Raw genomic sequence first — 288358 nt, 5'->3', positions numbered from 1 at the left:
CTATGGGACCCAGAAGTTCTAGCTATGGCAATCTTGGAACCAGAATTCCAGGTGGGATTATAGCCAGCCTGGAAAGGAAGCTCACAAAAACCAAGGTGCCTAGGATTCAAACCCTTAAGAGAGCTTTAAATTTGGAAATGAGACTGTGTTCTATGGAAAAAAGAGCTAAACTCTAAACCTAACTAACTCCTTTCTCCTCCCCAAAGATTAAAGTGACATAAAGAATAAGGTAGATTATGCCTCCCATGAATTAGGGGAATAAGTTTGTATTTTTGTGATTATGGCTTCTGAAGTTAATATTCTTGGGTTAAAAACTAATTTCTTAGGGACTAATGAAACTGGGATACCAAGATCACTTCTTATCTTTGAGAGAACACCATCAGTGAGAGCTGATATATACATGTATTGAGAAACTAAACCCTCCCAAATTTCCTTAAAGGTGTGAGATAACCCTGGGAGAGGAATGAAATGTAAACTACCTGCCCTTCAAAATATGGGGGCCAGGATGGTTTGTGTTCCATATGGAATACTTATTATACTCATGATGAGCATAAGCAGGGACATGATTATAATTTAGGAGCCATCATCTTTTACAAAGGATGCAGTGATAGAAAACTTTTTGTAAGCTAAACATGTACCTTGATAATTAATGATGTCAATAAAAAGGTAGTGATGGGGGTGAATCCTGAAACTCTCCTCTGATAGAGATCCACCCTTCAGGGCAGTTAAGTGGTCTCATTCAGTTGGAGATCTGGCCAGAGATGTGGTCACACCCTCATTTAGTTGAAGATTAGTCTGGGACTACTCCCAGTAACTCAAACTTCTAAGGTAAGTGATCACTTTTCTATTAGAGATCTAACCCCAGGCAATGACAACATTGAAGGAATCCCATTCAATTTTGAATGCAAGCCCAAGCCTCAGATGGCTAATAAAAGGCAACTCTGAACCCCAAATCTTTACAGAAGTCCAAAACAGGATTATGCTTTGCCAAGAAGTTCTCTTTTTGCTCACTGTGAAGATATTCTCTTCTCAGTGTTAACTTTGTTATTTCTCTGACAGGACCTTACCCACTGAGAAGTCTGTCTTCCTAGCAAAGCTGGCTTCTAGTGCCAACAATAAATCTCTTTTGCCTACAGATTTCTGGGGTTTGAAAATTCTTTCACATTGGACCTGCGCTGACTAGAGGGGATTTCCCCACTCCAATTCTCAACCATTAGCTTGATCATTTGCACCTCATCAGTAAATTGTTTTAAAAGTAGTAAAACTCTGAATAGACTTAGATCAAGAAAGCAATATATTATTTAATTTTTTAAAAATTAACTTAGGGAAAAGAAATTTATACCAATACATATAAAATTTTAGTCGACAGTAAGCCTCATGCTTTTCCTTTTTCTATTTATTCAGCCTAAAATAAAACATGTTTCTTGTATCTTACTTCCTAGGTCTGAAAGAAATTTTAAGATCATCAAGTTTAGGCCCTTAGTCTAAGAAAAGCACACATTATTTTTTCAAAATATGTTTTCCTTACTTTAAAAAGTCCCCAAAGAAAAATATTACCTGGCCTCCTCAGATAACATAGACCAATCAAAATGTTGCAAAGTTCATCCTAATGAGCAATCAAAATCTTTCCTGATATTCTTTTAGTCCATCCACCTCAAAAAAAATATGCAAGACCACCACTAACATTTTGCTAAAGAATAAGTCCAGCACTGGAAATGCTTTATACTTTCCATATTAGGGCTAAGATGAATTTTAACTCTGACAGGGCTTTAATTTTGAAACCTCTGAGACATAGAATCATGTATTAAAAACGGAAAGGGAGTTGAAAAGTCATTTATTCCAATCTCCCCATTTTACACATAAGAAAACCCAGCAATTGAGAGGTTTACCCAAAGTCCATGAATAAATAGAAAGAGATTTTTAAATTCAGAGAAACCCAGGTTTCTTTCTACAAAACCATCAGGCTGGGCAGTTAAGATTTCTTGGTGTATTTTGGAGATATCTTAAAGGAAGAAGTATTCTTTCATGTGTAAATTATTTACAAATCAGATGTTCATTACTGATGAAACACTATAAAACCTTCAGTCTAGACAATTCTATTTTCTGGCAAATCCTTCCAATGAGCTTTGTTGGTTTCCAAACAAACTAAGGACAATCAATGGAAACAATTGGCTTTTATCATCACTTAAATATTTCACTCAATGCCTCACCCATAAACCGTAAAAAGGTTGTTTTCAAGATGATATTAAATCTGGAATCCTAGAGCTAGCTTTGAATGTCATCTTCCTAATAGAAAAGAATTGTTGACAAAACTCTGAGAATACTTGAAATCAACAAATCTTCATCAACTGTGATCACTGGAAGCCAAGCCATTGTCTTAACTGCTGTCATTGCTGGCAAAGTCATTTGTTGATACTCAGTGTCTTTGCCTGAAATGGTAAAAGACAGCTAAGATAGCATTATCTCTCCTAAAGATTGACTTTAAAAGTCCAACCACAAAAGCTGGCTTGTACTAGGATATCTGCTGTGGGTGTCAATGTACCTGAGATTTTTTATGTGACCAACTATTCTTAACACTTTCCAGATTGAGGAAGTGCTCTGAAATCAAAGAAATTTTTCTGGAGGAAATGGTCATAGGTCATTCTTTTTAACAGTACTAATGGAAGGATAGATTATGAGCCAAATGGGAAACCTCCACCATGCTAGGCACTGTACTAAGTCTTGGATATATAAACACAAAAGCAAAAAAGAAGAGTGTATCTTCCAGAAGCATAACTTCTTTTATTCTAGCATCACAAAATAATTGTGTAAGGTAGTTGGCAAAAATAATTTTGCATAAAAAAGTTACCCAATTTTTGTAAGGCCAGTCCTTACCAGCATTCTTTCAAGCACATATTAGGATACATTTTTCTAAATGTTTTCATCTTGTGGGTAAAATTAGATCAAATATTTGGTGTTTTTTTTAATCATTACAAAATCTTTGCAGATGAGTGTGTGTATTTTTAAGAATTAGAACTGAAAGGAGCTTTAGAGATCATTTAGTCCAATGGCAAAATACTCAAATGGAAATAGATCATTGCCTCTACATAGTATTTTAACTTAGAAAATCACAAATTAATATTATCTCTATTGAATTATATTCTTTTTTATTTTGCTATATATTTCTCAATACATTTTAATCTGATTAGATAGGGAGTTTTGACATCTCTGGTCTAATCCAATTTCATTATTTTATAGATAAGTAAACTGGGCACCAAGGAGAAAAAGTGACTAGATGATTCAGCTTAGGTTAGGGCTCTAACCTGGATAGAGGTAGGGTTCTAACCTGACAGTGAATCCAGGGCAATTTTTACTCTATGTCCAGCAAAAGTGATGTCTACTACCTATATACTACTTATCTAAGTTAGCACTTAGGTGCCTATAAAACCTAAGGAACACTTAAAAGTGGAGAATCTGAGATGTGAAAAGAATGCTGGACTTAGAATCAAAAGTAATGGATTAATTTAACTCCTAAGCTCATTTCTTAACTTACAAAATACAGAAGGTTGATATTTATAGTACCTACTTCACAATTAGGTTGGTAAGAGCAAAATCATAAGATCATAGGGATAATAGGATCACAATATGAGGAAACTGAGATGGTACTATGGAAAAAGCACCAGACCTGGAATAAGAAAGAAATTTGGTATGTGAGCCTGGGCAAGTCACAATCTCTCTCTACCTCAGTTTCTTCATCTTTAAAATGGAAATAAGAATAGCACTTATATCCCAGGGTAATTGGGAGAATAAAATGAAATAACATTTGTAAAGTGTTTTGCAAATGTTAAAGTGCTATATAAATGCTAAAAATTATTAATAGAGTGAAACTTAGATGGGACTGTAGAGATCCACTTTAACATCCTCGTTTTAGGAAACTGAGACCCAGAAGCAGGTTGGTACTATGGAAAAAAAAAAATTCAACCTGAAATTGGATCCCGGCTCTGTCACTTAGCTTAAATGACCTTAGACAATTTGTTTAATTCCTCCTGGTCATAGTCTCCTCATATGTAAAAAGAGGAAATTAGATTAGATTAGATTTGGGATCCCTTCCAGCCTTAGAGGTATAATTTTACATTTAAAGGAATGCAGGTAATATTTGGAAAATTTTAATGGTTATCTAAATGGGAACTATTACTACATTTCTACTTATTGCATATGGATATTGTAATATTCCCTTTGGACTAGTTCCTTAACTCACAATCATACTAGTGGACTGATTTAGGATAATTGAATTCTGCATCCTCTGGATTCTCTAGGTGCTACATGCTAGCATCCATAAGCCTTCATCAGAATGTATCTCATTAACATCAATCAGCTAGACTTCAACTGTCTTTTAGAAAAGATCAGTTACTAAAATAGTGTAGTAAGAATAAACAAGGGGAAAAAAAACATTCCCCCCAGAGATCTGAGGCATACTCTCTCACTAAGACACACAGGTCTATGGGAAGAGTGGGCCCAAACTTAAAAGTTTGGTAGTATGGAAGCACATGTGTTGTTTAGTCATTTTTTTCAGTCAAGTCAGCTGTATATACACAGCATACCTAGTTTAAAGGGGTTTAAAAAATCATTCAAGTGAATTAGATCGCAAATCAATGATAAAAGTCCCCTTACTCTTGTTCAATTTGTTCTTTTTAAATTGAATTCAGTGAAATAGGTATACCAATATAGACTTTGTCATGCTGCTTACATCATAATTGCTAACAGACTGGATTCAGGCTTGAGAAATATTTAATTTTAAAGGTTTTTAGGAAGTTCTTTCAATAAGGCATCAAGGTATAGGAAGTATAGTGCTTAGAAGTAAAAAAAATAGCTAGGTTTACATCCTGCCTTTGACATTTATAAGCTATGGGCAAATAAAGAATTCAAATAGATGTTTTCCAAAATCTATTTAAATTCTAGCTCTATGGTCCTATGAAATTATTTATCTCTGAATCTCAATTTCTTCATATGCAATTGATATTATAACATATTTTGGAAACTACTACATGATGTTGCTGTGCAGGTCAAATGAAACAATATAATTAAATGATATGCATCTTAATTATTATCATGGAGCTAAAAAGAGGATGTGTGATATAATAGATATAGCACGGAGTTCTGAGGCAGAAAAATCAGAGTTGAAATCCTGTCTCTGACACATACTCCTCATTTTATACATGAGGAGACTGTGACCAGGAGGTATTAAACAAATTGTCTAAGTTCATATGGGTTGTAAGTGGCAGAGCCAGGATCCATTGACCCTGAACAAGTCAATGAACCTTTCATTGTCCCCAAAAAAACTATCAATCAACATTTATTAAGCAGCTACAATGTACCAAGAATTGGGCTAAGTGATGGGAATACAAAAAGAGGCAAAAAATAATCCCTGCCCTCAAGGAGCTCACAATCTAATGGTTTCTTCTGAAAATATTATTCTGATCTATCATTTATGTAGCATTAAGGTTTGCAAAACACTTTACAAATATTATCTCATTTATTCTTTTTTGTTTTTTTTTTGCTAAGGCAATTGGGATTGAGTGACTTGCCCAGAGTCACACAGCTAGGAAATGTTAAGTGTCTAAAGCCAGATTTGAATTCATTGCACCACCTAGCTGCTCCATATCTCATTTATTCTTACAACCACCCAGAAAGGTAGATGGTATTATCAATGATATTTTACAGGGGAGGAAACTGAGGTATTAAACAACATGAATAGAAGTCACAGATATGTGTATTATCCAGTGTTGCAGATCGAGTATAGACCTCAATTTATAGAGGAAGTTTTATCACTGGGAGTTCCCTACACAAATGAGCTCAAAGTACTGATTCAGAAAATTCCATTGTTAAACAGAAGATAGCAAAAGATATCTTAGATTGAATTAGGATTAACTAATCAAAATAAATTCATTATTTTGTTAATACCTCTCCCCAAACAAATGTTATGTAGAATAAAATTGAAGTTATTGACTATATTTTTAATCTTCCAAAATACCATTTTGCAATCTGTTGTTGTTCAGTCATTTCAATAATTTCCAACTAATCATGACTCCATTTGGGGTTTTCTTGGCAAAGATAATAAAGTAGTTTGCCATTTTCCTCTCCAACTCATTTAACACCTGAGGAAACTGAGGCAAACAGGTTCAGGATCACAGTCACACAGCTAGTATGGGGCCAGAGTTGGACTCAGGAAAATAAGCCTTCCTGAGTGCAGATCCATCACTCTATGCACAATGACACCATCTAATTGTCCTTACAATCTGTATCAACCATTAAAACAGGTTCACTCTATGAGGAGTGAACTAATTCTTTCCATTGTCTATCTGACAGTATCATTATTGTTATTTTCTTTGCAAGGTAATTGGAGTGAAATGGTTTGTCCAGGATCATACAAACTTAATGGTATTATGACCATAATAAGTTCATAAGGAGAAGCTTATAGACTATGCATTTGCTCTATTCATTGTTTTTCATCAGCTCACAATAAATGGAGGTTTGTTTTATTTAAAGTGATATAAGGAGAAAAACACTAGATTTGGCATCAGAAGAACTGGATTCAAAGCCCAACTCTGCTACATGTGTAAACATATATAAATTGTTTGCTATTTCTGAGCCTCACTTTCCTCATCTGAAAAATGAGAGGGAGTAGACTAAATCAGTAGTCAATAATTCTCAGTGTGTGTGTATAGATCCCTGGGGAGGTCCTCAAGATCAAGACTATTTTTATTATAATACTAAGGCATTATTTGTCTATTAAAATATTCCTCCCTTTTCAATCTATCTACCTATATAAGCCAGATTTTCTTCCTCTACACTAACCAAAACAACAGATTACAACATATTGTATGCAAAAAGTTATAAGAATCCAATTGTCTCCTATTAAGCCAGACATTGAAGATATTTGTGCTATGTGTGTGTGAAAAACATTACCAATCTTTTAACTAAATTGTTTTTTCTTGAGAAACTATAAAGTTTTTGATTTGAAGTAATTATTTAGAGGCAGCTACAATGGATAAAACACCAGCCTTGGAGTAAGAAAACTCTCAGTTCAAATCCAGACACCAACTGTGTGACCTTGAACAAATCATTTAACTTCAGTTATCTCAATAACAACAAAAAAAAAACTTTTTAGAAAAGTTATTTATGTTAACCTCTAATTGAGTTATTACTGTTATTTTTAATGAATTAATATATACATTTTAAATTTATATTTTAATTTCTAATACAGTAAATATTGATAAATATAGCCCACATAATCAAAAGCTTTTTAGGGAACTAAAAAGTTAGCTAGGGAAAAGTTAGCTAATAACTTTTAAGACTTTAAAGGGATCCTGAGACCAAAAAGTCTGAAAACTCCTGAGTTAGACATTCTCAAAGGGCCCCTCTTGCTTTAAATAATATAATCCTATGAAATATATGGTGTGGTCAGATCCACTCTGCTTCTCTAGGACTGTGGACATTCTTTCTTTCCCCCCATAGACATTGCCCTGTCTAATCACTGACTTTTGAAAGGACAGGGAGAGCCAGGGTAGACATAGATGTATTCATATAAACCTCACAGAAACTCCTGAGGCTTTTTCATTTCCAACCCTTTAACCTTTCAAAGACCACAAGAAACAATTGTTTATATGCTCTCTAAAAATACCAGTTACATTCATTTCTATTAATAGGAAATCAGATAATATACCAAGCAGTGGTGTTGTGTATTTCCTTATCGCAGACTATTGTCTGGAGCACTTTAAGAACAGGTTCATGTTCACGGACAAAGCATCCAATTAATTATTCTAGTGTGACTCTAGATAAAGGTATGGAGTTTAATAATAATAATAAGTAATAGTAGTTGCATACTTTTTTTTAACTTTTTAAGGATTGTGAGGCATTTTACTCAACAACACTTTAAATAGTTTTTCAGGTTTGTTTTTTGTTTGTTTTTTTGTGTGTCAAGGAAAGACAGAATCTAAACTTGTGATTTCATTGATGTAAAAATTATTAATTGTAGAAACCCTCTGCAAGAATATAAATCAGAAAATCATATGTAAATTATAGTAATAGAGAATTGTCTAGGACATGGAAAAATTAAGTGATTTGTCCATAACCACATGGATAGCAAATGTCAGTTGTCATTCAGTCATTTTTCAGTGTATTCCATGCTTTGTGACCATATTGGGGATTTTTTTTTTTTGACAGAGATAAAATGAGCTTACTTCTAATGGGTTTATAAAAATGTAAAAGGAAGCTAAAAAGGAGGAAGGGGAATAAAGGCATTTGGTATTGAGGTATGTTAGAAAAACAAAAGTACTGTTTGCAGATAGAGATGATCTATGTCCTTCTTAAATGGAGGTTCTGAGAGGAGCTATTCAATCAGAGGGAGGACTGGCTTGCAATTTCCTTTTCCGCCTCATTTTACAGATGAGGAATTGAAACAAACATAGTTAAGTGAATTGACTAGGATCACATAACTAGTAACTAAGAAGGATTTGAACTCATGAATGAATCTTCCTTATTCTAAGCCCAATGTTCTATCCACTGCACCACCTAATTGCTCACACTATATGTCAAAAGTACAACTTAAAACCAGATCTTCCTAATTCTAAGAGAATTCTCTATCTATCATGCCCAACTGTCTGTCAAGTCTGGTAATATCAGTACTTCTAGCTCCAATCTGTAGTTGAAAAAACTGAGTCTGAGTAACTTGCTTATGTCCACAGAGCTTATATTAGTCAGTTGGGAGAACCCAGTCTCCTACTTTCAAGTCTACCTATCAATTATCATATATCTATATCTATATCTATCTATATAGCTAGATATCAGAGCTATAAGGAAAGCATTTTATAAATTATAATGCTAGAAGCAATAAGACCTTAGAGTCAAGATCTGTGCCCAAATACCAGCTCCAGCTTACTATCTATATGATTCCAAGCAAGTCATATAACTTCTCTTAGATTCACCTTCCCTTATTATCTCTAAGATAAGGAACTCCAAAATCAATGATCTCTGTGATCTGTTTTAGTTCTTAATTTATGATCTTATGGGCTACAAAAGAAACTTCTCTAAGAGCTCCTTATATTGATAAAATATTGATAAAATAATAATTTAAAAATTGATAAAATAGGTTAGTTAGAAGAAAAAGATGAATACTCTGTAAATACATGCTATTATTAGAGTCCCTATCAGACTTCCTTATAGATAGATATCAATTTAATTCTGTTTATTGTTCCATTTTTCATTTGCACAGGGATGAATGGAGGAATCATAATGTCCTAGTCATCACAATCCAAACTGGCTTCTCTGTTTTTCCTTAACTTTAAAGCTATTTGGGAGCTTTTTGCATACACAGTATATATAGGGCACCACATTGAATGAAAATGGAGCTTATTATATTGTGTATGCACATAAGCATTAAAGGAAGAGAATAAATTTTATAAATGATCATTTAGGTTGGAAATATTATGGTTAGTTCTCCCATGGGCAAGGTGCTTCATCTGCCTGTATGTTTGCCTATACTTATGAAGTGATTATCATTGCCTTCGACCACACAGGTTATTGAAAAATTTAGTGAGTGGGCTTCTTGTCCAAGCTCCATCTATAAAATAAGTGTTCAACTGGATAACTCTAAGGTTTCTTTCAAATCTAAGTTTACGATTCTGTGACTCCCCGGGTTTTTGAAATACAGTATTTAGAGGATGGACATCTTAATTCTCTCGAGGCTGCTCTCTCGTCTTTAACTATCATTACCCAGAAACCTCTTCATCCTAAAAATTCACTTTTAGCCTTAAAATACACCCACAGGAAGTCCTTTTCACCCTTTCAGCCTCTCCCTCTGATTGAATAGCTCCTCTCAGAACCTCCATTTAAGAAGGACATAGATCATCTCTATCTGCAAACAGTACTTTTGTTTTTCTAACATACCTCAATACCAAATGCCTTTATTCCCCTTCCTCCTTTTTAGCTTCCTTTTACATTTTTATAAACCCATTAGAAGTAAGCTCATTTACAAATAAAGACAGATTTAAATAATTGGAAAAATATCAATTGCTTATAGGTAGGCCAAACTAATATAATAAAAATGACAATTCTACCTAAATTAATCTACTTATTCAGTACCATAACAATTAAACTGCCAAAAAAAATTACATAAGAGAGCTAGAAAAAAATAACAAAATTCATGTGGAAGAACAAAAGATCAAGAATATCAGGGAATTAATGAAAAAGAAATTTTTAAACACTGCTTTTCTAGCAGTACCAGACCTAAAACTACATTACAAAGTAGCAGTCCTCAAAATCATTTGGGATTGGTCAAGAAATAGAGTGGTAGATCAGTGGAATAAGTTAGGTGCACAAGACAGTAGTCAATGACTTTGGTAATCTATTGTTTGATAAACCCAAAGAATTCAGTTTCTAGATAAGAATTCATTATTTGACAAAAATTCCTGGGAAAACTGGAAAATGGTATAGCAGATTAAACATAGACCAACATCTCACACATTTTACCAAGATTGAAATGGGTTAATGATTTAGACATAAATGATGATATTATAAGCAAATTAGAGAGCAAGGGATAGTTTTTTCTATCAGATCTTTAGAGAAAAAAGGAATTTAATTAACCAAATAAGAACTAAAGAACATTATGAAATGAAAATGGATAATTTTGACTACAGTAAATTAAAAATGTTTTGCATAAAAAGAATCTATGCAGCCAAGATTAGAAGGGAAGCAGAAATCTGGGAAATAATTCTTACAGGTAGTTTTTATGACAAAAGCCTCATTTCTAAAACATATAAAGAACTGAGTCAAGTTTATAAGAATATAAGTCATTCCCCAATTGATAAATGGTCAAAAAATATGAACAGATAATCTTTAGATAAAAACTTTAAAGCCATCTATAGTCATATAAAAATGAGCTAAATCACTATTGATTACAGAAATTCAAATTAAAACAACTCTCAGGTACCACCTCACACCTCTCAAATTAGCTAAGAGGAAAAGATGAATGTTGGACAAGATAGGGGAAAAAAATCCATTGTTGGTGGAATTGTGAACTGATCTACTATGTCCTATGCCTAAGACTGTGCATATCCTTTGGATCCAGCAGTGCCATCACTGGGTTTGTATTCCAAAGAGATCATAAAAGAGGAAAAGGACCCACATGTACAAAAATATTTGTTGCAGCTCTGTTTGTAGTATCAAGGAATTAGACATTGAGTGGATGCCCATCAACTGGAGAATGGTTGAATAAGTTATGGTATGTATGAATATAATGGAATATTATTGTTCTATAAGAAATGATGAGCAGGGTGATTTTAGAAAAGCCTGAAAAGACTTACATACATGGCTGCTGAGTAAAGGGAACAGAACCAAGAAAACATTGTACACAGTAACAGCAAGATGATGTGATTATCAACTACGATAGATATAACTCTTCTCAGCAATACAGTGATCCAAGATAATTCTGACTTGGGATAGGAAATGCCATCCATATCCAGAAAGAAAATATGGTGGTTGAATAAGCATCAAAGCATATTATTTTCACCTTTTTTGTTTGTTTTTTCTTTCTAGAGATCTTTCCTTTTTGCTTTGATTTTTCTTTCACAAAATGACAAATATGGAAATATGTTTAAAATGTTTGCACATGGATAACCAATATCAGATTGCTTGCTATCTTGGAGAGGAGAGGGAGAGGAAAAAATTTATAACACAAAACCTTACAAAAATGAAAGTTGAAAATTGTCTTTATATCCAATTGGAAAAATAAAATACTATTGAGGGAAAAAGAAAAAAGTAAGCTCATTGAGGAAAGGGTCTGTCTTTCTGGTTTATTTGTATTCCCAACAGCCTAGAACGTCTTTCTGGTTTATTTGTATTCCCAACAGCCTAGAACATAAAAGGACTTCATCAATGCTGATTTGACTTGTTTGACATCAGTATGATTTGACTTGTTGATTTCTTATACCTCATCAACAATATGAGAGGAGTTGGACAGAAAGCCCATAAGGTCCCTTCTGATTCTAAACCTATGTTTAGGGAAAAAAAATAAATAAAATGCTAGTGAACAATATTGTTGAGTAGCACCCTAAATTTGTAATCAGGAGGACTAAGTTCAAATCTGGCCCCTGATATTACATTTATGATTATGAATAAATAAATACATAACAACCTCTTATAATTTCAAGGTTCTTATTTGTAATATAGAAATAATAATTCCAAATAATTTGGAGGGAAGTTGATAAAAAAATATTATTAAGCTTGAGAATTGATTAAAAGGGGAGAAACAATAATTTTTTTTGGTGAATTCTTCATTATGTATAGCACTCGTTTTCCAAAGAACTGGAAACATCTTCATATCCAGACAATTTATTGATTTACCAAGTCAGCATAGTATAAAGGAAAGCAAAATCACAGGACCTGGGTCCAAATCTTCTTAGGGGAGGTCACTCAGCTTCAGTTTCCTACGCTTTAAAATTACAGAACTAGATTAAAATGGCTGCCAAAGTCCTTTTCAAATGTAAATGTGATACTATGTTCGGAAAACTGAGTCACAAAACACCCAAGTGACTTTTCCCAGATCACATATTTGATTAGGAGCAAAGATGAACCTAAGCTCATGTTTCCTAGCACTCATAGCATTCTTTTTTCTACTAGTTCACTCTTCTCAGTACTCAATCTTTTTCTTTTTCCTATGGGAGAACTAAAACCATTTTGTCAGTAGGCAAATTGAAAATAGGCTTTGCCATTGATGTGGGTATAAAATTAAGCACAGCACTTATTACCTTGAAATGTAAGTGTCAGCTACTAAACTTCTAAATTTTAGAAGATCTGTTTGAGGGGGGGAAAGACACAGATGGTCTATTAAGCTATTTCAGTTAATTCCCCCTCTTTCCTCAGACATCATTAGCTTCCTCTTCTAATTATCACTTGTGTCTCGGGAAGGATAAGACAAGTGTAGTCAATTCTGTTGCAGGTCTCTCCTTTTGTCTCCCAGGGTGACCAAAAGATTAAGGAAAGCAGTCTTAACCATTTCAAAATATTTCTTTTCAAGACAAATGTCTATCTTAGTGCTAATGGTCCAGCTGGGTCTATATTGACCATGAGCTTATAATTTCTTACTCATACCACTTGAGAAGTAAAATACTGAATATATTCACTGATGATTAAGACCCTGATGCTACCCATTGGAAAAATTCCATTTCTCTTCTACTACTTATCTATGGCTTAATTATCATATTAAAAATGAATGATCATTCAAGATTCTCATCTTCTAAGGTTTCTAGCAGCAGAAAAATGCTATTCCAATAAAGTCATTTAAGTTATTCCAGCTTATAGTATAATACACTTAGAATAATCCATTTTACAATAATAAATACACCAAAATTGGAAGAATCTATGATGTTTTCAGCATGGAGAACTTACAGGGAAGAAATACTTGACCAATGCAGATCATTACCAGTGTAGAACTTAGTAGGTAAGCCTAATGCATATCAAGGATAAATGGCTTGACCATTAAATGTCAAAAATAAGAAGTGAACCCAGATTTTCTCATTCTAAATTCAATAATCTACTCAGTAATCTATTGTTTTTACAAAATAACAACATCAACAAAATACTCACATCACTAGAATACTTCTAGCAAGAGCTTTTCACAAAATAATCTTGTGATTATTAGATAGGGTAGACCTCAGAGCTCAAATAATTAATCCGCTAATTTTACAATTGAGAAAGGTAAGGCTTAAAAAAGGCAAAATGTTTCACTAAATATTATCTAGTGAATTAGTAGCCAACCTAATACCCAAGTCTCTTAATGTATGATTTCATATCTTTTTACTATTCCAGCATATCAACCATTCCCAATAACTCATAGGGCTGGTCTTTAACAGAATTCCCAGAATTCTATGCCACTAGCATTCAGTTTTACTGAATTTAATTTAATTCCATTAATATCCAGAACATAACTCCTGTTCCTCCCCTCTAGCAAGAAAAATCTATTCAAATCACTTTTATTCATAAGAATCACCATGATCTGAAGCCATACCCTAATCTATGACATAACATCATACTAATAGGCTTATAAATAGAAATGGAAGCGTTCTTAGGAGCCATCAAGCAAGCCCCACATTTATAAATAAAGAAACCAAGAAATTAAGTGGTTAAATGATTTAGCTTCACTCCACTCCACAGTTTCAACTGTAAGTCAGACAGCCATCACCAACTAGATTATTTCAAGAGTCTCCAATTTGTTCCTTTTGCTTTAGGATGCTCTTCATTCTAGTTCATCCTTTATATTACTACCAAAGTAATTTTTCCATAAGTACAGATTTGACCTTATCACTCTCCTACTCAATTAATTCTAATGGCTACCTGTTGTCTCAAGGATAAAATATAAACTCATCTGTTAAGTTTTCAAGCCCTCTGCAACTGACCTAAAACTGTCCTTCCAGACTTAGACATTATTTCACTTCCTGAAACTCTGAGATCCATTAAGTCAACCTTCTCTCTGGAGCTCATAAATGACTTTTTATCTCTTCTCTCCATGCCTTCAGACTGCTCATCATCCTATGAAATCCCTCTCTTGTTTTAAAATACAGCCTAAGCACTATCTCCTATATGAAGTCTTTCCTGATTCCCCTCAACCATTAGTGTCCTTCCTTACAAATTATTTTGTGTATATTTTGTCAGTGAATCAATAAACATTTCTTAAATGTCTGCTATATGCCAGACCCTGTGCTAAACTCTAGGAGATACAAAAAAAGAGGCGAGAGCCAGTCCCTGCCTTCAAGGAGCTTATAATCTAAAGGAGGTGGACAACAAGCAAATAGATATGTGCAAACAAACTATATAGAAAGAAAATAGGAAATAGTTAAAAGGGGGAAGGCACTAGAATTGAGAGGGGTTAGGAAAGGCTTCCTGTAAAATATGAGATTTTAGTTGAGGTTTAAAAGAAACCAGTAGTGAAGATGAGGAGGAAGAGTATTCTAGGCATAGGAGACAGCCAGAAAAAATGCTCCAGGTAGAGAAATGGCAGGTCTTATGCATGAGAATGGCAAGAAGGCCAGTATAACTGGATCAGAGTATATTAGCAAGAAATATGATCTAAGAAAACTGGGAAAATAGGAGGAACCTATGTTGTGATGGTCAAGTCTGACATATATATGAATGTATGTGTGTGTATGTACATATGTATATGTACATACACATATATATAATATGTAATAATATAATATAATAATATATATAATATAATAATAGTATGTATAGTTTCTAACAAGTAGACATATTTTGTTCTTGGCCTTGTAGCCCCAGGACTTAAACAGTGCCTGGTTACTAAATACTTTATGGATTGATTGATTATGTAGATCACACAAATAAGTGTCAGAAGTAAGATTTGAACCCACATCTTCTTGATTCTGGCCCCAATACTCTATCTTTATTGAACAAGGGCCCAATGCAATCTTCCAATTTTGACTAACATACCTCATGCTCATTCTTCTCAGGTCTAATCCAGTTCCATTCAAAAGGTTCAGATCTGACTTTTCACATTCATATCCTTGCCTGAGCTTGTGACTTGCCTTTAGCATTATTTTGAGTGGTGTCCTAAGAGAATTTCTTAGTAACTCAATGTTATTCCTCTTTTTTACACATAACCTAGAACTTGAACAAAGATGAAACTGGAATAAGCAGCTTCTTTGGTCTGAACTGTGTTCCTCCTTCTATGATTAATTATTCACTAGGTTAGGGTTAAGGTACAACATCCTTTATATTTAGTTAAAGTGACCTCGAGCTACAGTTTAATGTTTAGGATAAATGGGCTGGAATTAACCTTAGAAAAGGGGTTTTCAAGGCCCTTGAGGCCATTGATGTAATTAAATTTGGCCATGTCAAGTATATATAGTTCCACTACAAGAAAATACTATCCTGGCCAAAGTGGAGACAAAAGAAAAATTTGCATCTCTAAGGCTCCCCTCACAATGTGTTTTGTTCAGTGTACTTCATACTGACCCAACTTTGCTATGATCTATTTCATAACTTTTTTCTGAGCCTTGATTATCCCATGACTTTTGATATAATAAAGCATAGTATTTGGTTTCCTCCATTGGGGCATATTCTGGATCCTTCTCTTTTCCCCAGAAGGGTTCTCTCTAAGGCCCTCAAATCCCTTGCCCCTTGTACCTTATACTTGTACCTTATATATATATATATACTTATATATATTATATATTATATTATATCATATCATATTATATATATTATATATTATATTATATTAGATATATAATTATATATATTATACCTATATACTTATACCTTGCCAAATCTCAACACTACTTTACCCTTACTACTCTTCTTAAGTGCTACTGAATTATTCTGATTGATACAAATTTCTGTTATCTAATCTGTTAGCCCTCACTGCAGCACAGTGATCCTGTTTCTTTTCCCTGATTCTCTATCTCACTCCCCAGAATGGCTGTTCCAAACCTTCCTTTCTCTCCTTAGTCTTTCCTTACCACCCCTTTCTCTATTCTTTCATAATAGGACCCAACCTCATATATACTGTAGGAAAAAAAAAATCCTAAAATCATTCTCTGTGAACTTTTTTTCACCTACAAAAACATAGTTTTTCCACTCTTTTCCCCACCCTTTGCAATATAACAACTTATCTCATTTCTAAAACCAAAACTGCTCTCTCCACACTAACTAATGATTTCTTAATTGCCACATCTTTTCTCATTCTCTTTCTCAATCTATAAAGAATTTTGTATCATTGGTCACTCTCCTGGTTACTTTCTCCTTTCTAAATTTTTGTGACACTTCTCTCTCTTGGTTCTTCTTCCACCTGTCTGAACCTCTCTTTCTTAGTCTCCTTTGCTGGATAGTCATTAAAATTATACTCCACAACTGTGAGTATACCCCAAGGTTCAGTGCTAGGCTTTCTTCTTCTCCTTTACAACATAGAGTTTTGAAGAGTTGTTTAGTGCCTAGCTTTTTAAATTGTAGTTTGCAACCCCTATATGTGATCCTGTAACTGAATGTGAGAGTCACAAAATTATGATTTATTATCAGTAAATATTTCATTTTTGTATTTATTTTATATATTGCACTCACACAAAAATTCTCAGGCAAAAAGGAGTCACAAGTGGGAAAAATTTAAGGAGTCCTGGTCTAGAGCACTTAGAGAAAGGTTGAGTGAGTAAGAGAAAGGTGAGTAAGGTCATCCTATAATTCTTTAAAATTATATTATTATAAATCATTTTAGAATTCTTTAAAATTCAATATTCTCTTTTTACATCTAATTTTGTCTTTATGAAAGGCAGCAAACACAAAAAATGAAATATATTTCCCAGAACTATGATTAATTGCTCTTTTTCATCAGGGAGGAAGACATTATAGTTCTTCCCCTCAAAGAGCTTATAGTCTATTGAGAAGAAAAGCAGCAATGATACCTAAAAAGAGATAAATATATTATACTTATACAAGTATATACCATGTAATTCACTTATATGAAAAGGGCATTAGAGAGGTGAAAAATCAAACAACTATAAAGGATGTTTGTCATCAACATAGAAATTGAGGAGAACTTGGAAAAGATAACAATTCAGTTGGTCTTTAAAGAATTCTTACTTTAAAAAGTAGAGCGGAGGGGGAAATTTTCTTCCTACAGGGAAATTCAAGTTCAAGAGCTTGGAACCAAGAGAAAATAGCACTGGATCATGTGGTGTAGAGTAATAATTTGGCTGGAGCATAGAGAAATGAAAATCAAACTTATATTTGGCTCCAGAGGATATAACTAGGAAAAATGAATCGGAGTTGCAAAGAAGATAATTTAGGAAATAAACATAACAATCATAATGTCCTAACAAATACAGACATCAGAAATGGAATGGGCTGACTCAAGGGGTGGGAGATTCCTCCTCATTAAAGATCTCAAGTAAATTCAATATAATGACTTGCTGGGAAAGTTAACCCCAGTATGAAATGGGCTAGAGGGCAGCCAGTCATATACTGCATAGAGTGCTAGGTATAAAATCAATAGTTCAAATCTAGTCTCAAACATTTACTAGCTTTAAATCTAGGCAAGGCATTCAACCTCTGTCTACCTCCATTTCCTTAATTATAATATGGAGATAATGATAAGCATCTACCCAGTAGTGTTCTAATAAGAATCAAATGAGATTATATTAATGAAAAGTATTTAGCACAATATTTGTCACTTAGTAGGTGCTATATAAATGCTTATTTCTTCCCTACCTACTGCCCCTGCTGAGATTTCTTTCAACTCTGAAGTACTATGATTAGATGAAAAGATTAGCATGCAATCATCCTAGAAAGGTATGAAGGGTTTTGAATTCCAGGTACAAGTTCGAATTTTAAAATGAAGCAAGAGGGAGCTACCAAAGCTTTACGAGCACCAGGTGAATGAGTATGGTAGACAATAATATGGCACAGTGAGAAGACTGAATTTGGAATGAGAAATTGAGTTGGAATGTTAGTTCTCATACTTGTCAGGTATATAATTTTTAGGCAAATCATTTCCTTGGACCTCAGCCTACTGATTTGTTTTTTTAAGATGAGAGAAAGGATAGATGAAGTGACTAAAAAGTAAATTTCAGCTCTCATATCTATGTTCCTGCAATCTTTTGTCATGAAAAGGGGGGAACTCAAAGAGTTTAGCTTCTGAAACAGAGCATGAAAGTCTGTCCTTTTAAGATACACAGAACTCAAAAGGCTAAAACACTAAGGCGTGTGAACTGGGCTTGGATAAAATTTGTTTGATAATAATAATGGCTATCATTTATATGGCAATTTAAGAATTGTAAAGTGCTTTACAAACATTATCTCAGTTTATTCTTAGAACAACTCAGGGAGGAAGATGCTATTATTAATCTCCATTTTATAAATGAGGAAGCAGACAGAAATTAAATGACTTGCCTAGAATTATAGAACTAGTAGGTGTCTAAAGCTAGATTTGAATACTGGTCTTTCTGACCCCCTGACAGGTCCAGGGTTGCCTCTAGAAACATCATGTGCCACTGAGTACGATAAGCTTAGAGGATTGAATATGTTCCTGGGAAGTGGAAATTCATTGGAGAGAAAGGTTGATTGACATTCTAGCAAACTCAGATTCATTCCCCTTTAGGGGTATCCCACCTAGAGTGGTACTGTAAGTTTAGAATATAGTATAAGTACTAGGAGAAGATGGAGACCCACCAGAAAAGTCTGGTAAACTTGAGTATTTTTGTGCTCAGATGTGAGTTCTTTGTGGGGCTTAAGGTGTTTAACCTATCATATGCTTGATGTTTTATTACCCTGAGTTCTTTCCTATGGGTTGAAAGCCCATAAAAGTTTACATAAAAGCCAAATTCTCTACACCTAGGAGAGGGTAGAAGCACAGAGCAAAATGTGAAAAAAATTCCCAAGATTAAAATCCATTTGTATGAACCCAGAGTTTGGCTTATAGGCCATAGTAACCCATATATAACCCCATCATCTCTTCTTTAGCCTTAAAAACAAACTACAATCAGGTTACCAATATAAATGCAAAGGTATTAGCATTTACAGAAGCTTATCTATTATAACATCAGTTGGAATATTGCAAGCAGATCTTGACAAATCAGATTTGTAAGGTTTTCCCCATGTACCTCATATAAATTTATGGCATTAGTATTTCTCTGCCAACATAAAAAAGAGACTATATAAATATATAGTAAATATTTCAGAGTTGCCAAATCCCATGGGAGATTAAAAAGATTGAAAGTTCTCTTTTAAAACGGAAGCAACTATAAATAAGTTTATACATGCAGCATAGCAAAAACAAAAAACACATCACTCTTGGGGCACACAGTCTGTCCCAATTGGGTCAAAGATTACCAAACAATAACAGGGCATTCTTTTTACATGAATGTGAGGTGGGGGGGAAGTGAACCAAATACTACTAAAAAGGATTAAAGAATCTAATTGAATCTGATTTGAAGCTTTAAAAAAATTCAGCTTTGAAGGATTTCACAAACAGCTTAAACACAATATAATCTGATCATTAAGATCTTTCCAATAAAGGGGCATTAGCAGTTTTCAGTATGTCTTAGATCTCAAAGGCAACTTTGCTTTTTCCAAGAAGCCATTTCAACTGAGCAGTGATCCACCTAAAAGGATGTGGCTTATGCTGGGGGAAAATGCCCTTTGCTCAGCTTATAGAATTTGGTGATCATTTATTTTCATTTATTTATTCAAAGATTCATTCCTTCAACAAGCAATTATGAAATTCCTACCATGTACAAAGTATTGTGCCTCTGCCCTTAAGGAACTGAGATCTTTTTGAGGAAAAACAACACACACAGGAATAAATAAATACAAATCGAAACAAATAAAATCTAAGTAATTTTGGAAGGTGGGGAGACCATAATATACTGAGGAATAGGGACTAAAGGCAGATTCATGTAAGAGGTGGTATCCAAGCTAAGTGTTGAAAGAATCTAGAAATTCCAAGAGATAGAAAAGAGGAGAAAGAACATTCTAGGTATGAGGGACAGTTAGGGCAAACTGAGGTAGGAGATGGAATATTGTATACAGAAAAGGGGGGAAGGAATAAGCACTAATAACATATCTACAGTATGTGAAACATGATACTAAGTACTTTATAAATACTATCTCATTTGAGAAGACCAATTAGATCAGTTTAGTTTAAAAAGGCATGAAAAATCTGAAGTCTGTCTAGAAAGAGAGATTGGAACCATTATTGTTCATTTTGAAAGTTGAAGAAAGGTAGTTACTCAAGTCAAGTCAACAAGCATTTATTAAGTTTCTGATATGTACAAGGCACTATTCTAATCACTGGAGTTAAAAGAAAAAGGCCAAAACAATCCTCTGCTTTTAAAGAGCTCACATTATAACTGGGGAGATAATTATGTTCAAATAGGTTACATACAGGATGAATTAGAGATTTCCCCATAGGCTTAGTAATGATACTAAGAATGACTGGGAAAACTTTCTTACAGAATGAAGAATTTTAGCTGAAATTTGAAGGGAGCCAGGAACACCAGGAGATGAAAAGGTGGAGGTGGGAATCTCGAGCATGAGAACAGTTGGTGAAAATTTCCAAAGTTGGAAAAGAGGGTCTAGTTCAAAAGGAAAGCAAGAAAGCTTGTATCACTGCATCAAAAAGCACATGGATATAAAAAGGCATAAAAGACTGAAAACACAGGAAGGATCCAAGTTATAATTAGCAAAGAAGAGACATTGTAATTTGCTGGTTGAGAGTATAGGGAATAGAGAAGTGGAGATATGAGAAGACCTGCCCTTTAAGAACTTGGCATCTGGATTGAGGATGGACTAGAGTGGGAGGGGACTTGTATATTGAAATGCTTGTTGAGAGCCATTGAGGACTACAAATAAAGAAGGATAACTTTGAAAGCTACAATTGAAATGAGTATGCACTTAAAAAAAGAAACATATGTTATACTGAACAAAGATCTGCAGATTCAAGTTCATTCTCCTATATATGTGGAAAGATTCATTTCATTTGGTGTTTATTGAGTTCCAAATGAAGAAATTTTAATCATAAACAAATATGGACAAATGTTTCCATTAAAAAGTTCCACTGCCTTTCAGACATTTCTTTCGGGAAGAGCATCTTTATTTCAGCAAGAATTGAATAATCCTTTAAAAAGAATGAAGGAAGAAGATATTTTGGACCTTCTGGAGCAATGTGAATTAGATGATGAGAAGTTAATGGGGAAAGCTGTCAGGCCTTGAGGACCCAAGCCTCTGCATTCCATGCCTGAAAGTTCACAAATACTAAAAAAGCAAAAGAACTACAGTAGCGAAAACAGTTATGAAAGCACTGAGGAGTCTTCCGGATCCGATGAAACTGAGCAAGAGTTCCCAAATAGACTCAGCCAAAAGAAAGCCCCTTATGAATTTGATGCCCGCAAATGGAAATTTACTGCACATTACCTAATTTATAAATGGTCAAAGGATATGCACAGAGAGTTTTCAGATGAAGAAATCAAAGCTATGTATAGTCACTTGAAGAAGTGACACAAATCACTTTTGATGAGAGAAATGCAAATTAAAATAACTCTAAGGTACCAACTTACAGCTATCATGTGGGCTAATATGACAAAAAAGAAAAAAATGAGAAACGGTGTAAAGGATGTGGGAAAATTAATGCATTGTTGATGGAGCAGTGAAATGATTCAACAATTCTGGAGAATGAGCAAAAGAGCAATACATACATATTGATCCAGCAATATCCTAAAGAGATCATAAAAAAGGAAAATGGACTTACATGTACAAAAATATTTATAGCAGCTCTTTTCATGGGGTCAAAATATCACAAATTGAGGGGATGCCCATTAACTGGGGAATGGTTGAACAAGTTGTAATATGTGACTATAATGGAATACTATTGTGCAATAAGAAATCATGAGCAAACAGATTTCAGAAAAACCTGGGAAGACTTATTATACAAACTGATTCAAAGTGAAATAAACAGAACCAGGAAAACAGTAGATAGTGTCAGAAACATTATAAAATAATTAATTATTAATGACTCAGCTCTTCTCAGCAACACAATGACCCAAAACAACTACAAAGGACTCACAAAGGAAAGTGCTATCAGCATCCAAATAAAGAATTTATGGGCTCTGAGTGCAGATTGAACTATACCTTTTTGTTTTACTAACTTTATTCTTCTTCATAACTTTTTTCTTTTTAATCTGTATCTTTTTTCACAATTGTGATTATTTTGGAAATATGTTTTACATAATAGCATAAGGTATAACCTACATCAAATTGCCTATCAGGAGGAAGGGAGAAAAATTTGTAACTCAAAACTTTATAAAACTGAATGCTAAATATTGTCTTGACATGGAATTGGGTAAAAAATAAAATACCATTTTAAAAGTTTTTCATATATTGTACTGTAAGTTATCCAATAAAATCATCCATATGTTTAAATATATATGTGTTTGTATATGTATATGTATATATGTATATACATATATAACTTAGATTATTCAAAAGTCTCCACAAGTTGACTTCCTAACTTATCCAGCTCTATCTTTTTTCTTGAACTTGACCATTGATCTTTTGCCTCTATACCTTTGCATAAGCCTGTCCTCTGTGTCTAGAATGCTTTCCAAGTTTTTCTTTGCTTCTCAAAATCTTTCCTGATTCTCCCAATGACAAATGTTCTCCTTTATTTTTCTTATACTAAGCTTATTTGGAAACATTGGAATTGCCTGGTGCATATATTGCCCATAGTGGATACTCCACAAGTCAATTCAATTTAGTTAACCCAAACAATAAATTGATCCACAGAGGGGGAAAGTTGCCTGAGTGAATTGAAGAAATAGTTCGGACAAACCATGTAGCCCCTATGTAGATACAAGTGAGACATCTATGAGTATGCATAGTGTTCACTGTTTCATTATGTCAAAGATCTATGATTTCATCCCTCTGACAATGAAGATTGTAGCCCTTCCCTACCATGTAGAAGACCTCTTACTGAATTTCTGAGACTGGAAAAATTCACCACCTAGCGTGACAAGAATATCCATTGGTTACTAGGCTGTTCTCACAGCCTTTCTACTTTGATCAGATGGATCCTAACTTGTGTTTGCCTGGCATAGCCATCAAGAAAGGAGGAACATGTCTTTAACAAAATGAAGCATGCAAGAGGACTTTAGTGGGCAAAGTATTTATTTTGCACCTCTTTCAAATCTAAAGAATTCCATTGGGAATTTTGGGTTGACTTGATTCAGTGAGAACTCTCAGATATGAAGTAATCATTTTGTGATCCAAGAAAACATAAATCAAATAAGATTCCCGAACTGAAAAAAAAATTCCAAGAAACAGAATGTGGTCTGTGAAAGCAGTAGCCTTGATTGCCTATGCCAAAGAGTTAGTGTTATGATACATACCCTAAGGGAAAATGCTGGCCACAGCCCTAATAATCTACTGTATCCAGTTGCAATTACTAGATAAACAATTTAACTTTTCACTGGGGAAGGTGTGGGAGATGGAAGAATTTGGAGATATTTGGAAACTGTCTAGCAGCAAAATGCTTTATTAAGCAACAGTATTCTCAAATGCAACTTGGAAGAAAAAAATTTAAATCTATGCATATTATCCACTTGAATTTATTTTATGGAATAACTAACTGGATTTTTAAAATTTATTTTCAGGATTATATTACATATTATTGGACATAAGAGATGGTATGATCATTGATTTAGAGCTAGAAAGTATGTCAGCAACCCTCCAGTTCAATTACCTCATTTTACAGATGAAGAAATTGAAATCCAGAGACGAGAAATAACTTGCCTAAAGTAACATGACTATTAAATGGAAGAAACCAGTTGGGAATCCTCTGACTCCAAAGTCTTTGTTCTTTTATAGCATGCTGCCACCCAAATCCCCAAATGGATTTGCTGATGCTTTGTTGCTGCTGATGATGATATGTCAAAGTAAAATAAAAATATATTTCTTGTTTGTTCAGAATCAGAATTTTTACTTTATGGATGAGTAAATTGATCTTGTTACATTTCTCAGTGTAAAACAAGATAAAAATACAAACTGCTAAAGTCAAGATTTTCTATTTCTATCAACTTCATTTGTAACCTCCTTTTTTGTATTTATTTGAGAGAAGGGAGTAACTACTATTCCTTGTTCTCTATTCAACAGGAAGTATTAGTTAAGCAGGTATTGAAGGATGTTACATAGATAAAGGAATAAACAAAAGGAAATTCAGTAATGTATATGATTCTTACTAATATAACAGAACTGCCCTGAAAATGAGGAGAATCCTGAGGAGAAGTTAACACTTTCTTCTAGAGTTTTTGATAAATGAGATGTGTTCTTAAAATCACCCCTAGATTTGGGGAAAGGCCATGTAAAGGGTTCAGAGAAAGGATAGATATGATTCTATGGACTAAAATTACATAAAGTAATTTTACTAAATAAGAGAAGTTGGACCAAAAGGAATTGGAAATTTAGAAATGAGTTAGGAAGACACAAAGGAAAACAATTCCAGTTAAAAGGGGAAAATATTAATTATCCAAAGAGATAGGAATAGGTGAGTTGCTCTCCTTAGAGTTCTTAAATAGAGGATAGACATTTTATTGTCCTATATTATCAAAGTGGAGATTCTTTTTCAGGGACAGATTTTCTTCTAATTCTAAAAAATTACGTGATCCCGTAAAATGACTGAACTGTACCTTTATATTCTAATGTAATGATGTCCATTCATCCAAGGAAAACATAGCAAAATAGATCCTATGGTGACGCTGTATTTACTAAGATCATTTTTTAAGAAGGTCACAATGATCACAATAGAGATGTTGTGATGTGCTTGTTAAAATCATATAAAGTATGGTCCCTTTTGTAGGCTTCCCTACAGTACACAGTGTGTTTATCGAGAACAAACAATACAGATGATCAATGAGCTGGGCCTAGAATTGGAAAAGAAGAAGAGAATAGGCAGTATTGCTTTGGGGAAATTACAAAGCACTTTTATTGACTCCAAGATTCCCATCAGAGCAAAAGTCCATCTTGTCAATACCAATACTTTAGTGGTTTGGCTCTATGTCTGCAAGTTTTAGAATCACTGCCTTTGAAGAACTAAAGATGATCATCCCACAGGAGCTAATGGAAAGATGCATGGTAGGTGTGGGTAGACTGCAATGTATAACCAGTGAGGAACTCAGACAGAAAACAGAAATAAAGGAAATAATCAAAGAAGATGGCTTGGGCCCATGGCAAAAGCAAGGGATGTCAGTGAATGACATGACCTGATATCCTCTTGATATTGAGAGAAAGCAAAGAAAGCCTCCAACAAATGGGTGGACTCCCAGCAGTAAACTTTTAGGAGAACACAAGAAGCAAATTTGCCCTTTGGGAAGCAGATATACATAGGTTTAGACTATAACATTGGCGGGAAATCCTAAATTGGTGAGATCACCAATTGATTTTCCTATCAGACAAGGTTCCCTAATACAGAACCAAAAATTACTCATTGCCCAGAAGCAGTTATCTGTAGCATTTCTTTGATCTGTCAGATTAGTTACCATTATAGTCAATAAGCAGTCTTGCCTTTAAATTATTTCATCTTCATCAACATCACCATGACAAAAGAAACTCTGTTTACAGAGCTTTTCTCACAATACCCTTGCAGGGTAGGTAATGAAAATGATAGTATCCCTATTTCCAGCTGAGGAACCTTCATGAAGATGAAATAGTAAAAAGATTATTTACATGAAAAGATTATTAGCAACATTTTGCAGATAAGAAAACTGAACTCAATCATCTCCATGACTCCATATATAAAAGTGGCCTTGGAACTGAAAAGACTTTGGTTCAAATCTTACCTCTGATGTATAAAGGCTATGTGACCTGAGCAAAGCACTTGAGTTCTCAATTCCCTAGTTAACCATCTAATATTATAGATTGTAATGTAGTTCCCATTCTGCATTGGTAGAAAGAATTTTCCTCATCAAAAGTTGACTACTTCAATAAAATCAAGATCTGACCTAAAGAAAAACCATCATTAGAACTAAAAAGATCACTATTAAAAAAAAAAATCTAGCATCTTAATTTCTTTAGTTGACAGTGTGTGTTAGAAAAATAAGTGATGCTCAGTTCTTCATTAAAAAAAAAAAAAAGATCTTTACGTGGAAAGGAGAGATTAATAGCAGGAGGGGAAGGTCCAGTTTCTTTGAGAGGAGGTACATTTTCATTTTGGAGCTCCAAAAATTTTCCCATCATTCCCCAAAAAAAGTCCATTTGTGGGGCAACTAGGTGGTGCAGTGGATAAAGCACCACCCTAAAGTCAGAAGGACCCGAGTTCAAATTTGACCTCAGACACTTAACACTTCCTAGCTGTGTGATCCTGGGCAAGTCACAAGTCACTTAATCCCAAATGCCTCAAGAAAAAAAAGTCATTTCAGAATTCTGACCATCTAGAACACAGGTAAACATGAGGGTACTATTAGGTCTGCCCCCAATGAAGAAAAGCCATTTGTCAGCATAAACTCATGTTACATTGTTCTAAAGCATCCCCTGCCTTCCTTATCAGAAATGTATGAGGTAAAGGGGGGACAAAAGCAAATAAAAATGTGTAGTTTGTGCTAATACAGTCTGCTAGAGAGGTGAAGATGACTGTTATAGTGGGTAGGAACCCTGAAAGGTGCCTCTACTCTTGAAAAAGAGGAAAAGGAATTGTGAGACCTCCTAGAAAAGGAAGCAGCCAGTGAATCCAATCTGCGACAAAATCATTTTCACACAGCTATAATTCAAGGAAATCATGCAATATGTAATGTGCTGGGTGGTGAATTTGCTTTTAAAAAAATTGAGCTTTTTTCTGGCTACTATAATATTTTTAAACACGCTTTGGATTTGGCTCACATCTTATTTTGCGTCTTCCTTTGCAAGCAGACTTATTAGCATGGGAATCTCTGAAGCCCAGACCTTCATTGTGACTCATTACTATTGTTTCCTCTAACTTTTCTCACCATCTCATCCTGCAGCATTTCCCTTGTTCTCAAGAATGAAAAACACTGATGGGAAAAAAAGCTACAATTTAAAATATCTACTGGTCACATAAAGTGAGAAATATGTTTGAGGGACTTAATGCTCTTTACTTTGGCCACATTCAAGTCACAGTACAGTCTCTCTTTAATTATTATTATTCATGAATGACTTATGTGCAAGTACAAAATTTTATCTTTTAAAGAATTCCAGACAATTAAAGAGGAAAATCTCAGCAAGTCCCATTTTCTTTTTCCCATCTAAGAGAACTGGGGTAAAGTGAGGTTAGACTTTTGTTCCTATTGCTATAGCAGTACCTGTTAAAAATCAAGTCTCTTTGATTCACTTTATATACACTCCTGGCAGCACAGTGAGACATTTAATGTGTATCATACTTGAAAATGATGGTAATGATGGCCTCAGTATATTAACTAAAAGTTAACCATAGCTCTAAGGGCTGATAAGGCCACACTAAAATGCTCAGAGGTCTCCACAAATGGTACCATGATAGGATCCTCCACGTTATAATAGTTTGCATATAGTAATAAGTATACCTTAAGATTTACAAAGCATTTTCCTCACCAGAATCCTGGGAGATTAGTAGCATCAATACAATGAGCTCCATTTTAAAAGCAAAGGATCTAGGTCTCAGAGAGGTTAATTGTCTTGCCTGATATCACAAAGCAATTCAGATTTGCAGCTGAGACTTAAATTCAGGTTTTCAATGTCCACATCTAAAAGAATCTTTCTCCTACAAATAACAAAAATAGGAGATGCTTGGTTTAAAAACTAAAATGCAACTATTAGCACATCTTCTGATAATTAATTCCAGTTTATTCTACATATAGCACATGTGTACTTAATTGTTTGCCTATCCTCTTCCCTATTCCTTAAAATTCCTTAAGAGATCCTTAAGAGTAGAAACTAGAGAGTTTCTTTAACTCTGCAGAATTTAGCACAGTCTGACACATAGTAACCATATAATAAATGCAAGCTGACTTATTAATCTCAATAGAACTATTCATTCAGTAAAATCCAAGTCACATAAACATGAATTCACAGATTCTCAGAGTTGGAGGCCAGCTCAGAAGTCATTTGATTCAAACCATCTCTGAGCAGAAATCCCTCTATAATACTCCCTTGAAGACTTCTAGTGATGAGAAATTCATCACCTCTAGAGATAGTCCATTTCACTTTTGGATAGCTCCACATATTTGGAAGTTGTTGTGTTGGTTTTTTTTTTTTTTTCCCTCTTCCATCAGATTAAATCTTTCTTCCAGTAACTTCTACTCATCCTTCCTAGTTCTAGTCTCTGAGGTCAATACCTCATCTACATAACAACTAGTTAAATAGAAGATAATTATCTTGCCTAAATTATCTTTTTCAGCTAAACATTCCCAATTCCTTTAACAGATAGTTTCCAGTATACCTGCCAATCTTCTCTTAGATTCATGTCATTTTGCCAACCTCAACTATAATGACCAGAATTGAACACCTTATTCTAGATGTGATCTAATTAAGACTAAGTTCAATAAGGCAATTCAATTAAAGTATTAAGAGTTGTTTTCAAGCTACTATGATTGGTTCTACTCATTATATTTCTTATAATGCATGTTATGTTAACTTGTTTTTATAGTTCTATCACACTTATACTAAAATTGAATCTATTAAAATCCCAAGATCTTTGTTACATTAAGTATTGTATTTCTATTTCTCTCCATTTTATAAAGGTACCACTGATTATTTTAACCCAAGATTAGTATTTTATATGTATTCGTATCAAGTTTCATTTGAAACACTGTTTTATCCTGTTGTGATCTCTCTTTCTGGATCCTGATTTTGTATTAGTTACTCCTCCCAGTTTTGTGTCATCTAATTTGAAAAGAATGTCATGTCCCTGAATCTCCCAGTACCTGGCCATAGTAGCGTTTATTGATTAATCAATTCCCTAATCCAAGTCATTGGTAAAAATGGTGAACACAACTAGGCCAGGGGCTGATGTGGCACTCTATAAAAGACCTAGCTCCAGGTAATCACTCTACTTTTCAACTCTCGTCTATTAAGCTTCAAATCCACCAAATTGTACTATCATTTAGTCCATTTTCACACCTTATAAACATGGATATAATGAGATACTTTGTCAAATGCTTTCCTGAAGTGCATTTATACTATAACTAGTATTCCTTTGATCTACCAGTCTACCCTAACCAAAAAATACAAAGTTAATTTGGCTTTGACCAATTTCATATCGCTGTTTTAATTACTCATAAACTATCTCTTTAGTTGTATAATCTAGAATTTTTCCAAAAATAAAAGTCAGATTCACAAATCTATAGTTTGAATATTAGACCCTTTACCCTTAATATAAAATCTGGGAAACATTTGCCCATTTCCAGATTTGTGGCACTTCTATCTTTTTCTATGATTTTTTTTCAAAGATTACCAACACCAGCTTCATCTTTCAACAGTAATCACATCTTCTAATCCAAATATATTTTCCTCAATTAAAAACAGAAGAGAAGATTCATATTTCTGTAGTCTCTTCATTATAATTGTACCATCTTCCTGACCAGTCATCCTATGTTTTTTTTTCCTTCTTGCCTCAAAATATAACCAATAGGTCCTTTTTATTATTTTTAATATCCAACAAAGCTCTGATAATCCTATTCTTGTGTACTGATGCTTAGCTACCTGTCCTTTCTTCCACAAATATTTGTGAAAATTTGTTGGCAAATGAGTTCCCTCTGCATCCACATCAATTTCATAAGTTCCCTCTTTTCTTCCTCATAAGAATCACTTATATCTATATCATCATAATTTTGTTGTTAAGCATCTCCTTTCAATTGGACTGATTCCCCTATATAATTTTAATCATCTTAATCTTTCTTTGAATGCTGAAATCTGCTCTTTAATATCTAAGTGCATATAAAAGCATTCTTGGAGACTATTTAGCAGAGTGCATAGAGTGTTGGACTTGGAGTCAGGAAGAGCTGAGTTCAAATTCTAACTCAGATACTTACTAGCTGGATCATTCCAGACAAGTCGTTTCACTTCTTTTTCCCTCAGTTTCCTTCTCTATAAAATGAAGAAGATAATAGTACTTATATCCCATGATTATTATAAGGATCAAATAAGATAATAATAAGCACCACAAATACTTATTCCTGTTCCTATTATTATTATTCCATCCTTACCTATCAAGGATTCTAAGAGTAATGACTTCCTCACAATGAAATTCCCCACCATTTTTATTTCAGAAATCATTATTTCCTTATTGGTAAAAATCAGGTCTAGAAATTCTACTTATCACCTCCTCAAATTTTAAGGAATGAAATTGTCACCAATATAAATCCAGAAAATTTGAGGTTGGCAAATAAATAGTATAGTGCTGGATTGGAAACAGGAAAATGAGAGTTTGAATCTTGAGTTGGCTACTCATTAGCTCTGTGGACTTGAGTAGGTTTCTGGACTTCTATTAGCTTGCAGGTGGAATTTCTGAATCTACTTACAAGTTGGAAAGATTCTTATCTAATACTCAGAGGTTTCACCAAACTAAATTCAGACAGACTCATTACCAGAAAGATGACTAATACTCAATTTTTTTTTCAGTTCACAAAGTCTGTGTTAGGCAACAGAATCCCTGGATTCTAAGCCTAGCTCTGCCACTTAGAACTTCTAACTTTGAGCAAGTCCCTTCACATCCCTAAGAACCAGCTTTTTTTTTTTTAATCTGAAAAGTCAGGGGATTGGAATGGATAATTTCTAAGATTCTATAATTTTACCAAGGGTGAGGATGTCTGATATGCCTAGCCAAGAAAAAATATGTGGGCCGATAAAATTATGTATCCTTAAAATGCATGTAGAGCCCTGCGCTATGAAATAGGGAAGATTCAAAGTTGAGATATCTCATTTTTAACAATTATTCAAAGTCACATGAAAGGGACCTTGGGTTTTCTGAAGATTACAATCTAAATATAGAGTTAACTATGTGACAAGGTAGTCCCAAAATATACAATCATAGATTTAAAGTTGGAACAGACCTTAAAGATCACCAAATTCCCCCTTTTATTTTGCAGATGAGGGTATGGAGTCCCACAGAGGTGACATGACCAAGTATGCTCACAGGTAGTAATATTAGAATCACAATATCCAGAGCCAGAGGAATGAGAACATCTCATCTGGAGTGTTCTGTTCAATTCTTGGGACCACAGGAAAAATTACTGACAAGGTAGAACATATTTAGAGCAAGTAACTAGGAGGACAAGGGGACTAGAAATTATAGCATAAAAGGGTCACAAAAAGGCTTAATAGAATAGTGTTTACATATCAACAATAGGTGCTCATGAGAGGAAATACATGAGCCAAAAGGGAAAGCGGGGTGGGGAATATGGTCCAAAGTATTTTGGGTATATATAATAATGATAATAATAACTACATAGCATTTTAAAGTTTGGGGGAAAAAAAAAAAAAACCTTTCCCTCCACTGTCTCATTTGTGCCTTGTAACAATTCTGTGAAATGTGCTCCAGGAACTGTTATCTACATCTTTTGTCTGAACCTCTTATTTCAATGGATCCCTAAGGAATTCTTGATGCAAAAATCTCTCTAATAATGCAGATCTACAAGTGTTCTATAATTTAGGAGCTTAGAAAGTTGGGGGAGGGGCACTGAGGTTAAATATTTTACCATTATATGCTAATAAAGAGAAGATATTTGAATGCAGATTTTCATGATCCTAAGAGTGACCTACCATCTCTGTACCACACCATTTTCTCAACTCAAAGATGAAGAAACTAAAGTTCAGAGAGGTTGATAATAGTAATATTTAGCATTTGTATAGTGCTTTAAGGGGTGCAAAATGCTTTAAATATCATCTCATTTTATCCTCACAATAAGCCTTGTGCTAATATTATTCCCATTTTATAGAAGAAGAAACTGAGACAGCTAATGAGAGCCCAAGGCTACTTTCCTACCATAATGGGATCTATAAAGATCTGTAAAGTATTCTAAAAGTTATCAAGGTTAAATCCCTTGTTTTAACATAAGAGGAAACTGAGGTGCAAAAGAATTAGCTGACTTGCCCAGGGTCACAGCAAGAGTCTGGAGTGGGATTTGAACTTAGGTCTACCTGACTCCAAATTTAATGCTCTATCCACTATATCGTATTGATGCTCATTAAGTATCAGAATAGACTGCTAAGTTTAACTGAATACCTAAAGAAAAATTCCAATGCAATATAAAAACAAATATCTATGTGAATTTGATATACACAAAAAAGAAATTATGAACTACAAATTAAGAAATAGATCATTGGGACTACAGTGACACAAAGAAGGATTCATAATGGGAATCCTTTTAGCAGGACCTTCAAAGATATATATAAGTATTAGTTTGGTGTGGAAAGGGGGTAGAAAGAATTCTAAGCCAAATATATAACACAAGTCGAGCCACTGAGATGGTGATGAGGAGATCACCAGCAAGGGAGATGGAAAGAAGAAAAAAAAAGAAAGCATATGATGGAAAGTAGTGAGAAATGTATTTAGATATATAATTTGGGGCTGATTGATTAAGGTTTTAAATGTTAGATTGAAGTCTTTGATCCTTGAGCACATTTTAAGCAAGGGATAGGCAAAGTGAAACTGATCATTCAGAAGGGTTAATGTGAGAGAGGCAATGTGGTATAATTGGGAACCAAGAAAACGAGTTTGTGACACACCCTGGCAGCAGGCTCCTGAGAAAAATCATTTACCCTCTTAGTGGTTTAGGCAATACTATAAACCCAGGAGTAGCAGAAAAGACACTGACCTGCATTAGCAGACAGTTTCTTCATTTGGGAGTTCCCTATATTAATAAAATCACAAGTAAAAGTCACAAGAAAGGCTATAAAAGAAATAAGGTAGAAAAATATTACAAAAATCCAAGAATGAAATAATATGGGGTTCAAAATCATATTTTATGACTGAATAAGACCTTAGTTCTAGCTCTCAATTTAGTTTGTTATGCATTTCAATATCTCCAAGGAAAAAACTACTTTAAAAATTATCTATAAAAGTATAAGCCATTATTATTGTTTGAAAAACATCTTTAAAGACCTAAAGTCATTTAAAGAAAAATGGCTATAAATTCACATATTGTTGACCAAGATCCAATTTTTCAAAGTTTAAGCAATGTTGAACAAATAGTCATAACTTCAGTAATATGTCACATAAAACCGAGGGCAAAAAGCCCAATGAAGTCTACAGTATTTGGAGAATACATCAGCATGCTCACCTGATATAAATTCCCTTTGTGGCAAATCCTGAAGAGTGATAATAACAGATATTGGAATTCTTTTGAAGATTTATTAAAACTCATAGTCTTTTACTTGTTCCAAACTTACTCACATGATGAACCAGTCTTTTGATAAATCGTAGTTGCAAAAGTAGAACTAGGAAAGCCTTCTAAAAACCTTTACTTGATTTTGGTCTTTTGTTCATTGATTGCTCACTCTTGATTTTACTCCTTTTTGACAGCATCCAGCAAGAGACGATTGTTTAAGTGGAGAAGCCTTGGGCCCTTCTCCTCTCTGAGGTCAATGGGTAATCTCATGGGTCAATGGGCTTCAATTTTGTTATCTCACCATTCCTCAAGAGTTTTGAAAGGTCAAGAGAGCAAATTTCCAGAAATCCTGGAATCCCAGCATTCAGAACCAACCCAGAACCAATGCCCCAAGGAGCAAAGAGTGACCTTAAGGATCAGCCCAGCAACTGCTCTTTCAAAAGAGATGCTACATTTGGACATAAAGTTGGTGGGATCAATAATATGCAGAAACAGAGTTAAGTCTGAGCCCACTCTCCCTAGAGACTGAGATGGAATAAGGAAAATATGTCCCTGAAGCATTAGAAAGAAATTTTGTACCTGAGTTATTACTTAATTTTAAAATAAATTTCCCTTTGTAAAAGCTACCTGGAGTTAAGTAGTTAAAAACAACTGGGATATAGTATCTGCTACCTATCAGTGCGAAAACACAATTGGTAGGGGTTCTAGCCAAAAATATTGGAGAAAAAAATACCCCAAACCCATTTTTAGAACCTTAAGGAGCAGATTTAAGTGGTCTGGCCTTGGGAAAATGAGCAGAGGTACTTGCCTCAAAAGATTTGAGCAAGAATCATAAAAATCATGGAATTTTTCTTCTGACAGGATATGATACTTTCTGAAACAGAAATGTAGGGGTAAGAGAGGGAAAGAGAAAAAGAAGGATTATCCAGATCCCTCATGTATTGTTACCCTGTAGAATAGTAATATGGGATGGAAATCACATTGTAAGCATTTAATAAATGCTTTTTCATTCATTCATTTGGTCCAAACTTCTAATTTTATCTCTACCAGAGAGTAAATGGCAGGCTCAGATTTTGAACCCAGGTTCTATAATTTCAGAACGTCTATTGTTTCTACTGCACTACCTTCATCATCTCCCTAATTTAGCTTCCTCATTTTAAAGAAGAGGAAACTGATTCTCAAGAGTTGATTATGGTCCAATAGGTATGGACTAGATCAGAGATGGGGAACTTTTTGTCTGTCAAGGGCCATTTGTATATTTATAATATCATTTGTGAGCCACACAAAATTATCAGCTTATAGAAATCAAGCAGAGGGAGTTCATTGTATCAAACTTTCAGCTCATTATCTCCTGCAATTGCCTTAACAGAGCCAGACCAAATGATTTTGCCATTTTTATACAGCCCACAGATTGGATGATTCACCACTCCAGGATTAGAAGAATTATCAAGGTACTTTTCAGGGATTTTAATTTCTTAAAAGTAACTCATGAACTAGTTTATACCTTGAGACATCATCTAATCCAATCTATCAGAGAAGACAACAATTAGCTATTTCTGACATAAAAATTTTTATTCATTTACATTCTAAACCACAAATGCATCATTTAATAACTTACTCCTCCAAATCCTTGTTATGGTACAGAAGTAACCCTAAGATCCCTAATACTATGTCCGGAAACTTTGACAAGTCCTATACCAAGTTGGAAAAGCTTTGAAAATGGACCAAATCATAAAAGATGTATCTTTTACTTAAGGATCAGCCTAAAGAAGCATGGAGATGTTCGTCTTTAGAAATGAGAAGGTGACATTTGTTTGTTTATTTTTGATACAATAAGTCTCAAAGACATTGTTCTAAGGTATAAAATGGTTGCAATTTATAGCAATGAGGAAAGAAGCTACACAAAATCACAATTTCCTAAAAGAGATACAAATATGGTTTATATCCTGTTTTTGCCCCTCTGTTATCTGTATGGCCCAAGGCAAGTATCTTCAGCTCTCTCAGTCTTGATTGCCTCATAATAAAATGAGGAGGTTCAATTAATAACAAAAATCATGGAACATAAAACTTCAGAACTGGAAGGGAAACAGTGACCACTAACCAAAACCAAAACAAACAAAAAGCTTTTAATTATCAAAGACCCAATAAATAAATAGTCATCAACCCTCTCCTTAAAGACCATGAATCTGGTATAATTGATCTCTAAGATCCATTCCAGCACTAAAATTCTATGGTATCTATGATTTATATATAAAATTAAAAATTAATAAAAGGCTGGAGAATTGCTTTCTGTATCAATAGGGGGGAAATACCCACAAACCCTTGAGTTCACAGATCCATCAAAGAAAAACCACGTGAGCATACATGCACAGTAACAAGGAAAATGTGGGACAATGGAAATTGTCAACATACCTATTTTTAAAAAAATAAAAAATTGGCTAAGCAATAATAAGTCGTAGTTTTCTTAAGCACATTTGATCTTAAAGATCATTACATTAAAAGATAGATTATACTTAAAAGCAAATACATGCTTTTAGAAAGTGCTAAAGATAAATTGACTTTTGTTCTTTCGTTTACTTTATTTTCTTTGGAAGAGGCACTCCTTCCCACCAAAAAAAAAAAAAAAAAAATCTCTCCAGAAAAATAAAGCTAATTTTCCATTAAAAAATAAGCTAAATGATATGCTACAGGGAGTGCTGGATTTGAAATTAGGAAGATCTGATTTTAAATTCTGTCTCAAACATTTACTAGCTATATGATCACTCAATCTCTCAGCTTCAGTTTTTCCATCTCTAAAATGGAGACAATAATAATACCTACTTCACAGAGTTGGGATAAAGACTAGAGGAAATAGTTTCAAATCAGACTCTTTCAAATGGGCAAAGATGACAAAAGACAAAAAATGTTAGATGAGCTTTAGGAAAATGAACACACTTATAGTGGAGCTATATATTGGTCCAAATGTTCTGAAAACAGTTCAAATTCTAGAGGTCACTAAACTACAAATCTATAGACCCAGAGACATGACTTTCAAGGAGTCTAAAGACAAAGTGTATAAATGAAAATATCGGGGACCAAAGAACTGCACGTAAAGTAGGTGGCTGAACAAATTGAAGTATGTGAATGGAACTGAAAATTATTGTGCAGTAAGAAGTGCCAAATATCAGATGTTTTAGGAAATTTAAGACTTGTATAAATCAATACAGAGTTACATAAGAAAAATTATGAGAACTTAAGCAATAACCACAATAATGTAAATGAAAACCATATTGAAAGACTTCAGCTTCCTAATCAGTTCAATGATCATTTAATCATGACTTTTGCAGATTTTTGGTAAAATCTGTATTGTACCTCTCAAAAAACAGTGAATTGCAGGTGCAGAATTGTGTGTGTGTGTGTGTGTGTGTGTGTGTGTGTGTAGTTACAACATGATCAATGTGGTGATTTGTTTTGCTTGATTATATTTATTTGCTATAAGATAGAGTTCTAAAGAAAGAGAGGTATTAGTCATGAAGAAAATACAATGACATAAATAAATAAACGTGCATCAAGAGGTAGAAGAGGGACAATAAGAATGAAACTATTTTTCATTGGCCCTAGTAGTTTGGAATCTCCATTTGAGGAAGTGCCTATGCCAGTCATATTCACTTAAAAATCAGCTCAACCAGTGACTCCACTCTAGCTCCAGCTCCCATTTCTCCCCATTAAAATGTCTCTGAGACCAGATTCTGTCTTTCTGCTTGTATTTGTATACTAAGCACAGATCCTGGCACATAGTAAATACTTTTAAAATGAATTCTCTTTCTAAGTTAAAGTTATAAAGTGAAATTGTGAGGTGAGTATATATATATATATATATATATATATCCCATTTTCCAATTTCATATTAATGTATTTATTCAAAAAATAGAAGGAGGGGTGGTTATTAAAGGGCATTATACCTTCCTTCCTCTCTGGAATACATAACATCCATATCCCACAAACAGCATGACATTTCCTTGTTCTTGATTATGCTATGAAATCATAACCCCATACTGACTCACATCAAACAGTGACACATCCTCCTACTCTCACATCAGTAGGAATGTTTTTGTCCTGCAACCAGATTCATATTCCTCACATGTCTATTTGTGTTCTCATTCATTTGGTACCAATCCATATTGGAAACTGAAATAGATTTTATTTTAATTAAATGAGAAAATAAAAATTCATCCAGATTGAACTTCAAAATATTTCAAGTTCCTGATAGGTTAATGGGGAGGATTATTATTGTTACAGTTCAATAAACATGCTGCACTTTGACACAACTGAAGGTGATAGCTATTCAGAGAGATGCAGCAGAGTGGATAGCTGCAGAGGGTCTTCTGAAGAGGACGAGTGACATCTGCTGGAGTCATGAATGAACTGAAGAAAAAAAGAAAATGCATTTAACTGTTCATTCTACAACCCACTGATGACTATAGCAAAGAGGATATAGATGGAGAGGAAAGATGTTTAATGGGGCAGGATGAGAAGCAATGTAAATTTCAGTAGGATGCTGTGGCTAAATTAGGTCAAAGGGACCCCCGGAATTAGGAATCTGAAAAGACAAATGACTTGTGACTTTCTTCCATCTTCCTATTGACTTCTGGATAATCAGCAGGTTTTTGAAAACCAACCTGAATATCCCCAGTATTGTCTACTATCAATACAGCAATGAGGTAGTGCAGTGATAGAGTGCTAGGCTTGGAGCCGTTGAGAAGAAAAACCTTCCTAAATTCAAAAATCTGGCCTCAGGTATTTATTAGCCAAGTGGCCCTAAGTAAGTCACTCAACTTATGTTAGCTTCAATTTCTTCATCTGTAAAATGAGTTGAAGGAAACGACAAGCCACTCTACTATCTTTTCAAAAAAAAAAAAAAACCAAATGGGGACAAGACATAACTGAAAAACAACTGAACTGAACAGCTATGCAATAACTGTTATCAGTAAGACTGACAAGAAACAAGATTGTTTTTTGGACAGTGCCATGCAATTGATTTTACCTCCAAAATAGTACAATCAGTGACATCGTTTGCTCCAAGCCCAGGTCTTAAAATTGAGTCAACAGAAATTCTTAGAATTAAGAACATAATTGGAAATCCGAATTTAATTGCAAGAAACATAACTCTGATTGAATATAGGGGGTACAGATGGAAGACATGTAGGCCAACTTGTTTCTTACCTACACACTGGAACATCTAGTAAAAAGTAGCTCAAGTTTGGGTAGTGAATTAATTTTTTTTTGTTTTTTTATCAATGTGTAAGGTGAATTAAAATGGATTTAAGACTAGTGAGTATCATAACTTTATGATCTATTGTCTGCACATAGTGTATGCTTAGTAAATGTTTGCTGTCTAGCACTGAACAGTCCACTGAATTGAAATGGATGTCAAGATGGCTCAGTGGACATGATCCCAAATTTGACTTTAGACTTTTATCAGCTGTGTGACCCTAGACAAGTCACTTAATTTCTGATTGCCTCAATTTCCTCATCTGTAAAATGGGGGTAATAATAATATCTACCTCCCCAGAATTGTTGCAGGATCAAATGAAATGATCATTGTAAAGCTTTTACACAATGTCTGACACTGTACAAATGTTAACTTTATTATTACAAACTTTATTTCCTTCTCTTTTATATCCTTCTTTTTCTTCTCTCTCCTCTTTTCCCCTTCTGTTTTTATCTCCTTACTTTTTCATTCCTTTTTCTTTCCCTACTTCCCTCTTTCTTTTCCTTACTTCATTCTTTCATTTTTTTCTTCTAGCAGTGTTATTCAAAAAAAATTTGTGCTAGTCTCTATAGGGAATAAAGTATTCTCTAAACTCAAAGACTTTTATAAACTAGTTTCCATTTAGTAGAGGCAGATAGGTGGCACAGTAAATAGAGAACCAAATCTGAAGTCAAGGAGATCTTCCTGAGTTCAAATCTGGCCTCAGACACTTATTAGACAAGTCACTTAAACTCTGTTTGCTTCAGTTTCCTCTTCTGTAAAATGAGCTAGAGAAGGCAAACCGTTCCAATGTCTTTGCCAAGAAGACCCCCAAATGGGGTCACAAAGAGTCAGACACAACTGAAATGACTGAACAATAAGCAAAAACTCCATTCTGGTATTAACATGTGGTGCAACCAAAAGCAAGTGACAATTTCTTTGAGTGGATTGGACTAGATAACTGGCGATGTAACCTCCATCTGGGATATTACAATTTCTCAGCATTGCAAGGGTTGTTCATTAAAACTCCCAGCAACTAAATAAGACCATGAGAGAATAACTTTTCCAAGGGAAGTGACAGAACTCTAAGGTTCATTATTATGCCAGCATAATTCTACCCTAGAATCTCAGTAATCAGTCACATACTATAGTCTTCATTCATTGATTGAAATACATCATGTTTATTGTTTTTTAGCATTGATGTTTCCAATGCCTCATGGCATCTGAAAGTGACAGCATGATCCTTGAAAGGAGTCTATTATCACAAAATTAAACACATACTCTCTTTCTTTATGTGCCCTTCTGTCTTTCAGTCTCTATTTCTCTGTCTTAAATGCAGATGTTCTTTCCAGACTGAAAAGGGGGACTTTTTTCATATCACTTTTTCTATTATATAATTAATCTGTTTGGAAAACAGAAATGATATATGTTACATGATAGAGAATCATTTTCTTTGTAGTATTGATGCATCCCACACACATATAATTATAGAACTAAGACCCTCGAAGACCATTTCATCCAAGTTTGATCTTATCATTGAGGAAAATGACTCCCAAAGAAGAGAAATATTATTGCTGAAATATTAGAGGCCTAGAAAATGGCTACAGATAGGATCCCTGTCTCCAGTCTAACATTTCTTCTACTGCTTTACAAAATAACCTATTATTCTTTGGAGTAAGGAGAATATTTGCAAATTTTACTACCAAAAGGCTAAAGATCAAGCAGAATTTCACTGTTCTTAAGAAGTTGAAGATGTGACCTCTGGCCTGCTGTACCCTCAGGTCCTGATTAGTACAAATAACAAAGCTCCATTAGTGATCCAGGTATTCAAATTTATATCACTAAAGTAAATCACTTAAGTAAAAGATGATAATTGATTCTGGTCCAATAGAAATATGAAGTGTTATGATAGTCAATTTTCCAAGAGGATACAAATTCTCATCACCTGACTTCCAACTACAATTTCTTCCTTTTGTGCCAATATTCAAGGGAAAAGCAAATAGCACATTACATTCTCTAAGCAAATTCCTCAGTAAAAGCTTTATCAAAGTGTATTTGCTACTCAATAATACCATCTAGTGGTGGAAAAAATGGTTTTCTAATTTTTTTTAAGTTGCCTGTGAATTAGTAAATGTTTGACTCCATTTTTTCCCCTCTGCAGTGGTCTCTGTCAGATGTTGTAAGAGTTCTTGCTAAAAATTACCTTGAGCCCTGTCCTGATCCTGGATGGTGCGGAAGCCACAGAATAAAAGAATAAAAATTCATGTATTAAGTACTTACATATAATAGGGGAAGCTAGGTAACACAGTGGACAAAGTGCCAGGCTCAGAGTCAAAAAGATTCTTACTAGCTGTGTGACCCTGGGCAAGTCATTTAATTTGCTTCAGTCTCCCCATTTATAAAATGAGCTGAAGAAGGAAATGTCTATGCCAAGAAAACCTAAATTGGAACTGAAAAATGATTGGACAACTACATGTCAAGTATTGTGCTAAGTACTTAAAATATATTATCTCATTTTATCTTCCTTTAATCCTGGGAGGTAAGTGCTATTATTATTCCCATTTTATAGTTTAAAAAAACCGAGGTAAAAACAGTTTAGGTGACTTGCCTGCGATCACACAGCTAGAATCTGAGGCTGGAGTTGAACTCATCTTCTTGACTCCAGGCCCAGAAATCTAACCATTGTACCTCCTGGCTGTAGCTGGTTAGATAGGCAATGGTGAAAGAATAATAAATCAAAAAAAGTTAGAGACAATATAAAATAGGTAGATACCATCTAATATCATTTCCAGGATACTAAAACAAGAACTCACTCTCTCCAGATGTCTTTTCTGTCTTTTTAAGAGTCTTAATATTCTGCATTTAGATATTCCTTTCTTTTAAGACTTTTTATATTACATAGGAATGTTAACACATTAAATCTTGTCACTTTTATTCACCAATATTAATGAAGTGCCTTCTATATGTCAAACTTTGTGCTAGAAGCTAAAAATAAAGACAAAATTGAAATTATTCCCTCCCCTCAAAGAGTTTATATTTCACTACTGTTTGCTAACACTAGCAAAAAAGAAGTAAAATCCATACAAAGTAAATTATTGTATTATAAAGGAAAAAACAAAAATACTTTCAGGAAGTTGATATCCTAAGGGGATCAGAAAATACCACCTATCCCTAAATGAATTCAAGTACCCACATATGATTGAACAACATGTTTGAGTAAAGAAAGAACTGACCAGAGATAATTGTTGAGCTATTGTATTTGAAAGTAATTGAAAAACAGGAGTGGAAGACAATTGTTCCAATTTACCTAAACAGGATAAAACAGAGGTTGAAAACGATGGACTTATGAGCTTGGTTATAATTTCTTAGAAAATTCAAAAACAGATAATTAGAGAAATGGATGGGAAACACCCAGAAAGATAATCAGTGATTATAGGGGGCCATAATTGCTCTATTAAGAGCTAGTCAAAGCCAGACAAACTTCATTTTTTGACATGATTACTAAATTAATAGATAAGAAGAATATTGTGGATATAATTTACCTAAATTTTAGGAAAACTTTGAAGAACTATATCACATTATTCTTATGAAGATGGAGATAGGATGTAGACAGACATGCAGATGATGGATAGGTAAACAAAAAGTTGGATGTTAGAAATAAGAAGGAAGGAAGGAAGGAAGGATTAAGAAGGATTAGGAAGGAAGGAAGGAAGGAAGGAAGGAAGGAAGGAAGGAAGGAAGGAAGGAAGGAAGGAAGGAATAAGAAGGAAGGAATAGGAAGGAAGGAAGGAATAGAAAGGAAGGAAGGAAGGATTAGAAAGGAAGGAAAGAAGGAAGTGTATGGGACAAAGATCACTGGCTCAAATAAATCAAGGAGATTTCTCAAGGTAAAAGCAGAAAGGAATTTTATTACGATCTCCCAAGAAAAGGAATCTTCCTCCCAACAAGCAGTTAGGCAAGGAGAGATGGGACATAGAAAACATACAAGGATTATATACAGGTCTGAGGTAACACTCCCTATAGGCTGGATCTTTGCCCTGATTAATCAGGACAAATGACCTCACATTCTAAGTCATAAATGAGGAAAAACTTCTAACCCAACCACATCTTTAGGATTACTAAATTATTTTATATGAGAGTTTCAATCCCAAAGTGAAAGTCATTAAGGTTTTCAATTTCTCTGTTTTTAAAGAAATTGATAGAAGATATCCAATGGATGTATCCAGTGTTAGGCTTAACTACCTATCAATTACAACCATTATATGACATTTTAAGGGGAGATACTGCTTTAGACTCATCCCATCAGCTTACAAAAGAAGTTCAAGAGGCTTTGAGAGAGCTTAAACTGGCTTTTATCCAATGTGGTTTCTCTTAAAGGACCAACAATCTTTACAGATGCATCCAAGCACAATATTTGTGCTGTATACTCTCGTGACTTAACTATAAAGAGAGTAGTCAGAACTTCTTTTCAATCCACTCAGCAGAATGAATTGTATGCAATCATGCTAGCTCTTACTTATTATCCAGAAGATGTAAATATAATATCTGATTCGGCCTATTCAGTGGGTGTGGTATAAAGAATTGCCACAGCCCAAATAAAATTTGTAGCTTCTAATATATATCAGCTCTTTAAGGAACTTCAAGAGCAAGTGAGAAAGCATCCAGGTAAGATTTATATCTTGCATATCCACTCACATAGTGGACTTCTAGTCCTATTTTTGTGGAAATTCAGAGGCAGATAGCCTTCTAATCATGTTGGCCAATACTCCTTTATTTCAGGCAGCCCAAGAATCTCATTCTAAATATCATCAGGCTGCTCGAGCTTTACATTTACAATTTGGAATAACAAGAGAGGAAACTAGGAGCATAGTAAAAAGCTGTACAGCTTGCCTTCCTTTCCACGCTCCTACACTGCCTCCAGGGAAGAACCCTTGTGGTTTGAGACCCAATGAAATTTGGCAAATGGATGTGACCCATTATAAATCTTTTGATCGTCTGTCTTTTATCCATGTTGTGGTAGACACCTTTTCAGGATTTACTTTTGCAATACCAGCAGCAAAAGAGACAGCCCGAGTGGCACTGAATTCCTTATACAAGCATTTGCAATTATGGGTGTGCCACAAGCAATAAAAACAGATAATGGACCTGCATATCCTTCTAAACATTTTGCACACTTCTGTGCACAATATCAGATTTACACACCACTGCCATACTCTTTAATCCTCAAGGACAGGCAATAGTAGAGAGGAGAAACAGAAACATCAAGAAGCTCTCTTCCAAAAACAAAAGAAGTAACCCTAGAGATGTATTCTGATGGAAGTGGATCTCTTCGATAAAGAGAGCTTTAATTGATCAAAGATGGACAGAAGCAGCTACACCCAAAGAAAGAACACTGGGAAATGAATATAAACTGCTTGCATTTTTGTTTTTCTTCCCGGGTTATTTATACCTTCAGAATTCAATTCTCCCTGTGCAACAAGAAAACTGTTCGGTTCTGCACACATATATTGTATCTAGGTTACTGTAACCTATTCAACATGTAAAGGACTGCTTGCCATCTAGGGGAGGGGGTGGAGGGAGGGAGGGGAAACATCGGAACAGAAGTGAATGCAAGGGATAAAATGCTGTAAAAAATTACCCTGGCATAGGTTCTATCAATAAAATGTTATTTTAAAAAAGAAGAAGAAGAAGTAACCCTAGAGAATTTCTAAATTTAGTTCTCTATACTATTAATTTTTTGATTTTTGACAAAGATGCACTGGCTCCAGCAGTGTCCAGTGTCAGCAGCTCCACTATCTTTAGATAATCACCAGGTGATGTGGAGAGATTCAGAACGAGGTGAATGGAAGGGACCAGACAGGTTAACTGCTTGGAGGAAAGAGTTTGCTTGTATCTCTCCAGGTGGAGAAGGAATCAGATGGGTGTCAATGAGCCGTATTCACCTTGTCCATTGCAGAGAGATGGAATAGACCCTTGAAACAAAGGAGAAGACCCAAAAAACAGCAGGTGATTCCATCTCTGACTGTGCCCACCACTGAAAAAGCATGACAGTGAACATCAAAAATTGTTAATGAGACTGTTGTAGGACATTAAAACTAGCAGGAATCATTGGATTCCCTGACACATGATAAGACTGTTGTAGAACTTCAAAACTTGCAGGAATCATTGGATTCCCTGACATGTGAAGTAATGGACAATCTATTGATTGGTTTTGGACTATCTCTTGGCTGCTAAAGGAGATGTATATGTGATTGTTATTTATATATCCTCCTTCTAGGACTTATGGACTTGTATATTCATATTGTTTGTTATATTACTATGTTGATTCATGTTGTTTGTTACATTACTACTAGCCTGTGTTATATTACTATGTGCTTATATAATGGATTTATGCTGATGGATTTATGTATAGCTGTTTCAAGTAAGACCCTTCAGTCCAGAGGAAACCTGCTGACAATATCTGGTTTGGTTTTTCTCACCTTTCTGAGAAGTCAGGGAGAGCATGATCACCTCCTTTTTTTGGTGTTTTCACCTCCCTTCCTGAGAAGTCAGGGAGGGCATGAACACCTGTGTTCTAAAACAAAAGTGGGAGATAGAGAGGGTGGAACTTCGGAGAAATATATTTGAAACAAGGTGTTAATTCAGTGGAATTGATGAGATAATGGTTCTCTAGTTCACATATATCTAGCATGATATAATGATATAATCACTCTAGATTGGCTTATATTCAGTATATTGTAATGATGTGATTGTAATAGGGTATTTAAACTGGGGACAAAGTCAGACTCAAGGGGAGACTGGTTGAGACTGTCAGACTGTCAGACTACTGGAAGAGACTGGGTCAGACGATGACAGACACAGACTATGTAAGAGACAATAAAGACTCTATTCTTGTCCATTGTCATGGTTTCTATCCTGCTGAGATTAAGGCCTTTCCAGAGGACCTCCAGAAAGCTAGCTCAGACATTATGTCCTTTCTCCTCCCAAATAAAATAAATCAATTTCATAGGAGGAAAATCCCAGGTCATTTCTGAGTTCAGTTCTAATTCTTTAACAAAGCAATAAGCAAACATTTAGTCCAAGGCAATTTAGTCTCTAACATCAATTTAGTAATCAATTTCTTAAGAATCTGATTCATTCTTTCCACTCTCCCAGATGAGGACAGATGCCCAGGTATATAGAATTGCCACTCAATTTGCAGTCCTTCCCTATTATTTCTTATAAAACCTAAAAGTAAAATATCTATCAGAATCAATAATCTCTACCAATCCATACTTAGGTACAATTTGTTCCAATGTTATTCCACTAACCCTCTTAAAGCAGCAGGGCTCAGGGGAAAGTTTCCACCCATCTTCCTAAATCTCAGTTTTCCCACTGATAGATATCATTTCATTAAAACCCAACTGTTAGAGTTCAAATGTTGGAGTTTGTTCTTCTCAAAGCACAGCCGGTTTAGAGGCTTGGAGCCCTTCGGATGTCTCCAAATCCAAAGGTTCTGTCCTTCAGCCTCTGACTCTGCTTTCTTCTGCCTCCAACCAAGACAGAGATGGAAGGTCTCTCTTATCTCCTTCTGGGGAGCCCAGCCACCAACTTGACGCGGAGAGAGGGCTTCTGGTGTAGCTCCACTGAAATCCGTTAAAGTGTTCTCTGCACAAGAGTCGTTCCTTTCGAGTCCAGCGCGATCAGCCAGCCAAGAGGAAAAAATGTATTCTGGAATGGCTGTCTCGCCTTATATGTGAACCTTCTGAGAGAATGGGATTATGGGTTTTCTCCCATAGTGCTCTCTGGCCCAAAGAGCTTTAAGGTGTGGACTCCCTTGAGTAAAGGTGGGAACACAAGCCTTGTCTTGATTAGTTCTACTTAGTACCTTGTTTCAGGTTCTGGCCAAAACAACTTCTTGTAAGATTAGATCAACTCTAATTACTTAGCAGTTAGTAAGGATTCGAACACCCAACCTAAAGATTCTGGAGCTAGGCTCTCTCTCTTTCCAGGAGACACCTCCTCAATATCTTCTTATTTATTTTTAAACATGTTACACACCTTTCAGATACAATTTGTTCTGCAAATTTTCTTGCTTTTTTTCTTTGTTAAGGGGAAAAAATTAATATTCTAAATAGCTTTGGATGAAATTTCATAAAATTTAGACCACATATCCAGCTGGGCCGACAAAATGTTAAAGCACAGCTCATACAATTTTTACAAATTACCCAGTATACAATTTTGCAAGCACCATAGCAGCTTTAATATATTTCATCTAATTAGAAGATACAAACATGACCTCTTTAGGTAAGTTACCAGAAAACCAAAATTTTTAACTTAAACAAATCAAATGCCAATCTAAATTTCTAGTAACAATATTTCACATGACAATATTATAATAAAATATGTCATATTATGATATTACCAAATATGACTTCATAAGCATATGATACTTCATAAGTACATATGAATAATATGAAATAAAATAATATGCAATATTATTTCATAAGTAATATGAAATATTGTTACTAGAAATTTAGATTGGTATTTAAGTTAAAAATTTATATCACAATTATACCACAAAGTTCACAATTTTAGGATGAACGAGTTACTAATAATTATCCCCTATAGTTTCAGAATCAGAATTCAAATTTAAACATCCACACAGCCCCAAAACTTAAGGTAGCAGAAAACTGCCCTTTCAAGTCTGACCACAAGGTTTTAAGAAATTGGCAGACTCTAAGACCCTGGGGGAAGAGTATCAGAGAAATTTGGACCCAGGTGTCCAGCTACAAGTCTGTGGCCCAGTGGCTATCTCACCCTCTATATCTCTATGCTGGGGAGGACTCCCATGTCAAAGATGTAGGGGCACTAGTGCTAACTAACCCTAGAAGAATTCAGGTCAGCCAGCAATACCTCCCTAGCCAAGATAGATTCCACAAACATGAAAAGCTTGGAAAAACCCAGAAAGAGCAATTTGGTTTTTTTTTTTCTCTTTGGCAGTTTCCCTCAGAAGGTTTTTAATTATGTAAATTAGACCTATTTAAAAACATAATAGACCAACTCAATTTAGCTGATAGTGCCAAGCAACTTAAAACTTATTCTCAAAAACCCCAGAATCTGCTAAAATATTTTTAACAGTACTGTAATTTAACTATTTCTGCAGACTCAAATTGGCCAATTCAGGGTCCACAGAAATGTCATTTTTCATTTCATTCATTTTTTTAAAAGTGGTAGCACCCTGCTTTTCCATTTTCCCAAAAGTTCTCAAATTTTCTAATTCCTTTCAGTCTATGCTCTTCTCATTCATACATACTTAAGCTTTCTCACCAACTATATATATATATATATATATATATATATATATATATATATCAGTTAAAGATCTTATCTTTCCAATTCAACCTTGATCTTTTCTAAACCAGCAACAGGCTGACTCCTTAACTCTCACTCAGCTTGCTAACTTTTAACACAGAGCACAAAATGCAAAGCAGACTTACACACAGAAATCACACAGACACACACAAAAATCAGACATACTCAATTAGTCCTGGGAGCATCCTTCCCATACAGAGCAACAATATTTAATCATTTTCCTTTTTCCCCTTCCCAAGGAACTATCTTTTCCGTGGAGGGAGGCTTTGGCTGAGCCATCCCATTTTGAATATTTGATGAGATTTTTTAGGATCAAGTACGCTTAGATTCCAGTCTCTCACACCCAATTCAGGGGGTCATTCCCAGCCCCCAAATCACCCAAAGGCCTATCCTGTTCAGAACACCCCTCCAGAGTCTGGAGTGCCTCCAGAGTCTGTAACCCTCGACTTAAGGGTTGACTCAAGAGTCTCACAGGTCACTTACCCTTTGGCAACCCATGCACGAAAGTTGCCTGACTGACTGACTGTCATCTAATCCCTAACATTCGGGATTTGCTACTTTAATTTTGCCTTGAATCTCTCCCTTTGGGGTCACTTTACCTTAAAGAACAGGGAAGATCTCAGAAGTTCAAAGGCTGCCTAAAGCAAGGCAGAACACCATCCTGCTAATGTTTGAGACCTTGCCCACTCAATAGGTCACATGATCCCAGACAAATTCCCCCCACCCCCCAACCCCTGCCATAAACTGTGTGGGACAAGACCATCAGCTCAAATAAATCAAGATTTCTCAAGGTAAAAGCAGAAACAAATTTTATTATGATCTCTCTAGAAAGGGCATCTGCCTCCCAACAAGCTGTTAGGCAAGGAGAGGCAGGACACAATTTACAGATGAGAGTTATGTAGGGGCAGGGGTTAACACTCCCTATAGGCTGAATGTCTGCCCTGATTAGTCAGGACAAATGACGTCACTATTAAGTCATAAATGAGGAAAAGCATTCAACTCAACCATATCTCTAGGATTACTAAATTACTTTATATGGGAATTTCAGTGCCAAGGTGGCTCTAATTTTGTCTCACAAAGAAAAAGGCTACATAGTCCCACTCCTTATAAACCATGTGATCTCTAAAGAAAGAAACCTGGCCCTGGGGCACAGCTGATGTTAACTCAATTTTTAGAACACTGTCTCCATTTTTTGAGACAACTTTCACAGTTCACTTCAGAAAGAAGGAAAGGAGGAGGGAGGGAGGGAGGGAAGAAGAAAGAAAGAAGGAGGAAGGAAGAGAGGGAGGAAGAGAAGAGAGAGAAGGAGGGAAGGAGGGAGAGAGACAGTAAGGGAGGGAGGAAAAGAGCAAGGGAAGAAAAGAGGGAGGGAGGGAGAAAGAGAGGAAAAGAGAGAGGGAGAAAATGAGGGATGGAGGGAAGGAGGAAGAAAGGAAGGGAGGAAGGCAAGGCAGGCAAGAAGGAAGGGAGGAAGGGAGAGATGGAATGAGAGGAGCAGGAGGGAAGGAGGGAGAGAGAATTAAAGAAGGAGGAAAGAAGAAGGGAAGGAGGGAAGGAGAGATGAAGAAGGAAAGATGGAGAAAGGGAGAGAAGGAAGGAAGAAAAAAGGAATGGAGGAGGGAGCAAGGTAGGAAGGAAGGGAAGGAAAAAAGGAGGGAAAGAGGGAGGGACTATTGGTAGAGAAGATGGTGGACAGGAGGGAGTCAAACCATATTCTCAAAATTTTGATTACCAGAAACACCTTTGTGCTGAAGCTGAATGAGGTAGCAGGAGGTTTCAGAGTTGAATAGGATTTTTGTTCTATTTATGGAGTCTTGTCCAGGATCAGTAAAGAATATTTGAAAGTAGCTTAGAATAAAAATAAGACTACATATACTACCTTTGCCTGAATCCATTGCAATTTTTTTTTTCAAAGGTGGGGAGAGAGAGGTGGAGGTGAGGAGAAGATGTCTAGGCTACATTTCTAGTTCAATATTTCAAATGTAGCCTCAAAATTGTATAGTGAAAACTTTGCTTTCTATATTAGTAGCATCCACATTAACAAACTACATTGACTTTTCCTCCTTTTTCTTTGCCAAAGTCTAAACTGCAATTGTTATTTCTCCAAATGAAATCTTATTTTCCCAAATGAAGGCTCTATCAACAATCCAGGCACCATGATTCAAGGAACCAATGTACAGTTGTGTAAGGTACCAATACAAGCCTTATTGTTTTATATCTTGCCAATTACTAGCCAGTTATTGAAGAATTCTTGCTCAGAGGTGGAACTAAATCTTCAACAAGAACTGTTGATTGTGAAAGTACCCTTAGTGTAATGAAGATATTAAAAGAATTTTGTACTATACAAAATGAATGAATAAATCTATAGATTCATTTTGAGGTAAAGGTCAAAGGACCCTCAAAGAAGGGTGGGGTGAAGTAATAAGTAGTGGATGAAAGATGCAAAAAGAAAGATGCTTTATGAACTGCCTGGAATCAGTAGAAAGAAATGCAGATATGGAGGGTCTAGGTTCCAGATCTAATTCTACCTCTTTTATGTGTTTAGAAAGATCACTTAACCTTCCTGCAATTCAATTGCCTCATATATAAAATGATGTGACCAAAATAGCTAATAAGATCCTAAAGTTCTAAATACATAATTCTAATGTAGAGAGATCAGAGAAGAAGTTTTCTACTATAACCAAAATATAATGCAAAAAGCAGGAGATAAATTGATGATTATCATACATAATAATGTGGACCCTCCCTACTTTATCCAGATTTATTTGCATGCCAAAAAGAATTAAATAGAAGCTGAAATATAATAAAATAAATAGTTTGAAACTAAAGATCTCAAAAGGTGCACCAAATAATCTTAGTTAGCCTGAGGCATTCTGCGGAATTTTGCTAGTTCCCTGGCTAGGTATTATGGTTCATAGCCTCAGCTGCACTAAAAAGGCACTAACCTGCTCTATTAAGAATAGGCTCTTTAATCACTGCATGTGATTAAATGACTAAATGATTAAATGATAAATCACTACAGTTCAGGAACAAAATCTAGCAGATAGGCACATGCATAGTCCTGGGAACCTGAAGCCCAGAAGATGGTAGCAGAGAGCAATTTAGCTACCATAAGGATAGTTAGTTACCTAAGAAACAATTTGACAAAGAGTGGAAATACAGTATCTAATGGAGAGCAGACGCCTATGAAACAGCAATGTCATCATAGATGAATACAAAGGCAAGAAGCTGAGGTTATCCTCTTTCTTCCCCCTCCCTTTTCCTCCAAATGACAAGACAGATATCTTTTTTCTGCATCATCAGAAGTATAAATTGCCAAGGCTATGCATGTACTACATGTCTTTATTTGTGTGTTTTCCATATTTTGTCCTATATATTCATCCCATTCGCACAGGTTACCCCTCTAAATATTTCCTAACTCATATTTCCCATCTGTTTGCCATTCATATGTGTTCTCTGGTCAGATGCATGATGAATATGTTTCACCTCCCTCTGGTGTTACAGTATCCTACCAGAAAGTTTATACCATGTGTACATAGGAGGAATCTTCTCTTGTCACTGCATTCACTATGCTATTTAATGATCTTTCCTCTTGGACTAAATCCCCTGACTTGTAAAAGTGAAAAATTGTTGAGGATTCATGACCTTTCATTTTTAATGGGTGTTAAATTATAGGTTATTTCAAACCTGAGGCAGTTTGCCCTTGTATATTGTTACTCAATCTTCTAGCTCTGGGTATTTGTGTAAGTCATCACCCATGACCTGGAATTCCTTCCCTTTACCTGACAGAAGTCTTTTCTTTCTTCAAGACTCACCTTGTGTAACTTTTCCTCCATGAAGCTTTTTTTAATCTCCCTAACTAAAATTCTTCTCTGCCTCCTCACATTTTCCTAGAGCATAATGTCTGAATCTTCTTTGTCATGTGGACACAAGTTTTTTAATGAATGTACCAGATGAATAAATATGCTAGAACTTCCTCTTTTCATAAGGGAACCAGGCAATGGAGAAGCATTAGCCAATTGGAAAGACTTCTGGGAAACCAAAAGATGCATGATATACAAGTAATATTTTGCAAGTAAACATTAGCTGAACTAGAGATGCCTGTGACTGCTGAAACCAGTTCTGACCAGCTCAGAAAGACAAGCAGACATCTTGGTTAATTTATTTAACTAGCAATAGATACCTTGGTTTTTGACCTCTCTAAAGTGCAGCAACCAATCTGTTTTCTGATTCATGTTCAGGTTCTCCCTGGACCCCACTTTCCTGACATCCCAATCTATTGTGTTTCTTCCTTAATCCCTTACTTGGCCATGAATACCTGAAGTATGCATAAAAACTTCAACGGTTTTTTGATTCCCCCTTCTCCCACTCCACTCAGTTCTCCCAACTGGGAACTTTGTCTCTCACTACTCCAGCTTGCAAGTTTTTTCTTCTCAGGCAATAAATGCTGTCATAATCTTTGCAAGCTGTGATTGGACTACAAGTCCCCTTTTGCAGCTGGAGGGCTTCTTAGAATTTAGCAGAAACTTTTAAAATAAATACCTCTGTGAATTAATCACACCCAAGATTTTTCTGTAAGTCCATGTCATCCTTACAAGTAAAATCAATCAGCAAGTATTTGTTAAGAATCAAGCATTCTAATAAATAAAAAGTAATCCCTACCCTGAAGAGGAAAAACAACATAAATGCAGGTAAAATGAAAACCCCTTGAAAGCACTGTACCCCTAGATCCCTGCATTCTGAGAAAGTTCAGAGTAAGTCCTCAATAAATGTTCATTGAATTGAATTAAAGATCTTTTGTAATCTTGAAAAAAACTTTCTCAGGATCCTTTTCTGAAAAACGGAGGAAGTCATCAGATGATTTTTCAGGTCAAGTATTACTTGAAAAACCAGTAAACAACTTTATGTTTACATTCCTTGCCCAGTGAAATCCTTCTTGCCAAGGCTTACTTTAATAATAAAGTATGAATAAGTGGACCATTTCTTTTTAAAAGTTAAATTATCAAACTGAAACTATAAAGTTGAATTTTATAAAAAAAAAAAAAATACTCCCATGAATCCAAAGAAAAGAAAAACTATTAAATGAATAGTCTAACTTGACATACTTGGTAAAGAATCTTTCATTTTGGAAACATAAATACCCAAATGAATTTGTGATCTTATCAATGAGGATGCTTCTTCCAACCGGACACTTTATATAGTATCTACTACATGCCAAGCACTGTGCTAAACACCTTAAAACTATCTCATTTGATCCTCATGTGTGGGTCAGAAACCATTTAATAAAAAAGATTGGAGAGAGCTCTAGAAGCAATGCAAAGTTTATTATGCGTTCTAGGGAGAATTGGGCATCCCACCCATGGAGCAGACAATCGCAGGGAGGAAGCACTCTAGGGGGCAGGATCAATGCTTTTAATCCCTAACACAAATTCCCCTTCCCACCACTGACCCTCATCCTTATTGGCTGAGGAGCTTACATTCTAAACGCGGGAACTGCCCAAGAAATTGAACTTGACCGTTAAGTACATAGTTGCCCATATCTGACTGAAATAGGGAGGATAACAAGAAGGGGACTTAAGTATGCCCTTAGGGGGATAGCAGGGAGGAGACTTTAAGTATGCTCTTGACTTAATGCTTAAAGTCCTTCAGGCCTACTCAAACTTTGAAATAGATGAAGCCTTACTCAATTTTCACAACTGACTTGAAAGATCTCATCTTATCTTGTTCAGTCCCCCCTCTTATTTATACACTGAGATCTCTTCAAATTCTGGTAGCATAACTTCACATTCCTTATCAAATTCCTCATCCCCTTCTGGCTCCTATTGATCTCCTTGGGCCACTGGCTCGCACCCTTGTCCTTTTAACACCATCAATCTAACAGACCCTTCGGCTTTCTCTTCCAACCTAATCATTCTAGATAATGAGGTTTGGACTATTCTGGTTATCAATCGGATCAAACAAGGTATGCAGATAGCGAGTAATATAACACTACTGAGTGCTATGAGGCCAAACCAAAGGAGCTGCTTCCACCAGCTTCCCCAAACCAGGACCACCAAGAAGTATTGAACAGTGAGGTCCAGGTCTGTACAGGAACATGAGCAAGTTTCCTAATGTTCTTAGTGATTTCTTTTACTAGATTTCCATCGTCATCTATCTTTATACAACATGTTGATAGATTTAGTTTCGCACAAACGCCTCCTTACTCCTCCAACAAATAATCCAGCACAAGTCTATGTTGTAAAACAGCCTCTCTGGTTTGAGTATCTTGGTCAACCAAAAGATCTAGTGCCTCAGCCTACTGATGATAATCTCTACAACTGCTCGAAGCCTAATTATCCTGTTCAACATATATATTGTGGTTCTACATCCCCAGTTTCCATCTTGAGCCCAAGTGGCTGGCTCATACTCTTTAACTATTCTTTCTGGACGCCAGGCATCACCCCAACCATTTGCATCTCCAGTCTGGGTAATGGAGGTATCTAAACCCCATTTCTCCCTTCCCAAATCATCGTACAACTGAATCCCTAAATATTGGTTTGCCTATTCAGGAAGAAAGAAAAATTTTGGCCTTATTAGTCCAATATAGCAAATCCCTGTCCAATTAAGAGGTAGGTGAGTATAAGCAGTTAAACCACAGATCCAATAATGACCCATTAGAACAGGTTATTCCCTTGACAATATGTCTGAACTATTCCTTGTAAAAGGGTAATATTGTCATCCCTAAAAGATCTCCCCCTACAAAGGTGACATACTGACATTTCCATAAACCCTGCTCCTTCCTCCTACAATTGACAACTAGAGGTATTCCAAAATGTGGGAAACAGAGTCCCATGTTTCCCAGGTGTCCCTGGGGTGACATTCTACCAACCACCATTGATGTCTAGACAGGTAAAAACTTAGTTTTCCAAATCCTTGCATCCTCCCTCATATCTCCTAGAGATAGAGCAGACAAAAGAAAGCCTTTTGTCAATCCGCAGCAATTCCTAAGGAATTGTGCCAGAGCTCCTAAGAGATCTAAATGAGGACTGCAGTATCCACTTGACGACTGCAGTGTCCACTACAAGATAAGGAAAGAAAAAGTCTTTTCTTGTCCAGAGTGAATTCCACTCACATACACTATTTCCTAGCTTCTGTTTAACCCTGTTTAACAAATCCTATCTTCTGTTAATGGCCACTGATATTTCTCTTCTAAGTTCTAGAAATCAGTCCCATTATGAATTTGGGATCAGTTACTAAGGATCCAGGCTGGGCTTAAGGGGACAGGTACCCATGGCCATTAGTTCAATTGTTGGGATCCACCACAGATCCAACAATTTGATAAGTTAAAAGTTCTCCCTATATTCTGCATGAGCAGGAGGAGCTGGTTCTCATCTCTGGGAGATAAAGGCTTGGTTTCTATGGCTATCATGAGGAAATAGGCAAAACCAAAACTCAGGGAAAGCTCCATGAGGATTTCCCAAAGTAATTAATGTAAGAAAAGTCATACAGTTACAATGCACTGGATTCAGAATTTGTGTCCCATTCAGTGGAGGTCCCCTCCTCAAATGTAATTTGAGGTCTCCCCATCTTCAACTGTCCACTTGGATAAAGGTGGCGCCACAGGTCTTTTTGTTCTGGTGTGGTGTGTCCAGCCTCGTTCCTAGATGCGAATTGCAGTGTCCGAGAGGTCAATATTATCTGGTAGGGTCCGTCAGGATCCATCCCAGCACAGAGTCAGCTTCTCATCCTTCCAGGAACGGATCAACACCCAATCTCCACCTGAATTCTATGAACAGGGAAACCTAAAAGAGTCTGAGATATTAACCCTTTTGTTGAAGTCTTTGTAAATGTCTTAGCAATGATTTAACATCTCTTAAGAAATAAATCCTTTGTCTCTAAGATAGGGTCCCAGTTTCCCATAGGACAAGGCTAGAGAGAATGACCATACAATAATTCATAAGGTGAAAGCCCAATTTCTTTACGTGGCTTGGTTCTGATTCTGACCAGAGCAAGAGGAAGACATTTAGTCCAAAGTAGTTGGGTCTCTAAACATAATTTAGTCAGTTGCCATTTTATTTCCTGATTCATTCTTTGTACTTTTCCCGAAGAGGGAGGATGGCCAAGGGGTGTGGAGATCCCAAGTAATTTCTAAGGCCCCAATCATACTCTGCAACACATGAGCAGAAAAATGTGTTCCCTGATCCGAGTCTATCCTCTTCACTATTCCTTATCTAGGAATAATTTATTCTAATAAGACCTCACTGGAGGCAGTTGCTCAGTCTGAGGGGAATGCCTCCACCCATGAGGTCAGATGGTCCACTATGACCAGCAAGTATTTGAGGCGACCCACTGGTGGCAGCTCAGTAAAGTCCACCTAGATGCTTTGGAATGCTCTGATTCCCAGAGGTTGTCCCCCTTCTGGGATCTAGCGTTGAGCAGCCTTATTAGTCCTTCGACAAACAAGGCAGCCATCCACCAGTTGTCCAGCCATCGTATATAGGCCAGGGGTAACATACATTGTCAGCACACATCTCACAGGTTTTGGACATCCCAGAGATTGCCCTGGTGCAGTTGCTCAAGGATCTGCCTCATATTTGCTTGGGTCAGTACCTCTCTGCCATCAGGTAAGAGCCATTGTCCTTTCAAGTTCCCAACTGCTCCGAGAGTCAATGCCTTCTCTTTTTCCTTCTGGGTAAAACTGGGAGAAAGTAGACTAGGGGGAAGTACAGGTATCAAGGTCATTATATGAGAAATCTCCTGGTCTTCAGCTCCCTTGGCCTTCTCATCTGCTAATCTATTTCCCCTTGCTTCAAAAGAATTTCCCATCTACCATTCTAGAAGATCCATCTATAAACTAATTTACTCCCCCAGGTATTGGGGATTCTTATGAAATCATTTGAAAATCAATTAACTCTAAACAACAATATTCCTCTGCAGTGATGGTTCTGTTCCAGGGGACAGGAGGCAGGAGGCAGGATTAAGATTATCAACATTCTGGAATCTGTGAGCTATTTCCCAGCCCTCTGATTTAATATTGTCCTTACTTGGTGTGGAACACTTATTACAACACTGCCTCCAAAAATGAGCTTTCTACTTTCTTCTACCGAGAGTGGTAGCAGCTACTGGTTGTACACAGGTCAGCCATCCTTTGGCTACGGAATCTAATACTTTAGAAAGGAAAGCCACTAGTCAGGAGCAAAGGATCAGCAATGCAACATGGGCAACTGATCCTAAAAGCCTCCTTCCCTTCACCTAGAGTTAATTCCCCTTCATTTCATTTTCTCCTCGTATTTAATGGGGAATTGTTATTTGGGTGTCAAAAGTTCTCTTCCCAAATAGCGCCCCCATGATCATGCAAAACATGAAAAATGCATCTGACGACAATATAGATCTTTGATAAGTAAGTCAGGGGCCTAGGATTGGGGTTCCAGAGATAGCCCTGTCTTCCATCAGCATACAGTGTAAAAGGCTCTGGGCCATGAGAATCGGAGTTTTCTCAAAAGGCAAGGTGGGAGTGGCCCAAGTACTTGGGAGAAGTAAGCCTTTAGATAAAGAAACTCTAGCCCCAGGAAGTAAAAAGGTTAAAAGATTAATAGCAGCAACCAAAGTCTGGCAGCAAATTAAGATATCTATTTAAGGCAGTTTTACTTCAGGTAACTATCCTTAAATTTTAACCATTCCACCTTATGACCTATGCAGTCACACCTGAATTCAAACCCCCCAGCAAATATTAGCAGCAGTCCCAAAAGATTTTATCTCCTACAGCAATTATCATTAATCAAGGGCTTCAGATGAATCTAGTTCTCAAGAATCACAGTAAAGGGTTTTACAACTTATACAGCTATCTTTCTTATCTAAGTAGATAGTTCTAAGTTTAACATTTAAAATACTCAAATACAAAGAAAAAATTCTAAATCGCATGTTGTGCATCCCGTTTCCACATAAAAGAAACTTTTATATCTTTCAGATTTAACATTAATACTCTCTTCATTCTAAAAAAAAAAAAAAAAAAAAAAAGAATTTATGGAAATAACCCTATCAAATTATCAGATCAGATTAAAATCCTGCTCTAGATTTTTTATCATCTTCCTTAAACAAGGAGACTATCATGCACGTAAATGTAAATAAGCATTAAATAATTTGCTTTAGACAGATGGGATCTTAGTAGAAATAAATCACTTTCAGATAACTTACAGTTCCAACAAACTTCTTAGAGCACACTTGAAAAATAAAAATAAAACATTCAGTTATTAACACCATATAAATGCAGGCTGTTCCTTTAAACAGTATCCGAACCAGCAAGATGTTGCAGCCACCATACTTAATGGGAAAGAGGGATTAGATCACTTGACAAAGTCCCTCTCCACGTGCCACCCTTTCCGATCCAACTTATCACAGCTAACTTTTTAGGGTGCCATTTCCCCAGGATCCAATCTGCCAGCTCAAGACAGGCCCCCAACTTCATGGAATATAGCTCCTTTTCCCATGGCAAATGGCAGATTCACTAGGGAATTGTGCCTTTTTCTTCCCCATTTCTGGAGAGCTATTTTCCTCTCTTTTTCTCTCATACCATCTCTTCCTGTCCCATCTCTCTCCTTCCAAAGCTTACTTGCTTAATTAAACCTTCTCTGACTTATGTGAAACATTCCCAAACCAATATTAGATGCTCCATTTAAACTATTAATTGCTTTTGGAAATCAATCTTTTTTGTCCCTCATCTTTAAGTCAAAGAAAAAAAAAATTTTAACTTTAAACTTCAAGGTTTGCAAATAATTGAACCAAATTTCATAAAACTTATACATGCCCAACAGAGATGACAAATTTTTAAGGCATAACCCAGTTACAAATTACCCAATATATCTAGAAAACAACACTATCCAAGTAGGGAGATAGAACCTCAACCTCCCCAAAGGTAAACTATCAGCATTTTGTTTTAATAACCTATATTTTAACTTAAAATCCCAAACACAGCTTTAAATTCCCAATAACATAAAACCACTTTCACCATATTTAAAATAATGAATTTCACCAAATAACAGTTTCTTTCCCTTGGTCCCACATGGCCCTGCTGCAGTCAGGACCCATGGGAGGGAAAGGAAAGAAGCCACCATCTTCACTCTCTCAACTCCACATACTTCCCGATGTTTAGGGTGATTGTGATCCCAATTGGGATCTGCTAAACGGTATTTCTGGTCAGCTGAAACTACTCCTGCAGTTGGAGGGTTTCTCCTGTCCCACTCCTTCATAGCTGCATTTCTAATTAGTCCCCTCTCCTCTTGTGAGAAGAGAGAATTCAAAATAGACCTAAGTTCTCCTTCGGGGCTGATGGAATTAAATCCTTTCCTTCTCTTTTAGGTACAAATTCAGTCTTTGGCACCCCAGTCTTCAATAGTGCCTTCACCAATATCTTTGTCATCCCAGACAAAACAACAATACCTTAGCATCTTTTTCTTTTTCCTTAAATGTTTTGGCAGTTCATTCCAATTACTTAATTTATCTCCCAAGGGACTATCTACCGATATTTTCTGATCATTTTTCTCATTTCTCTCCGTGAGGGCTGGCTAGGACGGACCACACCCATTGAATTTGGATGGAATCTAAATTCCAAAACACCCAAACATGCCAATTGTTGCCAATTGACTCCAGTCACCGTAGAAGGCCTAGCCAAGCCTATCCTATCCAGAGACCTAGAGTTTAAGACTCCAGGCTTCACAGGGTCCTGTCCAGAGACCCCTCCAGAGTTTAAGACTCAAGGGTCTCATAGAGGGCTTACCTCTGGGTTGCTGTGCAGCAAATTGCTTGACTGATATGTCCTCCACCAACTGGTTGGGATTTTTACCGCAGAGTTTCTCTCGCTTTGCTTTGCTCTAAGTTTCTCCACTTCGGGCCTACTTTACCTTGGGGAGTAAGGAGAAGCCCTGGACGCCAGCGGGCTGCCTAAATCAGGGCAGGGCGCCACCCCACCAGCACCCCAGGGGTTCATCTACTCACTACAAGTAATGTGATCCCGGACAAGCCCCTAAAACTGTGTGGGTCAGAAACCATTTAATAAAAAAGACTAGAGAGATCTCTAGAAGCAAAGCAAAGTTTATTATACGTTCTCGGGAGAATCGGGCGTCCCACCAATCGAGCAGATAATCCAAAGGAGGAAGCACCGTAGGGGGCAGGGTCAACGCTTTTAATCCCTAACACAAATTCCCCCTCCCACCACTGACCCTCATCCTTATGGGCTGAGGATCTTACATTCTAAACATGGGAACTACCCAAGAAATTGAACTTGACCAATAAGTACATAGTTGCCCATATTTGACTGAAATAGGGAGGATAACAAGAAGGGGACTTAAATATGCCCTTAGGAAGATAGCAGGGATTGGAGGGGATGTGGGAAAACAGAGACACTGATACATTGTTGGTGGACTTGTGAACATATCCAGCCATTCTGGAGAGCAATTTGGAACTATGCTCAAAAAGTTATCAAACTGTGCATACCCTTTGATCCAGCAGTGTTCTACTGGGCTTATACCCAAAGAGATACTAAAGAAGGGAAAGGGACCTGTATGTGCCAAAATGTTTGTGGCAGCCCTGTTTGTAGTGGCTAGAAGCTGGAAAATGAATGGATGCCCATCAATTGGAGATGGTTGAGTAAATTGTGGTATGTGAGTGTTATGGAATATTATTGTTCTGTAAGGAATGACCAGCGGGATGAATACAAAAAGAACTGGCAAGACGTACATGAACTGATACTAAGTGAAATGAGCAGAACCAGGAGATCATTTTATATAACTCAACAAGGATACTGTTTGAGGATGTATTCTGATGGAAGTGGATCTCTTCGATAAAGAGAGCTAATTCAGTTTCAATGGATCAAAGATGGACAGAAGCAGCTACACCCAAAGAAAGAATATTGGGAAATGAATATAAACTGCTTGCATTTTTGTTTTTCTTATCGGGTTATTTATATCTTCTGAATTCAGTTCTCTCTGTGCAACAAGAAAACTGTTCGGTTCTGCACACATATATTGTATCTAGGATATACTGTAACCTATTCAACATGTAAAGGACTGCTTGCTATCTGGGGGAGGGGGTGGAAGGAGGGAGGGGAAAAATCGGAACAGAAGTGAATGCAAGAGATAATTCTGTAAAAAATTATCCTGGCATGGGTTCTATCAATAAAAAGTTACTTAAAAAAAAAAAAAAAAAAAGGAAGATAGCAGGGAGGAGACTTTAAGTATGCCCTTGACTTAATGTTTAAAGTCCTTCAAGCCTACACAAACTTTGAAATAGATGAAGACTTACTCGATTTTCACAACTGTCTTGAAAGATCTCATCTTATCTTGTTCACTCACAACCACCTTGGGAAGCTGGTACCATTATTATCCCATTTTACAGATGAAGAAGTAGAGATTAATTGGCATATATGGCTAATCGTTTCTGAAGCTAGATTTGAACTCAGGACTTTCTGACTTCAGGTTTGAAGCTCTATCTGTTTTATAGATCACAACTTATGCAGTTATGCCCAACCTATAGCATTATGTGACTCCATAAGTTCATTACCCATTATAATGTAGGGCCTTTTTCTTATTCTCCTGACATCATGAGGATACCTGACCAGTCCAACTTTCTTTGTGATTCTTTTTCATCTTTTACTCTGTTTTTTTCTTAAGTTTCCTTTTTTGTTATATTTTACAATATGTCTACATCCATCATATCCACTCAATTTCTCTCCATATAATATTCATCTTTAATTCTTGGAAGACTATATTGTTCTATGATTCACAGTCATGCAAAAATATCAATATGGTGAGTACTGAAAAGATGGTCTTTTTTGTTTCTGGGAGACACTTGCTTCATTAAAAAAAAAAATTGCAATTTTTGTTTTGTTTTGTTTTCTTTTCTTTTCTTAATGAGGCAATTGGAAGTAACTGACTTGTCCAGGGTCACACAGGTAGTAGCTGTCAAGTATTTAAAGACAGATTTGAACTCAGATCCTCCAGAGCCAATACTCTATCCACCAAGTGCTTTGCACTTTTTCAAAGGCAATCCAATCAGTTCTCTGTTTAATTCTGGACCTAGTTTATTGTTCATTTGTATAAACATGTATGAACATGGGTATTTTTCCATCAAAGGAGTAGGTACACACATATGTATAAATATAGACAAGCTATAGAAGTTGTTCATCTATGTTTCATAATTAAGCAATAGACATAATCAGTATTAATTTTAATTAAAATTGAAATATATATATAAGTAATATATTGAAATAATCAACAATAATTTTCATAGTTAATAGACATTCTCCCTTTTTTTACTTTATATTAAAAGTTTATTACATTATTAAAATCTACAATACATGAAAAAACACACTGAATTCAATATAACTTTGCCAAACGCCAGGCAATTACCACTCAGAGAGGGAAGATTCCTACCTGTGGCAGAGGTCTTGGATACATTTGGCCGCTGTTTCCCAATTCCCAGAGTTAGAAGTATAAGACAGCTCAAGGCCTCTGAATGAAATATGCTGGAGGCTGGAGGCTGGGTCAGTCATATTCCCAAGTCTGGGAGCAAGCAGTACTCAACAACTTCAGGGACAATCTATGTGCCCTCTATCTTGGTACTATCAATGGAATGGAACCTGCCTCTGAACTGTAGGTGGCCAGAGAAGGCTAGAGATAGGAGAGTCAGGAGTCAAACAGAAGTTTAATTTCAAAGTGAAAAAACCAACTTTCAAGCTAATGGGGAGAAACCCACTTTAGTGAAGGGAGATCACAATACTTATACCAATGGCTGCTCAGTGATCAGTAGCTCTGACAATGAGGGATAATAGAAACAAGTTTGATTCCTAGCAAGACTTCATGGAACATGGGTATCTATCCAACTTTGCCTGGGGTTAGTCTAAACTCAGAGAACACCTGGTACTAATCAAAACAATACAATAATTATGTGATTTTGATTTTGCCAGAGGGTGAGATTATCCAGAGAGGGAGCACAAAAGATTGTTGTTATGCGGAGCTCAGGGCACAGACTACTTTCTGGACCTTAGCTCTGGAAAACAGGGTGTTTCCTAATATGTCAATGGTGCCATATATCAAAGTAATGGACAGGTGACAGAGATCAGCCCCAGGTACGGCCACTATCAAGAAAGTGCTGTCACTCCATTGAGGCAACCCATGGGACTTTACCAAGTACCATATAATTCATATCCTGTTGTTAAGCAAGGAACAAACACAAGGTTTTGGCTTCAGTGTGTGGTATCTTTGGGGGAGGTGAGGGACAAGCATGACCTCCTTTACCACTGGGTTCTCATTCATACTTCAGACCTAGATTGGTGGGGGAGATTGTGGCAGGAAAATGGAGGGGGCAGGGAAAGGGAAGAGAGATAATTTGTCTAAAATAACAAAATAATTTGTTACACATGGGCTTGGAAATGAGGAAGATTGTAGAGAGAACTACAGAGAAATGTGTAAAAGAGTCATCAAGTTTCTAAGAAAGTCTTTCCCAGTACAAAATTAATTCAGAGTCAGAACTCTTTCCCCCTGCCCCTGGGCTAGCATAGGCTAGTAATCACTAGAGGTCACCTTGGGGCCCTGACCATTCACAGAGGCACTCTGCTTGTGCCAACCAAAAGACAAAATGCCAGTGACCACAGCCTTACTCAACTGAGGCCTCTCTGTGAGAATGATATGCCAAGGGTGGCATCCAAAGGGTAATAAAATAAGGGGAGGGGAGCAAGCTGGCAGGGCCTAGATGAAAAGATCCAGAGAATAAATCTTGCTGTGTTTGAAAAATCAGATATAAAGCTCTTCCCTCCTGCTTCTCTTCTTAAAACTTTGCTGTCAGAAAACCAAAAGCAGTTGATTCTGTACTCCATCCTTTTGGTGACCTTGGGATCAGCAGCCATGGCCAAATCTCCTGAAGCCAGAGCCAAAGCTAAAACCAGAATCAAGTGTTGTGGTGAGACTCCATGTCCTAAGTGCAAAAGATGATTAAGAGGTGATATGCAAGGTAGCAAGGCAACTGGGGAAGGAAGAGAATACCAACCACTCTTCAGGCATTGAGCTCTTTCTGTTGGTGAAGCTTCTGGAAGACAGTCTTGGCTTGCTTCATTTCCTCCAAGCAAGTCAAAGCGTTCATTTAATTTGATTTTCCTCCATGCATTGTTAGGTCTAATTCTTGACTGATTATGGTTTCCTTCCAGAATCTTTGATGATTTTCCTGGGTCTAATGCAATCATCACAGTGTCTGCAATATGGAGATTTTTATCTTTCATAAAAAAATATCCCATTAAGTTGAACTCTGAGCTGAATCTCCTCTATGACCATGGCTGATACCTCCAGTGAATATATATATCTCTCTAGCTTGTGCCTCTCCATGCTCAAAGGGTCATAAAATAAGGCTATCTGTTCTATTGTTCAAGGAACCTTAAATAATTGTGATGTATGGGTAAGAAGAGATATTTTATTGCATGAGAGCCTTTAAGGCAATATTTTGCTCTACCAAACCAATTTTTTTTTTTAAATAACCTGCAATAAAGACAATAGAATTTTATGTTCTTTTTGTCTTTCAACCATATTTGTGAAACTAAATATATATCTTACTATGGAATGATACTTGCAAAAGGCTGCCTAATCTCTACTCATACCATCATGAGAATGATGATGTGAAGGGGAAGGATTATGTAAATAATTCTTATAAAAATTAGATAGTTAAGAAAGTAAGCATGTGGGGTGTGTGTGTGTGTGTGTGTGTGTGTGTGTGTGTGTGTCTGTGTGTCTGTGTAGGTCAGTAGCTGTCTCACTGCTATTGATAAAGCCTAAGATTTTTTCCATATCTAATAAATCTTTCACAATTGTGTCTCTTCAACCACAGATACTCTTTGTATACTTATAGAATATAAACTCTTTGAAAGCAAAAATGTTCTCTTTTTTAAGCATTTGAACTCTATAGTGGTGTCAAAAATTTTATTATAGCTGCAAGCCATCACAACATCACATACTTACATCACATACATTGGTTATTTAGAATTTTTCTGTAAGTGCCATCCTTTTGTGAATGCAAATGAATTGATAATATTTGCTATAGAACATGTGTATCAATCTAAGGCTATTAGTAAATTGACAATTTTTATCCTTAATGGCATAAGCCTTGTAAAATTTTCCTCTCATTTAATTCAACATTCATATGAAAAATCCAAAGTAAATTTGTAATCTTTTTTTGAGTAGAATTTCTATTGTCTTCTTCTATCAATATCCTCAACACCATTCCCCTTGACATTGGAAAAAAAAAAAGCCTTTCAAGAGATAAAGAAAACTCCTTGGGAAACTTTGATTATTTGTTTCCCACTCAGAGAACTTATAGTTTTGCTACCTGCCTTTCACCTTTAAATTGCTGAGAAACTTTCTGCCTATTGTCAAAATGAATAATGTTTAGCTTAGTCCAGATGTATAGATATATACCAACCACTCAGTTCCTGTGGATAACTGATTCTTTTCATCATTAACTTTTGTTTGTTTGTTTTTTGATTTTCCAATTCTACACTCACCATTGCATCTAGCCAATACCTTCTCTAGAATCCTGGGGAAGTAGAAAATGGAAACATTGATGTCTTCAGAAATGAGAACTTTATCTGTCTAAAAATTATAATAATCTGGTGCCACAGTCAAGACCTCTAAATCTTGTCATCTCCACCCCTACCCCCTCTCAAGTAGCTAGTATTTTGATCTTTGGCCACACACCTCAAGTAGCTAGTAGAGATCTAGTTTAAAACACAGACCTGAATGTCCTGTCTCATCTCTAGCTTTCTAAAGACCTCTGTTGGTTCCCAAAGAATATACTTTAACAAATCTAATTAAGATAAATAAATTATATTCATCTAAAAGACAAGGACAGGGCTAAAAAGCTTTGTCAATCACATTGGACAAGTCCTTTCTATATCTGGGAGGTACCTCAGAGACTTTCTTACCCTCCCCACCACACACACTTTATGACTAAAACCAAAGCCCAAGAAAGTTAACTGCCCAAAATCACACAAGTAGTTAACAAGGAGTATTTGCCCTCATTCTCTCTGACTCCAAAGCCAGTACTCTTCCCAATACACTACTATTTCTTTCCTCCCCAGGTTGGGCAGTTATTTTATCACAAAATGACTCCTTTTGAAAGCAATTGTCCTCAAACGTAAAAAGTAATAGAGACAGAACAACCTGATCAATTTTTTTTTCAATCATTCCCTTTGAGCCCCTAAAGAAACCCGAAATCATTTTGTAAATGGGGCAGAACACTGAAAAAAAATGCCTGACAAATAGTGAGATATTTTATAAATGTTTATTGATTAATTGCTCTATCTAGTTGCTTTTCCTCTGTTTCTCTTTAGTGTCATTTCTTTATTGTTCTCTTCCATTTTCACCTGCCTTTAGGATTATTTTACTTAATTGGATCTTCTTGACAAACTTTCTTTACACTGGTTTTTCCCTCTGGCATTAAGTGTTAAGTGTTAAGTATGTGTTAAGTGTTAAGTGGTGAACCAATTTGAGTAATCTTTCATAATCTTTTCCCTTAAACTTTTACAAATGAGTATATATATCCTCATCCTTTATGATAGAAACTTTAACTTCCATATCATTCCACTTGACAAGAAACTGACATGAAGCCCCTTCCCAAGGGGTTTTTGTTTTATCTGCTATTATTATTAATTTATATATTAGATTTTTGATAGAACCATTATAATCTTTTACTGCTCTCTCCCATTTTTCATCATTGAGAACTTATTTGACTAGGTTAGAATTGAGTTATTTCAATTATATATTACTGCTTTTTCTTCTTATTTTTATTCTTTTGCAATTTTATTGTTATTTTGATATTTATACTAATAAGCTGTACCTTTTGTGCAGGCAACTTAATCAAGAATGATCCTTACAAAAGTAATGAATCATTCTTATCTAATAAAATGTAATCAAGTTTAATTTGAGGAATTAGTATAATTCAGTGCAGTTATCTATCATGTATTCATTCTTTTTTCAAAGAAATTATTCATGATATGCAAGTTTGAGACTTCTACATAGTCTACAATTCCTTTGTTGAAAGCCTAAGCTTCAATAGTTTAAGACTGTACTATCTTATAGGACAGTATATAAAAAACAAAAATACAAGAGAATAAACACAAATATATACAAAACATTTTGGAAGCAACATCTTTATCAGTTGGGAAAATCAGGAAAGGTTTCATGCAAAAGATGCAGCCTGAATTGCATCTAAAGGAAAGAGAAGGACTCTGAAGTTAAGAAGGATTTCAACTGAAGAGTTGTTCCAGGTATGGATCTAGCCAGAACACACATACCATACTCATTACCATCTCCTTTTTTGGGTATTCTCTACAATGTCCCCTCCTTCTTCACTTATATAAATCATATCTTACTTTCAAGTTCCAAATCAAGCTCCATTCCTTACAGAGGATCTGACTATTCCAAACCCCAATGTTCTCTTCTTCATCTCCTACTATATTTAAAGTCTATTTCATACTCAGAGTGTGTGGGTGTGAGAGAGAGACAGAAATAGAAAAGGTCTCAAAGACCTAGAACAATCCCCTAATTTTACAAATGAAGAAACTGAGAACCTGGGAAGTTAACTGACTTGCCCCAAGTCACATAAAGAGTAAATATCAGAATGCATGTTTAAATCTGTGTCCTTTGAATATAGGACCTATAGTTTTGTGTTTGTGTGGTGGGGGGGGTTGTTGGTTTTTTTTTTGGTTTTTGGTTTTGCTTTTTTTCCCCCTGTACAATGCTTCCTCCAATTATTTATTGGTTTTTGTTACCAAAAATTCTATCCCTGAATTCTATTTCTCTGGAACAATGTATTTCCATGTATCACTTTGAAATTTATTCCTGTGGCTTTCATAGCTATCTTCTCCCAGCATGTTTCTTTTTTTTTTTTCTAAAGCTGCCAGAAACCATAAAACCAGATTCATTGCCCAAATGGTCTTCAATTCAGGTGCCTGAAAAGGGAAAAAATTTTTTTTCGCTTCCTTTAGATTGTCCTTGTTATCTATAAATGGCTTGTCTTGTACTGCCCTTTCATCTGTAAACCACTTTAGAATTAGTAAGGGAACAAATCACCCACAAAACACCCCATCTTTAAGTCCACTAAAGACTTCAGGACAGGTATTTCTTCCTAAGCCAGTCAGTATTTGTTCAAATACCAAAATAGGGGACTTCTAAAAATTCTCCCTCTTGCTTTCAGTTACTGCTATACTGATCAGGTAGCATTCCAAACTTTCCTCTGCCCCTTACCTCCAAGAATAGAAATAATTCATTCTTTTGCGGTTCTCTAGAAGGCTTACACTAGGGCCAGTGTTGATCTTTGATCAGTGATCAATGGGATGATCAAAAACACATATTCCTTAAATCAATCGGCTCATCACTGCAAAGTTATGTGATAGGGACAGTACACATTATTAAGGAATGCAAAGACAAAGGTTTTTGCTCTGAGATATAAAGCTTTGAAAGGAATTCAGAATTCCTCTTCAATGTAACTGGAGTTATCAATGGATATCACAGTGTTCCTAGGAGTTCCCACTTGGACATTTTTCCATAAAGAATTCCAACAATCCTTGTTAAAGAGAACACTTTATGAAAGGATTAGCTGATACTGTCAAAGAGTTTGTTTGGAGTGTTGTTGTTGTAAGGGTGGTAAGTATATTTATTTTTGGCAGAACCTGTAAAGTACAAAAAGCTCACAATTATCCAAACTCCCTCTAACAATGAAGATCAGTAATTCAGAAAGTTTTTGGTGTCCTGTACTCTTAATTTGTTGCTTGGGATATTCAAAAGTTAAGTAACTTGCTATATACTTCAGACATGGAAGCTGAAGTCAGTTCTTTCAGATGCTAAGACAGTCCTCTAACTACTGCCCCATGCTACTTATAGACTAAAAGGGAAATAAATGATCAGGGATTTAAGCACCTTGAATTCAGGGACTATGTCTTATCTAAACTTTGTATTTTTGTAGGTCTATGTATAATATAGGCCTGATAAACTAATGAATGCACTGAAACAAGGAGACAGATGTTTATTATGTAATACAAAACCCAGAAGATCTGTTAATGGGAAATTTCTTATAATTTATTCTGTTCTATCAGACTATGATAATAATACCCATTTTTCTACTGCAATAGTCTCCTAATTCACTTCCTGAATTTCCCTCTCTTCTTTCTTCAATCTATCTTCTACAAAAACCACAGAATAATTTGTCCAGAGCACAGTTTTCATCAGATTCCTTCCTTACTCAAGAATTTTCACAGTTTCCTTGTTACTTGTACAATAAAATATAGATTTCTTAGTTTGGTTGACAGCTCTTCCCAATGTGGTTCTGGCCTGTTTCCCATTAGTTTTATTTGTTTGTTTGTTTTTTCATATTGATCCATTTCATGCATTCTATGTTCCAGCCAAGCTGACCTACACTATTTTTTCCAAAAGTGATATTGTCTCTCCCATCTCCATTCTAGAATGCACTTCCTCATTCCTTCCACCTGTTAAAATTCTTGGTTTTTTCCAAGACGTTAAGTAGGATCTACCTCCCGGCAGAAAGCTTTTCCTGATTCTCCCTAGGGAAGGAAGTTCTTAATTTATTTATGTCATGGAATCTTTTGTCTGGTAAATCCTATGGACACCTCAAAACAATGTTTCTAAATGCATAAAACAAAGTGCATAGCATTACAATGAAATGTATTCCCCATCCAAATTCACAGACCTTCATATACATATATCCCAGGCTAGTGTCTTTTCTAAGTGTGTTCTCCCCTCTCAAATTATCTTATTTTCACTTATCTCTAAGTGCTTACAAAGAGCCAGGGAGTTGTGAAACTTAAATAAGGTAAAGCACTTTGCAAACTTTAAAGTACTATATAAATACTATTGTTGTTGTTAGCCTGTGATCAATAGGTCTTCAAACTAGTGATAACCTCATTTTCTGAGCCTTCTACTATTCTCCTGCTGAATTCAAGCAATGTTTATGGAGCAATGGAAGGGACTACTGGCAAATGTTTAAGATCTCATCTCTCCAGAAGAAAAGAAAATACATATGCATCCATAATTTAATCTATACTAATATAACTTAATCTGCATTATTAATACTTTTTTAGGTCTAGATTATCCATAAAAAAGCAATCCATGATTTCTAGCAAATGCTGATTTCAAAGGGATAGATGCTGCTCACAACAGAAATTTAACTATTTTTCTCAGTTGTTTAGAATTGGCTCTAGCACATCCCTACACTGTAATTAGCACTAGGAAGAAAAAGATAGGCAAAAAAGTACATTCCCTTTTCAAGGAATTCACAATGTAATGCAGGGGTATAGAAATAACATGTAAATGATTGGGGAGGGGAGGCAGAGCCAAGATGTCAGAGAGGACATACCCTTCATTCTGAGCTCCCCTTCTACCTTCACTACTGATTACCAAATTCAGTCTCTGAAACAGTGCTTGACTCGTAGAATCCACAAATAGTGGGAGTACTACAAATTACCAGCAGAAGGTAATCTGGAAGATTGCCAGAAAAGGTTTGTCCTGATAAGACAGAGGAGGCCAGCGCAGGCAAAGAGGCAGAACACGGAGGCTAGCACACTGAGTGGACCAGGAGTGGGGGGGCGCTCTCCACGGGTGAGAATTTGCAGGGAGGACTCTACCACAGATTGGCTGCTCTGCTTTGGTTGCAAAGCAGTAGATCAGCAGAGAAGTTACACCAATGCAAAAGGTAGAGTGTACCCCAAAACACCAGAGTTTAACAGGGCCTGGCCACACCCAGCACCGGGAGTGACTCAGCGTGACCACAGTGTAGCTGCAAGGGCCCTCTTCCCAGGGCAGTGGCACTTCTGCCTCATGGGGCTCTTCCCAGTCATACTTGTGTATCTTGACCACACTTTATAGCCCATTCACAGGACAGCCACTGTCCATCTGTCCCTGTTCTGTAGAGGAAGCTGGGAACATCCTTGCCCTGAAGGCAGACCTCAAGGGCTTTAAAAAATGAGTAAAAAAGCAAAGCGAGCTCTAATTATAGATAGCTTCTATACAGAAAGAGAACAGATGTCCAACTCTGAGGAGACAAATAGACAGTCTCCAGATAAAACCCCAAAGGGGGATATAACCTGGTCCCCATCACACAAGGCTCTCCTAGAAGAAATTATAAAAACTCTTAAAAGAGAACTAGAAGAAAAATGGGAAAATGAAAGGGTAGCATGTACAAAGGGTAGCAATATCAATACTAAACATATATGCACTGAATGGTATAGCATCTAACTTCCTAAAGGAGAAGTTAAGAGAGTTGCAAGAAGAAATAGACAGCAAAACTATTATAGTGGGAGATCTCAACCTTGCACTCTCAGAATTAGATAAAGCAAACCATAAAACAAATAAGAAAGAAGTTAAAGAGGTAAATAGAATATTAGAAAAGTTAGGTATGATAGATCTTTGGAGAAAACAGAATGGAGACAGAAAGGAATACAATTTCTTCTCAGCAATTCATGGAACCTATACAAAAATTGACCATATATTAGGACACAAAGACCTCAAAATTAAATGTGGAAAGGTAGAAATAGCAAATGCATTCTTTCAGATCATGATGCAATAAAAACTACATTCAATAAAAAGCTAGGGGTAAATAGACCAAAAAGTACTTGGAAACTAAATAATCTCACCCTAAAGAATGAATGGGTGAAACAGCAAATCATAGACACAATAATTTCACCCAAGAGAATGACAACAATGAGACAATAAACAAAAAACATACAAGAAGGGAAAGGGATTTGTATATGCAAAAATGTTTGTGGCAGCCCTTTTTGTAGTGGCTAGAAACTTGAAATCAAATGGATGTTGGTCAATTGGAGAATGGCTGAATAAGTTGTGGTATAGTAATGTTATGGAATATTATTGTTCTAAGAAATGACCAGCAGGTTAATTTCAGAAAGGCCTGGAGAGACTTACATGAACTGATGCTGAGTGAGATGAGCAGAAATAGGAGATCATTATACACTTCAACAACAATACTATATGATGATCAATTCTGACGAATGTGTCTCTCTTCAACAATGAGATGAACCAAATTAGTTCCATTTTTTCAATAATGAGGAGAATTAGCTACAGTCAGCAAATGAACTATGGGAAATGAGTGTGAACTACAATATAGCATTTCCACTCCTTCTAGTTTTGTCTGCTTACATTTTTTATTTCCTTTTCATGTTATTTTTTTTACCTTCTTTCTAAATCCAATTTTTTTTTTTAAGCAAAATAACTGTATGGATATGTATATTGTGTTTAACATATACTTTAACATATTCAACAGGTATTGGTCTATCTGCCATCTAGGGGAGGGGGGGAAGGAGAGGAAAAATTGGGATAGAAGGTTTTGCAAGGGTCAATTGCTAAAAAATTACCTATGCATATATCTTGTAAATAAAAAGCTATGATAAAAATTTTTAAAAATGATTAGGTGCATCCAAGACATATACAGAGTAGATGAAGGAAATGAATGCATTAATAGTGATGGGGATGGGGAAAGGCCTCTTCCAAAAGGAAGAGAGGGATGAAGGAAGGAAGGAAGGAAGAAAAGGAGAGAAGAGGGAGAAGAAAGAAATATTAAGCACCTACTATATGCCAGGCACTGCGCTAAGTGCTTTACAATTAATATCTCATTTGAGTCTCTCAACAACTTTAGAAGGTAGGCAGTTTTATTATATTCATTTTATAGTTGAGAAAACTGAAGCAAATAGAGGTTAAATCACTTGCTCAAGATCACATAGCTATTAATTGTCAGTTGCTGAATTTTAATTCAGATCTTTCTGGCTCCAGACCCTGAATTCTACCTATTGTGCCACTTCAATGCCTCTAGCTATCTCTCAGAAGATCTTTGAATTTTGGCTCTGCCACTTTTTTATCTTAGGTAAGTTATGACATCTTTGAATCTCAGTTTCCTGTTCTGTAAAATGAAGGTGACGTGCAGTAAACTAGGTGATTTTTAAGGTCTTTTCCAGCTCTCAATCACTAATACACACAGGCTGTGTTTTAAGTTAAAGCAACTTTGAATAAGTTGTATGAATATGTGTGTGACTGAAGACCTTTTTATTTCCTTAACTTATTCACTTAATATTTAACTGGCTTTTCCAGATGACCAAGTCATGTGACAGTGTGTTGAGAACAAGAGGCTTACACTTGATCTTTCACCAAGATTCCTTCTAGCTCTACAGTATGTTCTTTTACTCTGACCACTATCCTCTCCTGCCTTCCTGTCCCCCAAACCCTTTTTGATAACTCTTTTTCTCCCCCTGCCCCATATGAGTGGAATTCTCCTATTATAATCTAAGTTTTTTTTTAAGAGAAGGATTTTTTTTGCATTTTAATCCCAGCCCTTAACCCAGTGCCTAACAAAATTTATTTTTCATTCATTCCCACCTAAGCGAGGGCCTTGTCACTTTCAGTGATATTTTGACATCACTAGAGTCTGTGAGCCTCTGATAACTTAAAATGTGCTCTTCTTCCTTAGTGACCTGAGTTCCCATTGCAGTCACAGCAGCACTCTCACATCCCAAAACTTGCAATCTTCTGTCTCAAGACACCTGTACAAGGCTGACGCTGTGTGGGCTGACATGCTGATCTCGTTAACTTTTTTTCTCCCCATCCTTTAGAAGCAGCTGATGGGACAGTGGATCCAGAGTCAAGAAGACCCAAATTGCTTCAAATCCTATTACTAGGTGTGGGATCCTGATCAAGACATTTAACCTCTGTTTGTCATATGAGAGTAATAATAGCATTTATCTTATAGAATTATTATGAGGATCAGATGAGATATTTATAGAGAATACTTCATAAAATGCCTGGCACATAATAGACGCTCTGAAAATGTTTATTTCCCCATTAAAAATCACTACCAACTAAATGCTGTTTTCATGCTCTAGAATACACCCACTACTACTGCATTCTTCTTATATTCCACCAGAGAGAGCCCACTCTCCACATTACAGCAAAAGAGTCTTTTTTTTTTTTTAACAATGTTTTCTAAAAAGCCCAACACCTCATTGTTTTACAAATTTGTTTCAGCAAATATGTTGTGTTTTTTTTTTTAATTCTGCAGAATAAAATAAATTTTAAGGGCAGCAAATCTGAAATGTATTAACAATAGACAATCTGGACAGTATTCAGGAAATCTGTATCCTTGGCCTGCTCGGTCAGTGTTAAACAATCTCTAAAATCTAAAATTCTGTGTCCATTGAGAATAGTATTGTGCCTGATGCTTTACAGTACTTTGGATTATTTTTTCAAATCAGAAGGTAACCTGATTTGATTGCATGGTAAGGAACTACAACCTGGGAACAAATTTTAAAAATTTATTTTAAAACCATTCATTTATTCATTCCATAAATGCTTTTTTCCTTCATTTTTGTATATATACAAATATATAAAAATATAGCTATTTTCGTAGCTCTACAACAATTATCAGGAAGAGATTCTTGCTCACTAAATACTGAAATAAATTGTATCCTCTGTAATTTCCAAGTTGGTTTCCAAGTTTGAAAGTTCAGGCATTTGTCTCTCTGCCTCACCTGTTGGTCCCTATTGCCATCACCCTAGACTTACCTGCTGAAAAGGACTCTATTTTCCTTTCTCCATTGACTCTCTCCTAGAAAATGACATGCTCCCTTTCTGGTAAGAATTTTACAGATTCTAGATTCTAGATTAACCTAGAGAAAGGTTACAGTAATAACTATAATAATAATAAAAACAACTAACATTCCTAAAGCATTTACTATGTACCAGGCACTCTGCTAAGTGCTTCATTATTATTTTACTGCTAAGCGATTTACATTCATCCAGGGACATCTCCAGGAGTCTTGATATATAGATATAGATATAGATATAGATATATTTGGCTACTGGACCAGATCACACTGAAGGGGAAAGTGAGGTAGGTGACCTTGCACAGCTCTCCCTCATTTAACTCTAACCCATTGGCATGCCATGGCATCCCCTTCCTGATGTCAGAGTCCTTTTGGAGAATGAAAGACAAACAACAACAAAAACTGCTTTATTATTATGATCTCATTGGATTTAAGAAGGGAAGAGCTAAATATGTGGACACTTAAACAGGGGGTCATCTTCCTAGATGAAAATGCACAGGGAAATAGGTCATACCTACTTTATTTGTTCTCCCTCCTTTCACTCACTATTGAAGCTTCCAGTTCTTATCCTTTAAGGCACCTGACACAAGCTTGTTTGGACTGAATATTAGATGAGACTCTGGGTTTTTAACTGATGGATTGAACAGGCTGCTAAAGTGGGAGCCCTGCTAAAAATCTATTTCTCCAACCCTAAGCTTCACATTAAGAAAATCTAGGCATTTGATAGATTTCTGGTTTCTTTCCAATACTACCACTAGCACAGTGCCTTGTATCTAGTAAGTGCTTAATAAAAGCACGCACCTGCATGCAGATACACACATCACACATTCCTAGATTTATTAGGCTATAAGAAACTTAGTTAATTACTTGTCTCACTTTGGACAGAGGCTTTGAAAGTCTTTTTATTTCTAGGCTTCCTGGATAAAGAAGACTTTTCAATATTTGTGCTCCAAAAATCTCTTCTCGTCCTCAGATTACCTCTTCTAATTTGGCAATCACTGTTGGCTCCAGACCCTGGAAGGCCTATGTTAGCCTTTGACTCACCCATCTTCTCTATTATGGTTTGCTTAAAAGAAATTCTCTAACTGGACTATAATAGTTGCCTCTGCTCTTTGTAATAAAGTTACTTCTTCTCACAACTGCCCTAGGCTACTAGCACCCAAACTTCCACTTGTTAACCAAAATTAGGAATATAGGACAATTGATCTGTGAAACAGGAAGACAGCACCAGTTCCCAATACCTCTCAGAAGAACACCAATTTCTTTCTTACTCTAAGGCTGTTTATAAGTAGCACATGTAGCATGGTTAGAGTTCCAAGTTACTCAGAATGCCCCTGGAACAACATTCAATGTGGCACTCACCCTCCACTCTTCCCTCTCTTCATGCTTTCTTACATCACCTTAGCCTCTCTGGAGAAGGATTTCCCAGAGAGGAAAATAGCCTCAGCCACAAGCATGCTGCTTCTATCAGAATCTTAGAGATAAAGGGAAAGAGGAGAGAAGGAAAATATGTAACTCCAACTGTTTGCTACCAAAGCTCCTGCAGAACTGGTAAACTTCACATTTACACAAATCAGTCTGCTAGTCAATAAACCTTTATTAGGTACTTACTTTCTGCTAGGGAGACAAATGTAAAATGGAACGGTCCTTGACCTCAAGAAATCTATGGTATTCTAATAGGGAAGATAACACATTTAGAGAAATGGTGACCAGGGAAAGGAATTTTGTTTTGAGGAGATCAGACACAAGGATTGTGAGTTAATTCATAGGAAAGTTGATTGATGTGACCTTTCTACAAACAATGATGGTGTTGATTTAAATACCATGCCCAGAGCAAGAGGTGAAAAGAGAAGACATCTGTGAATTGGGTTCAGATGGCAAGATGGCCAAGCAGGTGGCTGGATCAGCTATGTAGCATGGTCGGATCTAGATTTGCTTATCTCTAACTGCCATATCTATAAATCCAGCTATGTCTTTCGAATTCCATTCTTACATCATTTATTTCCAACTAGATGTCCTATAATTGTATCAAATTAGTCATATCCAAAACAAAACTAATTATATTTCCCCACCAAGCATATCTCTCCTTTTAATTTCCCTGTTTCCATTTGAGAGCATCACCATCCTTCCAATTATCCAAGTTTCCAACCTCAGAATCATCCTCAACTTTTTGTTCTTTCTTATCCCACATATCCAATTATAATATAATCCAAGTTTTATGTATTCAATTCCCCACAATCCAAGTTTCATCAGTTTTACTTCTATATCTCTCACATCCATCCCTACCTCCTGATTCACCAGGCTACTACCCTCATTTAGGACTCATCACTCTTCATTTGACTCTCATCAGCATCTCATTTTGTTTCTTCTTTAAGTGTTGATCCAAATCCAAACTGTTCTTAAACAAATACCAAGGTTATATTTACTGCCCCAAAAATGAACTATAGAATATTAAAAGCCCTTCTCTATATGACTCCAGCCTACCTTTTTAGACTTATTCCATTTCACAGACTCTTTGATTTAGCACCAAACTGGCCTACTTGGTACACAGGATATTCTATCTCTCATCTTAATGCCTTTGAACATGCCTGGAATCCACTCCTTCCTCAGTTCTTCCTCTTCCAAAGGCTAGTTTCCTTCAAAACACTCCTACTAGCTGCTAGTGCCTTACCCGCTCTACTCTGCCAAAATGATCTTACCTTAATGTCGCTTATGTTTTGTGTTTATTTCTATGTGTATGTATGTTGTCTACCAACATACCACCAAGCTTCAAGACAAGAACAGTTTCATTTTTGCCTTTGTATTCTGATCCTCTAATAACCTAACTTATGAGTGTTTAACAAACACTGTTGCTTAAGTGACTTAGCAGAGGTTATATGAACATTAAGTAATATGAGAGATTTGAACCTTCTATTGTATCTTGCTGCCCCATCTCCTCTAAACCCACTCATTCTACTGCTCCTACAGAAATTGCATGCCCTCATAGAGCTAAATCTCCCTTGCCTGACTATAACAGGGTAAGACAGGGAAACATGAATCTGACAGAAATGAATAGGAACAACATCTGTTGTAGGTGGGTGCTGACAGCTGTGAGTTTCTACATCTAAGTCTTAAACAACTGAGCAACTCATAGCCCACACAATGGCCATTACTGTTCTACTTGGATTAATGCTGGGCAGACAGCCAGTTTTCCCAAGACACAGAAGGTTTATATAAATGACTATAACGCTGAGTTCATATCATCTAGGACAATAATTCCCAATCTTTTGGCTGGCTGGAATGTTCTATCATCATTAGTTTTTCTTTCTACAACACAACTTTTAAGTACCTCTGCCTGCTATAGAATACTAGGTAATTGATAACTTATATTTATATAGTGCTTGAAGATTTTTTTCCCCAGTTATCAAATATTTAATTTTTCTCCTCCCATACAAGAGGGAGGGAGAGAGAGAGGGAGGAAGGAAAGAAGGAAGGAAGGAAGGAATTGTAATGTCTAGGCTAGCTTTCTGGAGGTCCTCCGGAGGGGCCTTGGTCTCAGCAGGATAGTAATCACAAGAATAGACAGTAATAGAGTCTAAAGTCTTTTATTTTTATTTTTATTTATTTTTTTAACCCATCCCAGGATAATTTTTTACAGCATTATTCCTTGCAGTCACTTCTGTTCCGATTTTTCCCCTCCCTCCCTCCACCCCCTCCCCCAGATGGCAATCAGTCCTTTACATGTTGAATAGGTTACAGTATATCCTAGATACAATATATGTGTGCAGAACCGAACAGTTTTCTTGTTGCACAGGGAGAATTGGATTCAGAAGGTAAAAATAACCCGGGAAGAAAAACAAAAATGCAAGCAGTTTATATTCATTTCCCAGTGTTCTTTCTTTGGGTGTAGCTGCTTCTTTGATCAATTGAAACTGAATTAGCTCTTTTTATCGAAGAGATCCACTTCCATCAGAAGACATCCTCAAACAGTATCATTGTTGAGATATATAATGATCTCCTGGTTCTGCTCATTTCACTTAGCATCAGTTCATGTAAGTCTCGCCAGTCCTCTCTGTATTCATCCTGCTGGTCATTTCTTACAGAACAATAATATTCTATAACGTTCATGTACCACATTTACTCACCATTCTCCAATTGATGGGCATCCATTCATTTTTCCAGCTTCTAGCCACTACAAACAGGGCTGCCACAAACATTTTGGCACATACAGGTCCCTTTCCCTTCTTTAGTATCTCTTTGGGATATAAGCCCAGTAGAAACACTACTGGATCAAAGGACATGCACAGTTTGATAACTTTTTGAACATAGTTCCAAATTGCTCTCCAGAATGGCTGGATGTGTTCACAATTCCACCAACAATATATCAGTGTCCCTGTTTTCCCACATCTCCTCCAATATTCCACATTATCTTTCCCTGTCATTCTAGCCAATCTGACAAGTGGGTAGTGGTATCTCAGAGTTGTCTTAATTTGCATTTCTCTGATTAATAATGATTTGGAGCATATTTTCATATGTCTATAAATAGTTTTAAGTTCTTTGTCTGAGAATTGTCTATTCATATCCTTTGACCATTTATCAATTGGAAAATGGCTTGATTTCTTATAAATTAGAGTCAATTCTCTATATATTTTGGAAATGAGGCCTTTATCAGAATCTTTGACTGTAAAAATGTTTTCCCAGTTTATTGTTTTCCTTTTCTAATCTTGTCTACATTTGTTTTATTTGTACAAAAAATGTTTCAATTTGATATAATCAAAATTTTCTATTTTGTGGTCAATAGTGATCTCTAGTTCTTCTTTGGTCATAAATTCCTCCATCTTCCATAGGTCTGAGAGGTAAACTATCCTATACTCTTCCAATTTATTTATAATCTTATTCTTTATGCCTAGGTCATGAACCCATTTTGACCTTATCTTGGTGTACGGTGTTAAGTGTGAGTCAATGCCTAGTTTCTGCCATACTAATTTCCAATTTTCCCAGCAATTTTTGTCAAATAATGCATTCTTATCCCAAAAACTGGGGTCTTTGAGTTTGTCAAACACTAGATTATTAAAGTTGTTGGCTGTTTTGTCCTTTGAACCTAACCTATTCCATTGATCAACTAATCTATTTCTTAGCCAATATCAGATGGTTTTAGTAACTGCTGCTTTATAATATAATTTTAGATCTGGTACAGCTAGGCCACCTTCATTTGATTTTTTTTTTCATTAATTCCCTTGAAATTCTTGACCTTTTGTTTTTCCATATGAACTTTGTTGTTATTTTTTCTAGCTCATCAAAATAGTTTTTTGGGAGTCTGATTGGTATAGCACTAAATAAATAGATTAGTTTAGGTAGTATTGTCTATCTTTATTATATTTGCTCGCCCAATCCAAGAGCATTTAATATTTTTCCAGTTGGTTAGATCAGACTTAATTTGTGTGGCAAGTATTTTGTAGTTTTGCTCATAAAGTTTCTGATTTTCCCTTGGCAGATAGATTCCTAAATATTTTATACAATCAGTAGTTACTTTAAATGGAATTTCTCTTTGTAACTCTAACTGTTGGGTTTTGTTAGTGATATATAAGAATGCAGATGACTTATGTGGGTTTATTTTGTATCCTGGAGTCTAAAGTCTTTATTGGCAATCTGATCCAGTCTTGATCTTAGTGGAGGAGTGCAGGAGGCAGGACAGCCACCATTAGGATGGTCAAAGATGGAATGTCTCATTTCTAATCTTCTCAGCCCTTAAATACCCTATTACAATTGCATCATTACAGCATACTGAATATGTGTGAACTAGAGAACCATTACAAAACCACACTAAGTACTAAGTATATGTAAACTACAGAACCATCATCTCATCAATTCCACTGAGTTAATACCTTGTTGAAAGTATCCTTGTTTCAAGTATACTTCCCCAGAATTCTGGCCCTCTACAAGGAGGGAGAATGGGGAAGAAAGAGAGAAGAAAGGAGAAAGAAGAAAGAAGACACGAATTAAAATTCAGTCAAATATATCTCTAAATCCAAAGTGTCAAACTCACATACAGCCTTCCTACACTGACAAAACTCCTTTGAGTGGCCCCCAAACCAGATTAAAATGTAATTGAGAAATGTTTTATAAAATAAATAAAATATCAGTAATAGTATTTTGTGGTTTTCTAAGTCCATAGGCAGCCCTCAGGGTTTGACAACACTGGGCTATATGTTGGCAAGGTATCCACCTGTAAAGAATCAATTCCCTCATCCAATGATGAAGGATTATTCTCTAGGCAATGTAGCAATATTCTTAATATTAATTGAATAAATGAATATAAGAGGAAATTAGTTGGTAAGAGCACAGTTTCAACTCAGATCAATAAATAACCTTATTTACTGTAGAGTAAGTACTCTACAGTATTTCCTGTCTCAAACAGACTCTACAATCCCCCAATTTACTATTTTTCTAATATGACTCATTTCACCCCACTTATAGGCTCTAGTTTAGATTGACCTTATCTTGAGATTGCTGCTTGTTTGAGTAGGAAGCAAATAATAAATATCTTACTTGAAGGCAGATGCCATCTCAATTTCAAAGACATCTGATACTTTCCAACCTATTGCCTCAACTTGATCTCCAGGACTGGAGTACCACTTACCTGAATACTGACCCATTACTGGGCCTTGATCTCTGGAGCTTTTATTTTTTAACTATATATCCAGACATGATTCAGATGGCCTTACTTAGATGAATGAATTTATAAATTAAAAAAGCTTTACAAAGAGCAAACACAGGCTCTACTCTCAAGGAGATCCCATTCTAATGAGTGCTGTATATGAGACATGACAGATATGAAATGTTTTATCAGCAAGTCAGATGAAAAAGTTCCATGGTTTTCAGAGGCCATTGACAAAGCAAATGGTAATGCTGCTTCTTTTCACTGACAAAATCCTATCTGTTTCTGCTATTGAACTATAATGTCTGGGCTCTGGAGGGCCTCAGGATCAGTCAGAGTCAGGATCAATTAAAGTCCTTAGTCTTTAGGGGGAAAAGTAAAGGAGGTAGGCAAGCTGCTACTCGGCTTGCTTAAGATGAATCCTGGACTCTGGAGTCCAGAGCCTGAAGTCTCTCTCCTCCTCATCCTATAGCAGAGCAGCTCTGAACTCTCTCCCTCAGCCCTCCAATCCTTGCTTACGGTTATCTCACCACCACACATTCAGCAAGCACCAATAGTAAGGAGAGCCATCACATCATCATCTCATCTAAACATTTGTATATAGAACTACTATCTCACATTTAACCAGTAATTAGCCTTAAGTGCTCTGCTGTCTCAGATTCAAGTATACCTTTTCAGAGTTCCTGTGCTCTACGTCTCCCACTTTCTTTTGTTTTAGAACACAGGTGATGACACTCCTCCTGACTTCAGTACTTCCTCACAGAGCTAAATCTCCCTTGCCTGACTATAACAGGGTAAGACAGGGAAACATGAATCTGACAGAAATGAATAGGAACAACATCTGGAAGAGAAATGAAAAACAGCAAAGGGAAGTGGGAAGTCAAGCCAAATATTGCTAGTGGGTTTCTGGGCTGAAAACTCTTATTAGAAACAGGTATGCACAAATCCATCAGCATAGGAGGTATTACACAAGCACATAGCAATAACACGCAGGCTCAGTGTGGTGTAACAAACATGAATTGTACATGCAAGTAGTGATATAACAAACAATATAAATCAACATGGTGTTGATTATAAGATTTCCAGAAGTACTAGAAGGAGGGTATGTAAACAACAGTCACACATATACCTCCTTCTGCAATCAAGAGATAGTCCAAAACCAATCTATTGTCCATTACTTCCCGTGTCAGGGAATCCAATGATCCCTGCAAATTTTTGAAATACTGCAACAATCTTATTATATATTCGGGAATCCAATGATTCTTGCAGATTTTGAAGTCCTACAACAGTCTTATCATGTCTCAGGGAATCCAATGATTCCTGAGGGTTTTCAAGTCCTACCACAGTTTTATCATGGGTCAGGGAATCCAATGATTACTGAGGGTTTTGAAGTCCTGGATCAATCTCACTAACAATTTTTGATGTCCATGAGTCAGTCACCATAATTGCCATTCTCTTTCAGTGGTAGGCACAGTCAGTGATGGAAGCACCCAATGTTTCTTGGGTCTTCTCCTTCATTTCAAGGGTGTGCTCCATCTCTCTCCAATGGAAAAAACAAATATGGCTCATTGGCACCCATCTGATTCTTTCTCCATCTGTAGAGATACAAGCAAACCCTCTCCCTCAAGCAGTTAACCTATCTGGTCCCTTCCATTCACCACTTTCTGGATCTCTCCATATCACCTGGTGATTATCTAAAGATAGTGGAGCTGCTTGCATTGAACACTGCCCTTCTGGTGGGTTATAAAACCTGTCTGCTGGAGCCAGTGTATCTTTATCAAAAATCAAAAAATTAATAGTATAGAGAGCTAAATTTAGAAGTTATCTAGGGTTACTTCTTTTATTTTTGGAAGAGCGTCTTGATGTCTCTGTTTTTCTTCTCTACTATAGCCCGTCCTTGAGGATTAAAAGGTATGCCAGTGGTGTGTAAAATCTGATACTGTGCACAAAAGTGTGCAAAATGTTCAGAAATATATGCAGGCCCATCATCTGTTTTTATTGCTTGTGGCACACCTATGATTGCTTCTATAAAGAATTCAGTGACCACTTGGGCTGTCTCTTTTGTTTGTTGGTATTGCAAAGTAAATCCTGAAAAGGAGTCTATTACAACATGGATAAAAGACAAACGACCAAAAGATTTATAATGGGTCACATCCATTTGCCAAATTTCATTGAGTCTCAAACCACGAGGGTTCTTCCCTAGAGGGAGCATAGAATCGTGGAAAGGAAGGCAAGTTGTACAGGCTTTTACTGTGCTCCTAGCTTCCTCTCTTGTTATTCCAAATTGTAAACGTAAAGCTCAAGCAGCCTGATGCTATTTGGAATGAGATTCTTGGACTTCTTGAAATAAAAGAGTATTGGGTAACATGATTAGAAGGCTATATGCCTTTGAATTTCCATCAAAAATAGGACCTGGAAGTCCACTATGTGAGTGGACATGCAAGATATAAATCTTATCTGGATGCTTTCTCACTTGCTCTTGAAGTTCCATAAAGAGCTGATATATATTGGAATCTACAAATTTTATTTGGATCATGGCAATTCTTTGTACCACACCTACTAAATAGGCTGAATAAGATATTATATTTACATCTCCTGGAAAATAAGTAAAAGCTAGAATGATTGCATAACAATTCATTCTGCTGAGTGGACTGAAAAGGAGTTCAGACCACTCTCTTTATAGTTAAGTCATGAGAGTATACAGCACAAATGTTATGTCTGGATGCATCTGTAGAGACAGTTGGTCCTTTAAGAGGAACTTTAAGAAACCTTTTCTTCAAGAATCCATCGCCAATTATGTAATAACTGGGTCATCTTTAATGAAGACCCATGTACAAAATTTGGAGCCATGGCCAGTAAAATTTGCCACTCTGGGATGGTTTCACAGCACACATTAATTTGTGCATTGGTATAAAAGGTGTATATATTGTCAGGTCTTATCCCTTAATTGTACTGCTCCCTTAATGACCTTTAATAAAATTCTAGCCACAAGCACTGGGTAAGGAGTAAGGCTTTGTGCTGGTTGTGCTGGGAGGTTCACCCACTATCACACTGTCTCCTTTATGAAGGACTGCTGTAGGTGCCTCTTTTGTAGCAAAAACTGATATTTCCAAGGGTTTTTGAGTAACTCTTTCAACCACATTGGATAAAGCCAGTTCAACTTCTCTCAAAGAGTCTTGAGCTTTTTTTTTTTTGTTTGTAAGCTGATATGATGAGTTTAAAGCACTGTCTTCCCTTAAAATGTCATATAATGGTTGCAATTGATAGGTAGTCAAGTCTAACACTGGACGCATCCATTGAATATCTCCTATCAATTTCTGAAAGTCATTTAAGGTGTTTAGCTTCTCTGTTCTTAAGAAAAGTTTTTGTACTGTAAGCACCTTAGGGAATACTTCATATCCTAAATATTGAAAAGGAACATGCCTTTGAATTTTTTTTCTGGAGCTATATGCAATTTGTAGTTCCTTAGTGTTTCTATAGTCTTTTGTAGACACGCTTCTAACAATCTGCTCCTCAGGTACACAGCCCAATATATCATCCATGTAATGTAACAACATAATTTTTGGAAATGCTTTTCTTACTGGCATAAGAGCAGCAGCAATATACGTTTGACACATAATAGGGCTATTTTTCATTTCCTGTGGCAAAATTGTCCATTCATATCTTTTATACAGCCCAGCTAAGTTAACACTGGGCACTGAAAAGGAAAATCTTTTCATATCCTCCTTATCTAGAAGGATAGAATAAAAACAGTCCTTAATGTCTATAACCCAAAGAGGCCATTCTGTAGGCAATTGAGTAGGAGATTGAAGTTCAGGCTGAAGAGTTCCCATAGTTTCCATCTGTTCATTTACTTTTTTAAAATCAGTCAACATCCTCCATTTTCCAGATTTCTTTCTTATAATAAATACAGGGGAATTCCAAGGACTTAGAGAAGGTTGTAAGTGTCCTTGGTCAAGTTGCTCCTGTACTGTATCTACTAAGACCTGAATTTTATGACTTGCTAATAAGGGCCACTGTTCTATCCACACTGATGTATCAGTTCCCCATTGAATGGAAAGAGGTGAGAGTACAGGTAGGCCTTCAACAGCAACCCTGCCTAAAAAAACAAAGTACTCATTTGTAATCCTAACTGTTGTAAAATGTCTCTTCCCCACAGATTGATGGGGATTTTTTTCAACTATAAAAAGAGTAAAAATCCTGTTTTGCCTTCAAATGTCCATCTCAAAGGAATAGTACTAACTTGAGCTGCTATTGATCCTCCTGCGCCAGACATATAGGTGTCTGATTTAATCTTTCGCCAGTGACTGGGCCAGTTGGCATCTCTAATGACTATACGATCTGCACCTGTGTCTACCAACCCTTCCAGTTGTATGCAAATTACATAGAAAGTGATCATAGATCTGTCATAGCTGCTATCTAGAATATTCCTGGATTCTGTTGCTGGGAGTCAAAATCTGGGCAAATATCACCAGATTGCCTATTAGGAGTCTATTAGTAAACCTGATGCTACTACTTTTCCTGATTGATAAGTCACACATTGTCTACCTGCATTAGTGACTGGAATATTATCTACACATTCCCCAGTTTCCCACATCAGTGTATGGATGGACACTGTTTTGTAAATACTCTCAGGAAGTGAAATGGTCAAGCCTACTATGCCTGGAGGCAAGGGATCATAGGCCAGAAAGGAACAGATTTAATCCCTCCAGGGGATATCTCAGTAGTCGCAGCTGTATATAACTCTATTCTCTCCAATTGTAATCCCTTTCTCCCATCAGATTGCTTCTTGGCTGATTGGTCATGTCTGAGTACTGAACTTCTAAAGACTCTCTAGGTGTAACATCAGCTGTCATCATGCCCCAAGTGTTTTTTTTTTTTTTTTTTTTTTTTGCCTGGGGCCCTGGGGCTGGGCCCCACATCCCTTTTCCCTGAATCAATCTACATTCTGATGGTCCATGGAATCTTCTATTGCATTTTGGACATGGGAGTTGGGGTCTTGTTCTCCCACCCTGTTTTTTCACTATCTCTATGCCAACATTGAGCTTTCAAATACCCTACTTTACCACATTGAAAGCATTGATGAGTCTCTCTGGCAGTCCCTTGGCAAAAAGGACCCTGTTTGCCCATGTTCAGATCTTGGGAAGTCTGCATCATGGCCTGGGTATAAAAGGCATTTGTGCCCACTTTGGCACAGCGTCTTATGATCTCCTCTAAAGGAGCATTCTTGTATAGTCCTAGTATAATTCTTTTACAAACCTCATTAGTATTTTCTTTAGCAAGTTGCCTTATCATAATTTTTGTTGCTGCATTTTCACCAATAGTTTGTATGACAGCTGTCTGCAGATGTCCCACAAAATCAGCAAAGGGTTCATTTGGACCTTGCACTATTTTTGTGAAGGCTTCCCCTCCATCTTGTCTTCCTGGGAGGGTGTCCCACGTTTGATAGCAACAGCAGCAGCAATTTGCTCATATGCTGCTATAGGGTAATTAATCTGTGCTAAAGTATCTGCATAAGGACCTACACCTGTTAGTTGGTCATAGGTGATTGGTATATTAACTCCAGGTTGCCTATTTCATTGGGCTTGTATCCTACAGAGTTCATTATACTCAGAAAGCAACAAAAAGTTTTGTCCAGATTCTAAGCATGTCCTTGATATAGATTTCCAATCACTATCCACACAATCCAAAACTTTAAAAGCCAAATTCTCTAATAACATCTTAACATAAGATAATGTAGACCCATAAAGACTGCAAGCCTTTTTCAGATCTTTGATAATTTCTAGATTAAAAAGAGCGCATCTTCTTTTTTCTTGATCTGAAGAGTTAAGCTCTTCAATTACAAGGTATGCTTTTATTTTTAAATCAGCTGTGTCCTGCCCTTCTTCTTGGGCTTTAAGAAGTGCTTTTTGCAAAAGAGTCATAGGAAAGAGTGGTTATGGGAGGGGGGATGCTGGTGGTATCATTGCTCCTCCCACTCTTCCTCCCTCCACCCAGGATGTGGGAGAGCCAACAGCCTGCTGGGGTGGAGGTGGAGGTGAAGCTGAGCTGTAAGAATGGGAATCACCACACCCTTTAAATTCTCTCAACTCTCCATGCGATTTTATTATTACCATCTCCTTTCCTTTCCTCTTTCTCCTCACATTTCCTTGTCTGGCTGTTCTCCTTAAAACTTTGCTATTTTTTAGAACTTGTGGGATTCTTTAAGGCCAACTATATTATGTTGTACATATAGAATGTTTCCTTAGAAATTGAATTAGGACCATTATCATTGTAATATTCAATTAGTTGTTCTACTAGTTTCCATATATCTGCCTCGATTTCATCTTCCTTGGAGAACCAAGAGGATGTGTATTCTAACGTTTCTAAGAGTCCACCAATCTACTCCCAAGTTACAAGCAAACCTTGATTCTTTATTAACCTAAGTATGCTTTCTATAGACCTCCCTCAGGGTGGGGATGGGAGTGGGAGAGACTCTTCTCTGCCCCATTTCAGGCCTTAACAACATTTCCTGCTTGTCTATTTTAATACTCACCCTATTTCCTGATTACAGGGACTCCTTCACTGAAATTATATCAAACTTTCTGCAGGTCCTTAGTCCATATTGGGGCACCAAATATAATGTCCAGGCTCACTCCCTGGAGGGCCTGAGGATCAGTCAGAGTCAGGATCGATCTAAGTCCTTGGTCTTTAGGAGGAGAAGTAAAGGACCAAACATCAAATTCAGCAAGCACCAATGGTGAGGAGAGCCATCACATCACAATCTCATCTAAATATATGTATATAGATCCATTATCTCACATCAAACAGGTAATTAGACTTAAGTGCTCTGCTGTCTCAGATTCAAGTATACCTTTTCAGAGTTTCAGCCCTCTTCATTGAACCATTTGATAATGCCAAGGACTTCTCTGGGTCTTCTGTAGTTGTGGTTATGGCACCTGGAGGGACAATTTCTAAGCTATATCGCCACAGGAGTCATTTCCCAGGTTTGTATATTATACTAGATCAATTGCTTTTCCATAGGCTCTAGGGTTCAAGGTCCTCACCTATTTTATTTATACCTGGGTTTGAGGAAAGATGGTGGTCAAGGTACTGGTGGTGATGGTGACGGTGGCTTGATTTGATTTCCCTAGCTCATACTGCTTCGTATCTTTCAACTGCAAATAGTCTGGCTTGTCCACCATTTGTTTGGCATTTCCTTGATGGGGTGGTGGTCCTTCTCTATAAGAATTGCTTTCCTAGATGATCACTATGAGATTTTAATGCCAAATCTAAAGATCTGGATTCAAATTTCAACTCAGATACTTATTAGCTGTGTGAACCTAGGAAAGTTATTTAACTGTTGTTTGTCTCAGTTTTCAGGAGATAATTAATAGCACCTTCCTCCCAGAGTTGCTGTGGGCAACAACCAAAATAATATTCATAAAATGCTTAATACAATGCCTGGAACATAGTATACAAATATTATCTATTATTGTTATTATTATATTTCTTGGCCTACCTTCCTTCATTTCACCATTCCATTACCAACTACAGACAACAGTCAAAAGTCATAGCAATTTTTCAGACTCCTAGAGATCATTTCTGAAGTGATATTTGTGACTGATACAAGAGAAAGAAAAAAAGAATGGGAATAAGCATTTATTAAGCAATCACTGTGCTAAATATTTTATATATCATCTCACTTAATCCTCAGAACAACACTGAGAGGAAGGTTTTATTATTTTCCCCATCTTAGAGTCTCAGGCAACAACGATTTAGTGACATGTGCAAGGTTACAAGACTAGTTAATATCTGAGGCCAAATTTGAACTGTCTTCCTCACTCCAGGCCCAGAGTTCTTAATTTCCTCAAAAAATAAAAAAGACTTAAGTGAATGACTACAAGAAAATGATTGACTACCTTCCAGAGTACAGTGAAAGAAATATTAAATAAAGAACCTGCTACATATTACCTGCATTAAACTCAAACAAATTGTTTTACCTCTCTGGACCTCAATTTCTGTAAAAATCTTTAAAATGAACAGCGTCCAGACTAGATGACTCTGAGTTCCCTGACAGCTCTAAATCTGCAATTCTATTAGTCCAGAGAATAAAAAGCACTTATGAGTTCAGAAAATGTTCCAAAGAAATAATTTTCTTCTAGATTAGCTTAAGATATATGAATTAGAAATATATCCTTTTGATGGTCAGAAAAGTGTTCATTATTTGTCTCCTTGGATATGGATGGGAGAAAGTGCTTTTTGACTCTCTTCCTATTATTTTTTAGGGAAGAATGAGATAGTATTCAATGAGCTTAGATTCAGTTGGATTGAGAACCACCCTTGTTGTCATTGTCAATCATTCTTTCATTGTTCAAGATATGGGGCTGGGTATGTTGCTGGTTCTCCTTGAAAAACATAATAGAGTCAAGCATGGACTACCGAATCATTGTGGGGAACCAATGGCTAGGCTTTCTGGGTCTACCTCATCCCTGCCTTCACCTTTCCCAAGTCATCTTCTCTTAAAGCTTAGATAATGCAGATATATTTAGGTTGGTAGAAAACCTCTGAAGGTATAAGCAAGATTTCCTCCTACCTACTTTTCACATTATAACCTGATGGACATGTCTGTATCAGAATTGGCCAATCATGTCTCTCTTCTTGGGATGAAAAATGATAGAAATAAAAGCATAATGAATGTTATTTAATCTTTCTTTGATCTTCTTTCTGATAGACTGTAAACTTTTCAAATGAAAGGTCCATGAATTCTGCTGGGTTCTCAAGTGATGTTTGTCAATTGATTCTGGAAAGACAGTCAAGCATTTAAGTATTTTCTATGCAACAGATAAGCATTATTATCACACTGATAAGTAGGCTAGTGCTGGTTAATAAAGATTTCATGTTGATCAAATGCCAAATAAGCCAGCTTTTATTGTAGAAAGAAAATATGGTAATCATATAATGATGCTATCCTTACAGGGCATATCTCCCAGAGGAAGATAAACATCTGTATCAGGTTGAAAGCAAACACTAAAAATGGTTGGGTTGCAGAGTGAAGAAACGCTACTTCCTGAGGGAAGTTTTGAGGTAATGGGCAGTCAGCTGGAAAACTGTGTCAGTACAAAATGTCATTTTAACTCTGTGCACTAATTTGGCACATAATATGAGTTCCAGAAATTAACAGTTCACGCATCTTAGTGTTTACACACATCAAATGAACCCTGAATTACAGAGACATCCTCATTCCTTCTAGAGAGGAGACTGTTTTCAGCATTTCCTGGTTTGAGAAGGTTCTGCTGAGAATAAGCGAATTTCAATGTAAATCTTGAATTGAATTCTGCTTGAGACACTGAAAAGGTTAACATGTCTGAATTATTTTTAAAAGATGTTCTATCAGGGTTCCTTTAATATCCTGTCAGCTCCTACTGAATCTTTTCCCCATTTCTCGCCCCCAACAGAACTCTTTTCCAACCAAGAAGTCATATGGATATTCTTTGGGGGCTTACCCTACATTTAGAAAACAACCAATATGTGAATATTTCCAAGGTTTCTTCCCTAAACTTCAGTCCCAGATTTGTGGGTGGGTTGGAGTCGGGATGAAGATTATATTGTAATACCAGGTTCAAAAAAATCTGGATTCAAATTTTTCTCTGCCACTTCTTTTGTTCCTTGCATGACTTCAGGAAAATTATTTCACCTCTCTAGATCTCAGTTTCCTCATCTGTAAAAATGGAAAGCAATATATTACAGACCACTGGGTCTGGACAAGGAATCTAGATTCAAATACTACCTCTGATATTTAGTGTATGACCTTTGACAAGACATTCATTTTCCAGGGGCTCAAGTTCCTCTTAGGAAAAAGTGGGGCGTTAGGCTGAATGGTTCCTGATGTGTCTTCCAGCTTATGATGTCTAAGATCCCTTTCTGTTTTAAATTCACAATCCTTATGAATCCATCATCTTCACTGTTAACAATTGTCACTTAACTCTCACTCCATTTCTGTGGCTAGTAATTCTAACCAGGAATAAGTTACTTTTGACTCCCTGAACCATGGGTTTCTCATCTCTAAAACATTGCTTTATTTCAAGGATCCATAATTTCACCAGTGGGGGCATTTCCTCCACCTTTGAAAACCACTATCCCTCTCTGCTTTAATGATCATTGAGTTGCTTTGATCAAAAATCCACCACCCAACAATGGAGTTTATAATGAGCCCCTCTGAATTTATCAAGCTGATTTCTCCGATGACACACAATCTATCATGTAGCACTAAGTCTTTCCAGCTCAGTAGGACCTGCCAAAGTTTGTGCTATACTAACACAGCATTTGACACAGCTAATTTATCATGATACAAGGGAACATCAGAAAGGGACAATTCCAGAAGTATCTGTGCAGTGGAAGTAAGAATACTCATTGCATCTGCTTCACATAGCTGCTACTTAGTCTGTTCAGAGTAGAGGGGATGAAGACCAAGTCCCTTACAGTGATTTCACTGAATGTGAACTATTATCCAACCCCTACTTCAATTCCAGGCACAGGAACTCCAAAATTAGAAATCATTCTTCTCTCTTGAATCTTCTTCTACATTCAATCAGTTACCAAGTTGAGTCTCCATTCAACTTATCTCCAGAATGAGTCCTATGCTGGAAATCAGGAATATCATTATAATAGCAAACACTTAACTACTGCTTTAAAGTTTACAAAATACTTCATGCGTATTATCTCATTTGATCCTTATAGGAACTTTGTGGTATAAGTGCTATTATTTACAGATAAGAAAACTGAGGTGGAGAAAGTTTAAGTAATTTATCTCAAATCACACAACTAGCAGGAGTTTACAATAGGATTTGAACTCAGATTTTTCTGGCTCTAAAATGAGCACTCTACTACATTCAGATGCCTTTATGGTTCTAATCCTGCCTTAGACACATTAGCAGTGTGTCCTTGGATAAGCCACACCTCTATGAGTCTATTTCCTCATGGAGGATAACAATGGAGATAACAAGGTCTATAGAGTCCCTACTTTATGAAGTTATTAAGAGATTCCAAAGAAGTTAGACATGTCAAATCTTTTGCAAACTTTAAAAATGGAATATATAATCAGCTATTATTATAACTTAACTGGTCTCCCTAACAAGTGTCTAGCTTCTATAAATCCATCCTTAATTGATATCCTTTCATGTACAGCAACTTTCTATGGTTTCCAACTGCCTATTGAATAATATACAAATTCCTAGTCTGACATTCCAGACTTTATTCTGGCTTTAATGTAATTATCCAGCCACATTTTATGTTTCATAAACTGTTTCAGTCAAAAGGCATGCCGAAGCATCATGTACAGAGGACCTAGATTCAATTCCTGCTTAGTAGCACCATGACTGTGAGCAAGGCACTTCCCTCAATCTGTTTCCTCAACATCAAAACAAGGGTTTGGAGCTGAATGGTCTCTAAACTTCCAACTCTAAACTAGTTTTCTACGACTACTCATTAATATGAATTCCCCAATGTCTCCAATTCAACAAATATTTAATAAATGAAAAGTAAAGGAATCATCCAAAAACAATGTTCATTTCCCCCTCTGATAGCCAATGCTCTGATTCCATCCAAATTATTATTACTCTCTAAAACACCGGCAAGAAATACCATATCCTGTGGTAAAGCTGGAAACAATGAGGTCTAACTTCTTGGTGTGCCCTCTTGCTTGTAAAAAAAGAGAATGAGGCAAAATAAGTCCACTAGCTAATATATGCCATATGTTTCCTATTGGCAAGAAAGAAACATTTTTCAGTCTGGCTTTATCACTCTATAGTAGTAACAGAGTTGGGAAGGAAAAAAAACTGTCAGTGTCACTGTTGTGATTATAATCACTGGCATATTGAAGTTTACAAGTGTACTACTATCCAAATTTTATGTGGTCCTTTTTATTTGCAAGACACATGGAACTTAGCCTGTTATCAGTTTTTAGTCCACCCCTTAGTGTGTTTTTAGTGATTTCCTGAGTTATTGGAGCTTCAAGACAATTTGTAGAGCGCAATAATGCTTATTAATACAGATGGGGAGAGCTGTTGTGAACTTGCAACTGAAGACCTGATGAGATTTGAAAGTGTAACTGGAAAGGGGGTTTACCAAGGAGTACTATATTTTTATTGTACTGTATTTGTATTGTATAGTGACAAGGAGAGGAATACACAACACCCTCCTCAGCTAAGTAATAGTTAGGGACTTTCTGTTAAGAAGGCTGTCATGTTACCTGTGACTTTTCTGTGTTCCAACCAAGGGTGGGACTACAGTAGACTTATAACAGAATGGAAAAGGTATTGACTAGTTTTGAGACAGATTTGGGTGATCGCCTTCCTTGTGAGTGGTAACATTTCCCAAGAGGGGCAGCTAGGTGGCGTAATGGATGGAGAACAGACTTTGGAATCGAAATTTTGGAAAGCCTCCTGTTCATGAGTTCAAATCAGCCTTAGACACTTAATAGCTGTGTGATTCCAAACAAGTCATTTAATCTTGTTTGGCTCAGTCCTCATCTGTAAAATGAGTTGGAGAAAGAAATGAAAACTATTCCTGTATTTTTGTCAAGAAAACCCCTAAAGGGGTCACATACATAACTGAAATGGTTGGACAGCAAAAACATCCTGAAGATGCTGAAGGATTCAAGCAAAAACTTGGCCAAGTAGGTGGACAGGCTGGTAGCCTAAACTTTCTCTTCTGGAAATGAGTTTTCTGGAAATTTGCTCAGTGAAAAAGCCCATAAACTCAATTCTTCAATGTCAATCTACGGAAGTTTGTAATCTAGACAATTGACAAGGATCCCACGATCTAACTTTTCCCAGTAACTTACTCTGCTATTGGCTCAATTAAACACCACTGTATGATTAGTGGTTTCTACTTGGTCTGTTCAGAGTAGGAACTGGATGGAGACCAAGTATTGATTACCCTTACAATGATTTCAGTGAGAATTCCTGGAGTGGAGCATGTGCTAAATATGTGTGTGTGTGTGTGTGTGTGTGTGTGTATGTATAAAGGTAGGCGCTAAGAATAGGTGATGATGAAAAGTTAAGGTAAAGAAGCTTCCATCTGCTGGTTTTCATCTTCTTGTCCTCTCTTGCTACTATAAAGCTGTCTTCAGTGCTGTTTTCCTCCTCACTCATTTCCATGGACTATTAAGTTTCTTTGATTTACACCCAACCATATGATTCCTCATCCCCTCCAATTGAATCTCTCATTTTTCACTCAGTTATGTTGATTGTTTACATGTGTCATCTTCCTACAAGAAACTTCTTGAAAGCAGGGATTGTCATTTTTTTCCTCCATAAGGAAACCATGCATGGTTTCTTGTACTTAGCAAGCATTTAATTAATAAGTCTAATTAATTATTTTTATAGTTAAAAAATCAACAACTCTCTAGAAAGATTTTGCAGGGATTCCTTTTCCCCTCAATTCTAAATTATTTTCTAGGTTCTAGAACAGTCAAATATCTCTATAACAAAAAACTTTAAGGAGCTGCTGCTGCATCCTGGCTCCTAAGAACTCCAGTTCTTTGCACAGATTGGACTGAATGTATTGTCTACTGTATTGTAGACTGAATGTATTGTCTACTGTAGATTTTAATTAAAAAGCATACCCAATTTTAAAAAATCTATTATTACAGATTCAAGTATAATTCATGACATAAATTAGCCCGATTATGTGTATTTTCCCTGCCTAAAAGTAAATAAAATAGCAAGAAACTTTAATAAGAATTGCACATAAATAACATTTGTGCATTTAATAATTAAATTTATAATAGCTTGATTTAAAAGTATAGGAGTTGATTCTAGACTTTTTACATCATTCAGTATTTTGCTAGACTATCACTACTGGAATGGATTCTAAGTAGACCAATTTTCTTTTATAATCCATCTCCTATGTTTACATCTTATTTATACAAATTAGCTAACTAAACATTACCAAATCAGTTACACATAACTTGCTTTTCCAAATAAATTAGAACTGACTTTTCCAACAAAATACTCCTAATCTTTTAGGCTTCTAATATAGACCTGTTTGACCTTTCCAATTCTATTTAACTGTCATGAATCATACTTCATCAGTCAGTTTTAGCTAGATGTGCTCAAGTCCTAGTTTCAATTTTGTTCAAATTTTGTACCTTTATGGTACAACTCAAAATTTAGAAAATTCCTTTGGAAGGATTGGCTCTCTGATCATTTAAAATAAAACAAACTTAACAGGAAATAAGATCATCTATTTTCCTATATCAGATCTTAAATACAAACTATTCAATAGCCAGCAATTTCTCTATTCCCTCTGTATTTTTAATTTGTACTAAGTGTATTTTTTAATTTTTGCAATTTAAAAAGTAGGTATCTTTTACCAATTCAGACATTTTTCACCAAAATATAAAATATTCCAATGTAATTTTTCATAGTAAAGAAAACCATGAATCAGCAGAAGGATGATTTATTATTTCAGGGAAATTCCCCAATGGAAATGCCATTTTAAGTCTCCTTAAAAAAAAAAAAAAAAAACTAATAAAAAACATTAAATTAACATAACAATCTGAACCTCATTTCAAACTTATTCCCAATACTTTTCTCGGTACAAATATTTAATTACAAAATACTTTATGTATTTTCTCACTTGATTCTTACAATCATCCTGTGAAGTAAGAAGTACAAATATTAGTCCCATTCTACAGGAGGAAACTGAGATTGAGAGGTTATTTGTCCAAAGACTGTACACAGTTAATGGACTGAAGGACACTATAAAACATGGGAAATTTTTTTCACATGGGCACACATACTTCCAATGCTTGAACAGTCCATAGGCACAATAAAATAAACAATCTCTTGATCCTTTAAATAGGAAAGTGAGGTATAGCTAATTTAGTTTGTTCAGATGTGCTGATGGCTCACATTTATATGGGATGTTAAGATTTACAAAGTACTTCCATCCCAAGGACCAGATGAGGTAGGCAGTAATGCTGTGTGTGTTTAACCTAAGGATAATGGTTTCTTTCTCCCACTTGGGAAGAACTCATTAGTCATTTCACAGTTCATTGTAGTGCCCAGTTAGAAAGACTTGATAACTAGTAGTTCTGCCCCAGAAGGCAGAGGATTGTGGGAGTTGGTTAGAAGAATCAAAGGAAATGCCCGAGTAAAAAGGGAGAACTCACATGTTCTTTAGATAGGTCCGAGGTGAAATAACAGACTGTATGTCCTCTAAGATGCATTAGCCAAGTGACTATTTGAATAAACAGTTAATATTACAAATTGAAATGGAGAACTGGCTATGCGCAGAATAGTTGAGTTCAAGTCTTAACTCTTGACATTACTGGTTGTGACACTAGGAAATCCCTTAATCTCTCAGTATCCTGGGAATCTCTGCTAAAACCTTAAATTGTAAAGAAAGTGCTGATCTATATTAATAAATTAAGCATCTCACTGGAGGTCTGTATGTGTATAAATTTTTTTTTAATCAGAAATATGTACTCAAATCATTTCCATTCTGGTGAAATTAAGAAAATCAGCTTTAGAAAACCAATGGATAGACAGAATGAAATAGAAACTAAAAAAGATAAAGCTGATATGAAATGATATGACCAACTGAAGACGTCTTTTTCCAGTTTACATATACAAGTCAAAGGATAAAATATACATACATATGTGTATATGGGTATGTGTGAATGTTATTCTATGTGGAAACTTCTACTGATTAATAATGTCAAATATTACCTTTGGAATAATCCAGATTACACATTAAATGGCCTTATCCCACAAGTGTCCTTCAATACTTGCAACAGAGGATTGGAAGCACACAATCACAGCTGCTCAATATAACAAGCCACTTACATCTTGCTTCCAATGCAATTAAGGCAAAATGCAAGGTATTTGGGATGAGGGAAGTAGTCAGATGGAGAATTTTGTAAAATTGCAGGAGAGGATTCTTCTCTAACAAGTCCTATGGATTGGACATAGTAGGCACACAAGGCATTATTTTTATTTTAGATATGATGTAGTTGTGATTTTAGGCATCTTACCTTTAATAATAAATACATTATTTCACTTAATAAATTATGTCTACTCTTGGTGTCTCATTTATTTTTACATTAACAGTTTCACACAAAAAGCAAGACTCCCAAAATTCTTTTAAGATGCATCATTTACTTATAAACCAAATTTATTTTATTAATAAAAATGCTGAATACTTATTGCAATTAAGAAAATCCTCATTAATTGTCTTTAGTACTTCCATTATTTGTTTTCCTCATGAAATCTTTATGTATTAAGTAAACAATTGCCCAAACTGCATTAAAAATATGCAACTTTTTTTTTTTTTTAAGTTTTCTCTAAGCCATTGGCAGTCACAACAAAAATTGCTTCATGTCATCATGTAAACAGTCTCTGCTAAAGCAAGGAAAGCATTAGAAAGGTATGGGCATAAATCTGGTTACTACCAACATTACCAAAGTTCACAGCTTATGGCTTTTCACAACACCAAGAATTTCACTTCATTTCAAACTAACACACAGTAACAACCTGATTAACTAGCACCCACACCAGGGACTGGAACCCTCAAGCAAGCTGCATCATATGTAACCTAGAAGTTCCAAGCAAAAAGCTGCACAGCCTCCACTTTTGTGACTCAAGATTTACATCTAAATGTACCTGATTGCAATTTTCTGTGGAGTCACTTAATTAATATGATAATTCTAACTCTTAAGGGCCATCAACCAAAGGAACCTAATTTAGGCCTGTCTGCAGAATGGGTAATCCTACAAGCAGTAGGAGGAAAATGTTTGTTATTGGAGGATGCAATTTTAGAGTTAGATGAAAATTTACTCAACTTATTTCCCAAGAACTTCTATTCTTGTATTTTAATCCAACACTGCCACTACAGAAACTGCAATTTTGACCAAAGGAAAATATGGATTTAACTTTTAACCACTGTTAACCAAAATGGAGGCAGTCTGAAGCCTTAGGTTTTTCATCAGCCTTTTTTTAAACTAAGATTAATTTACTGGGTGGCTTCCAATTGCCCAGTTTTTTCAGGACTTTTTAAACTTTTTCAAAATTTTTTCTCATGCATTTCTGAATATTTGTGTACTTTGCATGCATTTCTACTTAAGCCAGTGACAATTTTCTACTTTTTTATGAAACCTCTTTCAAAAATAATTTTGACACAAGTTGATTTAGTGTCTTATTGCAGTTCAATAGATCATGTAGCCTCAGAATTATAACTAAATATACAAACCCCTTATTCAGAAACTGGAATATCCTTACCCTGAGCAAATTCACACAAAATGGACTACTAATAGGTAAACCAAACTGCTCTATGGTTAGACTATCCAGGTTAAATGGGGTGATACTATATTTTGTTACTAATTAACACATCAAGTCAAAAATAACATCAGATTAATCATAATTTTCATCTCTATTAAATTCACCCAATGCAAATAGAGGTCTTATAATCAATTATGCTTTAACTTTAGCCACTATCTAACAGCTCAAATAAGTTATTGGCTAAAGAGTAGATTTGTTGTGCACCATTGCTTTCTTCCCAAGATCAAGCTATGCCCTTATTGTTCAAGCTGAATTACTGTAGTTTCAGTGCCTGTCTAGGCTCCAAATTTCCAAGTTGGTTGTTAGTCCATATTAGCTAAAGGGATTTAAATTTGCAAGGCCTAGGGGAAATTGTAGAGAAAATTATTTTGTCTGGACAAAGAAAAGCCAGAATAAAGTAGGTTATCTTTCCTAATATTAGTGTTCCTACTCATTTCAATAGGCTGTTTTCTTAAGCAGTTTCCCTTGTGCTAAAAGGAACCCCTATCTGAAACATTTATCTTATTTTCCTTCCCTTCAATCTTGAGAAATGAAGTTCAATCCATATAAAATCTGTCAATAAGTCCAAGACTAGGAGTTATAAATGGGTTATAATTATAATAGCAATTCACTAAATTTGCCTTTATAAAAAAGTGATCAGGACTAAAAATGAAATATAATTTTGTTAGGCAATATGAATAATCCTTAATAAAATAATTAGCCATTTGACTGTTGCCAGTTATGCAATTACCATATTAAACATGTACTCGAGGGTAAGTTTATCTCTGGTTTCCTATTTTCCACTTTTAAGGCCAATTTATATAAAAGTTTAATGTCAACTGCAAATATGTTACCTGCTGTATCTGTTTGATTTGCTCTAAATGAAAGTATGTATGCTAATGCTAACTATGACCAACTGTAGTCTGTTTATAACTGAGCATGCAAATGAATTGGTTTATAATTATGAGGTCCCTTCTAACTTTCAATTTCCACAAACAAAAATGTTTAAGATATCTATAAATAAATTTCATGGACAGGTTCTCAGGACAAGGTGCTACAATCACTTCTTCCCCTTCACACAGATGATATTATTTCAGGTAGCAGAGCACAAGGCATTAAAAAGTAACAAACCTGATGACCAGATATGGCTCTGTAGACTGGCCTGTAAGCTGTGTCAAGCTGGTTCTATTTTCATACCATTAGTATCAAAATGTAGACTGGTGGAAGCTTTTAAATAATCCTCTTTCAATGACACAAGGCATGCTCACCAGGATAGACTTGTTATAAAGCGGGGCAAACCATGCTGAAATCTTCAACTCTTGGTGACAATGCAAAGAAGTTATATAAAGATATCACAGGAAGGAAAGGTCAAAAAAAAAAAAAAAAAAAAGCACTTAAAAGACACACATTTGGTTCACTTAAGAGGCTTTAAAAAGTTTTGTTACAGACTGGTTTACAGGATATAAAGAGGTATTTAGCCTTTAAATGGAGAAAATTGCTAGTTACCTTTATGTAAAAAAAAAAAAGAAAAATGGGCATTCCTAAGTGACACTTAGTCACTTTTAGCTATTTTGTAAACCAGACTTCTATTATGTAACAGTATATGACAGTATTTTGCCGGTTATCAGACATACTCAGAAAAGATAAAAGAGGATGTCTACATCTGAATCACATCAAATGCTTATTTGCATGAATGGAAGGCATATAATACAGAGTTCTTATGACTCTACAGGCACCTGGAAGTTTTAACTACCCTTCATGCTCTTCACTTTATATTCCATAAGAATAATGGAAATGCAGAGAATACTTCAAATAGATATTTTACAAATCAAGACTATTTGAGGGTTTTTCAACTTTTATTAATAAGAAAGGTAATACTTCATTGAGGTGGCCAATTTTAAAAAAATTCTGTCACCCATTTACCTTTCCTTTCAGTTATGTTTTCAATGTTGGCTCTTGTAAAAAAACAAAAACCAAAAGAAACCTAATTTTTTGTAAAAGTTACAACCAAAAGCAAGGGTCTCTTGCTTTCAAGACAAAAGAAGAGGGAGCAGGAAAAGGATGGGGCAAATGAGATAAAATTCATTAAGTATAAAAATATGTTGTTCAAATTCAGAATAATAATTTAATAACTCTTTGTTATTTCATATGTATCTGGGAATGGAATAGAGACATGTCCTGATCCTGTCACAAGAGGTAGAATTCCAGCATTTGGTACAACATTCCAAGAGAGGGTTAAAGTGACATTCCTGTTTCCCCTGTAAAAAGACAGATGATAATCAATGGTCAGCAGAAATATTTGTAGTTTCATCACTAAAAGCATTGTGATCTAAATAATTTTATTTGTACACAGCTACTACTACTACTACTACTAAGTTCATCTTTGCCACTTTCTTTTTCCACTTTTAAGTACCAAGAGGAAGCTTTAATTTAGTAACAATTCACAAATAATCACTGGTGATTTAATTATTAAACACACTCATAGCAGCACCAATCAAAGCTTAAATAAGTAGCAGTATCATATAGTGGAAAGAACACTACTATGAGTTAGAAGATCTAGTCCCATCAGCTTCATGTTCTTGGTCAAGTTACTAAACCTCATTGGCTCACAATACTCTCCAGTCACTTAGGAAGGATGACATGAGGTTAATGGCCCTTCCAGTTCTAACATTCTATGACTGTGCAAAGGAAGCTCTTGAGCTACCAGCAATTTCCCAAGTTTTCAACCATAAATTCTACTATTACTGTGTGCTGACTGTAATCCTGACATAAATTCCTACATTTCCTACCCACTTGAAAACAGAAGCGACACCTCCAGGAAAAACATGGAGAGAACAGACTCCCTGTTTCCATTGCTACTACTCAGAGTATATGGTACACTATACTTAGAATACTCAATCTATTGATCAAAAGGCTCAGAGGATCAAAGATGGAGAGTTGGAAGGAACCTCAGAATTCACCTAGCCCAACCCCCTCATTTTAAAGATAAAGAAACTGAAGTCCCAGAGAAGCTCACTGATTTGCCCAAGGTCACATAAACAATCAGCAGCAAAGCTGGGGTTTGATTCTGAAATTTCACTCCAAATGAAGACTAGCCCAATACTTCATCCCACTAACCAGCCATTTCCTCTAAAAAGCTCTTTTCCTACAGTCTGTAAGTTAAAATCTGCAAGAATATTGTTTCCTGTCTCACCGTTTTTCCTCCCATTCAATGCTATATATTTTTTGTTTCCCTCTAGCTTCTCTTTCCCTCTCATCTTTACCAAAAACACAGTTAAATACTTAATATGGCATGAGTTGCTCACTTGAGACCATTTCCATCGTCAAAGAAAAAATATTTTGATTTCATATCTTTCAGCAGCAGCTTCGGATTATCGCCTCTCAGAATGATCTTGTCCCAAAGGACAACCTGGTTCAGAGCCTACATTGAAATGAGAATTAATTAGACAATTCTTCTAACATAACATCTGGTCAGTGCATATTAAAAGTAGCATTGATCCAAAGGAGACAGATTAGTAAACATGCAGTATAACTTATATAAATCAGCCATATTTTATAGAAATCTCTACAATATTAACATTAACAAATGAAAAACAAGTAAACATGTGAAGAACCACTATTCCACTATCATACAGATGCTGGATTAATAGGGATGACCTGAAAAAAATCAGTTTTAAAAAAATTCATTTTTATACTCTAAAATTTTAAAATAAAAACAATTATCACTACACCATACTTCTCACATGAACTTACTAAAGTCAGCTCTTAAATGGTTTACATATTAAAAAAATACCACAATTTCCAAAATACAGATGATTGTGCAGTAGTGATGTTTAATTTTCACACAATATTATTTTCTTTGTCAAAAGAAAAATGTGCCCCCAATGTTCAAAAAATGAAAAGAGCAAAAAGTTTCAATGATATTTTATTTATTCTGAAAATATAGGACTTTTCATTACTCTCTTCCATTCATTCAGTTACTAAGCGTGTAGCATTCTACCAGAAGATCCCCACTTGTATATTCTTTTCCAGTGCAGTGTGTCCCAACTGTGACTATAAAACTCTTATAGAAACAAATATTTGCAATAAGAAAATCTTGTCTGAATTTAGCTTTGCCTCTTAATAATACATGAAACACCTTGGAAAAGAAAATATCTCTTTGGGACTCAGTTTCCCCTACTGTAAAATAACAGAGCAAAACTAAATGCTTTGTCTCTTCTAGCTCTAAGTCTTGGTGAATTTATTACAAAATCTAAACTTACAATCATCATGAAAATTTTAAATTTCCCAAAGCAACAGTCTTGGCCTGACAGCAAACCAAACAAACCTATTAGTTATCCTGGGGAAAATTAAACTGGAATATTTCTCAAAAATTGTGTATTTGTTCATGGTATGCCAGCTACAAAGAAATTATTAAGGAGGAAGAAAATCCAGGTGAATTACGGAACTTACTAAAATTATTCTGCTGGTGTTTACCCTTTAGCTCTCAAATCTATTTTAAGAACTGCTTTGTTTTGAATGCTTTAAGTTTTAAGGGATCACATTAAAGCAACCAACCAAACTGAAATGTGGGATAGATGCAAAATATGCCAATCTGATAAAACTGCTGCTCAACATCAGCCACTGTAAAGGAATAGTTCATACCACATGTAATAATCAAGACCATCCTCACCACTGTTCCTCAAGGTACTGTAACAAAATCAAGTTTTATAGTATGGTAACCTAGGCACAAAAGAAATAATTTATACTTTCTAAATAATTCAAAAATAGAACCATTAATTTTATTAATGTCTGCACAAACCATGCTGTGATCCTTTAGAATTCTTATAGTAGATTTTTTAATTGGTTTCATAAAAATCCAGTACCAAGTGAAACATCATGCTAGGTGGGTGTTAGTTTCATTGGAATGATGCTATAAATGTCAAAACTGAGCAGTCAGCTAATGAATATTACCAGCAAGGTTTTGTGTTTTTATGGAAGAGGCTGATATAATGTCTATTTTTTTTTTAAAAATGAGCTCTTTATGACATTATTGCACAATGGGTCTTGATCCGGGCAATCTTATAAAGAGTACTTTTATTCCTGGCATGTTTACTAAATTAAACATACACTTAAGCATATTAATAATAAGAGTTAATATTTAATATAGAACTTCATGGATATAAAAGTGCTTTTCAAATATCATTTCACTTGATTATTTTAACCATCCTGTGTAGATCATCCTCGTGTTACATGAGAAAACAAGATGAACCAATAAATAGATACTTCAAGTAAATCAATTTTAATACTATCAATTTTAACACGACTACAAATATACAACCATAATTATCAAAAACTTATTAATACTAAGCTATGTATAATATAAAATAATGACATAAAAGTCAAAGCACAATCCAATAGGAGTTATGACTTTGTGATTTATTACCTATACTTTCTCAGTTAGCCCTATCTTTCCCTCTAAGATATTTAAAGGTGCTTCACTACATATTTTTTAGACACCCAAATTGTGATACTTTTGTTTATCGGATGGAAAATACTGATGATAACCATTTATTCTAAACATTCAATTTTTAATAAATACTTAGAAGCCTCCAAATCACATAAACCTGGAAAATCATAGACACACAATATTTGAGACCTTTAGAATACCAACCACCTAACATTTTGCAAAAAATCTGATATATAATCAAACATTGAAATAACATTTTCAGTGAGGTTTCTGACACATTCCAAATAAGCACAGGTAACATAGATGCCAGGTCCCTTCCAAGTATACCTGAAAAATGAGTGGCCTAACCTAAGTCTCCATTTATATACTTACTTCACAGAGTTGAGAATCAAAGGAGGTAATATGTATAAAGACAAGGCTTTACAAATCTTAAACATACAGAGCACTTGTTAGATCCACAATCCCAAAGGGGTGGTTGAAAAGGGAAGTGGAAAGAAAGCCTAGAGCATCACTGCGTCATTAAAAACATCTCTCTTTAAGTTTATTACCCATATAGTAGAAATAACTTTAAATTTTTACCAGGCTACAAGTCATACAAGTCTTACCTTACAAAAAATTAAAAAAAAAAAAAAAGATGATTCAATGTTAATTTTAAATAGTTTATAAAGCTAATACACACTTCTAAATATATAATATGTAACATACTTACGTTATTTTTTGTTGAATATTCTGCTGATAAGTATAGAAATAATTGTTTTACATTCCAATCAAATATATTCTCTAGATGTGAAAAAAAATTAAGGAACAAAAACACAAAATGGCATACAACTTTAATTGTTAATGCTCAGTTGTTCAAAGTAGATTTCTAAGTATAAGAGTAGACTTCTGACATAAGAATGACCTTCGTTATTTCTCCTTCTGTTAATAAGTCTATCAAAAGATTAGAGGAACGATTTAAAGCTGAAATGGGCAGAGGAATCATCAAAGTCCAACCCTTCCTTTTACAAAGAAGAATGAGGTCCAGAGATTAAATTACTTACTTTAGATCACTTGGCAAAATGGATTAGATTTACTGAAACTCAAATTTTATACTTTCTAGTATAACATATTGCCTCTTAGCACACAAACTAATCTCTTTTGTCTACAGGGGGAAAAAAAAGCTAAACAATTAAATCTGGCGCAAAAGAAGAGAAAAAAAACCTGATTAATGCCAAAAAAGACTTTTTTTTTAGATTAATCAATGACATCTTCAATAACCACTACCGAAAGAAGGGAAAGATAAGCATAGAATCATAGAATTCTTAGGCACCATAGAGAGTATCTAAGTTATTATTATAAAGGAGAAAAATGAGATCCTTAATTTTAAGTTACTTGCCTGAAATCACATACCAAATTGCTGCTATTTGGTTTAAACTTTACACTGAAAGTAAACTTTACTTTCACAGACAAATAACAATCAGTTTACTAATTTTTGAAAAATATCAATATTGATCTCACAAAGTTGTTGTAAGAATCAAATGACAGTATGTATGTGGAAAGGGCTTCACAAATCTTTAAAATATATAAATGAGCTATCATTTACTTAGTGAACAAAGAAGCATCATCGTACTAATTCCCAGCTTCTTAAACTGTGGGTTCACAACTCCATATAAGGTCTCTTAACTGAATGTGAGGGTCACAAAATTATGTTTTATTATCAGTAAATGTTTTATTTGTTTACCTTTTTTACATACCTATATATCTGGAGTCACATAAAAATTTCTCAGGACAATAGGGATCACAAATGGAAAAAGTTAAAGAAGTCCTATGCTAGGTAATCATTAAGTAAATCAGTTTCCTCTCTGGCCTTGCTTTCCTCTTGTGTAAAACGAGGGACCTGCCTAGACTAGATCTCTTCCAGCTCTGTTTACCAAAACTGATCAAAGATTCAAAATCTACTTTTCCATGAAATCAAATTCATAGTTATATTTAAGGTAAGAAGCAGCATTGTCTAAGGAAAAAAAGCCAGACTGAAACAAGGAGATTTGGTTCACATCCTGCCTCTGATACACACTGATTATGTAACTCTAGGATATAATGGTTGGTGCTCAACAAACACTCACACTATATTGGAGAGCAGAAACCTACCTATATTATTAAAGGTAGTCTCATCATAGATGTAATTACCTATGATTATGTTTACATTGTATGCCCAGTCCAAAAAGAAACAAAATTAATGAAAAGGTCCTACTGCATGCACTTTGTGTAATGTGGATCCTATTCCTTTTCTAAAAACAATCACTATATAATCTATTGTGACATTTTAAACTGAGCAAAATATTTCAAATAAATTTCAAATATTTCTAGCACTTAGCACAGTACCTGAAACATTGTAATCACTTAATGTTTAATAATTGACTGACTGAAATAATAAGATCAAATATGTCACGAACTACGTTATTTTCAACTAACTAGATCAACGTTTCTTCAAAATTTTAAACCCATAGGCCACTCTGGTAAAATACAAGATTTAGGACCACCTAATTAATCCACAAAAAATAAAAATCTCATAAGAATGGAAAGACCAGTGCTTCTTTTGAAATCAAATAATTTTTTATCTATTATATTTGTATGCAAATGATACATACCATTTACAAAACTTTGTAATATACAGACTTTTTTTTAGTAAGCTGACAAATACATACACCACCAGCTACCAATTAGACAGAAATATCTGAAAGAACTAGGGGTTAAAGAGCTAACACAAAAACATGTAAATTGACTAGGTGGGGTAACCTACTTTTAATATGAAAACTCTGAGTTTACCCTCAATCCATTCTCAGCAGTGCTAAGTTAAAGATGACCACAGAGACTTGAAAACAGGTTAGTTTAGTATAATAAGTGTACTTCCCCCCCATCTTTTCAAAGTTAGCTCTACTTTCACAGTAGCTTTCTATAAATAGACTAAAGTTTCAGTCTATTGCTGAATCCAGACTACTTTTAAGATTCTAGCCCTGGGGCAAAAGAGAGGATCTTCTGTTTAAGTCCATTCAAAGAAGAGTTCATATCCTTTCCTGTGTCATAAAATTTCTTTGGGAATCTAGTGAAGCCCATGAATCTCTTTATACAAAAGAAAATTACAAATTAAAATGAATTAAAAAGGAAACCAATTATACTGAAATACAATTATCAAAAAAATAATGTCTTTAATTTACAGACCTCCTATAAATACCTGATGTAAAAAAATATGATTGATCCACATTCCAAAATCCATTTGTAGTTTGGAGGATTCTAGGTAGTAAAGGGGGCTATCTCAATAAAATAGATGACACCAGGCCTAAAAGTTATTTATATACTTCCAAACCAAGACTGGTCCAATAAATGGGATGGAGGAAGGCTGTTTCACCTGTCAGGAAAGTATTGGCAGACAGAAGTCAGAAAACTGGAGGATACAGATAAGCCGTTAAATGAAATCACAAAATGAATTCTGCAATTTTAAATAATTCTGTTATAGTTATAAAATAACATACTCTATAAAAAAGTCAGTAACTGTCGACTGAGATCATTAAGTGATCAATTATTTGTATACTGAATTGACAAAGCAAACATGTAAACTAAAATTAAATAAGCAAGCTATTTTACTGCCAGATACTGTAGCTATGCTACTGTAACAATACTAACTGCTTCTAAATGAAGGGATATAAAATGCACTTTCTAAACAGTTTGTGCATTAATGCTTCTCTTTTCTCCCAATTTTGTTCTTTCTAAATGAAAGTTTTAGGGTTTCAAAATTTCCTTTTTGATGGATTACATTTAAGTTTCTTCTAAATAATTCCAGGCATCGTCACATTTTTTTTCCCCTTGAATTTAAAAAAAAAAAAATCCACCACCACAAGCAAACACTACTGATGTAGAAAGAAGCAGGTATAATTAATCTTATTTTACTAATAAGAAAACGAGTGCAGAAATTAAATTTTTTTAAAACAACATAGAAGTTGGAGACAAATTCATATCTATAATTCAGGTTTTCTAAAGCACTTATCAGAGATTTGCTTTGTTTTTCTTCAATGGAATATTTTTGAATGTCATAATTCAACTTAAGACAAATATGAAGTCACTAAAATTTATGTGTATTTTTAAAAAATCATTTTCTTAAAGGATATCAGCAGTCACATCAAATGTAATGAATCCCAGATCACTTCGTTCTCTAGGTCCAGTGAAGTCTTCTACATTTTTTCTGAAAATAAATATAGGTTTTATAATCCTTCAATCACATTAAGTAATAAAATTTCTATAATTCCTCAAGAGAAAAGTTGAACACCTTTGTCATAAACATACACACACACACACATATAAAGACAACACAAAGCAGCTTATTCCAAACATTTGTGAGCATCTCTTGACCAGTTCTATGGTATACATATATCAATAGATAAACATATGAACTTAAATTTAGGACTACATTGATAAATAAAAACACACTAAAAATCTAATAAAAAGATGGACAATAATTAGAACCAACTGAAAAAAAAGGTAGCCATATCACCTTAAAATTAGGGTTACATGGATAAACAAAGATACACTTAACATTTAAAAGGACATTAATTAGATTCAACTAAAAAAAAAGGAAATAGGATAAATTGTGCAAGATAAACACTGGGGTAGGTTATCAGCTATCTTAATATGCCTTAATAGTTCCTGAAAAATTTTTTGAAAGACTTAGAAATTAGACAATTTCATAATTGGGTAAAAAGTGCTTTCATCGAAGGAGATGTAAAAAAATAAAAAATAAATTAGCCAATGGCTAAGGGCATCAGAATAAACCAAACCAATGGGGACACGGGGGAGGTGGCAGAAGAAGAGTGATTTAGAGGAGCTGTCAGAGTTAAACATCTGACAGGAAAGGTCCGAAGTTAATGCAGAGAGCAACAGGAAATCAGTCTTGAGTAAGTAGAAAGGAGATGAAAAGGAAAGAATATTACATTTATCAAAGAAGAAATAACAGAACAGAGGATGGTTTTTAAAATAAAAGATATTTTTTTTAGACAACAGTCAACTGAAAACATGACTTCCATTTCGTTGTGAACATTTCAGAATTTGCTCAGACTCTCCATCCGAAATTCTCCACACAAGCTTAAATAAAAAAGACTGCTAATTTCCAAAAACCTCACCAGGTGCGCATCTGAGTTATTAACAAGTAAAAATTTTTAAAGAAAATCTGAAAAAAGGAGGGAGTGGTTTAAAATATGGTTATCACAGAAAGAAGCCTAATTCAAACATTTAAGCGTCGTAAAGAGTGTTGGGAAAACTACCAAGATCTGAGCGAACAAAAAGAATAACAATACCAAGCTTGCCTGGATAGAGGGGGAAAAGTTCCAGGGAGGAAGAGAGGCATGAAATCACCGATACACGAAATCAAAAATAAAGCCGGGGAGGAGTGCGAACAGGAACCACACTCTAGCGGGCACACTGCAGATGTGCCAGGAGTGGTAGGGAAGGGGCAGGCGCCTCGGAAGAGCCCGAGTTGGCTGGTGTGGGGCTCCCTCATTGGCCCGCGCGGGGGTGGAGGGAAGTGAAGGAGCAGGAAGGAGGGCTGCAGTCCCTGACCTGAATTAGGGGAACCGGGAAAGCGAGCTGAAGAACTTGACCCGGGCTGGGTGTGCACGCAGAAGGGGATTGGGGGGAGTAGGGGGTGGGGGAGTCTGGGAAGGCGGGAGGTGTGGGGGAGGAAAGAGGAGGCCAGCCCCGGGGTAGCGGGGAAAGCTAGCAGTGCAGATCAGCCCAGCCCGCGGCAGGGCAGGAGGGAAGACCCACCCCCCCCACTCTCAGACAGACGCAGCCCCGCACCCCCGCCCCGTCCCGCACTCACAGCATGATTCGGGAAACGTGCAGCCGGACCGGGACGCTTCTGTCTTTGAAGGCGGTGGTGATGAAGCAGCCGAAGGTCAGCGCCGCCATCACGCTCAGCGAGAAGGCGAAGAGGGAGTTCGCCCGCGACAGAACCGTGTTCATCGCGGCGGCTTGACTCGGCTCGGCCCCTCGCACTCGCTTCCCGCCGCCCGCCCTCCCTCACACACGCTCCCACTCGCGCCACACGCCACACGCACCACCACACACACCCGGCTCGGCTCCGGCCCGGCTTGCTTCTCTCCCCGCCGCCCAGGGCGCGCGCGCTCCTCCCGGGAGCGAGCGCGCCGCCGCCACCGCCGCCGCCGAAACCCCGGCCCACCTCCGCACCTCCCCCACCCCCTCGCCTCCCAGGGGCGCGGCTCGGCGAGAGGGGCGGGCGCGATCTTACTACCGCCCCTGCTCCGCCCCGCCCCTTCCCGCGCGCGCACAGACGGACGAGGTGGGGCCCCGAAGCCGGCGGAAGCCACGCGGAGGAAAGGCGGGCAAGGTCCTCAAACCCGATCCACCTGCCCCTCTCGCCGCAGTCTGGGTGACCCGTAGCCAATCAGAGCGGTGTAAAGCGCGAGCCTGAAGGAGGATGGGAGGAGCGCTGGTCGCGCACTGCCGCTTTCGTCATCTGGACCCGCCCATTGCTGTGTCCCCGCCCCTAGACTACGCTCCGCCCCATATTTCTCCGTCAGCCCCGCCCCATCCTCTTTTCTTGCCTCTTCCTCCCCTCCCCCCCATATCAAGGGAGGAGCTAAGCAATGGCAGGTCCGGGAGGGGTGGGGCTTGTGTCCTCGCGCTCCGCTCCCCTGGGTTTTAGGAGGCTTTGCTTAAACCCTACTCTGAGTATTTGGTGCCTTCCTTGTTAAGGACTGGCTTCTCTTGCAGTTTAAATCGCATTAATTGCCGGGCAGTTCTTACAGTAGTGTTTAAGAATGGAGGGGATTTTGTAAAACACGCGCTGATCCCACGGAAAGCTGGACAAAAACTATGAATGTGCTGACCTACGTGGATCTTGGACGTGTCCATCTGAGCCGGGACACTGGTCTCCTTTGAGAGACCCTGGCCAAAGGTTCGAATTTAATTACCTGGGTCTCAATTAAATTCAACAAATACGTATGGAGTGTCTATGGCATTTACTTTGTGCCAGGGACTACCACAGTGCTGGAAATATGAAAATAAAACGAAAATAATAATTAACTAGTTCTTATCCTCAAAGAACTTACATCGTTGTTCTCTTTTCTATCGTATGAAAATGTTTGAATTCATAACCTCTAAGTTCCCAATTCTAATTCTTATATATCAAAATATCAGCTCCTTCCAGGAGCCTGAGAGAGGTTCACCATCCTCGTAGAGATGAGGCTTTCAGGGGTGAAAGGACTTACTAAAGTGCTACTATCACCCTGCCCTTGCTGTTTCCTATTCACCTCCATTCTTACATATGTATACATATTCGTGTATTTGTGTAAAAAATGTGCCAGCTGCCTTCCCCAGATAGTTTTAATATATTGTGGATGCCAATACAATCCATAGATAGTCCATCTGTTAGCACTCATTCTTGTTACTTTCTTTCCTAATCATACATTTCCTTGATGTTGGTTTTTAGGGTGCTTCTTTTGAATAAGTATTCACTGGAAATAGGCTGCACTCTAATTACCTTAATTAGTCACCCTGCATCTTTCCACTGTTCTTTCCTTATCAACGTGACTTGATCTGCAATAGTGATTGTTCCTAGACAATGGATGTTTCAGTTTTGATTAGACATATGCTATCACATATAGAATATTAGTGTTAAAGAAATATGCTTTTTATGTAGCAGCAAAGAGATTAAGAATATTCAGTTATTTCAACAGACATTTAAAGTGCCTACTAGATACAAAGCCTGATGCTAGATCCTTGAGATACATAAATAAAAAGAAAATATTACTTGCATGATATTGAGAGGTTATCAACATATAAACAAGTAAGTAAATGTAAAGAATATGTAATTTTACAAAGTAATTTCAAGAAGTTCTCATAACTGGAGCGCTTGAGGAAAAACCTTTTGAAGGACCTGAGCTTATTTAAAGGAAGATAGAAATTCTGAAAAGAGGGAATGAAGTATTTTGTGCAAGCTATTTGTACTAGAATTGAGAGTACATGAAGAAGAGTGTTACAAAAAAGTTACAGGGATTCAGGGAAGGGCTTTAAATATAAGGTTAAGAATTTTGGATTTTATCACATAGGCAATAAGGAGCCATGGAAGTGTTTTAAGTGGAAAAAGGAAGATTGACACAACCAAAACAGCATTTTAGGAATATGATTTTGGCTGCTGCATAGAGAATATGTTCAATAAGGAAGAAACTACAGACAAAGAAATTTAACAATAAGCTATTATAATCCTCCAAGCAAATGATAATGAGTGGAAGAAAAGGGTACAGAGATGTCCTGAAAGTAGAACTAATAAGATTGTCAACTGATTGATCACAGGGCCTGAAAGAGAAGGGAAAATCCAAGACAACTCAAGGTTATGAACTTGCCAACTGGAAGGATGGTAGTACCATGGATTGAAATGTGGCAGTTTGAAGGATGGATGTATTCAAAGAGTATTGAGTTCCATTTTGGATAGGTTGCATTTTAAAATGCCTTGTAGGGCATTCATTCATGTAAAGATGTCCAACAGGCAGAAGGCAATACTGAGCTTGAGTTCAGGAAAGTGATTAAGGTTGGTTACATAGATTTGAGAGGCACCTGTCGAGAGATGATTAATAACTGAACTCATAGAAAGTAAATCACTGTAGAATATTCCAAATGAAATCCTGCTAGCACTCCTTGCTTTACTCATTTCTGAATGCATCTCATCATCCATCTGCAATAGTAAGCTATCCAAGATGTCATGATAGATTAACTCCAAGGGACATCTGCATAGCTTCTTCTATAGGATTTGAAGGAGCCATTATTCCATTAATGTGGGTGCTTCCTTCACTCAAGCAGATTGCTCAGACTCTAAAACTTAGTACATTGTCTTCACAATGTACTGGCTCTGGCTGAAATATTCATCATCTTAGTGTGACCACCTATTGATAAACTCCCCATTCTTGGATGGGTTCTGAAGCAACAGACATGCAGTCTACTGTTAGGAAGCTACACTTAAAAAGCCTTGCCAGTTTAATAGGATCTGCCAGAAACTGTGTTCCACTGGCAGAGCCTTTAAGAAGCCAGTGTCTCTTCAACCCATGCCAATAAGGCATGATAGGAGAAAGATTTCAGTGGAAGGTCTTTTTTAGTTGCATGTAATAATAAGAATGATCTGGGTCATTCTTGCATTTTAATATGGAAGTCTTAAGTTTTAAAGTCTTATGTAATATCTCACATCTATTCTGTTCTTTAAGATTTGCATAGAAGTCTCTTTACTATTTGGTGAAATAGGTAGAATAAGTATTATCATCATCCACCAATTACAAATGAAAAAAAAAAAAATGAATCACAGAGAGTTTAAATTAATTGCCTAAGGGAAATCAAAGCCAGAAACTCAAAGATTAGGTATTTAATTTTTGACTGACTTCTAAAAAATAGAATTTTAGAAAGTGTTTGGTATTTGTCAGGCTGTTTTTCTAAATAAATTTATATTAATGCTTTTTGTGTTTTAAATCACCTAAATTTTCTGTTATATTCTCTCTTTCTTATCCTTCCCAGAAAGCCATTCCAAAAAATCAGGCTGTTAATTCTCAACCCTGGACAACTCCTATCATAATCTTTTTCTCCACCTCCTCTTCTTGGGCAGTTTTGTTGGAGAAAGTGACAAACAGTGAAGATCTGGCCTATCACAAAATCTGTGGTTGTTTAAGTTAAGCCAAGCTTTTGCTGCTGCTTAGCAATACTTTTATTCATCTATTATTATTTTTAACTTCTTGATTCCACAGTGTGCTCCCCACAGCAGCTGTTCCAAATCTCCTCCTTTTCAAGCCCCCAAACCTATGCAGGCACTGCCCTAAAGCTGGGGACAAAAAGAAAAAATAAAATGGGAATTTATATTTAAATGGGGGAGAAAAATCTACACATATAAACATGTATATGTAGTGAGGAGTGTCCCCTCCCATGTAACATAGGGATGTCTTCAGTTTTGTATTCAAAGCCTACTCCTTTCCCACCAAATACCAGTTCTACAATGAACAATAATAGCAGGTAGCAGAGAAATCCAGAAAGCAAAACAGAAATCAGGTATACACCAGAGGATACACAGCAGACAATACAGAGTGAAGGAGTTCTCCCATTGGGATCAAGGTGACTCACCACAACCTGGAGGGAGAGACCCAGTTCTCACCCAAGGGGAAACTTCCCTAAGTCTTTAGGGTAGCAGGCTGGGAATCTGGACATGATGGAGATTGTCAGCTCCTCTCCTGTCAGTTTCTTTCCCGAGTCTTATTCTTCTTTCAGCCATCCGGAGTCTGTCTTCATCCTTCTTTCCTGAAACTGGCAAACAGAAGCCACTGAAACTCAGAAAGCCTGGAGCTCTTGCTAACTCTGCCCCTCACTCAGGTGCAAGGGTACTGATTTCTTACATCAATGGCTTTGTTACATATGCAAAAAGAATATAAAATGATTTGGGGAAGGAGTGCATCAGCAGGTATGAAGATGAGGGTAGAAGTGGTGAAGTGAGCTTTTTCAAGGTGACATAGGAATATAAAATTTCTTGAAGAAAATTTGGGATTCTGGGAGGCAAAGGTAAAAAGGGAAAACTTGAGATCTTCCTAGCTCTAAGAAAAAAAATTACAAAAGGACTTGTCCAACTTAGTCACCATTCACTTTTTCTCTCTGTCTGTTATTCACCAACTATTTAAATGATTTTTCTTGGTTCTAGGGAACCTTCCTCCAATGTCTCCTGCCCACTGCTGCCAGATTAATTTGGCTAAAATACTGGTTTTATCACATCAATCTCCTCTTCATAACATTTCAATGACTTCATATTAGTCTAGGCTTGTTAAGTTGGTATTTTCTTTAAAATTAATTCCCCAAATAACTTTTTTAGTGTTTTCTCTTTTTTATCTCCATGTTGCCAGTAAGCCAGCTATTAAGCCCAAAACATTCTCTACCTTTCTTCAAGCTTTTTTCTTTTACCTAGAATACTTTTCCCAAGATGATTGCTGCTTTATAGTATGGTTTTAGGTCTAGTACAGCTAGGCCATCTTCATTTGTATTTTTAAAATTAATTTCCTTAAAATTCTTGACCTTTTGTTCTTCCAGATAAGCTATGTTACTATTTTTTTCTAGCTCTGTAAAATAATTTCTTGGCAGTTTGATTGGTATGGCACTGAATAAATAAATTAATTTAGGTAGAATTGTCATTTTTAATACATTAGCTCAGCCTGTCCATGAGCACTTGATATTCTTCCAGTTATTTAGATCTAACTTTATTTGTGTGGAAAGTGTTTTATAATTGTGTTCATATAGCTCTTGACTTTGTCTTAGCAAGTAGACTCCCAAATATCTTATATTATCTACAGTTTTTTCATGTAATTTCTCTTTGTATCTCTTGTTGGACTTTGTTGGTAATATATAGAAATGCTGATGATTTATGTGGATTTATTTTGTATCCTGAAACTTTGCTAACGTTAATTGTTTCTAGTAGTTTTTTAATTGAATCTCTAGGATTCTTTAAGTGTACCATCATATCATCTGCAGAGTAATAATTTTATCTCCTCATTACCTAATTATCTACTTTAATTTTTATCTTCTCTTATTGCTAAAGATAGTATTTCTAATACACTATTGAATAGTAACAGTGATAATAGGCAATTGTTTCACCCTGATCTTATTAGGAATGCTTCTAATTTATCCCCATTACATATGATGCTTGCTGATGATTTTAGATAGATGCTACTGATCATTTAAAGGAAAGCTCCATTTATTCCTATGGTCTCTGGTGTATTTAATAGGAATGGGTGTTGGATTTTGTCAAGTTCTTTTTCTGCATTTGATAATCATGATTTCTGTTTGTTTGGTTATTGATATAGTCAATTATGCTAATAGTTTTCCTAATATTGAACCAACCCTGTATTTCTAGTATAAATCTTATTTGGTCATAGTGTATTATCCTGGTAATAACTTGCTGTAGTCTTCTTGCTAACATTTTATTTAAGATTTTTAGATCAATATTATTAGGGAAATTGGTCTATAATTTTCTTTCTCTGTTTTGACCCCCTACCTGGTTTAGGTATCAACATCAAATATGTGACATAAAAGGAATTTGGGGGGATGTTGCAGCAGTTTTTAAGAGCTCAAAGCATATGAGCCTTTTGATCTCAGGGGCGAGATGAATGAAGCGAGACACTCATGGACTGTGAAAAGAGCTCCAGTTTATTATGCCGTACAGGCCTTATTGATATACATTTTTGCAAGTGTGATCAGCACATCAACAGTAGGCAATCCCCAATCACCATTCAAAGAAGTAGTTTGTGGGCTTTGTGTATACGCAGTATTTGCCAATGGAAGGAGATCCAATTCAGCAACTTGCTCACAGGCGAGAGGCCTTGTTTAGGCATCTCTGCTCACAAAGCCACAGGCTGTGACCCTCCAGCTCACAGTCGTTCCCATGATCACAAATCATTATTCCTTGCTCAACAAGGGCATTTCTGCAATGTGGCAGAAAACTTATTGTGCACCAAGGGTCAAGGTGGTCTCAGTACTCCCTCTCCACAGAATCCCATAGCTTAGCAGGAGGACTCCTTTCCCTATTTTTGCAAATACTTTGCATATATTGGAATTAATGGTTCCTTAAATGTTTGGCAGAATTCACTTGTAAATCCATCTGACTCTGGAGATTTTTTCTTAGGGAGTTCATTAGTGCTTGTTCAATTTCTTTTTCTAAAATGGGATTATCTAAGTAATTTATTTCCTCTTTTGTTAATCTGAGAAATTATATTTTTTATAAGCATTCATTTCACTTAAATTATCAGATTTATTGGCACACAGTTAGGCAATTATTGCTCTAATTTTTTCTTCATTGTTGGTAAATTCATCTTTTTCATTTTTGATATTGGCAATTTGATTTTCTTTTATTTTTTAAATCAAATTAAGTAAAAGTTTATTTTATTGTTTTTTTCACAAAATCATCTCTTAGTTTTGCTTATTAGTTCAAGTTTTCTTTCAATTTTATTAATCTTTCATTTTCAGAATTTCAAATTTGGTTTCTAATGGGGGGATAATTTGTTCTTTTTCTAGTTTTTTCAGTTGCATGCCCAGTTCATTGATCTTCTCTTTATTTTATTCAAGTAAGCATCTAGAGATATAAAATTTCTCTAAGAACTGTTTTGGCTGTGTCTCATAAATTTTGGTGTTGGCTCATTATTGTCATTCTCTTAGATGAAATTATCAATGGTTTCTTTGTCATTTTTTTTCTATCTCCAATCTAAACTCTTTGGATTGTTTATTCAAATTCCATCATATGCTGCCTACATCCTATCAATTTATTTTTCCTGGCTCTCCCAGAAGGAAACTACCATATTCATTTCTACTTCCATGCTTTCAATCATGTTGTTTCCATTAAAAACAAAAACAAAAACTTTTCCCCCTTGCACTTTGCATATTGAAATCTTATTCTTCTTTGAATCTTCTATTTAAGGTTTCCTTCCTCTCTAGATACCCCATTATCAATGTTTTATCTTTTTTCCAAAGTCATACAGTACATAAATATATGATTTTATACTTTATTTTGTTTACTGTCATTATATATGTTTAGATTTTGTTTTCCTGATTAATCTGTTAACTTCTTAAAAGAAGGTACTATACCTTCTACTCTTCTTAGTTCTCAGAGTATCATATGGTAATGGACATGTAGAATAGGCACTCATTAATTTAATGAGGGTTGATTCAAAATTTTCTAAGCAAATTATAAGGAAAAAGTCATCATATTCTTTATGCCTATGATCTACTACTGACCCAACAAAGTCAATGATAGAAATAAAATTTCCAAAGCAATGAAAATGTTCATAGCATCTCTATTGTGGTAGTGGGGAAAATAAATACCAATCAATTTAGAAATGGCTGGACAAATTGTAAATTTGGATATAATGCATTATTATTGTGCTCTAAGAAATTACAACAAGAAAAACGTGGAAAGACATTAATTGATGTAGTAAAATAAGGAAGACAATATAATAATGCTAATGAAGGCAATATTAAACAGCATCTAAGCCAAAATTAATCGCAATGACCTGCAGATGAGGAAAGATACTTCCTTTCTCTTGGATGTTGAATGTTGTACCCATTGTTAGAAGCAATTGTTTTGTCAGTTTTGCCTAGTTTTTTCATGTTGGGAGGGAAATTTCATTGAAAGAAGGGGACATAAGAGAAATGACTAGAGTATAAAAATCAAAGAATTTTATTTTATTTTTTTATTTTTAAATAATTTTTTATTGACAGAACCCATGCCAGGGTAATTTTTTACAACATTATCCCTTGCACTCACTTCTGTTCCAATTTTTCCCCTCCCTCCCTCCACCCCCTCCCCCAGATGGCAAGCAGCCCTTTACATGTTAAATAGGATACAGTATATCCTAGATAATATATGTGTGGAGAACCGAATAGTTCTCTTGTTGCACAGGGAGAATTGGATTCAGAAGGTAGAAATAACCCGGGAAGAAAAACAAAAATGCAAGCAGTTTATATTCATTTCCCAGTGTTCTTTCTCTGGGTGTAGCTACTTCTGTCCATTCTTGATCAATTGAAAAAAATCAAAGAATTTTAATACAACCTTTAAAAAAAACTCTCCAGTATTTCAATACTAAAAGCATCTACAATTCCATTACTTTAGGTCCTCCCTCTATTTATAAAAGCTAGAATTTATATAGTGCTTTAAAGTTCACAAAATGGTTTACATATATTTTCTCATTTGATCCTCATAACAACACTATGAGGAAAGTGCTATTATCATACTTGTGGGTGTGGTTTTTTGTGGGGGGAGGGGAAGGCAGGGGGAATATTGGAAATAAAAGTGAAAATACTGAAGAAAATGAAACTGGGACTGATTAAGTGACTTGCCCAGAATCATACAGCTAAAAAGTGTCTAAGGTAGCACTGGAACTGTCTTCCTAAATTCAAATCTTCCATACTTGATTGCCTATACAACCTATCTACCCTACATTCAGGATTTCATAGATAGTCTTCAAGAGTTGCAATCACTGCAAAACTAATTACATCACCTGATGACAATTACTCCCAATCTTGTAGGCTGGTCCCTGGATGATAAGACATGCAATTCTTTGCAGCTTAGTCTGCCTTAACAGAGCTTACTCTTCTCTGTCATAGCCCTGGAAAACTCAGAATTACCTCCACATCAAAATGAGGTATCAAAGGAAGATGCAACTTAGAACAGATAATCAAACTAAGTGTTTTGTTTGTGATATTTCTATAAGATCCACTTGTGTCAACATATAACAACACACAATAAGAAAAGAGGGAGACCCAGAAGAAATTGTCAATCTGACTAAGTAGAAAGGGACTCATCTGATGGACATACAGAAAGATGTAAGAATTGAGGAGAAAATGTACCAGTAGAATCAGAGAAAACAAATGGATATAATATTGGCACTCCCCCAAAAGCTAAAAGAACAAGATAACTTAGATTAACTACAATCATAAATTTTGGAGAACAGATGATGAAGTACACTTCAATATACTGGGCAGATCCCCCTCAGAGGATTTATGGGAAAATATGGATAAGAATTCCAAAAGATGAAAGAGTGTAAATTGTTTTGATCTTGTACTGGAAAAATCACATCTTTTTCAAAGCATCCAAGAAAAGCTTTGGGGGCTTTGGCTTCTGCATAATTCACAATCTACTCTTCTCCTAGCTCATTTTTATGTTTTACAGTTTCACCAGATATAGGCTTTTTTTTTTTTTTTTTTTTTTGCAAAGAGGAGATGTAAGATTTTATTGTTGGAATTATAATTCTATCAATGATTTGTATAAACACCATTTCATTTTCAGTTTCCTGTTCTGTAAGAAATCATTATAAAGGAGTAGAAGGATTGTGATCAGTATTGGCAGAAGAAGTGCCCAAAGTGATGAAATTACAGATCTTTGGAAACATTTAAGAAGTTATTATCATAGTCAAGTGTTTTCTTTAATGCACCAGCTACCATTTTCTAGAACTGTATAGATTGGATTGTAAAGAGGAAACAAATTTGTAGCTTCCAGAAAGCCTGGATGCAATAATATATTTGCTGAAGAGACTAAAAAGGAAAAATTGCAAAGTAACTGCAAGCCCTATTATTATTTCTTATGTTCAGGGGGGAGAGCAAAAATATTTTACTTCTTTCTAACCTTTTCTTGAAATGTCTGCTCTACAACCTTTTAACCAATGATTTCAGAAGAATATGCAAAAGCTCAGTTCTGAATGATAAGACTACTTCCTGCTATTCAGTTTCCCATGTGGATAATCCCTCATGGAAGAAATTTTTTAAAAAAGAAAAATTGTACTGGAAGTTCTGTGTGGGCATGATTCCAAGTTGTAATTGTTATACCACAAATCTGCTTTCATGGTTTTATCATGAGCCTATTTTTACTCCAGACATGAAAAGAACTAGAGTTTAATCCATGAATAGGCAGAATCCATGAATCAAATCTTATAATTTTCTCTTGTTAGGAGTCCAGGCAGCCCATATGAAAATAACTAAGGAAAGATTATTATACTGATAGATAGAATACTTGTACAGGACTATGATTTATCTTGCCTTCTTCCCCTAACTCTTCCAACTGATTTTGTGAACTCTTATGGAATTATTTCATTCCATTTCTCTGTATGATCTTTATAATTCAACACAACATTTATCAAATTCTTCTCAAAATGATTAGGGCTATTATCTAAATACAAGTTATGAATGATAATTTTTTAAGTAGGACAATCCTTGTTTTTTATAATGCATTAACTTTATTTAAAATAATTGCACATATTAAACTTAGATTGCTATCTTGGAGAGGGAAGAGGGGAGAGAGGGGAAAAAATTTGGAATACAAAGTTTTACAAAAATAAATGTTGAAAGCCATCTATGTATTTGGAAAAATAAAATACTATTATAATGTACTAAGTTAATCTCCTATTATCAGATCATCCTGTAATTCCCATGTCTTGGATGTTACCACTTACAAGACTACTTTGTTTATCCTATCACCCTTCAGTAGATTTCTACTGTGGGCTTCTAGAGACTACCTACTTCAATGAAGTTGGCAAGTATACTGTCAAAGACCCTTCAGATTACCTCCAGTATGACAGAACAAATGCAGTGGAGGGAATCACTAAGGAATGAGTCCTGTTTATGAGCCCCAAAGCTCCTCCAAAGTTATCTCAATCAATCCATGAAAAGGTGCCCCAAATAAAAGTAGTATTTTATAATTCCTTTAAATGTAGTGGAACTGTTTTTCCTAGAGATAAAAATATTCCATAAGAAGTAATTTATAATTTTCAACTCCACAGATGCCTTCTTTTTCAAGAATTTCAGAAAGAAAGGAAATGTTATCCAAAGCAAAGCATTAAGTAATTAAATGTAAATGACAGTGAGGAATGAGTATCTACAAAGCAAAAAGTACTTATATGAATACTTCCAGGGAAATATGGAAGAAGAGTCTAAAACTTAAATAGTTGGATGCAAACAAATATATGAAATTATATTTTCTCATCTGAATGAACAAGAAATAAATTACAAAGATTCAAGCCTTAGTTCAGGCCCTCATCAGCTCTTACATAGCTTATTGTGATGGCCTCCCTGCTTCCAGTCTCTACTCATTCCATACTCCACAAGGCTACAGAAGTGACTTTCTTAAAGTTTAGGCCTAATAATCTCAAACTCATACTCTATGAGCTCCAATGATGCCTTATTCCCTTTAGTACAAAATGTAAACTTCTCTTAGGTTTTTAAAGTTCAGCATAATTTAGACACAATCTAAAATTCTAGAAATCTAGGTCCCTGGTGCTTAGAATGACCTTCTTTCAACTTTAATATAGAATCATATATTTAGAACTAGAAATTCACCTTCTTTATTTTCCAGATGAAAAAATTGAGCCTTGACCAGGATTACACATCTAATAAGTATCCAAAATAGAATTCAGACTCAGGTCTTATCTAGCTTTAAATCAATTAGGTAGGAAACAAACATTTGTTTTCTCAAGAGTCTGAGATAGTAGCTCAAAAGCTTCATAAAGAGAACTGGTCCAGGAAATTTGAAGTTTTGGGATGTGAGGGAGAGGAAGAAGATAGGGGAAAAGGGAGAAAGTAATGCTTCCAATCAATAATGTCACTCTAGTTTAATTGTAAAAAAAATTATCTTAAAAATGTTATATTAGAATATGATTGTCCTATTAGTATTTATGCCAAGCAACAACTCCTATCACTACCCACACACATACTTTAATTTTTCAGAATAGTACTAAGACATGTTTATTGACTGACTGGCTAAATTATGTTCTGCCAGAAAGTAGAATCAGGAGCTAAAAAAGACCAAGGGATCTTAGTATAGATTTGCAACTCCATCAATGTATGATATTTCCTATGTAGAAATTTTCTCCATCTGTGAAGGTGGGTTTTTTGTGGGGCATGGGAGGTGTTAATAATTGTGTTTAAAAATATTTATAGAAGGTGCTGCTTAGAAAGTCAGCATGACATAATAAATAAAAAGAGGCCCAAGAGTCTGGGTTCAAATCTTGTCTGTGATATAACCTAATTGTATAATTTTAAGTATATGCCTTAACTTCTCAGAGCCCCAGGTAACTAACAATTTATAGATGAATTGTGAGTAAGTAGAATGAATATGTAATAATGAGCAATATGTTAAAGGACTAGATATATAAAAAAGGGACAAGTAAAATTTATATTTTACTTTAGAGATAATAGGAAGTCATTCAAATTTGGTAAAAAGGTATGTGTGTGACATCATCAAATCTGTACTTTAGGAAAATCATTTTGGTAGCCATGTAGAAAATAGATTGGAGCAGGGAAGAGATTTGAGGAAAGTCCAGTAAGTAGATTATTGCAATAGTCCAGAAGAGAGGGAAAAAGAACTTGAACTAGATTGGTAATGAGTGGAAAGAAGGGAAATTATCTAAGAGACTGTGAAGAATGAAGTTAAAAGATTTGGCAATTAATTGTATATACAGGGTGAATGAAAAGAATCCCGATGGACTCTAAGATTACATCTCTGGAAGGGTTGACTGGAGGAATAATGTTTCCCTCAACAGGAACAAAAAAGTTTGGGAGGAAGGGAATAAACATTTCTGTTCAACCTACTATATGCCAGGTGCTGTGCTAAGTGATTTACAAATATTTTCTCACAACCCTGTAAGGTGGATGGTGCTATTATCTCCATTTTGCAATGGAGGAAACTTAGGCAAACAAAAGTTAAATAACTTGCTTAGGGTCACACATTTAGGAAGTGTCTGAGGCTGGATTTAAACTTGGATCTTCCTGACTCATTGTGCCCCATAGTTCCTAGAAAAGGTTTAGGTGGGAAAATAATGAGTATGTTCAATTTTGTGCATGTAGTTTAAAATGTTTATGGGATGACACCCAATAGGTAGTTAATTGGTGATATAGGATTGAAGCTCAAGAGAAAGATTTGTTCTAGATAAATAGATCTGATAATCATAGAAATGATTATTAAGTCCATGGGAGCTAATGAGATCACAAATAAGAGAATACATAGAAAAGGACCCAGAACTGAACCTTGGGGAACCCTCACAATTAATGGATATGACATGGATGACCATCCAGTTAAAAAGACCAAAGAAAGAGTGGTCACATTAGTGGGGGGTAGAGGGAGAGAGTGAAGAAATAAGAGAACAGATTTATGAAAATCCAAAGAGGAATGAGTAACTAAAAGGAGAAATTGACCAACAGTGTCAAATGCTGCAGAAAGGTCAAGAAAGATGAAACTTTAAAAGAGGCCATTAGATTTCATAGTCAAAAGATTATTCATATTACTATGCTGTAATAAATGACCAACTTGATGAATACCAAGAACCACAGAAAAATGTACTTGAACTGATGGAAAGTGAAATAAGCAGAGCTGATAAAACAACCATCACAATAATATAACAATACATAACATAAATGAAAAAAAATCAGATGCAAAAAATAACAAAATATGCAAATTTACATTTGCAAAATTACAAAGAACAAGAATGGCCCTGAAGAAGGGATATGAAAACATACCTCTCCCCAGGTTTTTTGGGAGGAAGGGGCCAACAGATTTAAACATTGCGTATGTCAATTTTAATCAGTTTCGCAGAATTTTTTCTCTTCCTCTTTTTCTTTCCAAAAAACAAAAAAGAAAAAACTCAACTTTGTTAAAAGGGATGATTCTCTGAGATAAGACAGTTACAGGGGGAAATCTGAAAAGTATAGAAAGTAAAAATATTGACAAAATCTATTTAAAAAAAAAAAAACCGTAAGGATCCTTGATAACTGTGAAGAAGCCAGTTTTACTTGGATGATTGCAGAGGGTTTAGAAGAGATTTAGGAAAGAGAAAGTAGAGATATTGATTGTACAGGGATTTTTCAAGGGTTTTGCTAAGAGAGGAAGATAAATGTAATAATAATAGCTAAAAGTTGTATAGTGTTTACTATGTGTCAGGCACAATGCTAAGCACTTTATAATGATTATCTCTTTTGATTCCCATAAGAATCCTGAAAATTAGGTACTATTATTATCTCCAGGTAAGGAAACTGAGGCAGACAGGGATTAGGTGAATATCAAAGGGTGATACCACTAATAAATGTTTGAGGTAAAATTTGAACTTGGGTGTTTCTGATTCCAGATCTATAGCCTAGATGCAGAAACAATTGGTGCACCACATACCTACAAGGGCTGATTCCCTGGATTGTAGTTTCTGGGATTCACAGAAGGCCAGGAGTCCATGATGCTCTGTTCATATACTCAGAGTGTCAAGCAATCTCTACTGGACTCTGAAGAGAGTGTTGGCCCAAGTGGCAGCTATGATTTGACTCAACTGACACAAACTCTCGCCTCTGTCCTCAAATATAGGTAAGAACAATGACATTGAAAGGTTTCAATGGTAAAAAGGTAAAATATCCATTTCTAATTGTTTTAGGCAATCTGATAATCTACATCAAATTATTCTGCTGCCTGATTTGGTTGTTTTAGAAGTTTCCTCCTTTTTTCCCTTCCAAGCCAATTCATATATGGTGGCCCTGAGCCTGCAGACCTTTGGGTAGCAGTCTGTTAATCAATCTCTCCATACTTACCACAAACACTGGCATAGCTAAAGCTTTCATTTACTTTTTACAATTGTCTACGAGGAAACTAGTTACAATATAAGTCACAAATTAAATCTGGAGAGGGGGAGGATTTCTTACAAAGTGTGCTAGGGAAAACACAATATCTCCCAGACAAGCTAGAGTTGGCATTTGTGACAGAATCTTCCAAAACAAACAATGATAGCACTCTTTGTTTACTGTCATTACTTGTCAGACGACAAAAAAAGGTTTCACTTTGAGTGACTACAGCAGAGTTGACATGACTATGACATATACAATGCAACTATTATAAAATATTCATCATCTTCAGGTTTTGTCATGGTTATATCTGTAGTTAGCTTAGTTATTGCTATTAAATAACAGTAATGGTTCTTCACACTTATGTAGCACTTCAAGGTCTAGAACATGCTTCCTTCATAACAATCCTGTGAGATAGGTAGTGAAACTATTATCTATTGTATAGATGAGGAAATTGAATTTCTAAGAGGTTAAAATAACTTGCTGTGATTTACACAGTTAGAAAATGTCATAGAATTAAAACTCAGTCTCCCGACTCCAAGATCAAATTCTTATTATTTCTTATTAAATGAACAATAGATCTACTTCAAATGCCTGAGCAAATTGCTTCTCCTTACACTCACCTAAGTGGGGGTCTGGCTTTATCATTTTCTAAAGTCCTAAGCAAATGGAATTTTGCTACACTGAGACTGAAAATTAACATTGTATAGTAAGTGCTAACGTCAGAAAGACCAAGTTCAATTCTGTCTTTGACCTGTACCAATGTGATTCTGGTTGTGTGACTCTGGATAAGTGTCTTCACCCTGTTTGCCTTAGTTTCTTCATCCGTAAAATGAGCTGGAAAAAGAAATGGCAAACTATTCTAGTATCTCTGCCAAAAATAACAATCCCAAAAAACCAAATGGGGTCACAAAGAATTGAACACAACTGAAGTATCTGAATAACAGAGGGGTTAATAAATATTGAGAAGATTGAATATGAGTGTAAAAAGAACCATATATTCCAAACTAGAAGGGACTTTAGAATTCATCTAGTCTACCTCCTCCATTTTGCAGATAAGAAAACAGGGGTAAGTGACTTGCTCAAAGTCACAAAAACAGCAAGTAGCAGCATCAGAATTTGAATCCACATCCTTTAACTCAAAATCCAGTGTTCTTGCTATGATTCTGAAAATACTATATTTATATTTGATTATATACTTTGATCTAATAGATGGCAAAAATTTTAGGTCTAGCATGATAAAAAAAAATAAACAGCGAGCCCTATGATGAGATATTCTTACATGCATCATAAATTCAATTGGAATAGTTGTTTTACACCTGAGCCATCTCATCATTAACATTTCCTCACAATTTCTGAATCATTTCACTTCTCTCTGTCAGATTATTACTCAATGAACAATTCATCTCACTTACACATTATCAACTGGGGAATGGCCATTTTTCAACCATTTTTTTAAACCCTGATTGGTAGGATAATTGATATTGAATGGCTTAATAGTATTCTGGAACTGAGTATAATCATCCCACTGCTGGTGTTAAGGGAAGCTCGGTGCAGTAGAAGGAGCACCAGATGTGAAATAAGAGAACTAGTGTTCAAATCTCGTCGTTGATAATCGCTAGCTATGTGACATTGAGCAAACCACCTTCTTCCTCATTTGTAAAAGGAGGGCATTGGACTAGATGGTCTCTATGGTTCCTTCTAACTATTACTCTATTATCCAAAAGTATTAGAGGGCTTCACCTTTTTTCAAGAATGCATATGCTTTGGCTAGACATTGCATAGAGACAATAAGCTGGCCAAGAAATGGAATCAGAGCTAAGCAACAGGTTAGATTGCAGTGGAGAATTCATCTAGCAATTCAACAATCTCAAGCTACTTCCCAAAAGAGAAACCCATCTTTTTAACATCAGTGATTCCCATTGATATTACATGGTGGTTGTCCAGAAACTGGAAACTGAATGAATGCCCAGCAATTGGAGAATGGCTGAATAAATTGTGGTATATAAATATAATGGAATATTATTGTTCTGTAAGAAATGACCAGCAAGATGATTTCAGAAAGGCCTGGAGAGACTTACATGAAATGATGCTGAGTGGAATGAGCAGAACCAGGAGATCATTATATACTTCAACAACGATATTGTATGATGATAAATTCTGATGGACCTGGCCATCTCCAGCAATGAGATAAACCAAATCAGTTCCAATGGAGCAGTAATGAACTGAACCAGCTACACCCAGCGAAAGAACTCTGGGAGATGACTAACAACCATTACATGGAATTCCCAATCCCTCTATTTTTGTCTGCCTGCATTTTTGATTTCCTTCATAGGCTAATTCTACAATATTTCAAAGTCTTATTCTTTTTGTGCAGCAAAATAACTGTCAGGACATGTATACTTATATTGTATTTAATTTATACTTTAACATATTTAATATGTATTGGTCAACCTGCCATCCGGGGGGAGGAGATGGAGGGAAGGAGGGGAAAAATTGGAACAAAAGGTTTGGCAATTGTCGATGCTGTAATAAAAGGTATAATAAAAAAAATTAAACATAAATAAATAAAGAGATATTACAGTTGTGAAGTATAACATATCACAGTCTCTGAAGAATTTAAATTACAAGTGAATCAAAAGACAATGGAAAGATGTAAAGCAGTCCAAATGATCTGCAACATATCCCCAATGATGATCTTCAAACAAGTGGAGGGGATATGTATGATTCAAAAAGAAAGCACATGAGAAAAATGAAGCATAAAAGATGGGTCCCCCTAATGCTGAATTTTTATCTTCAAAATACTCTAAAAAAGCCCAGAGGAAGGCATTCAGCCTGTTGGCCAGATCTTCTGGAGAGAGCCTATGGGAGGACATAAACAAGAATCCCAAGACTGAGAAATCATGAGCTACACAGGATCTGGGCTCACTATCCCAACTCATTCTAATTAACAGGTCAGACCCCCACAGGACTGTTATTACTTTTGCATTCAGAATTCTAGGGGCAATGCTATTGATCAGGCCCTATCCAATATGTTTTCCAGTATCATTTAATCAATTAACATCAATTAGCTTTTACAGAGAGATACTTACTGAGAAGGTATAGCAAACACAAAAGAACAGCACATACAACACACACACACGCACACACACACACACACACACACACAAAACACACACACACCCCTCTATTCTCCCTTCTACACAGCCACTCAGTTAAAGAGAAGAACATTCCCCACTTCCCAACCTGGAAAGAGTTACTTTCTTGGACCTGGCAGTCCATTTTTTATTTTGTGTACTCCCCACCAAGTTCATTGCTGGTGCAATTTAGCCAGTGGATTTTTCACTTCCTTGCTCAGCTGGCTGGCTCCTTGCTTGTCTGGGTCAAGCAAGTTGCTCCCAAGAGATGGGTCCTCACTGGATACAGCTGTTAAGGAGAGCAGAAGCTTTTCTCCCACTTCAGTGCAACACCTCAGAAGGTTCCCCTGACCATTAAGATCTCACAAACTTGAACCCTGGTCTCTTCCATGTCCAGATACTTAATCATTTACAATAAGAAAAGTATAAACATAAGGAACAGAAGATAGAGGAGTGCCCTGTATTCATAGACACAGGTCATCCAAATGGGTGATAGGATTCTCTTCTTTGAAGCTCACAGAAATTCTTGCTTTAATTCTAATAGGCTTATAATGGAAAGGACCAATCACAAGAAGAGAGAGAACAATGAAGACTGAATATGGACCAAAGAATAGTATTTTCACCTTTTGTTGTTGTTGTTTGTTGCTTGTTTCTTTTTCTTTCTTGTGTTTTTTCCTTTTGGTCTGATTTTTCTTGTGTAGTATAATAAATGTGGAAATAGAAGAATTGCACATGTTTAATCTATATCAGATTGCTTGATATCTTGAGGAGGGGGAAAGGGAGAAAGATTTGGAACTCAAGATTATTCAAAGAATGTTGAAAATTACATTGGCATATATTTGGGAGAAAAATACTATTTAAAAAAAAAGAAATTCTTGCCTCAGTGACAAGGAAGAGTATGAGCTTCTGCTCAAACTTTTTTATATATACGCTGATTTCCAATAATCAATTGAAAGACTTATTTTTTAAATCAACACAAGGAAGGTGATACAAGTATAAGATATATTTGTCTTCTCTTAAGTGAAGGTGCAAAGATCTCTCTTTCCCAGAAGCAGTATCACTAAGTTTTCATATGGATTGGGACCAGGCAGGCCTGTGGCTTTCTTGAATAATCTTCTTTTATTATACATGGATGGAAGATGATCTGTACCAATGAAGGAAATGCCCACATTGATGAGATCATGGGTCTAGTGAAGTTTATAATATATTTTTGGATGTCCTTCCATCGACTACTATTTAAGTAGTTGAAGCTAAATGAAAGAATTGTTTGCAGTTTTTTTCCCTAGAGAAGCAAATAAGAGAGTTGGAATTATTTTTGTTGAACAACCAAAAGTAACAAGACATAACATTTCATGGAGCATTTGGTTATTTCCTATTGAAATACTCATGATAAATATTTGCAAAAAAGATCACCATGAAAATTACTTATACAGCACATATGCCGGTAACTATTACTAGATAAAGAAGAAAGATTTTATGAAAAATTCAATACAATCCTCCAAATTAAAACATGTAAATCAAAATAAATTTCTATTGATTTGTTTTTATATCACCTATATTTCTCACTGTATCTATATGTATTTTAATGGTAAATAATTTCAACACAAAAATGAACATTGGGGAAAATAACTGAAAAATACAAATTGTAGTTCAAAAATAAAAAAAAAGAGGCCAAAGTTTACAAACTAAACAGAGCCTTCATACCAAAATATAAGATATTTTCTTTGCTTTTTCAAATTAAATTTTATTTTTTAAAAAATTTAAAATCTACCTTCTTTCACTCCCAACTTCCTCTCCTTTTTTGAAAATAGGAAGGGAATGCGCATTTATTAAGCACCTACTATGTGACAGGCACTGCACTTTATTGATATCACTTCATTTGAAACTCAAAATGACTCTGAATAGGTATTACTATGATCCCCTTTTTAAAATTGAGGAAATTAAGGAAAGCTAATTTTGCCCAGGATCATACAGCTAAGACGTCTCTGAGGCAAGATTTTGAATTCAAGTCTTCCTGATGGCAGGCCCAATCTTTTCACTACCAATTAGCAGCTTCTATGTAAAGAAGGAATAGGGCAGCTAGGTGACATAGTGGATAGAGTGTTGGGGCTGAAATCAGGAAGATTAATCTTCCTAAGTAATCTTGCAATTACTGAACAACAATAATGCAAAGAAAAAATCCCTTTTAAACAAATACACATGGTCAAGCAAAGTAATTTCCTGTAATAGCTATCATATATATGTATGTGGGGGGGTATGTATATGTATGTGTATATATATAAATCATGGTTGATTATTATATTGATTAGAGTTTTTAAGACTTTCAAAATTATCTTTACAATGTTATTATACATATCATTCTCTTAGTTCTTATTTTATTTTTCATGAGTTCATTCAAGTCTTCTCAAATTTCTCTTGAATAATCCCCTTATTCATTTTTTCGTGTGCAATAAAATTCCATCATATTCATCTAGCATAATTTAGTCATTATCCCCCAAACTGATGAACAACCCCCCTAGAATTCAATACTATCATAATATGTGTCTTTCTCCTCTTTCTTTGATCTCTTTTGGTATAGACCTTGAATTGTTTTAACTGGGTCAAAGGGTGTATAAATTGAATAATTTGGGGGGCATAATTCCAAATTATTTTCCAGAATGATTAGATCAATCACAGATTCAAAAGTGTGTTAATGTACCTGTTTTCCCACAGCTTCTCTAGAGTTTTAAATTTTCCTTTTTTGGCAGTTTTACCTGCCAATTAATTGACATTTGGTATACCCATTTGAAGCTTATTTCATACATTATAGGACATTAGTCTATATTTAATTTATATAAAATGGCTTTTTGGTTTTCCCAAAAGTTTTTATCAAATTGTTTTTACCCTAATAACTTAGATATTTGGGTTTCTCCAGCATTAGACCCTTATGCTCATTTACTTCTATATACTATACTGTACCTAATTTGTTCCATTGTTAGACCTCTCTATTTCTTTTCTTTTTCTTTTTTTTTTGGTTTTCATTTTCTTTCTTTCTTTTTTATTTTATTTTATAATAACTTTTTATTGACAGAACCCATGCCAGGGTAATTTTTTTACAACATTATCCCTTGCACTTGCTTCTGTTCCAATTTTTCCTCTCCCTCCCTCCACCCCCTTCCCTAGATGGCAAGCAGTCCTATATATGTTAAATATGTTGCAGTATATCTTAAATACAATATATGTTTGCAGAACTGAACAGTTCTCTTATTGCACAGGGAGAATTGGATTCAGAAGGTAAAAATAACCCGGGAAGAAAAACAAAAATGGAAATAGATTACATTCATTTCCCAGTGTTCTTTTTTGGGTGTAGCTGCTTCTGTCCATCATTGATCAATTGAAACTGAGTTAGGTCTCTTTGTCAAAGAAATCCACTTCCATCAGAATACATCCTCATACAGTATCATTGTTGAAGTGTATAATAATCTCCTGGTTCTGCTCATTTCATTTAGCATCAGTTCATGTAAGTCTCTCCAAGCCTCTCTGTATTCATCCTGCTGGTCATTCCTTACAGAACAATAATATTCCATAACGTTCATATACCACAATTTACCCAGCCATTCTCCAATTGATGGGTATCAATTCAATTTCCAGCTTTTAGGCACTACAAACAGGGCTGCCACAAACATTTTGGCACATACAGGTCCCTTTCCCTTCTTTAGTATTTCTTTGAGACCTCTCTATTTCTTAACCAAATTGTTGTTGATGATTATTTTTAATAGAATAATTTGAGATGTTATACTGGAGATTCCCTTCCTTTCCTCTTTTTTTCATTATTTCCCTGAAGATACTTGACCTTTTGTGCCAACAATAATTTTATTATTTGAGTTCTTTATAAATGCCTTGCCTGTTTAATTGGTACAACACTGAAATTAACTAATTTAGATGATCATTTTGTTATATTGATTCAGCCTACCCATGAGCAATAATATTTCTTCAATTATTTAGGTTGTCTTTATTTGTGTAATGAATGCTTTGTAGCTGTATTCATATGGTTTTGGTGTATTTATTGGCAAATAGACTCCTAAGTATCTTATGTATCTTGTACTTATTGTAAATGTAATTTCTTTTTTTTTCTCTTCTTGCTGAGTTTTGTTGGAAATACATAGAAATGCTGGTTATTTATTTCACTTTATTTCATATCTTGTAACTTTGTTGGTTGATGTTTCAGTCATTTTAATTGACTACAATTCTCTAAATCATCATATCATCAAGATACATGATTTTTCATCTTTAGCTATGCTTATTTCTTCTATTTCTATTTCTTGTCTTATTATTATGTCTGGCATTTACAGTATATCACATGATATTGATAATAATAGACATCATTAATTTACCCCAGATTTTATTAAAAATGTCTCTGGCTTATAATTTTCCTTTTAGCTACTCTTGCTTTTAAATAAATACTATTTATCAGTTAAGGAAAGATCCATTTATTATGTTTGCTACTAGGTTTTTTTAAAAGAAGGAATAGGTATTATAATAGATAGGTTTTTTCCTATGATAGAATATAAGTTCCTTCGGGACAAGTACTGTTTCATTTTGTTCTTTGTCTCTCCAGTGCCTAGCATAGTAACTTCACATAGCAGGTGCTTAAAAAAAATGTTTCTTGTTTGAGTGATAATAGAAATGAGTAGGCTATGACACATCACAGATATAGAATTAATTAAACTATATTTACTGAATATAGGAAATGTAGTATAAAAAAATTCACCCTATATATATATACAACTAGCATAAAAAATAAAGGTTATCATCTCTTGCTGGATAATCTGTCCTTAGCCTATATGTTTAATCTACATATCCTCATTAATAATGAAAAAAATAGAACAAGGCTCCTAGCACATTGCATGGAGCCCATGTGACCTGTTTATATGAGAAATAGATAAGGTTTACTCAGAATGCTTAAGCATGGACATGTTCCATTCTATGATCCACAACATTGTGATCCAAAATTTGTCAAAGTATCAAGGTGTCTTTTTTTGCCTTCCAGCAGAGAAATGTCTGGTAGAATTTATTATCATTATGTACCTGATAGAAGAATGATTTCTAAAGAATTAAGAAAACTTTTTTGATTGTATAAATGTTTAAGGCAATATTTTATTAATTTATTATTCACAACCTACAAGATGATTATTTAATCATTAACCAAATGACCTCTATGTCCCTTTCTATGTTAAAAAAAATACTTGTCAGTTACACTGAAATTATAAGAATCATAAATCCAAAATTTAACAATATTTAACTTGTTGTTCAAGGTTTTTTATGCATTGTTCCACAATATTTTACTTTTTAATTCTTTATTTCATGCATACAATTCTAAGTAATTTTCTCCATATCCCATATGTAGAGAAAATCATTTAATATAAGTATCATTGGCCAGATTGAAGTTCTATCCTAAGACTAAAGCAAAGGCAAAGCAATTAATAATGTGATTTATTTTTTTTAAATGCCCTTCCTACCTTAGGAGATTAATGATTGCTGCCCATTGCATAATATTTAGATAGTACCCCGAGTTCTTTAGAGTGTACCTAATAAATACAAAGTATCTAGACTCCTGCCTTCTTGCTACTTATGACATATAATCCCTTAAGAGAAATTTCCTTACTTCAGAATGACTAAACTTACTAAATTCATTGTGGATTGTTGTTAATAAATCAGAAGCAGAGTACATAAAGAAGTACTCAGTGGAAATACTGATGAGCTAGGTTGGGCAGGAAGACAAGTGTATCCATTTTTGCTTTGTCATGTGCCATGTAGATGGTTAAAATGACTTTTGGAAAATGATATTTTGGCTGAATAACAATACATTTTCCCTGGGCAGGCAGATCCTATATGTGGATTTCACCTGTCAAGTGAGGAGGGGGGGGGGAAGATTACCAAATCCATAAGAACTGAAGAAAATCAAAATCCTGAAAATAAAAATAAAACCCTCTCATTATTGAGATATTATGCATTAAAAAGCACATAAACCAATTGGCAAGCACCCCTGAAGTATCAAGCTTAGGCCAATAGGTTTATTTGAGCCCAAGATGTACATAATACCCACTGTTAGGTCACAGTCAAAGTACACTTTAGGCCTTGAAGGTGGCACTGAAGCTGATTATCTCCATTCAAGCCCTCTCTCATCTGCACCTGTCCTAGGGCCAGAGACTGACGTCTGGCCCAGGATCAGAGGAAAGGAAGATCAAAGCCAGGTCTTGCTGCTGCTTCTCCTGCCATATCAAATGCAGAGATCTGAAGTTGGGAGGAGGGGCCACCTGTCCATTAGCCCAGAATGTTGCTCCCTACCACACTGAGCTACAATCATCATAGGGTAAGATTCAGTCTATTTCTGGGACTCCAAGATGCTGGATCTGGCCATCTTCCTTGGTCTGCTAATGCTTTAGTGATTTCATCTTCAGCTCTGGGAATGCAAATTAGATGTTTCAAGATATTTGTCACTGGGAGAAAATACTCAAGAAGTTAAAATTAAACAGAACAAATGGGGGCCATTTATTGCTATCAAGAAGGTGAATGCTTATTGATTCTTCTGAATTTTTGCAAGAGAGCTATCATGGATTCAAAGTGCAGTATTGGGGATATATTTTTGAACAGCAGAGGGAGTCTGATATACCCCTAGGATGCTGTCTATGACCGTAGGATTCATTGATTGGGAGACGGCTTTGGAATGACTTTATTTTCACTTAATGGATAATGTGAGTTGTAGGTTTTAAATTCAGTTATTACAAATAAGTTGTTTGAATAAAGAAACAAGAGCTTTCCTCAATCACAGCAGTCAGAAGCAGAGTTCTTCCTTTTGAACTCTTTTTTTAAATACCTGTTTGACATTTTACTTTTTATCATAATTATTTGCTTAATTCTGTTAGGAGAAGAAATAGTAGTAGCTAGCATTTACATAGTCCTCTAAGATTTACAAAGCACTTAACACATATTATCTCCTTTTATCCTTGACAACAGTCCTATGAAGTGAACAGTATCAATATCCCCATTTTACTGTAGCTGAAAAAGTTTATTGACTTGTCCAGGATCACACAACCCAGAAAGGTAGCGTAGTTTAGTGAAAAGAATACTGGACTCAGAGTCAGGAAGCTTCAAATCCTTCCTCAGAAATTTACCAGAAGTTTGATCAGGGACAAGTTATTCAATAAGTCTTAGTTTCCTCTTTTGTAATTGGAGATAGTAACAGCACCTTCTTCATTGGGTTGATTGAGGAGCAAATGAGATAATTATATGTAAATATATTGATATAATTTATATTTATATATACATTTGTATAATATATAAACATGTAAAATATATCAGACTGATATTATATATATACATATATATATAATATAATATCCATGTATCATGTAATATAATGACATACACATATATTATTCTCCACACACTAAATTATAAGCTCAGGTCCCTGAGACAAAGTATATCAAATACCCTAAAGCTCAAAAATGTCCCTGCCCTAATGTAATGCCCTTACAAAGTATGAATAAAAGGTTCATACAGTAAGATCTGCTTAGATATATTTGTATCTTTTAACAAGTCCTTATCAGTTATAATGCAACCAAAAAAAGAAGCTAGAGTTATTTGGGCATTGAAAAAAATTCCTCTAAATTTTTCCCTTTCCTGAGTCTGGATGAAAGGTGAATGTCTGCAAATCTGATCTATCTAAAAGCCAGCTGCCTGTTTATTCCTCCTTATAGAGATATGTTATGCATTATGAGATATATGTAGCCATAACACAGAATCATAGATCAAGAACTGGAAGGGACCTTACAGATCATCTAGCTAAAACCTTTCATTTTACAGATGAAAAAACTGAGGCCCAAGGAGGTTACCTCATGGGCAGTCCCTAGGTAGTGGATTATACAATCTCTACCATTCTTCCTTCAGGTCACTTGGAAGTTAGTGACTTTCAAGGAGGAATATAAATTTGCTATTTTATTCTCTTGGTAAAAGAAGTAGCCTATAATAATAAATAATAATTCTTACCAATATTAAATATTACATTATTACATCTATCAATAGATATTCATGTAAAAATATTTTAGAGATATAAATTTGTACATTCTCAAACCCATAATAGTAGTTAAAAGTAGGTGTAGAAAGACAAAACTATAAAACAGTGCCTATGGTTGTCAAGGAAACCATAATCTTAGAATTCTAAACAGGATCATTCACAGATTCTATTCTTATGAACTAGTCTGCCATGTTTAGGAGTAATCACATATGTTGTAGTCCAAGCATTTTTCATTTCTCAAGGGGTGAAAGAAAAAACAATCAAGTGGCAAGGCCCTCTGAACTTTATTCTCCATCATAGCCAGCAGACCATTTGATTCTCTATCTTCATCTGTGATGGTAGAATGTCCTTTGGGTGATGGATATTTTAGTAATAATAACTAACATTTATATAATGTTTTACAAATATTAACTCATTTCTACAACATTAGGAGGCAAAACTTTTATTATCCTTGTTTTCCAAATGGGGAAAATGAGGAAAGAGATTTAAATAATTTGTCTAGAATCACATAATTAATAAAGTGCCTGAATCAGAATTTGAATCAAGTTCTCCTGATTCTTCATCCTGCACTTTATCTGAAGGACCACCTAGTTGCTTTTTGTATGGCATATTAAGGTTTGCAGAAGATTCTACATATTCTCTCATCTAAAATTGTAGAGAACTTTATATTTTTTATTGAGTTGTAAAGCATACTTAGGGTAGGCAGTGGTACAGTGGATAGAGTACTGGGCTGGGAATCAGGAAAACTCATCTTCCTGAGTTCAGATCTGATTTCAAACACTTACTAGCTATATGAGTTTGGACAAGTCACTTAGCCTGTTTGCCTCAGTTCATCTGTAAAATGAGCTAGAGAACACTGGCATCAGGAGGAGTTGAACATGACTGAAAAACAACTAAAGAACAAATAAAATATATTCACTTGAGGTTCTTTCAAACAGGTCCAGTTCAGGCATAAGGAAATTGGGGATAGAAGGAAAGGGGAGAGAATATAGTAGGGAAAAAAAAAGCTTAGATCTCAGGACTTGATACTAAGCATTTATGTGGCTTTAACAAGTAATTTTAACAAGTCTCTTTTGGGTCTGAGTTTCCTCCTTTGTAAAATGAGAAACTTGGACCAGATGATCTAAAATCTCTTCCAGCTTAAAACTATGATCTATAGGTATATTTATAGACAAAAATGAGGCAATTGGCCTTACCATTTGAAATATCAATGATAGGTTGTTATTAAAGCCACATGAATTCTGAAATTGTCCTGCTTTCTCTGTAGTCAAAAGCATAGGTCAATGAGATATGGTTGACAGATCTTATGGGTGCAGTGTGTGGCTGCAGAGGTAATTTTTTTCTTATTATGAGGCTAACTGAGCTAGATGAAAGCAGTGTCCTCATTAGTACCATTTTCAGGACCCACGAATATAGAAGGGACTGATAAAGTGATGTCAAGGAATCAGCTCTAAATAGTTGTGACAGAGACACATTCTCTACTAAACCCTGTGGTTTTTCTTTTAATCTGCTAAGATCTCAGGCAAGTTCAGAATACAGTCAGATGCACAAAATTTCCGGCAAGTTTACAAACATCATGGGGGAATACAACACAAATACAGATGTAAAAGGAAAGTCATTCATGCATACCACATCCTCAAACCTTCACTGTTCTGACACAGAAAGGTCTCAGGTGACTCACTTACTCATCCACTTTCTAAAACACTTTTGCTACTATGGTGGATTGGACTGAGCTAAACATTGATCAAAGAGCTCAAGTTTGACCTGCTTTGGGGCTGTATGGTCCCAAAGACCTGGCTAATATAAGCAACAGAAGCCTATGCAACTTGTTTTCAACAGACTACCTGTTTCCTGATTTGACATATCCATGGCTACCTGTCCTTGTTGTTGTGTCTTAGATGCTAAATTAAGATTTAGCATCCCCCACCTAACTTGGCATCCTTGGAATAACCTCTAGGTAAGGTGGCTAGAGTGCTAGAACTCAAGTCCAAGAATTCAAGATCTGAATTCAAATCCAGTCTCAGACATTTAATAGGCAAGTTACCTTAGCCAAGTCATTTAATCTCTCTCAGCCTCAGTTTTCTCATCTGTAAAATGGGGATAGTGATATCACCTATCTCATAAGAGTGTTGCATGAATCAAATCAGATAGCATATGTAAAGGGCTTTGCAAAGAAAATAATATATAAATAGTAGCTATTATCATTATTATTGTTAATATTGTCATTATTTCTCTCTTTATCTGCTCTGTACAAGCCATTTCTCACTTTAAGACAGCAACTATTGATCCATTTCTGGCGTGACATTATAATTTGGTAACCTCTTGGTTATGATTCTGGGCTTAGATGAGTTAAATTTTATACTCTGATTGCCTTGGTGTAACATGGAAGGGCATATTCTCTTTAGAGATAGCCATTGAATTATCTTGTAATGTTTAAAGGCTGATTGTTTTCAAGACTGGTTTTTGCTGGCTTTCATGCTCTTGGAAACAGTATAAAAGCCTCTATTAGCTTTGGACAGAAAGTATCAAGCCAATCAAGATCAAAGAGAAATACCTAGTGATGCTAGACTCCTGCTCAAATTATAAGACTGTTGAGAGCAATGACATCACTGGCCATACATAACTGAGCATAAAGGTGCTTTGTATAAGACCTCTAACTCTTATCTAAAATGGATGATGCTTTGTTGAGATAGCCCAATGTTCAGGAGTTCTGGTGGCCAGGGGTAATTTTGAATTTCTTCCTTGCCCTAAAACTGAATCAAAACACCAAATAGTTAAGAGAATGACTCATAGTGGTATAGGAGTGCTGTCCTCATTAGGGTTATTTGCACAGTTTTTATCTTCCTGTTCCCCAAATTTAACTGCCTCCTTACTTGTTACCACTGTAACCCAATTACCATGCTTTAACAATTATAAGGGGGAATAAGAACCCGTGCTAAATAGGATTAATTCCCTCAAAAGCTGATGGTGCTATGGTGAATTTCCTCAAAAACTGGTGATATTATGCTGCATAGGATAGTATAGTACATAGTATAGTATTGGTATATTATAAAAAGCATATATGTGTTTATATATCTCTAATATAATGTACAGTACATAGTATAGTATATTATATACTAGATAAAATATACTAGTTAATAAAAAGCATATATGTGTGTATATATCTATTTAATATAATATATAGTACATACTATAGTATAGAATATAGTAGTTATAGTATATAATAAAAAGTATATATACATGTACATCTCTTCTCTCTCGTTCTCTCTCTCTTCTAATGTATAGTTTATAGTATGTGGGTCTCTGTTTGGAGGCATCTGAGAAGCATATATCTCCATGGAAAGTTTACACAGAAAACACTTCTAACTGAACCCTAGAGACCATGGCTACCTATCACATAAGTGTCAACAGTCAAGGCAAAGTCAATTTTATGTGCCCTCTCCGATGCATAATGCTTGTGAACCTCAGATTTTTATGTAAAAAGTGAGGGGGATTTAGAAATAAATCCATAGATAATATGTTCACAGAATTTAGCCTTTTGCCTAGAGAACAAAGATTTCTTGAACTTCTTGATAACCCCAAGTTTGAGAACTCTAGAGAATTCAGGCACTAAACAACTATAAAGAAGATTTCCACAACAGTGTGTTTCTTGAGGGAAAAAGAGAACCACCCCAATACTGAAGTCCTTGGATAGAAGATTCCAGTCAGTTAGTATCTTTTGAAACAAAGCTCCATTAGTTATTGAGTTGTTTCAGGTAATTTAATTTAAAATATGTGATCACTTCGTATAAATTCTTATAGTTACAAGTATTAAGTTGAAATTGAGGTGAATTGAAATTTCAACTTGTCTATAAACAGCCAGGAAAATGTAAAAATGTCAAAAATGTCAAACAGTTAATATTAAAGAAAGGCCTCTATTTTCTCCCAAGACATTTTTCATGGGAGAAGCCACGTTCTTTCTGAAAAGATGAGTTTAAAACTACTTTAAGCTTTAGCTGACTTTATGCATTTATGAATGGAGAGAAATATGGTTAGACCGATAATAGAAATGATTGAACTTACTTCCTGGGCTTAGAGTTTGTCTAGTTGCCTTTTTCCTATCCCTTTATTGCAAAAGAGATTGAGTGTATAAATGGTTTGGAGTTAGAAAAACTGGGGAACCTCAAACCTTAGAACTATTTGGCAGTTATTGAGTGAATAGCTTTACATAAATACTTACCAGGCATAACTAAAAATAGGAATTAGAAGGAATGTTCATCATGATCCTCCAGTGAGTTGCTCATGGAGATGCAAAGCCCAGTAACCAGGAAAAAAGATTAAACCTGAGGGCATCAATTAGTTAGAAGGATACAACTGGGTTATATTGTTTGGGAGAAGGGATTTAATCATTTTCTAGTCAAGACTCTAGAAAGGAAGAGGTAGACCACTCTAAAAGGGAAAACAAAAGTGAAAAGAGTTTCTCTCCTTCCCTCCCCCCGGGGTTGTTGGTTCTATATTAGAGGCATAAAGCTAGCTGCTTTTCTAAAAGAACAATTTTTTTAATTAAATCTGGCTTTTGAACTAAAAGAGCCTTGTAAAGCCCACTTTTCTCATGAAAAAGGAGAGACTATAGCCAAAGGATTCAATTGAAGGTAGAAGCTGGAAATAAAGAGAAAATCTATGGCCATGCGCCCAGAGGGGCTGGGCCTGACAATTCCCAACACAGACCTCATGTTTAGTTGGAGCAATGTCCAGCCAAGCAGCAGAGGGTAGAGCAATGATCCAACAAAGGAGTATACAATGGAGACCATGAATCCAGCAGTAATGTAGTAGGGAGCAAGTCTGGCCAGAGCATCCTAAAAATAATATCACATAGTAGGCCTGCAAAGTTGCCCCTCCATACAAATGCCCTGACCACACATGATCCCTTCATATGTGCCCTTCCATATATATTCTTTATATATCCCTCTACTCATTTCCTTCTGGACACATATTTTTCTCATATATTCCTCTCCCATGTATTCCCTATAATTGGTTATTCACTGTTCTTTGTGATGATGTTAATAAACAATCAATAAATATTTATTAAGTGACTACAATTGTTGAGCAATGTAGATACAAAGAAAGGCAAAAGACAGTTAGTTCCTGGTTTCAAGGACCTCATAACCCAATGATAAGATATGTCTTCAAGGGAGAATATTGTTATTGTTGTTGTTCAGTCATTTCAGTTATGTTCAACTCTTCCCAATCCTAAATGGGGTTTTCTTGGTTTCCTATTTTCTTCTTCAGCTCATTTTACAGATGAGAAAACTAGTGCAAACAGGGTTAAATGACTTGCCCATGATCACTCAGCTATTAGGTGTCTGAGGCAGGATTTAAAATCAGATCTTCCTGACTCTAAGCCACTATCTACTCTAATCACTACAGAATCTAGCTGCCCATATGGCACTTTACAGTTTGCAAAATGCTTTCACATTTGACCCTGCCAGCAACTCTAATACAGACAAAGTATATTATCTTCTCCAATTTCAATATTAGGGAACCAAGGCTCTGATGAAATATATGATTTTTGCCCCAAAATAATTTAATGGTGGAATGAAAGTTATTATTCAGTTCTTCACTTCATATATGAGGGCTTCTTTTTCCTACACTACACTACATTCCCTATCCTGTGAATTTAAAGATATATTTCTCAGAATGTTGTTTTAATCCTTCCTACTATCAGAAGTTTATGGGTGCTATTTTACCTTAAACAGAAAATCTTGACTGTCAATAACCAATCCCTGGAAACTTGAATTTCCATAAGTGTGGCAATCTTTAAAAGAATACTTGAAAACTTAATAGGAAATCCAAACTTAAAGCCAAATGGGATGGATCAGAAGTGACTTCAGGTGATGTTGTAGGGGGAAATTCTTTCTCAACAAATAATGAACTAACTTCAGATCTAAGTGGATTTAATTTGTATTATTTTGATAACAGATCTTTATAACAAATGACTAGCTAGTATAAAATCCAAACGCCAATTGGGCAGATTTCAACTGCTCAGATGAAGCAAAGTTTTTTGTGTTTTTTTCCCCTGGAATTATTATCAATCTCTGTGGAATCTCAGAGATTTATGTGCAAATGAAACTTCTTAGTGTGCATCAGATGTGTGGCTAGCCAATCATTCATAACAAACATTTGCTAAATACCTGAAGGGTATATGGCACTGTACTGAGCATCCTATTATTGAGTGCAGAAAAATAGGCCCTTTTTTTTGGTGTGTAGTTCACAGCAGGAATAAGAAAGTTAGATGAAGTCTTTAGATCTTTTGTCAGGCAATGAAGAGATACTTTGCCTTTCCACAAGAAAATTCAAATCTCTACTGAAAATACTTTGTATTTTTTCCTCATATTGTAAAAATGGAGGTTTCCCACACTGTGCCAAGCAAATCTCTAGAAAGTAACATTTCTAACATGCTACATTTCAATAAGATTCAAAAACATTTGTTAAATATCTATTTGTGCAGAGTTCTTTGCTGTTGTGGGAGATAGAAAGTTTAGATAAGACAGAAGACAGTCTCTGTCCCTGACTATACTTAATTTAAAGCAATACAAATGATTTCGGTGAGAAAGAAAAATAGCAACTATTCAAAGAGACCTATGTGTATACATTAGGGATTCATCAACAGATTTTAAAAAGACTACAGAGAGGATGTTAGCAAGCTATGTCACCAAGGACAGAAGTTTAGAATGAAGTTAAAGAAAGCAAAAGACAATAAAAAAAGGCCAAGAGATTATCAAAAACGGGGTTGGGCTTCTATATCCCAAGGCATTGGGGGGGGAATAATCGTAGAGATTGGAGGAATGATTTCTAGTAAAAGAATGTTCATTCTCTAGAAGTGAATAGGAAGGGAAAATCTACTGATTGGATTTCTCAGGGGAAAATTGAGATTCCTCTTCTAGAAACTTTAGTGCCATTTAGTTCATTTGTCTGTTGCATGTCAGTTACAAACAGCTCAATACTTTGTATTATATAATTCATATATTTCCCTGCTTTGACAAGCAGCCAAGCTACCTTGTACACAGTCCTTCCAGCTGGGCATTTCCCAGGCAAAAACACTCTAGGGGAAATGACCCAGGAAAGGACAAAGGAGAAAGCAGGGACGCAGCTGAGAAGTAGCAAGAGCTCCTGAATTCTCTGTGCATTTCCAGCAGGGTCACCAGAAGTTTTTTTCCTTCCCAGGGTTGTTGGGAGCATCGAATAAGATTTTTAAAGAAGTATAGAATGCTCAGTACTTACAATTACTGGGTAGTATCCTCCTACTCTTCATCAGGACTCCAGTTCAGCTCTTTCCATTATAATGATAGGAAGTGTCTTGCTGATGACGTGGTTAGATGGAGTAGTGGACAGAGTTAGTGCTCAGCTTGAAATCAGGAAGATCTGAGTTCAAATCCAACCTCAGACATTTACTAGCTGTGTAACCCTAGGCATATCTCTATCTGCCTCAGTTTCCTCAGCTATAAAATGAAGATAATAATAGCAACTATCTCTAGAGTTATTATGGGGACCAAGGGAGATCATGTTTGTAAAGTGCTTTCACAGTTTCTAGAACATAGTAGGTGTTAGATAAATGCTTATTCCTTTCTTCCTTGTCAGTCAAAATCCAGCCTTCTAGAGTCCAGGTCAATTCCCTGAAGATTGAGAAAAGAGAAAGCTAGGGAACTTCTACATCTCCTTGGCAAACTCAAAATGTGCAGGTATACAAAATATAAAATAATCAACATGAATGGAGTTACATCATTTCCTCAAATACTTAGCTGGGAAATACATTGCCTCAGATGTCTTTCATTGAGACTCATGCCGAACCTGGGGGCAAAATCAAGCTCAATTTGGCAAATTTTCCTAGTTAAGCCAAATAATGGAGTCAGGACCTAGGGAAACCATTTCTTATTCAATAACTTCAATAATTCCCATCACTAAAATATTATACTATCAATTACAGATGTTTGCATACTACTGTCTTTGATTTAGAATTGATAGAAATATTAAGAATCTTCTGTCTCCATGTTTTTCATCATCCACCATCATTTTACAAATGAGGCACAAAAAGTGACTGAGGAATAATTGAACGACAGGCCTCCAGCTCCAGAGCTAGTGCTATTTCCACTGTACCTATCACTTTTTGGGGTTCATTTGTTTTTTATCCAAGCTGCCTTCTTTATTTCTGATACAAGTCATGGCCCATATTTTTAAATAAGGAAATTATTTATGCCCAACACAAGGGGATATGGGGTAAAGCTTGTGTGGGATGAAGGAATTTTCTCTTTCTCCTACCATTTCACATTCATCCTACCACTTAACCCCCTAGAATATGATTCATTTTTTATCATGCTATTGAAACTGTTCTCTTATAGGGTATTAATGACCTCTTGCTGCCCACATTGAGTGACTCTTTCTCCATCCACACCCTCCTCCTTATCATCTCTGAAGCATCTGACACTGTTTTTATTCTTTGTTTCTTTAATAGCCTTTTCTAAATTATAAAGTAATCTTCTTCCTCTCTAGTCATTTCTTCTCTATATCATTCATCAATCTAAATTTGCTTCTCTTCCTTCCCTAGGAAATTTTTAATCAGCACAAATAATCAGCACTCTTCAACAGAGTCCTTCTTGATTACAACAAACTCTGTGCTGAAGTAGAGAACTGGTCTTAAAGTCAGAAAACCTTAGATTTGAATCCTACCTCAGATAGCTTACTAGTTGTGTGGCTCTGAGTCAAATCACTAACTTTTCTGGACCTGTTTCTGTTTAAAGAGAAAAGGGAATTATCCCTAATAAGACCTCTAAAGTCCCTTCCTGCTCTAAATTTATACTCATACTCATACAGCCTCCTGGCTATTCAGAGTTTGTTGCATTTCATGAATCTCTTGGTTATATACTGGCTTCTTGTTTTTCTTGTTGTTGCTATTCAGTAACATCTAACACTTTGTGACTTGATAAGCCTTAGCATGCTAGGTCCCTCTATCCTTCACTATCTCCCAAAGGCTGTCCAAACTCATTTTCACTATTTCAATAATATAATCTATCTCATCTTCCATCATACCTTTTTCTTTTTGCCTTCAATCGTTTCCGATCTTTTCCAAACTTTTCCAATTAGTCCTGCCTTTTCATTATGTGACCAGAATAAGCTTTAGCTTTTTCAGTATTTGACTTTCCTGTGAATAATTAATTTCAAGTATTGACTGATTTAATCTCTTTGTGTTCCAAAGGACTCTCAAAAGTCTTATCTGGCACCACAATGTACAATTACAAATTCTGTGGCACTCAATTTTTTTTTTTTATGGCCTAACTCTCATAGACATACATTTATTATGCACTTCATATGATGGACTCTGCATGTAAGTTAAAGATAAGATGAAAATATACAAGCTTGTAGTATTCCTTTTCAAATCTCAAAACAATCAGTTGTTCCATGTTAGGTTCTAACCATTGCTTCTTGTCCTGAATACAAGTTCCTCAGGAGACAACTAAAATGATCCAGTGTTCTCATATCTTTGAAGACTTGCCACATTTTGTGGTGATCCAAACAAAAGCTTTTATGTAGTCAATGAGGCAGAATGAAATGTTTTTCTGGAATTCCCTTGCTTCATTCAGTGAATGTTAGCAATTTGGTCTCTTGTTCCTCTGCCTCTTTAAAAACAAGCCATTCTTCTATTACTTCTCAGTTCACATATTGCTGAACCCTAGCTTGCAGAATCTTAAACATAACTTTGCTAGCATGTGAAATGAGCGCAAAAAATCTTTAATTTGAACATTCTTTGGCATCGCCCTTCTTTAGGATTGGGAAGTAAACTGATCTTTTCCAATCCAGTGGCCATTGTTGAGTTTTCCAAATTTGTTGGCATGCTTGAGTGCAGCACTTTAATAGCGTCATCTTTTAGGATTTTAAATAGCTCAGTTGAAATTCTGTCACCTCCATTAGCAATTGTTAGCAATGTTTCATAAGGCTCACTTGACCTCATTCTCCAGTATGTCTGGCTCTAGGTCAGTCACCACAGCATTGTGGTTTTCAGTGATGTTAAGGTCTCTCTTTATAATCCTTCTGTATATTCCTGCTGCCTCTTTTTAAATGTTTATATTTCTGTTAAATACCTATCATTTTTTGTCTTTTATCCTATTTTTGCATGAAATCTTCCTTTGATATTTCTAATTTTCTTGCAGAGATCTTTTGTCTTTCTCATTGTATTATTTTCTATTTCTTAGCATCGTTCAGTTTTTATTTGATTAAAGCTAAAAGGAATGACATTGGGAATAAGAAAGGGTTGTTAATGGAACTTTTATTTACTTAGTCAATAACTGTTCTCACTACTCTCTATGAGAGGGACAATATTTTGGTACCAATATCATTTGGATTTAGATAACTAATTCAAGGTTAACAAAGCCTAACATACACTATCTCCTTCTACCCTCACAGCCACAATATGAAGTAGGTATTACACATAGATAGATAGATAGATAGATAGATAGATAGATAGATAGATAGAGATAGATAGATGGATGAATGGATAGAATGGTAGATAGGTAGATAAGTGAACTTTTATTAAGTACTAAATACTGGGGTTACAAATATAAGCAAGCAAGAAAATCCCTGCCTTCATGGACCAAAGATTTTGATAGGAGAAGACAGCATAGAAGGAGGAGCTGGAAAGTGAGGCACAAGACTACAACAAAGTGGTAAGGAAATCATTTGAATGATAAATCCAATTAGGGTAAAATAATCGTGACTGATGCCTCTTCTGAAATTATGATATTGACAAGGGATTCATGACTCAAGATAAGAGATTTTTCCAGATGGGAAAACAATCTAGAGAGTAAATTGAACTAACTGATAGATACTACAGACATATTTTTTTTCTTTGACACACATTATCTTTATAATGTTGAATAAGTCAATTATCCTTGCTATATCTCAGTTTCTTCATCTGCAAAATCAGGAAGTAGGACTATCTAGCTGCTGAGGGCTCTTACCCCTCTCTCTGATATATTGTGTTCATTTTATAGATGAAGCATCTAAGTGAAATTCAGAGAAGTTAAATGACTTTCCTATCATCACACAGCTAAATATTAAAGGTAGAATTTGAAACCAAGTTTCTTAAGTTAAGCATTTGTTTCACTTTATCTTGCTTCTCTTTATATCCATAAGTAACATGGGATGTATGTGGAATCCAGAATGAGAAGACCTAGCTGTCCTTAATTCTTACTAAACTTATGACTTCTTCCAAATTACTAACCCTCTTTGAGACTTATTATCAATTATCAAGAATTATTATTAATAATAATTAACATATTTATACTCATATGGTTTGTTGAATATAGAATAAAATCTGCAAGCTGAAAAGCCAACTAAATTTGAGTTATTACTATGAGTTATTCCAGGAAGCTTCAATTTTTATTTGATGATTCATGAAACTGAAAGTAATGAAAAGCATATAAAGAGGGAGGGTACACTGAGAAAGAATATAGAGATATGGCAATCAAGGAAAAGACTAAAGGCGAATCCCCCTATAGCTTGAAGTTGAATCCCAGGAAATGAAATTTCTTGACCTCTCCCAAAAGTCAATTGAGTTTTTAAGTTACTATAAAACTATCAAATGTCTTGGAAAAACAAGTATTTCTAATATGGAAGAATCTAAACTGACTAATTAATGTGGAAATGATTATTTTTAATAACATTTACTGGTAAAGCAGAAGGGTTGAAACCTTAGACACCAGGAATATGACTAAGAAAAGAATTATTTCTACATGTACATCAGTGAGCTGGTTAGCATAGTGACTCAGAGCATTCTGAGCTTTCTGGAAATTTGGAATCAAATATCATCATGCCCATCAAGAAGTTAATTGGAGCTAATCATCACATTCCCTATGTATGCAGGCAGAGGGTGACTCCTTTAATAGTCTGAACCCCTCCTTGGAATAATGTCTTTAAGTACACAAAATAAAATACAAAGGATCGCAAAGATAATCAATTATATTAAAATATAGTGAGAGTTTTTAAACAAGTTCACAGAATCTAGATAGATTCTAGCTTCCATCTTCAATCTCCATCTTCATAAGAACATAAATAATCTCATCCTTTGTCAGACCAATGATCCATCGATTCTAATTTTCTCTCTCATAGTGATACCAAAGTCAGTAATAACTCCATTCTCCTTGTCTATGGGTAAATCATTTCACTACTCTTCTTCCTCATTTACACAATCAAGATTACAATATTTATGCTATCTGCCATAACAGGATTGATTATTGGAAGGACCATTTTTTGTAAACCTTAAAGACCCATACAAATGTTTTCTCATCATATTATTTTTGTGATAGTGACCTTCTTACCTGAACTCGGTCCCTGAAAATAAGTTGGGGTCTTGGGAAAAGAGTAGATATTTTGTTTGCAAACTTTGTCTTAGCTATGAAATTTCTAACCCTTTTCTGTAATACAAAAGTAAGGCTGGAAGCAAAGTCATCCTTAGATTAACTTAATCCTATTCTATCATGCTAAAAGATACTTTTTGCCCCTGGATATAAATTTCAAAGCTATAACATTAAGTGTCAGATCCCCCCTGTTCCTGGCTGCTGCTCTGAGAATCTACTGTTTTGATGAATCTAAGAGGAAGAGAGGCATGTTTCAAACCCCAACACATTATTCCAGAAATCCCACACGAGTAAAATGTCAGTCTAGATTTTGGCACATATTGTTTTTTAGCTTAAATAACAGGAGTTGCCATTTAACATTATTTTACTCAATATTTTATTCTTATTACTCTTGTTAGCTATAAATAGTATCCATTAGGAAGCCACTTTCATTTTATTTATAAAATAAATCCATAAGAGTAGTGTCACACACTATAGGCTTAAAATGTGTCTCTATTTTTGGTCAAATTTTTCTTTTTTGAAAATCCAAACAAGACACTTTTGATTTTACTTAAAAATATACCAAACATACAAAAAATTATAAATAAATAAATAAACAAACATTACGTTACATTACTAAGTTCTTAATTCTCTGGAACAGTGTTAACATTATTTACGGGGCATCCAAATTTGGATATTTGTAAGTCAAATCTGTTATCTCTGACAACAGTCAAATACCAAGAGTCAGACTGATGAAGAATCATTGTGGTCACCCAAGTCATACTGACTATTGGTGGTTGATGATTTAGTCCAAAGGTATTTCATTGGTCCCATTAAAACCATGACAAATAGAAATAGCGATAGTCAAAGGATCTATATTCCACTCCTGACTGATATTTGTCACTGTGGGTAAGTTATTTCTTCTTGATAAACCTGACGTCCTTCATCCTTTAAGTAAAAATGTCAGATGAGAACAGGAATTCCCAGTCACTTTTGATATCATGTACCCTTTTGGCAGTCTGGTAAAAAAAACCAATGGATTCTCAGATAATATGTTTGTTTGTTTTTAATTTATAATAGAAGGAAAGACTGTATTTCAGTTAATGGGGGGGGAGTGTAATTTCTATTTCTCATTCAAGCATCCCCTGCATTTTACAGCTCAGAAAAATGAGGTCTAAGCAGGGAAATGACATCCAAATTCATCTATCAACAATCTAGGTGTCCTGAGTCCCAGACTACTGTCCTTCCCACTGTTTTGTACACGGAATTAAAAAAAAAAAAAAAGATACAAATTTATAGAGGGCTGGGATGGATTTCTTTTTAATTAAGACTGGAAAGCCAAGAGTTCTAGAAATAAAGCATGTGATAAGTCAGCATCTGTGTAGTACTATTAGGCCAATAGGAGGGCACAGTGAACTTTTACGGACAGTATAAATATTTTGAGCAGCCACATCATGACCATCTGATATCCTCTTTCCTCAGGATCAGCTGCTCGGGGCCGAGGGCGTCCAAAGCCAGGCACATTTGGGACTTGGATCTCAGTCCTAACACACAATCTCCAGCAGCCATGTCTATGGAAGAGGAAAGCCGTCCTTTTGCCCAGCAGCTGTCCAATGTCTACTTCACAATCCTTTCACTTTTCTGCTTCAAACTCTTTGTGAAAATCAGCCTCGCCATCCTCAGTCACTTCTACATTGTGAAAGGAAACCGCAAGGAGGCGGCCAGAATCGCCGCCGAGTTCTATGGAGTGACCCAAGGGCAAGGTAAGGCTCTGAGAGGGCTCTCTGATTGCTAGCAAGCCGGCTTTGACTCCAGCTTCACTCCTGGGCCTCTTTGCTCTTCCCACGGCTCCTTTGTGGGCCGGCTTCAAGGCCGCACTTGTGATTATTAAGGGAAATGTTTGCGAGCTCACTGCTGGATTGTTTCACAAAGGAAAGATTTAAGTTTGTTACATAAACCCCTCTAATAAGTATCCCTGCTAGGAGGGAGGGTGAATTCATGCCAAGATAGATTTGGTGGAGGTGTAACAACAACAATGCAACAAATTCTAACATTTTCCTTTTAACATCAAGAGAGACTAAGCTTTTTCTTTTGCCTAACCATAAGTTTAATGCTGACAGAAACGTTCAAACCCTTTTACCTTGGATTTCTCCTTTCATCATATTCTAAATCAAGTTAATTCAACTGACACTGAAGCAGATACAAAGTTACTGAACAACTCAGTGTAGCTAGAGAGGCTGATTATTTATCAGATTTGTAAGAATGTTTTCCTGTAAGAATATACTGAAGAATAAAACTACCAAAAAAAAAAAAAAATGAAAGTAACTCCATGGATTTCTCCTTTAATCATATTCTAAGTCATGTTATTTCGACTGACACTGAAGCAGATACAAAGTTGCTGAACCTGGAAGTGTAGCTAGAGAGGTTGGTTATTTGTCAAATTTGTAAGAAAGTTTTCCTGTAAGAATATATTGAAGAATAAAAGCAGCTCCAGCTTCCAGAATTCATGGCAATTCCAGAATTCTTTTGCCTAACCATAAATTTAATGCTGACAGAAATATTCAACCTCCTCTTACCTAGTCAATCTTGGATTTCTCCTTTAATCATATTCTAAGTCAACTTAATTCAACTGACACTGAAGCAGATATAAAGTTACTGAACTACTCTAGTGTAGCTAGAGAGGCTGATTATTTTTCAAATTTGTAAAAATGTTTTCCCTAACAACAAACTGAAGAATAAAACTACCAAATAAAAGGAAAGCAGCTCCAGATTTCAGAATTCATGGCAATTCCAGAATTCCTTTGTCTAACAATAAGTTTAATGCTGACAGAAATATTCAAACTCCTTTTACCTAAATAGTGAATCTTGGATTTTTCCTTTAAACATATTCTAAGTCAAATTAATTCAAGTGACACTGAAACATATACAAAGTTACTGAACTTGGGAGTGTAGCTAGAGAGTTGATTATTTTCAGATTTGTAAGAATGTTTTCCTGTAAGAATATACTGAATAAAACTACCAAAAAAATGAAAATAGGTCTCATATCAGCTTCTTTCTTTCTTTCCTTCCCTCTCTCTCTTTCTTTCCTTTTTTCTTTTTCTTTCTTTCTTTGCTGTCTTGTTTTTTTGCTTTTCTTCTTTCTTTTTTTAGTGGTGGCTTGCTATTCAGTTTGCATAAAATAGATGGCAAGTTATGCAATCTTGTAAATAATTAGACTTTATGTCTGGATGGGAAAAGGCCTTCATATTCCTAAAAGGAAAGTTGGACTCTTTGACCACATGTAAATAAATAGTATCAATAATCAATTTTCATGGAATCCACATAATCATGTATTTATATATCATCAGTCCAATTGATCTGTACAAAGAGTTTATGTGATAGCCCCTATAGTGATGTCACAATCTTAGACTAATATCTGGTTTTAGAAGCATAATTATTCAAGAACTCTGAATAACTATAAATCAGCAAAGTTCAGACTGAAAACTGGCATTTACATGAAGGCACAGTGGGGTTTACATGTGTATGTCTGTATTCACAAGAACTTAAGTCAAGAGAAAGAGAATGCTATTCTTAGCATCTATTGTACTTACTTTTGTCATTGAGTAGCAGAGTCTATTTTTAAATGTAGGTTATATCAAGAAACATTTGTGTGGGAAATCAAATGCAAGAGAGAGAACTCTAAGTAAAGTTTGGGTTATGCTGCTATACAGAGTATAAAGTTGGCAGTAATGATGCACTTAATCACTGAAAAGGAGACAATGAATTTGTTGCACAGAAAGTAGGTTTTGATTTGCTGTCATTCAGTCATTTTAGTGTCTAACTCGTTGTGACCTCTTTTCTGAGATTTCTTGGTAGAAATAAAGTGGCTTGGCATTCCCTTCTCCAGCTCATTTTACAGATGAGGAAACTGAGGCAGACAGAATTAAGTGGCTTGCACAGGGTCACACAACTAGTATCTGAGGCCAAATTTGACCTCAGGGTCTTCCTGACTCTAAGCCTAGTACTCTATCCATTGTGTCACTTAGCTGCCTCCTATTTTGGTAGCTATTATAAAAAATCAAAAGGTATTCTGTTGCTGAGGCAAATCTTTCCTTTCTAAGAATATCTTGGGATATTCTTCCACGAAATTTAATGAGTGAATAATTTCCATTTCCCTGAATGAATCCCTGAAGGGGGAGAGGACTAGAGTTCTATCAGAGACTATTATGTGAAATATCACCTAGCTAAATGAAAAGAGGGAAAAATCAGTCACCTATTTGAATATTTTGTCTACATGATACCAGACATCAGGAAAACAGTTGTTTGTTTTTTAAAGTCTAGATATTTGAATAAAAGCTGACAAATGACTGGATTTTTCAGCTAGATATTCAGTATGATTAAAGTAATGAGACTACTTTTATGTGTTTATTTTTTAAACTATGGTATTAGTTTGAGTGCCACACCTTGTATCTTATATTTCAGTGAGGAAAGACTGGTAAGAAAGAAACAAAGAATTTCTTTCTGTTGAAATAGGTTGCAAGAGAGACCTCTGGAGGTCCTTAAAAATAGAACAGTTTCTCATTGCTCTGGGATGACTTAATAAGAATCTGTTTGAAGCTGGGGGATGTCTTAAATGACCTCTCAGATCCATTGATGCTATGAAATTAAATTACAGATGATAGATAAAAACACTAGCTGATATAAAAATTATCTTTCCTCTTCTTTATTCATACCCCACAGATCACAAGATAGAAAAGTTTTAATTTAATCTTTTAGGATTATGCTCTCTTTAAAAATCCTCTTAATTGGTGGCTGCCAGGTGGCACAGTAGATAGAAAATTATGCATGAGTCAAGAAGACCTCAATTCAAATCTGGATTCAGACTCTTAGTTGCTATGTAATAGTGGGCAAGTTACTTAGTCTCTGTTTGCCTCAGTTTCCTTCTCTGTAAAATGGAGTTCACAATAGCACCTATTCCAGGGGTATTGTGAGAATCAAATGGGATTATATTTATAATGCATAGTGCATGGCACATAGTAGATACTTAATAAATGTTACCTTCTTAATTTCCTTCTTAATTAACACATTTCACATCACCTGGTACAATGCCTCTATAGTTAGAGCTAAGTTCAAATCAAATTCTGCCTCTGACATTCATAATTATACATGGTGTTGGATAAGTCATTTACCCTCCCTGGGCCTCAGTTTCCTAACCTGTAACATGAGGGGATTTGGACTAGAGGGTCCTTTCCAGTTCTATATATATGATCCTTTCCAGTTCTATATTAACTTTTCCTTCCATTCTTCTATTTTTCCATTTACTAAGTAATATTTTCTACCCAAAGAAAAACATAAAATAGGGATTTAATTTTATATTAATTTACAATAATGTGACCCATTACTAAACCTCACAATCTGTTTATTTGTTTTAATATTAATGAGGAGTCATTTCTATTCCATCTAGCAAATTACAATGGTCTTCACTCTGTTATGATCTCTCTCTCTCTCTCTCTTTCTCTTTCTCTCTCTTTCCCCTCCCTGTCTGACTGTCTCTCTCTTCCTCTCCTTTCTTTCTCTATCCCTTAAAATAAAAAAAAAAAACTGTCTTCAATCTTTAATACCTTGTTCTCATCTTTTTAATCAGCTAATCAGTCTTAATTGTTTCTGTATAATCCAGTTGTTTCCCATCTTCCTGAGGGAAGATTATCACCTTCATTCCTTTATGAATTAGGTTTCTCATTCTGACTTTCAAAGCTAGCCAAACCATTCCCCTATCATTTCTGAAGTAGACATGCCAAATTCCCTGAAATCTGAGATGTCATTGCATGTCACCACATGTATTCGTTTCTTTCGTAAACACAGTACATGCTGTTGATGACATTCTGGCTGTCCTTTTTCATGAGCACAATAACACAGTAGCACTTTGGTATGAAATAAATGAAATCATTAATTTTTGTCAGATACCCATCTCCTATTAGATGTACCCTCTGGGGGAACAAATGGAATCCTGGAACAGGTGCGAAGCAAGTGACAACTTTTATTCTCTGATGATTTCCTAGGCTCTTTCCAATCAGTGTATGGACCAAGATATGATGAAAAGAGTGTGAGGAAATGATTCTACAGTTCCCAAATTGATTCCCTCAAAATCCATTTGTTATTTCACTGAATTTCACCTTTGGAAGGAAAAAAAGGCTTCATTTCTCTACCATTATTAAAAAAAAAAAAAAAAAAAAAACCTTGCCTTCCCCCTCCTTTCCCATATAATGAGTAGCCCTTTCTTTGTTCTCTCCTGGAATATTTCCTGGACTCCTAGCCTCTACAAATCAAAAGTCTATTCTTAACATTGTTAAAGTTGTCATTAACTTTTGAGAATAGCAGCTGGAAAATTAGATAGCTACCCAGGAATTCCAAGCAGTTTTCAACTTTATTCCTAACACCAAAGTAAGGTGTTACCTACCTTCTTGCCCTTCAGAGCACTAATATTGTTGTTGTGCCCTATCCTGAATCATTTGTACAGCCACTGGACAAATACATAAAGAATTTACATTCTCCGCTTTTATCATACTAATGACACCTTGACAAGAAATTCCTGCCATCATGAGAAGTATTGTTTCAGTGATAATCCAGGCTCTGTAGAAAGTCAGTGGACAAGGCTACCTCTAGGCAAAATTGTGATGTCGTTATTTGTCTGTGGTGCTTCCAGCCTTGCCCTTCTGTTTCCTTTCTTACTTTCTATTTTATTCCCACTCTTTCTCTTTATCAGGCACCTTTTGTACCCTCTTGTTCTCTTCTCTCTTCACCCTGATCAAAATTTATTCTCAAGAAAGTGTCAACATTGGGCTTTAAAACTATAATGTAGATTTATTATTCTCTCTCAGAACCACTGTGTCTTTGACCTTATTTCCATTAGACTGTACTCTCTTAAGGGCAGATTTTATTTTTGCTGTTCTTTGTATCCTCAGCCTTTCACACACAAAAAAATTAATAAATGCTTGTTGACTTATTTCTGATTGCAGAATAAATGGTGCTTTCCATGATTAAAAGAACTTCAGGCATCAGTGGGAACACATAGAAGAGAAAGTACTTTGGGGAACTCACTTTAATTATATTTAAGGTCCTGAAAGTGATTCAAACTTAAAATCCCTTTTAAAATTAGCATATTAACTAAATACAGAGAGTAAAAAGAACCAGATGCCATCTCTTTTTATGGTTTCTGGAATGTTAACTTCTTGAGGACAGATATGCTTTTATTACACTTTCATATTTGTGTTCCCAGGGCCTACCATTTTTTTTAATGAACCTGTGATTTCAATAGTACAATAAACATTTATTGGGGAAACTCTCTATAGCAATGCAAATCAGTATCTGCTCTGCAATTTATGGTCTTAGAGAGTTACCTAGGGCCCTAATGAAAAATGATATGACTGGTCAATTTAAAGTGTTAGAGGAGAGACTGAAAGCCAGATCTTCCTGTTGCTGAAACCTGTTCTCTATCCATCATCCTACACTACCTCTTATATAAGTGCCACATATGTAGTAAGTGCTTTATAAATGCTTATCAGGTAGTTTATGGATTGGTGGTTTTCAAATCTATCTCTCCAATATCAATCTCTCTCTCCTGAGCTGAATTTTTTCAGTATTTACCAGACTGAACAAATCTACTTGAATGTCCTATAGTCTTCTCAAATTCAACTCTTCAGCAAGAGTATGACTAAGTTAAGATAATTGAATCTTTACCTCAGGGTCCCAAACTTTAAAAAAATGTTAGCAGCACTGACCCCAAAAGCATAGCAACAATGGAGAAGGAGGAGAAGGGGGAGAGGAAGGAAGCAGAGGAAGAAGGAGGAGAAAGAAAAAAGAAGGAAAAAGAGGAGGAGGAGGAGGAGGAAGAAGAGGAGGAGGAAGAGGAGGAGAAGGAGGAGGAAGAAGAAGAGGAGGAGGAGGAGAAGGAGGAGGAGAGGAGAAGGAGGAGGAGGAGGAGAGTAAGAGGTGGGGGGGGAGAAGAGGAGGAGGAGGAGGAAGAGGAGGAAAAAAAGTAGGAAGAGGAAGAAGAGGAGGGAGGAGGAAGAAGTTGTTAAATAGATTTCACCTTTCCTCCTGTCTGCTATATTCCAAGTCTCTTTCTTACTATTGCCACAGTGGATATTGGAGCTGTATCCCTGTACACACATGGCCTTACTGAATTTCTTTTTAAAAAGTTGATTTCAGCTTCTTGTGCCCCTTGCCCCAGAAAAATCTTTGTAAAGCTTGCATTAGCTATAAAACATGCTAATTATGACTCTGCTCATCAGCTTTCTCTCCATGTTGTCCTATTTGCACCAATGGTATAATCATTTTCAATCATCTAAGCCCCAAACTCTGTATAGTTATACTTGACTCTCCTCTCTCTTCTTCATGATCCATAATCAAGTCCAGTGGTTCTCAAAGTATGGTCTAGAGAATTCTGGGGATCTCTGAAATCCTTTTAGAGGGTTTACAAATTCAAAAATAGTTTTTATTTCCAATATGGTAAATGTCTATAAATATAATCCAGATAAACAAAAACCCTTTGGAGAGATCCTCAATAATTTTTAATAGGATAAAGATACTGAAAACAAAAGTTTGAGAACTACTGATCAAGTCCTACTCATCAATTCTTTCATCTCCCTTATTATTCCTATTGCTTACCACTGTTTCCTATTGCTAATCCCATCCTTTATTACTCACTTCAAAATTAATCTTCTCACTGGTTTTACTGCCTCCATTCTTTCACTTTTCTAATCCCTCCCACATACATTGAAAGATAGTCTTACTAAAGTAAAACTTTGTGCATGCCATGGTCTACTCAGAAATCTAGTGTCTCTCTCTCTCTCTCTCTCTCTATTACTTACAGAATGGAATCTATATTCCGAAACTTGACCTTCAAGGCTTACCACAATTTGACTCAAGATAAAACTTTTAAAAAATTTTTGTTACACCATAAAGCCTCACTTTTACAAACTTTGTTTCACCCTTAAAAATACAAACTTAGTAGAAATACTAAAAATCCAACGAAGTATTTCTGTTCATTGTATCTCTTTTTCTAACTCCAGACACAATATCCACATTCCTCTTTCTTCCAGTTTTCTCTCTGGAATGTCCTTCCCTCTGATCTCTCAGAGGGAATCTGTCAGTCAATCAGCTAGCATTTTTAAGCACTTACTAGGTCAAGTTCTATTTTCTCCTAACAGTCACAGTTTACCATGACTTCTTCCTCCTTCTAGGTTATATTACCTCTCAGTATCTCTCCCCAGCAAATTACAATAAATGATATTGAATGATATTGAAGATAGATTCTCTCAACTGAAAAAGACCTGTGCTCCTGTCAAATTTATTATTGGCATATTTTTTTATTATCAAGTATTTTTTCTTCTTGTCATACAAAAGGGAGGAAAGTCTTATAACAAATATACATAGTCAATTAAAACACGTTCTCACACTAATGAAGTCTAAAAATGTATGTTTCATTCTGCATATTTAATCACCTCTCTGTTCCAAGATGTGTATTATGCTTCATTATGCTATTGTCATTTCTAAAATATATAGAGAATTGACTCAAATTTATAAGAATTCAAGCCATTTTCCAAATGATGGTCAAAGAATATGAACAGACAATTTTCAGATGAAGAAATTGAAATTATTTCTAGTCATATGAAAAGCTGCTCTAAATCACTATTGATCAGAGGAATGCAAATTAAGAACTCTGAGATACCACTACACACCTGTCGGATTGGCTAAGATAACAGGAAAAGACAATGATGAATGTTGGAGGGGATGTGGGAAAAGTGGGACATTGATCCATTGTTGGTGGAACTGTGAACAGATCCAACCATTCTGGAAAGCAGTTTGGAACTATGCTCAGAAAGTTATCAAATTGTGCATACTCTTTGATCCAGCAGTGTTTCTACTGGGTTATATTCCAAAGAAATCTTAAAGAAGGGAAAGGGACCCATATGTACAAAAATGTTTGTGGCAGCCCTCTTTATAGTGGCTACAAACTGGAAACTGAATGGATATCCATCAATTGGAGAATAGCTGAATAAATTATGGTATATGAATGTTATGGAATATTATTGTTTTGTAAGAAATGACCAGCAGAATGATTTCAGAGAGGGCTGCAGAGACTTACATGAAATGATACTAAGTGAAATGAGCAGAACCAGGAGATCATTATACATGGCAAGAACAAGACTATACAACAATCAATTCTGGTGGACATGGCTCTCTTCAATAATGAGATTATTCAAACCAGTTCCAATTGTTGAGTAAAGAATAGAGCCATCTACATCCAGAGAGAGGACTGTGGGTTTTCAACATAGCATTTTCACTCTTTTTGTTGTTGCTTGCTTGCATTTTATTTTGCTTTTTTTTTTTTTTACTGGTTTGATTTGATTTTTCTTGTGCAGCATAATAATTATATAAATATGTATGCATATATTAGATTTAACATATATTTCTACCATGTTTAACATAAAAAGAAACTTTTCCAGGAGCATATAAATCGTAAGCATTAGAAATGGAATTGCACTTTGTTTTTGTTGTTATTAGTTTTGTAGTTAGTATTATATCCAATTCTTCATGGCCCCATTCGGGATTTTCTTAGCAAAGACACTGAAGTTTCCCACTTCTTTCTCTAACTCATTTTACATATAAGGAAACTGAGATAAATGTTAAATGACTTGCCCAAGGTCCCACAGTTAGGAAGTGTTTGAGGCCAGATTTGAATTCAGGAAAAGGAGTCTTCCTGACTCTTAACCCCTCTATCCACTGTATCACCTAACTTCTTTTTAGAATTTTACTATTAATTTTGTCATAGTTTTGGCCAGGTCTGTTTAATTCTACCTAGAGTTTGATGCAGTAAAGATCTCTCAATTTAAAAAAAATAAAGATAATCCACAACCAAAGGTAGGTGTTCACCTCCATGAATAGCCATCAAAGAGTTAGGCTGAGGCAGGGAAAGGCTGGGGCTGGGGGAAAGAGTGTGGAATATGGGACAGAAAATGAAGAAGAAGGGAGATATCATATGAAGGGAAAGCAGATTTAGTATTTTTTCCCTATCATGAAAACCCAGCCAAGGTTTAAAAACAGCAACATGGATCTGAATTTATAGCAGCAGATGCCAACAGCAGCAGCAATGTCGTTCAGTGTTCTCTATTTCTAAACAGCAACTTGGTTCGTGCTGTTTCTGAAGATCTAGTAGGTGTTGATTTGTGTGTGAGCTTAGCTTGGCTAGGAAGACTTGTCAGTACTGCTATAATGAAAAGTTACTTTACAAAGCAAGCGGGTATGGAGACTCCTCCTCTTTGTCCCTTTTCATTATCTAAAGATAGAAAAACACCAAAGAAATGTGAGACATTTTTATTTTTAAACGTATCTACTGGACTTAAGAGAAGGCTACTAAGTAAGCATGGTTATACATCAATAGAAATAGTAATCTGAATAGACTTGATACCTTAATAATGGTGTGATCAAATGAGGAAAAGATTTAATTTATTTAAAATTATACACTTTCCTCCCCAGCAGCTCCAGAAACATTTGTTGGCTGAGACAGTCACAGAATTTTAAATTAAGGAAGGAATCTGGGAAGGAAGGATCAAGTTGAGAAATGTCTTGACAACTGTTGTTTTGGTCTGAGAATGTCAAAGTAACTTGTGGTAGCCGGTGATTTGGAGGTGGGGAGAGAGGGAAAAGAAATTAGTATCACTCTCCTTACTTCAGAATGGAAGTTGCATCCCCTAGATACATATTTATTCTCTTACACTTATGTACCTAGATCTATTTTCCTTACTCTGATTTATTATCTATTCCTATCCCTTTATTTTTCATCTCTTTTCTTTCTTTTTTCCCCTCTGTTAAAGCCCTCCTTCCAATTTTTATAAGGAGATTGATTTCATGCTATTATAGATTTAGAATCGGAAAGGGGACTTGGATGTAACCTAGTCTGACTCTTCCATTTTACGAATTACAAAACTGAGACCTAGGAAACTTAAGAAACTTTTCCAGGATCATAGATATAGTAAGCATTAGAAATGGAATTGAATCTAGGTACTCTAATTCCAGAATCAGCATTATTTCCATAGTATTAGGCCAGTTTTATTGCTAAAGAATTCCATTATCAGAAAAACAGAATTTGTCTCCATATTTATGAATTTTTATGAAATATTATGTCTATTTAGCATGAAAAAATATTTCAACAGAATTGTCTAGTGTTCCTTAAGGCTCTATTTTCACAGGAAATGTTCACAGTTTTCTTGTGCATCAACTGCTTTCCAGTCATGGAAAAAAAAAAAAAAACCTCAGCAACAAACATGGGAACTGGACATTGTTGTCCGGTTTCCAATTTTTACTGTCTCTTCTAGATGATAGTAAATTGTTAGAGGTGACAATTTTCCCTTTCCCCCTCCTTTTTTTGACACCATTAATCAGGTTCCTTCAACTTTATTAAATTCACAAAGAAATTGTGTGTTTATTATATATGTGTTCTATATGGGAAGAGAGAGAATGAGAGAGACAGAGAGGGAGGGGGCAGCAGGACACAAAGAAAAAGAGAAAGAAAGAGAGACAAGGAGGATGGAGAAGAGACAGACAGACAGGCAAGAAGGCAGAGAGTGCCATAGGGAAGGAAGGGAGAGAGATATGAGGAAAAAAAGAAAGAAGGAAATAGAGAAGAAAAAATGAGGAAAAGAGAAGATGAGAGAGGGAGAGAAAAGAGACAGAAGGAGGAATATTGAGAAACAGGGAAGGAGAAAAAGAATGTGGAAAACAGAGAGGGAGAAGGAGAGGGAGAGAGAGAGGAGAGAATTTAGTATCATTCAGCAAGTATTCACTTCATTTACCAAAAGCCTATTATATGCCAAGTATTGTGTGATAGTACTGGGAATTGGTTTGTTTGTTTTTCAGTCACATCTGGGATTTCACTTGTACAAGTCAAAGCAGATCAGAACTGACTCTAATTCCATATAAGAGAGGTGAAAAGAGGTATAGAAGACAGAAAATTGTCTTTGTGGTAAAGAAAACTTGAGTTCACATTTATTGGCTAGGTGATCATGGAATTTCACTTAATCTCTTTCTGGGCCCTAAGGCCCCAGAAAATTCTTCAAGAATCTAGGACTACAAAGCCAAAAAAAAGAAAGAAAGAAACCAATTTTGTTAGTGCCCTTAGCATTAGGGAACTTAGAAAAAGAGAGGAGAATTCTGTTTTGGACATGAGATTTCTTTGGGATATATGATTGGAGATGTGGGACTAGAATTAAAGAGAGGAATTAGAGCTGGAGATAGGGTTCTGAGAACCTTCTTCATTTAAATTGTTATTGAACTAATGTAGGGTGGGAGTAATTGTGATCATGAAGTGAGAATGTAGAGAGAAAAGAGAAAATGTCCTAGGATAAAAACTCTTTGGGCATATAACCACACATAAGGGAATAGGGCACAGAGCATGGTATAGCAAAAGAGAGTAGCTTATCATTGGACTGGGTCCTTTAAAGGATATAAAAGAAATTGGCATGTTTCCTATTCGTATGGAATTTTAGAGGAAGATATTTTTACATACATTGAAGAATTATACATAAAAGTTAGGAACCATTGTTAAGACTGCACACAATAAAATGTTGAAATTAATATAATTACATTATATAGTGTGACAAAAAAAGGGAAGAGTGCTGATAGCAGTCAGAAAGGGAAGATATACACTAGAGTTGTCAGGACAGACTTCATAGGGAAGGTGGGTTTTGATATAGTCCTTAAGGAATACTTAAAAATATCCAGGCAGGTGGAACAATATGAGCTAAAACAAGAAGGTAAAAAATGAACAAGCTGCATCAAAGATATATGTTGAGACTTCTGGCCAAAATGGCTACCTGAATGTAAAAAGGAAGTCCAGCTTCCAAAAAGCTAGTCTCATAAAAACCTAAAATTCACACCAGATTGAAATGATACAGAAATCCAACAAAAAAGTGGCTTTTTCCAACTCAGAACTATAGAAAAAGGCAACCAGAAACCCAAGACCAATAGGAAATGATGCTCCCATCAAAGTCAATCCCCAGGGGAGGCAAGCAGTCTAGTTACCTTTTAGCATTACCAGATAGACAAATGAGTCTGCAATGCTCTGGAGTCAGAAGCTGGAAGAGGTGGAGGGTTTGCAGCTTCACTCAGAAAACCCCAGGATGGTTGCAAACCCATAAGAAGCATGTATACTAAGTTAAGCATTTTGACAAAGGAAGTAAACATGTTTTTTTTTTTTCAAAGCAAATCATTAGTCCTAATTAATCTAATTTGTGAATCTGAATTTACACATATGGTATTTGCTTAAAGAAAGGCACACTTATACAGAGCTGATAGATAGATAGGTAGATAGACTCTGTTCCCAGTAGGAACTAAAATTTAGATGGTTGTACTATGATGTACTCAGGTCCTTTATCTTCTTCCTACACTGAGAAGACTTCCATCTATTTGTCCCGAGTATGGTTTATGTTTCCCAGACACATATAAAAAAAAAAAAACCCACACACAACTCCAAAACAACAAAAACCTATATATGCAGCTCTTGATCAATTAGTCAACCAGTGACATGCTGGACTTAGTGTCAGACTTCAATTTAAATTCTTTCTTAGATGCTCACAAGCTGTGTAAATCCAGAAAAATGATTTAGCTTCTCTGTGCCTCAGTTTCATCATCTGTAAAATGAGGGAATTGATTTGATGGCTTTTAAAGTCTCTCCCTACTCTTTTATAATCATCTGAGCTACCAGTTTGTTTCCACAAATGTATTCAAGAAACACCTATGTTGTTTACCTACTATGTGTCCCATATAATGCTTGATACTACCAGAAAAAGAAAAGCTTTTACTTTCAGGAACCCACCTTCTACTTTGTGAAAACAACATACACATATATTAATAAGTACAAATTACATATAAACTGTGGTCTGGGAAAGGGAGTGCTCAAGAGATGGAAGTCAGGAAAGGTTTCATGTAGGAAATGACATTTTAAATGAGTTTTGCTGGAAGTTTTGAAAGATTCTAAGGGTAAGGTGGGAGGGAAGACCATTCTAGGAATAAGAGGCAAGAGCTTGGGTAAAAATAGGGAAGTGAGAAATCAAATGTGTATATAGGGAAGGGGGACCTCAAGTAGGTAGTGTAACTAGAATATAGAGAAATCTGTGTGGGGAAGCAATATGAAATTAGTTTAGAAAGATGGGCTAGAGCCAGATAAGAAAAAAATGTAAACGCCAAATAAGGAATCACTCACTTAAACTTCTCTTAGAGACATGATATAAATTCTCTGTCCTTTGTATTTTAGGAATATCATTTTGATAATGGCTTAGAGGATAAATACTCTGGGTCTAGAGAAAGGGTTGGATTTGACTGACAATATGGAAATAGGATTGAAAAGATTTGGCATTAGGGATGTGAGGGAGTGTAAAATGTCAAAGATGACCCCTGGGATGTGAACCTAGAAAATCATATGGTCATACCTTCAAAAGAAAATTGGAAATTAGGAAGAGGAATGTAGATTTGGGAAAAGATAATAAATTCTGTTTTCATCCTGTTGAATTTGAGATACCTAAAGAACCGATGATATTTAGGGTAGTGTATGTCTAGTAGGAAATTGGTGATACAGGAGTGGAGATTAGGAGAAAGATGAGCTGTATAGGAAGCTCTGCAGAGTCATCAACATGGACATAAGAAAACATCTGGAAGATCATGAGTCAGATTGTAGAGATTAGAGAAAAGAGCTCAAGACACAATCCCAAATACTCACATTTAAGGAATAGGATATGTATGATGATCAAACAAAGGAAACAGAAAAAATGATCAGATGAGTTAGAAAAAGAACCTGAAAATGTATAGTGTTCTGAAATCCCAATAAGAAAAAAAATAAATAGGAGACCACTACTGGGCAACAGTATCAAAGAGAAGTCAATAAGGATGAACACTAAGAAAAGACCATTACATTAGTGCTAACCTAAATTTAGATATTACCTCTGATAATGGAAATCAAGAGAGCACAGATTCCTAGCTTATTCCTAAAAGAACTTTGCTCCGCATGTATTTTGTTCCTAAAATAACTTTGTTCACTATATATGTTGATGTATCACCCTCTTTGAAACTGAACTAGTCTCAAAAACATTAAGAGTTCCTTGGAATCATCTGACTTACACATAGAGAATCTTTTCTCCCAGGATAGAAGTCCTCTATATTCCTGTTACTGACCAAAGATTTCATATTTCATTTAATGGCTAGAGCATAGAAAGGCAGGGCCTTAATCCTGATTCCGACCTTTAGGCCCCATGTTTCTGCCTCTTTTCAATCTTCAGAAGGCAAAGTACAATATACTAACATCTTGAGAAATTCAACCTCTATCCCCAGTTACAAAGAGCTGGGGAAAATACTCAGCAGAATAGAGTGGATACAATATGGGACTTGAAATAAGGCTAAACTTGGTTCCAAACTCAAATACTCATTAGCTATGTGATCCTGAGAAAATCATGTCTTATCTGTGTATCTTGATTTTCTTCATCTATAAAATGAGGATATTAGACTCAATAATCTCCAAGGTCCTTTTCAGTTCTAAATCTATGTTACTATGACCTCTTTTCCCAAGCCAGATTTCAAGAGATTATGTAAAATAGTGAAAATGAAGCTCTTAATTACTCCCATTCTGCTCTGTTCCTATACTGCTATCTAGCTTCTTTCTCAATCTTCTACTCTTATTCTTGAATTTGCTGATTCTTTAACTCCTCTTATAACTTTCCATTTTTCTCATGTCCCTCTCTTTGCACTATTTCCCCCAATATAGACCCACATTTGTTTCAATAGGAATGCCCCATCTCCCAAGGTCATCCATAGTTAAGACTATGTAGAGTAAACAGGTTTTCTGGTGGTAATCTGCCAGAAGCTTTAACATTTACTACTTACTATCTATCTGACCTTGTGCTAGTGCTCTTCCCTTTATGAATCTTAGTATTCTGGCATTTGTAAAATGAGGAGGTTGTACTAGCTGGTCTCTAAGTTTCCTTCCAGCACCAACTGATCCTATGATATTTCATATAGAAATGACTTGGCATAGTTATACACAGATCCAGGGTTGGCTGACCCCACATTTTCTGTAACTGGAATTTTGTCTTCTTAATGTCATAAAACAATAATTGCCTATTTTCTTACTTTTCTTACCTTGCTTGTCATTGTCTTGTCCTTGGGAATTATTTTTCTATACCATCTGGAACTAGAATAGCAATACATTCTCTGCCATGTACCTTACCCCTGTGTTCTTCATGCAAAATCAAATGCTTATTTTGGTTTTTTTACTCATTTATTTTATTTTTTAATATGATTTCTCTTATGCTGCAAGAGAATTGTATAAATATGTTTATACATTTTGGATTTGACATATATTTTAACATGTTAACATATATTGAATTGCTTTCCATATCAGAGGGGTGGAGGAAAGAAGGAGAAAATCTGAAACACAAGGCTATGCAAGGGTCAATGTTGTCAAATTATCCATGCATATGTTTTGAAAATAAAAAGCTTTATTAAAAAAAAGCAATGTGAGGTCTAAATTAGAAAACTTAAATGAAATACATTCAGTTTTACCTGGATATAAGGAATCCTTTGTTTCTTTGAAGAAACAATGGATGCAGGCCAAAAAGAATAATTTCATGTAAAAGGAATTCTTTGAATCCATAATATCCATTTTTCCATGAACTTAAAAGAATTTTTATGTTTCAAATGTCCTTTTCCTTTATTAGGATTAAAACTCAGGGGGGTAATGAAGAGCAAACAAAGAATTTTGCCATTAAAAAATCAAATGCTTAGAAACTAATCAGTTAGAATGGAATTCCAATTTAAAGTGGATTCTGCCAATTCTCCCTGTGCAGCGGGAGAACTGTTCGGTTCTGCAAATATGTATTGTATCTAGGATATACTGCAACATATTTAACATATATAGGACTGCTTGCCATCTTGGGGGGGGGAGGAGGGAGGGAGGGGAAAAAAACGAAACATAAGTGATTGCAAGGGATAATGTCGTGTAAAAATTATCCTGGCATGGATTCTGTCAATACAAAGTTATTATTAAATAAAATAAAATTTAAAAAAAATAAAAAATAAAGTGGATTCTGTGGTACTGTATGTAGACCTCTGTGTTTAGTTAGGCCTACCAATTTTTCTTCTCTTTGGAGTAAAGATGCGAATTAAAATTTTTAACTTTAGATTCAAAATGAAGTAGTAAAAATGGAATTTGTCTTAGGCTTGAGTGTTCTTCATGAGTTGTATCCTCTCATAGTGTCATGGACTCTGAAAATTTAATAATAATGTTCATGAAGGCCACTAGATGAAGCAGTAGATAAGAGTGTCAGGCTTGAAATCAAAGACTCCTCTTTCTGTGTGCAGATTTAGCCTCAGCAACTTACTGTGTGACCCTGAGCAAGTCACTTAATCCTGTTTGCCAGTTTCCTCATCTGTAAAATGAGCTAGAGAAGGAAATGATAAATCACTCCAAAATGTTTGCCAAGAAAACCTTAAATAGGATCACAAAGAGTCAGACATGACTAAAAAATGACTAAATAACAAGAGCAATGTTCATGGATGATGAATGATATTGAAAATTATTTATTTTTTACTAAGAACAATTAAAAATAGAAAAACAATACTGTCTAAATATTACATGATCATAGACCCTCAGTGGTAGAAGGGACCTCAGAGGCTATATTTCTAATGCAACCCATAGCAGAACACAAAAATTTCCCTCAGCAATAATTCTAACAAATGATTGTCTACCTTAACTTAAAAAGCTGCAATAAGGGAGATTCCAATAAAAGTGTGTTCCACTTCGGGACAACTCTATACATACATACACACACACACACACACACACACACACACACACACACACAAGTTTATAAGTTTATGTCCCAAATTATGTGTAGGCACACTTTGTTTTATAGTACTTCATCTAACTGTACTTCACAACTATTGTTTTTTTTATCTATGAAAGTTTATGGTGACCTTATATTAAACAAGTCGCCTTTCCAATAATATGTGCTCACATCATGCCTCTGTATCACATTTTGGTAATTTTTAACGGTATTTCAAACTTTTTCTTTATTAGTATGCCTGTCATGGGTGATCTATGATCTTTAATGTCACTATTGTAATTGTTTTGGGGCACCATGAACTGCTCCCATATATGACTTAAAACTTCATCAATAAATGTTTAATAATCCTATAATGATCTCTTAAATGTCCAAGTGAAAGGAAGAGTCAATAGATATGGTAAACTTGATTGTTGCTTTATTTTAAGAAATTGCCAGAGATACCCAATCATCACAAACAACCACCTTTATCAATCAGCAGCCATCAACATCAAGCAACAACAGGACCCTTCACCAGCAAAAAGATTATAACTCAATAAAAGCTCAGATGATGGTTAACACTTTTTAGCAATAAAGAATTTTTAAAATAAGATATGTACATAGATATAATGCTGTTGCTCAGTTAATAGATTTTAGTATAGTGTAAACGTAATTTTTATATGTACTGAGAAAACAAAAAAATTGTGTGACTTGCTTTATTGTGTTATTTACTTTATTGCATTCTGCAATATCTCTAATGTATGCTCATATATTAATTTATACACATACACATACATATACACACATGCACATATATATATATATACCTGCAAATTCATATACATATTTACTTATTTATAGGATATATTATGTATATGTATAAATACACACATATTATGGCTCATTACATTGCCCTGACCTCCAATTCTTCAGGCTAAAGAAGCCCACTTTCTTCATCCAATCTTTACAGGGCACATTAATCAGGTTCTTCATTATCCTGATTGTCAAACTCTTAACTTGAAATGGATTTTATGAATCACAAATATTGATATTTCTGCATCTTATTATATGATTATAAGATTTAAAGTTAGGATACCCATATATGACTTCTTGTTCTACATGAACTAGTTATTCATCTTCAACTCAAAATCACTAGTTAAGTTGTAAAATAATTCATTTTAAAGCCATCATTGCATATACCATTTTAACGCTTTTGTAGCAAATATAAAATAAAACCACACCATAATTTTCTAATAGAATACCCACTTTAAAAGTTACTTCTAATTTTTTTTTCAAAATAGAAAAGAAAAACATCATCTAAAGATGCTCAGAAATGTTTAGTGCCAATGAGATGCAAATCTCGGAATCAATTCTTGAAATTAGTAATACATGATTATACTGATACTTGGATTAGTTGAAATTTTACTTAATGCTTAGATAAATGCAATGACTCCTTAGCTGGTAATTTCTTCTTGCTGCAATCCACCTTGCCAAAGTTAACTTCCTTAAGGGCTACTTTCATCATGTTACCCACCTCCTCAAAAACCTTCAATGACTCTTACTATAAATTCAATGCATAGCTTATTGCTTTAAGTGAATATGATCTTTAATATTCATATCATCTCCAGCCAGTTTAAAATTAATAGACAGGTCATAAACTTTAATGCATTTAAAAACCATAATTGTATACTCCATTTCAAAAAGTTATATAGCCAATAGAAAATAGAAACACACCAAAATTTCCCATATAATAGAATCATAACCACCAGCAGTATTTGTTGATATACTCAAGAAAAACAACTTCTAAGAGTGCTTGGAATTTTTGTTCAGGATCCACATGGTACAAATCTCAGAATCATCTGAAAGTAATGATAATTGCTTTTACCAATATCCAAACTAATTATTTGGAATTTTACCTCAGGCTTAAATTAATGCAATATTCATTTCCATAAGATTGAGTTCCAAATTTTTCTCCCTCCTGAAGACAGCAAGCAATCTGATATAGGTTATACAAGTACAATCATTTTAAACATTTTCCATATTAGTCAAGTTGTGAAAGAAAAATCAAAACAAAAAGGAAAAACCATGAGGAAGGGGGAAAAAAGTGAAAATAGTATGCCTTGATCTCTGCATTCAGTTTCCATAGTTTGTTCTCCCTCTCCCTCTCCCTCTCCCTCTCCCCCTCCTCCTCCCTCTCCCTCTCCCTTCCCCTCCCTCTCCCTCCCCCTCTCCCTATCCCTCTCCCTCTCCCTCTCCCTCTCCTCTCTCTCTCTCAGATAAGGCTGTAACTCTCCTGCTCAGTAAAATTCAGTAGCTTCCCATTGTTGCTAGACTCAAATAGAAACTTCTCACAGCATGGTCCCAAGCTTATCTTTCCAATGTTATGCATTATTCATTCCTTTCTTGAAAATCTTTCTAAAATGGTGCAGTGAATTGAGCACTGAGTTTAGAATCAGAACAGCCTGAGCATAAATCTAGCCACCTACTTTACTAGTTGTATGAACCCTATGCAACTCACTTAACTTCTGTTTGCTTCACTTTCTTTATTTGTAAAAGGGGATGATAATCTATCTCCCAGGCTTGTGATGAAGATCAAATGAGATAGTTGTAAAGTGCTTACCACAGTGCCTGGCACACAGGAAATATTTAATAAACACTTCTTTCTTTCCTCTTTCCTTCTTTCCTTCCTCCCTTTCTCTTTCCTTCCTCCCTTTCTCTTTCTCTCTCTCTCTCTCTCTCTCTCTCTCTCTCTCTTCTCTCTCTCTCTCTCTCTCTCTCTCTCTCTCTCTCTCTCTCTCTCTCTTCTTCCTTCCCTCCTTTCAATTCTCAGCCAAACTGGCTTTCTCTCTATTCCTCTCACAACACTTCCTCTCCCATTTCTGGCCTTTTGTGGTGGTCACTCCCCAAGCCTAAAAGTTACTGTCTCCTCTCTTCTGTTTCACAGAATCTCTCTCTTCCTTTAGGGTGTAGCTTCAGAGTGTACCTCCCTTTTTCATGAAGCCTTTAGTGTCCACCCTCCCAAACTACCTTATATTTAACTATTTTGTATATATTTGTATTTATTTACTTTATGCTTGTACATTGTGCTTATTACTTCCTCCCCCTCCTCTCATTTGAATATACGCCCTTTTCCTAGTAGGAATTGTTTCATTATTTGTTCTTCCATGTCTTGCATATAGCACATTGCCTAGAACATTGCAGATACTTAATGGAATATTTGTTGATTACATTATATACTTAAAGTCACCCAGGTATGTCCATGTGGATTCTGAGAGTTATCCTAACTTCCACTCCCACTGATGAGACAAGACCCCAGAACTGAACTACAATGTCTTCCTCAGGATTTTAGGGATAAGAAATCACTGTCTACTGCCATTGGCTCAAGCCCTCAGTGAACTTCCAAGATCAACAATTTAGAATCATTTTGTCACCATTTGTGCTGCTTAGCTTTAACTATGTCATCATCATTCCTTCCTCATCCCCCAAGTGATAAACTTATCACTAGGGGATTCATCATCATGGGGATTGCTGCCATTTTGGCACTCACACTGCATCAGTACCCTCAGTTACTTCTGTCTCTTATTTAGAAGCTGGAAGATAGAGCTAAAAACTCCCGCAACCTCCATTTACTGAGGGTCTCGAAGCTCAGCCAACTCTTTAGTTTCAATAGCTACATTGCTTGGCTTCAACCCCACCATCTCTCTACCTCTTCTCTTTTTCTGCTTCCTTTTGCATGTTGTGTAGAAGTACTTTGAGGGCAGGAATGGTTTTTCTTTTTCTTATTTGTATATCTAGTGCTTAGCATAATACCTGGAACATAGTCAACACTTAAATGGTTATTGCATATTTTTGTGTTACATTATATTGAATTCTATTGTACTGAACTACACTGTTTTGCATTGTACTGGAGTTAGCCATCCTTAATAGATTGTAGAAAGAGGTATTTACCAGGGTAGTACATTAAGAGCACTCAACATAAAAGTCAAAGTTTGTGACATACATTTTCATGAGTACATACAAAGTCAGGGGGATAGGGTGCAGTGGAAATAAGCTTGAAACTTAGAGAGCACAATGGCAAGGGGGCTACTCAAGGCTCCTGGTTCTTGAAAATCATTTTTCTCCCATTTGTGGGATGCTCAAACTTAAATAATCTCTCTTTCCTCTGAACCCCTACAACTCTAGTTTTTACTACATCCTTTAGTGTTTATCACATTATTAATTTAGAACTAGAAGGGATTTTAGAGATTATCTAATCTAATCCTCTCCTCCAGATTAAGGAAATTGAGAACCAGAGAATTTATCTGATTTGTACATGATCACTCAGGAAGAAAGTGACAGAATCAATTTTCAAGTTCAGGTCCTCTGATTCTGAGCTCCTCATTCTTCCTGATGTATCCCAGTGCTTACTATCTTTTTATTTTCATAATTTAAAAATGTAGTTATAAACTTAACAAACATGAATATTTCAGCATATAAAGAGCATAAAAAGGAGTGTATATTAAACTATGAACTTCTATACTACCTGTTTTTTACATAGTTTTTATATATTAAATTTAACCCAATAGTCACAAAATTATTCTGCTTTTCAATGTCTGCTCTTTTCTGCCTAATCTTTAAATGTTTGATTGATGCTCTTTTTTAAATTTCTCTCTCTCTCTCTCTCTCTCTCTCTCTCTCTGTGTGTGTGTGTGTATGTGTGTGTCTATATGAATCACTATTAGTATCTTTCCATACTCTCCCTATTTCTGTACATCCCCCTCAAAAAAATCAAATTGTAATCAAGAAAAACAAATTTACATATAATCTGTGTCTGATAAGATCTATTACATTTTTATCACTAGTCCATCATCTCTGCCAAGAGGTGAGAAGCATGATTCATCAATCTTCTTCTTCTTCTTCTTCTTCTTCTTCTTCTTCTTCTTCTTCTTCTTCTTCTTCTTCTTCTTCTTCTTCTTCTTCTTCTTCTTCTTCTTCTTCTTTTTGGGCTGAGGCAATTGTGGTTAAGTGACTTGCCTAGGGTCACACAGCCAGAAAGTGCTAAGTGTCTAAGACCAAATTTGAACTCAGGTCCTCCTGACTTTAGGGCTGGTGCTCTATCTACTGCAGTCTTCTCAAGAGGTGATTTATCAGAGTGTTGTTCACAGATCTTAACTTTCTTGGTCGTTTTCCTTTATAGTCATTTTTAAAGTTGTTTTCCTTGTTCTACTCAATTCAACCTGCAAATCTTCCTAAATTTCTTTGAATTTATTGCTTTGATCATTTCTTATGGCTCATTAATATTTTGTTATTTATATACCATCATTTGTTGAATCATTTCTTACTTTATGAGTATCTTAGTTTCCAGTTCTTTGCAACAACAAAATTCTGCTATAAATACTTCTTATACCCGATTTCTTTCCTTTTGTCCTTGATCTTTTTGGGGAAAAAAATCTAATGGTCTTACTATTGATGGATCAAAGAGTATGCAGACCTTTAGTGACATTTGAGGTACACTCCAAATTACTTTCTAGAACATCTGGACCAAATAAGTCCACCAAAAGTGAATTAATGACTTTTTACTATTTTTGCAAACAAATTTCAGTCTTAAATTTCAACTAGCTTGTAAGTTACTTAAGGACAGGGTTGACATCATACCTTTTTCGGTAAGCCTCATGTTGCTTAGAACAGAGTTTGGCTCCTAGAATGTGCTCAGTAAATATTTGTTCATTGATTAAGCCTTCTTACCAGTTAGGAATATTTTTACTTGAAATCAACAAATGGAACTATGAATTAAAAAAGCAAATCCAAGAAGCTGAATAAAATATTTCTATTTTGCTTCTGTTTCCTCTATCCACTCCAGGCATCCTTCTAGCTGCCATACCACTTCTCCCCTTCCCAAAAATAGAAAAGTGCCATCTGTATAAGACATTCCTGTAGAGGAAAAGGAAGTTAATACACTCAGCTCTGAGACTTCTTTTCTGGGACAGTGTCTGCTAATCAAACCAGTACTACTATTATTTCCATAAAAGACTTGACAATCCCCCATTTATTCTTACTCATCATTCTTGTGACTTATCATTAGTTATTAACTTATTATTAATTGTAAATTTCTCTAGGATAGAGACTGTCTTACTTTATAATAAATATCATGATCTCACATAGCTTAATGGATAGTTATTCAACTGCAATTCTTACCTCTGACACATAATTGTTTCTGTATCCCTAGGAAAATCACTTACTTTCTCAGTGTTCTAAGCAACTTTCTAAGACTATAATTGCAAAGAAGATGCTAAACTTATCTCAGAGCTCTGTGCCAATGAAATTAGCAGTCTAATCTCTATTCTTTATCCCTCATTCATTCATCCTTTTATTCATTATGCCAAAGAAAATACAATATAGATCCAAAATAGCCAAGTTGGAACTGAACCACAAGAAAAGTGAAACAAAATTTGCCCTTTTCCCAGAAAATGGGAGAGGTACTACAGAACTTGAAAAGGGCAAATTTTGTCTTAATTTTCAAAAGGGAAGAAATAGGTGATTCTTTAAACAACTGGAGAGTACTTTACTTTGATTTCTGACAAAATCATAAAACACAATATTGAAAAGGTAGGATATTAGCAATTAAATCACTGAGTCAGCACAAGTTCAGTTAAAAACAAATCATTCCTGATTAGTTTCATTTATGTTTTGTCTGGGTTATTTGAATGATAAAATTGAGTATCACAGACAAGGAAAAATATGAGCTGAATAAAAGTATAATTGCAGTAGTACATTCAATATGCATTTGGATGGACATCCTAGGGATATTATAATATTATAGATGATATTAATAGACATTATCTAATATTATAGACAAAAAAGCTAATGAAATCATAAACTATACTAAAAAAAATATCATCCAAAAAAAGGTGGGTGAAGTGATAATTTCACTGCACTCTTTTTCTGTCAGAGCTCAACTGGGAATCACACTGTATAGGAAGGATATTGACAAGCTGAAAAACATTTAGAAGATGGTGACCAAGAATGGTAAGAAGACTAGAGATAAGGCTGTATACAAAGAGTATATTTATTCTGTACAAGAGAGAATTTAATAAGTTCTCACCCAAGAAGATGAAATAGGATTATAAAGGATTTTGTAAAGAAGAAGATTTGAGTTTTATAAAAGAAAAAACTTTCTAAAAGGCCTTATGATATGTTGAAAAGAACAATGGATTTAGTCAGGAGACTTAAATCATGGCTTTATAGTCAGATGGGAGTTAGCCACATCATTTACTATCTATTTTACTATGGACAAGTCACTTAATTTCTCCTCTAGGTTTTCTCACCTATAAAGTTTTGAACACAATTGCTTGAACTATGCACCTCACAAAGTTGTTTTGGGGAAAGTCCTTTGTGTTCTATATGCAACAACCAGTGCAAATAATTAGGCCATTTTAAGTTGAGGGGCAATATAATGGCCCTTTAAGATCCATGTGGTTCCTTTCTTTGTGGTTTTAGGAGTTTATTTCAAATGAAAATTTATGAACTTATTTACTAAATTTAGGCCCTACTCAAGAAAAGTCCCAACACTCAGGCCCATTTTTATACAAAAACAAATAACAAATACAATAAATATTTTTTTAAAATTTATATCCAACTCTAATTAAGCTATGAATGCTTTTCATCTGAAGCAAAATTCAGATTACAAGGAATGTTGTATTAATAAAGCAGCAGATTTAAATTATAGTTGATCAACATGAACCAGGAGAGGAAGTTAAGGGAAAAGAAGACCTTTACTTAGGACTTCCCACAACCTTAAGTAGGTAGATACAATATTGACATTAGCTCAGGTTTTCTGCTCTGAGAAGCTTGTAGTGATGATGCACTTCTTTAATATCTCTGCTATATTCTGGTTCTATCTTCTATTTGTCCTTTTGCTGGTTGCCCTGTGCTGCTGGTCCTTGGCTCAGCTCTGAATGTTCTTGCTTCTTCCTCTTCACTTTCAGACCCTTGGAATATCTACCTGATTATGAGATAGCTTCTCCTTTATTTACAAATTTCTCAGTTATCAGTTTACCAATGGCTTTTATTTATTCAAGGATACAAACAAGCCCTGTTACGATTAATTCAGTCAAGAAGTATTAACTAATAAAGCTTATCCTGTTGATTATCTTATCTCACTTTTAAAGGGGGTATTACTATTATTATAATAATTGAAATTGTGTAAACATACAATACTGTGTCAAGAAGTAGAAAGTTTTCTATCACGGGACATTACTGTATTGTAAAAGTTATTTCTTCTGAAAAATGGGCTCGATTAGGTGACCCAGTAGTCCCTTTCAACTCTGAGATTTTATGATTCTCTAAAGGGGAAAACAAGAACTCTAAGAGATAGCTGAGGAACTGACCCACAGAACAGTAGCCAAATGTGTTTCAAACCCTCTGTTTGATTAAATACTGCCAGGAAACTGTCAGACTGTGTCAAGTCATCTGTGGAAAAACCAGTAGTTTTGCTAATGAAGTCTATTGATGTTCTCATGGACAAAGTCTAAGTTGCACTCACAGACAAGAAGTCTCTCACTTCTTATGAGATTTTGCTCTCACAATGAGTTCCTGTCAATAACAGGACCAGGTTTCAGTGATCATTTTGCCCAAACCTCCAAGAAAAATGTCAACATTCAAAACAATCTCATCACCTGCTGCCTACTGTCCAAGCCCATAGACAGTAGTGATAAAAACTATTTGTGTCTGGGGCCCAAGGGAGGGGCTGTCTTCGATGGAAGATTATTATTACATTAAGTCCTTGTTCATAGTGTGAGCTGAATTTTTTCCTAGCAGCTGTTGTCTTTGGAAAGAACACACAAGTCCTTTATCCTAGGTATGAAACCGTGACCTTCTTTTAATTGTCATGCTGAGTACTTAGTAGAGATGGATGGATGTGTGTCTGTGACAAGGGCAAGGGAGAAAAAGGAATTGGAAGAGAGAGAAAGGCGCCATAGATACTAGCCAAATGTTAATTACTCAGACTAGCTCTGTATTTCTTATTTCCTTCTCTACCTCTGGCTCTGTTATTTCCTAATATTTATTTATATGTGAAAAATAGAAAGTGACCTTAGTTTATTTCATTTCTTTACATATTATTATTTTCATGATTATTATAATGTTCTCATCAAAACTAGCTAAATTCTGCTTGAAACAACATTAAAATTGGGTATTAAAAATCCAGGTTTTTGGCAAAATGAAAAAGTTTCATTTTGAATAGTTAATTCTGCTACTTACTATACTCTGGAGTAGCTAAAGTGACTATACTCTGGAGTCACTTAGCTACTTTGGGCCTCATTTCCCACACTTTGGGGAGAGGTAGGTGGTGGTGGTACAGTAGATAGCCAAGATTTAGAAAGATTCATTTTCCTGAGTTCAAATCCAGTCTCAGATATTTACTAGTTGTGTGATCCTGACCAAGTTATTTAATGTTTGCCTCAGTTTCCTCATATGAAAAATAAGCTGAAGAAGAAAATGACAAACCACTCCAGTATCTTTGCCAAAAAAATCTTAAATAGAATTACAAAAGTGGGAAGTGACTAAAAAACAATTGAATTTCTACACTTTAAAAACGTAAGCTTCCTTAAATCCTATGATCCAATTCTAAGAGAGATATTATACTTCTACCATAATTATTACAGAGGATACAACTTCTCTACTGAGTCAATCAACTAGAAGTATAAAGTAGATTAGAAGAAGGCCATAGAAGATCTCTTTTGAATCAATCAATTCATATATTAAAAGCACTTTAATTAGGAATGAAAAAATCCTTGATCAATTTTGAAGAAGGAAGTATAGGATTTGGGTGAAGTAAATTAATAAATGAACTTGACCATGCTCCCATAGACCTTTAAAATAAAAAGCTAGTTGGGAACATAGAGAAACCCTTTCTGGCCAATGTCAAGGTGAGTGCAATGCCAGCCAATCCCTGGGAGAGAATAAATTGGTGAAATGAATAGGAGATCATTTCTCTCCTTCCTATCTTGGGACATCCCCTTTAAGGACATTTTGTCAGAGTCTTAGTATAATCCAGGAACAGCAGTGATGGTGGCAATATCCAAATCAGCACCAATGACTAACTAGATACTCCTAGGAAAGACAGCTTTTAGAATTGCAAGGACACAATAAAAAGCTCTACCACTTTAGGAGAAATTGGGAAAAAAAGATTTCCTTCAAGTAGGAAATATAAGTAACCCTTTTGCCATATTCATTCTCTAATCATGAATTTCACTTTCTCCTAGACTCTATAAATAATGATGGGAGAGTGTACCACAGAGTCTATGATCTGATTCAAAATAAGCTGAATAGAACTAAGGAAACAGTTTACACAATGACAACAACATTATCGAGAAAACATATTTTGAAATACTTTAGCACTCTGATGAAATCATAAACTAGCCATCTGGAGGACTGAACATGAATCAACATTAGAGAAGTTATGGACTTAAAATGCAGAAGATAGCATTTTTAGACATGGCCAATGTAGGAATTTATTAGGAATTTTGCTAGACTTTTTTTTTGCCTATTCTAACTACGTTTTGTTTTGTTTTGTTTTTCCAAATCGGGATAGTAAGAGGGAGTTATAAAAGAAATGTATATATTATATACACTTTTCTAATTATATGCATATTTTTAATTATAAAAATATATGTGTATAAGACACATCCAGAGAAAAAGAAAAAATAAGGTATTTTAGAGATCATCTAATTCAGGAGTAATTATTAACCATTTTTGTGTCATAGATACCTTTGGCAGTCTGGTTAATTAAGTCTGAGAATCTCTTTACAGAATGAAATTTTTAAATGAATATAAAATACATAGGAGTACAAAGGAAACAAGTCATATTAGGATATAGCTATCAAGGTATTTTTGATTAATTCATTTTAAACAGTATTTTAATTTTTTAAATGCATATAAAGATAGTTTTCAACATTCATTTTTGTAAGACTTTGTGTTCCAAATAAAAATCCCTTCCTCCCTTACCTCTCCCTCCTCAAGACAACAAGCAATCTTATATAGGTTAAATATGTGCAAATCTTTTAAACATATTTCCATGAAAAATCACACCAAAAGGGAAAAACCATAAGAAAAAAAAACTAAAAAGATTTTAAAATGGGGCAGCTATATGGCATAGTGGATAGAACACCAACCCTGAAGTTAGAAGGACCTGACTTCAAATTTGACCTTAGATACTTAACACTTACTAGCTGTGTATCATTGGACAAGTCACTTAATCCCAATTGCCTTGCAAAAAATAAAAATAAAAATAATCACCAAAAAAAAGGATAAAAAACCAATGCCTTGATCCACATTTCAATCTCCATAGTCCTCTCTCTGGATGTGGATGCCAATTTTTTTAAAATCATGGATCTCCAATAACTATAATAATCTAGTGTTTGACAAACCCAGAGACCCTGCTTTTGGAATAAGAATTCGCTATTTGACAAAAACTGCTGAGAAAACTGGAAACTAGTATGGCAGAAATTAGGCATTGACCTACACATAAAATGGTTTACCAAGATAAGGTCAAAATGGGTTCATGATCTTGAAATAAAGAATTATATTATAAATAAATTAGAAGAACATAGGATAGTTTACATTAGATCTGTGGAGGAGGAAGGAATTTGTGACCAAAGAAGAACTAGAGATCATTATTGATCACAAAATAGATAATTTTGATATACAAAGTTTAAAAGTTTTTGTACAAACAAAACTAATGCAGACAAGATTAGAAGGGAAGCAATAAACTGGGAAAACATTTTTACATTTAAAGGTTCTGATAAAAGTCTCACTTCTAAAATATACAGAGAATTGACTCAAATTTATAAGAATTCAAGCATTCTCCAATTGATAAATGGCCAAAGGATATGAATAGACAATTTTCAGATGAAGAAATTGAAACTATTTTTAGTCATATGAAAAGCTGCTCTGAATCACTATTGATCACAGAAATGCAAATTAAGACAACTCTGAGATACCACTATACACCTCTCAGATCGGCTAAGATAACAGGAAAAAATAATGACGAATGTTGGAGGGGATATGGGAAAACTGGGACACTGATACAATGTTGGTGGAACTGTGAACGGATCCAACCATTTTGGAGAACAATCTGGAACTATGCTCAAAAAGTTACCAAACTGTGCATACCCTTTGATCCAGCAGTGTTTCTACTGGGCTTAGGTCCTAAAGAGATCTTAAAGAAGGGAAAGGGGCCCACATGTGCAAACATGTTTGTGGCAGCCCTTTTTGTAGTGACCAGAAACTGGAAACTGAATGGATGCCCATCAATTGGAGAATGGCTGGGTAAATTGTGGTATGTGAACGTTATGGAATATTATTGTTCTGTAAGAAACGATCAACAGGATGATTTCAGAAATGCCTGGAGAAACTTGCATGAACTGATGCTAAGTGAAATGAGCAGAACAAGACTATACAATGATCAATTCTGATGGACATGGCTCTCTTCAACAAGGAGATACAAACCAGTGATGAAGAGAGCCATCTACACCCAGAGAGAGGACAGTGGGAAATAAGTGTGGACCACAACATAACATTTTCACTCTTTCTGTTATTGTTTTTTTGCATTTTGTTTTCTTTCTCAGTTTTTTTTCCTTCTTGATCCAATTTTTCTTGTGCAGCAAGATAACTGTATAAATACATATACATATATTGGATTTAACATATATTTTAATATATTTAACATGTATTGGACTACCTGCCATCGAGAGGAGGGGAGAAGGCAGGGGAAATTTGGAACAGAAGGTTTTATAGGAGGCAATGTTAAAAAATTACCCATGCATATGTTTTGTAATTAAAAAGCTTTAATTTAAAAAAGAAAATATATGTTAACAGATTTAATGAAAAATGATATTAAACGCATTCATTTTTAAAATAAAAAAATAAGGTCGAAAAAATTATGGACCTCAGATTAATAACTTTCTGAACTAATATGATCCAGTCAGCAAAAAGAATAGAATCCCATAAAAAGTAAATTTGGCCAAGCTAAGCAAGCTAATTTAGGGCATAGATGGATTAGCTCCTCTAGATTCCTAGAGTACACTTTCCACCACATAATAAGGCATGGATTGTTCTTCCTCAATCCCACTCCCAACATATGGTAAGGACACACACACACACACACACACACACACACACAAATATATATATATATATATATACATACCCCTGCTTGGGGTAATATCAAAAAAAGAGGAAAGCTATAAGAAAGGATTGTTAATGGAAGAAATCAAGGGAGGAAAAGGATCAATTTATGGGAGAACTATCAAGAGAACAATGAAATCCATTTAGTAGAATCCATGAAGAGAACTTGGTGAAATAAAGTTGGGGATAAAGGTTAGATTTAGGTTATAGAAGACTTTAAATGCCATACTAAGCATAGATACCTCTTAGGAGGTATCTGCGAAGGGAAGGGTCATAGTGCATGAGTTCTGATTACTACAGTAGTTGAATGTGTAGGAAAAGGCTGGAAAGATGGAACCCAAGGGAGAAAACAAAGAGGCTTTTTCAATAATCCTGGTGAGAAAAGGCAGTGAACTAAGGTAATGATGATGAGAGAAAAGAGAAAGAGGCAACTAGATGTGAAAGTTTATAGAGAGGGGATTAGCAGTAGATGTAATATGGCAGGTAAGGGGAAGGAAGGAATCAAGGATTACAACCAGGATGCCTGGAGAATGGCAATACCATCAAAAGAGTTGGGAAAAGATTTGGGAAATCAGTTTTGATTCTATGAATTTATCTATAAATGTACAGGGAAATCTCAAGGGCTGATTCCATCAAAATGTGCCAAAACTTTCCAGTGGGACATGGATATTTTGAATTCCTTGTTTTGTCAGTTTTCATGATTAGCATACTTCAAGATTAACATGGCCTACTTCAAGACTAATGATGCTGACAAACACAATGAAGATCTTTTAGGGGAAGAGGGCAGAGAATTTCCTTCCTAATTAGCTACAAAATAATCAGGAAAATAACTCTCCAGAACTGCAGTAGTGAAGGAGATTGTGATGATTTTCTTTGTGTTCTGCTACCATTGCTATGTTTTCTAAATAGATTAAAGCCATTCACTGAAATAAACAACATATTTATTTTTTATTAGGGCTTTTTATTTACAAAACATATGCATGGGTAATTTTTTCAACATTGACCCTTGCAAAATCTTTTGTTACAACTTTTCTCCTCCTTCCCCCTTTCCTAGATGGCAGATAGTCCAATATGTGTTAAATATGTAAAATTATATGATAAACAACATATTTAGAAGATGAAGTCCACAAGTTTAGAAAATATATTTTCTAAATAGATTGACTGAATAATGTATTTAGAAGATGAAGAACACAAGTTAAGAAAATATGGCTTTAGCAGAAAAGTTCATCACTAGAAGCCTGGATCAACAACAAATGACATCTTTTGGGGTTTTTTTGGTGAGGCAATTGGGATTAAGTGACTTGTCCAGGGTCACACAGCTAGTAAATATTAAATATCTGAGGTTTAAACTCTGGTCCTCCTGACTCCTAGGCTGGTAGTTCTATCCACTGTGACACCTACCTACCCCTACCTAGCTAATGATGTCTTTCAATCATACCATCTTATGGAGACTCAGCTGCTAGGAAATGGAGGGATTATGTCCAGCATGATTAGCATTGATGGAACTACACCTATGCCAAATCATGGATTGGAAAACTGTGAATACTTTGCTTTGGATGGATATCAGCTTATGTGGAAAGAAACAATATTAGAAAAGGCTGAAAGTGTGGTACCAGATTGTGGGATGATAGACTACTGTGAACTTTAGTCAAGAGGTAATAGCAAGCTATTCATGAGCTCTGAGCAGGCTACTGACAAGGTCAGATCTGAAAAAAAAAATCAGTGCCATATCAGGATAAAGGATAATTTGGGGAAAATAGAAAGTAAAAGCAGAAATATGTTCCATATTGAAATTATTAAGGCAAAAGGTAATGATGGCTTTTCCTGGATGTAGGAGTAGGGGCTGGTAGTGAACGTAGGCAGATTGGGGTAATTGTAAAAAAAAAAAAAAAAAAAAAAAAAGATTTAGAATGTGCAAGAAATAGTAGTTGAGATGACAAAATTTTGAACAAGGGAGTCTGGGTGGACAGCAGAAACTACATGTGCGGTTTAATCAGTATAGAGAATTTTCATGTCTTTGAGTTTACATCCTATCAGGGAAGGCAACATGAATGTTTATACAAAATGAATACAAGGTTATTTTTTAGAGGGAGCAGGAAGACATTAGCAATTGTGAAATAAGGAAAGATCTTATGTAGAAGGTGGCTTTTGAATCTTGAAGAAAATGAGATACTAAGAGGTGGATGTGAAGAGAGAATACATTCCATGAATGGAGGACACTGCGTGGAAAGGGACTGGTCAGGATTAAAAAATAATGGTTTGGTACTCATTTATGTAAATGTAATAGTTGAAGCATTGAGAATAAATGAAATTGCCAAAATAAAGAGTATAGAGATGGTCAGGACTGAATTTGGGATAATAGTTATCATAAATATTCAGGAAGAGGATAAAGATCTATTGAAGGAGACAAAAAGGATCAGTTAGAGGTAGGAAATAGGGAGAATTGATGTCTAGAAAGACTAAGGAGCAGAGAGTAACCAGGAGAGCCAATGCTCAAGAGTTTCAATAGATAGAGAGGCCAAAATATGAGGACAGAATAAAGGCCAATGAATGGATTAGGCAGTTATGAAGTCATTGGTGACATTTGAGAGAGAAATTTCAGGGCAATGCTAGTGGAATCTATACTGCAAGATGCTGAGGAGAGAGGGTGACTGGGGGTAAGGAAATGGGGGCATCAAGTATGGGCAACTCAAGCAGTCTGGGGAGCAGGAAGATAATGGGATGGTAACTGGATGGAATACAAGGATCAAGGGAAGACCTGAATGTTTGTATTCAGGTAGGAGAGTCATTGAAAAGAGAGAGATTAAAGGGAAGAGGAGCAGCTGGGAGTCTAGGGGATCAAGTATACATGCAAGTTAAAAAGATCAGGCCAGAATTATGAGACTTCCTCAGGCACACTAAGGAAGGAGAGAATCTAATAGAACATAAGCTCCTTGAAGGGAGAAACTATTTCAGTTTTATATTTGTATTCCAGAGCCTATCACATAACACATGTTTAATAAATTCTGGTTAGTTGACTGATACTAAGAAGTTTTGAGGGAAGGAAATTGGGGGAACTTAACAAAAACTGCCACTCTACTTACATAGTAAGTAATTACTTACATACACTTACACTCTACTTTGCAATAGCAATTTCTAAATTGGTCTCATGAAGTCTTGCCTTGTCCTTGTCTCAAAAATGTGTTCATGGGCTGCTACGTAAGCAGCAATTTAAGATGACATTTCACAGCTGAGAAATATAACCCTATATAAACTTATGGGAACCCCCAGAAATTGATTTAAAGTATGAACTCCAATTCTTCTATTTACTATCTTTGTGACTTTTGAGCAAATCAAGGTTTCTTCGATCCTTAGTTCTCAGGCTATAAAATGAGGGGTGGGTGACCTTCTGGATCTGGGTGTAGTCCGTGTAGTCCCTTCTAGCTTTAAATATGATGAATTAAATCCTTAATTAATTAATTAAAATATGGTTGATTAATTAAATTAAAAATAAAGTACACAAGAGTTCATTAATCAAAAAATCTTTAATTTTAAGAAAGAACATTTCAAAATTTTAAGACTTTTCTAATCCTGATAAGATTATTCATACCATTTATATTATCAATTTATTTTGTTCAGAATTGTTTGAGACATCTAAAAATATGGTTGTTCAATTCTTCTGTCTTACAGCAATATATTCTGTCTTCCTAAAGTCCTTGTGTCATTATATATTTTTAACTTTAAAGACTATAATACCTTTTTATGTATAGAAGAAACCATCTGGCATTTAAAGGCAAATCAGATTTTTTTTTCCTGACAGCCAGCATGACCATCTATTCTGCTCACCATGGGTAGGACACAGATTTCTCATCTGCAATAGTCATATTATTTATTTAATTTGGGGGGTAACAGAATTTAAAATAATACATTGGGTACCATTTGCATAATAACAGTTGTCTTAAACTTGAAATATATTTCCTTTTAGATTTCAAAAGTTTTATGTTAAAATTTAAAGTACAAAATTACCTAAAGATTTTATGAATCAGTTTTATAATATTGATTGTGACTTCTAGCTCCAAGAGTGCATACTAAGAAGTTAATCTTTTATAGAGTAGTGCAGTGGAATGAGATTTGATACTGGAGTCAGGGGACCTGGGGCCTCCTATTTACTACCTGTGTGAACTTGAACATTGAGCCTCAACTTTCTTTATCTGTCAAAGGAAGAGGTTGAACTGAATAACCTTTGAAATTTCTTCCAGCCTCTTAAACTATGGCCCTACTACTCTATTTCACTATAGCTGTCATACAAGTATATAATTAAAATAATTATGATCATATTATTTGTTCTTGCTACTTACCAAATATTTGTGACCAAAATCAAGGACAAATAAGAGCTAGGTCATGGACCATGAAATGTCACTGTAGGTTTCTAGGCAACCTTTATATAAGAAGTAAATGACTTTGAGGCAAGAGTTAATTGTTGGATAATAATTACTGTCTGCTTTCCCCAGTCAAGGTGCTAGTAAGTGCAGAGTTACATCTGACCCTAGACCTCACCCACCCTCCACCATTATCACTATCTAGTCAACTGATTCAGGTAGCCATGTTTCATTGAAAGATGGAAAGATAGACCACCTCAAGTCCCTTAACTCTTAGTGCATGTGGCTATTTTCTAAACCCCCAAACAGCCCTGCACCAACTGAATAATGGCTTCTCCCATATGCTACCACACCAGAATAAAAATTTGGAATCATCAGGAATCTCTCACAATTTTTAGACTTAAATCTTACTCTATTTCTGTTTTATCTTCAAATAAGCCACTTATTGACTACTAAAGACTACTATTTACTTTTATACAAAGTGTGATGACTACTTAAGATCTGTGTGACTGAGCAAGCCTTTCTATCTCCTTCAGCCTCAGTTTCCACATCTATAGAAACCAAAGGTTTGGGTAAGATGGTCTCTAAAGTTTCTTCCATCTAAATCCATAATCCTTAATTTCATTGTCAACAGCCTTCTCAGTCATCCCTGCAAAAATGATCTAATTTCTGAAGAAGCAAAGCTTTGTTTTTCTGAAAGTTATGTAAAGTTATTTTTTAAAAAAGAAAACAAAGTAGTTCCTATAATGTGACTGCACCAAACTTTGAAGTTCTTACTATAAGTTTTCTCTAAAATGATTAGACAAATTTTATTGATCAATATAACAAATCTTATCTACTATCAATGTAATCATAAGTAAGTCACTTAACCAAAACCTGACCCTCAGTTTTCTCAATCAGTAAAAAACTAGAATGTCTTTTGAGTTTCCTTCCAATTCTAGAGTGATGATTTTATGAACTTTACTGATGAAGCCCAAAATTTTGTCAGCCTTTGTGGCCAGAGGCAGTCAAGAGCATTAGACAGAAGTGGCTCAGAACCAGGAACATCTAGGTTTGAACATGTACTCATTATGTGATCCTAGATGGAAATTTATAATCTCTCCAAGCATTTTTTTTAGTCTACAAGTTGCCAGGAAGACGCTGAACTGCATAAGTGCAGGGTTCTCCTCATCAGAGGTTTCTATACTAATGAAATCACTGGTCCAATTCTTATCATTTGTAACCAAAAAAGCACATTAGTCTGATATTTTCAATTTATTTTACCCAGATTCTTAAATCATAACTTTTCCATGTCCTATTATCTCACTTCATAAACACTAATTTGGGTTATGTTTTTAAGAATGCATTATCTTTCATTTGTCTCCACTAAAATTTACCTGCCACTTTTCTACCCACTTGCAGAAAGAATTTCAGGTGGTTCTTCTGCAATTTATCCCTATCACCTTGACAAGTCATTACGGACAAAACTTAGTGGCATCTGCACACTCATATATCTCACCACTCAAATATTCTTCTAGCACATTTATGAAAGAATAAATACCAAGACTGACCTCAATACCAGTCCTTCAGACCTGTTATATCAGTTATACTTTTCCAGTAAAGAATAAAAAATTCTTTACTACTTGTTTTCTATTAACCAGTTTCCTAGTTTATAGTTCTAATAGAATTTTTAATCATTTCTGTTAACCCATTCCCCAAAACTTATAGTGATTTTGGTCAATTTCCTTTTTTCTTCCCTCTGTGGTAGGATGGATTGAGTGCTGGTATTTAAAGTTAGCAACATTTCCCTTTCTGAGTTCAAATCCAGCCTCATATATTTATTAACTATGTGACTCTGGACAGAATCACTTAAACCTGTTTGCCTCATTTATAAAATGAATTGAAGAAGGGATGGCAAAGTACTCTAGTATCTTTGCCAAGAAAATCCCAAATGGGGTAACAGCAAGTCAGTCATAACTGAAAAATGCCTGGAAATGATTGCTTTATTGATATCTTTTGTTTTGACATCTCTAAAATGTCTAAATGTAGACCTATCTTCCCCATAGAGTTATTCTTTGTAAAAAATAAAATAAAAAAAGAGGAAGCAGGGTGGGGGGAACCAATTCCATAGCACAATTGTTAAGTCTGATGTTGATGAAAAGTCCCACACCTATATCATACTTCACCTCTGTAAAGAAGGGAAGGAGGTGGTTTTACTCATTTTCTTCTTCAGGGTCAAGATTGATGATGATAAATTACACATAACTGAGTTTCATTCATTCACTATATATTGTAGACATTAGGGTATATTGTTTTCCTGGTACCACTTTATTCCCTTTACATGACTTCCCTTGCTTCTCAGCATTCATCATATTCACCGCTTCTCACCACAATGTAGTGTTTCATTGAATTAATTTATCACCATTTATTTCACTCCAATCAATGAGCACGTGTTTTGTTTCCAATTCTTTGCTGATACAAATAATTTGGTGTATGTGGAACCTTTTTTTTTGTTTGACTTCCAAGTATAATCCTAACAATTAGCTCTCTGGGTCAAAGAGCATTTCAATCATTTTATTTGTATAATTCTAAAACACTTTCTGGAATAGTTGGACCAATTCACTGTTCTACTAACAGTGTATCAGCATGCCACTCCCTTCCAATAATGACTATTCCCATCTGTTTTCATGTTTCTCAATTTGTTGGGTGTATGGTGAAACCACAGAGCTGTTTTGATTTACATTTCTCTTATTATAAATGATTGGAGCAATTTTTCATATGGCTGTTTTACTTTACAATTCTTTTAAGAATTGTTTGTTTCTATTCTTTGATCTCTTCTCCGTTGGAGAGTTAACTGTTTTTAAAATAATTTCTGGTACAGAACTTTGTGATTGGCTTTCTGAAAGGCTTGATAAATTAAATTAAATCCTGTGTGAAGTTTTATTTTGTCTCTGAAGGGAGTCTGAAATATATTCTGTTTTTTAGCATGTATATTTATGCATGTGTATACCTATTCACATATGATTATACAAGTTATATCATCAAAGCAGTTTCCTACAATTTAGGAACTGGTGAGATACCTTTAAAAGAAAAAGCCTCTTTCTAATGTTCATCTGTTTAGTTTTTTAGCCAAATAAAATAAGAGAATAACTCACTAGAATTTTTTCAAGCTCCCAAGAGCCAAAATTGTTGGCAGGAATTATCCGGGGAAAAATAATTGGTCTCAACATGAATAATGAGGAGGATGCTGAATTTTTCAATAAAAATGAAAAGAAGTGTTACAAAATTCCTGGTTGTCATTATGAAAATTTTAAAAGACTGATTAATATTTAATATATCATTTTTCTAGATAGATACCTTATTCCCACTTGTGAATTTGAGCTAGAACCCCTGATTGTGAAAATTATAATCAATAGAAAAGGGCAAATATAGGTACTCTTTATCCCAACCTGTGGTTTTCTACTTGTAGCCACAATGGGCTGGATGGCCTCTGGGAGATGTCGTTTTCTTCCAAACTAAAAAAGAACCTGAATAGATTAGGAGATCCCTGGGGGACTAGCAACTTTGAAGAACTAAAGAGGGGAAAGGTCCAGAAAAGAAGAGGGAAGAGACCTGAACAGTGCAGCCCATCATTCAGACTGGCAAAAATTATACCTTCCAGTAGACGGGTTATATATGCTTCATATAGACAGGACATTGCCCTTTTATATTCCATTTCACTCTGTGGAGATCCTAACAGATTTAACAAGATCTGAGCCAACCACTTAGGCTGCCTTGGATAAAGTTGGCCCTATCCAGAAAGAAACAGTAAATTAGGCCTTTCCATAGCAAAAATATATATTTTATCATGAGATATTGCTAGAACAATATAGTCCAGAGCAAAGACGTCAAATCCATGACCTACAACACTACCCAGAGCAACCTGAACCAGATTAAAATATAAATGAAAAATGTTTAACATAATAAATAAAAAATTATGACAAAGCATAGACAACATTAATATATGGTTTTCTATGTGCTTGAAGGGATCCTTATTTATGGTCTTGTGGCCCCCATTTTTAATATGAGCGTGACAACTGTGGTTCAGAGACCTTTCTTTGGCAATTCAGGATGAACTCACATCCTTGGTGAACACTGGACAATTCTTTTGATGAACCAGAGAAATAAACTTTATCAATGAAATGTAATAAATTTCTGTCAAATTGAATCAACAAATCTAATGGAATTGATTTGAATTGAGGGAGCATACTTACCATTACCAAAGAAAAGAAGGAATGTGAAGTAAATATATGTGTATCATAACAGAGTGTTGAATTTGCATTTAGGAAGAGGAGTTCAAATCTTGCCTTAGACACATAGTTGTTGTATGCGTCAGATTAAATTGCTTAACTCCCTTTCGTCTCACTTTCCTTATCTGTAAGACATGGGAATTTGAAAACCTGATGATTTTTAAATTTCTTTCCAATTTTAAGTTATTATCCTATATGTAATGGACTCTAAATCTTGGAGTAAAGAGGAATTCAAGTTTTGCCCCAATTTTCCAGCTGTGTAACTCTAAATAAATCATTTAGGCTCTCAGCCTTCCCAAGAAACTCTCTAAAACTGTTTATTAGTTGCCAGTCTGTATCAGTAGGAGTTTTCACACTAGGATTTCTTCATACTTATGGAATCATGGGTTCTGATCCACCACTGCGTCAAAAATAAAAATAAAAAAGTAAAGGAGAGTTTTATTCCCCAAAGGTTATTTTATTTTTTCCAACTTGGTACTAGAAAGCACCAATCTCAAACGCTTGTTTTGATCAACATATACCACCGGAGGGTGAGTAAAGTTTTCAGAGTATTATTAATAATAATAGATAGCAGAATACATTAGAGCTCTGCCAAGCCCTCCCCCTCTCCTATATCCTTTTTCCATCAAAACACATCCCAAATAAGTCACCATTGTAATAAGATCACCAGCCCAGTTAATCCGGGGTGTAATGTCGAGGATCAGTCACAGCTCTTGACTCAGAGACCACGTATCTGGTTCAAGCTTTACATACCAGCAAGTAGTAGCAGTCACATGTGTCTCAGAGGTTTCCCCTGTCCCTGTTAAGATTTTTTCCTGGCTTTTTAAAACCGTATGGCAAGCTACGACTAAATTGACTTCTGTCTTCAAGGTGTTGAAATGACCTCCAAAAATAACTGCCCCACATATGAGGCACATAATTGAAACATGTGTTCATTCTGTAATTTTTATCTCTGGTATAGAACCTGGATCCCCGTGACCCACTAAAACATCGGTAAGAAGGTTGTGAATTTGGACTGGAATCAGTTCTAAAATAAGCTTCTTACTGGTTGACAACTAGAGCTGGCCAGCTGACTTCACCTATGGAGTGTACTTCTTTGGTGAATATGAGGAAGGGCAGTAAAAATAGTTCCTTTCTTTCCCAGGCTGAGATTTTTCGCGCCCCTCCCCCCCAAGCCATCCAATACTTTTCTCCTACCTTCCAAACCCCCATCATTACTTCTGCTGCAGAGCTGTGATTTCATTGGAGTAGAGGAAACCTCTTTGTACGCAGTTGAGACTCTTCTGAGGGTTGCAATCAGGAAGCACTGAGAAGTTACTATTTGTCCAGGATCACACATACGACCTACATGGCACAGAAAGGGTAATTCGCCCAGCTGCTCAGGTCAGAGAGAGTAAATAGCTTACCCGCGGGTCACAACAGCATTAAGGGGGGCAATCATACAGCACCTGGGACACAAAAAGATAAGTATCTCGTCTGTGTCACTGTGAGTAATTGACTTGACCGGATCACCTGGATGTCGAGGAGTGTCTTGCCCAAAGTAACATACACCTGGGACACTGAGAAAGGTGGGCAGTTTGCCCTAGGTCACGCAGAGTAACTGACTTGGCCAGGCTCACCCAGCACCTAGATGACACAATGTCTCCCCAGGTCTCTAGATGCCACTGAGAAGGATATGTGCCTTAAAAGGTTGGCATAGCACCTTGGATAGTGAGGAGGTGAGTGGTTTGCCCACAGCTGTCTTTAGCTAATGCCCATCATAGACAGGATTTGACCCCCGTTCTTCTTTACTTAGGGACCGGTTCTCTTTCCTCTGAGTGCTTCTTTCCCTTCTTCCCTTCCCCTCCCCCCCAAGAAAATCCTTCTGGTATCAGTGGTTCAACCCTTGTCCCGCCGAGGCTCAGCTGAGTCCCTGCTTTTAAAAATAGCTGATGCTGGTGCAACGCTTGCTGCCCATCCCCCTTCTCGCACCCACTAGCCCGCCCCGAAGTGGTCGCGGACCGCGTTTCGTGCCGCGGCCTTTGCGTGGGGTAAAGGCTCTTTTGTGAAACCAACATACCGGGAGGGGAGGAAGGGGAGGGGGGAATACGGGCCCTCGGTAGTCCGCAGCCCGGGCTCCTTGCGCCCAGGAGCACGTACCCCGATGCTCCCCGAGCACAGCTGGAAGGACCAGGAGCCCCGGAATGTCCGCAAACATCCAGCCCCCGGGGTGCGGGAGCGGCGCTCAGCAGATGCTCCCCAAAAGAAGGCTAGAGAGCGGGGAGCAGTGCCCCTCCAAGCGAAAGGCTAGCTGGGGTCTTCTGACCAGTCAAGGTTAGTAGAGCAGTTCGTTCACCACCTTCTGGGGCCCTGACCAAGTCCCCTCGATTTTGCAAAAACGCTCTTTCTATGCTGGGGATGCTTTCCAGAATGCAGGCTAGGAACAGAAGCGTAGGCTCCGGGCAGGGAGGCAAGAATGGTTTGGTTTGAGTTGGTTTTGCTCGTCTTGCACTCCTAACCCGGAAGATGCATCAGCTGACTGACCCTCCACTTGGTAGGGATGCATATTATTGATTGTCGTGGCAAACTCAATATATTCCAGCTGTTCACCTTTTTGTCTCTGGGTGAGCCTGAACCGGGGGCAAGGAGAGCAAAGTCTCCCCTCCTAAGGTTTGCAAGCACAGCGATATGGGCCACCCAAAGGGGATCAGTGTAATTTAGATCCCGGAAGGAAGAGAATAATCTAAAGCATCAATATTTCTACAGTTGCTTTCCTACTCTGTACAGATGGAGAGTTCTAAACAGAAATATATACATATAATATATAAATAAATAGATATAGATGTATAGGATGAATAAAGGCTGCTGAGCAAATTCCGGAAATAAAATTTCAGTTAGACTGTCATTATTTTCAAAAAACAACGACCATTATGTTAATGTTAATCTATTTCAGGAGAAAACAATGAAATGTTTGAAAAAGGCCTAAGTGGGAAATGGTAAACTATTCAAACCAATTCAACAAGAATTATACAAAAGTTTGAAATGCCACCTGACAATTTTATATTTAAGATTGTTAATAAGGGATTATAGAACAACTATATTTTTGTTGTTTTTAAACATTTACCTTTGTGGATTATGGACATGTGGTTTGCCTAGGGAATTCTGAATACATAACTCTCTGCACTCATACAAATCATTCATTTCTCTCAAATTCTAGTCTTAGAATGTTACACAGATGCTATAAAGGTTAAGTGCTTGCCCAGGATAACGCTGTTAGTGTATATGAGGGGCTAGGCTTGAGCCTAGGCCTTCCTTTCTGAATAACATCACTCTTATCTGGGGACCTAGGGTGTGTTTTTAATATTGGTTGGGAAAGACTAGGTCACTTCATCGAGGTTGTTAAAAATGCCCTGCTTTAATTGATGTGGGGTTCTCTCTCAATGAATCACTCAATGGGCAGCTTTCTGGTAATGAGTATCTGATAAAGCAGGATTATGGGGAATTTTTTGTTGTTGTTTGTTTTTCTCTTCCATTTCCTTACTCCTACTTTAATGATTACAGAAGGAAGAAATCAAGTAAACTAACTAGGGAAGCCATTTACAATTCAAAGAAAGCAAAAGGAAAAAATAGAGGCATTTAGTTCAGCAATTAGACACAAGCAAATCACAGGAATAGTTTATGTAATTTTCCATGGGGAAAAAATAAAATAATTAAGCAATAGTGAAGAAAGAGATGAGTCAGATTCTGGGAGGAGGAGAAGGTGTCCTGTTAGATTACAAATAGGGGTAGTATAAAGGAAATAATTTTTTGTTATTATTCATTCAACCTTTCTTCTGGGCAAATGGACACGAGGCATACTGGAAATTACTGCTCCGTAATTTTTGGAGAACTATTATATTTTGTATTCAAAAAAGGTTTTTCATTACTGTTGATAATAAAATTAAAGTAATAATAAAACAATGTCACTGAGGCCAGATACCCATTTGTTGGAAAAGACTGACAAATAGATCCCATTATTATTGTGCAAATGTCTATATATATATATACATATATATATATATATGACATGAAGATGTAGAAAAGTGTATTAAGACTCTACCAAACACAGTCATTTGTTCATTACCTTTTAGGAACTGGTCAATTTAACTACTTTTCTTATTTATTCTACAAATAGAGAGTGAGCAATTCAGGGCACAGGTATTGGGAGAAAACTTTAAAAAGTATTGGAATCCTTTCCCTTGAGCTCACAGTCTAGTAGAAACAAAGATCTGTAGATATAGAAAGATAGAAGATAGAGAGAGAGAGATCTATAGATAAATATAGACTAGATATTTATATGTAGAGAGATATGGCTAATTACCAAAAAATAAATAAAAGAAGTTATTGGGGAGAAGGAGCAAGCATTTACTGTATTTACAAATATTATCTCATCAGATCTTTCATAACAACTCTGTGTTTATCTATCTCCGTTTTATAGCTGAGAAAACTGAGGCAAATGAAGGTTATGTGGTTTGCTCAGGACCATAGAGGTAGTAAGTATTTGAGATTGGATTTGAACTCTGGTCTTCCTAATAGTGCTCAGCCACTTTTGCCACCTAGCTGATCTGTGAAGGTTCTGAGAAATTCAGAAATGCTTCAAGGAGAAGGGATCATTTGAGCACATTATTGAAAAACGTTTGAATTTTAACAAGTTAAAGGAATATTCCAGGTAGAAGAATCACTATGAATAAAGAAAGGTGTGGAAAGCACAAGCTGTGTGTGTGTGTGTGTGTGTGTGAGTGTGTGTGTGTGTGTGTGTGTGTGAGAGAGAGAGAGAGACAGACAGACAGACAGACAGACAGACAGACAGACAGATAGACAAAGGGAGGGAGAGGGAAGGAGATAGCCACATATAGAGAATGAGTGGGATCCATAGTATGGCAAATCTTGATTTTAAGGTTGGGGAATCATGAGTCATTGATTAGGGAAGTAACACAATCAAAAGGAAGATGAATCTGGTGGTATTTTACCACCATCATTGTCAGGGAAGTAAGGAAGGGGGCTGGACACAGGGAGACACAAAGAGATTGAAGATAATAAAGATTTAGTCTTGGATGGTCACAATTGCAAGAGGATAGTTTGGCTTGATGGAGAGACCACTGCCTAAGGGATGAGAAAACCCGGGTCCCAGTCCTATCTCTGCTTCTCACTAGCTATAGGATCTTGAGCAAATTACTCATCTTCTCCAGAATTATAAAGTGAGCTGACAATACTGGATTTCCTCTGTCCTTCAAAAAGTATGGGCTATGAGCTTGAATGGAGGAAAATGCTAGGTGTATATTTTCCAGTAACCTCTAATAGAAATTTAACCATTTATTTAAATTCAGTTATTTAAAAACATTATTATAATGAGAAGTCCATACATTTCTTCAGACTGACAGAGGGGTCCAAGACACACACACAAAAGATTAAGAATCCCTTCCTAGGTAGTTTAGAGGGGATGTCTGTAAAAATTTAACAATGTATACATAATATTCTGCTATTTAAAATTCCTGACTTTTGACCTTGGATGTTATCTAGGAAAATGATTATTGTTGACAATGAATGTATTGTCAGAGAAGATTTGAAGAGAAAGATAATGATTGGTTTGATTTGGATATTTTTAATTTGGGGGGGCCAACTGAATACACAGATGAATATATCCAGCTAGTAGCTTCCAACTTGGGAGCATAAGCAGGACTAGAGATAAAGATTTGAACATTTATCTGTAGCAAAGGTTTCTAAAGATTTTGGTCATAGGACCTCTTTATACCCTTAAAATTATTGAGGCCTGAAAAAGCTTTTGTTTATGTAAGTTATATCTCTTTAAAATGAAAACATTTAAAAAATTAATTCATTTTAAAATAATTAATTTTTTAACGTTCTAAAATGAAAAGTAGGAAAATTAAAAAATAAAACTTCAGTGAGAAGAGTGGCCTTTTGAAATATATTTTTGCAAATCTCTTTAATGTCTGGCTTACTAGACTGCAGCTAGATTCTTTTATCTGCTTCTGTGTTCAATCTGTTGCAAATTTTTTTTTTTTTGGTTGAAGTTTATGAAGAAAATTTGGCCTCAGTGATATGTAATTGGAAAAAGGAAGAGTATTTTAATAGTCACATAATGTCTTAGTATTATCTGGAAGATAATTTTGAACTTCTAGTCCCTTTGAAAGGATGTTTGAATCCCCCTAAGGAATCCACAGATGACATTTTGAGAATCACTGATACATAGATATAACAATTTTTCCTGTCAAAATTCATCTCTATCAAAAACTGTAAAACAAAGCAAGAGGAAATGCATTTCTGTATTTTTCCTTATATAAACAAAGGTTTGTAGGGGGTGAATCTGATATTTTGGTTAAAATTAAAACTGAACTTAAGCTATGTGTCTCAGCTCTACATAATGGAGAATTTAATGTTTGCTAGTGTCTCTCAGATTTCATACTGTTTTCTGTGTGAGGGTGTTTACAGATACTGTTCCCTTTGTCTTGAATATTCCTGTGGGAAGTCATGCTTTCTTAATTTATTTTCTTTTAAACGAAACAGCAAACTATTATTTGCCATTTGTTCTCTTTTTAAGGGCAATACCTTTAATTAAAGAAGTAAGAATGGTAAATGAAAGGTCAAAGAAACAGTTGATGATAATAAGTAGAAACTTTCAAATCTATAAAAATCCCAATGACATTTCTCCTATCCATGGATTCACATTGGAATCAATTTGCCTCTAAAAGGAAACAGAAAGTGTGTGTGTGTGTGTGTGTGTGTGTGTGTGTGTGTGTGTGTGTGCGTGTGTGTGTGCACGCGCGTGTGCGTGCATGTATTTCAACAGCAAAAATCGTGGGCAGAGGTGAGCCCCACTCAATCACCCCAATTTCTTAAGGATGCTGACTCATTCTTACCACTCCAAGCCAGATTCAGGATGAACATATGAAACAAAGTGTATTTTGGGAAAATGAAATGAGAGCACAGATATTAAATATTACTTATCTGTAGGGTTTTTAGGACTTAGGGAGGGTCTGAAATCTGGAACTTCAGGGACAGTTACGAACATAATTAAACTCCTAAATCTGCCTCAAGCAAAAATGGGATCTAGGCTTTGAAACTATGTAGTTTGAGGTTTGCAATGAACTGAAAAAAACGGCCAACTGAAATGAATCTGTGATTCTGCTGTATAAATGTTAAACAATCATGCCCCATCCTCTTTTGGTAATGGGCCAGTATTACAAGTACTCATTTCCAATAGAGGTGATAGATTTCTTCTGATCAATATGATTTTTTTTTTATTTTTTTAGCAGCAACATGACAATGATAGAAGGAGTTTTCAGTTTAGTAAGACCTACATTCAGATTCAGCTTCTGAAGCTTTCCGATAATGTGACCTTGAACAAATTGTTTACCTAGTCAGTTCCCTGATAGAGTCCCACAAATTGATATTCTACCTCTGATCTTTTTGAAAATAATAACATGTGCAAAATTTTCTAATGGCGGTAGCATCTTTGCACATGAATGGCAACACAAACTAATGAATTGATAAGGGTGTAAAGGTTGATAACTTTTTGCTAGTGTCATTTCCACTGATAAAATGATCTCAAGTTTTTTTTTGCTGAGTTTTTGCCAGCGCCAGGTTTTCAGTGTGAAGATCTTTCTTCACTGAGCCTTCAATAGTTGTGGCTGTAGTTCCCACATTGCCATTGCCTGTGTATTTTCCAGGATTTTGGTTGAGGGCATTGATCTGGAAGCATTGCTATTTCTAAGGCTCTTGGACTCAAGCTCTCCAGGGTCTTATGGAAGTGGTTTGATTTGCCTGTCCTTGCTGGCTCCTCTCTCTCCTTCAGCTGGACTGGCTTGCCCATTCTGTGTGTGGCAATTGGTAGAGGTGGCTGGCCCATCTCTGCATCTGCTCCCTCAAATGATGACTATGGCATTTGATTGGGATGATGAGTTGCAATGTCAAAAAAAATTCATAAGCCAGTAATGACTTTATGGTGATGAGTCTCTAAGAAATAATCTGGGCTGGCCCTCAGGCAATAGACATACATTCTATTCCCTGGACCATAGTTATCCAAGACTATCCAAAGGAGCAATGCTTGCAAGAGCCACTTCCTGGCCACAGTGATAATTGAAATCAGGCTCTGGTAAAGGATCATAGTGCAGTAGATAGCTGTAGAGCTGGAAGAGACCTCAGAAGCTATTTATTTGAATGCAAGTTCTTTGACCTATGTTTAGTGCTCTTTCCACAGAGATATGATATATATTGTACATAAATTGCTGTCTTATAGGGCATATCATGTAATGTGTAAAACATATGCTTTTAGATTTGCTTAGATGGTTATAATTGATTACAATTATCCTCCCATATGCTAAATCTGGCCTTCATTTACAAGATGGTCTCAGTGTCAAGGACATAGTCTATCCATGGAAAAAAGCCAATAATCTGGACCAAGAAAGGACCAGCCTGTCATCCAGGGGCAAGATCATTAGCACTGTTTTCAAAACAATTAGGCCAACTAATTCAGAATGAGAAATGTTCTAGCTCTGTGAGAATGTGAAGCTGACTGAAATCTTGATTTTGAAAAGTATTCTTTCAATCATATTCCAGAATTCTAGAATAGGAAAAGGACTTTCGTGTCCATCAAATCTTTTTTTTTTTATTATGAGTTTTTTTAAATAACTTTTTATTGACAGAACCCATGCCAGGGTCATTTTTTACATTATCCCTTGCACTCACTTCTGTTCCGAATTTTCCTCTCCCTCCCTCCACCCCCTCCCCCAGATGGCAAGCAGTCTTTTACATGTTAAATAGGTTATAGTATATCCTAGATACAATATATGTATGCAGAACCGAACAGTTTTCTTGTTGCACAGGGAGAATTGGATTCAGAAAGTATAAATAACCCGGGAAGAAAAACAAAAATGCGAGCAGTTTATATTCATTTCTCAATGTTCTTTCTTTGGTGTAGCTGATTCTGTCCATCCTTGATCAATTGAAACTAAATTACCTCTCTTTATCGAAGAGATCCACTTCCATCAGAAGACATCCTCAAACAGTATCGTTGTTGAGGTATATAACGATCTCCTGGTTCTGCTCATTTCACTTAGCATCAGTTCATGTAAGTCTCGTCAGTCCTCTCTGTATTCATCCCGCTGGTCATTTCTTACAGAATAACATTCCATAACATTCATATACCACAATTTACTCTACCATTCTCCAATTGATAGGCATCCATTCATTTTCCAGCTTTTAGCCACTACAAACAGGGCTGCCACAAACATTTTCGTGTCCATCAAATCTAACTCATATGTGGGAAGGAATTCTCATCACAACATAATAATTAGGTAACTTTTATGTAGTACTTTGTTTTGGTACCTAGAGTACTTTGTATATATGTATTAATTTATATGCATTTTTAGTGTACAGTTTGGTATTTACAGTATTTTTGTATGTGTATATATAATAAATACGTACATATAGATATTTATATGTATGTCTTATTTGATCCTCATAACTATTGTCATCTCTGAAAAAAATTGAGGCTATTAAAGGTTAATTGTCTTGCCCAGAGTTCTATAGCTAATAAGTATCTGAGGGAAGATTTGAACCTGGACTTCAGTTCCAATACTGTATTCTACCACCTAGCTGCCACATATCTATCTGATGAGTGGCCATCTACCCTGGATGCACAAATCCCTCTAAAGCCCTCAGTGAGACAAGTATTATCCCTTTTTCTATGTGAAAACTAGAACCAAATGTTTGTGACAGATTCTAGTCTGAGTAAGAAATGATTGCCCTCCCTTGGATGAACCCGACATTTTTCTCCACTTTGCTTTGTGGGAGGAACCAAGTTGTGAATAAAGTGAATAAAAAGAGAATCTAGTTATCACAGTAACTGTAGATATAGAATTACTCTGTAAAACTATACATCATCAGGAAAAAATTATATATAAGAAAAAAGGAAGATGATCTGTATGTTTTCAAATGGGTATTCGTTCAGAGGTTTTTTTTTTTTTTCTTTCCAACCAACTGTTTATGAGGTAAAAGGTCATATTAAATTGAGTGCCTGTCTCCTTAACAGGATGACGAAAACTGGCTAGCAACGACAAGAGATTTTTATTTTCATAGAGTATGAGTCGGCTTTACCTAAATAGTGGCTGGCTTGAAGTGCCGTGGGGAGATGGAGATTTAGGTATGGCCTGGACCCTGGTAAAAATTATTTCTATTCATGTGGATGTTTTTATTCTAGAAAGGTAATGTTTACAGAACAGTGCAGAGTGCCGTTCCCTGTTAAATTATATACCAGATGGCTTGGAACCAGTGTTGTTTCTAAATATAGTCAGAATTACCTCCTATGTAGTTTCAAGAGAGACCAGAACAGTAGGGGCTCGATTAGCATTTTGAAAACAGCCGTTATTTGTTAAAATTACTCCATTTTTGAGTCGTTTATCCTAAATGGATAAAATTTAAAGTTTTCTGTTATCAAGTTAAATTGGAGAAAGAGGAAATACAGGGGAGACTGTGCCTTTGGAAACTTTGATATTATGCTTAGGGAGCAGAATTTAGTCATCTTCACCTGGTCAAAGGAAAATGGAACTTTGAAATTGATTATTTTACAGGTTTATAGTGCATCTCTCTGGTGTATGGTCTTGAGCAAATCTAATAATAAGCATGAAGCTTATTAGAATTGAAAGTAACAGACTTAGTGTTACTTTCCCAATAGCTGTTACGTTTGGGTATTCTTGGAGGGGAGAAGGGAGGGACAAGATACAAAATAGAACTTGGAATAAGATAGAACATCATTTGATTCTCACATGTTAATGACAGGCATTTTTTTTTTCCTAATGGATGCCTGGGAAGTATATATGAGGGAAATAATATTTGAGTATAGCAAAACAAATAGAAACAAATAGAAAAATGTTGGGTTTTTTCCAGCGATTTTGTGTATGTGTATACAAATATCTACAATAGTTATGCCATAATTTATTTGCCTATTAGATGTATATAGCTTTGTTCTAATGTTAAATGTTAAATAATATTTAGAATAGTCTAAATAGATTCAAAAATTACTTGCTGACTTTGTGTAATTAATTTCATTTACTTGAGTGCTGAAAATACTTTGAGTGGTCAATACAATATATGCTGTTTTGTTATTTATATCTTTTAGGTCCCTCCCCTTTTCTTCCACCAACTCAGTATGTCCCTGGAAATGTATCATCTATATCTGAGAATATAGGGAAGTCATAGGGGGGAAGAGGACAATAAGCATATATTATCTCATTTGATCCTCACATAATCTTGCTATTATTACCTCTATTTTACAATTGAAGAAACTTAGACATAAAAGGATTAAGTGATTTGCCTAGCCTAGAAAGTGTCTTGAGGCCACATTTGAACCTAGGTCATCACCTTGTTAACCATCCACTGCCCCACCCAGTTACCTGTAGAGTATTGAGAGTTCTCTAGAACACAGAACAACAGAATTATGGACTTTGCAACTGATGCCAGTTTGACTACCCTCTAGGAGTTTATGGTATCCTCCCATTCTCTACAAGTCCTTATAAAATATCACTTCAGGTTTATGGAAATGTGCCCTTCTGCCCATCAAGTTCAACATGTTTTTATTGTGGTTATTATTGCTACATCCAGTTCTTTATCCATTCTTGACAATGGAAAGCAGTGCTCCCAGATAATACCAAATATAACATCATGGACCCATGGAGATATTTGAAATTTTAGAGGCAGAGAATCCAAATCAAGTTGTAAGGCAGGCAACATGTGAAAAAATGGAAGTAGCGTGAAGAATGAAATCAAATACTTTCTTCTGTCCTCTTTAATAATTCTTCTATAAATCCATCTCTTCCTTCTTTTAATTTCTAATCTTGTGCCTATAGACCACACTGATATTGTGCAGAAGTCAAACCCAATGTTTTTGACTGAGATCCCTATAAATAACATGGCTAGACCTACTGTCATTTCAGATCTTCATAATGATCCCTGAAGGAATTTTTGGAGAAATCCCCATTTCTTCTAGTACTTCTCCTTTATCCTTTTGTAGGGCTATAACTGGTTAGCTGCCATACTGGGTAGGGACAATGGAAGAGTAAGTAATATGAATGGAATAGAATGATGCTGTATACTATCTTTTAGTTCTAGTTTAGAGATAATTATAAATTGATTCAATTTTGACAACATAAGAAAAACATCAGTCTTAACAAATGCCATAATTACAATATGCATTTTTCATTAAGAGAAAATTTTAGAATGAATTATTTAAGTTATTACTTATTAAACAGAGTCTTTTGTATAGGAAGCACATAATGACTATTTTGTGAATGGACTTGGTAGTTTTGCCAGGGATTCACTAGAGGCAGCATGGAGTAAGGAACACAGCATTGGCCAACAAGCTCTGTTTGAGGCCCATTTTACACATAACTGGTTATGTGGCCCTGGCAAGTTAAATAACAATTTTTTTCAGTGCTCAAATGCCATGCAAACAAGTTTTCAGAGACTTAGCATCAATATATTATTCTGCAATTTAATGTAATTTCCATCATAAATAGGCTTTATTTTTTTTTTTTGATGAAAACTGATGTGCCACTTTCTGAGCCTTAATTTTTTTAATAAGAGAAACACTCTTTAAAAAAGGATAATTAATGTATCATTTGAAATTTTCTTATTGCAATCAAATTGCATACACAAGAGCCAGGTGCTTATGAATCATTTTTCACTTTATTTACCAGATCCCTTTACTTTTTAAAAACCATTTTTCTATGGAGACTGAAAATTAACCATGGCAGTTCTCAAAATGAAACTTGCATAACAATGGTTATTTTTAAAAAAATATTTTTAATATTGAGACTATAATTTTCCACTTTAGTATGTAGGTCTAAAAAATCCCATCAGTCATGAAATATTTACTGATATGCTTGCTACCTGACAAGAGGGTTTTGCATCGAAAAGAAAGCACTGAATCCCACAAAAACTCTAACAGTAACTTTTGATTAACCAGAACACTGCAATTGGGTGATTTCTCATGAATTCCATTCCTTGGCTAATTAACGGCTAACGAGGAACTTTTTTTATGCTTTCTCCCATTTGTGCTTTATCCTCCCCCCCCCCCAAAAAAAAGTTTTTAAACTATATTATCTTCACCACAGCTTTCTTTGGAAGATAATTCAAGTTATCATTCAAGTTATCATTTGAATTCTGTGATCATTTGAGATCTGTGACTTTACCCCTGTGAGTTTTACACACACACACAAACACACACACACACACACACACACACACACACAGAGGAATGGTATGCTGATACAGACAACATACTTTTAAGTTTCATTTGCATTATTAACATTTTCTCCATCACTTAAGTCTAGACAATTAACAAAACAGTAGATCAAGGTCTTACTTGTTGCATTTGCTGATTTTTGAGGTATACATGCTCACACTGAAAATTTAACAATCAGATGTCATCCTAAGCCTATGAAAGCCAGTGGCAGCACATATCTAGATATGTCTTTCAGACCATTACTCTCCATGTTTCCAATTTCTTGTATAAAAGCTCAATCCCTGTCTTGGAACAAAACAGATGATTTCTGGCCCTCCTGAAAATTACTATTTGAAATAAAGGGTTTTACTTTAGGAGAAGTGAAATAAGAAAATGAAATACTAAGAGAAACCCAAAGGAATTCAGTGCAATTACTGAACTGCTTACCCCTCAGTTTTTATTTTGGCCCATATCTAGGTAATAACCGAGTAAACAAATTGACTGTTCATCTGAGACGCCTCCTATTCCACAGAACAGTAACTCACCGCTCACCTTTATTTTCTATAGAACATTTTTGTCAGAATAAACTGTCTAAAGTAGGGAGTACAAAGAAGAAAAGATAAAATAAATCCCTCACTTTTAAATTGGGCGATAAGCCCCTATCACCTGGGAAACAGACATATACCTCTAAGATCTTAGAGTCTTTTTTTTACACTATCATTTCCCAAATAATGTTCCATGGAATCCTACTGTTCTCATCAGACTTTGAAATGACTGTGAAAATTGTTCTTCAGTAGTAGCTCAGGTCCACAGAGTTTTGATGGAGACGATTCACATCAGAAATGGGAGATTTTGGAAAGTTGTCTTAATTTTTTTAAGCTACAGAGAAATAACTAGTTTCTATATGAACATACATTTAGAGTTGCAGAGGATTTCAGACGTCACCACTGCCAATCCCCTTCATTTTACAAATGTGGAAATTGAGTCCCATAGAAGTTAAGTGACATGTTCAGGGTTACATAGCTATAAAGTATCTCACATAGGATTTGACAGGTTTTCCTGACTCTCAAGTCCCATCACTTTATCCATTATACAAGACTAACTTTCTATAGAAAAAAGAGCTCCCTCAGTCTATTTCTTTTTTTTTTAATTTTTTTTTGTATTTGATTTATTTATTTAGTAATTTCCCTCTGTCATATTACAATTTTTTTTACAATTGTTTTAAATTTTTTGAGTTCTAACTTTATCCCCAACCACAATTAAGAAAGCACTTGTGATGTTGTGCAAAACGTTTCTGTAAAATTCAACTTGTGAAAGAAAACAAAAATCTACCACCCTAATGAAAATAAAAACCTTCAAGAAAAATTAAGTTTAAAAAAGAGAGAGAAAAAATGCTTCAATCTGTATTCAGAGACAATCAATTCCTTCTCTGGGTATGATAAGATTTTTCATCTTAAGTCCTTAAGAGTAGTTGTGGATGGTTGTACTACTGAGAATAACAAAGTCTTATAGCTGGTTATCCCAGAACATCACTATTATGTTGTATAAAGTACATTTCCCTTTGCTTGAATCATGAAGGACTTTCCAAATTGTTTGTGTTTTTGTTTGTTTTTTCTTAGAGCATCCTGCTCATCATTTCCTATAGAACAATAATCCTGAGCTATTCCCCAATTGATGGGCATCCTCTCAATTTTTTTTTCCCTAAGAGAGATGCTATGAATATTTTTGTACATATAAGTTATTTTCCCTTTTAAAAAAAATCTGTTTTGGTATTCTTGCTTAGTACTGATATTGGTTAGGTCAAAGGATAGACATGAATTTGTAGCTCTTTGGGCACATATCTTTTGATCATTTATCAATTGGGCATGGCTCTTATTTTTTATAAATTTGACTCGATTCCCTCTATGTTTGAGAAATGAGAGCTTATCAGAGAAACTTGCTTTGAAATTCTTTTTACAATTACTATTGCTAACTGCAGCTTTATGTTTCTGATCCAGTATTTCAAAAACAAAGAAAAATCCGAGACATTGCTTCAAATTCACCATTTCCAGATTCCACATCACAAATGTCACAAGGTCTGTTGATACAAAAAGTCCCGATTTTCTTCAGAAAAAGAACTTTGAACTATCCATTCCCCTCTTCCTCACCACTAATACCATAAATTATAATAACACTCTTGGAGATAATTCAAGTGGGCAAGCGTTGCCAAAATCTGCTGTTATTCAAGCAGTCGTAGCAACAGGATCAGTCACTTTTTGCTGGAACCTCCTTTAGGAAGGGAACCAGCTGCTGGCATACTTCCTATTACTATCCGGTGTACAACGACCTTTTAAGGATAAAAATAAAAATCTTTCTTCAAATAGGTGTCAGCTTGGTTTTATCCAAGCTCTGCCTACAGCTGCTGCTGTAATTTAAGCAGTGGTTAAGTTAAGCGATTGCTAATAAGAAGGAAATGATGGGAAATAGCTGGTTAAGAATCAAGCCGTAAAACAAGTAAAAATTAAAACATCACTTTCTGTATGGCAAACTTTAGTTCTGGCGATACACTAGATTTTCTTGTTTCTTTTGCTGTGCAGTATCCCAATCTAGGAAGCAGTTTGTTAATACCAACATGATAAAATTTTAAGAAAAAAATCTGTATTAGATATCCCTGAAGTTGTTTGCCACAGAGCTTACTTAAGTCTGTTAGAAAGAAACCTTTGAAAGCAGGGATTCTTGACCGCTTCTTCGTCATGAATCCTTTTTTACAATCTGTAAAAAGAGCCTATGGACTTCTTATAAGGAATAATTAATTCCTTATAATTAAATAATTAAAGAAAATGCTAAATTAATGAAAATAAAGATGTTGTTTAACTTATATTGTGGATTACTTGTGGGGAGGAAGGAAGGGAGAAAAATTTGAGACACAAGATTTTGCAAAGATGAATATTGAAAACTATCCATTGCATATATTTGCCAAAAACAAAAAGCTATTATTTTTTTAAAAAAGGATGAAGAAGAAAAAGAATAGAAAGATATAATTTTTTCCTAGCCTAAGTTCATGGGCCTTTTAGAATCTCTTCATGAGTCTGTGGACTCCATGTTAAGAATCCCTATCCTAAAGATTTAATACTAAAGAAAGAAGAGGATTTTACTTCCTCGTTTAAACAAATAAAATATAGAGGCAATTACAAAATGTAAAAGAGACAATTTCAATTACATGACATTGAAAAGCTTTTGCAAGAATAAAATTAATGCAACTAGATAAGAAGGGAAGTCAAATGGAGGGAAAATCTTTGTGTTTATTAAATATCTCTGAAAGGATCTGGTATCCAAGATATATAAACGATTAATAGAAATATATTAGGACAAAAAAAAAAAAAAACAAACCTTTGATAATCCTGCTTTTTGAAAGCCACATACCAAATGGGCAGAGAGACCTGTGTCAGTCTTTCTAGGACCAATAGAAGAGTCTCACAGGGCAATTTTCTCAGGGACAGGCTGCTACTGAAAACAATGTGAAGCCTACAAAAGTGTTTCTCCATATCTCTATTTCTTAGCTATAAAGTGAAGGGATTGGACTAAATAGAACCTAACTCCTTTCAGCTATAAATTTTTGATTCTCTTGTAAACTATGTTTTCTGAATCTTTTTTTTAAATCTGTAGTGGCTTGCAAGCTGAGTGATTTTCTGCTTAAATCAGGTTTAAACTAGTCAGAAATTCCATAAAGATTCATGCTCTTTATGGAACCAAAAGAACAGAGTGAAGCAACACCAGAGTATAAAACAGTGAGGTTATTAGATATAGATGCTTTGTTTTACTATTTCTAAATCATCTCACTGATATGGGTTCTTTCCTTTGCTGTGGATAAGACGTCACATATCTTCTTCATCTTATACAGCTCTTGTCCATGTCCATGTCCATAGACCTCTAATTTGTTTCCAGTTCTTTGCTACCACAAAAGTGCAATTCTAAGCATTTTAGTGTGTTTGAGGCCTTTGTTTTTGTCATTGATCTCTTTGAGGTACATCCCTAGCAATGGAATCCTTTCTCTTCCATGATTATTATTTGCTACTCAGAGTGATTGGAATAGTAGTATACTTGTCTTTCTACAGCTCTTCCAAAATTGATTATTACCATATTTGGTGACCTGACAATTTGCTGTGTATAAGGTGAAATTTGAGGAATTAAAATTTTAACTTGCATTTCTTTTATCATTAGTGCTTTGGAGTATTCTTTCATCAGATTGTTAATAATTTATAATTTTGTTTTAAGAAATATTTGTTCCTTTCCTTTGAAAGGAACTTAATTGGTGAATGGGTTTTAGTCTTAATGTATTTCTATTAGTTGTTTATATATCTTGGATATCAGATCCTTTCAGAGACATTTAATAGAAATTGACGTCCCTTCTTACTTTAGTTGCATTAATTTTCTTCTTGCAAAAGAAGCTTTTCAATTTCATGTAATTTAAATTGTTTTACATTTTGTAACTTCTTTAATCTTTAATCTTGTTTGGTTAAAATTTTTTCTCTTGCCCTCAAATGTGAAAAATATATTATCTGCTGCTTCTCATTTTTTATGGTATAATCTTCAATGTTCTGGTCATATTTCCATTTTGAATTTAATGTAGAGTATGTCATAAAAATGTTGTTCTATAAGCTAATTTCTGCCAGACTAATGGCTTTTCACAGCAGTTGTTATCAAATAGTGAAATTTTCCCCCTACATAATACATATGGTAAGACTTATTGAATATTGGATTATTGAGTTTCATTGTTTCTAATTGTTCTTATTCTATCTAATCTGTTCTGTTGACCTGCTCCTTTATTTTTAGCCAGTCTCAATTGTTGTAGAGAAATGCTTTTTTCTAATGTAAATCACTAATTTTTAACAACCGAGAAATTCTTCAGCAAAATCAGCACACTGATGAATGTTCAGGTGATGGTTACTATGGTTGTAAGACTTGTCCCTAGAGAAAGCAGAACAGGTCTGATTCTAACAGATCTTTTTCAATTTGGGAACATATCTAGAAAATTATAGCAGAGTTTGGAATAACTTAATCCAGGATTCTCCAAGACAAGAAAAGATATTTTGGGCACTTTATAAATCTGTCTCTCCTTAAGGAAATACAGAATTATTAACAGGGATTAAAATTTTTGTTTACTGATGGGGTTTTTTTTGGTAGGTTCTTGGGCAGACCGATCACCCCTCCACGAAGCAGCAAGTCAAGGCCGTCTACTTGCTTTGAAGACTTTACTGTCACAGGTAAGAGATGACATGAATCCTTTAAAACATATTCCTATTTCCATATGATGAAGTACTTTGTTGAGTATTATTTACGTGCTAGAACACTCAGAATCATGGCCTCTGAAGATCTGAAGGGGCTACAGGGTAAGCTCCTCCATTAAATTGTAAGCTCCTTGAGGGCAAGGTCTGACATGTGTTCCTTTTTGTATCCCTAGCACTTAACACAGTACCTAGAACTTAGTAGATACTTAAAAAGTATTGAATGATTGATCTAGTCTAACCCCTATCTGTTCAAAAATTCATAAGTGCTTAAATGATGAACTCCTGAAATGATGAACTCTGATCTTGTTTAAACAGATTTTGGGGGGGGGGGGTGGAGGGAGGGAGGGAAAAAAAATCGGAACAGAAACGAGTGTCAATATAAAGTAATTATTAAATTAAAAAAAATGATAAAAAAAACAGATTTTGGGGAGCTCTGATTATTAGGAAGTTTTTTATTCTGTTGAGCTAAAATCTACTTCTGTAACTTCCCTCCAATGACCTTAGTTGTGCTATCTAGGGCCAGGAAAAATAAGTCTAATTCATGACATAACTTGGTAGCCCTTGTTTATATTTAAAAACAAAAGTTTTGTTCTTCTCTTTCCTTCAATTCTTTTCCTCTTTGGGCAAAACCACTCTAAGCCTCAGTTTCCTTCTGGGATTGTTATAAGGATCAAATGAGATAATCAACTGCTTTGCCAACCTTAAAATGCTCTTTAAAAACTATTATTATTATTATTATAAACATTACATATTATTATAATTATTGCTAATTATTATTATTATTGGCTAATGGTTGGTAAAACTGAATCTGGAATACTTTAGTAAGAATTCTGGGTATCATATTTTAATAAATACATTTATTGATAAACTATAATATTCCAGCAAAGATTAGATCAGAATAGCAAAGGGATTCCTTATCATATTTTAGCAGGATTGGTTGAAAGAATGAAGGATATTTAGCCCAAAGTCTGTTGTTTAACTTCTTCAGCCTCTGTTTTCTAATATAGGCATCTCTATCTGCTTCAGCCATAAAGTAGATATCAGCACACATATACAGTACTTCAATCAATCAACCAATATTTGTTAAGTGCCTACTATGTATGAGGCACAGTACAGATCTCTGGAGATTAAAGTAACAAAAAGAAACAACAACAAAAACAAAAATGTAAGACAGACCCTGATCTTGAGGAGCTTACAGTTTAAATGTAAAGACAGCATGCAAATAATTATGTATAAGAAAGCTATATAGTGAATGATTTTGGAATAATCCATAAAAGGAAGGCACCAGAATTAAGGGGAAACAGGAAAGGCCTCTTGTAAAAAGTCCCTTTATCTGGGACTGTAGGAAGCCAGGGAAATCAGGAGGCAGAGATGAAAAGGAATAATATTCCATAAATGGATGACAGCCAAAGAAACCATCTAGTCAAGAGATGGTCTTATTAGAACAGCATCAAAGAGAGGAAATGGGGAGGAGGGGATGTGAAGTGTAAGAAACTGGAAAAATATAGGGTGAAAGGAATATGGGAAAGTGATGAAGGGCTTAGAATGCTAAATAGAGTAATTTATATTTGATCATAGAGTTTGATAGGGGTCCACTGGAATTTCTTGAGAAGATGTGGTGACATGGTCATACCTGCATTTAGGACAATTACTTTGGAGTATGGGCCAGAGCAGGGAGACCAACCTTCTGGTTGCAGTAGTCCATGAGGTGATGAAGGCTCGCCTCAGGGTGGAGACCCTGTCAGAGAAGTGGGTTTAGGGGCTACATATCCAAGAGATATTTTAAAAATAAAACTGATAGACCTTGACAAGATTGCATATGGTAGTGGGAGTATAAAAAGTTGAGGATGATACCAACACTTTGATTTTGGGTGACTGGGAAGATGGTAGTAAAAGAATGGCTCAAGTCTAATAGAAATCTGATCAAACTCCTAAACAGACTTTTAATATAGTGTCATCTGTGGGAATATGTTAAGGTTATAGTATTATCAAAGGCAAAATACTTACCAGTGGGTTATAAAGTTAATAATATGTATTAAGGGGGATATTAGAAATCAAGTGCTCTGCAAACCTTAAAATGCTATATAGATATTAGCTGTTATTATTAATAGTAATACACGTTTACCTGGTATAAGTTCTACAAACATTTCTTCATATCAATCCTGTAAGATCGGTTAGTTGCATACATTTTTAATGACATTTAACAGATGACAATTCTGAGTTGTAAAGAGCTTGATGTCCCCCCTTCCCCCATCACAGAGCTAATAAATGGCTACTCAGTTTTTAAGTCCAATAAATAGTCCTCCCACTATACCATCCTACCATTGGTGGTATGAGGAGAACCAAATAAAGTAGTAACTTTCTAGTCCTGATTCAGCCAGTAATTAGCTAAGTGACCTTAAGTGAACCATTAATTTCAGCTGCATCAGCCCTTTAGCCACCTATAAAATGATGGGGTTGGCTTAGGTGATTCCTGAGGTCCTTATTATCTCTAAACATGGAAAAACTTCATGCTTTGGGCAGTCTAAGAGTAGGTCACTAATTCTACAGTTACTCTGAATAAAGTTGCTTATAGCTAGAGCTAAAGAATGCTTCAGTTATTTTGCTTTTATTGTAATTGAAAAAGAAATGGACTACACACATGAGATTTGCTTCTACCCCAGATTGCCTAGAGCACCATTATTATATATTATAGCCCCTGCCTAACCAAGAAACAATCACCAGGAAGCACTCTCTCCTCACCCCCTAGGGCAAGAAAAAGAAAGAAAAAAATTATAGAGGCCCAAAGATCACCAAACACATTTTTTTAAATGTCAAGTTTTATTAAGATTATTTTATGTTGCATTTAAAGACAATATAATATACATTTACAGTTGAAGGGCATTTCTCAAGTACCTCACTTCTACAGAATTAAATATTTCTAATTTTTAACAAATCCCTAAAGGATACTTAACAGCACACATCACATTCTGTTAGATTCAGTTACAGGAACAGGGAACATGTCCATGGTATTTTTTTCCCCAAAGTATCAGCATCATAATTGGATTCAAACCAAGCCTTGGGCTGAAAAGTGCTACCACAATAGGTATCAAGTTGTCATATAGCTCATTCTGATGTGGGTGGAAGCCATAAACATTTAACACTGTGTGCACTGTCTCAACTTAGCCTAAATGTTTCATGAAACATTGTTTCTTCCCTACAAAATAATCCCTGTTGCTCTGAAACCTTAGAAGTCTCAGATCTCTTTAACAAAGATTCTCTCAACTGCCTTGGCTTGGGCTAAATTTTTTCCATCTCATCTTTGAAAGTTCTTTGTATCACGTCTAGGGATACAATGTCAACACGGTGACCATCGACCATGTCACTCCACTGCATGAAGCCTGTCTGGGAGATCACGTCGCATGTGCCAGGACTCTTCTTGAAGCCGGAGCCAACGTAAGTAGACTTTTTGAAAACATCCTGTAGCCCTCCATTCTTAAGTCATTTTCTGTGGCTTCCTGCTAGATTCCTCTTCCTGTTCAGCTCTGATCATAGCCCTTTTCAAAATCAGTGGTTTCTGTTTGCTTCATGAACTGAGTAAAAATTCCTCAAGGCTCTCCACATTCTGACTCCCTCATTTAACTTTCACCAGCAATTCCTCTATTCTTTTCTATTCTCTCTATTCTGTTTTTCTATTCTATTCCAACTAGACTGCTGGCTGCTCCCTGTGCTTTTTTCTACTGTAGTTCTTTTCATTATGCTGTTTTTTCTCCCTAGAATAACTTAATTTCATTTCTCTATCTTTCAAAAACCTACTTATCATTCAGTTCCCCCTCCAAGGTCACTGGTGTAGTGGACAGAGTGCTGGACCTAGCATTAAGAAGAACTGGCTTCAAATCCAGCTCAAGCACTTCTTAGAGAGGTGATTCTGAGCAAATCATTTAACCTCTGTTTGTCTCATCTGCAAATGGGGATAATAACCCCATTAGCCCTCTTGGGGTTGTTATGAGGATCAAATGAGATAATAAGTGTAAATCAGCACAGTGCCCAGCACATAATAGGCTTCATATATTAGCTGCTATTTTTTATTAAAGCTTTTTATTTTTCAAAACATATGCATGGACAATTCTTTCATATTAGTCCTTGCAAAACCTTGTGTTCCAATTTTCCCTCCCTTCCCCCACACTCTCCTCTAGATGGCAAGTAGTCCAATATATGTTAAGCATGGGTTAGCTGCTATTATTGTTCATGCTGTTGGTATTATTTCCTCCATGAAATATTCACCGAAACGCCTAACCTGATAGAACCCCATCCTCCTCCAACTTTGCCTTTCCCTACTAACATTTCCCTTGGATAACTACACATCTCATTATGAGCCTGGACAAGGAGCTTAAGCTTTCAGTGCAGCCAGATAATTCTCTTAAAATAACAAGTTGGAGAGTTTAAGCTTTTGGAGGGCAGGGATTGCCTGTTTTTGAATCCCCAGCTCTTAGCACATTACCTGGCATATAATAGACACTTAATAGAGGTTTTATTGATTGATTGAGCTGGTTCTGCTGTGCTTTGATAAGAGGAAATTTTTTCAATGAAATCACAGAAGCAGTCAAAAGAAAAAAAGTCTCCTCAGCAAGATTGGCCATATTCTGCTTTGTATTTTAGACATATTTGTATTTCTTTAATGCTTTCCTATACTATAACCTTCTTGAAGACAGAAACCAAGTCTTAACTAATTTTTTTTTCTATCTGTGTTGCACACAGCACAACACCTTGCATATGGTTGGCCCTCATCAGTACAGATTGGATTGAGTTGTATTCCCAGACTTCTTTCTGGATAGATGAATTCCTCCTTCCCCAGTTTAGCTTTTCTAATCTGGCACTGATGATCCCATTTTTTTTTAAATCACATTTTAAGCAGTTATCTATTTTCACTTTTCTTAACCAATTACTTCCTCTGTTTGACTCAGAAATGTTTATATTCACATGGTTCTGTCACTCATTCTCGGTTACTGCAAAAATTAACCTTAAAATTGACCTCTACATGTCTATCTCTAAAATACATTTATAGATGTTTAAATCCACAAAAAGAGGGAACATATTGGAGATGGAAAGAGCGTTCAGTCTCATGCCCTACCAGAATAATTACTGGTGATTGATGAGATACAAAAGAGAAAACAATAGGAATTTTAAATGGTGTCTGCTTCAATAAAGCATTTATCATTAGAAAATTGACCCCTGCTAGTTCTCAAGTTTCTAAAAAGGACTTCATTCCATCTGAACTTTTTTCACATTTAAGTTTTTATCATATTTTCGTTTTTTAGTCCTGTTCTCAGCTTTCTCTGATTTGTAGGTGAATGCAACTACAATTGATGGTGTGACTCCATTATTCAATGCATGCTCCCGAGGAAGTGCCAGTTGTGTCGAGCTTCTCTTGGAGTACGGTGCCAAAGCTCAGCTAGAATCATGCCTTCCCTCACCTATGCACGAGGCAGCCAGCAGAGGTATGCCATCAGCATCCTTGATGTATGTAGTCCAATGGGAAGAAGTAAGACAGACCAGTTCAAACAGTGTAGTCCATTTTTGGCTCCAGGAAAAGGGAGGTGGACAATGAAGGTATATTCTTCAGAAGAGTAAACTCTTCCATCTTTTCTATTGGCAGGTCACTGTGAATGTCTAGAAGCTCTGATATCCTGGGGTATAGATGTTGACCAAGATATTCCTCACCTGGGAACCCCTCTGTATGTGGCTTGTATGGCACAGCAATACCATTGTATCCAAAAACTTCTTTATGCAGGTAAATTATTTTTATATGTGCATATAGAAAGATATATATGTTTGTATTTGTATATATGTACATGTGTATATATTTATATATTCTGTATCTCTATATCAAGGTGCTTTATTATTTCCATTATATGAAATTATAATGTAACAATGAATATATGTATTACTTTTCCTTAAAAAATGTACATTTTGGCAGGCAGCAATTTTTCCATGTATCCATTGCTTTTGAGAGTTCTTTTTATTGTTCAGTTGTGTCTTGACCTTGTGGACCAGCTATCCATGGCATTTTCTTGATGAAGATACTGGAGTAGTTTGCCATTTCCTTCTCCAGTTTTCTGCAGGCAGAGTTTAAGTAACTTACCTAGAATCTCACAGCTAGTAAGTGTTTGAGGTCAGATTTGAAGCCTGGTCTTTTTGACTCCAGGACCAGCCCTCTGTGCACTGTACCACCTATACTTTATTTTAATACAAACTTTTTAGTGAAAATATTTTTACTGTGCATGTCAGTGTTCAACTGACCTGTCAGATTCCTGTTCTTCTTGACTCTCATATCAAGGCTTGAAACATAATCCTTCTCTAAATTGATGCAACATGGAATCAACAGTTAAAAACTGATTTTGGACATAGTACTCTCTTTCCTGGTTATGGCTTCTTGGGAAATGTAGTAAAATAAAGTTGCTTAAAATTGAGTACAACTGGGCCAAAGCTGCTTCTGTCAGATTACATTCCCACCAAAGCCAAATACAAGATCTTTGGGGATAATTACCCATTGCTTAAATAACCTTATCCCCAGTTATTTCCTTCTACAAATTCTCCAATCCAGTCAAACTGATAGGTTCATATTGCCCTAAAAAGACCTTGCTTGAGTCTTACATATTCATATATATGTGTGTATATCTTTACATATGTATATACATTTGTATATACATGCATTTATAAAAAAAGATCTTGCCTGAGTCTTATACATATACATGTGCATATATATATATACATACATGCATAATGCACATACATAATAGAAATATAACCTCTTAAAGAATTATACTATTTATATAGTAAAATTTGAAAAGTTAAATATATATGCAGAGTAATTTTATTTAGATATTCAGAAACTTTTTAAAAAATACCAAAGGTTATTTCTGAGGAGCCATTTCAAGAGCTGAAAAATTATTTTTGGAACAATAATGTGGTTATACTTTAATGTAATAAAAAGTGAATTCATTTATGATAAATTCAATATGAAAATTAAAATAATTCCCAATGCAATATAATAGACTATTGTTAATGAAAGTGTAAAGTAACAATGAGTATATGTATTAACTTTCTGTAAAATAATTTTCCTAAATGTTTAGAAGAATTGCACTTGTTTAACCTATATCAGATTGCTTGGGGAGGAGGGGAGAGGGAAAGAGGGAGAAAATTGTGAACACAAGGTTTTGCAAAGGTTAATGTTGAAAACTATCTCTTGCATGTATTAAAAAAAATGCTATTTTAAAAAAATTTCCCCCAGCTCTATTTTTGAAATAATAATATCTTTACACACCCTTGTTGGCCTGTGAGTATTAAGGCCTCTTTGGTATGGTAGATTTACTCAAGACTTATAACTATTAGAACGATCTCCAAGAAATGAAACAAAAATCATTGTCCTTCCCTCCTCCCACCATGTCCCCGATTCTTTTCTTTTTCTTTTTTGTCTTTCCTGAATTTAATAAACACCAAATAAAACAAGCATTTCCATATACAACACAGAACAGAACAAGAAGGTAAAGCTGCACATTTATATTATATACAGCTGGCTTTCCTTTTAAGTCTACAGTAAGTTTAATATGCAACTTTCAAAGCTATCCTGCTTGCCTGTAGCACTTTAAATTTCAAAGTAATTTCATATATACTACCTAATTAGATATTTAGGACAACCGTATGAGGCAGAATGGGGCAGGAACTGTTGGCATCTGCATTTTGCAGATCAAAGGGGGGAAAAGGCTAACGAAGTGAAGTCAGTTGCCCAAAAACACAGGATGATAAGTAGAATAAAGACTTCCCAGTTTCCAACTAGAATAGGATTTATGATTCACCTGTGGCCCAATATTTGAGAGAGATCTCATTTTGGATTCTACCTTCCTGAGTATTTGCAGGGGATCATTATCCATGAAATACTTTCATGGAGCTTTGATCTCACTGATTAGTTACTCCCTTTGTTGGTATGTAGTTATACCCCTTCAGACCACACATTAGAGATTTAAACAATTCAAGTCTGCCTCTTAAATGTTTGTCACTTGACTTTTCTATATCCTTTATTTTTGATGTAGAATTTGCTTTTCCACATATGAAGCTGAGTTTTTCAAAGTATTTCTTTAAAAATCTATGCTTTATCAGCTTAAACAAGACAGTAATACAATAATAAGAAAGACTTTTTTTTCTAAAATTCTCATTCTTTGTGACTTTTCAAAAAAATTATCTGTATTGTAAATGAATAGTGGGAGTCAATTCAAGGCAGATCAACAATCAAATATCAATTCAGCACCTATTCATTCAGAGCATTGTGCTAAGGAGATGGAAAAATCATTAAGACTATTTTGCACTCCAAGGCTCCCAGTTTAGTATACTTCTGTGCCCAAGTTGCTTCCATCTTTAAAAATCCCTCATTAAAACGAACTATCCCAGAAAGCTATTTTCCTATGTCTCTTCTCCCTCTTTTAGTCAACTTCTTTGAAAACGCTCTCTAGCCCTGAAGCTCCACTTTTGCAGTATGATTTCCAACATCATCATTCAACAGAAGCTGCTCTCTTCAAAACTCACCAGTGATTTCTTAATTGCTAAATCCAAGGGTTTTTTCCTCATTTACTTTTACTCCCCTCTATGCAGTACCTGATATTATTAGCCTCTTCATCCAGATGGGTTTTTTGTGACTCTTCTGTCTCAACATATCTAAATGTTCCTTCTCAATCTCTTTTGCTAGATCTTCATCCATAGAACATCCATTAACTGTGTTGTAATTATTGATCCTTCATTCTCAAAGAAAATCAATGACATCACGAGCATGATGTCTTGACTTGTGTATAAATTGAATTTAAGTAAGGCAGAACTTCTTCCAGAGTCATTGAAGTCCCAGTGGCAAGACAAAAGTCAATGTGATTGACAATGGCCCTCATATGCAGTGCATGACCTTGGCCTTTATAAATTAAGATCTAGGATCTGTCCTGAACTTTCTTCTCTTTTCCCTCCATACTAAGAATTCTTAACCTTTTTTTTTTTTTTTTTTTTTTGGAAGGGTAAGTCATGACATTTTAACAGTCTAGTGAAACCTATGGACTCTCAGGAGGTTTTGTTCCCTACATTGATAAAGGAAATGTGAAATTTTAGCTAAAGAATTCTGAAAATTAGGATATATATTTTTTTCTCCATCCAAGTTCATAGATCTCCTGAAATCTATCCATGGACTCCAGATTAAGAACCTCTGCACTATATTATATGAAAGGTGATCTCATTAGCTCTCAATAGGTTTTGTTATCAACTTTATGCAGAAGATTCTCAAATCTATTTATTTAGCCCTACTCTCCTAAGCTTCCAGTTGCCTCACTTGTTGGACAGTTCAAATTGAATGTCCTAGGCATCTCAAACTTGAGGTATCTAAAATAAATTCCATTATCTTTCTCTCCAAAACCCACCCTGATTCGGAACTTCCTTATTCCTGTTGAGAGTACCACCGTCTTCCCATTCCCCCCAGGTTTTCCACCATGATGTCATCCTCAGCTTATCACTCACCTCACCTAGCCAATCTGTTGCCAAACTTTGTAATTCTTTCTTTAGAACAAATGTCCCCTTTCACATATGACCCCTTCTCTTCATTCTCAGAGCCACCATCCTGCCTCAAGTTTTCATCACCTGTTGCTTGGGTTAATTACATAAGACTTCTGAGTGAATTTCCATCCATTCTCCACATATGGGTCAAAGTGATTTTATGCTCCCTATTCAATAAACTCTAGTGACTCTCTACTATCCTTAGGATAAAATAAAAATTCCTTTATTTAGCTGCCTGTTGTGCCTTCAATGTTTTCCCTCCTAATTCTCTAGACTCTCTGGCTTCTTTCAAGTTTCAGTTACTGTTCTATCTCCATAAGAAAGCCTTTTCCAAGTCCCCAGATACTAGTCCCTATCTTCTAGGCTAGTTGAGTTGATACAATATATTTTTGTTTTCAAATTAATAGAAAAAAATAATGCTGCAGTGCTATTCCAGTGAAGAAATTAAACAAAGAGATGTGTGTGCATGTGTGTGTGTGTGTGGGGGGGCTATCCACACATATACATTTTTATGTATGTATATATAAGTTTGTATGTCTGTGGATATATATATATATATATATATATGCAAATATGTATATATGCATGTAGATATGTATAAAGACAAACATATTCCTGTAGTCTCCCCAATAAGCTCTTTGAGAGTAGAGACTGTTTCTGCTCTTTTTTTATATCTCCAAAGCTTATCACATAAATACTTGATAAATGTTTGTCAATTGATTCTTAGTAGGAGAGGAAATAAAAGGGATGTTTTATAGAAAACTTCTTAAGGTTATAATACTGAACTCGTGAAATTATGTGAACCATTCATAACTTCCATAGAGAATGATTTGCTTAGACCTAGGGTTGGTTATGTTACAAATATAAAAGTTAAGGACTTTTAAGATTTTAATAGTCTTTTCTCCATCTTTTCCATATATAGGTGCTGATGTTCAAAAAGGCAAGTACTGGGATACTCCATTACATGCTGCTGCTCAACAGTCCAGCTTAGAGATTGTGGGTACTCTGCTTGAATTTGGGGCTGATATCAATGCTAAAAATACAGAACTCCAGCGGCCTGTGGATGTAGCTACTCCTAGAAGCTTGGTTGAGAGGATGTTGCTGCAGCAGGAAGGTAAGGGGGGGGAGGGACTTTTGTATATATACTGAAAATGTTTGCAATTTTAAGTCCATGACTCATTCATATATTTATAAATTTCATCAAGTAGGAAAGTTGAATAGATGTGATATATTTTGCAGTTTTTAAATTCATAGAAAAATTATAATACTGAAATATTGTTCCAGTGAAGAAGTTGAACAGACTATTGTTGTTTGTTGTTGTTGTTTGTCCTTCCCTCTGGAAGAGTACCAAGACATCAGTGGTGTGGTGCCATGATATGCAAATAACTTGGATTTAAGTGAGGGAGGGCTGTTGCAAGGTCACCTGACTCACTTTTCCCTCCAGAGTTATCTAGATTCAGTGGCAAGATGTAGATAGGAAGATTGGAAATGGCCCTGAATTCAATGGGAGACATAATCAAAACATGAAAAGTTCCTTTGCCACGATCATTAATCAATTACTCAATCAACATTTATTAAATGATCACTATGTTCCAGCCACTGTGCAAAGTATAAAAAGAAGCAGGAGACAATTCTTTTCAGGGAGCTTTTAAAGTCTAGGAAAGAAATGACATACAAATTAATATGTACAAACAAGCTCTATACAAGATAAATAGAAATATTGGAATTAAGAGGAGTGGGGAAGATGAGATTTAAGTTGAGACTTAAGGGAAGCCAGACAGCAGAGATGAGGCTCCCCACATGTTCCCAGATATGAGAGAATCTGAGAAAATGCCTGGAGCCATGAGATGAGGTGCTGTGCTCATGGAAAAGACAGGAGGCCAAAGTCACTGAAATGAAGCATATGTAGCCTGGAGTAAGGTACAATAAGATTGACAAGGTAGAGGGCTAGGTTATGAAGTGCTTTAAATGCCAAATGGAATATTCTGCATTTGATCTTCAAGGCAATAGGGAACCACTGGAATTTATTAAATAGGGCATTGACATCATCGAATTTGCATTTTGGGGAAATTATTTTATTGACTAAATAGAGGATGAATTGGATTGGGGAGAAACTTGATGTAGGAAGGAATACTCACCAGCAGGATACTGCAGGAGTCCAGGGGTAAGGGGATGAGGACCTGCACACCAGCAGAGTAGCAGTGTCAGAGGGAAGGGGGAGTTTTTAAGAGATATCGTGAAGGTGTTATCAACAGACTTTGGCCACATATTGAATCAGAGATTAATGACTCTTGGGCCATTTTTTTCAACACCTTCTTCAGTTGTCAGTCATCAAATTGAAGATTAGCTTGGTTGGCTGCTATGGTCTTTAAATACTTAAGGATACTCTGATTCCATAGATTGGGTCATCTAATTTGTTCCCTCTAGCTATAGAAAAACTTCACCAAAACCTTCATAGACAGACTAAAAAAAGTATATCCTTTTTTAAGGATTTGCAAGGAAATCTCTTTACAGACAATTTTGCAATTATTGTTTAGGAAATCTGGCTTTTTTAATATGAATTTTTCTAATTGATTTCCTCAGATTCTATTCCTTGTGAAAGGTGTAAATTACATTGTTGTCATTGTCTCTATTCAGTGAATATGTTTGACAAATAAAAAATTGGGACACCTGATTCAACAAAAAGCTTTCTTTTGCAAAACTTTTGTAAAAGTTAATATTCTTTTCTTGAACATGGAACTTGGCCTAATAAATATGGGGTATATTGTCATTTTATATATTTCATTATTATTGTTTGTTGTTTTGCATGAATATAGACAATCAGTTAAGGACCTCATTTGTTCTCTAAGTGATCCTAAATATATTTGGCATATCACATTCAGCTCTGGACATCACATTTTAGGAGAAAGGACCCTGATTATCTGGAAATTATCCAGAACAGAGTGAACTGGGATAATGAAAAGCTTTATGATCATTGGTTGTTTGATCTGACTAAAGGAAGACATGAAAAACTGTCTTCAGGTACTGGAAAGGCTGTCAAGTGAATGAGGGATTAACTTGTTTTTCTTGCTCACAAAGGGCAGAAGATTCAGAGAGGCAGTTGTGGGCTATATATCCAGCTTCCTAATAAGTGGAACAACCTCAAAGCAGAAGAGATTATGGATTTGTCCTCATTCAAGTCTCCAAGAAAAGAGTAGATGACCATTTGCTAATGTCATTATTGGGGGGATTTTTAGTGAGGTGAGGGTTGGATCAAATGGTCATTGGAGTCCCTTCTAACTTTAACATCTTGGGATTCTATAATTTTTTTTAACTCTTCATAAATCCAACATGGAATTCATTTTGAACTCACTCCATCTCTCTTCTTAATCTTTTCGCTTGTTGAATTACATGATTCACAAAAGTAACACAAGATTCTAAGAATTTTAGAATCGGAAGTAACCATGGAAACTATACTCTCCATCTCTCTCATTTTGCATATCAGAGATTGAGTCGCATGGAAACTATACTCTCCATCCCTCTCATTTTGCATATAAGGAGATTGAGTCCCAAAGTCTGATAGAGGTAGAACCAAGGTTATAATGTTCTGTCCACCTCTCCCACCTCCAACCTCTATTCGAGAGCTCTTTCAACAATGCTATGCAATTAAAAAAACAAACACAAAAAAGCAAAATAAATGCCCATGTATATAATTAAATGCCATTAATATGTAAATTGATTTAATGTGTTGTGAATCAGAGAAAGAAAGGAAGTAATTTTGAGGAAGAGGGCAAAATATGGCTTCTGTTTTATTTTAAATATTAAGTACAGTAGTAAATAAATGATCCTGTTGAAATATAAGTACTGTTTTCTGTCATAAATATAAGAACTTTAGAAGAAGTCTGTATTATTTTCTAAAGAACAATTTCTAGGAAATATGTGAGTTATTTTTCTGAGAAAATAGATAAACATCTTGATTCAAACTGTGTCTATAATGATGCCTTGATTGATTTTGTGATTCTTTAACTCAACAAAGATTTTAATATTCTTTACTTTTATTATAAATATATCAATAATGCTAACTATGTGATCTTGGGCAGATATCTTTGCTTCTGGGATCTACTTTCTTCATCTATAAAATAAGAGGTCAATCAGTCACTAAACATATACTGAGCATCTACTATGGGCCAGGCATTGTGCTAAGCACTGGCTGGGAATAATTTAAAAAAAAAAAAAAGTAAAAGATAGTCCTTGCTCTTAAGAGACTGACAGTCTAATGAGGGTAGAATCACTAAAGCCCCTTCTAGCTCTAAATATGCAAATCTGTGATATCATGTTAATCTTTACTTATACTTTTTCTCATGTATCCTTTAAAAATACTTATAATCAATGTGGATATTATACTCCTGGTGCTGATTTTTTCCCCTTTATACTATTTGATCATATTCTTTCCATTTAATAATAATAATAATGTTTATTATGTACCACTCCCTATGCTAAGTATTTTACAATTATTATTTAATTATCTTCCCAACAACCCCTGGGGGGTAAGTGCTATTATTATCCCCATTTTACAGATGAGAAAATTGAGACAAATGAGTTAAGTGATGTGCCCAGGGTCACACAAGTGAGACTGGATGTGAACTCAGACCCATACTGACTCCAGTCCTGATGCTCTATCAACTATACTACTCAGCTGTCCCCAATTCAGTTTATTAATTTTGGAAACGGATATCATGTAATTCTATTTTAGTCTTTGCTTAGTAGTTTCTGGAAACTTATATTGCTTTAATTCAACAGGCACTTATTAAATGTTTACTGTGTGCAAAATGAGAGGCCAAAAGTAATAGCCAAGAAGACCTATGATCAAGATGTGCTTCAAGTGCTCTCAGTTTTGCTAGTAATTCTCTTGAGACTATAGATTATGAATGAATAAAGTTGCATATAAGTTTAGATAATTTGTATTACTGGAAAAAATTTACATACAGGGATTTTCTCATTCCAGCAAAATCACAGATCCAGATCTACTCTCAACCCCAAAATGTGCTCATCCTTACACTAGACACTGAGTAAATCAAGACCAAAGGGAGGAAAAAAGATGGGGTGGGGAGAGATAGGTTCCACTTTCATTCCCAAAATCTGAAATCTCATCAACTTAATCTAAATACAAGGAGGAAACATTTTTACCCATATGTAAAAATGTAACACTTATTTATAATCTTATTGTGTAATAAGCTGAATGCATATATATGTGTGTGTGTGTGTGTGTTGTGTGTGTGTGTGTGTGTGTGTGTATATATATATATATATATATATATGTAGCAATACATGTGCTTGTAGAAATAAACCAGGACCAAGGTCCTCAGTAGATAAGGTCAACAACCATTGGTTTCTACACAGGTAATATACAGTTTTGAGGGACAGAAAAACAGAATTATAAGGGATTGAGCAACACCTGATTTCTTCTTGGTAAAGAAGATAGGAGACACTGACACGAGAGGGAAAAGGGGTCGTTTTGTAACATTCCTTAAGCAGAGAGAACATGGGAGTCAGAATCATCTTATGACTTCTCCAAAATCAAGTGACTTACAGCAGCTGAAACATAACTTCACAAAATGGTGGATAAAGGACAAAATGGAGTTATTAGTACTATTTTTTTATGTAACAATACAACCATACATGTTCCCCTTCTCAAGCTTACATATAGATGTAACAGTAAATTTCATTCCCAATCACTGCTTCTCTGAACAGTTTGGAAAAACACAATTTTTGATTAAATTTCCCCTTTGGCCTAAACACGATTCTTTTTTTTTTTTTTTAAACTTGCATACTATCCTCAGTTTGAAGAATAAAATTATCTCCTAATCTTGCTTTTCAGAAGCCAGAAAATTAGGAGTGTAAACCCCCACTTGTATTTCAGCTTGAAGAGGCAATTTTTATCCAGAAATCTGAACTCCTGTCAATAAAATGTACAATATAGTGCATATCATCTGTTGAGTAATGTTTGGTTGAAGGGCTTGATAAAATGTTGAAGCACAGAAAAATCTACATGGGTCTTGATTGACAAAATCCTCTTCTATTTTATTTATAGCTACCCCAAGCTCTCTGTGCCAACTTTGCCGGCTGTGTATTCGCAACTGCATAGGAAGAGCAAGACTACATCTCGTTCCCCAGCTCCAGCTTCCAAAGCTCCTGAAAGACTTCCTACAATATCGATAAAGCAGTAAATTCACCCTTGATGACTCAAAAAGAAAATGTTGCTGTTTGTTCTCTAGAATGCTGTATGTTTCCTATCCAGATATCCTGAGGATACAGTAAAATAGAGTGTGAGAGCCCTCAGGAAAGATGTGTAGATAGCTCTAGCTTAAGATCTACTAATTGGATGTTGAATTATTTTGGTTGATGTTAACTGTTCTTTGTATTTTATGTATTGAGGCACCATATGGTCTAGATTTCATTAGCTAGTCCAGAGAATACTTTTGTTAATATAGGACAAAAAAAGACCCTCTACCAATTCATGTAATCTAATCTTCAAACAGAAACAGAAATGCAAATGCTTATTAAAATTATTCAATTTACATTACATTGTGAAATGTAATCTGTATTTCTTCAGATGTCCAATTAGTGGCCTAGTTGTATCTACTGAAACTGTTTATTGCACTTTGTTTTTGTATAACTGTAGACTGTGATTCATAATTTGGAAGGAATAGTATGGAGAGATCTTGCATCTGAGCTATACTATATTAAAGGAAATTCCCTGTATTGATTTTTTTGTTGTTGTTAAAGAAATAAAACGATAGGTGTTGTTTATTCAGGGTGGACATACTATCTTGGCCCGTTGAGTTACCTGCTAGGATCTCCAGGCCTGTCATTCACCTGTCACATTTCTTCCTTCTGAGGGAAAAGACTGCAGTATCAGAGATTTCTTCTCATTGTTTACACACATCAGTTTAAGAACCCAGAAGCAGATTTAGGAATTGTGAAGCAGAGGAGTAAGCCAAACAGGTAGGACCGACACTTAGTGAAATTAATTAAGAAGCCATAAGGTACACTCCTCGGTCTCCAGAGGATTCAATCCAGCACTGAATAAAATGCAAGATACACTTTTTTAGAAGAAACTGGTGAAAAATTATTTAGTTTTAAAAAGAAATACTAGTAGAATACTATTTTAATAAGCTAAAGTGACATCAAAATCTGCAACACTGTATCCAAATCTCATTAATGGTATTTTGTTGTTGTTTACAATAAAATGTAGCGTTTGTTATGTTTATAACACAATAAATGAATGGATGGTATAGGGATGGGAGAGAGGGGAATTATGAATATGGGGGGTTATTTCTATACCAATGGTGCCTGCAAGGATAAATATGACTGTATTCATCCCTTGAAGTTGTAAGTATATTTGAGTGAAATGTAAACTATTCTTAATAAATTCTGATTTTTTTCAAAATTTTGTATTATTGATTTCATATATGTGTTTTAATAAATAATAACCCTTTTATTATAATAAAGACATTCGGTCAGCTCCAAGTGGATATTTCAGATTTTTCCAGCTAACAAAGCACCTGAGAAATACTATCAGTAATTTTGTGAACCATCAAATGATCAGCAATTTCGTTTGAAAAAGCTAAGTTAAGTTACAAAGACACTCAGCATTTCACACTTTGTCTCTAAGTACAAATCAATGGCCTCCAAGATCTCTTTACCCCATACATAGTATTCTTAAAGACCTTCAGCTGTTAAGTTTTTTAAAATGGTAAGAATGTAGGCTATAGGTGTGAAGTTTTTTAAAATGGTAAGAATGTAGGCTATGGTGTGGTGTCAACTATCTTTTGCAGCACTTTAGACACCCCCTCACATAGAGAGAGGTGGTAGAGTCCTCCAGAAATTTACCCTTGGTACAAGGCTCAGTGAATATGTAACGATTAGAAATCATAGTTCACTCATTTGTTCCACTGTTTTTGTTCTTACTAGTTAGCTGGAAGGGATATGGTTAATTCAAAGCAAAGGCATATAAGAAAAACAGCGACAGAATATGCTCCCCAAATCTTGGGCATAGTTTGCCACAAGTCCACATATCATGAGCAGGAGGGACATGTGAAAGGCACAAATAAAGGGGAAGGTGACTCGATGGTTTCTGGTCTCCCTTCCAGGTCTATGTGTCCCAGCTTTTTACTGTGGTTTGCTGCCCCATATGGGATCCCATAACAGAATGTGAGGAGATCATGAAATTATGAAATGGTTGTAAGCTACTAACTCTTTACATTTTCTTGTCTACATTTTATGGTTTTTCTGTCTTACTATCAGTGTGTCAATGATTAATTCTTGCAGCTGCCAGTGTGCCTGCTGAGCCTTCTAATCTGTTTTAGGCTTGGTAAATAAAGAGTTAGAATTATGTATCAATTAAAGGAAATAAACTGTGAATCAGGGCTTGAAGGGAACTTTTCCTAAAAGTAAAGTTTGTAATAAACTTTAATGTATATTTTGTGATAAATTTCAGTAGCTCAAAGGGCTTTTGTTTTTAATTTCTTTTTTTCTGGGATTCTTCTGGATTCTTATGTTCTTGAAAAGCTAAAATTACCATGTATATAACCAAAACCACAACATGTTTTTTTTTTAATTTTCAAACTTTATTGAGGATATATTTAGCATTATGCAGATTTTCCAACTATAAATAATCATGTGTAAACAAATTTGAGCATCTTTGTTGCACATTAAATACTAAATGGGTAGAGACCTGGAAATATCCTTTTTATATAGGTTTATTCTTTTAATATATTCATTTCATTCAATCAACAAATATTTATTGAAAATTTGCTTTTTTAAGACCACGTGATAATCAACTATGACAGACTTAGCTCTTCTCAGCAGTGTGGTGATCCAAGACAATTCCAATAGATTTGGAATGGAAAATGCCATTTTCATGCTGAGAGAAAACTATGGAGATTAAATGTGGATAGAAGCTTAGTGTTTTCACCTTTTGTTTGTTTGTCTGTTTTGAGTTTCTCGTGGTTTTTTTTTCCTCTTTTGGTCTGATTTTTCTTGTACAACATGACAAATATGGAAATATATTAAAAGTATTATATATATATATGAAATATATATCAGATTTTCGTTTTAGGGAAGGGTGAGGAAAAGGAGAAAGGGAGAAAAAAATTCATGGAATACAAAGTCTTACACAAATGAATGTTGAAAATTATCTTTACACTTTAATGTGCTTTCTACAGCCTCATGTTGGGGTGCCAAAATATACCCTCCAGACTAGCTCTTTGGAGGATCTCCGGACCAGCCAGAGTCCTTGTTCTTAAAGGAGGAATGATAAGGCAGGGATCCACATGGATGGTCAAATATAGAGTCTTTATTTCAAGTTTTCTCAGCCTTAAATACCTTAGTACAATTATACCACCACAGCACACTGTGCATGTGCCAACTATATATAGTAAGATTACATCACCAGACACAGAGCATGTGCTACCTATAGTACCGTTATATCACCACAGCACACTGAGCATGTGCTAACTATAAGCACCCTTCTATTATTATGTAAATCCATCTTTAATTGCAAGTATCTCTGCTTCAAGTAGAACACAGGTTGTCATGCCCCTGACTTCTCAAGAAGGCTTAGACACCCTCAAGGGGAGATGAGAGCCAAACCAGACATTATCAGCAGGTTCCCTGGGTTGAAGGATCTTGTACCTCACTGAGAATTCCCCACTGTCTGTGGCTCTCTACATTACATGTATTTAGAAAAATAATATACAATTGAGGGGGAAAAAAGAAGAAAATTTGCTGTTTCAAGACACTGAATTTATTTCATCTACTTGGGCAAAGCAGTGTTAGTCCTAAAGTAGCAGAGCTCCAGGACAAGAACATTGGATCTGGTTTCAAAGGACCTGAGCTCATATGTTGGTTATAAATATTCCCAGGTAAGTCATAGGTTCAGAGAACTGATCTCAAAGGTCATCTAATCCAATGCCCTCCTTGTGCCAATGAGAAAAAAAATTAGACAGGTAGTAAGTAGAAGAGCTGGGAATTAAATTTCTGGCATCTTCAACCTTGATTTTCATTGTGTATAAAGTAAGGAAGTTGAATTCTTTGACTTAAAGGTCCCTTCCAGACCTAAATCTACATTAATATGGAAGTAATGTGTTAATATTTCATTTTAAATTAAATGTGATCGTTGAATTTTTTTAATTTTTTTTTTTTATTTTTGCTAAGGCAATTGTGACTTGCCCAGGGTCACACAGCCAGGAAAGTGTTAAGTGTCTGAGACCAGATTTGAACTCAGGTCCTCTTCACTTCAGGGCTGGTGCTCTATTTACTGGGCGCCACCCATCTGCCTCATTGAATTCATTTTTTAATGAGAATTCTATTCACATTTATTTTCAAACAGGCAGTGAAACCAAAGATGGAATTTAAAAAGTAATGAATGGCACATTTCCCATTTTTCCTATGATGGTTGTTTTAGTCATTTGTGACTCCTGTCTGACTCTTCACTACTTCATTTGGGGTTTTCTTGGCAAAGATAATGCAATGGTTTGTCTTTCTCATTTTATAGATGAGGAAACTAAAGTAAACAAGGTTAAATGACTTGCTCAAGGTCACACAGCTAATAAGTGTCTGGGGGCAGATTTGAACTAAGGAAGTCTTCCTGACTCCCAGGCCCAGTGTTCTATCCACTGTGCCTTTCTCCTATGGAGCTGGTGTCAAAGAAATATGGTTTCTAGAGTGGTATTTCAAATTTCAGTGTGTTTGTATTTTTTACCTTATTTTGAGTATTATTCTTAAAAAAAGAAAATATCTTCTCACATACTGTCAACATCATTATTCTGCCACTCATCATCCTCTAACTAATATGTTCTTCCTAACTGCTCTTCCAGCCTCCAGTCTCTCATCTCTAATTCATTATTTATATGGGTGCCAGCATTATTTATCTAATGCATAAATCTGACCATGTCACTCAAGTACTAAGAAATCTTCAGTGATTCTCCTATTACTAATAAGGTAAAATAACAAACTTAGTATCCTGCTGCCCCCAGTCTAATACCAAAATACTTTTCCAACCTTATTTCACAGATTTTCATGCATTCTCTATTTCTCTCTGCCCCATTACTTTTATTAACCTATCTACCGAATCAAAAAGTAGAAGGCAACTTTTTGGCAAATAATAGCATCTTACTTTACGATACTCTGTTGAGCTCATTAATTTCCTTTCCTTTGTTAAAGATGATTTGCAGTAAGAATTTGTTTCCATATTTTTAGGGAGATTTTTTAGTGATAATTGAATTTTATTGCTATTATTTCTAAATGTTATTAAATTCTAATTGTTTAGTTATTCGATGAATTACTTGGTAAAGTATGGATCTCTTCACCAAAATTCCTTTTAAAAGTAATAAGGCTATTTATTTATCTGACTTTGAACCCAACCGTAGAACACTGTTTTGGCAAGTTGGTATGAGATGAGAAGCACCATACATGGCTGACATCGGCAGAATAATCCTGTAAATATGGATGATGGTGGTCTGATCAGAAGGCCAAACACTAACTTGCTTCCAGTCATCAGATCCCTGCCCTCTCAGTGATATGGGTGACAAATCTGATTGGAGGTGATTGCTTGGAAGGTGTAAAAATGCCAAGGTCAGCATTCTATGGTTGTTGCTGACTGTGTAACATAAATGGACTACCAAATCAATCAATCTGAAAATAAACTGAGGCAGTGCATTTAACAACTAGAGACAATTCTTGGCTTTTAAGGAACCTGCAAAGATTTGAAATATTCATTCATTATTGGTGGAATTGTAAACTAATCCAACCATTTTGGAAAGCAATCTGCACTTATTCAGAAAGAGTTCTTAAACTGCATATTTCCTTTGATTCAGCAATATCATTACCAGATCTATTTCCAAGACAATTAGAGAAAAAGAAAATGAACCTATATGTTCTAAAATATTTATAGCAGCTCTCTTTGTGATGGCAAAGAATTGGAAATTGCAAGGATGCCCATCCATTGAAGAATGACAGTTTGTTTATGAGAGTGATAGTTTAAGAAATGATGAGATCAATGTTTTAAGAAAATCAGATAGACTTGCATAAGATAATGAAGAGTAAAATGAGCAGAACCAAGAGAACACTGTATGTAGGTTTTTTTAATTGTTTTATTGTTTTAAGAACAATTTTGAGTGTTATTTTGGCTATTATAAGTATCTGATTTAATTACAGAGGACATATGAAGAAAGATGATATGTGCTTCCGAAAAAGAACTGATAAATGGAAGTATGTATAGAATAGTAAAATAATATGTATACGTGTGTGTGTGTGTGTATATATGTATATATATATATATGTGTATATATATATATATATATATTATATATATATATATATATATATATATACACACACATATATATATGTCTAATAGTAGCCATTTTGGGGATGGGAAGGCAATGAAGATGGAGAAAAAGGAAATTTATATGATAACTTCATTATATATTTAAAAGAAATAGCAAGTTGCACATACTAGATTTGCAGTTTCATGTACAACAAGCTTTTAAAAATTCGTTATGGAAATGTTTGTTTTATTCTACAAATTAAAAAGAAAACAAAGTAAAAAAAAAAGTTGAGAAGCAGCTAGTGAAGCTGGTAGCTGCACAGATGAAGGGTTTTCTTCTAATGCAGATGAGGGGCCCCAATATATAGTCAAGCTGTTCCACTTCCTGCTAAGATGGGAGCCCGGAGACTGAAAAAGAGCCGAAGGGCATCAGGGATTGAGGAACTCCCCAGATTGCTAGACAGCTTCACTGAAATCTTCCTACTGCTCTCAAGATGGCTGTAACTTTTTCCATAACTCGAGGGAATTTTCAGGATCTCCTTTAACCAATTGGGACCTTCATAAGGGGTATGTTCTTTATCCCTTATTAGATGATTGAAATGATAATTCTAACCCAGGAAGCAGCTAAGGGCTATCTGTAAAGGAGGGAGTGAAGTTACTCCAAAAATGGGTTTAAGAGATTAGATTTATTTGGTCCTCCCAAGGTCCACTCTAAGGTCCAATTGTCTCTGAGGCAATTAGATAACCACTTCTAGGTAGAGCTCGGCCAGAATGGCTTCAGACTTTAGCTATAGCTATAGGCCTAGCTATAAGGTCCCTCTTAACCAATTGGTGAAATCTGAGCAGCATGTCAGAGCAGTTGTGCTTTGGGCAAGTTCTGCTGTCAGTGCAAATACACACTGGTGGGCCCTATATAGGCCACCAAAATGTTGAGGTTACAGATTATAGACTTTTCTCATCTCAAAGCACCAGGATGATAGAGTTAGCCACCAAATGATAGGGTGCAGGGTAACACCCCAAAAGTATATTAAAGTTATGGGTGATGATATGTCATCCCAAAAGAATTTTTAAGCTCAGATATCTTCCAAATCAAGGAGCAAAATTTTAATTATGCTGCTAAGAGCAGGCTAAAATGTATAATAGTCTTTATCGAGGAAAAGGGGTTTTAGCAGTTAACAAAGGGAAAGACAAGTTCCTTATTAGAGCTTACAATTAACAAGGAGGAAGAAGCCATTAAAGGGAAGACATCACCAGAAAGGTAGGAATATGCCGTTGATTGACTGGCAGACTAAATTCATAGAGAATTTTGGCAGACCAACTTCAAAAGGGGGGTTGGGAAATGGTATTACACTATTGACTATCAGACTAATCCTAAAATGGATTTAGCATCCTAAAAATTAGCTACAATAAGGAAAAAGATACCATGAGGCAGGAGTACTTCATGGTGAGCTATACCTTAAAAATTTGCATATAGAAAAGGTGGAGTTTCTAGAGACCTCCACCGGGGTGGATTGTAGTTAAAAGTCCATTTGAACACATGGCCTACTTAATTGAGAGCAAAAGTCCCACTGAAAGCTGAGATGATCCCATCAGTACCGCTCCTTGTTTACCACGAGGAATAATATAATTTTATCAGTATTTCAGGCCTCTGCTAATGCCCATCTGGATACCCAGGACCTCATTAGGAATGGTGGGAAGGAGTCATAATCCCCCAACCTACAAGATGGGAAATGGAGTTTTTTGTAAACTCCACTGAAATCTGAAGTGTCTCCCAATGTTTCTGCCCCAGAATCATTAAGGGGAAATGTAATGTTCTGGTTGGTTTTCTGAAGGTCTCAGGACCAGCCTTCATTTCTGCAGAGTAATCACCACAAGAATAGCCAGGTGTTGAAGTCCAAATTCTTTATTTTCCCCTTCAAAGTCTAGTTTCCTTGCCTGGGGCTTTGGCTAGCTTTCTTGAGGTCTTCTGGAATGTGTCTTGGTTTCTATGGGGGAGGTAGGAAGATCATCATGACTGTCTCTCTCTTGAAGTCTGTCTCAGTCTGAGAGCTTGTGCTCCAGCCTCCAGCCACCACAAAGGTGGGAGATGAAATGAATCTGTCTGGCTGAGTTTGTCTCTGCCTTTATGCAGTATACTGCCTATAAACCAATCATATCACTAGGAAACCATTATTTGTTGTAAGATTAAATCAATCATATTGAACTAAAGAACTGTTAATCATCATGCTAAAATAGATAACCACTGTCTTATCAATTCCACTTAGCACCTTGTAAGAATCCTTGTTTCAACTACAGAGTTCTGGCCCATAACAGGGAAGCTATGGAAAGCAATCCATAGACAGAAAGGATGCTATGGAATCTGTATTTGTGAGGGCCCGTTCAGCAACTTCTTGGCATGTTACTATGAATAGGTCCAATGGAAACCCTTAAAGTTACCTGAATCATCTCATGTAGTTAACACCATACCATATCAGGGAGCGAAAGATACTTCTTTAGTGATGGAGATGAAAGAAGCTGGAATAGTTATTACACCAGATCCTCTTACAACAACCCTGCATTGCCTGTAAGAAAGGCAGGTAATAACTGGCAGCCCACAGTGAGCCTACAGAGAACAAAGTACAATCATCCTGCCTATCTCTACACATGTTACTGATCTCAGCGTTGTAGAATAGGCCCAAAATTTGTTGTATGAGGTTACCAACCTTGCCAATGCTTTTCTTCTATTCCTCTTGGGTGAAGCTAATCAGGAAGAGTTTGTGTTCACCTGGGAAGGAGTCCAATATCCTTCCTAAGATCTATTTAAATTCTCTTTCATATGGCCACATTATAGAGGGCGGAGATATGAGACAGAACTCCATTCCTGAGGACATTAATTTACACTTCTACATTGGTGAAATAATGTTGACCAGACCAGCTGAGGTCAGTATGGCAGAGGCCCTGAATCAGATGCTGGCCCATAGGTAGAGCATGTGGTGGGAATTCAGTCCAAAGAAAATCTAGGATCTATCCTGCTTACATTTTAGGAAATAGTGAATGGAGACAACCCAGAAGATTCCAAACACAATCCAAAAATAAACTGCTAATATTTGCTTTCCCACTATGAGAGAAATGATTATTAATAACCAATTATTAATATTGCAGGGGATCCAGATTTTCTCCCCCCCTTCCTATTTCCTCTTTTAAAGACAAGGCAGCTGGGGGAGGATACCTGGGAAGATGGTGGAATAGGTTGATAAATTTCAAAGTCTCCTGATGTCCCCCACAAATAAAACAAATTGGTGCCTCAGGGCAAACATAGATTAATGAAAAATCAAGAAGACTTGGGGTAGCATAAGGGTCCTCCCGATACAACCCGAGAAGATCTGAAAAAAGGCGCTGGGCTGGGGATTAACCTGCCTGAAGTGCAAACCCCTCTGAGGTAGCTCTGCAGAAACTTCAGGATGGGGGGGCTGCCTGGAACCACCCAGACTTTCATCTCCAGGACAGTTTGGCGAGTTGGGGTTTGAGTCCAGAAGATTTCAATTGTTTGGGAAAAGTCAGGTCTGACTGTGCTACAAAGACTTGATCCTGGGTGAGTGCAGAGGCTGGGATGGGGGGGGGGGGTAAGGATGAAAGCTGGGACACTGATGGCTGTGAGTTCTTGCAGGAGGGTAGAGTTCTTTGTTTGGAGTTTCTGGTAAGAGAGGAGAGCTGAAGGAAAGCTTGAGGTACCATCCCCCCCATCCTATGATTACAAGTGCTCTTATTTAAAAAAAGGAACCAGCAAAGAAGAAAGCACCCCACTATTAAAATAAATTATGGGAAAAGGAAAGACTGGAATTCATCTTCAGAAGGGGACACTTTAGTAAAAAAAAAAAAAAAAAAAAAGAATAAAAAACCACCTACCCCCAAAGAGTAACTTGAAATCACTAAGGTTGATAGAAAGTCCTGAAAATCTGCGTTTGATTTTGAGATCTTTATGTCTTTTTTGTCCATCTTCACTGTCCTCCCAGAGTCAAGATAAAATAACAATCATATTATACTCATGTGGTACAGAGGAAGAATAGACATAGGAATTAGAGGGAGAAGGAAGACTCACAGTTCTGAAAACTTAACTCGCATCAGGAATGGATTCAGTAGGTAAAACTACATATATACCATGAAAAGTATAGCACCCTCGAAAATCTACAAAGAAATAAGGGGGGAGGGATGAGTGGATGGGGAAACAAAGAGTGTGGGAAGAAGAAAAGGGAGGGATCTTTGGGTGGAGGGAGGTTAAGTAATAGCAAAGGAAGTTATGAAGCAGAATTTAATTAAAAAGGCAGCAAGGATAGGAAAGATGTGTGTATGTGGATGTGGGTGTGGATATGAGTTATGTGTATGTTATCTATATATATCTGTATACATAAATATACTTTTTCTCAAATGTAGCTTGCTTGGGAATGGGGGGGGATCGAAAGGGTGGAAAAAAGAATAAATAAGGTGAGCAGCAGAGAACCAAAAAACATTTTACAAGGAAGAAAAGAAAAAATGGTCATTCATGAATATAATTTCTACTAATATTTATACTTTCTTGATCTGGTAATTTGTTGTTATATATTTTGAATCTTCTTTAATGTTCTGCTGAGCACAAAATGTTCTTTTTTGTTTTGCTTTATTCTGTTTTCCTTTTTTTCTTACTGTTTTTTCAAATTAAAAAAAAAGGGGGGAAAAAAAGACAAGATAGCCTCTGAAGAACAAAGCTGATAATGAGTAGAGTTAATATTTTCCTCAATCTTTGGAAAAGACCCTACTGAACTAGAAGTGCTTATTTTTGATAGAGAACCTAATCAAGGTGAATCCTGGTCCATTGTTCAACTACATAAGAAGTGGGGTACAGGGGTGGATCCCTTTGTCTAGATTCCCATTCCCTTCCTCTACTCTCCTACCCCCATGTGACTTGATCAGAGTCAGCTTCTCTTTTCCCCCTATCCCTTCATAAGAATAAACCTACTTTTCATTATAATACTTATTCTTTATCAACCAATAAGTTGTTCCAACTGTCAGGACAATCCTTTGCCAATGATAATTAACCACTGGGGGGCAGTGGAGTAGCCTCCAAGCCAACTTTGATTAGGAGAGAACCATGACTTCAATTTATTATTTTCTAGTCATAATAGATTATTAATTACCCAGACGCTATTTCCCTCAAATTTTTCACTCAGTGTTTGTGTGGGCTCTGTCAGCAACCTGTAAGCAAGGCAGATGGTACCTGGTGGCAAGGTCAATCTCTTTTGTTCCTTAACTTGCCAAACGTTCATTTCATTGCAGCATTTACCCTAAAAGAAGAGGGTTGCTGGCGTTAGAGCAGCACCTACAAGAGTGGATGTTGGAATCCTAATGTTAACTCAACTTGAAACAAGGTGATAACTCAAGGGAGATGTTAGAATCCTAGTGTTAACTCAATGTAATTGATACAATGCTTGTGTTCACACCTTTACTCAGTGGAGTTCACACATTTGGGAGATTTCAGAGTTTAGTATGAGATATCTGAATTCACACCTCCTTTGATTCCTTCCTCGGAGGGGAGGAGTAAACCTTTGGGAGATGATAGATAAGAAGCCAAGTCAGTTGAGAGTTTGGCTGAATTTAGATTGAGAGGGGAGCGTCAAGTGAGTTCAGCCAGAAGCCCTCTCTGGGAGGCAGGAAAGATTCATTACAACTTCCACCTGACTAGCTGGAGGCTGAAGGACAAACCTTTGGATTTGGAGACATTCAGAGGGAGCTCTTGGAACCAAGCAGAACGATAGGCCTCTAAGAAAAAGTAACCAGGCTATTTTGGAAGGAGAAAATAAACATGCATTTTATCACTTCGCTGTGTTTTGAGGTAATTATTACTTTCAACTGCAACTAAGGCTGCCTCCAGAAAACCTCCCCGAGAAACCTGCTCTCCCCAAGAGAAAACCATTATATACATTTTAAAGAACAAGAACACCACATTTTGGCGCCCAACATGGGGCTGATTTCAATGGAAAAGCCTCCAATCCTCATTTCAGTGGAAAAGCCTGTAATCCTGAATGCAGTGGAAAAGTCTTCTTAACCCAGAAATTAGGGCTGCCTCCAGAAAACCTCCCCGAGAAACCTGCTCCCAGAGAGAGTCATTATTATCTTAAAGAAGAAAAACACCACAAGTGGTGACCTAACCACAGATCTCTGTGCTTTTTCAGCTTCAGGAGCACAGTAGAGAATCACTCTTCTAAGCAGTTTGATTTTATATTAAAATATAAACATATGAAATGGATGTGGGTTGAGAGTCACCACCAAATTTATCCCCAGGAAAATTTTTTCTTTATGTTACTTTGTCTTTAAGTTTTAATCCTCACTTTGCTGTAATGGGCTGAGCTTTGAGTTGGTGCACTGAGGTCCCAAGCACATGAGGCTAAATAGTAATTGGACCATACTCTATTAATATATAAGCTTGGAGAAAGAATGGCCCCCGCCCACTCTTTGTGCAAGTCCTGATGTGTTGTATAGGAAATGACGATTCTGGTGGTGGAGGCAGGGGAGTGAAAAAGGAAGGGGAGGAGAGCTCAGGCCCACTTGCTCTGCTAGCTGTTTGTTTCTCTTAGACTGCTTGGGAGCCATCTTTGCCTTCTAAAATCCTTTATTTTTTAAGGTCCAGCTCAGCTGGACTCAATGAGGCTTTCCCTGATTCTCTGCCTATTTCTTACCCCCAAATTAAAAAAAAAATCTTCTTAGAGCACTTGGTTTGGTTCATTTCTTTGCTCTGATGACATTGATCTTGTTTCATATTATGCAGACATACATGGCATCCCCTTAACTTCTCTTTAAGATTCTTTTGGGCTTTGACTATGTAACCTGCTCCACCCTCACCCACTATATATAATTCAGTATTTCTCACACAGTAGCTGCTTCATGTTTGCTAAATTAAAAGAAACATGAAATTCTACAATTTTTCACTATCTAGAAAAGGAGTATAACAGGAAAATATATGTTAATATAAAATATTTAAATAAATTACATTCTTTTTGTTATTTTAATAAAGTTGCTACTGGTATCAGAATATATTGTAGGGTACTGACCCTTTTATTGGTAAACAATTTGATGACCTATCCTAAAGGTTAGAAAAAAGAACATTTGTATAATATTTCCAGTACTTGTTCCCACCAAAATGCAAAACAATGCCTTTCTTCCAATCAGATTTCCCTCAAACCAGGAAAACTAATAAAAAGCAACTTATAAAAAATGATATCTCAGAATTTTAAAGAGGAACAGACTGTTTAGAGAATTGTTTTTCAGATTAATGGAGGAGATTTATTTGAAGGCAGAATAAGAAATGTTCTTACTTCTCAGGAATGCTGTGAGGATAAAATGAGATGTTTACAAAGCATTTTGTAAATCTCAAAACATTAAGTACTGATGATGATGGTGATGATTAATGGTGGATACAAGGCATTGTGGTCTATCAATACATTTGCTTGTGAATATTTTTAGAGTTTAAAAAGTTATAATTGACAAAAATGTAAATCTAACTGTAGGGAGTGTGAAAAAAAATTTTAAGGACTGTTGATTTTGTCTTACAGTTTTTTTTGTTTTGTTTTGTTTTACCTAGTAAAGCACAGATGAGTCACTGTACACAGTACACTATAGGAAAAGTTAGGCAAAAAAAGCAAAGGGTAAAATGAGTGTAGCAGAGAGCCACAAGGAGCCAGAGACAGAAGGCACGGGAAGCTTTCAACTGATAGAAGATATGCTTCAGTTGATTTGCTGAGATACTAATCAGAAGAGAGGCATTTGTTTGTATGTTGGGTGGAGCTTCTGCTGAAAGGCCCTTGAGAGTTGAATCCTACTGCGTTATGCAGAACTGTTCATGCTCTTTGCTTTCTGGCATCATCACCAGGTTGAATGATGGTAACCTTCTGGGGGATTGCCTGTGCTGCCTTCTATTGTCCTTTCTGGTGCCAGAAGTAGAAACTATGGTAAATAGACTCTTTGCATCTATTTTACAGAGATTGGTTCTTTGCAGGGTAGAAGAGGCAGAGAACTGATTAAACAGAGCCAAATCCCCTTCCATTTACAGATCAAAGGAACTTGACAGTTTTTTGGCTTAAGAGAACTGCTTGTCAATAGCTGACACCTTCTCACATCTTTGTGAGCTAAAAGAGCTGTCATGGCAAAATAGGGGTGGCTTTGCCCAATAACAGTGGTAAGAACCAAAAATAGAGCAGAGAAGAATTTTTCTGAGGAACAGATGACTTCTGAAGGGACAAAGAACATCAACACTGTCACTCCTGAGTTATGTTGCCCACATTTGTGGGTGCACCCACTCGTGGCTCTTCATATTAGTTTGTGTGTGAGCAAACACTATGGGAATTGGTAAGAGAGTATGTCTCAGATTTATGGATATACTATGATATTTTTATTATTCTTACTTTTGCCAATGTTATTTATTCCTTTGCCTTATTGAATAAAATTTTTATGTGTATCCATCTTCCCACACCAAAGTTAATCCTAGATGAGGGGAATAAGGTTGGGGGTGGAGGGTGAGGAGGGGGGGGGGAAACTTATAACATCATGGTATTACTTCTGGGAACTGTAATACGGATGACTGAGATAGCCTAAAGAGTGGTACTATATTTGGACTACTCATTTTAAAAAGTAATTTATGTTTAAATAATTGAGCCTGATCTCCTTTAGAGAATTTATGAGGACCCAGACAATAATAATACAGGATGGGAAGATATGAATAGACTTCCATATACTTGAATACCATTGAAGTACTAACATTGGGGCATGGAGGAAAGGGTAGTTGGTCCAGTGAAGCATGTAGGTAGTTAAGTTTATAAGCTCACTTTTTTGTTCCTTTTTTATATTTTAAAAATTTATTTATTTTTAATGCACATTGCTTTATGAATCATGTTGGGAGAGAAAAATCAGAGTAAAAGGGAAAAACCATGGGAGAGAAAAAACAACCCAACCAGAAAAAAGTGAACATAGCATGTGTTGATTTACATTCAATCTCCATAATTCTTTTTCTGGATGTAGGTGACATTTTCTGTGCAAAATCTATAGGGATTACTTTGGATCACTGAACCACTGAAAAAAACTAAAGCTTTCATAATTGATCATTGAATATTCTTGCTGTTATTGTGTACAATATATTTCTGGTTCTGCTTATTTCACTCAGCATCAGTTGTGTAAATTTTTTTCCAGGTCTTTCTAAAATTAGCTTATTCATTTTTTAAAGAACAATAATATTCCATTATTTTTATATACCACAATTTTTTCATCCATTCCCCAATTGATGAGCATCTACTTATTTTCCAATTCTTTGCTACCATAAAAAGAATTGCTACAAACATTTTTGCTCACATGGGGCCTTTCCCCTTCTTTATGATTTCCTTGGAATACAAACCCAGTAGTAGCATGGCTGGGTCAAATGGTAAGCACAGATAAACTCACTTCTACAATCCTACTCTTCATTTCCCTAAAACCTATGCCAATAGATCTAAGTTCAGTTGCATATGCAGCCCAAAATGAGAAAGTATGGATTAGTCACAATTATGAATTTTTATGTCATTACAACTCTGGAAGGTTGTCCCCTACCACAGAAAAAAAATGTGATCAGCTTGAGGGACAAGAGTATCCACTTATCCAAAGTTACAGGTCCTTGAAATAAGTTTCTTGTAGTTTGACTGTTCCAGTGGGTGTGCATTTGGGAGGATGGACTTCCTGACCAACTCCACTATTTGGTGTCTCCATTTCAGCCAGCATTCCCATCTCCCTTCCCCACCCCCAAATTTGGACTTTGCCCTCTGCCCAAGACACTGAGAGTGGAACTATGAAAGTTATCTTGTCAGGACCCAGTCTTCCACACCATGCTGCCTGTCCCTTTCCAGCTCCTTTTTATGTGATCTATCCTTATAAAGAAATTCTCAAGAGCAGAAACTGTCTTGCTTACTTATATCTTCTGTACTTAGCACAAGGTCTGGTCCTTAATAAATTTAAGTAATAGAAAATTTTCAAGTGGTCTTCCACTTCCATGGATGGGAGAAGCTACAGCCATCCACCAGGGAAGGTGGTTAATTGTTCAATTAATCTGTCCCCTAGTCTTCCTCTTCCCATAGTGAGGCAGTTATGGGATAGTTGATTAGGTGCAAATGTAACTCTTGTTTTCTCTGCTACTGAAATTGAAGCTGCTCATGAGACAAATTTTTAGTACTTGTAAGTTATCAGTCTAAAACACCATGTGCTTTAAGAGAAAGCAAAAACTCCAGTTTGAAAAATTGCATTTTTCAAAGCTGTTTTACAGTCACTCGGTTTTTAAGAAGAAAAACCTGAAAACTAATATTTTGTATCAATATTCACTAAAACAAAGAATGCATGCATATATTCTTCCTTGCTAATGGCACAGGGCCCATTTGAATAATCCTTAGAAACCTTCAAATTATTGCTGAATTCTATTTTAGAGGCTGAAAAATGAAGCCAATTTTTCTTTCTAGAAAAATTTCAGAATTTTTTTCAATACTAGTTCTAATCCAGTATATTTTAAGTATGATTAGATTATACTTTCAGGATGCTTTTTTTTTTTTTTTTTTTTTTTTTGCTTATTTAAGTTGAGTACTGACAACAAGTATGAATAGAAAATGGATACTCAGATTATCCTGTGAAGAAAATCACACAAATCATTTTCTTTTTATTTACCTTTTTCTTGTTTGTTTACATGTTATATATAGGTTTACTAGAAAACACTACTCCCAAACTCTCTTAAAACTAGTATTGCTTTATTTCTTTAATCTTTTTCATAGTTTTCCAATTTATTCACATCATAGAAAAACTTCATCTAGCTTTGCTGGAAATTCATTTAAAATGCAAAGTGAAATATTACATTATAAAGCTAAAATTTAAGATTAGAATTTTGTATTTTAATTACATATTTATTCAGTACATAAGAAATAAATAAATCAAATAAAGCAAATGATATTTAAGTACTAAAGAATTGTTACTAAAGAATTGTTTTTGAAAGAAAAAAATTGGAACAAGATTATCAATCTATAAATAAGCACTGATTAAATGACTATAATCATTGAAGCAGAAAAACACCTCAGGGGATATGAATATGCCTGGCAAATCAAACCACTATCATCCCATAGACTACCATCTCCCCTTGTTCTTGACAAAGAGATAGCCTAGGAACCTGAACTCAACTGCAGCCACTGATGAGGGGAAAAATCATTGGGGACAAAGGATCTATCCACATTCCTTTACCAGCAACAACTGCTGACTGACCATCACAAGAGCCCTGGGAGTGACAGGACCCTCCACAGAGGTGGCAAATTTGAGAATTACAAGCTTCTGGAGCTTTGTTCCCAAAGCTACCAAGTGAGGCCTGGACTAGATTAAAACATTAAAGACGTGTTTTAACAAAATAAATAAAAATACAACATAGATGTTAATTTGTGATTTTCTAAATCAATATCCCCATGGCTCCAGACTAGAATTCTTGGTCCTGCTAACAGCTTGTTCTTCATAGCCATCATCCAAAGAAGCAGCTCTGGAGGACAAAGGGTCTGCCAGAACTAATTGCCAACCAATTCACAGATCCCTTAAGGAAGGCAAGCAAACTACATGAAGCTGTAAAGTACTAGGGGAGAGAAAGACAGCCCACTACCACCATCTCCACTGTCATCTCCCTCAGACAACCCAGGATTCTGAACCTTAGGTCTTGGGAAGGGTAATGCTTCTAATCTTTATGACAAATGTATTTGAATTGATACAGAAGGAACTGAGCAGAAGTATTTATACTGTAACCACACTGAAAGGCTGAACAACTTTGAAAAATCTCCAAAACTATAATAAATGTATTGTAATCAACCAGATATAATGATTCTGGAGGAATAATGATGAAAAACATTATCTACATCCTGACAGAAGAAACAGATTCATGATGCTAAATGAGATACGTTTTTGCACATGATTAATTCAAGAATTTATTTTGCTTGACCATTCATATTTGTCCCAAAGGTTTTAGTCTTTCTGTTGTCATGGGGGTGGGTAATAATGAAAATTTGTTAATTTAAAAATGTTTTTTTAAAAAGTATAATACTAATTAAACCAAAGTCATCTGTTAAATCTGAAACTTGGAGTTGCAGAGAAAATTGTTTACCTAAGCAGAGAAATAGCTTGGAAGAGAAATCAGAAGTCAACCAGTATAACCAACTTGATTTGACTAAGCTTCACCCAGTGACATCTTAGTCAAACACAGTATAGATCAATTCTCTTTAATAGAAGCAGCATATTTTTCAATACAAAAGCTGTTTATCAAGGAATATTTGACAGTTCCTGAGACAGAAAGGGGTCATCAAAGTTTATGGATTAGCCTGAAGACATGGATTTTCCTTACATGCTTCTTTGGCAGGTTTCTATGACTATATACTTTCTCTTTCCTACAGAAATGCTTTTCTGACATATGACTAGATTTATCTGTGGATTGAGATATTCAGATTCTTGTATCTGCTTTATAGATTTGTAATGCTATTATTACTTCTTTTTATTAAATAAATTGCTATGTTTAAGGTCTAATGTTATCATTTTGAGTGGGTATGTTTGCATAAATTGAAGAATATTGATTGGAGCTTGAGAGTTAGACTGGTGAATAAAGGGAACATGTTTTCCAAAAAAACAGCTATATCCTGAGAGATCTGCACTAGTGAGATCAGGTTGGTGTGAGACAGAGAATGAATCAAGGCTTTATCCCAAGAGATATTAGAGATATGTCTATCTTAAATATGTGTCTAAAACTGAACTCATTATTCCTCTCCTGAAATAACCCTCTTAACCCCCAACTTCCCTGTTAGTGCTGAGAGTACTGCTATATTTCTAGTCACCCAGATTTATAGTCTACATGTCATCTCTCCAAATCCTCTAGCATATGGCCCTTTCTTTCCCATGATACTGTCACCACATTGGTTTAAGCTTTCATCATTTCAAACTTGGACTATTACAATAGCCTTTTAGTTGGTCTCTCCCCAACTACAATCTGTTTTCTATTTAGTTGTCAAACTGATCTTCCTAAAGCACAGATCTGATCATGTCACCATTTCTCTCCTCTAACTTCCCAATATTTCCTCCCCACCTCATTCAATAAACTCAAGCGGTTGATTAAAAATAAATAAATGCAAACACTTCGAATTGGTTTCCTCCTTCTTGTGGGAGCTATTTACCACTTCCACGTATTTCCTTCCCCCACCCTCCACCCAATCCCATCCTGGATTCTGGGTGTTTGTCTGTGGGTTGCTGTCTTTACCCAGAACATGTCCCAGCCATCTCAGCCACCAAACTGTGCTTTAACAGATGGGGCATCTAAGACTGCCCCTCTCTGATATAATGGACAGTAAATGTATCTCTCCATCCTAAGGATCTCTAGGGTTCCCTTGGTAGTTCTTCACTTCGAAACTGAACTTCTACTGGGGCAAGGGCAGGAATGGCTCTGAAGTACAACTACACCCAACTAACAGGAGTGCACTGGGGCTCTCCATCACTAACAATCTCTTATTACCTTCAGGACCCAATACAGAATCCTCTATTTGGCTTTTAATGACTATCATAGACATGGCCTCTAATGTTTGTTTTTTAAACAGCTTACTCTTTCCCTCTTACCCCATTTAATTAGTGATCCTTTGCCAAGGAATTCCAACTCTTGGCATTTTTACTAGTTGTACCCCAATCATGGATTTTTCTTCTTTCTCACTTCTATCTCTTGGCTTCAATGTCTTTTTTTGGGGGGGGAGGGAGGGTGCCAGTTAAAATCCCTTATTCAAGTAACATTTCCTGACTAGTCCCTTTCCTTTATGATCTTGTATATATTTGGTTGGCATGCTGTATTGGCACACCACATTGTGAGCTCTGGCGTAAATTTTTTTGGTTTTATTGGTATCCCCAATGTTTAATAGTGTACCTGGCATATAATAGGCTATTAATAAAGGCTTGCTGAATTGACTTGGATAGGTGAATTCATTGGCATAACGTGTGAGCAAACTTCCTTTACCACTGTAGAGTAGTTTCTGCAACATAAATAGATTTAGAGAATTACTTAAGAGTGGGTAGGGATTAAATGACTTATTAGGGAGCCTACTGTCAGTATATGTCAGAACTAGACAGCAGGACTAGAAACCAGATCTTATTGTTCTCAGGCTTACAGGATTTAGCCCTACACAGAGATGCCTCTCTAAGTACCAAATCTATACAAATTAATTTCAAAAAGGAGTAGGGATTGGGAGATTGAGGAAAAGTCTCATGTAAAAGACAGCATTTGAGTGGTGCTTTGAAGAAAAAAAAATGTCAGAAATGTTTTGCAGACTTTAAAAGGTCATAGAAACATCAACTATTAAATATGGCTGGGGAAAATGAGCAAACTTTAAAAGTTTCACTCATCAGAATCCAAGACAAAGAGTATTTATATATAGATTTACTTTGGAACATCACATATTCAAACTACCAAAATCCAAATAAATGCAGGGGCGGGGTGATCAAGAGAAGGCGGGAAGAGATAGAGAGAGTGCAGGCTCCCCAGTTACTGAAGGCAATCAGGCAGAATTAAATAAAGTTAAATACCAGAGTTGCTGTTTGTCCTTTATTGAGGAGGTCAAGTGACACCATGAGCAGTATCTCTTTTTTTCTTTAAGCTTTTCATTTTCAAAATATATGCATGGATTTTTCAACAACAATCCTTGCAAAACTTTATGTTCCACTTTTTCTCTCCTTTTCCCCCATCCCCTTCCCTAGATGGCAAGCAATTGGGAAATGTTAAACATGGTAAAAAATATCTATATCTGTATCTATATGCATGCACATATATGTTAAATCCAATATATGCTCATATAGTTATACAATTATCTTGCTGCACAACAAAAATCAGATCAAAAAGGAAAAAAAATGAGAAAGAAAATAAAATGCAAGCAAACAAAAAAAAGAGTGAAACTGTTATATCGTGATCCATACTCAGTTCCCACAAAACTCTTTCTGGGTGTAGATGCCTCTTTTCATCACAAGATCAATGAAGTGGCCTGAATCATCTCACCATTGAAGACAGCTGTGTCCATCAGAATTGATCATGATATAATGATCTTCTGGTTCTGCTCATTTCACTTGGCATCAGTTCATGTAAGTCTCTCCAGACCTCTCTGATAGTAACCTGTTGATCATTTCTTATAGAATAATAATATTCCACAACATTCATATACCATAACTTAGCCATTCTCCAACTGATGGGCATCCATTTAGTTTCCAGTTTCTTGCCACCACAAAAAGGGCTGCCACAAACATTTTTGCACATGTGAGTCCCTTTCCCTCCTTTAAGATCTTTTTGGATATAAGTCCTATAGAAATATTTCTGGATCAAAGGGCACATTTTGATAGCCCTTTGAGCCCAGTTCCAAATTGCTCTCCAGAATAGTTAGATCAGTTCACAACTCCACCAACAATGTATTAGTGTCCATGGGCAATATCTTAATTTGTAAGTGAATCAGACTTAAGTGAGGTAAAGTTGCACAGGATCACGAGCCTCACTCACACTCTCTTGTGGAATCATCAAAGTCCAGTGACAAGACAAAAGTCAGAACTGGCCATAGCTTGTGGATGACCTTAGCATCTTCTGAAGTCTAAACTCTAAGCCCTACAAGGTGCTTTCTTCATCTACCCATCCTATCAGGGAAAGTTTACATAGGCTAGGGATATTTGTTCCCTACCCTTCTAATTCACCAAGAGGTCTGAGGCTTAAAATGGTTCAGCCCAGTCTTGCCAAAAGGATGTGGCCAATATAGCTTCTTGGAGCAACAAGTGAGAGATGGGTGAATCAAGTGGCCCCCAAAGATGGATGAACAATCCTGAAAAGGGTTCTGTCAGCATTCAACCCAAAGGCGCTAATTCTTTCGAAACCCTCACCCAAGGCTCCTAGAGAAGATATGCCAAATAAAGTATAAGTTATATGGATTATTTGATCTCTGAAGCTTCATCAAAACCTAGAGAGCGAGAGATACCCAGAAACAGGCAGGAAGCCAGAAGAATTGGTGATTCCCATTACCACTGGAGAATTCCCATGAAAAGGCTAAGGGAAGATTTTGGGGTTCTAGAGAAAATTTAGCAGGGGCTTTAGAACCTCGCCCACCCCCCCACTCCCAATCATTTCTTTTATAGATGAGGAAACTGAGCTCAAGAAGCTCAGTGGCGGCTCTAACACAATGTACTGACAAAGACGTCATTTTCTCCAACCAGTGGGGGCCCCCCCTTCCCAAATGGGCGGGGCTGCCAAGCCTCTAGAATGGCCCAAGGTGTTTCTAAGAACCACTCCCCCTTCCGGTGGACCTGCGCTCGAAAGAGAAGGCGCCTGCGCCGCTAGGGGGCGAGAGCAGGTGCTGATACCCCGTCTCCCGCACAGTACCTGGAGGAGCCGTTACCAAGGCGGAGGACTACAGACCAAGGCGAAGGACTACAGATCAAGGCAGAGGACTATAGATCATGGCCGCCACAGGCCAGCTGGCGGGCAGGGTACCACGGACACGGCCGCCAGCTAGCTCTATACCTGCTTCCACAAAACGGCGAAAGCCCATTTTACCATACTGGTGTCCCCCGAAGAAGTCCCATCTGCCCCGGGCCGTACTGCGCTGGCTTTTAAGCATGGAGCTCACTTATTACCCTAAAAACATTAACAGGTGTGTGGATCCATGTGGTACCGCCCCCGTTAGTCTCTGGCACGCCTCTCGAGCCGCCCCGCCTCCAGGACTGCGCGGCACCAACCGGCTCCTGTTCCAACATCCAATATCTCCGCTGGGCGCCTTACACTCCCCCACCCCCCTTTTCTTCCCCTCCCTGTTTTCCTTTTCCCCTTCTCCTCTACCCCCATCCCCTCTCGCTCACCCCTCTCATCCTTATACCCCGTGCTCTGCACCTGCGCCGTCCCGCTTCGTTCAGCCTCGGTCACCTTAGGATCTAACGTCGGGTTTAAGCTATCCCGCTCTATCTTCGCACCTTAGCGAGCGCCTGCCCGCTCTCCACCCTCATACTCATCCTCATCCTCACCCTCCACCCCCACCTCCCTTCTCACCCCCACCCCCATCTTTAGGCAATCCCTCAAAATTCCACCCCTCGCGCGCCTGCGCTCTCCCTATCTCCTCCTGCCTTCGCTTGATCACCCCGCTCGTGCGTTTATCTGGATTTTGGTAGTCCGAGTCACCGCAGAGCCCCATGGAGTCCCTCCTGGCCGTGGTCTCTATTAAGGGAAAGCTATCAAGAGGTGGAAGAAGCCCGTATTTTTACGCAATAATCTTCGAATAATTATTTACTAAGCTCGTATTTATGTCAAAGACAAAAATAAAAGCTCCTTTCAAGGAGCTTGCTTACATTCTGGGGAAACTAACGCCACAATAGTAAAATGACCAGTCCGAGGAACCAACAGGTTAAGGGCGTGGCAGAACTGGGATTTAAACTAGTCATCTATTTGCGAATAAATTGATTTTAGCTCCTATACTTTCTGGCCTTTCCGTGAGAAACCCAGAATATAGCTGTCTTTAGGGTAAGAACTGAGATATACTGAGTAAGTCTCAAGATATTAATTATGTCCCCCTCTTTGCTAGATTTTTCATCTGTAAAATGGGGGCGATAATATTTACCTGAAAATGTGAGCATCCACTGAAATAACATTATATACAAAATGCTTTGGAAACCTTTGAGCAGCTACATAAATATTTGTAATTGTGTATTCCTGGAATTTGTTTAGGTTTCCTCTTGTGGCTATCTTCATTCCAAACCCTCTTCCCAAACTTTAACCCAATGAAATCCCTTCCTAAAGGAGACTTATTAAATTTAGGTTCACCCACTTCCATTCCTCTTTTCTGCTAGTGAACAAAACAAAGAAGAAATGGGAGTTGGGAACACAATATACATCTCACACATTCCACTTTTGACCTGTTGCTTTTTTTTGAACCTAGTTTTGTCTAGCAACAAAACTCAAAGTTCTTTGTGATCAGTATTAATTTTTAGAGCCCGCTTTAGCTCTGTTTGATAAGGCACAGGTGACAAATATTAACCAATATACATTTAGAAATAATGACACATCAAAATATTGTAGAGGGTATCCTATAATTATATAGTCTACCCTGAATTCTAAATTGATAGAATTTAGTTCAAAAAAAAATTAATAGATCCCTAAGAAAAACTTATAGATCATCATGTCCAACTCCCATTTTTAGATATAGATAAGGAAATCGAATCTGAGAATGGTTGAATCAAGGTCACAAAGCTACCGTAAGACAGAATTTGAATCTTTGAATCAACCTTTTGCATTTAGAACTACCTCTTTTTTCATTCTTAATGTACCAAACTATCTCAAAACCAAAGCATTTTGAAGAATTTTTCACTTTAGGTTTTATAACTCTTCAATTATTTCTAGTCCATGCTGAATATTTGAATTGTGCAATTCAATTCAATTTAAATCAATCAGCATTTGTTAAGGATTGTGCTAGGCCCTGAGGAATATGAAAAATTTATATTAGACAGGGCTCCATCCGTTTTAGTTTATAATCTAAATTGTTAATATAATATAATGGTGGACTAAAATAAAACATTCTGTTTAATCTCCTTGTTACTGGTCAGGGACTTCTCAAATGGCTTCCTGCTTGCAGAAATATTCAGTATCTATTATCCAAGGGATCTTAAACTGATTACTTTTGAGAATGGAAATTCTATAAAATCCAAATTGGCTAATTGGGCACAACTGGAAAAGGTAAGTATTAACCATATATGATTTTAAGAAAATAGCATATACCCCCAATTCTGATTTTTTTTTAATGCCTTAAATTGTGTATTCCCTATTTGATACTGAATTTCCCCAATGGCTGACCTCCATATTGGAAAATGATAACTTTTAACAAACTGCCAAGAGAGCAAATGTTTTGGGGTTTTTTTTTCCCCCTATGCCTATGATGATGAGTTGCAGAGAGCCATTCATGTATCTAGTTCCCTTTTGGAATCAGTAGAATCTACAAAATAATATTATGAGGCTGAAACCTTGAATAGAACCCAACTGAGTTGGAAATGGATATCAAGCACTGGATCTCATCAAGATAGGACTCGCCTTTCTACAGCAGTTCTTTGTGATTTTAAAATGTTTTCAGTTTATTAAAGACAGGATTTATGGGGACTTTGTATTTTGATTTTGACCTTGGATGGAAATCAATTTAGTTACCTAAACTAATGGAAAAGTAAATAATAGGAAAAATCAAATTCATAAATAATTTTAAAATTACATTTGGCTTCCTGATTTATTTTTATTTAAATTTGAATTTGGATTTAACTGATATAATATGCTATTCATAGCACTTCAAAAAAAAATCAGGAAGATGAAACTCAGTAAAAACTGGTTGTCTTTCTTGCCTTTTGTATACAAACTGGACACCATTACTTCTCAGACTAGTGCTACAAATTACACCCAACAGAGCTGAATATGTTCTCCGATTCCATCTTTCTTTGAGTAGGGAAAAGCAATTGAATTTTGGGTTGGAAAAAAGTCTGAAAACTTCTTTCTAAATTCTGCTGGCCTACAAATTACATTTGTAGTAAGAATATCTGGAAATACTTATATTACCAGTTGTCAGTAAGGAACTTTTAGTAAGGAAATTGATACTAACAAGCAATAATAGATTTTTAGACAAACCCCAATATAAATATACTGTAGATCAGAGATTCTAGAGCCAGGGTTCTTAACTATTTTTTATATTATCGATATCTTTGGCAGTCTGGTGAAGCCTATGGACTCTTCTCAGAAAAAAAAATTAAATGTATAAAATAAAATGCATAAGATTACAAGGAAACCAATTACACTGAAGGACCATCACCAAAAAATTTTTTTTTAAATCTCACAAACCCTAATTCTGCTCTAAAGTTAATACTATATTTATGTATATAATTATTTATATAATTTGTCTATAAGTTTACTTAGATAATTACTCTTCCCTAACCATGTATGACTATGATATATAATGACTGCTAGGTGGTGTAGGACATAAGACTCCTGGGCATGGAATCAGGAAGACCTAAGGTCAAATTCAGCCTCAGGCTCTGTGACCCTGGTCAAGTGACTTTGTCTCAATTTCCTCATCTGTAAAATGGGGATTATGATAGCACCCTCCTTCCAGAATTGTTTTGAGGACCAAATAATATAATCTCATATATTTTATTCCATTGAATTATGTTTGCTTTTTAGATGTAAGGAAATAGATTAATTGAAAGATATAAATGTAGGAGACATCTAAGTCAATAGAAAAAAATGAGAATGTAATGTAGAACTTTTTACTATCACAACTTACTTGGCTAACAGATTTTTTTTTAATTATTATTAGTTTTTTTCAAAAAAACATTTCAAAATACCCAAAGAATTAATTCATGGGACACTTCACAGTATACCTGGAGTACCAGAAATATTGATACAAGATATCTACACGTTATTGACAAAACAACAGTGAGTTAAGAGTTATTATTTATACTTTTCAGCTTTAAAAGAAACCTTTTAAGGCTTATGTAATTTTTTATTTCCAAGATTTTGTGTCAACAGCTGGTTTTTTATTTTGTTTGTTTTCAGAATTAAAAATATCCAAGACAGCTATGTGAACTTCACAGATTGTAACTACCAGATCAATTTGCCACCTGTGCTCAAAACAACAGCTTCGAAGTTTATCAAGAATAACATTAGGTTAACTGAATTATTGAGTAATCCCAATATACTCAATCATCAACTTAAAATAAACTTTCTGTGTCTATTACAAATGTTACATAGAAAACTCAATAGGAAACTTCATCCAAGTAAGTTTTCTCTTGAAAATATTTTTTTTCTTTCTCCTTTTTGGATCTTATATCCTGAAAAAGAAAACAATCCTAAGAGACTACCTAGTCTGCTAATAGGGGAGATGAAGACTGGACCTGAATTAAGCAGAAAGAAATGAAATTTCTCTTTGGTAATCCCCACATCACTAGGATATGCTTGTATTTCCTTTTTTGCTTCTTTGACTTTGCACCATTTTAACTACCCTTCTATTTGTTAGCAAAATTTTAGTCAAGTTACTAATTATATCATAGTATTTTGTGTTATCAAATCTTTATTCTCAAATTTATCATATATTATTTCTTCAACTATACAGTATGATTTTCAGTATTATAGCTTCAAGTAATTATTTTAATGATTCCAAATTGTTCACTGCTACAAAAGCTCCCTACTGACAGATATTTTCTCATCTTTACAACTTTACAACAACTTCTTCTTTTTTTGATTTATAAAAATTAACTTAAAAATCAATGAAATATTCTGAGCTTTTAAAAAATTTAAATTTTATTTTTTTCAATTACATATAAAAACAATTTTGAAACTTCATCTTTTTACAGTTTTGCTTTCCAAATTCTTTACCCTTCCTTTCTTTCTCCCCTCATTGAAAAAACAAGCAATTTGATATATTATACATATACAGTCATACAAAATATATTTCCATATTAGTCATGTTGTGAAAAAAACCACAAACAAGGAAAAAAATAAGAAAAATATAGGGAAATAAAAAAACAATACTTCAATCTGCATTTAGATTCTACCTTCAGAATTGTCTTGGATCTTTGTATTGCTAGCAATAATGAAACCATTCAGAGCTTATCATCTTATAGTATTCCTGTTGTTGTATATACTGTTCTCCTAGTTCTGTTCACTTCACTTTGCATTGAGTTATATAAGGCTTTTCAGGTTTTTCTGACAACATGTTGCTCGTCATTCCTTATGTTATAACAGTATTCCATCACAATCATGTGCCTCAAATTATTGTCAACCCCCAATTTCCAAATCTTTGCCCCCACCAAAAAAGCTACTGTAAATACATTTATACATATGGGTTCTTCTCCTCACATTCCCTTCCCTCCTCCTATCCTACCCTTTGCCTCCCCTTTCTTTTTTTGATCTCTGTGGGATTAGACCAAAATTATATCATTATGTTGGGGTCAAAGTTTAAATGTATCCAACTATGGTTGATAACGATTGGAAAACTCTATCACAGGTCAGGCACAGAAGTATTTATGAACATTTGGAGTGAAGATGGCTCTACATTTGCATATCTCTCTCTTTTTTTTTTAGATACTACAATTCTGCTTTGCACATAAAGTACAATTCCTTTTTTAAAGCAGGCACATCATGATGGATGGTCCCATGCCAATGTTTCCAGTGTCTCACAATCTATTCCAAACCTCTTGACAGTGCCTTTGTAATCCTCCTCTTCTGTGAGTGCTTACCTTGTATAACTTCTCCATAAAATAGCCTTTTATGCAAATATATGTTTGGCATTTGAACATGGCCAGCCCATCATTTTCTGTAATAAAGTTTGAATGCTTAGCCTTTCAACTCAAAAAAGGACTTCAGTGTCTAATACTTTATTTTGCCAGGTAAATTTCAGAATCTTTCTAAGACATTTTAAATGAAAGTGATTCAGTTTCCTGCCATGCCACTAATAATACTGTCCAGGTTTTACAGGCATATGACAGTGAGATCAGCACAATGGTCCTATAGACTTCAGTTTGGTAGGCCATGTAATATCTCTTCTCTCCCTCATTTTTCTTTGGAGCCTCTCAAACACTGAGCTAGCTCCAGCTATGTGTGATCAATCTCGTCTTGTGTATATTCTTGGAAAGTATACTGCTAAGGTAAATGAACTTATCCACAGCATTCACAGTTTTTCCATTTGTTATAACCAGTAGTTCCATGTATGGATGCTATGGTGCTGGATGGTAGAGAACTTCTATTTTTTTGATGTTGTTAGGCCAAAATTAGCACAAGAAGCAGAAAACCAATGCATATTCTGCTGCATCTCAGCCTCAGAAGCTGCATCAAATGTGCAATCATCTGCAAAATCACACACCTATTCTCCTCCCTCCTTTAGTTTTGACTTGAAGTCTTTATAAATTAATTTACCATCAGTGCAATAGCTGATGTTGATGCCATTTTCATTCTTGTTAAAGGTATTTGCAAACATTGCTGAAAACATCCACTGATGACTGGGAAAGTGAGAGTATCATCTCTTTATTTATTTGTTTGTTTATCTAACTACCTACCTATTTACTTATTATTAAAGCTTTTTATTTACAAAGCATATGCATGGGTAATTTTTCCAACATTGACCCTTGCATAACCTTTTATTACAAATTTTCCCCTCCTTCCCCCCACCCCCTCCCCTAGCTGGCAGGTAGTACAATACATGTTAAATATGTTGAAATACATGTTAAATGAGAGTATCATCTCTTTTCCAGAATTTGCAAGCATGCCATCAAAAAACAGACATACAAGGCTGATGAACTTCTGTGGGCAACCAAATTTTGTCTTTCACAAGTCCTCACAATTGACAGTATCAAAGTCCTTATCAGTTGGACAAATATGTATAAACTCTGTTCTGCTCCTGACATTTCTTCTGGAATTGTCAGGTAGCAAACACTGTATCGACTGTTCCTCTGCTCTTTCTGAAGCCTCACCCGTGCTGAGTAGTTCACCATCTTCCAGGTGACCTGAAAGAACTCTGGCCAAAATCTTGCCATCAGTGACTGAGAGAGAAAGAGAGAGACTCTCCTTCCCCCAGTTCTTTTAGTTTTCCACAAGATTATTTCCATTTTCTACAGATGGACAATGGAGGCATCTTTGAACTCTTAGGGGATAACCCTCTCTTTTCATGTAACCTAGAATTGTTAGTTTTTATATGAGCAGTGGATTTGTGCCTTGTAAATCTCAGCTGCAATAGAATCAGTACTAGGCACTTTGTCACACAAGAGGGTCTAATGGCATTCAAAACCTATTCCTCAGTTGGAGAAAGAGGCTAGAGAGATTGATTTCAACTTGAGGTAAAAAGTCAATGGCTTCAGCATAGATTGATGATCATAATGATCAGTCCATCTCTCCAGGATTATATTCTTATCACCAATCAATCTGGCTCCATTACCACTGAGTGGTTGAGATGCACTATAGGTCTTTGACTGTAAATGGCATTTTGAACATTATAAAAGCACTTTGGATTGTTGCTATTAGTATAAAATTTAAACTTCATAGGCCTTCTTACTGAGCCAAGAATACAGTTTTGATGGAGTTAAACACTATCTTCTTAAAGATGGACAGACTACCTATTGATAAATCATGTAAAGTTATTGTTTTTTGTTTAGCACTTTCTGAATTTTCTCAACATTTCCAACAACATTCTCAACATTTCAACACATATCTTGATATTTGTGAGTGTTCTGGCACACGTGAGTCAATATAGTGCTGTACACCAAATATCTGAAAACTCCCATTCACTGCTGGGAAACATGTGTTGGCTCAATTTTTCCTCCAAGTTAACACTGTAATCTCTTGAAATTAAGTTTTATAGTAATTATCTTGTTTTGGGGCTGCCGCTTTTGTTAAATGTGACTGCTTAGCTTGGATCTGTGTCTATGATCATTCCAGCATTCTGTACCATACATTGCCTTCATTACTTTTGTTTTTTTTTCTTTTTTACAATGACATTAGATATGCATCCACAAAATTTTATTGCATTTAGGTAATTAGAAGACAATATGGGTGATAAGAGATCATTAGACATATAAATCTTCAATAATAAGTGGCCATTGCTGCTGTTTCCCCACTCCATTTCCTCCAACAATTCCCTGTCATGTCTGATAGTCTGTGTGTATTCTGGTGATAGTCATTCAGAATTACAAGCTTGATCTTTTTCAGCACACTGATGGATCTCCAGGTCTTCATAAAATTTTTCTTTGACTTTATCAGGACTTAATATGGTAGAAGCATAAGACACAATAATGGTGGTATAGTGCTTTCTTGCAAGTGGCAATCTCATTGTTATGAGCTTGTTATTCCTTCCTTTTTAGAGGCATATAGGCTTAATAACTAGATTGGTTTTCATGCAAAACCTCTTTCAGCTTCATGGTATTCCCTGTCACTTTAGCCACTCCAGAAGAATGTGCTTCCAGTTCTGACATTGATAAACTGGCCTTCATTTGCCAGCCTTGTTTTACTCAAGATTTCTATTTGAATGCAATTCCTGCTGAGTTCTCTTGCAAGAAGAGCTACTCATCTTTCAGGACTACTGGAATTCTTATTGTCCATAAGTATGTGCACTTTCCATGTACCAATAGTAAGTGGAATTTTATCTTACAAAAGTTTTTGTGCATTTTTTTGTGTTTTGACTGCAGGGTATATCCCCACCTACTGTGATAAACAAGCCAGGTTTGGTGAAAGAGAAAAAAAAAATTAGGGCACCTTTTATAGCCTCCGTCACTCTAAAAGTTAAGCAGTGTGGTCCTTAAAAGATACTGCTCAGGTCTCTGAGAGCTTTCAAATCCCACTGCTACTTCCAGTGAGCCTGGGCCATCTGTTTACAGGGGTGTGATTATAGATCCTGGTGTATCTGCACCCACTGCTTCATCACTTTCCTTGCCTTATCGGGATTTTGAAATAGGGAATAATGGTAAAAATAGCATTGGTAAAATCTTTTGACTCACATAAATTGGATTTAAGTGAGTCAGTATTATGCAAGATCGTCAGCCTCATTCTCTTCCAGATCAGAGTCCCAGTGGCAAGCTGAAGTCAAGATGATTAGCTGTGGCTCAGAATACAATTGATGGACTTTCATCTTTAATGTCTAACCAAACCCTGAAGTCTCCACAGCTCATGCTTCCATTGCCTTCATGGCCTATTGGAACAAATTGTTTGCATCTGCCCATTTAACTAGGGGCAGTCTTCATATGCTTTCGGTATCTCTCTAATTCGCTGCTGGGTTTGAGACCTGTCAGTTACTTTCAACCAGATTTGGCCCATCTGCCTAAATGATTTACTGGGGTGTGGCTGCTGAGAATGTTACAGGTGAAAGTTGGGTGGTAGATTGACACTAAAGGCGGAAAACAGCTCTGAAAAGATCTCAGCAGCCCTCACACCAGAAGTATGAGTCTTCCCCTTTGCACTTAGTAAATCCAGTGATGGTATTAGCTGGGTCAAATGTTATGCACAATTTTATCACTCTTTGGGCAGACTTCCAAATTGCTTTCCAGAATTGTTAGACTAGTTCACAACTTCACCAATGATGTATTAATGTCCCAGTTTTCCCACATCCCTTCCAATATTTGTCTTTTTTCTTTTGTGTCATAGTAGTCAAACTGATATATGTGAGGTGGTTTGGAATTGTTTTAATTTTCATTTTTCTAATCAATAGTGGCTTTTGAGATTTAAAAAAAATACCACTATTTCTTTGACAAAGAGACCTAACTCAGTTTTAATTGATAAATGATGGACAGAAGCAGCTACATCGAAAGAAAGAACACTGGGAAATGAATGTGAACTATTTGCATTTTTGTTTTTCCTCCCGGGTTATTTTTACCTTCTGAATCCAATTCTCCCTGTGCAACAAGAGAACTGTTCGGTTCTGCAAACATATATTGTATCTAGGATATACTGCAACATATTTAACATATATAGAACTGCTTGCCATCTAGGGGAGGGGCTGGAGTAAGGAGGGGAAAAATCAGAACAGAAGCGAGTGCAAGGGATAATGTAAAAAAATTACCCTGGCATTGATTCTGTCAATAAAAAGTTATAATTAAAAAATACCACTATAGATAGATTTGATTATTTCATCTGAAAACTATATCATTGATCATTTATCATTTGGGGAATGGTTTGTGTTATTATAAATTTAACTCAATTCTATATATATATATTTGAGAGATGAGGTCTTTATCAGAGAAAATTGTAAAATTTTATTCAGTTTTTTGCTTTCCTTCAAATCTTGGTGGCATTGATTTTGTTTGCACAAAAATTTATAATTAAATATAATCAAAATTATCTATTTTATATCTCATAATGCTTACTATTTCTTGTTTGTTAATTAGTTCTTCCTTTATTCATAGATATGAGAAGTAAACTATGCCATGCTATCCAAATTTGCTAATGATATCATCATCCTTTATGTCTAAATCATGTACTCATTTTGACCTTATCTTGGTTAGCTGTTGGTTTTTTTTTGCCAAATTGCTTTCCAGTTTTTCCAACATTCTTTTTTTTTTTTTTTTTTTTTTTTTTTGCAAGTAGTAAGTTCTTTTCCCAAAATTCTGGATCTTTGTGTTTATCAGGCACAAGATGGTGGTTTTCTACTTGCATATTGTGTACATGATGTGTACACTGATCTATCACTCTTATTTCTCAGGTAGTACTAGATTCTTTTGACAATTATCTCTTTGTAATACGGTTTGAGATCTGGTAAAACTAGGCCATCTTATTTCATACTTTTCCCCCCCATTATTTTCCTTGATACTTTTGATCTTTTGTTCTTCCAGATGAATTTTCTTATTACTTTTTCCAGCTCTCATAAGATTTTTTTTGGCAGATTGGTATAGCATTGAATAAGTATATTAAATTAGGTAGAATTGTGACTTTTATTATTATTGGCTTGGGTAACCAATATTTTTCAATCTTTCAGATTGGATTTTATTTGTGTGAAAATTGTTTTGTAATTCTGTTCCAGGGTTTGTGTTGGCAGGTAGACTCACAAGGATTTTATGTTGTGTACAGGTATTTTACATGGAGTTTTTCTTTCTGTTTCTTGCTGCTGGACTACAACTTTGCTGAAGTTAATTATTTCATCTAGTTTTTTAGCTGATTCTTTGGCATTCTCCAAGTACACTATGATTAAATTTTCTCATTGCCTATTCTAATTGCTTCAATTTCTTTTTGTTATTGCTCTAGCTAGCATTTCTAGCATAATACTGAATAATAGTGATGATAATGATATATTTCCTTCACCCCTCATAAGGCTTCATTTATTCCTATGCTTTCTGGAGTTTTTAATAAGAATATGTGTTATATTCTGTTAAAAAACTTTTCTGCATTTATTGAGACGATAAATCTTTGTTGGTTTTGCCACTGATATGGACAATTATGTTTATAGATTTCTTAATATTAAACCTACCCTGCATGACTGCTATATATCTCACTTGGTCCTAGTTTATGATCTTTTTTATATGTTGTTATAATATTCTTGCTAGAATTAAAAAAATTTGTATTGATAATTACTAGTTTATAGTTTTCTTTCTCAATTTTTTTTGTATTAAAGTTTAGGTATTAAAACTACATTTATGTCAGACAAGAAATTTGATAGGATTCCTTCTTTACCTATTTTTTCATAATGATATACATGTATTAGAATTAATTGTTCCCTAAATGTTTAGTAGAATTCATTTTTAGATCTGTCTGGTTCTGGGAATTTTTTCCTTAGGGAGTTCATTGATGGCTTGTTCAATTTCTTTATCTAAGAATGGGTTACTCAAATATTCTATTTCTACTTCTATTAATTTGGGCAATTTATATTTTTGGAGATATTCATGCAATTCCCTTAGATTCTAATTTTTACCAATATATAATTGAGCAAAATAACTCCAATAATTGCTTGAATTTCTTCTTTATTAGTGTTGAATGAAATTTCCCTTTTCATTTTTTATAATAGTAGTTTGGTTTTCTTCTTTCTTTTTTTAAATTAAATTAGCCAGTGGTTTATGTTACCTCTCCAAGAAAAAACCATTCCCAGTTTTATTTACTATTAGTTAGTTGTTTTCTAGCTTTATATTTCATTTTTAATCTTCAGAATTTCTAGTGTGGTGTTTAATTGAGAATTTTAATTTTTTTCTCTTTCTAGTTTTTTTTAAAAGTATATCCCCAATTCATTAATGTGTTGTTCTTCTGATTTATTGATGTAAATATTTGGAGATATAAATCTTTCCCTAATTACTGCTTTGAATATATCCCGTAAATTTTAATATATTTTCTCATTGTTGTTATTCTCTAATAAAATTATTATTTCTTTGATTTATTTTTAAATTTTTAAATTTAATTTTAAGATTAGATTATTTAGCCTTCAATTAACTTTCAATCTATTTTTATGTCCCCTTTTTAAATATTTTATTTTTTAATTACATGTAAATACAAATTGTAACATTCATTTTAAAAAATGAGTTTCATATTTTCTCTCTTCTCTTCCTTCTTTATGGTATAAGCAATTTGATGTAGGTTTTATATGTGTAATCATTTTATATGTGTTAAACATTTTCATATAAGTAAAGTTGTGAAGGAAGAAACAGTCCAAAAGAAAAAAAAAGCTATGATAAAAAAAAAGTGAAAATAATACGCTTCAATCACATTTAGACTTTCATATTTAGACTCCTCCAGCTCTTTTTGTATTTAGATTCCTCCAATTTTTTCTCTAGAGTGTGGATAGCATTAAATTCTAAAAGGATGCATTTAATATTTCTGCCTTTCTTTATTTGGTTATTAGGTTTTAATGCCTTAATACATGATCATTTTGGGGGGGAGATGCTAAATACCACTGAGAAAAAGGCTTATTTCTTTCTATTCCCATTCAGTTATCTCCAGAAGCTTGTCATTTTTAATTTTCTTAAAATTCTATTTATCTGCTTAACTTCTTTCTTTTTATTTTTTGTTAGATTTTTCTAGTTTTTAGAGGGCAAATTTGAAGTCCCCCACTAGTAGTATAGTTTAACTGTTTTCCCCTATAAGTCACTTAATTTCTAATTTTAGAATTCTGATACTATACCATTTGGATAAATATGTTTAGTATTGATATTGCTTCACTGACTATGGTACCTTTTAGCAAGATGTAGTTTCCTTGCTTATCTTTTTAAATTATCTCTATTTTTACTTTTACTTTATCTGAGATCATGATTTCTATTCCTTTTTTTTATTTCAGTTGAAGCATAATAGATGCTTCTCTCTCCCCTTGCCTATCTTTTGTGTGTTTGTCTCTCTGCTTCAGGTATGTTTCTTGTAAACAATGTATTATAGGATTCTGGGTTTTAATCTATTCTGTTACACTCTTCTGTTGTATGGATAAGTTCATCCCCTTCATATTCACAGTTATGATTACTACTTGTATATTTCCCTCCAACCAATTTTCTCCCTGTACTCTTTCCTCTCTTTTCCTTCACCTACCCCTCTTCAATTATGTTTTGCTTCTGATCACCATCTCTCCTAATTTGCCATTCCTATTATAACTCCCACTCCTTCTCTTATCCTCCTCTCCTATATAGTAAGATAGATTTTTTGGGGGGGGTGGGGGAGAGACTGAGGATATATATTTTTTAAATTTTAAACAAATACAAAATAAGAAAAGAAAAAAAAAGCTTTCATTTAATAGAGCAGACTATATAAATTCTCTTTTCAAGAAAACCTGTACTACATAATGTTTTCAAAGCTATCCAGCTTTTCTTTGCTTCCTTGTTGGTTTTCTTTTGTTTTTCACACACACACACACACACACACACACACACACATACACACACACTCTCTCTCTCTCTCTCTCTCTCTCTCATACAAATATATATAAGAAGGTGAATGTCAAGATATCTTCCTTCATATGTCTAAGTCTTTCCATGTTTGTTTGTTTGTTTAATCAACCAGCTCATCATTTCCTATATCACAGCAATATTCCAACCCAGTCATATGCTATCTGAGAGATTATCTATGAAAGTTTTTTCCCAAATTTTTCTGCATTCCTTTTGTTCTTGGATACGACTTTTTCATATAAGAAAGTTTAAATTTAAAGTAATCAAAATTATTATTTTTTTTATACTTCAGCTATGCTCTTACTTTATAATATAGTTTTAGGTCTAATACTTCCTTTACATCTTTTCTCCCTGACTTCTTTGAAGTTCTGACTTTTTGTTTTTCCAAATGAACTTTGTTAATTTTTTTTTCTAATTCAGTAAATTTTTTTAATAATTTAATTGGGATGATATTAAATTAATAGAAGAGTTAGGCAAAATTATCATTAAAATTATATTGGCTTTACTTACCCATAAAAAAATAAATATTATTTAATTATTTACAACTGAGCATATTTGTATAAAAAGTGTTTTATGTTCTTATTCATATAATTTCTGTGTCTTTTTTGACAGTTATATGCTCAGATATTTTATACTGCCTAGATGTTTTGTTGGTCTAAAATAACATTGAATAATATTGCTTACACATGGTGTAGTTTCTTTATTTTTTATTTTTGATTAAATCTTTTATTAACTTTTAATTTTTGTATGAAGACATGATTACATACTAAATTCTACTCCTGCCCTTTATTTTATCTTTGTTTGTATCTCTAATTTTTTAAATATTTCCAAAAGCAATATATTATTGAATTCAAATTTTTAATATGCTGTCAGTTTACATTTTATGGGTAAATTCATTCCATTGACATTCTAAGCTATAATTATTGGTTTTTTTCCTCCTTCTTATTTTTCTTTACTTTTCTCACTGTATTTACTCACTTCTCTGCTTTGCTTCTATCCACTACTTTGCCCTCCTATTCCTCTAAGAATCCCTCCCTTATTCTCTGCTCCATCCTATCCCCTTCTCATCTTATTTCTTTCTGAATTTAGAAGACATATATATATATATATATATATATATATATATATATATATATATACATACATATATATATGTATGTATATATATATATATATATATATATTTCCCTCTTTAACCCATTTTTGATGAGAATAAGTTTTCAGCACAATCTGTCTTCTCCTCTGCTAGCTTCTCTATTATCAACTTGCCTCATTTTTATGAGATACTTATTACTTTTTATCTCTCCCTACAGTTTTATTTTTTTAGAATCACCCCATCATATATAACAATCATAAGAATATTGCTCATACTTTTACGTATACGAAATAACCAATTTGATCTTGTTCATCCCTTATAATTGGTCTTTAATGTTTACCTTATATTTATCTTGAATATAATTTTCCTTAAATTATGGGGTTTTGTCCATTTTTTTTTCATTCAGGACTGTAATTGACTTTGCTGAATATGTTATCCTTGGTCATAACAGAACTAGTCTACCTGCAGAATTTCTATTATATATAACTCTTTGAGTTTGATTTGAAAGATGTTAAGGTTTAAAGAAATATTTGTTTTTTCTTTCCCATTAGAATGTTAGTGTTATATAAATCCTTCCAGTTGCTCCAAATTTGTTTTTTCTGGATTTTTGTGTTTGTATTTCAAAGTTCCTACTAAATTCTGATGTTTTTGTCAAAAATTCTTGAAAATCCTCTTCTATAAAGATCTATTTTTATTCTCTGTAGGATTTTCCCATAGAACTTGTTTTCAGGGTAAGTCATTCTTGATTTTAAGTCTATATATATTTTGCTTTCTGGAATATTGTATTCCAAGATCTCCTCTTATTTTTAATATAAGATTCTGAGTTTTATGTGATAGTGTAATGTAGTGAGCACAACTCCAAAAGTGACCTACCAGAATTCTGTCCTTACATTCTTGATAGATCCCCTTTCTAGCCACCTACAGCTTTACAGGCTTCCTTACCACCTGGTGGACACCCTCTATTGCCAATACCCATTGAATTTTTTAGCCACACACAGCTTCCTGGTGCCCTGGGACAACTCTGTCCAGGCCAAACCTATGTGGAAAAATAATAACCTACTTAAACTCATTCATTAATGATAAACATGTTTCTACTCTATCATATCTACCCCAATCTTTTGGTACTGAACCCTAGTTGACATTGTTCAAAATCTCATTCTCCATTTCCCACTGACATCCCTTATTGACATTCCCTCTAACTAAACCCCATATCCCATTTTAATTAAACTCCCACTTTATATAAAGTTACCCAACCTTTTCTCTCTGCTCGCTGGAATACTTGCTCCATAAATAACAAGCTGCATTTTATCCTAGACCACTTTCTTTCTTGTACTGTCTTCTAGTATTTACTGAGACTTATTTTCCTCTTAATTATACAACTTCCCTGGTCACCCTTTCCAGCACTAATTGTATTTTCACTTATATCCCTCAACATCTTGGTGGAGGTAGGGGAATTATTAGATCATTGCTTGTTTCCTTTTGTCACTTCCAGGTTCTTCCTAAATCACCATCATTAAATAACCTCTCCTTTGAAGATCATCCAATCCATATTCATTACCCAATAAAGAGTCTATTGTCTACAGACCCCTGAACATTCTCTCACCTTTAAAAAAATACATTTTTATTATATTCAACATTTCCAGTGACATTTAAAAATTTTTAACATTCATTTTTTAAAAATTTTGAGTTCCAAGTTCTCTCCTCCTGTCCATCCATCACCTCTTGAAAAGGCAAAGCATTATGTCAACATATGAAGTCATTAAAAACATATTTATGTATTAGCCATGCTGCAAAACATACACACACCCCAATACCAAGAATAATCAAGAAAGTAAAAAAAAGCATACTTCAATCTATACTCAGAGTTCATCAATTTTCTCTCTAGAGATGGATAGTATTTTTCATCATGGAAATTGAAATTGTCTTTTATTAGTCTTGATAAGAATAATTAAGTTTTTTACAGTTGATGATCCTTATAATTTTGCTGTTACTGAATACAATGTTTTGCTGGTTCTGTTAACTTCACTTTGCATCAATTCATGTAAATCTTCCCAGGTTTTTCTAAAACCATTCTCCTCATTGTTTCTTATAGAACAATAGTATTATATCACAACCATATACCACAACTTCATTCCTTAATTGATGAGTTTCCACTGAATTTCAAATTCTTCGCCATCACAAAAAGTCACTATAAATATTTTTGTGTGTGTGCATGTGGGCTAAAAATATTTTTGCACAAATAGTTTCTCTTTGATTTCTTTGGATGCAGAGCTAGTAATGGTATCTCTGAGTCAAAGGACATGGGTGTGCACAATTTTATAGCCTTTTGGGTGTAATTCCAAATTGTTCTACAGAATGGTCAGACTAATTCACAACTCTACCAGTAGTACATCAGTGTTCCAGTTTTTCCCTATCCCCAACAGCATTTGTGATTTTCTTTTTCTGTTACATTAACTCATCTGAGAAGTATGGAGTAGTATCTGTGAGTTGTTATAATTTGTTTTTTTCTCTAATTAAAAGTGATTTTAGAGCATTTTTATGTGACTTTTTTCATAGTTTTGATTTCTTTTTCTAAAAATCTTTGACTTACATTATTATTAATTTAAGGAATGACTTACATTTTTATAAATTTGGCTCACTTCCATATATATTTGAGAAAAGAGGCCTCTTGTAAATATATTCCCCCAGTTTTGTATTTTCCTTGTAATTTTGATTGTATTTGTTTTGTTTGTGCAAAAGCTTTTTAATTAACTTCCTCTAATCAAAATCATCTGTTTTATTTTTCATAATTCTCTCTGTCTTATTTGTTTCATGGATCTGACTTACATTTCTCTATGTTCCCCTAACTTGTAGTATTTTCTTTTTATGTATCAATCACTTAACCATTTTGATTTTATCTTGGGTATAAGATTGTGAGGTTGTAAGGTGTTGGTATATGCCAGTTGTCTGGTTTTGGCCAGACTGCTTTCCAGTTTTCCTAGCAATTTTTGTCAAATGGTGAGTTCTTGCCCCTAAAATTTGGCTCTTTTGAGTTTATCAAATGCTGGCTTACTATGATCATTTATTAGTATCTATCCACCTCTCTTTCTGCTTTGCAACTCCAAACTCTGTTCTCATCCTCACTGTAATCCCACAGCTCTTTGCCAGGCTATCACTCTTGCTCTGGCTGTATTCTTCTTTTCCCTGTCTTGACTTCTTGGTGAACTAGTTCAATTCTACAGTATTTTCTTCTCAAGCATTGTTATATCTTTATCCTATTGAAAATCTTGTCCTTCCAAAACTTCCAAAACTCCTTCCAAAACTTGACTACTCCCACCATTTGTTGCTTTTGCTTCCATTCATGTGCTTCTGAGTAAACTGTACAAAAATCAAAAAATCATGCTGACTGAGTCTACTATAATTTTATATTGTATAATTGCAGCTGGGCACTCATTTTAAAAAGGGAATTTTTTAGTTCTTGCTAAAAGGGACACTCACTCCACCCAGTTGCATTTTCACATTTTGCTTCTCAAACTCTTAAAGGTTTCCCTTCCTCCCACCTTCTCAAGTGAGAATCTTGCTTCATATTTCACTGAAAAAGTTGAGGTCATTTGCCCTCTTCTCCCCTGTTACTCATTTCATACCACTGAAATTGATTTCATTTCATTTCATCTTCTCCATCATATTGCTCATTATCATTTCTATTCTCACTACTCTTTTATTGTTCCCTGTTAATCTGGCTGTTTACATACTGCCTATGTAACAACATGTCTATGTCTCCCCTATCCATACAATTCACTTTTCCATTTGTTAATCTAACTCTCATCCTTCCCCTCCCTCTTCTTCTCTTTTGTGGTTATTCTCCTTGAAAAGGTTTTCTACATAATAGGTTCTCCACTTTTCCTTTGACTTTTATCACAGTCTGACTTCTTACTTCATCATTCAAATAAAATTACTCTTTCCAAAGTTACTCATAATTTTTCAGTTGCTAAATATAATAACTTTTTTCTCATCTCCCATTCTTTTTGACCTCTTTACAATCTTTGACACTAGCTTCTTCTCCTTGGTATTATTCTTCTCTCTACTTTTTCATGAGATCACTCTATCCTGGTTCTCTTACCTGTCTGAACATGCCTCTTTGCTGAAACTTCATCTATTGCCCACTAACACTGGGGATTCTCAAAGGCTTTGTTCTGTATCCTCTTCTTTCCATATAGTTTTTTAGCTCCCATAATTTTAATGATCATTTCTATGTAGACAATTCTTAAATCTACTTGTCTAGCTCTACTTTTTGCCAACCTCTGGTTCAGATCTCCAAATGCTTATTTGACATGTAGAACTGTGTCATAAACATTTTTAAATTGTCTTAAATTGAATTCATCACATTTCCCCTCAAACATATGAAAAGGCAGTTTTCAGCAAAATAATTCAAAGTTATCTATACTTATATAAAATGCTCTAAATCTCTATTGCTTAGAGAAATGCAAGTTTAAGCAACTATGAGGTACTATCCCATACTAATATGACAGAAAATGAAGATAACAAATTTTGAAGAGGATGGGGGAAAGTTAGGGCACCACTGTAAACTGATTTCACCCATTATGGAGAGTAATTTGGAGTTGTGCCCAAAGGGCTATAAAATTATGCATGCCCTTTGATTCAGCAATACCACTACTAAGTTTATATTCCAAAAAGATTTTTTTAAAAAAGGAAAAGGGTCTGTATGTACAAAAATATTTGTAACTGGTCTTTTTGTTGTGATATAGAATTGAAAATTGAGAGGATGCCCATCAATTGGGGAATTGCTTAAGAAGTTGTGGTATGTGATTGTAAATGGAATATTATTGCAATGTAAGAAATGAAGAGCAGGATATTTTCAGATAAACTTGAGAAAATTTACATGAACTGATGCAAAATGAAGTAAGCCAAAGCAGGTAAACATTGTACACTAATAGCAATATTGTAGGGATTAGCACTTAAAAAAACTATTTCCCTCTATATCCTTCCTTCTTCCAAACTTGCCTATTATTAACCATAGTGTTCTCTTCTCTAAAATATAATCGTTCTCTGAGGGCAGGTTTCTTGGGGGGCTTCTGGAGGCAGGATTAGTTTCAGTTCAAAGTAATAATCACCTCAAATGCAGCCAGGAGCTAAAAGTTCATTTCCTTTATTGTCTCCTTCAAATAGCCTGATTAGCTTTCTTAGAGGCCTATCTCTCTCCTTGTTTCCAAGAGCTCTTGCTCTTAGCCCTTTGCCTCTGCCAGCTTCAGTCTCTAGCTCCCTCTGAGCTAGCCACTCCGTATCCTCTTCTTTCCATATAGTTTTTTAGTTCCCATAATTTTAATGATCATTTCTATGTAGACAATTCTTAAATCTACTGTCTAGCTCTACTTTTTGCCAACCTCTAGTTCAGATCTCCAAATGCTTATTTGACATGTAGAACTAGATCATAAACATTTTAAAATTGTCTTAAATTGAATTCATCATATTTCCCCTCAAACATATGAAAAGGCAGTTTTCAGCAAAATAATTCAAGCCAGCCAGCACAAAGGTGGAAGTTGGAATGATATCTGACGCTGCCTCCTAGAGAGTGGGCTTGTGGGTTTCTGAATTGTGAATTCCCAAAGTCAATCCTAGTTGAGGCTCCTAGCTTATATATGCTCTCTAAAGGTGTGAACTGTAATGCATGAACTCTCTTAAAGTTGTGAACTCTAAAGGTGTGAACTAAGTACATAAGCATTGTCTCTATCAATTCCAGTGACTTAGCACCTTGTGTCAAGTTCTGGTCCATAACATCTCCCGCTTTCTTTTGATTTAGAACATAGGTGATCATGCCTTCCCAGACTGCTCAAAAAAGGTGTGAAAACATCAAAGGAAATGGGAAATCAAATCAGATTAGTGGGTTCCTGAAGGGGCTCACTTGGAACAGGTATACAAAAATCTATATGGGAGGTATTACAGATAATTACATAAATTACATAAGCACATAGTAACATAACACAGGCTAGTAGTGATGTAACAAATAACATGAATCAAAATGAGGAATTATACATGTCCATAAGTCCTAGAAACAGTCCAAAAGGAATCCATTGCCCATTAGTTCATGTGTCAGGAATCCAATAATTCCTGCAAGTTTTGAAATCCTGCAACAGTCTCATCTTGTGTTAAGGAATCCAATGATTCCTGATGGTTTTCAAGTCCTGCAACAGTCTTTATCAACAATTTTTCATCTCAAGGAATCCAGTGATTCCTGCTGGTTTTCAAGTCCTGCAACAATCTTATTATCAGCCATGCTCTTTCAGTGTCAGATGTTTCTTAGATCTCCTTTGTTTTGAGGTTTTTCTCCTTTTCTGTCTCTCTTCAGGTGCTTATTGCTACCCATCTGTTTCCTTCTCCATCTGTTTCCTTCTCCATTGTAGGAATACAAGCAAATCCTCTCTTCCAGGCAGTTAACCTATCTAGTCCCTTCTATATACCACTTTCTAAATCTCTCCTATCATCCGGCAATTACATTGGAGCTGTTTGCACTGGACACTGCCCTGTTGGTTTAAAAAGCCTATATTCTCCCCAATTGTAATCCCTTTCTGATTGCTTTTCTGCTAGTTGATCATGTAATCCCTTTCTGCCATGTGATTGCTTTTTGGCTGATAGATCACATCAAGAATCCTGGCCTTCTAAAGACTCTCTGGGTATAAACTCAGCTGCCATCATGCCCCACCTGTCTTTTGTATGATTTCTTGCAGCTGGACTCTGCCTCTCATTTCCCTGGGTCAATCTACATTCTGAAACCCAGTGCAAGCCTCAATTGCATTTTAGACATGGGGTTTTAGATCTTCTCTCATCCTGTCTTCTCATTCTATCTCCATATCTACACTGAGTTCTAAGATGTCCTATTTTTCCACACTGAAAACATCAACAATTTTCTCTAGAAGTCCCCTGCCAAGAGGGACCCTGTCTTCCCATCTTCATCATAGTCTGGGCATAATAAGCATTTGTGCCCACTGTGGCACAGCATCTTATGATCTCCTCTAAAGGAGCATCTTTGTGTAGTCCCCATATAATTCTTCTGCAAATTTCATTAGCATTTTCCTTAGCCAGTTGTCTTATCATAATTTTTGTAGCTGCATTTTCTCCAGTAATTTTTGTGACACATATATTGTATCTAGGATATACTGTGACATATTTAACATGTATAAGACTGCTTGCCATCTGAGGGAGGGGGTAGAGGGAGGGAGGGAAAAAGTTGGAACAGAAATGAGTGCAAGGGATAATGTTGTAAAAAATTACCCAGGCATGGGCTCTGTCAACAAAAAGTTATAATTATTTTTTTAAAATAGTTTTTGTGACAGCTGTTTGCAAATGTCCCAAAAAATTTTCAAAGGGTTCATTGGGACTTGCTCTATTTTTGTGAAGGCTTCCCTTCGATCTTTTTGTGTGGGGAAGGAACCCCAAGCTTTTGTTGCAGCAGTGGCAATCTGTTCATAAGCTGTTATGGAGTAATTAATCTGTGCTAAATTCTCTGCATACTGACCTTCACTGGCTAGTTGGTCAAAAGTGACTTGTATATTAACTCCCATTTGCCTATTGCGTCTAGCTTAAATCTTACATAATTCATGATACTCCGAAAGCCACAACAATTTTTGTCCAGGTTCTAAACGTGTCTTTGCTATGGATTTCCAATCACAAGGCTTTGCTTCTTGCCTTAAATATTCTTCTTCCAAATCTCTACCTCATACCTTCTCTGACTATCTTCAAGCCTCAGCTAAAGTCCCTCTTACAATAAGACTTTCCCAGTCTTCCTAATTTTAATGCCTTCTCTCTGAATTACCTCCCAATTTATCCTATCTGTATCTCATTTGCACATTTAGATATCTCTCCCATTAGACCTCTTGAGAGCAGGAATTGATTTTTGCCTTTTTAAATAGTCCAGTGCCTCATAAATAGTAGGTGCTTAATAAATATTTGTTGATTGATTGATCCTGACTGTGATCCCTTGTACTTTGAACTTCTGCTTTCTGGTTTTTTGTTGTTGTTTTTAACTCTGGATTTTGTTTTAAGACATCTCTGAGGATTTTTTTTGGTGGGGGGAGGTGTAGTGTTCTTGTTGGTTTTCTGGAGGTCTTGGAGCAGTCTTCTTTTCAGTAGAGTAATCACCATATAGCCAGGTGTTAAATTCCAAAATCAAAATTCTTTATTGTTTCCTTGCCTAGGGCCGGGTTAGCTTTCTTGAAGCCCTTCAGATCTCAGTGAGGGGAGCAAGAGGACAGGCCAGCCACCATGAGGCTGATGAAGATGAAATGAATATCCTTGGCTCCAGAGCTTGAGCTTCCACCTCCAGTCTTCTGGCTCCAAACCTCTCTGTCCTCCAGAAGAGCTACCAGGAGCCTGACTGAAGATGGAATGAATCTATCTCCTTGGTTGCTAGAGCTTGAGCTCCCTCCTCTAGTCCTTTGTCTTCTCTGAGTCTGACTCTGGTTGAGTTTGTCCAACTTTATATGCTCTATTTTAATTATATCATCATAAGAGTGAATCTTGTAGAATAAGTGTCAATCTTGTGGAACTATATTAAGTACTAAGTTCATATACTGAATTAGAGAATTATTAATCACCATGCTAAACTAGATAACCATTCTCTTATAAATTCCACTTAATATCTTGTAAGAATCCTTGTTTCAAATACAGAGTTCTGGCCCATAACAGGGAAGCTCCTTTTAGGAGTCTGTTTTGTTTTTTTGGGGGTAAATTCTTCACTTTTCTTTGATTCCAGTAAATCCACTTAGTTTTTGTTTATGATTTCTTGAAATATAGAGACTGGACTTTTAAAAATCATGATATCTAAAAAGTCTAGTGATTCTTAAATGATTTCTCTTTGATATTGTTTTTTATAGTATTTTGCATTTTATTTTTTAATAATCATTTGATTTTATTCTAACATTTCCCTCTTATTCATGGTATCATTGTCTTTTGATTGTTTTTTTTTTGGCTTTCAGAATCTCCATTAGTTGGATAAAGTTTACCAGTTTCTTTTCTAAACTGTGTATTCTTCAACCAATTCTTTCTTTAAAAACTTTTACTAAGGGAAGGAGAAAAAAAATTGGAATACAAAATTTTGCATGGGTGAATGTTGAGTTATGCAAGTGTTTTGAAAATTAAAACTTTTATAGAAAAAAAAATTAAGTTTTTACTTCATTTTTTAGCTCTTAATTTCTTCTAAGTAAGTATTCATCTGCTCCTTGTTGAAAGTTCAGTTTTTCCTTTTAGTTTATAGCTTGTAGCTGTTAAGGAATCACTTTATCCTATTTGGGAGAGAGATGCAAATCTTTAGATTTGCAGTAATTTTTTTATAGTAGTTATTTTCTAAAAAAAATTTACTCATGTTTCCAGCTTAAGTATCTGAATTTGGTCATTTTGCCAGGGCAGGGTTCTGCCTCCTGCTGTACTTTTGGTTGGTATATTTGCATCTGCTTAATCCTATTTTTGGTTCACTGAGTTTCTTTTCTAATCTCTATCTCCCAGGATTTGGTTCCCTTGGATTTTAGAGGTCAAAGTGCTGTCATTTGGGGTTCTGTTTTACATCTCACCATAAAATGAGATGGGTCTTAGGATCCAGAGGTCTGGCATGTCCTAACCTGATAATTATTATGTTGTACATTGCTTTTGGAGACTGCCCAATGAAGCTTGCCAGCAATTTCAGGGTCTATTCACTGGGGCTTTTTTGGCTGAGCCCTCCACTTGGACACAGTGCAGGCTACATGTATCCCTAGTCTTCTAGCTTTGTTGGCAGCCTTCTTTTCTGTTGTATTTTGGCTTCTGACTGGCCTCTTGTTTAGTTTTGGGGTTAAGGAAATCCATTACTATGAATTTTTGTGGAGTTTCTTCATCATTATTCAGTCTAGTACAAACTTCAGAGTTTTGCTAGAGTGGCAGCAGAACAGGTTTCCTGCCATTCAAGCAGCCATTTTACCTGGAATCCAAATGTAAGTTTTAAAAGTTGGGAAGATTTGAAGATTTTTTTTTTAAAGGAAGGGAAGGAGCCAGTGAATAAGAAAGAGATTGAAAATTAGGGGGAGAGGATATTATTGAAGAAACTTATAGTACATTGGTACAGGATCAGGCAAAGGTGGACTCATTGCTCCATATTGCTATTTCTAGACATCTCTCACATCATCTCCTATCATTGCTAAGCAATCTCTGCCTACTATGTGAACAAAGACTTCCCTGTGCCCGTGAAAATGCCTCCTCCAAAAAATAAATAAACCATGTTCAAAGCATTGAGCTGAGTACCAAGGATATAATGATAAAAACAAACCAGTCCCTTCACGCAGGTTTATTTTTCACTAGGGATATATAGTGTATATTTACATAAGTAAATACTAAGGTTTTGTTTTAATCCCAACCTATGGATTTCATTTGTGTAGAAAATTCCTGTTAAGAAATCTTCTTTTGCCAGTACAGATCAGTAGTAGCCTTGATTCTTAGAGAAACTTTTGGGTTGTGGAGAGATTGAAGGCATTTTGTTCAGGGTCACAGAGCCAAAATATGGACTTTGGACCCTGTTGTCCCAACTCAGAAGCCAACTCTCTGCTCATTCTGCCAGGCAGCCCTTCAAATACTAAAAAAAAAAAAATAAAATTCAAGAGTGTGGTGTTCTTCTTTTGTATAATATAGGATGGTTCTCTGTGAGCAGGTTTCTTGGGGAGATTTTCTGGAGGCAGCCTTAGTTTCCGTTCTAAGTCTTGTCTCTTTCCTTGGACCTGGGTAGTTTCTTAGAAGCCTCTCCTGAATCCCCAGTTCTGCCCGACTGCAGTCTCTAGTTTGTCAGTCTCCTTAACTGAACTCACTTGAGCTTTCTTTGGTTCAGAGAGTTCTTGTTGCTAATCTTTTGCCTCTAGCAGCTTCTGCTTCTAGCTCAACTCCGACTCGTGGCTTCTTCTGAACTCTTCTTCTGCTCCTCCACTCTGAATCTTTTCAACTGAACTCTGCTGACTGAGCTCAGCTGTTTTTATGCTCTCTCAAAAGTTGACTCCTCCTCTGAGAGTGGGATTATGGGAGGTGTGAATTCACAAAATTACAAAATTAACTTTGTGAATCTCCCATACTTGTGAACTCCAATGTGTGAGCTAATGTGTGAATTCTTCAAGGTACAAACACAAACACACAACATTGCTTCTGTCAATTCCACTTAGTACCGTGTTTCAAGTTCTGGCCCATAACATCGCCATTGAGTTATCACTAGGATTCTAACACAAGAGGAAGAAAGCTTCAATTGAAAAAGCAAGAGAGACAGGAAGAGACATTTGATGTGAATCTTGAAAAAAGATAGGAATGCTGTGAGTCAGAAGTAAGAGGAAATGAGAAGTGCCTAGAGGATTGATGGGTGAGAGGATTGGTGGGTAGAATGATTTTGCTCAGAGTCACTTAGATAGTTATTAGTGCCCTGACTCATCTTCAGGTCTTTGTGGCTTAGGGGCTAGCTTTCTTTCCACGATGCTTTGTATGTGTGTATATATATGTGTGTGTGTGTGTGTGTGTGTGTGTGTGTGTGTGTGTATGTACACACACACACACACACACATGCACAATATCTATGAATTATAATCAATTCTGTTCTTTCTCAGTTTATTTTGCTGACAAAACATCCATATCATTGCCCCTAACATGGGTAACCTATTTTACCAGACTCATTAAACATTTACTCCAAAGTAGCATTTTCTTTGTATCTCATACACTACATTCCTCTCCATATACTTAGTGTTGCTAAGTGGATTAATTCATGTAATGATTTCCTTTGCTTTCAAATCCAACTAATATATTAGAACCCTGTCAAAATGAGTTAGTGATTGTGTAATAATAAAGTCAAGTGTTATGAAGCTGAAAATAAGCTAATACTTAGCAAGTCAGTTGCTTCATGCTATCCACTGCACCTTAATGAAATAAACCTTTCTACAAAATCTCTTAACAAGTGGCTACCCATCATCTACTTAAAGCTCTCCAATGACAGGAAGTATAGTCCCTCTGTAGGCATTCCTTTATGTTGTTAAAAAACTAGTTGTGAAAAACATCTTTGTTTGTTGAGCAGACATCTGTTTGAATCCAAGATTTCTTGCTTAATAACCAGTGTGATCTGGGGCAAATAGCTTTCTTGCAGTCTCGGTGTCATCTGTAAAATGGAAGATCTTTTCCAGTTCTAAAATCCTGTGATCCTATGAAATTACATCAGTTAATTCTGGTTCTTAATTTGGGAGGTAACAGAAACTCCATAAGGGAGGGGAATGTGTTGTATTTATTTTATGTCTCCTCCAGTGCCTATCATAGTGTCCTATGTATAGTAGAAACCTTTTTTTTCCAATTCAACAAACACCTAAAGTACCTATTTGTAGAAAATAATGTGTTTGAAAGTGAGAACTACAGTTATCCTTTCTCCATTGTGACTTTTTCCATCTTGATTTCAGTATATCAAAGGTTAGCATAAGAAATTAAAAGGGAATTTGGGGGGAGTTTTGAAGAAACTACATATAACACAGGAAGTTCAGCAGAAACACAGAAAAGTTTGGAAATTCAAAAATCTATAAAATACGTGTATAGTGTTGCATAATATCAACCCAAATTTTACAATAAAGTGCTACATACACAAAGAGAAAGTTCAGATTTCGCTGGCACAAAGGGAGGGCCAAAAATTTTTATATGGGTTTTCTAGATCATGGGAGTGATATGCCCCTAACCCTTGAGGTACAAGGTAACTGTACAATATAGCTCTGTTCTTGAGAAATTTATAATCTATTGGGAAAAAGAAAGCTATACAAATAACTACTATGAAGTATGAGGGAGGAATAAGAGAAATGATAAGGAAAGGCCTAAGTAATGAACTATAAAGAAATATGAGGAGATAAATAGTTTTTGTTTTAGGATGTGTGTGGAAGAAGAGAGGGGGAGGAGTACATTGACTAGTGTCTTGAATTGATGGGGGAAAAGGGAGGAACATAAACAAATGGGAGAGGAAATTACATTCCATAGTAGTTGAAATGAATAAAGGTATGGCAATAGGAGAGAGAAAAAATAATAATGTGTAGTTTGATTGAAATATAAAACATATGCATGTAATAGTGTGTGAGGTAAGATTGGACAATATAGGTTAGTTTGTGGAGTGGATACGTGAATGATCAAATGAATGCCTACTGTATCTTCTATATGAAAATCCTTTAAATATCTGAAAAAAAAACTATCATGTACTCATTTAGCTTTATTTATTTCCCCCCCCATACTCATCTTCCTTTTAGCAAAAGGATTACTATAAGTAGGACCTAAAAACCATAATTTGTTGCTAGAGATTGTTCTCTTGCCTTACATTCCTATTCCTAGATGTATTCTACTAAAAATCTTTGGCCACTAGCCAAAATAATTACTGTAATTATAGTTTGGAGAATTAAAGATTTTGTTGGGAAGGCCTGCATTTAGAAAAATTATTTCATGAGTGAAAATCATTATAGGCAGACTTCCACATTTCTTTTTTCCCCAATCAATAGAGTGAAGAAAAGGAAGACTTTTTAGGCAGACAAGAAATGGAAGGAAACTAGTGATAGGGACACTATGTTGTCTTGAGTATTTTGGCTGTATTTCTATGAATTATTAGAAATGTAAATGTCTCCATTAGAAGGCAAGGTCCTTGAAGTCCTTATTTCAATTTCATTTATGGATCCTCAGAGGCTGGCATGATGACTGATATATAAGTATTTAACAAATACTTATTGATTGATTGGTCCACTACTCTTTTGTTATTAATATAATATATAATATTATTATGTTATATTAATATATATTATAATATGTATAATAATATAGAAAATGTATCCTTAACAGTTTTAAATGTGATTTGTAGTGAAAGATATAAATTTTGTTTTCCATTTTATTTGGTAGCTTGTTTTAATATGACATTTACATGATAGAATAAGGGTTATAGGAAATATTAGGCTTTCTCAATTGTTAACACAATTATGCACATAATCTCTTTAAGACATATTAGTAAAGGTAAATACTGTGAAATTTGGTGGAGGGTGGAATGAAGTAGGTAGAAATTCTTAACTAATATTTATGTGTCTGGTAGTAATGATAAGATAAAATAAATCTAAATAACTATTATTGGTCATAGATGCTTATTTTAACATACTCTTTAAAAATCTCTTTTTGTCGTTTATATAGCATGGTATGATGTCAAACCAACATTGGGAGAACTTTGTCTTGGTGATGTGGGAAAGGATAGCAATCTCATAAAAAATGCCTTGTTAAAGGAAAAAATTGTTCCTGTACTAGGTAAACTTTTATTTTACTTTTCTGATAAAATATCACCTTTTAATTTTACTTTTCCTTAGTTCACTCAATTTATTTTTTTAAAATGTTACCATAATAATGTACAGTCTAGATTTTTCTCCTCAAAAATGTATATCAATTTGGTTACTAAGCTGTCATTTATTTAAAAGATAGGATTGCAATGTTGTCTGATAAAATACCTCACATAGGAGAGTATGATCTACATCAATGGTATCAAATAGAAGGTATATAAGGATCCCTCTGGACACATTGACTTAGAAAATCACATTAACATTATCTATATTCTATTTTTGTTAACAATTTCCCAATTGCATTTTAATTTGGTTCTGACTGAATTAAAACATTTTGGGTTGCAATGCCACTTAGGCACCCTGTTTGATACTTCTAACCTAGGTAAATGTCCCTTTAGCTTACTACTACTTGACTTTTCTTGCCTGATCTTCTCATCACAGTCTCTTGAGTCTCAAGGAAGCTCCCTCATCTTCCAGTAGAAGGCAAATTCCAAGTCACTGGTGGTAGCTCCTGTGACCTGGGCAAGAGCTACTGAGCAAATGGGGTGGCCTAATGAAGGATGGAGAAAAGACTCTGGTGATACTGTGTGGCTTATTTGTGCTGAAATAAGGAATGGAGATAAGACCCGAGGATATTGAAGACACCAGTGACTCAGACTGCCACAATCTGTAGGGTGTTCAAGGGGAGTAGTGGGAAAGGTTGTAAGAAGTATTAGCCTTTTTTTGTAACAGGCAATTTAATCCTACTTGTTTCTGATTCTTTAATTGTTCTGGACAGTTCCTTCCCCACCCTCACCCCCCTTTCTCCATGTACATCATCCATACCACCTGCTTGATTTTCCTCTCCCCTTTAGTTTAGAAAACTAAAGTTTTCTCTTACCCCAAAGCCCAAAGTGATAATTAGGAATATATGGTAAGCATTAGGTGGGGATGAAGTGGAAAGGTAAGATAAGAGTTGTTTAAAGAAGAAATATTATTATTTTTATCTTTCAGTCCTCCCTCAGAGATCTTCTTTAAGCTAATTGAAAGAAGCTGGTGAAAATGGAAGTGGGGGTGTATATGTGGGGGCGTGGCTTTGGTAAAGATGGAAATAGGTCATTACACATGTTGTAGGCCAACAAAGATGTTTTTATATCTCATTTTTATTTGGTTGACAACACTTAATTTCTTCTATTTGAGATAAATGAATAGAGTGTACTCCTTAATAATTAATTTCAGCTTAAAGGTAATAGCTTAAATGGGGCCTTGATATAATGTTTCATGAATTTCTGCCTTTTGTGATATTTTTAGTTCTACTTGACACATATAAAAAAAAATAAGCTTACCAACACTTTAGCTAAGATAATAAACCTATACAAATTTAACAAGGAATCCAGAATACATTGTAAAGTAGAACCTTTACTTTTGATTTCATTTTCAATTTTTTTAGCTGTGTCCTATCTTATTTTTTTTCTTAAGTGCTTTTGATTGTTTGCCTAATTCTGAGAGACTAGGAAAACAATAGAGCATGACAATACAAATTTCTCACTTGCCATATTTTAAAATAGAGCTGAATCATTATCTTTAGATTATAAGCAGCATCTTTAGAATCTACAGGCACATTATAGAGCCTTGTTATACAGATCCCAAAACCAAACCCACCCACATTTGCTAAGCTTTAAGACGTACATATTTGTAGCACCCCTTGCTTTTTGGAGAAGTACCCCAAAATAGCCAAGCCTTTTTAAAATATCAAGCAGGTACATCAAAATAGAAGATTACTAATTTTTAGATATGGTTTAAGATTTAACAGGTGAGTAACAGCCAGTTTTTTTGCTCTTAAAATTTAACATATGAACAGGATTTTGGCCAGGCTGTGATCAACTAACATAATTAACTTATACACTTAGAATCCCAGTGTCTAAGAGATAGAAGAGACATAAGTATACAGATTAATGCACATTTGAAAAAAAATCTCCTCTATCATATAACTCAGCCAGTCTGTCTTTGATGATATTCAATGAGAAAGAACCTACTTTCTCAAGACAGTACTTTTCATTTCTAGATTTCTCCAATTGTTAAGAATTGTTTTTCTTTACAACCAAGGTTAAGTTTGTCTCTTTTCAACCTCAACTTACTGTTTATATTTCTGTCCTTCAAAACTAAGCCTCATCACTCTTCCATGTATTTCCACTTCCTTCAATACATCCTCAGATGGCATGAAATGGTCCTCCATCTTCCTTGTTGTTCTCCTCTCTTTACCACCCAGGTTATAAACATCCTTCTTAAAATGAGGCATTCTCAAAATCAAGTACAGTACTCCATATGTGACTGAACAAGGCAGAGCACAATGAGACTTTTTTTTATATTCATAGATAACTAAGCCTCTATTAGTGCATCTAAGACTATTTTTTGATTGCCATATCAAACTGTTGATTCATATGGAGCTTGTAGCATATTAAAAGCTTCAGAACTTTTTCAGTAGCAATGTATTTACCCTCTGACCCCTGTGAAGTTGATTTTTTTGAACCTCTGTGTAAGACTTTACATTTAACCCCATTAAATATCATCTTATTTGATTCAGTACATTTTAAGCGCAACATAATATTTTCTGACATTCTGCCTTCTGTTGTTTGTTGTGTTAGCTACCCTTCAAGCTTTATATCATTTACAACTCTGATAAATCACAGTCTTTATTCAAGTTATAGATTTCAATATTAAACAACAGAAATTTAAACACAAAACACTGAGGAATATCCTTGGCATTATCCAGGTAGCTTCAATCTGTGCTTTGAGTCCATCACTTCTCTCAGGAAGCAGACAGCAGGTCCATTTTTACCCTATAGAATTATACTGTTTTACTAGAATAATTATTCTTGCCATCCCATATCCATATTCTTCATGGAGAAATTCCACCAATTTTCCAATATTCTAGATTTTCCTCTTCTATTGGGGATGGCTACATATATGACCTTGATTGTGGTGGTTCCTTTGGTATTTGAATTCTGTCTGCTTGTCATTTTTTCCTTCCTTCCCTTCCCTTTCCTTCCCTTCCCTTCCTTTCCCTTCCTTCTTTCTCTTCCTTCCCTTCCCTTCCCTTCCTTCCTTCCCTTCCCTTCCCTTCCTTCCTTCCCTTCCTCTTCCTTCCTTCCTTCTTTCCTTCTTTCCTTCCTTCCTTCCTTCCTTCCTTCCTTCCTTCCTTCCTTCCTTCCTTCCTTCCTTCCTTCCTTCCTTCCTTCCTTCCTTCCTTCCTTCCTTCCTTCCTTCTTTCTTTCTTTCTTTCTTTCTTTCTTTCTTTCTTTCTTTCTTTCTTTCTTTCTTTCTTTCTTTCTTTCTTTCTTTCTTTCTTTCTCTCTTTCTCTCTCTCTTTCTCTCTCTCTCTGTCTCTCTCTCTGTGCCTCTCTCCTTCTCTCTTTCTTTCTTTCTGCTGAGGCAATTGGGGTTAAGTGGCTTGCCCAGGGTCACATAGCTAGGAAGTGTTAAGTGTCTGAGACCAGATCATTTTTTCTTTTTCTTTAACCTAAAAGCTCTGAAATTTGGTTATGATGTTCCTAGGAATTTTCATTTTGGGAACAATCAGTGGATTGATGGGGAACAATTTAGAAGGTGACCACTTAGAAAATAACCAGTGAATTCTTTCTATTTGTAATTTGCTCTCTAGTTCTGAGATGTAGGCAATTTTAAGATTTCTTGAACGTGTTCTCATTGTTGTCATCAATCATTCATTTCAATCAAGTCAGATTTTTTAGTAAAGACAATGAAGTGGCTTGCCATTTTCTTCTCCAGTTCACTTTGCTGATGAGGAAATGGAGATAAGATGCAGTGATTTACCCAGGGTCACAACGTCTAGTAAGCTACTTAGATTGGATTTGAATTCAGCTCTTCCTTACTCTCGGCCTAATCATTCTACCACTGTGCCATCTACCTGCTCTTAATGTCTAGGGTTTTTTTGTAATAGTCCAGTGATTCTTAAATTTTTTCTTCTTAGTCTATTTTCCAAGTTAGTTGATTTTGCTATTGATGTACTTCACTTTTTCTTTTATTTTCTTTTAGTCTTTTGGCTTTGTTTTAATATTTCTATTATCTCACAGAGTCATTGGCTTTATGGAATCTTTTGAATTTGCAGAGAGTTTCTTGGGCAATGTTTTGTACTTCTTTCTTTCATAGCTCTCATTTCTTTTTTTCCCCTCAAACATTTTCATTCCATTAAAAAATTTTTATAACATTTAAAATAAGCCCACAAAATTCTTACCTCATCTTTCCTACAAATTTTAATTTGAGTTTGAACCCAAGTTCTGTTTTTCTCTGAGACAATGCTTGTAGATATTTTGTACTCATTCTCTATGTTTGTGTTTTGAGCATCCCTGATACATTAGTATTTCATTATAGTGGGGTTTTTTCTTTGTATGTTTGCCCATTCTTTCAACTTGCTTCTTGACTACAAATCTGATATTAGGTCTGGGTCCTGGAGTACATCAGGAAGAAAGATCTTTTGATGCTTTCTTGAGTACTGTATTATTTCAAGATATCGGGAACAGGCTGGGGACCTATAAGCCTTCAATGTATTATTTCAAGATATCGGGAACAGGCTGGGGACCTATAAGCCTTCAATGTAGTCATTGATTCAGAACAGAATTTGATTACTGTCTACCCTGGTCTGAATTTTGTCAGTTTCTCACCTGAATTGTGGTTTGAGGAAGACTAGAATGCTGCTGGAGCCCACCCTTTTTAGCCAGCTAGAAAGAGAGCTCTATTGGCTCAGAGAAGCAAAACTACAAGCTCCTTTTTGGTTTGGGATTCTTGCCCTGCTTATCCTGCACATTGAGCTAGATGTTGAAAGTGAGACCATGAGATTTAAGCCACACCTCTGCTGCTGTGGCTGGCTGCTGGCTGCTGAACTTCCCACTTTCTCAGTACACTCTCAGGACTTCCCTCCTTGGGAATGCCCCTATTGTACACTCACTCCTGGGATATGCAGCTTGGCACTGACAGTGGATGTCAAAGCTGCCAGGGATATGCCTGTCCCTATTGAAGTGCCCTGAATATTGGGATGGGGCTAGTACCTCCTCTTGCCCCGATGCCAGCCACTTCTTGGGTGCCGCTCTTCCACTTACACAGCATGTCCCCAGTGCCCCAGACCTTCCGACTCCCTATGTTGAGCTGGACTGAACAAAAGATTGACTGGGAACTTTCCGCCCCGCCTCCCCCTCCCCCCAGGATTTAGTCTGATACATTTTCTAGATAGCTCATTGCTCCAGCTTCCCAGCACCACTTCAACAGACACTTTTTAAAACCAATTATTTACAAAAAATTCTACTTCTCTCTCCTGAATCTCTGGACTTTGATTGATAGAAATGATGAAAATACTGCTTGTGACTCTATGAGGTCTTCATTTTTATACCCAAAACTTTTATTTTTTTCCTCTAACAATATTTATATGCATATAATTCATCAAAGGTGGATAGTTGTAAAATGTTTTGACAAATAAAATCTGTAATTTGTTTTGGTATAAAAGAAAAAAAAAACTGCACTTGCTCTCAGGAGATCTGGGGAATCCTGACTCTAGCATTTACTGGCTTTAAGATTATGGCCAAAGTTATATCAATATTCTGAGCCTTTCTTCAAATGAAATGGGGATGATAATATGCTACCTAATCCCATAGGAATATTGTGAGGTAATCACTTTGGAAGTCTTGAAATACAATAAAAAAGTAAATGATTCTTTTATATTTAGACATTATTAATAAAGATTTGTGGCAGTTATTTGACTTTTGGTTTTTGTTGTTTTGTTTTTTAAATTTCCCAGAGAGTGACATTGAAACCCAGGTTAGAGAAGTTCATGTGAAACAAGCAGATAAAGAGGCATTTGGAATCGGTGTTGAACATATCAAAAATCTGGAAAAGAGACCTTGAATTAGAATTTGTCAGGTTTGGAAAAATTGATACCACATCAAAGAGAACCTGATGGACCAGACAGATATGTTGAAGCAATGTGCAAAATAAATGGTGTTTGCAGGTTAAAGAACATATTTCTTCTTTATTTTACTAAAAATGAAAGTTATTTAAATTAGCTGGGTATTTGAGTCCCCCTATTCCCATCCCTATCCTCCATTATCATGAATAATTGAGAGTGAAACATAGTCACATTATTGTTGTTATTAGAATTCTAGAGTCTACGTAGAAGTACCTCAGGAACCATCTGGGCCCCCCTGAATTAGGAATCCTTTCTATAGTATTGCCTACAATTGATTATCCATTGATTTGAAATTTACTGCCTCACAGGACAATTTATTCTTCTGAACTTCAGTTAGTCAAAGTGTTAGGATTAGATTTCTCTAATCAATAGATTTAGAGCAATGCAAATTAAGACAGCTCTAAGGTACCACCTCATACCTCTCAGATTGGCTAAAATGAAAGGAAAAACCAGAACATTAATGTATTGTTGGTAGAGTTATGAAATGATCCAACCATTCTGGAGAGCAATTTGGAACTATGCCCAAAGGGCTATAAATCTGTGCATACCCTTTGATTCAGCAGTGCTACTACAGTGATCTATATCCCAAAGATATCATAAAAAAGGGGAAAAGACCTACATGTATAAAAATGTTTGTAGCAGCTCTTTTTTGTGGTAGCAAATAACTAGAAAGTGAATGGATGCCCATGGTTGAATAAATTATGGTATATGAATGTAATAGAATATTATTGTTCTGTATGCTAAGTGAAGTGAATGCCATCTGCATCTAGAGAGAGAACTATGGAGACTGATTGTGGATTGAAGCATAATGTTTTCACCTTTTTGTTGTTGTTCTTGTTTATTTGCTTGGTTTTTTTTTTTTTCTTGGTTTTTTTTCCCCTTTTGATCTGATTTTTCTTGCACAACATGACAAATATGGAAATATATTTAAAAGAATTGCACACATACTTAACCTATATATCAGATTGCTTACTATCTCAGGGAGGAGGAAGGCTAGGGAGAAAATTTTGCAACACAAAGTTTTACAAAAATGAATGTTAAAAACTATCTTTATATGTATTTGCAAAACAATACTATTAAAATTTTTTAATGTTATATTTTTATTTTATTTTTAATTCATTTATTTTAAGCAATCTTTCCTTTTTTAAATTTTGAGTTCCAAATTCTCTCTCTTCCTTCCAGATCTTTCCACATCCACTGAGAAGGAAATAGTGCAAAACATATTTCCATATTCACTGTATTTTTAAAAGCAACAAAAATATATACTTCAATTTACATTGAGTTTCTCATTTCTCACTCCAAAATTGGATAGCATTTTTTTCATCATAAATCCTTTGATCATTTTTTATTATCAGAATAGTCAAGTCTTTCACAGTTGATCATCATTACATTTCTGTTACTATGTACAGTGACCTTACAGTTCTCACTTTATTTTGTATCAATTCATAAGTCTTGATATGTTTTTGTGAAATTGTCTCCCTCATCATCTCTTATACTGCAGTAATACTTATATTCATACTGCATAATACTCACAATCATATTCAACAACTTATTCAGCCATTCCTCAATGATAAGCATCCCCTCAATTTCCAGTTTTTTGCTATCACAACAAAAGCTACTATATTTTTGTACACATAAGTCTTTTTCCCTTTGATCTCTTTCTCTACTCAATGGTGAATTTTTTTTTTATAATTCCATCTTTAGGAGTGAAAATCTGATAGTACTCCAAAATTCAAAGTTTAAGAGATTATTGCTTACTTAGTACTTAGCAACTACCTATCTAGATGTTTATAATGTCTTCCCCCAATCCAAAAGCAAGAAAGAAAAGACAAAGAAAATTGCTTTTCTTAAAAAGAATTCCAGTCCCTACAAAGCTTTTCAGACCATATGTAGTTCTATCTAAGGGATTCAGTTTCTGAGGTCAACTGATATTCACCCCTTTACCTTCAGATGAGTAAGTAACTGTCCTACATGAAAATTCTTTCATGATCCTGTTGAGGCCTGGAAAAATTTTCTTTCTTTAAAAAACATTTTATTTTTTCCCAATTACATTTAAACAAATTTTAACATTAATTTTTTTAAAATGTTGAGTTCCAAATACTCTCCTTCCCTCCTCCTCCTAACTCCTCCCTGAGAAAACAAACAAGTTTTTTAAAATAGCTTTTTATTTTCAAAATATATGCAAAGATAGTTTTCAACATTCACCCTTGCAAAACCTTTATTTAAAACTTTTCTTCCTCCCTCCACTCCCTCCCACAAACAGCAAGTAATTCAATATATGTTAAACATGTGTAATTCTATACATAATTCCATATTTATCCTGATGTGCAAGAAAAATCAGATTAAAAAGGAAAAAAATTGAGAAAGAAAACAAAAAGCAAGCAAATAACAAAAAAGGAGAAAAATACTATGTTTTGATCCACATTCAGTCCCCACCCTTGTCTTTTGGTGCAGATGGTACTTTCTATTGGAATTGGTCTGAATCACCTCACTGTTGAAAAGAGCCACATCCATCAGAATTGATCATCCCATAATTTTGTTGCTGTGTACAATGTTCTGTTGGCTCTACTCACTTCACTTAGTATCAGTTCATGTAATCTGAAATTCTGAAATCATCCTGAAGGCAAACAATTGAATTGAACAATTGAAATGAACAATATATGTGCAGACATGCAAAACATTTCAATATTATCCATGTTGCAAAAGAAAATAGATCAAATTCTCTCACTCCCCTGCCCCCCCCCCAAAAAAAAAAAGAAAAAAAATTATCCTTCAGTCTGCATTCAGATTTCATCAGTTTTTTTCCCTGGAGATATATATTTTTCATTAGCATCCTTTCAAAATTGTCTTTGATCATAGGAATAGGTTAGAAATTCAGGGGTCCTTAAACTTTTAAAATAGGGGGCCAGTTCACGGTCCCTCAGACTGTTGGAGGGCCAGACTATAGTAAAAACAAAAACTTTTGTATGATGGGCCTTTGAATAAAGAAACTTCATAGACCTGGGTGAGGGGGATAATCGTCCTTAGCTGCCGCATCTGGCCCCCTGGCCGTAGTTTGAGGACCCCTGCGAGTCAAAGTTGATCATCATACAGGATTACTGCTATTATATACACCTTTCTTCTGGTTCTGCTCACTTCTCTTTGCATCAGTTTATATAAGTCTTTTTAGATTTTTCTTAAGAACTGCTATTCATCATTTCTTAAAGAACATTAGTATTCCATTACAACTTGTTTAGCCATTCCCCAATTAATGTATATTTCCTCAATTTCAATTTTTTGCTACCACAAAGTGAAGTATAAATATTTTTGAACACATAGGTCTTTTTCCTTTTTACAAAATTTCTTTAGGATATAGACCTAGTAGTGGTCTTAATTGGGTCAAAGGGTGCGCATAATTTCATTGGGTATAATTCCAAACTGTTCTCCAGAATGATTGGATCAGTTCACAATTTCACTAACAGTGGTTACTATCCCAATTTTTCCACATCCCTGCCAGCATTTGTCAGTTTTCTTTTCTGTCATATTAGCTAATCTGTAAGGTATGAGTATCTCAGAGTTGTTTTATATTGTTTTTCCCTAATCAATGATAATTTAGTTCATTTTTTCATATGACTCCACAGCTTTTATTTTCCTTGTTAAACTGGTTTACATATTATTGACTATTTATCAATTGGGGAATAACTCATGTTTTATAAACAGAATTAAATTAAGTTAAATTAGGCTCAGTTTCTTACATATTTGGGAAATGAGACTTTTTATCAGAGAAACTTACTGTATATTTCTCCTCCCTCCCAACCAGTTTTCTGATTTCCTTCTAATCTTGGCTGTATTGAGTTTATTTATATAAAATCTTTTAAAATTTAATCAAAATTATCCATTTTATCTCCCATAATGCCCTCAATCTTCTGTTTGTCCTAAATTTTTCCCTTATTCATAGAGCTGACAAGTAAAATATTCTGTGCTCCCCTAATTTGCTTACATATGATCTTTTAAGTCTAAAAGGTGACCTTATCTTGGTAAATGTTGTAAGAAATTAGTCTATGCATGCCAAACTATGTTCTAATTTTTCCAACAAATAGTAAGTTCTTATCCCAAAATCTTGGATCTTAGTTTTATCAAACACTAGATTATGAAGGTCATTTACTATTGTGTATTATATGCCTAATCTAATCCACTCATCCACCACTCTATTTTTCAGCCAGTATGAGATTGTTTTATTGGTTGTCACTTTCTAATACAGTTTGAAAATTGGTACTGATAGGCTACCTTCCTTCCCATTTTAAAAACTGATTCTCTTGACATTATTGACATTTTGTTATTCCATGTGAATTTTATTTATTTTTATTATTTTTGTTATTTTAATTTTTTTTGTTATTTTTGTTAACTTTATAATTTTTAGTAGTTTGGTACAGCACTAAAACACAAATTAATTTAGGTGGAATTGTCATTTTATTATATTGCCTCAGCCTACTTGAAAAGGATTAGTATTTCTCAAATTGTTTGGATGAAAATTTTATTTGTGTGAAGTGTTTTGTAAATGTATTTATATAATTCCTGGGTTTGTCTTGGCAGGTAGACTCCCAAGTATTTTATATCATCCACAATTATTTTAAATGGAATTTGTTGTTCTCTCTCTTCTTGATGAATTTTAGTGTATATATATATATATAGTAGTATATAGTATATATATATATATATATATAGTAGTATATAGAAATGCTGATGATTTATGTGGGTTTATTGCCATCCTGCAACTTTGCTGCCTTTAATTCATTTTCAAAGAGTAATAGTTTAGTTTCTTCACTGCCTATCCTGATTCTTTCTATTTCTTTTATTACTATAGCTAGCATTTTTAGTACAATATTGAATAATAGTAGTGATAAAGAGTATCTTTAAATAAGCCTTAAAATTATTGAGAAGGCTTATAGTTTATGATTATAGATTATAGATAATGCTTGCTGATAGTTTTAAATCGATACTAAACATTTTAAAGAAAACTTCATTTCTTCCTATTCTTTCCAGGGGTTTTAATAGGAATGAGGGTTGTATTTTGTTCTGAATCTATTGAGATAATCATATGATTTTATTGTTTTTTTTTTTTTTTTACTTATATGGTTAATTATGCTGACTGTTTTTCTAATATTGAATCAACCCTGCATTTCTGGTATAAATTCCCCCTTGTCGTAGTGTATGGTCTTTGTGATATGTTGCTTTATATCCTTTCTAGTATTTTGTTTAAAAGTTTTGTATCAATATTCATTAGTAAAATTGGTCTATAGTTTTCTTTTCCTGTTTTTTCCTTCTCCTTTTCTATAACATATTCTATAACATATTTACAGCCTAAAAGGAATTTGGTAGGACTTCTTCTTTGCCTGTTTTTCCAAATAGTTTACACAGCATTGGAATTAATTGTTCTATTAAATGTGTGAAAGAATTCAATTGTGAATCCATATGGTCCTGGGGAATTTTTCTTTTTTCTAAAATAGAGTTGTTTAAATATTCTATTCTGTTAATCAGGCAGTTTTTATTTTCATTAATACTTATCCATTTTCTTAGATTGTCAGATTTGTTGGTATATAATTGGTCAAAAGAACTTCTAATAATTCTTTTAATTTCCTCTTCATTGATGTTGAATTCACACTTTTCATTTTTGATATTGATAATTTGGTTTTCCTCTTGTTTTTTAAATACATATTAACCAGGAGTTTCATCTATTGTTTGTTTTCTCCCCATAAAATAAGCTCCTAAATTTATTAGTTCAGTGGTTTTTTTTTTTAATTTTATTAATCCATTTTTTGATTTTCAGGATTTTCTAATTTAGTGTATAACTTGGGGATTTTACATTTTGTTCTTTTTCTAATTTTTTTTAACTTGCCTGCTCAGTTCATTGATCTGTTCTTTAATTTATTGATTCTTTAGAGATATAAAATTTTCTCCCAATTACTGATATAGTTGTATCCCATAAATGTATAATGTCTCACTTTTGTCCTTTTCTCTATTAGCTGTTTGCGGGATTTGTTCTTTAACCCACTCATTCTTTATGATTAGATTATTTGCTTTCCTATTAGTTTTAATCTGTTTTCATGGCCCTTAATTGAATGTAATTTTTATTGCATTATGATCTGGGAAAGATGCATTTAATATTTTTTCTTTTCTGCATTTGGTGTGGAAGTTTTAATTCCCTAAAAATGATCAGTTTTTGAGTAAATATCATATGCTATTGAGAGAAACTTATACTCCCTTCAATTTTCTCCAGAATTCTATCATATCTGTTTTCTAAAATTCTATTCACCTCATCTTCTTTTTGTTTTTAAGTTAGATTTATTATATTTTGAGAGAACAAAGTTGAGGATCCCCACTTCTATAGTTTTATGATTTTCTCTTGTAATTCATGTAACTTTTAACTTAAGAATTTAGATGCTGT

General features: G+C 35.5%; 3 protein-coding genes and 2 long non-coding RNA genes across 8 annotated transcripts; 2 read left to right on the top strand and 3 right to left on the bottom strand.

The window, feature by feature from the left end:
* Positions 1-100841: 100841 nt before the first annotated feature.
* On the bottom strand, positions 100842-110596 carry SPCS3 (signal peptidase complex subunit 3). The gene is made up of 5 exons (XM_051963756.1): positions 110302-110596; positions 108596-108669; positions 105163-105239; positions 102310-102425; positions 100842-101262 (listed from the first exon to the last, which is right to left on the bottom strand). Exons 1-5 carry the CDS (start codon positions 110442-110444, stop codon positions 101130-101132), a joined length of 543 nt encoding a protein of 180 aa, XP_051819716.1. The 5' UTR covers positions 110445-110596; the 3' UTR covers positions 100842-101129.
* Positions 110597-114344: 3748 nt separating this feature from the next.
* LOC127541982 (uncharacterized) lies at positions 114345-191943 on the bottom strand. The gene is made up of 3 exons (XR_007948517.1): positions 191850-191943; positions 190988-191134; positions 114345-114779 (listed from the first exon to the last, which is right to left on the bottom strand). It is a non-coding gene; the product is annotated as an uncharacterized LOC127541982 (long non-coding RNA).
* On the top strand, positions 134879-225305 carry ASB5 (ankyrin repeat and SOCS box containing 5). 4 transcript variants are annotated; one of them, XM_051967379.1, is made up of 8 exons: positions 134879-135083; positions 150635-150915; positions 208212-208291; positions 211643-211750; positions 213642-213792; positions 213951-214085; positions 218799-218990; positions 223947-225305. In XM_051967379.1, exons 2-8 carry the CDS (start codon positions 150720-150722, stop codon positions 224072-224074), a joined length of 990 nt encoding a protein of 329 aa, XP_051823339.1. In that variant the 5' UTR covers positions 134879-135083; positions 150635-150719; the 3' UTR covers positions 224075-225305. The 4 variants fall into 4 exon arrangements, with proteins under 4 accessions (XP_051823339.1, XP_051823342.1, XP_051823340.1 ...); XM_051967382.1 differs by lacking the exons at positions 134879-135083; positions 150635-150915 and adding an exon at positions 181226-183940; XM_051967380.1 differs by lacking the exons at positions 134879-135083; positions 150635-150915 and adding an exon at positions 191882-192103.
* Positions 225306-244783: 19478 nt separating this feature from the next.
* On the bottom strand, positions 244784-246697 carry LOC127540525 (uncharacterized). Its single transcript, XR_007948215.1, has 2 exons — positions 246604-246697; positions 244784-246116 (listed from the first exon to the last, which is right to left on the bottom strand). It is a non-coding gene; the product is annotated as an uncharacterized LOC127540525 (long non-coding RNA).
* SPATA4 (spermatogenesis associated 4) lies at positions 246404-281985 on the top strand. The gene is made up of 6 exons (XM_051965248.1): positions 246404-246874; positions 248814-248943; positions 250559-250677; positions 250798-251018; positions 275842-275952; positions 281767-281985. Exons 1-6 carry the CDS (start codon positions 246681-246683, stop codon positions 281871-281873), a joined length of 882 nt encoding a protein of 293 aa, XP_051821208.1. The 5' UTR covers positions 246404-246680; the 3' UTR covers positions 281874-281985.
* Positions 281986-288358: the final 6373 nt, after the last annotated feature.

Source organism: Antechinus flavipes, chromosome 6 (genome assembly GCF_016432865.1).
Source record: "Antechinus flavipes isolate AdamAnt ecotype Samford, QLD, Australia chromosome 6, AdamAnt_v2, whole genome shotgun sequence".
NCBI lineage: Eukaryota > Metazoa > Chordata > Mammalia > Dasyuromorphia > Dasyuridae > Antechinus > Antechinus flavipes.
The sequence above is the reverse complement of the archived record's forward strand: the minus strand, read 5'-3'. Positions and strand labels throughout refer to the sequence as shown.

Excerpts from the sequence above, each read along its gene's own strand:
- SPCS3 (XM_051963756.1), bottom strand. The coding sequence starts at position 110,444 with ATGAACACGGTTCTGTCGCGGGCGAACTCCCTCTTCGCCTTCTCGCTG. Across the intron at positions 105,240-108,595 it reads TACATTTGATGTGACTGCTG|ATCTAGAGAATATATTTGAT; the intron begins ATATCCTTTAAG and ends ATTTTTTTTCAC. Across the intron at positions 101,263-102,309 it reads GACGATGGAAATGGTCTCAA|GGGAAACAGGAATGTCACTT; the intron begins GTGAGCAACTCA and ends GTCTTTTTACAG.
- ASB5 (XM_051967379.1), top strand. The coding sequence starts at position 150,720 with ATGTCTATGGAAGAGGAAAGCCGTCCTTTTGCCCAGCAGCTGTCCAAT. Across the intron at positions 211,751-213,641 it reads TTCTTGAAGCCGGAGCCAAC|GTGAATGCAACTACAATTGA; the intron begins GTAAGTAGACTT and ends TCTGATTTGTAG. Across the intron at positions 214,086-218,798 it reads CCAAAAACTTCTTTATGCAG|GTGCTGATGTTCAAAAAGGC; the intron begins GTAAATTATTTT and ends TTCCATATATAG.
- SPATA4 (XM_051965248.1), top strand. The coding sequence starts at position 246,681 with ATGGCCGCCACAGGCCAGCTGGCGGGCAGGGTACCACGGACACGGCCG. Across the intron at positions 250,678-250,797 it reads ACGTTATTGACAAAACAACA|AATTAAAAATATCCAAGACA; the intron begins GTGAGTTAAGAG and ends GTTTGTTTTCAG. Across the intron at positions 251,019-275,841 it reads CAATAGGAAACTTCATCCAA|CATGGTATGATGTCAAACCA; the intron begins GTAAGTTTTCTC and ends TCGTTTATATAG.